Consider the following 231,323-nt stretch of genomic DNA (forward strand, 5'->3'; position numbering starts at 1 on the left):
GGGGTGGATGATGGCGATGTTGTAAGCCATCTTTAACCTCCTAGGATCTGGTGTCCACATATGTGGACATCACATTTTGCGTTATTTAGACCAAATACTCAATTTTGCTCTACAAGAGCCTGATATCCACTTTATACTTTATACTGCTAAAATTTAAACGAATATCCTCATATGTGGCTCTAATTTTTCTTAGAAACAAAAAATCAGGTTAAAAAAAAACAACTGGTAATTCTTTGTTTTTACATTCATCAGGTGCCAATATGCCCAAATGTCAAAGAGAAATTAAAAATGCATGCCATGGAAGAGTTCGGGTCTTAGGAAGTTCCACTTGGCATTCTCAACTTCTTTTTCATGATATCTTTTCTTTGATGCCTCGGTCCAACAGTTTCTTTCACTTTGTCCATAAATTCCAGTTTAATTGATTATTTTTTTTCTTTTTTCATGTCCTTACCGGCACTGCAATTAGAATTATTACCTGAAGACCAAGAAAAATGCCCAACAGCTTTATTTTCTCAAGTAGAAAATTACAGCTTTTGCTATACTGTCCACTTGATTGTCATATTTTGTTGAACCTTTATTATTTTTTATTTATTTTTCTTTTCATTTTGAGTTATTGCAATCAGAACGGACAGGACCGCGGTCAGTGAAGGGAAATAAAGAGAAATAAATAGAGATTCCAGGTTCTGGAACACCTTACTCAAGGATGTAGACTGAGTTTGTGATATATATCATATTTAAGAGACGTGCCCCCTGGTCACCGGTTTAGCTCAGTGGGTGAACAGTCGATCACATTCCCCACAGTCACTGTTCCTTGTTTGCTCAAAGGCAAACAGTGCTAATGAGGCTGGGACAAGCAATGGTAGCTTATTTTTCAGATTAAGCTACCTGAGCCAATTCTCCAACAGTTCTCCAACATGAGAGGCGCTGCTACCCCATAAATTCACAGTATTGTTGGATTCTTTTTCTCTACATTTTTAAATTCACTACAGAATGCAGTAATCTTTTAATTTGTTCACTCGGGAACTTCAGCTTCTCCGTCAAAGTCAAAGGTGTCGGATGGCACCATAGATCTGTAGCCTGATGTTTGAGAGAAGTTGAGAGTCAGCTGGTTCTCCACATTTGTGCCGATATGAAGATTCGATAACCAACTCAGAACTTTCTCAAAGTTGTCGGTTGATTGTTTGCGCTCTAAGAAAGACTCAGGAATAGAAGGTGCTGGACTGCTTCCTTTAACTGAAAACAAAACACACATTTAGACTTATTTTGTGCTTGATAATACTTTAAATGCTATGATTGATGATATAATTGGACTTACAATCAGGGATCAAAAATTCCTTGCTGTTTCCAAGAAAATGTGATAATTTCTCTATATCTTCATCCAGCTTTTTAATTTTTTGGCTGATTTTTGTATCTAGTTTTTCCTCCTTGCCATCTCTCTTCCCCTGACCAGTAGACCTGGTTGCGAGTTTCACCCTGTCACCAACTAATAATAATCATCAAAACATGTTAATAAAAAAAAAAAATCATCATTTACAAAATAGGATGAATAGAAACATATTTATTATCTTCCTCAAAATACTCACCCAGTGACTTGGATTTTGTGCCCGTCGCACCTCCCCTAATGTCATTTTGCAGCTCATGGAGTGTTTCCTTGAACTCTTTCATTAGCTCCAGCTCTCTCCTCCCGTACTCCCGCACTAGTCTTTGCTTCAGCACATGTTTCAGCTGCTTCCTCTTGAACATCTCTTCGAATCTCAGGTGCATTTCATTCATGTTTGGACAGAAGAGCTTGCCACTGTTTCCTGCTACTATTTCCTCTATCTTCTCAAACAGCTCTGTCACCTGATTCATATCCATTTTTTTCATATTGTTAATGGCATGGTACCTGTTCTCACACTTCTCAATCAACCAGCGCAGGGCACTATGCTCCCTTTCAATGTGCTCCTCCAAAGATTTATCTGCTAGTTTGTCTCCATATGTGAACAGAACCATTGCGTGTTTCCATACAGTGGCATGAAAAAGGTTCATGTGATCCTCCAGAGTGACTCGTTGAGAATCTCTGAATGTCAGGTCCAAAGGAATGACCAGCAGAATAACATGAACTCCTGCTGGGCTCAGTGAAAAACCTCGGGCAATTTCTTTGTCTATCTCATCTGTGCAGCATGAGGAGTCCTGCCACCAGCCCGGGGTGTCAATCACTGTGACTCGTCGGCCCAAAACCTCCCCATCTTGCATTTGACATTGTTCATTCTGACTAGATGCAAAGACTTCTTTATGCAGGAGAGTATTTCCTGTTGCACTCTTTCCAACAGTCTTCTGACCAAGCAGTATTATTCTCAGTTCCTGTAGCTTATTACTGGAAACTGAGAAGAAAACAGCTGTCAGAGCAAAGTGAAATGGGAAAATGTCATGTTGCATATGATCTGAGTGAGAATGCTCTGTCACTGGTAAGATTGTACATTTATATTTTCTTTTTTTAAAAGTTTTATACAGCTCCACATTCTCTTTGGGAATAGATTTCTGCATTTGATAAGATGTAATTACCTGGACATTGACAAGTTATTTGACATGTGACAGACACTATACTGCTATCATTACCGAATAACCAGAAACATTGTATCTATTACAGTCACTGATATCCTCTAGCATTTTCAACAAATTTTGAAGTATATTTCTGTATTTTGTCCATCTCTGCTATCTATTTAATATGAGTGTGTGGAAACAGCTCTGACATTGCGGCACGTTTTTACTTGTGACACTGATGCTATGTGATAGTGAAGCATACCTCCAAGGGATTCTCGTGTGGCCTTGACTTGACTTTGCCTCAGCATTGCTCCTTCTTTCACCTTCCTTCTTCTCTCTTCGAGGGTCTGAAATATCTGCTGGTCTGGAACAAAGTAGCTCCACCCATTTGCTGCCACAGTCTCAGTGATTTTCTCCAGCAGCTCTGAGATTTGTGTACCATCACTTGCATTCTTATTATCAACTACATGATATCTATTTCCACATTGTTCAACTAGAGACTGTAGGGCCTCCCCCTCTCCTTCGATGTACTGCTCTATGCTGTTTGTTCCCAGCCAGTCTCCTCTGGTAAAAACTATAATAGTGTGTCTCCACACTCCATCACCAAGAAGCTCCACATGTGATGTCACTGCATCTAAGTGTTTGGCATTAAATGATGCATCTGCATCTATCACCAGGAGGAAGACATGGGGCCCAGGAGGGCACAAAAACATGCTGCGCATCAGTTCATCTTTGATCGCTTCAGGAGTGTCGAACACAGGGAAGCCTTTCCACCAGCCTGGTGTGTCAACAAGAATGATTTCAGTTTTAGCCACAAAACCCCGGCAGGCAACAGACTTTGGCGTTCTTTTTCCATCTTCCTGGTCTTTGTACCCCAAGATAGTGTTCCCTACAGAGGTTTTCCCAACATTACGGCTTCCCAGAAGAATCATCTGGAGTTTTGGGATATGTTTCATCTCTTCTGTTATCGGACAAAACAACGATTGGTTAGGCTTGGAGCTTACAGCAGCTTATACTGAGATAAAATTATCAAGGCATATGCAGGCCAGTAAAATCACTGAATCGCAACGGGCAATGGAAGTATGTGGTAATAGAATTCATTAACATATTCAACACATTAAAATACTGGACTTTAAAAACTGGAAATGTTTGTTATTGTAATGTTGTTTTAACACAGAATTTTATGCGATTTTCTGAGGTATAATTTATTCTTTTTTTTTTCTAGATGCATGTATTTGTTTGTAAAATGTCCCTTTATTCAGTCTTTCTTTGCATTAAATGTCACTTTTTTCCAGGTTCTCCCTGCACATAATGCTGAAATAAATAGTTTGACATTTTCAGATGCTTAAGTTAGACTGGCATTGCTTTCACGTCTGTATGCTTAACATGCAGTTTTAACAACCTGATTTTGTTTGACTTTTGCAAAATCCACCTAACGTACTACTATATGAACCTTGTTTAATCCAGTCTTTATTTTAATGCACACATCTATCCAGTTGTATTAACAAATACTTTTACAGGACGTTGTGTGGTGTTATTTCCTGGATGGGCACAGTTATGATTCTGGGAAGTTGTATGTCCCATAAAGTGGCAAATTAGTCCTTTCATCTTGATGTTTGCATTGATTGAATAAATATGGTACCATGATTTGCTGCCATTATGTCATAATATATAATACAGGGGATGTGTTTGAGTGCTCCTTCTGTCACACTCACCTGGAATGAGTGTTTTCATGTGTTGTCTTTGGTCCTCGGCCTTCTTCCTTCTCTCTTCTGCTCTCTCAGCCACCTCCTTTTGCTTCTCTTTGATGACTTGGAAAATGGGCTCTTCTACCTTGTAGTAACTGCCACCATTGTACCACACCATCTCTTCGATCTTTTGCAGCAACTTTGTGACCTGAGATAAGTTATTCTTGTCCTTGTTATTAAACACATGGTACCTATTCAAACACTTTTCTATTAACCACTTGAGTGCCTGTCCTTCACTTTCAATGTGTTCTTCTATTGTCTTTTCCCCGAGGTAATCCCCGCAGGTGAACAGCACCATCGTGTACCGCCAAACCCGTTCACCTAAGAGCTTCATGTGTTCCTCCACAGTCGTCTTCTGCTCCACAGAGAAAGCCGAGTCTATTGGAATAACGAGGAGAAAAGCATTTGGTCCAGGCGGACACTTGGATGCATTGAGTTTAAACCTTTGCTTGTCCCCCTCTGGGATCTCAGCAAGGGAGAGGGAGCTGCTCCAACCCGGAGCATCAATCACAGTGAGCTTCCTGCCGTCCACCAATCCATGTCTCACTTCAGACTGAGCTGTTCTTGTTCGGCCACACTCAAATCTCTCCTTTCTCAGAATGGTGTTACCAGATGAACTCTTGCCAGCCCATCTACTCCCTATGAGTATGAGCCTGATCTCAGTCTCCTCTGAAAAACAAAGAAAATATTGAAACTTTTTTGTTGCAGATAAAAAGAAATAATATTGTGTTCTTATTAGGATTGTGAAACAACTTATTTGGATTAATGATAATGCAGCTTGTTGTGACCAGATTGGCATAGAAGCTTTAAAATAGAAGGCGGGCTTATCTCCTCAAAATGAGGAGCAGAATAGAATCCTTCAGCGTGACATTGTTATCACCACAGTTGTCTCCACTGCTTTAGATGATTGACACAAGAGGAACGTTCTAAGAAATTTGTGCATGGGAGAGTTATTTCTGACCCTTTCATTTCTGTCTGAGGAATAACAAGTCAAAACTAAAATAGTGAAACATTTTTAGAATGACCCTGAACCAAAATAAATAAGTGATCAGAAGCAACAAGAGGAAAAAGAGAAAATATTAATTCAGATAAGAATGCCTCAGTCCCACTTATTGACAAAATATTCAGTTGAAACAGCTGAAAAGCGTAGGCTATATGATGCAATGCAGTGCAACACACAAATGATCTTTTCTGGCATCAAATATATAAGCTCAGACGATACTATAGAAGGCAACGAAGAAAACTGCAGTGTCAAAACACGATTAAGAAGTTAACCAAAAGCAGAATTTTGCAGGGCTGTTTTTCTTTGGAAAGTTTTTCTCTCAACTGTATTGACATATACAAAGCTTCTTGGGCGGAGCTCTCATAAGGAGGAATGTTTGTCAAAAGGTTGCTGGGAACTCAAAATGTTCTTTCCTTCCGGGCAAAAAAGGAAATTCTGGCATAACTGGTTTAGTGGCATGTCTCCTGTCTAAAAGCAAATGCCCAGACTGGTGTTTTTGGTTTTGGTTCTGTTTTTGTTAGCTAGTGTCTAACAGGGCTCTCAAACCTACAACTACATGCTCCAATTGCAAACACATGAATTTTGTCTATGACCTCTAGTTATTGAATCCAAATCCAAACAAATACATTTAATAACAATTTAGGAATGTGTTTAACAGATTTCTTTCTTTCACATCATTGCTTCTGAGTAACTGGTATTCACAATCTGCAGTGAAAAATTAGCAAACAACAAAAAAGTGGATTGTGGATAGACTTTATAAGTTGTTTCACCTTGTGATAAGCCCCAAGTACATTTCACAGCTCCATGCTGATTCATTTTTATTCAAATTGCTTCAAAAAAGTAAACAATATTTCTCAATTAACTTACCAAGATTGGCTTCCATTTTTCCTACTTCTGTTTTAAAAGTGCCTTTGAATGGTCCCAAGCTCTTCACTGAGGTCGAGTGGATAAAGTCTGTATTCAGGCATATTTTAGTACGAGTTCTTGCAGCCTTGACTGCATAAAGTGTGACTGAGAGGGCAAAGTGTTTGTATCTAAATCATCACAGCAGTGCAGAAATCCAGACTAACTGGTTTCAGACAGGTAGTGAGCGGTAAATGTTATGTCAGTTTAGCCACAGTAAAGCTACATAACTACACTACATCATTCAATAGAAATCATTACATTTGCTTTTTTTTTTTAAAAAGTAAAACATCTTACTATAGCTTATGGAAATAATGAGTGTAGTGGGTGTTTTAGCACCAAAGGCCATAAATAAAAAATATATTGATTTTTAATTGAAGAAATTAATTTAATCAAATCCAAAGATAAAATGTTTGTCTACATATACAGTATATACATGTATTTCCAGTGATGTACTTTCAAATTACAAAACCATTACATATTCAAGGATGAGTCATCCAATGTGCCGTGCTCCTGTAATTATCCTGACAGACACATAATGATGTTGGGTCTCCACAAAAAAGAGCATCATTCAAATCCAGAGCATAAATGAGCCTCTAGGGGATTGTGAAATTATAAACCTGACTTTCACTAAGTCAGCTGAAATGGAATAGACTATTATTTGTATGCAGCATAGGCTAAAGAGTGGCCATGATAACTTCATGGTTTCCATTTGTAGTTGTTATCCGTCTTTAAATCATTAAAGTCAGGCATAAGACAATCAAAAATACACGAGTTGTAGAAAACAAAAGGTAATTTGGAATAGAATACAACAAAGAAAATGACACCATCTAAAAGCATTTTAAAGTGAGAGACCTGTAAAATTTAAATTACTGAAATAATAATTCAATACCATATGGTGGACTTATACGACAGATGCTTTTGGCTCTTTATCACTCTCTATTAATATTTATTTGGCACTAAGGAAGTTCTGTTTGTTTGACTGACTGGCAATAGCTAAACAACTGTTCTTACATCATGCTAGTGGCATTATGTTGACTGAACTACCACAGGGGATCACCTTATGCTGGAGCTTACAGAAAATACTAAACTTGGTGTAAACTCTAAGTGCCAGGGTATATCTGCTTATCCAACAGATTGGACATCTCCATCCACGACAGGTCCCACTGCACTTCCGTCACGTCCTGCTTAGTTGCAGGAACCGGCACTGCTGGCACGTCTTCTTTGGAAAATGGCCAACGTTTCCAAGTACCCAACATCTGGTATCTTAAAAAAATAAACAAATGATAATACCTGAAGCATTTGACAGCTTGTTTGATTTTTGAGTCATGCTAAGACATCATCTGTCTAACAACATATATACAACTCCTGGGTACTGTAACTTACCTGTAGCGATAAAAAAGCCAGACTGATAGAGGAATAAGAAACAGAAATACAAGTCCAACAGACAGGATAATCCATTTCCAGTAGCCTGTTGACAAGAACAAATAGTATTTGTTTCAGTGCAAAAAGGCTCAACCAGGTTGTACCTGAAAATACATTACTGTTCCACATCATTTAGTCTCATTTCTTTTCTATTTTTTAAGTCTGATTTCTAATTAACAGCTGAAGAAACCTGCTAATGGGGTGCAAAGTAATGTGATTCACAGGGTGCTTTTTTTCTTTGCTTGCATACCTTGAATTACTGTTACATCTACTACAATAATCAGTCAAAAAAAAAAAAGGGACAGTTGAATAAGTAGGCAAATTAATACTCGAATTATATTTTTATGAAGTGTTACCAATATAAAAATAGCACTTAACGTTTTGGGTTTTCATTTATGACTTTCTGTGATGCATGTGGAGCACACAACAAAGGTGGGCTCACTTCATTCAGAAATGTGGCTAACCCAATCAATTATGGCAAATAGCACAAACATTACCAGTACTGTTTCTAGCTTATGATTGGGTGAACAGGCTAATGTTGCCCAGTGTTGAGCGAGAAATACAGAGCTCTGAAGCAGACCAACTCTAATCTTAGATATAGGATGAGATGCCAGCATCTGGCCTCAAACTTGCAATTTTTATACTAATAGTTTGTCTAACCTCTGGCTTATGGTTACTTTCTAATGGTTGTTGCTTCTAAGTCATCCTGATACAAAAGGCTAAAACTAGGCTGATGGGATATCACTAGCATAGGGATATTACAACAAGTAAATTTTAGATATTTTTGCCAGTGTTATTATCATAATTTGCCTCATGCTGAAAACCTTTTATAAGGTTTTTACTATGAAGGAAATTATGCGCAGCCAGGCTTTCTTTGCAATAGCTGGCTTGAGAAAACTTAAAATCCCAGTCAGGCTTACTGGATATCACAATGGTACTTTTAATCCAGCTTGCATTTCACACAAAATATTCTTCTTCTGCTGCACAAAATGATCCATATGAGTGCTACCTACTCCAGTCATAGACATTATTGGAAGATGACGATGATAAAATGGTGATAAAAATGTATAAAGAACATAAAAAAAAGCAGCAGGAAATTATTAATCTTGTAATTTTGCGCACAGAGCAATAAAACAAACATTTTAAGTTGAATTAATTATTTTAATCCTATTTTAATTTTTAACTTGATGGCTGCAAATTAAAGCTCTGAAACTGTAAACATTTAAAGATTAAAGGTTAGTGTTCCATAGCCTCTAAAGGGAGCTGTCGACAAAGGTTGCTAACTGATCTTAATCTCCCTTCGTAGTACACCTCTCTAATGGCTCATTAGGAAATGACAAAGTTGGCCTGGTATCGTCCCAGGTACTTGTCATTTATTTGTAGTGCTTTGGTTCTGAGGAAATCCCAAAGTTTTATTTGACATTATTAGAAACATTCTTATGACTCTATCTCCTGCTCTGACTAGTCACTCAAATAAAGAGTGTAAAAACTTTATTTGCTTCTTTGCTAATAAGATCCAACATTTCAGAGCAAACATTACCCATCCTTTCTCTCTTCTCGCCGCTTGCCTTAACCGCCCATGTGTCTTTGAGAGCTTTGCACTGATATCTGTGAATGCTCTCATCAATTTAGTTGATAAAATGAAACCTTCCTGCTGCCCACTTGACATTTTACCAACCCCACTATTAGGTAGTGTGTTCTCAGGATAATTAACATCTCATTTAGCTCTGCCAGTGTCCCTTCCTATTTTAAACAGGCTATTAGAGGCCCTCTTAGAAAGAAAAAAAAGTGACCTTTTCCTCCATCACAATTTTAGACTGTTTTCAAAATTGCCTTTTATTTCCAAATTTTTTTAGAAAAGATGGTTTCCAGCCAGCTTATGGATGCATAGAGATGCAGGTGAACATTTAGCCCTTGTTCTGTCAGATATCTGTGTTGCCTTTGACACAGTTTATCATGAATCAGTCATGAGTGAGGATCTATGGGTCAGCTCTAGATTTGTTTTCCTCTTATTTGTCTTGAGCTGCTTCTGCTAACATTCTGTCTTCTCTGGCCATTTTATCTTGTGGTGCATCCCAAGGTTTGCTTGTGGGAACTATTTTATTTACCCTGTACATGCTTCCACTAGGACATATCCTGAATGACTCTGAAGATAGCCCATACCATTGTTATGCAGATGATATTCAGTTGTACATATCAAACTCAAACTTATAGCCAAATCAATGTTCTAAAAACTTAATGGAATTGAAAACTGTTCTTATTTGTGCCCCTGATAACTTCGTCCCCAGAGTAATTGAGAATCATGGACCCATTTCAGCTTCACTTCTGCCCACAGTGAGAAATCTGAGGACACTTTTGATCAGGCATTCAGTTTTAAAAGGATCTTGGCTGTCTTGTGCAAACGTATTTTTATCATCATTGCCTGTCTCAGATATATTGTCTCTCAGTGTGAATTGAAAATGATCATTCATCTTTTTATTTCAACATGATTCGATTATTGTGATTCATTATTCCTACTCTGAGCAAATCCTTCCTGGATCGCCTGGAAATGGTCCAAAAGGCTGCTGTGAGGCTGAATCCTCTAAAAGCTCTCATCAGAGTCAAATTCTTCTTCTTTATTGTTCAGTTTACAATTTTGGTGATCACTTTTAGACTTCTTAAAGGTCAGATGCCTCCCTTTATTCATGAACTACTGTTTAATAATTTTATCTTATATTATATTGTACCTGTAAAGCACTTTTGGACTTTTGTTCTTGAAAAAATCTATATAAATAAACTTAATTACTTACTAACTTATTGTGTTTCTATATCAATTTTTTCCTTGTGACTTTGGTGTTTGTGTTATCTCCTTTGTCTTCTTTAACCACTTTTATGACTTTTGGTGACTGCTCTTCCTTGTGTGCATCAAACCCTTAACCTCCTCCTTTGCCTTCCTACTGGTGGCCTGATTGTTCCCACCTGTGTCTTGTTCCCACCTGTGATTGTTCCCACCTTGGAGTCAGCCTTCTGTGTGCATGCAAAGGCTTGGATTTCCCTTTTTTACTTCGCCTGTTCATTCCATGGGTTTTTATTTCTTCTCCCTTCTTATGAAATCACATTTCTACCTTTTGGAGCTTATCTTGGGACTTTTGTTCAGCCAAAAAAGGCTGCATAGGCTGGATGCTTCTGTTACCTAAAAGGCATTTGAACAAAATGTAAAAATATAAACACAAATCATTACGTTGAGATTATACACCTGACCTGGGGTGTTGCTCTTGGGTCTCACAGATAACCAGCTCTCTGTACTCTCCATCTTTAGGGCCGGGGATGCACACTTGTAGGAACCTTCGTCTTTCTTTGTTACGTTCTCAATAGTCATGTTTATCTCATTGTTTGGACTCGAAGGCATCACAGAGACGACTGCTCCGTTTTTGAAGAAGGTTGTGTCGTTGTAGTTTGTTGTTTTGTACTGACAGTACAAAATTACTTTATCCCCCTCAAATACAGGGAAGGCTGGAGTCTTCATGATGATATTGTCATCTGTGGGATAAAGATAGTACACATAAATAACTCCTTACTTTTTTTTGTCACACATAAAACAAAAAATGCTCTCCCTCATACGTCACATTTAAAACCCCACCGTGTTATAATTTGTCTCTGGTGTGTTTTCCCCATTTTGTCCAGAGGCAGCAATACTCACAGCTTGCTGAGATCCTGACTGAGTTGCTGCGACCCTCAGGTCCCTCACACCAGTACAGCCCACTGTTCCCAATGGTAGCATTGAAGACACACGCATCAGTCCTGTTTGTGATAACAGCACACTCTAGTGGTGAACATTGGTCACCTTGGACAGCTTTTCTCCTCTGTGTACAGTCTGGAGAGTAATGCCTCAGCTTCCAGCCTTTGGCGTTCGTCTGAGATGAGGGGCAGCGCATACTGAATCTCTCCCCACTAAAGATGTATCTCGTGCTGGGAGCCAGAATCAGCGAGGGAGGGGTCAGCTCTGGAGTTGAAAGACGCAATAAGATTAGAAGAAGAACCAGAGCACTTTCATACTGTAGCAACTGGCAAATGTTTCCATGTTAAAGTTTTACTCATGAATATCATTATCATAAATGCACTTGCGGGCCTTGTTTGGCTGCAGAATAAGTGGCTCACATGGGAACACAACCGCTATAACTACATATCTCTGGAAATTACATTATAATTATTGCACGATTACATTTCATGCACCGCAGCAATGTGCAGTAATGAAAGAAGAAATCATATTCTGAAGTTCAGCTGCAGCAGGGACACGGGAATCCACAGATGACTGGTACATTTTGTCCTATTGAGGTAATTGACTTTTCTTATGAAACCCAACTTAATTTTCATACCACTTAAAATTTGATACAGGCATTCACGTGTCCCTTATGATCAGTTTGGTGATTCCCTCAGCTTTTCTTATTGGAATCTAAATCATACAAAACGTATTACTTACTGATCTGCCTTAGCTGTCCTTTGTGCAGAGAATACTGAATGAACATGACAGGTAAAGTGGGTTTACTTTGCATTTCCTAATTTTCTGTCATATAAATAATGTAACAGTGGTAGATGCTCATAATAAAGGTTTGAAGAATGGTTTAAAATTGAAATCAGAGTGTGCCCGTATAATCTTTGTGAAGCAGAATCTTAGCCTGCAGACTACCTGAAATGCTAGCAGATCTTTATAATATCATAGAGAGTGGATATCATTAATATGGTCATGTTAGACACACAGCTTGGGCTGAACCAAAATCACACCCACATTCTGGTTTAACATTATGTTTTCAAGGGTCAGCCAATCAGAAGAAAGTTGGCAAAGAGGGAGAGCGTTCTTTAGGAGAAAAGAAGATAAAACAGCATAATTTAGTTGAACTGAAGGGTTGCACTAAGGCCCAGTATATGATAAATAAGGAACTGTAAACAATCCAAAAGATTCTTGAATATAAATATAAGGGGCGTGAAATTAGCATAATGTTTTCCCTTGTAAAAGTTTGTTTTTTAATTAATTTAAATATTTTGAACATTATGATCTTAATCTCGGTTAAACCAGCAAGAAGATTTGGGCTCACAAACAATACACAACACAGCAGATGTTGTAGCTGCTCACCTGACACGATGAGCTCCACCGGCTGGCTGGATGTTTGTCCTGCTTTGCACCTGTAGCTGCCCGCGTCCTCCCTTGTTACAGCGGTGATGAAGTAGCTGTCATTTGAGACCACATGCCTGGGGTTCAGGGTCAGAACAGTTTTTGGTTTGTCCCACTCAAAGCCCCACTGAGCAGTGGAGTTTGACTCAACTGCACACTTCAGCAGCACAGATTCTCCGAGGTAGACTTTTGACCCTGGGGGCCACACGGACACAACAGTCTTTAGAAGACCTGCAGGAGAACGATAACTCCGTTGGCGTCTTTCTTCTGCTTATGACAGACATATTGTACTTATGTGTGATGATAACATCTGCCGTACCTTGCAGCGAATCAGCTTGGAGAACAAATGCAGCCATACCTGAAATACGGACAAAGTGTTTCACAGAAACAGTCGATTTAAAAAAAAAAAAAAAATATATATATATATATATATATATATATATATATATATATATATATATATATATATATATATATATATATATATATATATATATTCTACCACAGATTGTTCCTGTCACATCAGTGACATTTTGGGTACAGTATGTTTTCTCTATTCTCTGTCATTCATGAGTAAAATGTATCAGCATGAACACCACAGGCAGCTCAGATGGCTTATTCCCACATGGCTGCATGCCAGAGAGTCAGTCATGGTCCACTGCTGTTTTTTATATTATATAATCAAGACATAAAAATATATATATTTTTAAAGTAAGTGTCTACAAGTAAATTTAAAACATCTAGAAGCAGTAAACCTGTGCCTATAAGGCATAACAATCTTTCGCTCTTCTAAGGAGTTGCTTTGAAGACCATCTGAGCCACATCTCTTTGCTAACACTCACAGTTACGGGACTGCCACACAGTTTGACAGAGAGCAGAGCTTCCTATGCCTTAATGAGCAAACTCTTTAGACAGTTATCATCCCCATGGGAACAGAAGGAATGTACACAGATTTGCTGTATTTTCCTGTTACACGCCCACGCTATACACGCACATATACAACAGTGTCACATAGTGCTACTACGACCATATAGTTTTAAAATATAACTCATGGCTGCCTGGGATGGAATAGCTTGCACAACAATTTGACAGCTCAGTCCAAATCATTTCCATTAGCCCTATTCAGATTCTGGCTGGTGCACATCATTTTAATTTAACACTGTCTGAAAGTTCCTGCTGCAGGCTAACAGCCTAGTAAAATTTATAACCCCGCATACCATACTACTGATATCTGCATCAAATAAGAGTGCTCGGCTTTGGCTCTGTGTCAGCACTACTCTGACAGCAGAGTGCAGATGCCTCTTAAACTGCTGGGACATGGTTTTGTCCACCGGTACCAAGAGTTTTGTCATGACAACGCTCGTTTTTTTGGAATTCTGCCCAGCAGAGGTGTGACAGAAGGTGTGTGACAGTCAATCAAGTGTTATCTGTGATACTCACCCAGCAGCAGGAAGATATGGATGAGGTTCATTTTGTCAAGAATTGAATGTCCAGAATTAATGTACAACTCCCCTCCTGTTCTTTGGAAAAGAAAAAGGAAAAAGCTTTTGAGATTTCCACAGTTAAAATGATGTATATTTCAGAAGTCCCTGTTATTTTACAGAGCCGGTTTTATTTCAGAGGCTATAAGACAGAGACTAATTGGATCTCATAGGAGGGGTTTCACCCAACTCTCACAGCAAACCACAGACAGAGATTATCATCTTGGTGGAGATATTTCCTTCCTCTGTCAACTAGTTAACAGGTGGAGCCTTTAGGCTGACAAAAAGGCGGAGAGGTGAAGATTTAAACCCACAGCACATCCAATTTATTATCAGCAAGGAGCTTAATTTTCTTTTTTATCTTCTGTTGTTGTGGTCTGACCTTACAAACTTGCTGCAGAGGTGAAAGTATTTCTAATTTCTTCCCCTTCTTTGATCTGTGTTAAATCATGGTGTGGCTTTTTTGGGCCTCCTGCCAATGCTAAAATCCTGCATTTTCACATTTTTATTTACTCATTCAGGTTATTTTTTGTTATCTTTTGTTTGCTCTATTTATAGCCTCCCTTTCGGTCTACTGCTTACGGCTGTGGATGCTCATTTTCCCTTTTGGTGAACATTTATTTATAGTCCCTGTAATCCAGTCAGTTACAGTGCGATAAAGTTTAGTAAATTGATTGAGGAAATCTCAATCCCCCAGTCTGCAAGTTTATAGTCAGCCCACGGCACAGACCAGAACATTGGTTCGGGATGAAATATCTCAACAAATACGAGATTGTTGTGGATATCCACAGAGCCCACAGGATGAATCATAATAACTTTGGTTTGGTTTGGTTAATGAATTTGGATCCCTAGAGTTTTAGATCGTACCTGTTATGCCATTGCTTATTTTCTGCCATATTCATATTGTTACCGTGGTGCTCATATTAAACACCTTTCATTTTTCAAATAATGAGATCAGTGTATGTGCAAGTAAAACATGTGAGCCAAAAGCTCAGGCTTCAGACTGCTTTGAATGTGCAGTTACTAGCAGTCTTCAACAACAATGATTGTCCCTAACATGCATCTCAGGGACACATCTGGCTATAACCCAGTTACTGTTCAACCCAGACAATCAAAGTGAGGGTGGCCTTAAAGGGAGGATGGCTTGTCTCAGTAAGTGAATGAACTAGGGCGGCTGCACCGAGGCCCAGGCAATGTAAAACACTTTAAACTGCAGCTCATGCACTGTCTAAAGAATAAAAACGTAAATAGACATAAGACTACTGCCACTTGGAGGTTAGTCCTGTGGAACATTTGCAGAGCTATTCCATTCATATTTCCTGGATGGTGATTGACTCAAATAATTTCATGAATTTCATGATTTTCACCTGAAATGCCTCGAGCTCTCAGACCTAGACTCAGCTTGACCCCTTCAGAATAAATTGTGATAATTTCAGAGACCTCAAGATTTCCATATGGAATCACGTTTTTACCATTTACTGACTTTCCCATCAACTGCAACTGTCCAGTTCGGAAACGTAAGTTAACTGAAGAATAGCTCTACCTGGATGAATCTGATAAGCAATGTTCACTGTTTAGAATCGCTGACAAGCTCCACCTACACCCATCCCGTTTCCTGCCTCTTCTGTGGAGTCCCAGGGACAACCAACCGTGACACCCGCAGGGTAAATCTTTTCTTGTTTTTTTAAGTGGCAATCTCTATTTTGGGTGTAACATTTGTTTCTGCTGCTTTGCATCTTCTGATTTCTAACTTGGGCGTGCTCTCACAGGTAGCCTAACCACAGCCTCATTATCCCAGAGTGATCCCCGCCTCCTCCTCCTCAACATCATCACTCCCTCCACCTCCCGTCTCTCCCACCATCCAGCCTCCCGACATCCAAACGGTTTCTTCCAGGAAGCTCGTCGGGCAGTCGGGTGCTCTGCTGGAATGCCTGGGAGAGAGAGCATTCTTTCTGTCCATTTCTAAGAGAGAGAGGGAGAGGGAGACATTGGGGAGGAGGTGGAGGAGAGGAAGAGGAGGAGGGGTGGCGATAGGAGAGAGGAACAGACATGGCTTCTAAAGAGATCACTGCCTCTGGTTTCGTGAGTGTGAGCAAGGATATCACAGGTGGGTAAAGACCGCCGCTTGGTTATTTTGCTCCCGGTCTTGTGTCGGTGTGCTCGCGGTCGCCCCGGGCGCGTGTGTGGTCAGGCTCCTGATGCTTTTTTCTCCGCGCGGCTGTCGGAGGCTGCGACCGTACAGACGCATTGGATGCTTGTCATGAGCTACACCTTTGCAATCAGTCCCGAACCTTGCCGGGGCGGCTTTTTTCTTTCTTCTTCTTTCCCCGCGCATGTGAATTAGTTAATCTTCAAATTAATTATTTACAGTGCAGGGAAATTAGCTTTAAGCCTGCCCTCTCTGGGTGGATCAGGTAATAAAAAACCCCAGCCCTAGGCCAAAGAGGGAAAGGGGCGTTGTGGAAAATAATGGTGTGTACTCGTGGGGTCTGGTACCGTCTTGTTCCCTGCACGTTTCTTTTTCTTTTTTTAAAAAAAAAACCAAGACACCCATTTCACAGTGAGATTTCCCCCTCTCTAACCCTCAACTCTTGAGTATTTCATCTTTGTTTTTCTGCAGCCTAACCAGCCAGAGCGCTGCTGCTGATTGCACGCGTGCGTGCGTGTGTACGCGTGCGTGGGAAAGTGAAGAGAGGGGCACTGATACAGGCAGATGTTCACCGTATCTTGCCAACAAAAATGCATGAGCTATACAAACTCAACAGCGCGACAGAATGCACAAATATTTACTCCCCTTTTCTCAAACAGCAACAGCTTACATATGTCAAAGTCACAGCAATGCCTCGATTTCAATATCATGCACGCGCGCAAAAGCACTGACACATGCACCAGCAGCACACATGCTCAGGGTAGCAGGGACTCTGCTGCTGTGTTAATTACTCCTAATGGCTCTATTAGGCTCACTGTGATGATTAATCCAGTGGAATCCCTGCCTCTTCATTCAGCCACCTGCCGGGCGGCTGCACCACCTCATCCCGCCTTTCCTGCACTGATTGACAGGTGGAGAACCTGGTGGTCTGCCTGCATGCACTAGGTCACTGGAAAGAGCCTTCCTAACAGCTGGATTGACTTAAATTATCAGGTCTCAATTCTTGGTTCGCATAGCTCTTATTAATATGGTGCAAAATGTACTAAAAGTGTCAAAAACGAGTCCTCTTGTTCCAGGAAGGATCCTATAAGTGTCATCATGTTATCTGATTATTAATTGTCCATGCAAAAAGGTATGAGCGTCATTTACGTGTTGTGTCTGGTTAGAGTGATGATACTTAAATGATTTATTTAGGAAAATGTAGCTTCATCACAGGTCATTCATATAAGAGTTGAGATTCAGTAAAGTTAAAAGTGCTGTATTTTTGCTGAAATTTGATAGATTAGAAGTGTAATGGGACATTAAATCCAAATATTCGAGTAAAGTATGTACATAATCTGACCAAATGTACATAACTGCAATGGAACCTGTTCCCCTTAAGACTTATGAGCACCTAAAAATAGAAATAGGAAAGAATTGTTTGCCAGGGAAAGAATTGTTTGCATCACTGTCCATTGTGACTGTATCAACTCCACTGCCCAATCCCAACAACCCAGCCTCTGTATCGATTTCCTCATAAACTTGTCAGTTGGAAGCTCTGGAGCTAGAGTAATTGAGATGCTGAATCATGTAATTTCTGCTAGCGACTGTATGTGTCTGCGATAGTGTGTCAGTGCTATGTGTGAGTAAGATGCTTCTTTTGGCGCATCACGGACGTTATGTGCTGTATATACAAGTCAGGGGTCACAACACCGACAGTGACACTGTTTGACAGGAACAGTTCTCAGTGAATCATAGACACTGATGCTCAAATGTGTTATATTGCTCCTGTGAGTAAGAAAATAACACTGAAGCATATTGTGACTACCTCAAAGGAAATACCTCGGAGGCAAAACATTGTTATGTATCACAGTCATTCAGTAATTAATCCACGAAATCGTGTAACTTCCCACTGAGTGCCTTTGTGCTTTGGAGCACAACCTAAAACCCTGTCAATCGTTCTGCTTCAGTGTTACGTGCAGATTATATGATTTTGCATATAAGAGGTTTGTTTCTCACGTATAATCATGATCCTGTCATCGCGGTTATTTTTATCATCTAAAATGCCACGACAGGTCAGCGTACATTGCAAGTCTGACACATCCCTCAGCTAATGTTGAGCTGGGATATTTGTACAGTAATCTGAAGTTAAAGGATCCTTCCTTATTGTTTGCATGTTGTTTTTTTGTGTTCCATTTAATTTGAATTTCTGCCACACTACTCCTTATTACTTTTGGTTTCTGAATGTGATTTTTCTACTGTATCCCTTTAGGCAATGTTAACTTTGCAAAAATCAATGTTTAGAGACAAGAGGTCCTGCAAATAATCCTGCACAGTGAACATTATGTCTCATTTTATGTCCTTCAAAATGATATTATTGTTGTAGGATTTTGCTTTGCCTATATTTTAGTATTACTGTACAATATTAACAGACAAAAAAAAATAAATGTAGAGAATATTTTTGAGGTCTCTGCAAATTTGGAAGAGTGAAAAAGGATTCACAAATCTAAGACACAACAGCTTGCAAACTGTTCTTTTTATATGAAAAACTATCAAATTTGCACAAATGGTTGTTTGCTCCTTTCGGAGACTGAAACAGAGAGAGAGATTATGTTGTAACATATGTTAATGTTGTCATCCACAGAAAGCATCAGGAAGATTATCGATAAATCATCTATAAAGTTTGTTCGTGGCATTAAGCTTGACACTAAAAATGGCAAAACAGAGGACAAAATTCTGGTAAGTTGCTGCTTTCTGTTTCCTCACTGCCGACTTGGCTGGTTTAATGGGTTCTGTCTTAGCACTGGTCTGCTGATGTAGAAGAAAAAGAATGCCATAAGCCTGCTACATAAGCAGCCTGAGACATGCATCATGTATGTACTGTCTTTGATGTTTACTTCCCCTGCAGTGTTAATGGATCTCTGTCACAATGTTGATTTCTGTGACAGCAGAAGCAAGAGATCCTCATTATTTAACAGCGACAGTAAACATCTTGCTTCTTTGGTCACTTGCTAACTGCATTACGGCTGCTCCCCCTTTTCTGTGACTGCTGTTGGCGGCTTGGCAGGATGAATATTGGATAGACAGGATCTGCGAGAGTGGCTATGGATCCCTCTGTGCCTGTGGAGGCAGTGGGGGGCCGAACAGCTCACAGCCTTTGATTCTGGGGTGCTTTCATCAGAGAATATAGGACAGAGATATGAAATTTGTATTTGACTGTGCAAAACTCAGCCAGCTATCTGAATAGAATCTGGGGCAATCAGCTTGTACACGGCAGACAGGAAATCAGACTGGACCCTGTATGAATGCCAGTGTTAGCAAATGTGTAACACTTCCACTGTGTTTGCAGAAAAGGACACAACTCATGCATGGGTAACACACACTGCAGAACAGGTATAATTGATTGAGTGCACCATTAAGTGCAGCAAGGCAACCGTACATCTTTATAAGCATAATATAAAACAAATCCTTGTCTAACTAGTGTAGTTTTTATACTGTTTCGACACACTGGTTATTTCTGCCGCCCCTTCTACAATTCCCCCAGTGAGTGAATGAGCTTTTAAAAAAGGTCCATTTTTGCCTCGGCAGTGCAGAATTCCACTCATTGGATGCTGTAATGATTCATCGTGTGGTGAGGATGGGCAGTTAGGAGAGTTTCTGCATGTACAGCCTTTGATATTCAGACACTTTGATATGTCTATCTGCCAGAAACATCTTTCCAATAATCTCTTTCCAATCCATGTCTCATTTACCGCTTCCTCTTAAAAGCTGAACTGGAACGCGAGGGCTCTCTCTCCTGCTGGGTGCACATAGAAAACGGAAAAATAGATTGGAGGTTGATCAAATGCACCCGGGTTAGCATTTGGCAGGAGAGAGGAGAGTTTAATTGTGTTAAGTTTTTGTTTTCCTGTTTCACTGGAAATTCAGGGTCGGAAGTAAGCAGTTGAAAGCTTGCTTGAGGTTGTGATTGGTGGTTTTGCTTTGTCACTATGGTTTACATGAATTTATCTGCAGAGGCCTCACCCAAACTGTCAAACAAAACAGAATTTGAATATCTGTTATCTAGCTGCATAATTAACCCACAATATGTGTGCTGTGTGTCTGGTCTCCCTTTGAAGTGGAATACTCGATAAGTGTCTCTCTCTCCTGCTGCATCAGCATGATTTACTTCTGTTTACTTGCATGCACTCTCTTAACTACCACCCGTAACCCAGACTCATCACCGTAATGCGATACAATCTGGTCCTTCTAATCAACTCCTTCAGACAGTCTTTGAAGTGAAGCGCAGATCTTCACCTCTCTCTTACACTCTCTCCATCTCACATGCACATTTTGAATTTTGAATGATTTCTTTTTCGACACCTCACTTGCTGTGTGGGTGTAAGAGGCTGTCAATGTGTGCTTCAGACAGGCCTGTGTCAAGCTCCCTTCTCCAAAAAAATAACAGTAGAATGAGAGAGCTGTAATTTAATTACTTATTTCATTGGGGAGAGACACATGGGCATGGGGTGGGCGGAGGGGGGAGACTTTGTCCTCGGGGAGTGTTTTAGCAGGCCCATCAGAGAGAATGGAGTAAATGATTGGAAGCGACGGAGCAGAAGAGGAGAAGAAAAAGAGCAGAGGGCAGTACTTAGGGGCTGGTGGAGAGCTGCAAAATGCCAAAGAATCACTATTCTTTGTTTGCCTTGATGGATCGAGACACTGACTTTTTTCTTCTTTTTTTTATAGAGTGTGTGTTTGCAAGAAAAACAAAAAGAAAGAAACTGTTTCTCAAGAAGAAGAATCAGGGGCAGAATCAGATTTACTCAAAAGCTGCATGACACAAATGTCTCCAAGCCAAAAATAAGTGGGTGCACGCACACAAATGGTGCGTGTGCTCCTTCAGATGGAGATGCACAAACAGGCTCTGAGTTTGCTTTCAAATTTCCAGTCACGTCCAAACTCCCATCAAGTTTGCATTGAACTAAAAATGATCCAACACGCCTCTGACCGCAGATACCAAATTAGCAAAGATGGCAAAGCAAAAAAGCTAATTTGATGTCCTGACCCACCATGACCCGCATTTCTGTGTTTAGAACAGATCCTATGATGCGAACGGTAGAGAAGACATCTATTAGCCCTGAAATTTGGCGGTTCTCATATTAAAGACCTGGAGCGATGCTAAATGACCAGAAGAGAGTGCTCGCTGGGCCCAGAGGCGCACTGCGTGTCTCGAACTAAATGTATGAGCCACTGTCATGTTTACCCACAGCAGAAGTAATAGAATGATAATGAAATTACGTTTTATGTTTGTGTCATTGTGATTAAAACATTGCAGCATGTCACCATTTCTCAGACTTGAAGATGTTAATCTGTTAATGCTTGACGTTATCGCTGACACAGATAGCAATTTGCTGGATCAGTAGATGAATAGACCCTCTCATCATTACCATGGAAACTCCTGGGACTGTTTTCTCCCTGGGGAGTATGACTGTGCAGTGAACTTTTCAAGAGTCTTCATTCAATTTGCTTTATTTCCTTTTTTTTTCCCAGGTGCTCACAACATGGCGTCTCTATTTCCTGGCGCCAAAGATTCCCACAAAGGTACTTTCTGCCACCCTCTCAAGTTAATGTGCAGTGTGAGGCTTTTAGATTCGTGCCAGCTGAAATGTCAACTATGTCTCTGACAACAGGTAGAAACCACATTCAACTTCTTGGAGATTCGAGCTTTGAATTCTCAACCTGAACATCAGGTGAATTTTTACATTAACTCTGTATGCACTCCTCTCCACTGCAACAACAAAGTTGTCTGTGCAGTTGTATAATGGTGTAGTTACATCACTATGGCCTTCAAGGCAGGATAAAAGCATTTTAGACATTTATTAAAACAGCCACTGTGACAGTAAGAGCTCTCTTATTAACTTATTCTCTTCTACTGTTGATGTAATGCCAACAAGGAAAAACTTACTGCAAGAATTTTTAATTATTTTTCCCAGTTTTTATTTAAGCCTTTGCTTGTGAGATTAAAAGGCTTTTTTTCTCCTACAGGAAATTAATAACCTGTAACCAGAAAATTATTGTCAGGTCTGCTTTTTTTCTTCTAAGTTCTTCCACTACCTTGCTTTGCAGGCAGGTCCCTGGACCTAGATTTTAGCTCCACTCAGGAGACATTGAAGGATATAAAAGCATTTTTGTTACACAGCAAGGACTGCAGACTGTTTCACAGTGTGGAAAGTGTGTTGTTATTTCTAGGGATAAGGTATTAAAGCTTGCAGTATTGGAGATCCTGGATGGCCCCCCGGTTTATTTTATGTCAGGCCTCAGAGAAAAGTGTCTCCCCTCTTTCAACTCTCACAAGGACCAGTGCCACAACAGATTCAATTCATAGATATCAATCTAGGGACTCTAATAGCCATGGTCAGAATGACACCTGGTTAGGAGCAAGGAAGGAGGTGGAGTGAAGTCATCAGGAACTAATGTAAACAACTCTTTGCTAGGCTCAGGTTCAATCAGCTGCTAACTAACATAGAACTGAGTCAACAACAGTCAACAACAGGGAGAGAAAAAATACACTGATGCTCAGTTTGAATAATCAAGCATAACTTTAGTTTAGGCAAGTAAGTTTAGCTGTAATCTCAGCAGATCAGCTGATCTCATTGCCAGCTCATATCAACGGAGATGAGATCGGCTGAGATGATACCCCTCTATGTATCCAATTAGCTACCCAAGCTTCTTTGGCTGGCCCACAGTTGTTGCTCTGCAAGCTGCTTTATAGCCCAGCTCCATGTTTTTTTTTTTTGGACTAATTTAACGAATATCAAACCCGCTCTGTTCTGTGGTGGAGTCTTGCTACTGGTCTCTTTGTCTTATCTATGTATGCGAATGGAAGGTCTGGTAGCTCTATGGCACCAAATATAAATGACTGCAGATGGAAATAGTCTTCTTTTGACTGTATTGTAGTGGCCTTAACTAAAATGCAAATTGCCACCCAGTTAATATCAGTTTTTTACACTGAATTCTTGACAATGGGACCAGAATCATGTCCGTACGTTGTCCAAATTCGTGCCACATGCAGCACACAACAGAAGATTTTCCAATTCAGGCCTATTTTCACTACTACAGGTATTTTCTGTAGTAAGGTTGCAATGACTTCTACTTACTGTTCTCACATTGGTTCAATTTTTACATTATGCAGACTATATACTTGGTAGCTGGCAGGGCAAAATCCAGTCTGACTGATTCAGACATTTGCTTTCTCACATGTGTAGAAAAGTTTAGAGATGCAGTGGGTGTGTGAAAACAGCTGTGGAGAAAAACAAGGAAGATCTTTCAATCTAGACCTCAGGGGCTCTTAAAGGTTCAGCTCATAGAAATCTCCGGGTCAGTGGCTGTTGTGGAAAAGAGCTACAGCATAACAGAGATTAAGGTCCAGTATAAGTTATCAAGGTAAACCTGGCTATGTGCTTATGTAAGGGATAAATCTTTCCTATCATAGTCAAGTACCTGATATAGCTCTGATATACTTGCATTTATACTTGCAGTTGTTTGCTCCTTCACTTTAGTGTTTATTATAACAGACAGATAATCTACGAAGTTGTGTCATCATTCCATTTAACTAGTCCAGTGGTTTCATATATAATTCATATAGTTTAATTGCAAGTAATTAAAAAATAGATACATTAATTTGTTTAATAAATGAAATTTAAGATTCAACTGCCACGATATTTTTCAGTCTTTTACGGATATTTTTCTTATGCGCAGGTTGTTATCGACACTGACAAGTCCAGTTACTCCCTGAGGTTTGAGTCACGGGAACACCTCAATCATGTGGTCAGCCATATAAATTTCGCTCTGTCTCGAATATTCAACAACTCCATTTTTGCGTAAGTGTCGGTGCCTCTCAAGATAAAATGAGAATAAATAGTCACGTCTGTGCAGTGGTGAAAAATTGGAAAGTTTAAAGAAGGATGACCTTTATTTGCGCAATTATCAAAAGATAAATGATTCCTTACAGTATCTGTGTTTCTTTTATGTTTGCAGCCCTTCCATCTGTCATTCAGACAGTGACCTTTCGGAGGGCAGCAGGAAGTATTCACCCAGCTCCGAGACTTCAGTGGAGACACAGAGGGCCTGCGGTAAAAGAGACGTTATCATCAAACATGGGAATTTGCACGCATGCATACACAGGCAGTCACACACAGATATGAGCATGTGTACACCACTTGGCAGACTCAAGAGGAAGTTGGCACACGTACTTTACAAATGCTCTCCCAGATGTTCTTTTTAGTGCTGTCACACATATAAAAGATTGATAATTTGGACAAATGTTTCTGTGTGCATTTTCCTCCCTTTTTTGCCATTTACTGCTGAAGGAAGCAGCTGTTCTCATCAACTCTTTTTTCCCCCTCTTCTGTTTGTTCCTCCCCCTTTCCTTACTCAGGAGGCTTCTCAGAGACTTACGCTGCTCTGTGCGACTATAATGGCATCAGCTGCAAGGAGGAAGTGCAGTGGGTAAGAGCTGTGGGGCTGTGCCTGTGTTACTGTGAGTGTGTTTGAATGTTACATATATATGACTGTGCACAATATGAGGGGGGTGTCATGCACTCATTGATAATGTTTCTCCTAGGATGTGGACACCATCTATCACTCTCAGGACAACAGGGAGTTTAACTTGCTGGACTTCAGCCACCTGGAGAGCAGGTCAGGAACGAATGGCGGTTGGGCAATATTGCAGCCAAATTACAGTTCCTCATTTATCCAGTTTTTCCCTTTTACAGAGATTTGGCTGTCATTGTTGCATCAATGGCTTACAACACCTGGTTCACTAAACTGTACTGCAAAGACCTGCGCATTGTAAGTATAAACTTGTGTGCTACACCTTACAGTATTCCTGAAGGGTCACCGACCAAGGTTTTAAATATGTCTTTCATGCATCAGGGCTCAGAGGTCACTGAGCAGGTCCTGCACACAGTCAGCAAATCCTCCAGCCTTGAAGAGATCACTCTGGAGAATGCTGGGTTAAAATCGTGAGTAGCAGTCTTCATTTACTTTTTGTGCTTTGACTATTATAGAAACTCTGATTCCTGAAATGGGCATTAATTTTATCCTGCCTTGATTTTTTTTTTTAATGCAAATGACAACATTTACCAAACGGTTTTAAGTGTATTTTGTGAACCTTAGTGGTGTTTGTCTTTTAATGATTGACCCATGCTAAGAACTTGGTCAGAATACCTGAGAATGCTGCTTCTATGAGTCAATTGTTGGCCTTATTTTGATTAACTTGTATGTCCTTGAACAAGGCTAAATCTTTGTACTACTGAATTATATATTATATATGTATTGTATGCGTAAGTGCTTGTCTGTGAATGTAGTGTAAGTTCATAGAGTTTTAGTTCATAGTGACACCACAGTGTTTGTCAGTTGTTTCAATCGCTTCATTGAATGACATCAAATATCTTTGTGTTTTATGCTGTTAAGCTGTGTTCATGCTTTGGTGAAGAAGTGTCTCGCTACAAATACAATGAGGGCCAAAAGTTGTTGGATTTTATAGAATTTTTGCCTCTAAATTTCAGACTTTTAGTTTTGATTTAAGTGGTTTTATAAACCTTTTCTTTAACAGTTTAGGAATTGTGTTTTTATACAGAATCTCCCATTTTCAGAGGCTCAAAAATAATTTGACCATTGGCTGACAAGCAGTTTCCTAAGCAGGTGAGGTATGTTCCCTCATTACTGTATGACAAATTAGCTAGGTAAAAGAAGATGCAAGGATGAGGAGTTGGACTTGTTTTGGTAGCTGTTCACTGGAATTCTTTATGTGAGTTTGGCGCAGATGCCAATGCAAATAAGGAAGACGATCACATATAGAAAAAACTTTGAATGGTCAAATGAACAATATACTGGATCTTTTAAACGAATGAGCATCAAAAAGCCGACAAGACTATAGAAGACAACTAAAACAGATGATTTTAGAAGCGCCTTGACTACATTCTTGAGACATCATCATGAATAGAAACACAGAGGAGTCACAACAAGGTGCAAACCACTGGTTACATTCAAGAACAACAAGGTCAGATTAGATTTTGTGAGAAAACTTCTCGTCCTGCACAGTTCTGGAAAAATACTAGTTGGTTTATTGAAAACAAGATGAACTTGTACCAGAATGATGGAAAGACAAAGTATGGAAAAAGACAGAAACTGCTCATGATCTGAAGCATACCACATCATCTGTCAAACATGGTGGACGCAATGTTTTGGCGTGGTCATGTATAGATGCCAGTGGATCCGGGTCACAAGTGTTTATTGATAGTGTGACTGCTGATAAAAGTAGCAGGATGAATTCTGAAGGACCAAGTCAGTCACTTCATCTTAACCTAATGGACCATTCCTTTAAAGTAACGGAAGACAAACCTGAATGCAGAGAGAACCACAAACAATCAATGACTGAAATCTGGTTGCAGTAAAGGCCTGGCTGAGAATCTAAAGGGAAGAAAGGCAGCATTTGGTGATATCCACGGGTTCTAGACTTCAGACAGTCACTGGCTGTGAATTTCTATCCAAGTATTAAAAATAATCCTTGTATTTAAAATTGTTAGTTTTTCCAATTAATTTTGAGCCTCTGAAAATGAGCTACTATGTATAAAAATGGATGTATTTCCTAAATAATGCAGTACTGAGTTTTAAAAACGTCTTTAATTAAAGCTGCAAGTTTGCAATTTAATCACATTTTGAATGTTTGACTTAAAATTCATTCATTACAAAATATATATATATATATATATATATATATATATATATATATATATATATATATATATATATATATATGTAACTGCAAAATATGAGCTGGCCTGAAGCTCTGCAGCGATTTATTTAAGAATCAGCTATGGTATGCTTTTATGTTTCCTCTCAAACACAGAAGCTCAGAGAACATGTCAACAAGTAACTAGAGCAAAGATGTCAAACTCATTTTACACTGTGGGACACATACCAGCCCACTTTGATCTTAGGTGGGTTGGATCAGTGAAACTCCTGCTTCCATCAGTGCAAAGTTTGACTACACATTTAACAGATGGCACTTCTTTTTCTACATGATAGAGAAATATTGATCTAATAAATGAAATAAATTTGCCAGGAATGACAGTTTGAGCTTAAATTGTAAGAAATAAATATGTAAAATTACAGACAAAGTTCTGGTAGCTTAAATCCCAGACGGTCCTGTAATGAAACAACAGAAACATTTTGTTAATTCACATAAAATGTCCTTTTAAAAAAATGCGAGCATATTGTAAAAAATGACATTTCCATAGTAGATGAGTTTTCTCTCATGTCATTGTTTATCTTTTCTATCTTTATCTATAACTTATTTACTCTAGTGTAGTAAGAATGGTTGTAAGGGACATCTTTGTCAGTAGCCAAAGCTGCAAAACCTTTGAAAATACAGCTAAAAGTTCAAAATTAATGCCCTCCTTCACATTTTTCAAAACTATCCAGTGGGCCAGATAGGAGTCTTTGCCAGGCCGGTTCCAGCCCATGGGCCCTATGTTTGACACCCCTGAACTGCAGCAAAACTATGAAAACTGTGTTTCTGGCCACACGTGGCTGTTGTAACTATGTCACTTGTAGTGGCAATGCAGCAAAAGTCACACAAAAAGCACATCAGTACATCATGATGGGCACTCAACATTTATAAACCAAGAGATTTATAATGAACCTGATACTTCAACTGCAGTTGCAGCTCTCTGTAGGTAACTGCACACCCACTTTTGCAGTGACTTCCCACAGAAGATGTCAGTAGCTCTTTCAGAGAACCCTGCATCTGTCATCCATTCCCTCAACTTGGCGCACAACTCACTGGATAACCAAGGTATCGTAAATTATCTCCCTTTTTTGTTTTTCTAATTTAATCTTTGGGTCTGGAGAAAAACTCAAGCTTGTGTTTGATGTGATGAAGAAAGACAGTTCTATTTTCACTGGCTCTCATTGTTCTATATCTAAATATTACCCGAAAGGGTCTGTTGAGTCCAATAGTAAAAGAAAATAGTGGCTCATTTTGGCTTATCTGGTCCCTGATCCGTTAACTCAGAAGCAGGTACATCTGTTACAGTGAAAATTACTTTCAAGTGACAAGAAATTCTGCGACTCACTTTTTATATCTGCTGTGTTCATGCTGCAGGTGTGTCCAACTTAATCCAGCAAGTGTGTCGCCTCAGCAAGGGGCTTCGTCTCCTCAACCTCTCCAAGACCTCACTCACCTCCAAAGGTTAGGAGTTGCCCCACCTTGTTTTTTTCCTTATTTACCCCTGTCTGTGAGTTAAATAAAAGTATGGCACAGGTGTTACTCACCAAAATCAGGAGGAGAACAAGTTGGATCCCCTGCAGCTTTCAGAGCTCGGGTTAGATCATACTGTGGTTGAGGGGATATAATGTTTTCAGAGCTTTGTTTTATGCTTTCGCCCCGCTATGACTCCATATTTACTTACAATGTCATGTGCTGCCCTGCAGGCAGCATGCCTTCTGCTACTGTCTCATCGTACAGGGTACCCAGCGGAGAATTTAAATATTACATTGAATTGCGCTACTTCCCATAACATCCACTGATACCTGCTGCTCCAAGATGTCTATGAATAATTTAAAGACACAAAATGTTTTGAGAGCATTCTCTTTCTCCTTTTTAATATTGTACAGCTACCAGCTCTCATCTTTCTCATTTTTCATTTCATCTCTCTGCGCTCTACTCCCCTTTCTCTCAGGAGTGGTTTCTCTCTCTCAGGCTTTGTGCTCCAGCGATGAGTACTCTAACTCCCTGCTGCACCTGGACCTGAGCAAGAACCCCGGGGTCCTCTCGGGGGAGGATGCATCGGTCAGAAAGCACAAGCCATCTGGAAACACAAATACACGCTGCCCCATTTAATCTCCACTTTTTCAGCCTAATACGATGTTTCTCCTCTTCTCGACCTATTCGCAGAACCTTTATCTCTTCTTGTCTCAACCCAACTGCCTGGTCCACTTGGATCTGTCGGGCACAGACTGCTGTGTTGACTCAGTGAGTATTTAATGGGTGGGTGTGATCAAATGTGTGTCTTTGGGATGCACTTTGATATCGCCTGAAGAGCAGTAAGGGCTTATTGGTAACTAAGATTACATTTTTTGGATAGCACTTGCCAACGTTTGTCTGCTGCTAAATGTTCAAAGAGTGCGTGACGACAAGCTAGAAGTCAGTGAAGTTGTTTTTTTTATAATTGAGATTTCTTCAACAAAACAAAAATAAACACAAAAAAGCAACATTGCCATCACTATCTGCGCATCCCTAATGCATGTGCAATTTTTAAAAAAATGCATTTCTCTCTGCGTGCAATTCTCAGCCCAAATTAACCGTTTCCACCCTGTGTGTCATGCAGCTATTTGGGGCTCTTCTGAGGGGGTGTTGCGCTGATCTCTCCTTTCTGAATCTTTCCAAAAATTCCTTCTCCCACAGGTTAGTCATATCTTTAAGATTACCGAAACAATAAACGCAGCTCCAAACCCAAATCTGGGAAGACATCATCCCTATTTCACCTTAAAGGCATCATCTTTCCGCTCATGTCATTCCGTCTCCATCTTTTTTTCTTTTTCTTTTTTTGTCAGTTGTTATCTTCATTTCTTGCTTAATGGGAAATCAGAAATGTGCTTTGTGGGAATCTCTGGAACATTGTGTTTCCTCTCTGTGGGTGTGTCTACTGCCGTTTAAAAGCAGAACTTTCGGCACAGTCTGCATAGATAAGACTCATGAATGTTTAAGCAGAGCTATCTATCATTTGACCCCACTCGCTCCCTCCTCTTACACCAAAGCAATATTCACTCATATATCTCATTCTTTGTCAGTAGTCTACACTCAGCTCTGCACTCAAATTTACCTGGAATGTCAACAGTGTGACTTCATCTGCTTTCATCCCATCCCACTCTCCGTATTATCTCTTCACCTCTACATCTTCTCGCTTTGATCCTCTGTGGGGGGGGGGGATTTCTAATCCAATAGGAAAGTGAAGGATACGCTGCCGTTGTTCCGTCAGTTTTTCAGCTCAGCTTTCAGCCTCACTCATGTCAGCCTGGCCTCTATGAAGCTGCCCCCTGATGTTCTGAGGTACCTACCATGTCACTTCTAATTCTCTATCCAAATATGCTCCCTTTTATCTGAACTCCTCTGCAATAAAGGCTGTGCCAGCGAGACCTTTAATACTCCTTCTGCTTGTCTTTTCCTTGTCCGTCATTTCTCTTCTTTCTGTCTCCGCAGGGCTCTCCTCACAGGGTTAACCTCCAATCCTCATATCAATGACCTTCATCTGGACATCAGCGGCTGTGAGGTGAGAGCTCATCTTCACACCTACACCGGATTTCAACACGGGAGGTGTCCAGGCGGAGTATTGAGCTATAGGTCACCTGTGTTTTTGAATCCCTCTGAACCAAATGCAGAGTGCAGATGTGAGCTTTAACTTGTGCTTTCGGTTTCATTGACAGGTTTATAGTGCAAGAAAGTAGCAAGCTTTCGTGGCCTCCATATGCAGCTGATTTTATTTACACTGGAGTGTATCAGATGAGCGTATCTTGCATCAGATGCAGTTGAGATAAACCGAAAAGTTTTATTTTCAAATTGGACTTTGAAAGCATTTTGAAAGGGAGTTTTACCAAGGTGAACTTTTGTAAAAGTGTTAAGATTATTTACTGCAAGCAGCCATTATCAGTATTTTTAGACTAAAAATGGATCAAATGACCATGCATGTAATGTGAAACTTGGTCTCTTGATGGCAAACCAACAAAGAGTTATCAACTTCCCAAAAAAAGTTATTTGGGAGAGTTAGACACTGGTTAACACACCATAGTACTTGGCAGCTTAAGTGTATTTCCCCCAGAAGGGAAGATGGCAGAATATAAATATTAGCTTTGCAATTGCCTGGCAGTAGCTAGAAAAATAATAGTGTTTCTGCTGGTTATGTAAATAGACATCTGGTTTGTATAAGGTCATAAGTCTCTTAGTTTCAGCCCACAGTTTTATAGATTTACATTCTGCAGTTAGAAGCTTTACTTTTAAACTGACTTTCTTTTCTTTTTTTTTAATTCATCTTGATTTTTCTTTTTTTGTGTGCGTTGCCGGAGGTGGGGGTGTGTATGTGGTGTGTGTGTGTGTGTGTGTGGGGGGGGGGGTGCTTTTAATGTTTACCGCCTGTCACCATCATAAGCTTCTCCTCACAGGTAGATGTATGCGTCCTGCTGCCAAATGATGTGATTGAGGAAAGAAATTAATATCACTGTAAATATAAAAGAATTAAGTTATTTTTTTTAGATTTGTAGCCTTTCAGTATTTGTCAAATTTATAGTGATATCTGTTGATATATGTCAAAGCACCCCAAACACAAATACCTCTAAATTATGTTTATGTACTTGTAATTGTAGTTCATTCCAACACTAAATACTGTAAGGGCAGAAGTGTCAGCTATGTTATAATATGACTGTCAACTGCCAAAAATCTGTTATGCTTTTACTTACAGGGAGTGCAGAATTATTAGGCAAATGAGCATTTTGTCCACATCATCCTCTTCATGCATGTTGTCTTACTCTAAGCTGTATAGGCTCGAAAGCCTACTACCAATTAAGCATATTAGGTGATGTGCATCTCTGTAATGAGAAGGGGTGTGGTCTAATGACATCAACACCCTATATCAGGTGTGCATAATTATTAGGCAACGTCCTTTCCTTTGGCAAAATGGGTCAAAAGAAGGACTTGACAGGCACAGAAAAGTCAAAAATAGTGAGATATCTTGCAGAGGGATGCAGAAGTCTCAAAATTGCAAAGCTTCTGAAGCGTGATCATCGAACAATCAAGCGTTTCATTCAAAATAGTCAACAGGGTCGCAAGAAGCGTGTGGAAAAACCAAGGCGCAAAATAACTGCCCATGAACTGAGAAAAGTCAAGCGTGCAGCTGCCAAGATGCCACTTGCCACCAGTTTGGCCATATTTCAGAGCTGCAACATCACTGGAGTGCCCAAAAGCACAAGGTGTGCAATACTCAGAGACATGGCCAAGGTAAGAAAGGCTGAAAGACGACCACCACTGAACAAGACACACAAGCTGAAACGTCAAGACTGGGCCAAGAAATATCTCAAGACTGGTTTTTCTAAGGTTTTATGGACTGATGAAATGAGAGTGAGTCTTGATGGGCCAGATGGATGGGCCCGTGGCTGGATTGGTAAAGGGCAGAGAGCTCCAGTCCGACTCAGACGCCAGCAAGGTGGAGGTGGAGTACTGGTTTGGGCTGGTATCATCAAAGATGAGCTTGTGGGGCCTTTTCGGGTTGAGGATGGAGTCAAGCTCAACTCCCAGTCCTACTGCCAGTTTCTGGAAGACACCTTCTTCAAGCAGTGGTACAGGAAGAAGTCTGCATCCTTCAAGAAAAACATGATTTTCATGCAGGACAATGCTCCATCACACGCGTCCAAGTACTCCACAGCGTGGCTGGCAAGAAAGGGTATAAAAGAAGAAAACTAATGACATGGCCTCCTTGTTCACCTGATCTGAACCCCATTGAGAACCTGTGGTCCATCATCAAATGTGAGATTTACAAGGAGGGAAAACAGTACACCTCTCTGAACAGTGTCTGGGAGGCTGTGGTTGCTGCTGCACGCAATGTTGATGGTGAACAGATCAAAACACTGACAGAATCCATGGATGGCAGGCTTTTGAGTGTCCTTGCAAAGAAAGGTGGCTATATTGGTCGCTGATTTGTTTTTGTTTTGTTTTTGAATGTCAGAAATGTATATTTGTGAATGTGGAGATGTTATATTGGTTTCACTGGTAAAAATAAATAATTGAAATGGGTATATATTTGTTTTTTGTTAAGTTGCCTAATAATTATGCACAGTAATAGTCACCTGCACACACAGATATCCCCCTAAAATAGCTAAAACTAAAAACAAACTAAAAACTACTTCCAAAAACATTCAGCTTTGATATTAATGAGTTTTTTGGGTTCATTGAGAACATGGTTGTTGTTCAATAATAAAATTATTCCTCAAAAATACAACTTGCCTGATAATTCTGCACTCCCTGTATTTTACTAGATTTAAAGAGCTTACTAATGATAATCCTATATATTTTAAGTAAATCAAATAGCTAAACAGTACAGAGGATTGTGTACTGAAGCGTAAAGGGTTTCCCCTCTCTTTGAGCTGAACTGCTGCAGATCACAAACAAAGCAAAGCTTGCAGGGACATAAATCCATAAATTTGCCCCACTGTGGAAAATGGAACAATTCCCCAAAGACTGAAGTTAAAATGACTCTGATTCATGGCTGTGCACATGTTAGTTTTCCCATCTGTCTCTATCTCTCTCCAGCTAAGGTCTGCAGGAGCTGCTGTAATCCAGGAACTCTTCCCTAGAGTCTCCTCCATCGCTACTCTCGATATCTCCGACAACGGTACAGTGGCACGCTGCAGAACATCCAACCATGACCTTGACTTTTTATCCTTGGGCAGCTGAGGTTGGAGTGGGCTGCTAATGTCGAGCTGTGTGTGTGTGTGTTTTGACAGGTCTCGACGCAGACTTACTCACAGTCCTGCCAGCCCTCTCTAGACACCCTTCCCTCAAACACCTTCATCTGGGCAAGAACTTCAACATCAAAAACAGGTGCTGTCAGTGCTCTCTGTCATGCTTTACTGCAGTTATTTATGGATATACCCTATGCGCATGACTGTGTGTGTATCTGAGCACAAACATGCTTGCACTGCATATGCCAGCTTGAATATACACATTTGTTCTTGTAGTTCTGTTTTCATAAGTGGCTGCCATTCCTCAGGCAGCAGGAGATGACTCGACCCAGCTCATCCTGCTTTGTTTCCGTGTTTGTCATCTGCAGGGTTCTGGATGAAGTGTTGCAGAAGCTAGTTCAACTCATGCAAGAAGAAGAATGTGTGAGTAACTAGAATAGATATACAAAATTTAAAGGGCAATGTGCTTTGATTGCAAACAGTAGAAATAGAAAAAGCATAAATCAGCTGCAGATACATTAAAATTCATCATATTCTGCAAAGATAAACTTAATTGACTTTCAGTTAATTAAATTATTAAAATAATAAATAATGTTTTTTTCAGAAGACTGAATGATTACATATATTTGTTTGTGTCAAATTCAAAATGAGAATATATTTTTGTACATTTTTTTCCCCATATGTCAACTTTCTTTATACTGCTTTTAATTAAAAGTAGGGTTCTGCTTACAGTTAAAATACTGCTCAGATTCCTGGGCACATAATTTTTGCATTATGTTTCACTGGAGATGTGTCACTGTTTCATCAATTATTACTGTTCCTCTGTTAACATTGTGGGCGCAGTGTCTATATCACTACACATATTGTGAATAATTCATGCAAACAGCATGTAAAGTCAAGTCAAAGCACTATTTGCTAAATGTCACCTCCTGGCTTCTCGTGCTTCTTTTCTTTTTCCTGAACAGTCTTCTCCGCTTCGTTTATTAACTCACATGCTTGTAACCCCTCCCTCTATAGGCCCTTCAGTCTTTGTCCCTCTGCGACTCACGCCTGCGTTCTCGGGGCACCGTGCTAGTCAACGCCCTGGGTAGCAACACCTGCTTGAGAAAAGTGGATCTGAGCGGGAATAGCATGGAAGACATTGGAGCCAAGATGCTGAGCAAAGCCCTTCAAATCAACACAACACTCAGGTGAACGAAAGACTAAGTGTAAAGTTTTTTTCCTGGGTTTCTGCAGTCTTTGCAGTGACTTGTGCTCTGTGTGGAAGTTTGTATTCTATGCAACTCTGACCTTGCCCTGCAGGAGTGTGACATGGGATCGCAACAACACCTCCGCAGCAGGATTTCTCGATGTGGCCCGAGCACTTGAACAGTAAGAGTGTTAAAAAATATATATGATCAACATCTATTCTGTATGTATGCCCACTGGACTCTAATCAATAAATAAGAACATGTCTTACACATCTACTGCTAGAACTATTTTTAAGAAATGTTATTAAAGAATGTTTGAGAACATTTAACCATGTTGCTCAGCTGTGCAAATTGTTGTTTTCCACTTTGCTATCTTAAGTGGTCCAGACTTGCCTTTAGGCAAAAGATGACATGGTTGCAAGGATCAAAGTATTACTCAGTCACTGAATGGCACAGGAAAAATATTTTAGGATGAGCTCTGTCCAGTGGGGATATTAACCCTAACTAACCCTGGACTCTGTAACCCACTTTATTTTCTCTTTTTAGTCTCTTACTGTCTCCCTTAATAACTTGTCCCTTCCCTCGTTTTCTGCTTTCTCCTCTCAGTAATTTCACCTTACAGTACATGCCTCTACCCCTAAGTGACATCAGCCAGGCGTACCGCAGCGCCCCTGAGAGGACAGAGCAGGCGTTGACCAAGGTTGGGACGGTTGGAGTAAAGCCACCAATAAAGTTATTACAGTACTACTTAAAACTGGGAAGATTAAAAAAAGCTTAATAGCTTCTTCATCAGTGGCCTGGGGACCGTTGGGGTAACTCAAAAATAGAGATAAAGAGCCCTACCTAACAACCCTAATCCCTAAAAGCTTTCAACCTACAGGAGACGCTAGAGGGATTTAATTAAATTCTTCTAGTTCACAACAAAACACTTTGGTGTTGACTCTTCAAAATTAATTTCTGCCCTTTTTATAAATTCATCAAATGCTTTGAGGTCATAAATGAGCAGATGTTTATGACTGTAGACAAAGACATTATCCGAAGCAAATGAAAACAAATATGAGGTATTTGAATGAAAACTTGGTGTGCTCAAAGAAACGTGTTGTGCAAAAATTTGGACCTCTGGAGGAATCTGCGTAGTTTCGCACAAAACAGTGAAATTCATCAAGAGATGACGAGGTTTATCTAAAAGCTTCATATGTCTGAGATGAAGCTGTACTACAGGCTTATCGGGAAAGCAAGTTCATCCTAAGCCTAACTGTGAAAGAATGTTTTCTTCATATGTTCTTAAATTTCTGCAGCACTTAAGACTGAGTGCAAGCGCCTACCATGAAGAGCCTCTTAACATATTCTGTTTGCGGTGCCGACAAACAGACAGTGGTGAATAAATGTGCAATAATTTTGTTCATTTATTTTTCTGTTTACTTGTTTATGAATACATGAATGTAAACTCAAACAGCATCGGGAAAGTGGCATTTTAGGAGATTCATAAATTAGACTTAACAAGCAAATTCTAGTTATTACTGTAATTATTTCTCTCTTGAGGAAAGGAGAGGGACAAGGGCTTTGGATAAAGGCTGTGTTAATTTCTAAGAGCTTTAGGGAGCCACCTCTAAAGCTTTAACAAGGATTCTACAGTCATCTTAGTCTTAAGATGCTTTTGTTGCTTGTTGTAAAATGACAGCACCCTCTACTTGGCTCTTTGCACTTTCTTCCTTCTGCTGAAATCTCCTTCTTGCATTGCCGCCTCTTATGTTCTGTTTGTGCTCTTCATGTTTTCATGGTGAGAGTATAATCGTGATAATCGTTTTGCCGCACAGATCCAGCGTGCTCTGGTGAGGAACAACCAGACTCAGCGCTTCTCTCAGAGACAGGCTTTGCGGCTCCATCAGGGCCTGGTCACCAGCACCGCCGAACAGGTAGGGCTCGTCAGCGTGCGCTCGCATCTGCGTCTGTTTGTGAGTGTTTGCACTTGTAACACTCCCCCGCCTGTCTGTTTCCAAGGTGATGGAGCGCCTCTGTGTGCGTGTCCAGCAGCAGGTGTGTTTATTACGGGGCGTCGGAGAGATGGAGGAGATTCAAGCTGCAAAACAAGTGCTAAAAGAGGCGAGGAACTCTCGCGCTGTGAGTGATGTGAAATGTGCAAGCGTAGTATTTGCATTGTTGTCACACTGAATATGAATGAATCCTTTCTCTGTGGTGCTCCAAGCTCTACCCTTCACTGTGTGAGCTCGCTCATGTGCTGTCTGTGGATGGGCCGGTGCGGCAGAGACTCGACTCCTTGGCTGGCGAACTTGCCAAAGCTGCTGACAAGGAGCTGCAGGTACATCTAGCAGCCTCTTTTTTTGACACTGATATGTAACAGATGACAGAGTCACCGATCGCTGGCATCCATTGCAGGTGATTGTCGACTCCATGGTGTCTCTGTGCCGCGAGCTCTGCCCTCTATCTTCTTCTGCAGCAGAGAGATTAAGCCCACCCCTCTCATCTGTCTCTGAGCGTGTGTCCATCCCTCGCTCTGCCATTCGCACTGCCCTTATGGAAAGAGCAGCACAGGACATTCACAGAGCCTTGGAGTAAGTGAGACGCTGAAGCAGCAACAATAAGTCTGAATTTGATAAGAAGAATATTGATTTGCTCTCACTTTTACCAAGCTTCTTCCCGTCAGTCTCTCCCTTTCCTCTAACCCAATCTTCTGCAGAGAAGTAAAGCTGTCAGTGGTTTCCTATCTCACCAACTCCATCGTGGACCAGATCCTTCAGGAGCTCTATGCCACCCATAAGAACCTGGTAAACACAAAGCATTTACTGTGAAACTGTAAAGGATACACAGGTTTTGTTTGGAGCAAAAGTTTTAGGAGTGCTGTCTTTCTCAGACTCGGCAGGTCTCTCATCTTAAATGCTGGGAGGGGACGTGTGAAGATGGGACAGGCTGGAGGTTTAACAGGCACAGGGACTCTCTGGACATCACAGATGAAGAGCTCAGCACCAGCATAGTGAGTGAACTTACGTGTGTCTTGGGACCCATATACGAGAAATATTCAATTAAATATTTAAAGTGAATTCAGTTTTATTGATATAATGCTAAAACGCAAAAACAGCCAAGAAGCAAAACCCCAACAGTCAAACAACCCCCTGTAAGAAAGCACTTGGCAATAGTGGGAAGGAAAAACTCCCTTTTAACAGGAACAAAACCTCCAGCAGAACCAGGCTCAGGGAGTGGGAGCCATCTGCCGCCACCAGTTGGAGGGTGAAGGGAGTACACCTCACAAATTGGGAATTTGTGGTTTTCTACATGCCTTCAATTGTGGTCGCTACCACAATCGCTATCAAATTTTCCAGAAAATTCAGCCTCCCAGAATTTTTTGTTGAACTTCAGCTACACTTTTGAAATTGCATATTCCTGAAGTCATAGCAGAGCGTTACCCAGGGTTCATGTGCTCCGATGTTAAATGAGCGGTTGCGAGAGGCGCAGAGTTTAATTTTTCAATTTTTTTGTTTACTTTAAATCCTTCCGTTTTTGTAAGTATTTATCCAATTCAGGCTGGGCTGGAGCCGGTGGGCCAGTCTAGTCACCAGTCCATCACAGGGCCAACACAGACAGACGGATAAACAACCACACTCAGGGCCAGTTTCAAATTTTCAAATTGCCATTTAACCTAACACCAATGTCTTTGAACTAAGGGAGGAAGTCACAGTACCTTGAGGAAGCATCCAAGCTCCAGAACACATAGAAAGACCCGTTTGAACCAGGTGGTTGAGACTGAAACCCTCTAATTGTAAAGCAGTAACAGTAAACACTGCACCAACATGCCATCGAAATGAAATGAGATAAGGATGCCGTTAGTAAATATGAAATGATAACTAAATGTAAATGTTTACAGGAAATGTTTTACTTTTTTTTAGTATGCCCAATTTTATCAACACAAATGGGCTGAGGGGGCTTTATTACCTGCAGCCCTCTCCGTGTGATCTTTTCTTGCTATCAAACAAAATCATTTCAGAGATTTAAATTAATTTTATCCCATCTAACATTACCTCTTAGCAATCTTTAGCAAATTGAAAAAGCCCAGGAAGTAGCCCCCCCCCACCTTGCCTTCAGCATTTATTTTGCCTCTGAGCAGCTAGCTGTAGAAACTGAATTCCTGGAGTTATGATAAAGTATCATGACTCTCATGAAGACCCTGAAGTAGTGTGATTTCACATATATTAGTCTAATATTTCAAACCGTTTTCAATTTGTGTCTGACATGGAAAGGAGAATTGTTTCTCAGTTTTGTATTTTGTTGCATAATCGCAATATTTCATGTTTGTCATTGCAATCATATATGCATCAGCAAGTGTGCTGATTAAATTAGGTTTACGATCCCCTGCTTGTTTATCCCGTTATTAAATTTGAGCACTACAGCTAAGGCAAAAATAGTGTTTCAGTAGTGACAAAACTTGCAGGAATGAGGACTTTTTCCTCCGGGTTTTGACATTTGAAACATTAAGCTGACTTTCCTGACAGGAACACTACAGTTAAAGGTCAGAAATATTGAAAGGCTCCCACTCCTTCACTGGAGACGCTTTAACAATACTTGAATTGATGATGTATAGTCAGTACAATTGTGTTTTGGCCTTTAGAAGCTTCTACTGATTGTAGTGATTGAAGCACGATATTGAATGTCCATGTTTCAAAAGGCCAATAATTGCTACCCTGAAAGCCTGACTGGCATTAAACAGAAATCAAGTTATTGTTAGATACAATAGACAATGGACAATGAAGAAAAAGCAGGCTTTTTATAGATGAATATTTAAGTTTGTGGCTCTCCATGATGTTGATGCACAAAATTCTGAAGTTATTAAAATATTCTTATCTTCTTATGGAGCAGCTACACCTCCTTCCCTTTCCCAGTTTTAAAATGAGTTCTCCGCTGTGTGCTGTATCTACATTTGCTCATTAACAGTAAATTAGAGCTTTTGTCTGTCTATTAGTTGCAGAATTCTTCTTATCATCTCTCCAAATGAGAAAACTAAACCTGAAACCAAATTTTATCTGAATGTTACCAATATGGCTGAAATGCCAGGAGGCCGAATAAACCTGAAAAAAGGAAGAAAAAGGAAATTTCTGCTGACGCACTAAATCAATAGCTCAGTATCTACAACACAGCTGGTAAAACTGCAGGAGTAAAACCGTCCCCCTGACATTATCTCAAGAATCTACTTTAAGTACGGGACTTTATACATCACAGTCTGCTCAATCATTACCTGCAAGGAATTTGAAACATTGCTATTTCATTGAGTAATACAGCTAGTGAAGATTGTTGTATTGCAAAAATGAAACCAATACCTTGCTGTCTCAACTAATACATCATGGACATTGTAGGCTTCAGTACTTTGGTGTCTCAGCTTTTTAATGAAATGCATTTGATCAAGCTTCATTTCAAATATTTTACGCAATCACAGTCCGGGTCAATATTCTTGAGGGAAGTAAACGGTCTTTGCATTGTCTGCTCTTGTGCCTGATTTTGGTGACAGTAACAGTAATTGCTAACATTACCTGTGGAGATCCTCAAGGATCCGTCCTGGGTCTTTCTGTTATATTTAAAATGTAATTAATTATATTTACGTCTAATTTTGCACTCATAACCTAAGATTCATTTACCTTGATGGGCTATTGATAATATTAGCAGTCTTGTGAAGCTGGTGTCTAAATGATGGTACAGTTATATTGCAGATATATAAACCAAATGTTTGAGTTGGCTGAAATTTTCACCCCCTTATTGTGCTACTTTCTATTTCAGTCTGGACCAAATTGATGAGACTGGCAGTGTCATCCCTAGAGCAGCACCTCTATCAAGGCCAGAAACACTTAGCCAACTATTTTGTTTCTTCTGAAAATCTCTCTGCAGTAATTTATTTTCAATTGGATCTTTAACTTAAAACTTTGGGTTTCCTCAGTCTGTTTTTCTTACCTTTTCAAATCTGTCTCTCCTAACTGTAGCAGGGAGACCTCTGGTTTTTGTCAGCTTACTCTAACATGCCTCATGGCTCCATACACCAACTCCGCAGTTATGTGACGTATGCACAACAGCACTTCTGCTGATTTGTGGTTGCCACATTTTCTCTACACACAATAAAGTCAGTCTTTTTTCATTGGGCCTACATTATACATATAAGGCCACTCAACTAGAGAAAGGCTTCACTGGGAACATTTTTGCTCTTTCTACATGTGAAATCCATAAGCTTTTGCTGGATTTTAAACAGCATCATGATCAATATGTCTAAAATTTGCACCTTGACTTGACAAGTCTTCATTGGCAAAAGCGGTGATTGCCCTAAAGGTCGTCTTGTACAATATTTCCGTTGACCTGTTTGCCTGTTTGCATGTGTGTCTCGTTCTAATTCCTTCCCTCAGCATCTCAGCAACTTTTACTTTTTCTTTTTTTCTCCCAGGACACAATAGCCATTAAGAAGCACAGCTCTAGAACAAGACGAATACGACCTGTCTCCACCAGGCTGAGTGAGTACTGCTGTATAGCCTATTATCCTCTCTCTTCAGTCAGCTCTGACCCCTTCCTTGTCTCTCCCGAAGCTCCATTAGCGTTTTCTGTAGTCGGTTTTCCCCTCTTTTCCATCTCTTCTTCTCAGAAGTCTGTTAATGGCTGTTATAATCTAGCCTGAGCCAAGTCTGAGTCACTATATGTCAGAGCAGTTACTGATTGTTTTGAATTTGATGACTTTGAAGCAGAAATGATGACTCCCTGTAATCTCCCCACTCTTTGACAGTTCCTTCTCAGTTTCTTGTCCTCACATCCTCTCTATCCCTTTGTTGCTCCTCGCTGCCATCAGGCCTGTGTGATGACTCCAGCTCCTCTCCACCCCCTTCCGTGCCATCATACTCGTCACCGCTATCCCGTTCGGCATCCTGGGAGGGTCTGTCAGAGCTGCCTACGCAGGGTCTGCCCCTTCATCACGTAACGCGAGTTCGTCCAAGGCCTCCGCGGAGACACAAGGGAGGGCACATCCCGTCTGAGAGAGTAAAGCTTGCCTGATCTTGGCACTGTTTGACACATATTAAAATGTTAAATAATCTGCAGCTGCACCCAATAATTCAGTATACATCACCTTTACGCAAATCTCCAACCATTTATCTATATATCTATGCATAATTCTCCCATTTCCCAAAATATGTGCCTGCTGGCGATGACTGCTATCTTTGCAGAAGTAATCTATTCAAATTGGGTGCCTGCAACTGGATTATGTCATCTCAGTAAAGGCATTGTAATCCATTTGTTTTATTGCAAATACATAACATTCACAAATGAAACCCACTAAACTGACCTCTCTAAAAAGATTTTAAGTGTGTGTTTGTGTCTGTGTGTGCACAGCACTGCAGTGAAAATGGTGGGATAAGCCCTCTGGATGATGGACTCCCTGATTTCTACACGAAAAGAGTGCTCCCTGATAGGTAAGAGTTTGTTTTATATTTGCACTTTGACAATACTTACACTCTGTTAGCAACCTGTCAGCTGTAATTCTCTCCTGACCTTACAAAACATTCCCTGAATATTGCATTTCAAACCTGCATCTCACATTTACTTAAAATTACTGTTGTTTCCCAAAGAACTCCTACTTTTCCCACCAGTCATAATTTTCCGTTATTTTGCTGCACTGTGAAAATCAGCAGACTTCACGACTGCTGGAGCAGGGTAATCCATCACAGTGAACTTATTGTCACCCTTAGATTATTGTTGCATAGTTATGCAGGTGTTTAATAAGCTGTCTAAGAGTTGGTTGGTTTACCGTGAATACAAGAAGACATGTTTACTGCTTTTGGGCTTCTTTATAATTTGAATACATGAGGTTGTGAATAAATTTTTGGTTTTGGTTTTGTGGGATTTATTTGCAGTCATCACTCTGTGTTGTCAGACTGCCTTTGAATGCGCTAACAGCAAAAAGAGCCCATTTTTATTTCTAGACATCTTTGCAATGTCTTGAAAAGATGAATTTTAACTTACTTTTTCAACCAAATTTAGACATACAGGGATTTGTTTTTAAGGCCATGACTACCTGACAAGATTTAGCCCAGAAAACAATGTTAGTGGTCATTCAGTGCTTGGTGGGTACAGTCGGAAGAAGATTGTTTGTCAGTCTGCAGTAAGATATATTTAGCAGGTTTTGTTTTGGGACAAATCCCCACCCTTCTGTCCACATATTTGGAAAGCATAAGGCAGGGAAAAAATAGCTAGCTTTCACTTGCATACTGGTGAGCAGCAGCAAGACCTTAGCAGAGAACAGAGTAGGCATGAATGACAAAGGGCATCATATGCATTAAGGCAGACACAGAATGCAAAGAAGGAACTGTGGTGGGTTGCAAGGTGGCTTGCAGGTGTGCAGTAAGAATGTGCAAGAAAAAACTCTTTAAAGACAGTGTCTTTTTGTGATTTGCAAACTGGATATTTACAAAGATGAGGATCAGCTGAACCATCAGCCGATACTCCAGGCTGAATTTACCTGAGCTCAGCTAATGCTCTGTTCAGTTTGTGTAAATAGTTATGATAACTTGGTAAAAGGAAAATGGGTACATGGGTTGAAGCAATTTAAAATGTATGTGTGCAATACACATCCATGGATTGCATTAGGGGAATTACAAAATAAGTAACTCCAAGAGAATTTTTCATCAGTCGATATAATGATTTCCATCCGATTATGTAACAAAGAGGGAAACTGTCTCAGTGGCAAGCCAAGAAAAGAAGATAACAAAAGACACAAAATGAATAGACAAATTATTGTATTGCACTGAAAGCCAGGCACTCTGAAAAATGTGTCTTTTGTAGAATAAAATAGATATTTGTAGCTAAAATCAAACTGCTTATCTTGCTAAGATGCTGAGCTGTCGATTCATTTCATTTCAATTCATTTTAGTTAAACACATAGATAATGACTTGAAAGTGATCCTATTTTGTGTTTCCTTCTTTTCTGTCTGTGTATATGGTGCTCCTGGTAATCATGGCCAAAGCTTAAAATAATGAGGTCAGTGTATGTATAAGTACAACTAATCCCTATAAGCAAAAGGCTCAGGCTTCAAACTACTCTAACAGCGTTTTTCTACTCTTGGCTCTGTATGGCAGAGAGAAGGGATATCCTAAATATGGTAATCCCAGGCATACATCTCCTACCACCCACTGTTTAGATGGGCTTTTTTATAAGGGACAACCAATCAGAAGAAAGTTTCCTTAAGGGAAGGATGAAGAAAGCTCAAAAAGCTTGTTTCAGAGGATGAGCTGAGGGGTGCACCAAGGCCTGTTATAAGATGAAAGACATAGTTTCAAAATCATGCAAAACTATTTTAGTAATGTCCAAGAATAAATATATAGAGGAAATGAGCATAGTGGGTTCCCTTTAATTCGTTGAAAACAATCTCGGGCACCACTTGTAATATCTCAAGATAAATAGGTTTAGTATTTGTTCGGTAATGTTAGCTGGTTATTTTCCTTATAAACAACAGTAGTCATACTGTGAAACCCTTTTGGAAATGGTATTTTATTCTTAATTATGCCTTTTGAAAAGCTGCCTTTGTATGTGGTTACATTTTTTGATGCACTGTGTTGAGTGTGTTTCTCCGACTTGATTATATATTTAAACATCAGAATAAAAAGAATTTTTAAAACAGATACCTTCAAAGGGTTGAAAGGTTTTCTACTTACTCAGGAGGGGTTTCTGCATCTCTGTTACTTTATCTCTTTTTCTTTTTTCTTTTCTTTTTTTTTTTTTTGCAGGCTATGTTTTTGATTATTATTCCTAATTAGTAAATGTGATATTTTTAAACATTTCATTATGTTAGTTTGTTAACCAAGATACATTTCTGCAATCTTAGTTCACTAATCCTTCAGTCAAAATGTCTGCAGTTTAACTGACCTGGCTTCAGAAGAAAACCCTGCATTTCAAGACATAAGATCAATGATTCTTCCTCCTTTGTTGTGAACCCTGCTGAGTTCTGACAGCGTGTGTGTTCACACCTTTACTGAGCTGTTATTTTAATTGGCTTATGCTTCATGATTTTCATAAACCAACAGGACTGTTTCTGTGGCCAGTGTGTTGTCTGTCTTTGATGCAATCTCACGGCGAGGTTTGGCTCGCTCCTTATGTCCCGCTGTCTGCTCGAACATTCAGAGGCAGATCGAGCAAATTCCGGCAACCCTCATCTCTTCTTAATTAAATCATTAACTTTGTGATGATTAGTGGAGCTGGACTGTTTAGAGTTTGTGATTTGGTAGTAAGATGATCGGTCAGTTGGTGGTTGCATGTTGATGATCAAAGTAGTCGTTAAGGTACCTCACAGAGATCTCCAGGAGGTACTTTGTGACCTAACGTCAGATCTGGTTTGGTGGTTTTGTTCAATGTGTAATCAGTTGCTGCAGTGTTACAAAAATAAAGAGAAAGACACAGAGCATGCAGTTCAGCTTCTACATTGCATCTCATATCAGATACTGCAACAAATACTGAAAATATCTCTGCATAACTTTATTCCAGTCCTTTTAGTCCACATGTTTTCACCTCTTTTTCACAGTTACTAAGAACAAGAATGCATTTTTGCAGTAGGTGTTCTACAATTTCACATGTATTTGATCCTCGTCCTCTCCTATTTAAATGGTGCGCAGTCACGCTTGCATCAAAAATCATAGAGTAAAGTTAATAACTTATAGTGACTTTTTTCCAAGACGGCTCTCGGGGACATAAAATCCACCGCACCACAGCATGCCAGCTATCAGTGTTCAGCGTAAAGTTGCTGCCTGAGGCTGTCACAGGTCACTAAACTTTATATTTCCACACAAATGATCAAAATAGATACACAAACTCATACAAATGCAGTGCATAGATCAAAACTTTAGTCTTTCCACTCCACGTTATTGTTCCCTTATGTTTCCTGGTTCAGCTGTTAATTGGATCTTTGATAGCAATGAAGCAATGAAGACACTCCTTTTATCTTCCCGATTGTATCTGGGGAGCAGGCACAGGTCTCTCTCCCTAGTCCCCACTCTGCTCAAATGCTCTAGATGTCAATACTTTCACCTGAAGTGTACTGCAGCTCTGTTAGTGTGTCCCCTTGTCCAGCTTTATAAATCTGAAACATTACTCGCTTCTCTGAGGCGACAACAAATTCCTGAGGCTGCTAAACATTAACAGTCAACTCTCAATTAATTTTTATCCATTTTGTTAACACAAAAGTGGCCACGCATTGCCTCAAATGCAAAACCATCATTTTAATATGTGGAGATGCAGGTTTCATTTTGGTGAAGCTGAATTCATAAACAGCATCCAGAGCTTATCAGAATCATGTCGCTCCTTTCCACGCGGAAGCTCGTGAGGCGAAGTCGGTGCTTTTAAAATGATTACTTTTGTAATATAAAAAGTGAACTTTGGATAAATCACTGTATACCACGAGATGTAGCTTAGCAACACACAAAACGCAGCAGCCGATGAGACAGCCAGGATGGCTGTGATGAATTCAGTGATATGCTGATGGAGGTGACTCATCTGTAGACACCAAACATGAATGTGCTGGAATGAACCATGTGTGTTTCATCGATCTCTCTCACCTCTTGCAGTCAGCTCTCGTCGCTGCACAAAGCGCACTCTCTGAGGAGGAAGAAGAGGAGAAACATGCTGGCGATCTTTGGTTTCCGTAAAAGCCGCAACCAAACTCTGTCCCATCCGGGGCCCGAGTCAGAAGCTGAGGTTTATGGAGATGGGAGTCACACTGTTGCTACAGCACCCACGGGGTTAGTGTATTTGCACGCACACACATGCATGAGGATTCTTCTCAAGAAAGATTTGGCCTTGAACTCACAGATGGAAATACAAAACGTCAACTAGGAGTTTATCTTTCCATATTCAACGCTACATCTTCACATCTTTTGCTTAGTATCTTGATTCTTGTGAGGACACTCCACAGCACTGAACCCTATGAATAGTTCAACAAATATCACTCTTAATCTTCCTTATTTCTTTGTTGATATAAGAAATGGCTGATAGCTGCCAAAGCGCAGGCAGGCTGATACCAGAGTGTGTACACAGATGTAGATGGCAGCCGGTGTCTCCGATTCTGGATCCAACAGTCAGCCGAGTGATTAGAAATGAACACGCTGCATGTCAAATACAGATTACAATGGTATTATATCTGATTTTTGCCAGAAAATTGATACTTTCTAAATGCCCTGTTCTAAAAATTTGTTACATTTTTGTGTATTTTGAATATGTGGGATAAATTAGGAGAAATTGTGGACATTTTTTTCGTCTTCCAACTTTTAGGACAGCAATGGAGAATGTATACACTCTCCTCCAGCCTCCAAGGTCTACTGCCAGAGCTGGATCTCCCAGCGAGGCGGCTGATGGGAAAATGAATGACCTCCAAGGGAAAAGTACTATCGTTCTGAGTCCACCACCAGTGCCAGGCATCCCTCACACATGTGTGGGTGGAAGCAAACACCCATTTTATTCTCCAAGAGAGGTAGGGCCAGTGTAATCCACTATTGTTATTAACTGAAAGTTTGTAACGCGTCCGTAACCTCTTCTTGTTTTGTTTTGACAGAAATCTGAAGTGGATGCTGTGTTTGAACAGCCGGAGGATACAGACAAGTACTGGGCGGACGACAAACAGAGGACGGCAGAGGTGCTGCAAGCAGACAAGCAGTGGATGATAGCAGCAAGGCATGGCGATGTAGACAGACAGTGGTTTGACGACAGGCTGCAAGACAGAGATGCGAGAACGACCGACAGACAAACAGACAGGTACTGGACTGAGAGCAGGCATCCAGACAGGCACATGGACAGACAGTGGACTGTAGACAGACACACTCAGAGGCAGATTGACAGAAAAATTGAAAGACAGTGGATGGGCGGCAGACAGATAGAAAGGTCATGGTCGGAGAACAAGCCAGCAGACATGCAAGTGGACAATCAGTGGAATGAGAGCAGACATCAGGGAAGAAAGACAGACAGACAGGTCCAAGCACTTCAACTAGCTCAAAGGCCACTCCCTCCATACCCATCGGACAGGACGCCGTCTCCAAAACATGAAACAGATCCTCTGAAAAGCATAGAGGCTTCAGCCATAGAGTGGCATCCGCAGGACACGCAGGGAGACAGACATGCATGTCCTGATGCAGGTGGAGTTTTCTCAGAAGGCTGGAAGATGAGCGGAGGTGGAGGAGGAGGTGGCTTTTCTGTCAGTCGAGCGACATCAAAACCTGACCCCCCGCCACAAAGCAGCAAACCCAATCTGTCCAAGCTGAGGCAGAGGCATCGACTTGAGAGCTCAGACGCTCTGCCAGGTAATACACAGGTCAACCGTGTTCATTTGCTGCAGGTCAAAAAGCTTGTTTTAGCTTGCAAAGAGTTTTTGCCGCAGTCTTTGCCGCAAGTCTACATGCCACTCACTTCTCTTTTATCTATAGCTACAGAGGAGGAGGAAGATATAGAGAAGGACCCTGGAAATATGGAGAAGAAAGAGAAGGAAAAGAGACGAGATTCTGAAGGTCACCCTCCCCCGATTCCTGAAAAGGTATGAAATTTAAAGCCACACACAAGTCGGTTTGTTCTGTTTGCTCAGTTGTTTTTAGTGTATATTTAAACCAAATGTGTTCATTGATGATGTTGTCTCTGTGTTCGTTCACATGTGCTGTACTCATGCCTAGCCAAAGACCTCCTCGTTTGTGACTTTTCCAAAAGAATCAGCCAATGAAAGGAACTTACCTCCTCCTCCCGTCCCACCTCCTGTTGATAAGCCAATACATGGGTTGCCAGACAGAGCTGCAAGCCAAGGTACCTGGGCTGAAAACAATTAGCAGACATGCTTTTTTAATGTACTCAAACAATTTATTTCTACTTTTCTGAAGCAACAACCACTAGCCTGCTGATTTAGCGAATTAACAGCATTTAGACTTGCCACCGCAATGACCTGCTTTAAGCCACAATCCAGTCAGTGAGTGATGTGTTTCAGGGTAGAATTCTTGGCATTGATCGTGAAGTCTTCAGAACTCTGCAGAAGGCATGAAACAAAATCTTTCAAAGATTTTACTTCATTTGGTGAGGGTTGTTGCTTGATGGTGGTCCATGATTGATATCATAATCAACAAACCATCAGAGAGCCCTTGTGCTCTGTAGATGAATACATTGTCATCATGGAAGAGAAAACTCCCATCAGGGCAGAAATGTTTCATTGCAGGATAAAATTCATTAATCAGAACAACTTTGCATTGATTGTCGACGATTTTTCGCTCTAAGGGGACAAGTGGGCTCAAATCATGCCAACAAAGTATTCGACTTCTGGGTCCAGTGGCCCGAGCTTTTCCTAGAATTTGTCACCTTATAAGCAGAGCCATAGGACTGCAAAGGTTTGTCAAGGACCACAAAGGAAATGAAGAAGAAAAAGAGATATAACTAGGTTGTGTGCAGATCTCCTTTAACTGAATATTTTAATTGACAAAAATGTTACTGATTGAACTTTTTAACAGGAATGTAAAATTTGATAGATTTGAATTGATTAGAACACTGATGGTGGCTCTAACCTAACATTAAATGCTGTAATCTTGTCTGTTTTCTTTATATAAATTATCCTTTGTAGAATCCTCTATCAAGGCATCAAAGTAACTGTGTGGCCACTACAGGGTCACATTTGCAGCTACTCCTATGTGCAGACACATTGCACGATTTCCTCTTGGTGAAGTGTGTTTGCAGGATCAGAAAGTCCCACATTCAGGGACTTTGGGTGATTTCTGATCCTTTCCCCTGGAGAATTGTTCCCCCGACTATAAAACTCTGGCTGAAATGATGCTGGTAATTTCAGTCTCCAGTGTAGCAGCAGAAGCAGAGTCTAGCCTTTAGAATAATAAGACGAAAGCCTCTGCGATAAACTCCCTTGGCGTATTTGATTACGCCAAAAGCAGTCCCCCACCTTAGGTCCACTTAGTCAATACTTGCCTGCTTAGCCAAATTGACTGTTTTACTGGTCCTGCTTTAACAGCAGAAAAAGATTCAGTTATTTTTTGTTTCGTGTTGACATGAGAAGTGACCACAGAGCCTGTTTGCTTTTCTGCATTCATATGCATACCCTTTTCTGTGTATTAGTTCACGTGATCGAGTGTTCTTTTAAAACAAATGTAACAATATTAAATGTCGCATTTAAAAAACATGAAAATGGCAGGAACAATAACATCACGGCAGAGTTATTCTGTCCCTTGTCCGTCCAAAACAAAATTTAAAGATACCTCCTGTTGTGTGTCAATCACATGTTGTTCAGGCGACGAAGGACTCAGGCCTCAAGCACCAGTGAAGCCACAGAGGAACAGAAAAGCAATGTCCTGTGATGCAGGTATAATCGCATTATGAGCTGCAGCTATTCACCTTAGAATGTTATACGCACACTTTTGTGAATGAAACACGTTTTGTTGATCTCTGTTTGCGTGAAGCGTCTCTATCTAACTGTTAATTTGTGTCTTCTGTCCTCGCTGAACTCAGGCACTGACAGGGAAAGCCCTAATAACGTTGAGAAGCCCCCAAATCGCAAACCCCCCGTGAAAAAACCTAGACTACCCCAAAACAGAAATAAGTCCCTGGACTTGTCTGGTACATGTTTCTCTGTTTTTATTTATGTGTGTTTGTGTGTGTGGGTGGGCGACCAGCTGTAATCAGTTACTATGTGTGTGTTACCATAATGTGGAAGTATAATTACTGTCTATAAAGCATTAAACACAATTATAATACAGTGGAAAATTAGGTAATGTATCTGTAGCTCTCAGCTGAACGGTACTGATTATCTATTTAATGATCCTGTTCCACCGTACAGACAGCTTCAACTCAGCACCTGGAGAAAGCGAGCTGTTGTGATACCTGAGAACTTCACCTGCCGCTGTCAAGCCAGAGTTGTCATCCAGCGAGGTCAAAGAGCGAAGAGGAGGGAAAAGGCCTAACATCAGAGCAGGACATCATAAAACACTGTTCACTCGCTTCGGTTCAAACGCTTTCCTCTCGTCACTTTCCTCCCTCTTCACCCTGAGTTTCTTGTCTTTGCTTTTCTCTCATGTGAAGCTCTTTTTGTGGCTACAGTATTTTAAAAGTATTTGCTACTTTAGAAAAACCCATGAGATCATTGTCGTGTGTGTGTCGGTGGACAGCCGGCTGAGTGCTTGAGCGTCGTGGCTTCGCTAGGCAGAAGAATACAAATGTCTTTATTAGAATGTGGTTTCTTAAATCTGCAATGCATTTTTGACCGCTGATACAGTTGATTGCCTTGGTTGACACTTGAAAATGAGTTGCTTCTTATCAAATGAAACTTGATGATTTATATCTAGTTTTGCTTTCAGGAACTGAAAGTTAATATATTTTATAGAAAAAAAAGAAATATTATGTTTGAGCACCGTCACTGTATGAATAAAAGCCTAATGAAAAACAAAAAGTAGGATGTGTTTATTGCCTGTGCAAATCCATTCAATCATATTCATAGTTTGTAGTTTATATAAACAGTGGATTAAATCCCAATTTGTATGTGAAAGGCTGTGTTTGTGTTATATGTATAGTTCCTATGGGCTGGTTTGACCTCCTGATGGACCTGGGAACAAAAAAAACAAACATATTCCTACACACACAAAACAACAACAAAATTGTTGATCAGATGTTTTTTATGTAAAGTTAAGTAATACTTCATAACAGATAGATTTAAATAATGTCTTTTTATAGTAAAAATTCACTGGTCCTAGTTCCTAACATGTAAATACTTACTGGTTTGCTCACTTTTCTGAGTGTTAACTCGGCGTCTTTTGAGTCTATTAAATTGGCAGATATAATACTGTGTATGTGATGAGTTATTATCTTGTAAAAACAAGTTAGGATTTTATAAAACAACTCATACATACAAGATTAAAAAAAATATTAACACATGGTTGGTTTTTGTCAGACAAAAATTTGACAAAATTCTAACATTTTTTGTTCATATAGCTTTTTTATGACATTTTATACAACAGTCTTAATTAGACTTAAACTGACTTTTTAATTTGGATTGATAATGATAAATAATAGTGCACTTCAATAATATAACTCAATTACAGTTTTTTTTTTTTACAGTTCACTGTCAGTTTGCACACCTTTTTCATTTTGATTTTTAGCGTTCATTTTAGACTTGATTTTTTTTGTCACTCATTTTCAGCCCAATCCTTATAAATGACCATAAGAAGATTTGGGTTTTTTGTTTGTTTGTTTGTTTGTTTGTTAAGCCACTTAGTACTGAACCATGAATTATGCAAGCATAAGAAATGGCCTGAACACAAGTGATGGACCAGTTTTGTGTCGACACATAACAAAAAACTAAGAACTTAGTTTCATTTCAATCTTTGGGCACTTTGTTACTAGAAGCCTGTCACAAAAACATACGTGTTTATTTCGTGAAAATAACAGCCATGAATTAATATTTTTGCACTCACAGGGAGATTACCACTGAGCTATTACCTGAAAACTTGATATATCTCAGGATGGTGTGCAGGGGAAGAAGTCAGTCTTGCGAAAGGGAAATAGGGAAAGGCTGTGGTGTGCTAAGCTACACAAGAAGTGCACTGAAAGTCAGTGGCATGATGTTTTATGGAGTGATCGATCTAAATTTGGAAAGTCTGTCTCAATTTGTACCGAGGAGATCAAGAAAGAGCTATAACAGTGAGCGCCTACACCCATTTGTAAAACACAGTGGAGGCTCTGTCATGGTTTGGGATTGCAGCCAGTGGTGTTGCGGATCTTGTCAAATTTGATGGAATTACGAAAACAGAAAAGTACCATCAGATTTGATCCACTGTGCAATGCTATCTGATTGACAACAGCTTCATTTTTCACCAACCAAACTACCAAGGCAGTTAAAGCATAACTAGACAAAAAAAGACACAACAGGACAGTGCCGATCGTGAACTGGCCCAGAAAGCTTGTCTAAAACAATTTAAGTTGTGTGAATATCCTTTCAGGTAACAAGAAAACAGTTTGAGATTAATGTCTTGAATATTAGATTAAAAGGCAACCAAACTTCTTTCTATTTAACTCCTAATAAGGTTAACAGCTTGGAGGTGGTCATGAAAGTTGCTGACTAATCCTGCCATTATATGTGTCACTAAGGTCACATGATCAAGGTGTAACTGGGATTTGAAACACCTGGAAAGGGATCTCAAGATTTATGGCTGATGCTTGGTATCGTAGTCCACCTCTAACGATGGATATAAATGAACCCTTCTCCTCTCATAAAGCAGCTGTCTTCTTTGTCCAAACTGTGGATATATTTTTTTTAAAAAACTCCTTTAAGTGTTGTCCTGGTGAGCTGGATCTCCTGTGTTGCACCTTGTGTTGGTGGAGTGCTTGAGTTGTTTGTTTGTTCATGGGAGAGCCTATAACCTATACATGGGAGAGACCAAACACCCACATCACAGACGCATGGTTCAAAAGAGCTTTTGGAAGATTAGAGGTGAAACATCTTAAAGAACCTAAAAAGAGAAGTTCATTTGCCTTCAATTCAAGTGTTTTAGTCTACCATAACATGAACCTACACAGATAACTCAGGATTTCATCATATATATATATATATATATATGTTTGTGGCTGCTGGATGTGTAATTAGGCAGCTTTTTCCAAAAGTCAACTTTAAGACAATAATATCATTTTGGATTTGTTTTTGCTGCCCCCATGTGACCAAAATGTCAAAGAAAAATATGAAAAGAAATGAAGCCATGGTAGGAGGGCAGCTCCTCTGATGAAATTGTGTCAAGGCTTAAACCATGCACACGGAAACCAATTAGCAGAGACCGTGAATGGCAATTCAGTGACTTACAGTGATGACAGGCAAACTGGCCATGACAGACTTAAACTCATTTCAACTTTGAGATAAGCAGCTGAGGTGAAAACAGAATACCACTGACTGACAGAGGATGCTGTAGGAAACTTACAGCTGGAGCATCTCTGTCATAGTGACCAGCTATCAACTGCAAAGAGAAATGAATAGAGTCGTTTTCATGGAGATAGAGCCTTATGCATTATTAGTGTCATGCAGCCAGTAGAATGATCCAACAAATGATGTGAGCTTCTCTGTGATGACTTCAATTACCAACCAATCTGCATACCAGTTTTAGTGAGTGAAATTGTAGTATTTAATTTAAATGTTACAAAGTACTAAAGACAAGGTGTGTATGTGTGTGATATCACATAAAGATGAGACATCAAATAACCTGAATTTAAATATAGGAAAAAAACTCTCAAACAGCTAACATGGTGAATAACTTTGAGGGGAAAAATCCATCAGAAACTTTATTTTGGGGGCAAAGTTTGGCAGTTTTTGAGCAATTTGACTTCTGTGCATTCAGTTTTTTTTATGTCCTAGTGACCATTTAAATAAAATAAAATAAATGTTTTGTGCAGATATAGCCTGTAACGCATCTTGCTACTAAGGATTTCTCAACTTGTAACTCTTCTAAATGACTTCTTGTCTGGGTATCTTTTATTTTTGACACAATAAAACCATCCAAAATGCAACATCCCAAACTTCAAAATATGAGTTGAGAAACTCATAGGCAGCCACAATCATCTATTATGTACAGTCAATGGTCTCAACATTAAAGACTATTGTAAAACTACAAAGAATTTTATTTATTTGTTTGTTTATTTATTTATTTATTGGCATGTTATCTCCGTTAGCTCATGTGTAGATCGGTAGAACTAATACCAAAGGCAAAAGCTATGGTTCTGCAGTATCAAACTCTAACCGTCTGATTTTCATGATCACAGGTGGATGCTAAATTTACTTCCTGACTTCAGAAATGCCCCCCTCTGGTTGGCATGACAACCTCACATATTCGCACGTCAAAGAATGTAAAACAGCAGGGGGCGACTGATCCTCACAAATGAGGCAACCACTGGGCACACACGAACACACACACACAATCCAAGAAGAGAAGCAGTCTTGGAGGTTGTCATTAGCAACCGTGCTGTGACCTTTTTTTTTTCTAAAGATGCTGTAATGACTCAGATGCGAGTTACAATACTGCCACGCAGTGAGGAAATATTTCTGCAGTTTGCTGAAATGGAGATAAACAGGTTTATTTTTTCCCACCGAGTCAGTGATTTTTAATGAGCAAACAGCCTTTGGGGGAATGCGAAAGTGTTTGGGGTTTTTTTCAGTTGACTTAAACTAATTGCTGAGTTCATTAAATGCAACACGTGTATATTTTGCAGAGTTTATGAATGCATTTCTGCAATAGATCCCAAAACTCCCTCAGGTGGCCGGGAAATACTGGTTTTACAAGTTTGCGTTGATGAGCTCCTTGTTAATTAATCACAAACACTTTCTAGGTAAATATTTCGTTTTCCCCAAATCTACTCTGGGCTCAGCTACTCTGCCTGAGAAACAACCAGCTCTCTTCAGATTTAACATCTCAAACTCTGATTTATGGTGAGCATGGATGGAGTGTGTTGGCAGCAGCTGTAGCAATGACTTCATGACAGTGGAGTGAAATATAACGCAGGTGCTGGTTTGAACTTTTAGACCCACTTCACCTCAGAAACTGATGTGGAATCCGTTTTATCATGAAATACTTTAAAATTTATGTTATAGATTAACTGTGGAGAGACCTGCTTCAGTAAGTGCAGCTTTGAGTTCCTAAAGGAAGGTAAAAAAAATAAAGAAGAAATTAATTAACTAAAAAACTTAATATAATATTCAACATATCACACATTTTCTTTAACGTTAACACATGCAAATGATGAGAAAATACACATTATTTATTTTCATTTATGATAGGGCAGAGATTTCTGGCTTTGAATGTTACAGTATCTTATTTTAAGAAAATGTCCTGTAAAAGACATTTACTGCATGACTTTGTATGTTGTATTGGAATCACAGTGACAATTTCCCAGTTGATTAATTGGATTAAGAGAGCTATTATTAGTACTGCAAGCTTTCTGAACAGTTTCAGTGTGCAATAAATGAGCATCATTATCTATATAATTAGGCAGTCATTTGGATAATTACTTAAACACTGGATAAAACCAGATTCAACAGAGAGAAACTTTTTTGTTTTAGGAATATGATGTTTTAAAATTAGATTCAGCTTTGTAACAAATCAGAATGAGTCATCTAAAGATTTTGGTCATAAAGGTATGGACATGGTAAGCAGGTATGCTGTAGTGTTTAAATGATGCTCAGTTGGTGCTGAGGCATGATGCATCCATGGTGTCATGTTGTTTACACCAACTGATAAAGATATCTGATAAACAAAGTGTAAAATAAACACCTAAATTAAAATTTTAGCATTATTTTCCACATGTTCCACCGAACACAGACATGTTAGAAAGCAAAGAAACCAAGAAAAAAAGAACATGTAGTGTCTTGGCTTGAAGAAGTAGATTTTGCTTGGAGAGAAGTTTATTTCAACCAAAGCAAACTAGAATGGGTAGATATTAAACTCAAATACAGATGAAAATAAGACACAATGTTGGGCTTGCAACATAGCAAACCAAAACGTAATTGTCATAAGTTTTCCAGTCTTACACTTTAGGGTAAGTTTCATGGCTGCGGTTATGGTGACTGTAGCTCACCATGTTTCTTACGGATGATGTGAACACATCCTACTCTTCTCCTCATCATTCTTCTGCTTGTTACCAAGCAACATGACGATCACATAAAGGCCGAGGGAAGAGAGGAGCCAGAGAGAGAACATGTGTGGGCAGAAGAGAAAGATAAGTGAAAATAAAAGGATGCAGACAATCCAAAGAAATGCGTATGAATGTGTTCATACAAAGCTCCCAACACCCCTCCGGTATAAAATTTAAATCCTCTGCTCTTCCTTCTGAAATGAGGAGGGATCCAGCCTGACTATAGCGTCTGTGACTTATTGTAAGTGCAGAATACAACTTAAAAATGACTTTCTTCTAGATTGAGCACATTGCCTTTTACAACTAATGCCAAAATCCTTTGTCCTGTGTGTGCTGTAGTTGCATGGATAATGACTCATGAAAGCAGACAAGGAAAAGATGCAGTGTAATTTAATGTAATTACAACCACGTCTGCAAAGGTCATAAGTGAGCTGTTCAGAAGGGTTGTCATGGGAACTGCCTCCCTAATGGGTGACAGAGGCTACTGCCTTTGGAGTCATCTTTCGGCCCAGCAGCCTGTTTGTCAGATGGTGTGGCTCAAACAACATCAGTCCATGGTTTGTAGCAACTAATGAAGACAACCTACAGAACTACTGCTCACTGCTAATTATGTAATTCTGTCATATAAATACAGCAACCAGGAAGAACTTGGCAGCTTCTTTCTAAGAGTGGGTTATCTCACTTGAAGTCATAAAAATGTGCAAAGAACAGTGAGCAAGAGTTTAAAAGAGTTGTAAGCATACTAAGAGATGGGAATGTTAATATTTTTGCAAAATGCGGCAATGCAGTAAAAGTCAGCATGTGATTAAAATGCATCCTGATTGGAACATGAATGCAATCAAAACTCTGGAATTAAAGCGCACTGTTGCCAAATTGGTAGAAATTTAAAAGGGTGAGCTTTGACCTGTTCATTAAACAGTCTATAACTGCCTGCATAACCAGTTGCTCACTGATGTGTGGTTACATCTATTTTTAAATGTCTTCAGGACAGGCAGTCTATTCTGTTTGAGAACTGGGATCATTTTAAGCCATGGTTCAAAAGTCAAATTCACATTTGTAGCTGTCAGTCACACGTGCCTCATGGACCGCCCATACCTAACAAGCATGCTGAGACGGTATTGCAAAAAAAATAAATAAAAACACGTAAGAAGAAAAGTTGATGCTGAAACCTTGAAGACATACATTTTAAGACAGACATCATTTGCACTAACTGACAGTTGTTTTAAACAGTCACTGGATACTTGAACTAGGTCTGCAAGTATTGGCTTGGAGCCCTTTTGCTTTCAGAGCTCAATTAATTATTTCTACTATAAATTCAACAAGGGCTGGAAATGTTCCTCTGAGATTTGTGCAAGGATAGCTTCATAATATTACTGCTAATTTGTCTGCTGCACACCCATGATGCAAATTTTCCATTTCACCACATCCTAAAGGAGATCTATTGAGCTCTGGTAACAGCGGAGGTCATCTTAGTACAGTGGAATCATTATGTTCAAAAAAACGACTTTGAAATGATTTGAATGATCAGAAGATGTGTACACGGTGGCCATAGAGATATAGACTAGATCCGCAAAAATACCCTGGTAAGCTGTGCCATTTAAAGGATGCTCATCTGTTGGTAAGGAGTCCAAAGTGTGCTAGTAAAATATCCCTCACACTATTACACCACTGATCTACCATCCAAATATCACACCAGAGATGGAGGCTTTTTAGACCATGTAACGCTTTTCTCGCTAATGTTTAAGCTTCTATGGTATGCTTTTCTGCATACATTGCTTGTAACAAGTGCTTATTTGAATTACTGTTACCTTCCTATCAGCTCAAAGCAGTCTGGCCCAAAGAACCGCAGCACACTGGATATTTTGTAAACCTCAGAGACAGTAAGTGTGTGACATCTCAGTAAATCAGCAGTTTCTCAAATACTCAGCCCAACCCATCTAGCACTAATAACCATAGCACATACAAAGTCACTTAAACCACCTTTCTTCCACACTGATGCCCAGTTTGAACTTCAGCAGGACACCTGAACCACTCCTAAATGCACTGAGTTGCTGCCATGTGATTTTCTAATTCAGTTGAACATACCTGTGAAGGAAATCTACAACATGGTGAAGCTAACGTTTCTTTGAATCCTAATTATGGACAAATGCAATTATTACTAGAGGAAATATACAAATCATTTTTAAACTACCCAAACCAAAATATTAGTAACCAATGAAAATGGGGGTGTATGTATATTTACTTGATACTGGTTATGCGAGTGTGTCTATCTAAAAGCATAGATGAGGTGTTGAGGTACATTCATAGATGTGCATCTATGCACATACACAGATACTGTTAGGTACAATATGTCCACGAAAAGTTTGTATAAAAAATGAAAAGTATAGGTTAAAATGTTGAACATGTCATTTTTGGGCTGTTGGAGCATGGTGGCACTTGCAGGTGGATTCTAGGATAAACTGCGGTGTTTAAGAGGAACAGCTTCAACTAATTTGAAATGAATTGGAAATTGTTAACAAAAATCACATTTTGTCATGAGTAAAATTAAATCCACACATTCAATCAAATATTAGAATTAATAAAACTGCTTGAAACACATACTGTTATAAAAAGAACAAACCTTTATTACAGTTTTTAAATGATCAAAGCATAAAGGAGGTATGCTGTACAATACAGTGCAGTATGAACATAAACACAAAGAGGCAAAGCTATTTCTAAAGAAAAACGAGGCAATGCAAACCCACCAAAATAACCAGATTAACTCATAAATACCACAACATCCGTCTGCAGAATCTGTTTAAAGCAAACACAGTTGTAAATGTCCTAACAGCTAAAATAAATGTTTTATTTTTATTCTTGCACTAATGTAGATACTTTCAAAAAGTTTGACGATCTTACTGAAAATTTTACTGCATCTGAATTATTGATAAGTGAGGTGCACTATTAACTCAGGGAATAGTATTAGCATTAAAGTGCCTGACGTGTTTGTGACATTAAGAATGACAGTAAAAATATCCTAATCCTGCAAGAGGATAAGAATCAGAACAGCCACACGAGTGAGGATGGAGGGAGGGGCATAGAGGGGGAATGAATTAACAGATTTAGTGTCATCTCTCAGTCTGGGAGAGGAGCCAAAGTATCGACCACCTTAATCCCTTCATCCCTCTCTTCCTCATGCTCATCCTCCAAAACCACCGCCTCTGTCTCTCTGTCTGTTGCCACCCCCAATTTCTATCTCTCTTCATCTTTGTTGTTTTTATTTTAAAGATTAAAGCCGTCTAATACTTTTTGTTTGCGTGTTTAGTGTTGACGTAATGTTGTGCTCATAGACATGTTAAACTGTCAGATTTAGAGTCTGTCATTAATTGATTATTTAAAAAAAAAAAAAAAAAAAGAAAATTATGGCTTTTATGGATCAAATGAAGAGTTCATTTATTAATGGATTTTATATTCTGTAAGTGCATAATTATGATGCGAGTTAAAGTGATCAGTATTCAAGCATTATGTGTATGAATAATAGTAAGAACATCATAATATGTGTTATTTTCCTTTTAAGATTGTAGCTTGTTTTGTGGCAAATGTCTCCAAAGGATTAAACTCTTAAATATCAAAATATCAGTAGAAGTGTACAAATAGAGACGATAAGTGTATCCATTGATCTGAGGTGGGAATAGATGGTTGAGTCTAGGGTAGGTGAGGTAATAGCAGTGCTTCTGACAGCTTATGTGTACATTACAGATGGTTTATGTAGGCACAGGTATCTGTTAATCTGACACTAGTTTCAGAGGGAGAATCAGATCTAATCCCGTGACTAGCCTCATAATTCCATTCAGATGAGTAAGACGGTCTGGAGTGGAAATCAATAAAAGACTGTAAATAGCTTACAGGATATGAAATGTGTAAGCTTATAGGTGCACAAGTTCAAAGTCAAATTTAAATGGGCAATTTAAAGCTTAGCAGCTGAAGTGATGGATTAGAAGCCTGTTAGAAAAACACTCGGCTTAGAGGACCCAGGAGAAGGAAGTTAAATGATAAGCAAAGACCCCAGAGGAAGAATGTATATAGAATATTTATGCAAATGGCTGTTTCCAAAGATAATGAGCCAATGTGATGTACACGGTCATTATGAATGCATCACAACATTCTGCATGGGTTTTCTGCTTGCTCATCATAAGGTAAACTGTAAGCAGCCTAGTTATACACCAATTCAGCCAAAACAATGAAACAAATCTGCAGAATATTGTGATGATCGTGCTCTGATCAGTTGGGAGATGCAAACAGGACGTCTGGAGCTGTCCTGTGCTTTGCACCAGGAATTTAGCAGCAGGGTTAGGCTTTCTAGAGGCTTACACATCCGGGTGCACCAGAAGCCACATCAGCAGAACGTTGCATCATAACAAAATGACCAATGGCATTCACTTCACTTGTCAGTGGTTTTAATATTGTGGCTGATCTGTGGATGCAGTATGTTCAAAAGGGATAAATGCTGCATATATGTCATTTTCACAAAAGGCATATAATAATCACAGACCTTTTATAAAAGACTATATTTCAAAAACTGTATTATTTGGAATAGGCAACAGTGGGCGGCTACACAGGTTGCAAAAGAATATCCAATTCTATTCAAGTCTAAGGTAAAATTATCCTACTTCTCCTGCGATCTATGTCCTCACTAAATGCATTCGTGATGAATTTATTGGCTTAATTGCTAGTTATGCATCCTACTGAGTCCCATGTGATGTTAATTTTGTAAACCATGGTCAAACCTTGTGATTTACCAGAGAATGCAGAGCCCATGATTCCTAAAAAATTCTCCCTCTTGATGTCACATATGATTTCAAAGCAAAAACATGGTCAAAATAATTACATATAGACTATTAATCTGAGCGTTACATTCCCCTGAGTGGTGTACAAGGTGAGGGGGGAGTAACAAAAAGTGTCCAGGTCAGAAAAAGGAGTCAAGGAGGCAAAAGGGTTAAATTAAAGAGTTTTATTAAAGTTTCTGTTAATATTCAACTAAAAGAGACGGACAAGCCGCTATCACCATTTAAGGAAACAAACAAATTAGTCAATTATTGGTCAATAAAGTAAAACATAAGTCAAAAAGAGAGAGGGCAGCTCACTAGCTGCACATGGCACTCTGGGCCAGAGCTCACCTGTCCCTGGGCTTAAATCCCTTTAATTACTGACGAGAGTCAGCTGCACAAAAGAAAAAGGTGGCAGCTAAGGCAGGAGAGATTGAAGGACACGCCCACACAGGCACCTTCAGGAGGAGGCCCTGCTAGGGCCGTAACACTGAGCCATCCTTTATATACAGTCTATGATGATTACTATTATAAATAACTCAATACCTGTGCTATAAATTAGGAGAACTGGAATACATCCTAGTAGTATATTAATTGTAATGTCGCTTTCAAGTTAAAGCCAAAATACTTGCCATCAATCCTTTTAATATAGAAACTACTTTTTGAAGCCACTACAAATAAAATTTCAGTCAAAAAAGTCAAAATTAGTGCATGTAGATGTTGTAAAACCAGGACGAAATATAAAGCATAATATAACATTTGTGTCTTTGGCACAATGTGATTATCCTACAGGCATCATTTAACCGGTCACGTATCTTTTTTGAGTACTGTGTTGTTTCTGTGTGTTTGCGTGTGTGCATGAAGAGTGAAGGAGACAAAGGACAAGGGAGGGAGCCCCTGTGAGGTGAGACGGGTAAGCCTGTTGCTTGTAGCAGAGTTAGTCAGGATTAGGACATGTATCTGTGGGATAAGACCGAGTTACTGGGACCCTACAGTGCTCCAGCTAACACCATCTGTCCTAACAGTCCAGGTCTATCCTCAAATCAGTCACTCTCTCATTCCCTCCGTCCTATCTGTCTGTATTCTCTTACTCATGTCTCCTGCTTTTTGTCAACAAGTTGTTTCCTCCTGCTGTTTGTAGTTGGCCTCATCCTGAGTTTCTCAGTAGCTCCTGTGGTGAAGGAAGTAAGGGGGGGAGTACAGTCCAAATAGTCCAAGTCATGTCCTCTGTTGGCCTTCAGAGCCTCTAAGTAGTAATTCTGAAGGCTATGAAACCGGGTTAAGAGCTGATAGGGGGGTCAGTGTCACATTCAGGGGGTCAGGGCCAATAGCCTGCTCAAGTTTTCGGAGTCTTTTCTGCCAGATCATCAATTTACATCTAAAAGCATCCTGCAAGGGAGTGTTTCCAGTTTTATCTGTTGTGAAGAAATGTTAGTGTAATAGTGCATGATGTATTTTCTTTCTAAATATATTGTAAGACTAATATATTTTTATCGGCATGGATGATATTAAGTCATAGCGTGCAGTCAGTAAGCTTAACATGAAGACAGGAAACAGGATACGATGTCATCACAGTTAGCCTGGCAAAGCTAAGCTAAACATTTCCTCCGCAAATCAAATCCAGACTACGCTTTGCAAAGAGTGTGTCTTTATAGTTATTTCCCTACATCATGTCATCATGTTGTACTTTGTTTTCTTTTGTGAATTGTTGTGTTTTTTGCTTTCTGTCTTTATTCCTTTCTTTCTCTTTGCTGTGTCTCGTAAACTAATCAGCCTGCCATCTATATCTAGTTTTTATTTACCTCTCTCATCATCTGTTTCCCCTCATGTGCAATCCCATGTTTCTTGCCTTTGTCCCCAGTGCCTAACTTTTTCTGTTAGTTTGGATTTTTTTTTTTCTTACCTTCTGTTATTACTGGGCTTTGGCTTATCAGCTTTTTGAGGTTTCAGAAAGTGGAGGCTTCAGTTTTGCATTAAAATGATTCTGTGTTTGGCTCAATATATCATCGTACTCTAATTAAAGTATGCCAGACATGATATGGAAAAATTATGGTAATGAAAAGAAAAGTCATTGTTTTTGTTCCAACTACTTGTTACCAAGTTACAGCTGGACTTTGCATACAATATGCTCAAATATGATGCTACTCTGCTTCAAGGAGTCAGAGCTTCTTTGATATATGATGACATAATTTTCTAATTATTACAAGAATCTTTTTGCTACTACTACTACTCTATGTAAGAAAAAAGCTTTTGTGTCACTGTGTGTTTAATGTGATAAAACAACACCAGCCAGTCAACATACTGGTCGACCTCTACTACGTTATCTTAATCACACGACCTCAAAACTTACCTTTGCCTCTAAAATAAAAGAGCAAACGAACAGTGAATCATTTGAATCAACTTCAGGTCACACCTGCGTGTAAGGCACACTGAGATGCTAAAAGATAAATGTGTGTAGATGCAGGAGGAGTGATTGTGTGTTTGTCATGAAGTATGAGGTAAGTTCCTCTGTGTCTCTCCCTCTCTTTGTCCCTCGCCCTCACAGGAGGCCCTGTTGGTTTAGCTGCTAAGCTTTCCCCGGAAACACAAATGATGGCCAGATAGAGAGGTTAAAGTAGAGAGCAGAGGAAACAGAAACTGAAAGAAGAGAACAGAAGCTTTTTACCTTTAAATTCTTTTCTATTTTACTATGTCTATTAAATCTTATTTAGCTGTCAGTAACATCTCTGCTTATTAAAGATTTATTTTTTTAATTACATAGTAAAATACTAAACTGTTTATCAGTCTTGTGCTTTTTTTTTCCACGAGTCAGCATGTCTGCTTTCAATAAAGGTTTTGTTTACAGTCCAAATCAGATTTGTGAAGGCACTATTAACTTACTGATTCCTGAACGAGACGCTATTAAGACACTGAGAGACTCGGGATTAACAAGTTTAGCTTTTAAGGAGCATCGAGAAACGCTTGTTGTGCATTTCCCTGCAGACTTAAATGGCTTGGAAGAAGAAAAAAAAACAGCATTAGTTCACAGATTTTGATCCTAACTGTGAGAGGCAGGGTAGTAAGGCGACGCGGGGGGTGCTAATTTCAAATCACGAACCTCTTTGTTGAAATGTTTTGGGTCTGTACCCACAGAGATGAATATCTACCAGCTGAAAACATATCCAGTTAGTGAGATCATTGTTCACTGATACATTTTCAGTCATACATCTAAATTATCAGTCTTTTATGCTTAAAATGATATTAACTTATACTGCTACAAATTAATCCAGACATAATGAAGCACAGAAGTGCTGTTTGCCTTTGGGGCCAGTAGGCAATACATAATTAAGACTCATTACTTTGTTTGAATAAATCCATAAATGGGATGAGCTTAATGGGTGAATCACTGCTGGTATGTATTTATTTAATATTAAACAGTGGTAATAGAAATTACACCAGAAAACATTCAATTCAGTTTTATTTATATAAAGCTAAACCACAACAGCAGTCACCTCAAGGCAATTTATATTGTAAGACAGAGACCTACAATAATGCAGAGAAAATAATGAGAAATATTAGGCATCAAATGCACAAAAGCAATACTATAAAAATTATAGATATTGTATTGTATCAGTGGATATAATTACTTTATGTTGTAGACTGTCAACATAAAACCATGTTAGAATAAACCAACAGCCAGCTGGTTTAGATATTCAAAACCTGTGTTATATATATATATTTTTTTTTTTTCTCTGGGAAATTTACCACGATGAATTTTAAAAAGTGAATATATTCAAGTAAGATAAAAGTACCTTGAAATTGAACCAAAGCACAGTACATGAGCAGATTGCACCTCTGCTGACAAGTACGTTGGACACTGGTTTAAATTGACAGTGTCCAATTGCTGCAACACAATTTTTATCTAAATCCTGTAATTTAAAACAATTTTTTTCAATAAATTCCCCCATTTTTCTTTGTTCTTCTGTGGGTTGTTGTTGTTTTTGTGTTACCTGTATAATCTGTGAGTCTCGAGTAAACATCCAGTGACCTTAATAGTAATACTCTACAGCTTCTTCTTTTTAAAGCATCTTCCATTGCAGTGAAACATTTGAACAAAAAGGCACCAATCAGATGGAAAAACAACACAATAAGTGTATGGTTTTAGACTCATTTGACCTTATGTGGTTACAGTGACAGGGTCTGTGGGTTAGAGAGTTTTTAAAACTTTGTCTTTAACCTGGTTGACTGTAACAACTCACAGGTTCAATATTTAACAGCATTTTAGCGTTAAAGCAGAGCTGCTCTTGACTCATTTTCAGTTCAGGATATGTGACTATCCACTGTGAGGCAGCACAGAGCCTACAGTCCAACTTGCAGCAACACAATTGTTAAAGTTGTTATGTCCGAGAGATAAATATTCAGAGATAGTTGAGTAAACTTTCATGAAGTGTCAGCGATACTTGTTTTGCAGAACAACAGTTTTGAAATGTAGTTGATGAAGGAAGCGGTGCATGTATGAAGTGTTTTTGCTTCTTTTGCAAGAAATTATATGTCGCATCAAAGGAGAGAGTTGGGAATTTGGAGGTATGTGTGTGGGGTGTATGCAAGGAAACAGAAACGTGTAAAACAAGAAGAGAAAAAGAAAAAGGAGTACAAAATATGGGATGGGGTGACAGAGTGAAGCGGGGGAAACACTGCCAGAGAGCGTGAACATGCCTGTGAACTATGAGAGAGGGATGTGGAGGGGAGAGACGGAGAGAGAGAGAGAGAGAGAGAGGAGGGGATTGCTGCAAACAGGGATTTGCAGCAGAGTGGACAGAAAGAAAGGGGGCAGTGGCACTCAGTAGCAGAGTGCTATACACACTCACATGCGCACGCACATGCACACACACGCTGTTTCCTCTGTGTCTCTTTCCAAACGTGTCAGTCAACCAGTCAGTCGATTATTTGTGTTTGTGTGTGTGTTCAGTGGGGACGTTGACAAGAGCTCGTAACCATCCTTCTTCTCTATGACCGACGGTAAGATCTTTTCAGTCACTTTGCCTGTTTGACCGTCTCTCACACCGGGCCTTTATCTCGGCCTGCTTTCACTCTACTTTTTTCTCTCATGTGTGTGTTTTTGCTGTAACTCTGGTCCGGAGCCAGACTGAGGCCTCCATGGAGCCCTGTCACTGTTTGCTTTCTTTTACAATCCATTTTGAGCCACAGGGGGTGAAAGTAATGAGCAGTGAAGCAGAGGCACTAGTCAAAGGTGGACTTTTTTAATTAGGTGTTCATTTTATTAATAACAACTATTACATCTGAAGGAGTGTAATTAGTATTGGCGGAAACCACTTACAGCTTTCTTTGATGCACTTACCCCTGTAGCATAATGGAAGTGTTGAACTTTTCAGTTATATTGTGAGGACACTACTTTTAGCCTCTTCATTTGTTTTTGAATGTTTTGACTTATTATGTTAATATTTAACTCATTTATCGTCTCAGACTTTCTATAAGTTACTCTAAAATATTGTCATGTAACTCTTTTTTTGTGTAAAACGAGTTTTTGAACATGAATTTGACAGCAAATGCATAAAAAAGGTCACATTTTACTATCTTGATATGTTACTTTTAACTTGTTATCAATTTTTGCTAAAAGTAAATTTACAGCTGTATAGAATTTTAGAAAGTCGTGGCCTCTGGATTAAAGTCTGAAGTGCTCGATAATTGGATTTGCTCTCTGAGACCTGTGGATCTTTCTGTCAAAAATGATTAAGCCTGTGAATTCCTCTGCTTCAACTGCTTATGAGTTCAGCGAGCGGATGTTTCTAGATATATTGCATTTCCTGAGCAACCTGGAAAGTATTTCTACATGGAAGTATTCCAAATGCAAAACCTGACATGCAGAAGAAGATGTTGTCAAAAGGCATCTGGCAGCACATTTTATTCAGTTTCTTCATTTAGCAAGGAGATCTTAAAAAGAAGAAATGTGACGCTCAGTACTGATATAATTACAAGAGAGGAAATGCACTTTTTAAGTGCATGAAACTTTGTGTTTTTTATGTACACAGACTGCTTACATGTGTGGGATGCAAGAGGTGTGTGCTGCAGATTCGTGTGTTAATATACAAACACAGCCTACCTTGATGTTTACCCATTTCTAACTGATCCTTTTTTTTAAGGCATTTCATGATAGAATCAGTTTGACTGATATATATATATATATATATATATATATATATATATATATATTTCAGTCAAACTGAAATGGTTAAATTAAAGGGGGTCTTTAGATGTATTCATGAATGAGCTGACAGAGCTTGGGAGTAGTGCAATATCTAATTTAAATTCAAGGCTGGAAATTAAGTTCAAATGAAAATAATCTGGATGTAGATGTAGGAGGAGCTTACCACTCCTCTGCAGCCTAAGGCCTGCAACACAACACACCTCAAAGATCATTGTCAGCTTTTATTATGGGTAATGTAGGCTTCCAGTTTTAATAAGGAAAAAGAACGAGTGAAGTTAAATAAAAAACACATATTTCTGGTTCGATGCATCATTTCTTAGCTTTCTTTTAATTAATTATGAGTGCTAAATCTATGCTGCACAAAATTAGTAACATTAATTACAGCTTATCAGCTCTTTATAGACAACATCAACCACCCATTACTCTTATCCCTTCCATCCAAACCCTTTTTTCCCTTTTTGTTTCTTCAGGACAAAAGAAACAGAGACAAGGAAAAGGGGACATACAGTTTCTCACAAAAGAAACTCACCAACCAGTGGACTTTCTGACATCACCGCTGCCGCTGTCTATGAGCTGCACTGAGTCAGAGGACTGGACTTTTCAACAATCCTGACACACGTAAAAACCCTGTTGAAGCTCCCGCCAGCAGCAGCAGCGACAAACATCATGTCCTCTCCTTCCCTCCCCATGCCTTCTCTCCCCCCAAGCCCTTTGGCCATGGAATACCTAAACGACTTTGACCTTCTCAAGTTTGAGGTCAAATCTGACACTCCTCCGCTCCCTCCTCCATGTGCGTACCCTAAATCTGGTACCCATGACCCCTCCAGCTCTCCGTACACCAGCCACCCACCACAGGACTCCAGCTTGAGCTCCAGCCCTTACAACTCACTGCCACCTTCGCCCACATTCAGCGATGCCCACCCACCCCCTTCGGGCTCTTCTTCTCTCTCTTCATCGTCCTCCTCCATCTCCTTTCCCCTCTCCATACCCAACAGTCTCACTTCCAACATCAGCTCCGGCTCTCAGGGGAACGTGGAAGGCAGTCCAGCCCATGGCGGCCCTCAAGGTCCGACCCCAGCCTCTCTGGAGGACCTGATCTGGCTGGCCGCACTGCAGCAACAGTTTGGAGGTGAGGTGACGGGGCCCGCCACTTTGCTGGGAGCCTTGGGAGGGGTGCCAGAGAGAGGGGACCGAGAGAGAGGGCAGGTGAATGGCTTCCTGGGGTGTGAGGATGCTGTGGAGGCTCTACTGAACTCAGCTGCAGCAGCTGTTAGCTCACAGGTAAGAATTTCTTATGCTATGTCAGTGTTATTATTCATTATACATATACCCACTAAACAACTGACTTTATACTTCTCTCTCCCTTCATCATTTGCACCTCCTCTTTTCAGTTCCCAGGTCTTTCTCAGAGTTCAAGCAGCAACCTGGGAGACTCAAGCAGCGACAGCGGAGGTGACATCTCCTGCGCCAAAGCAGCAGACATCTGCCATCGCCCACTCGTCTTCCTCTCATCAGGCCCTCCCTCCCTCCCCAACACTAACCCTGCTTCTGCTCCATACCCCCAACCCCTCAGCCCCCAGGGCCGCCTTCATCACCACCAGCATCACCACCAGCATCACCATCATCAGCATCACCCGCACCACCCCATGCATGGCAACCATCACCATCATCACCACCCACAAACCAATCAGGTACAAATCTATCCAGAATTGAAGAGAGGGCCTAATTATGATTATAATATTCAGCAGGAAGCGTTAATCAGTAAACCATGAGAAATTCCTGGAGGGAAAAGACGTGAAGCGAGAAAACAGTCGCATTAAAAGGCTGGGCGGAAGGAGGGAGCGATGGTCCAGCAAAGGATTAGGATTAGGCCATTACAACATGGTTATTAATGTCTTTGTCTATCTGAAGTATCACTTTAAGGATTGTTTTCCACATGGCAACAATAAGGGAAGATAAATCTTTACCTAAGGGAAAATTTGGGAACATTTTTTCCCAAAACAGTTTAGCAGCTGCAGGTATTCTGTAATTTAATTTAGTTATAATCTGACATCTGTAAATCTCTAAATGTTAGTATTTTAAAAGGTATACTGTAAATTTGCATTATTACAATAAAGGATGCACCAAGATTTTGGCTCAATGTTGCAGATTGTTATGTGATGCCAGTTTGGTGGTGACTAAATCTTGAAAGACCTAAAAAAAAAAAAAAAGTTAAGCCACTTTTTCTAATTACTTTGTAATAATTTCTCAGTTTTCGTTACAAATAATGGGGAATAAATAGAAGCAAAGGCATAGAAGCTCATGGGTGGTGCATCCCTTCATTCATTAACTGTATATACAGCCGGCCTGTTATTGGTGTCCTCAGGAAGAAAAATGTTTGTCGATAAGTATTTCTGCTTAAAACTACATTAGTATCTTATTAATAACTCAGTTGTGAATATTCTGCTCTGCATGTAAAAGGTAAATAAACTTTGTAATCTGTGTTCTGGTTGATCAAGATGTCTGGGTGGATCTCTATATGGAACACAGTGTGAGCTTATGATAATATCTGCTATTATTGCTGTGGGTAATCCTGATAACTGTCTCCCACACTTAGTCAGATTACATGACAGATTATAGACATGTGGTGCCAGAATGTGCCCCCTGACAGCCAGGCACGCTCACACACCACACACACACACTCAGTTTGACACATCATGTGTACACCATTCATTCCATATATGAATCTAAAGCTTTGCCAGAACCAGCTTCACACCCTGCACACCCTCCCATAATTTCCTGCATGTGTCTTGTTGCCAATTAATGGTGAGAAACAGCATATTCTTTATGTGTGTCGTCTCCATCTGTTCCTCAGTGCGGGGCGAACGAGCGTTTCTCTGATGAGCAGCTGGTGAGCTTGTCAGTGCGCGAGTTGAACCGACACCTGCGTGGAGTGAGCAAGGACGAGGTGGTGCGCTTGAAGCAGAAACGCCGCACGCTAAAGAACCGAGGCTATGCCCAGTCCTGCCGCTACAAGCGTTTACAGCACAGGCACGCTCTGGAGTCTGAGAAACATTTGCTTACCCAGCAGGTACACAGTCTTCAATTTCTTTTCATAAGTGTCAAACCTGAGATTTTGCCTCTTTTTCTACACTGGCATTAATCATTAATATCAGCCAGCTTTTTAATGGGAAATTCTGGTTTTAAAGTAGGTGAGGACAGCAAAAACATGCAGCATCTGACATAACTGCTGACACATTCTGCAGATAGAATAAATAATGCACTCCAAGTGAGCATCTTTGCACTTTAGCTCAGCGAAGCGCAGATAAATTACAATCTTTCTACTCCTTTCTCATCAGTTGGAACAGCTACAGTGCGAGCTGACGCGAGTGCTGAGGGAGAGAGACGCCTACAAGGCTCGCTATGAGAAGTTGCTCAGCACAAACCATGGTACCGGTGGTGACGCCCAGCCGACCCACACCAGCAACCCACCTTCCCCGCCCCCTGACTACTTCCTCTGAGTTTAATCCACAGGGGTGCACAAAGAAAATAGACAAGCCAGCGTGGAGCAATCAATAATGAGTAATCAGACTTGGAGCGAAGAAACAAGAACGCGTGTGTGTGTGTGTGTGTGTGTGTGTGTGTGTGTGTGTGTGTGTGTGTGTGTGTGTGTGTGTGTGTGTGTGTGTGTGTGTTTGTGTGTGTGTGTGAAAGAGAAAATGGAAGAGAGACTTTGGAAGGCTGTTTTGGGGATCATACAACTGTGAAAACCACCCTTGAATGACTAAAGGGGAACTGACTGTTAATTGATAGGGTTAGACTCAGCCCTGGGCTGCTTCACAGGCTCAGATTTATTTAAATGTGAATCATGGTTGCACAAAAAACTGACTGAGAGTTTCCTGAGAGCTTCTGCTGGTGATATCAGTGCAACAGGTGACAAACAGTACTCTGAAAATGGATTTTAAAAAACAGCTTTATCTTGCAATAAAACTATTATAGTGTCTGATATTGTTATCTATGCAATATTACATATTTGCAATGTACTTTGCAAGTGAGTGATTGAGGCTCAGTGTAGTTGTTTTTTCTTTTTTTCTTTTCTTTTTATATTAAGCTGCTAAAGCTGCAGAGGTCTGAGTAGTGCAGTGGTGTTGGATGTGGAGTGGTATGGGCTTGGATAAAGTATCCATGGCATGCAGTTAAGCTAATATTTCACAGTTGCCTACCAAAGTGTTTAAGCTCACCAAGACCTGGTATTCTTTGTAAGATTAATAATCATAGATTAAAGAATGTACAAGAATATCTTCCAGTGATTGTGTTAAATGAATAGCGGGGAAACTGACCTTTTGTTTTAGAAAAGAAATGTACTTTTGCCAGTTGGAATTGGCAAATTTCAGCCATTAACAGACTTGCTGTGTGCTCTCGAGAATGGGTTTTTACATACAGAGACACGGGGATGGTAGTGTGCTTAACTCAAGCAACTGCAAATGAAAAAAGAGGCAACCCATTTCAGCAAGCAAAAAGAAAAAAAAGTGTGGCATGATTTGTGTGGTTGTGTCCAGTTCTTCAGACTAGGAAGCTATTTTTGGGCAGAAGGAATACCTCTGTTAAAAAAAAAAGAGAGAGAGAAAAAAGGAAAAAGCATTGCTCTGTGAAAACACAGATCATTTTCATATTACTACAACATGCAGCACCACAGAGCTGGTCACTGTGGACTCGGGTACTGTGGGCTACTGATGCAACAGAAAATTTATGGTGCAGGGATGAAAAAAAATGCAAAAAAAAGATTTAAAAGAAAATCTTCATGGAGACACATTCTTAATTGTCCCATGAATTTATTGCCAGGGTTAATGCATTAGAGTTATTTATTTTGTTTGGGTATAGGTTACATAAATTGTTGTTTTATTTATTCACTTATTTATTTGGTATTTATTGTTTATTTATGTACTGATTCTAATTATTTTTTTGGTTTTATTCCATTAGCGTGTATTTTTACTTTCCTACAGTTTATTCTTTTATTCATTTGTGATTAGAATTAACATTATTTTACAACAAAGGCCCTTATCATGGTTTCCTGCTCCTGTTGTAGTGTGGTTTCATATGCATATACAATAAACCAATTACTTTACCATCCCTGTGATGTGTCAGGGTTTTTTTTAACACCTTGCACACAGGTTTAAACCTCATCTCTCGATTCACCTATCCTAGCATCTGCCACTGTCAATCTCCTGGAAGCCTTTTCTCTGCAGCACCATGTCCGGCTCCATCTCTCTCTTTATCTCTGCCCCTCTATAGTGAGGCAGTGACCCTGGGTGTGTGCTGTTTGGGATGACCTCATCTTCAGCTCTACCTCCCTCTCTGTGTCTCTCGCTCTCTCTCTGGCCTGTATAATAGGAGCAGGATTAGGGCTATAATAGCGCCCTGGCTGCTCACTGCCGGAGTCTATTGTGGCTTTGTGTGGGAGGGACACACCACTGCTCATGGCCATGTTCGCACTCTGACAGAAAACATGTTCATATACACTCCTTCGATAACAGACTAGAAAATACTTTGGTGAACTGGAAATTAATCTGTCAAATAAAATATTGAGTGTCTTCAAAGAAAATTAAAAAAATAGGGCTATTAAACTTTGTAAGCAAATGGGTAGGCAATCAAGTCTCTGTTTTACAGCAGGGATAACCTAATAACACATTTTAAACATTCTCACACACACACACACACAAAAAAGTCAATTAGGAATGTGATTACTTATGTTATAATGCCCCCTAGCGGCCGCTTCCTGCATCGCCTCCATCTACCAGAGGTCAGTGAATGCTTCGTGACTCTGAGCATCTTCCTACAGCACTGCTCCCTACATGCACGCATGCATCACGCTTCACTGCTATCACCGGGCTGCATGCACCTGCAGTAAACATTTCCAGCACGTGGTAGTGGTGTCACCTCTCCTCTCTAGGCAGCAAATCAAGATCTGGAGAGCTTTTTAGGCGTCAAGTCAGTGAGTCACAGTAGTCAGTCTGTGGAGTGCTGATGATGAATGGCAGTACTGACTTACCGATCTGGACCTGGGCCCTAACCTGAGAACACAGAATGACAGCGAAGAGCGAAATGAAGAGAGAGAGAGAGAGTGAGAGAGAGAGAGAGAGAGGGGGGGAGAGAGTGAGAGAGAGAGAGAGAGAGAGCGCGCTAGGGAGGGAAGATTGAGAAAGAGAGAGAGACCGCGCTTAGTGCTTACTTTTTAGTAGCTGATAACCACCTGACAGGTGAGAGATCATACCGGGCTGTTTGATAAGGGGTTCATAAAGTGAGAGTGGTGGGTGGGGGTGGCATGGGTGAGGAGGAAGAATGGTGATGATGCTCTTCCCTGTATATCTTCTGGAGTCCTCATTTCCGATCGCTTGATTTCAGTTTGCAGATGCCGACAGATGTGCCCGAAGACAGCGAGGAGAATGCGGCCACGGTAAGGTGCAGGAAAAGAAAAAAAAAGAAGGGAACTGAGGTTATGTGCTGACGGTGTATGGTATTCTTGCTGAATCTCTGTGTGTGTGTGAGTGTTGTAGGTAGGTGGTGGTGGTGCAGGGAGGGGGTGTCCTGCATTACAAAATACAAGGAGTCAGTTTATAATGGAGTTACGGCTACAATGACTAATTTTAACCACAATGCAATAAACAACCGATTATAATGGTGCTCAATAATTAACTCACTCGGTGGCTTAGTGCAGCTCAAACTTTAAATGTCATTTCAGCCCTCCAAGAACTTTATGTCGCCTTTCGACTGATTTTGGTTTTCATTCAACCTTTAATCTCAGGTTAATTGTCACCACTTCTCAATTCTTAGTTACGTCTATTTGCAGGGAGGGCGGGATCTGCTATGTTATGGTTGTTGCTCAGTTCCAAGAACTGAAGGTTATCCTTTAAGCAACAGGTTTACCCCATTAATTAACATTAATCCTCAGAAATCCAACCAATAAATCGATTTATTAATTTCTGAAAATATATGCATTTTCAAAAATTACTTATTAAGTTGCCATTGTTGTCAAGGCAGCCACTAAAAATGAAAAAAAAAATTATACCACTCAGTAGATAAAATAATTTGGTGTGTTTTAAAACACCCTCTGGCTAAATAATCGACACAGTAGAATTTAGCAGCTAAAATGCCAAATTTTTCTCTTTAAGAATTTCAGAAACAGCTAAAACAAGAATAAATATTGTCAGATGGACATAAATCTACACTAAATATTAGAGGTGGGAGAACTGATCCGAATACCAATAGTTTATCGATATACATACGGTGCTATCGGTATCTGATCGATACTAGCGCAATAGAAAGGATACTTTATTTCTAACCACTAGGATTCAGTATGCAGCACACATTTACATTTCAGGTCTCCAAAAAAAGAAATCCAGTTTCAAAATACATGAAAAGCTGAAAGGCCTGTTTTGTTGTGTTTACTTATTATTATGGAAAATAAAAACCACAGGGATTTAGAGGTGATCTCATAAAACATGACATACTGATCTCACCTACATAAGCTGCCTTTATAGGTTAAAGTTATCAGTATCGCTATCGGTATCAGCAACAAAAAATAAATAAATAAATAAATAAATAAATACAGCAAATATGATGGTGAAAATAGATTCATCTAGACAATGACAATAAATAAATAAATACTTAAATACTTAAATACTTAAAATACTGGCCCTCTATTTACTTGGCATTGGATCCATGCAATATCGCAAATATATCTAAAAGACTGAGGTAGGTTCTAAATGGACTGAGATTTAAGACAGTCACAGTGCCTTAGACCTGCATTATTTCCAAACACCAGCAGAGGCTGAGTCATCTGGTTGCCATTGAAAAGAAGTCTGTAGGAAATAGATCATAATGCTCTCTTGCTCTATGGTCCCATTTAAGATGTTTCTGGTGAGTCATGGTCCCAGTTGCTTGTCTCAAATCATGTTAAATACACCAGGGTCTTCATTTTTTTTTTTAAATAATGGCTCTAATTAGATACAGAGAGACAATTAAGCAGAGCTTTAGGGCCGGTCTACCTTATGACTGAGAGGTCATTTACAGTGTTTTTTGGTTTCTCCATTGAATCCCACCCTCACTCATCACATCTGGTTCAAAGTGCTAAGTTGGGATGAATTCACAGGACTTCATAAACTAAAAGGCAATGGCAGGATAGCTTTTATAGACAATCTATAGCACAAACAGAATGCCAAATTTGATCCCAGCTGATTCAATGTGTAACAAGTTTATTGATGTCAGAATAACTTGGCATTGCATTTAAACCCATCCAACACTCATTTAATATCTTTAAGACTTACAGCCAAATCTGCCCTGTGGTGTCATGCCAGTGACAATGGTGGAAAAAATTATAAGGCATAGTTGTAAACCTTTTGAAAAGGGTGTCTTATAACACAACTCTCAATTTTTGCTCAAAGGTAAATCAATAAATAGTAGCAGGAGAAGAAAAGCTAAGATTACAACACCTGCTACCTAACCCAGATACCCATGTGTTATCATCTGATGACTCAGCCTTTGGGACAACAAAGCCTATTTGGGCCAAGAATTCCTGTTCTGTGCACCTGTAATTGTTTGATAATGAAGATAAATAAGATAAATTTGTTTTTAAAAAACCTAATAAAGACATAACTCTTCATCACATGACAGCTGATGGTCTTGAAATTTAATCTAAGCAAATATAATCTCTCTTTTGCTCTTTGCAGGGTTTGTTTATTTCCATGCAACCCAAATCTACTCAAACATGATTGCTCAGCACTGCAAACAAAAACCAAAAAGCTTTCAGTACCAAAGCTCTTGCCCACAGAATCTGCATATTTATATCCAGAGTCTATTTATTGTGAGGCCACATTGCTTGCCTCCTTTCGCTGACCTTAGTCAGCTGTCAGGTTGACACTAAACGGTTTCTCTAGGTGTTAAAACGTGAACCCAAACTTCACAGTATGTGTGTGTTGCTAATGTGAGAAACATTTTCACAGAATATCATGAAGAATATGATGGACTGGATCAATTTGAAATAGTATCATCACATAGTTTGACTACTTTGGGGATTTTACTGCACAAATAGCAGACTATGTATTACAGTTAAGCAAACTTGTCTTTGTGTAGGCTATTTCACTACTTAATCAAATGCATTGCTAAAAAGTCTATAGACAATAGCCATGTCATAATTCATTATATATCTAATGTGTTCCCCTTGGGCTGCTTGCAAAGAGTAATATCAGGTCCAGCAGTTAGTCAGGTTCTACTCCATCCTAGTATTGCTGTGTTGACTGGGGAGCTTTTTGTTCATTATGAGATTTATTGAAGCAAGGATTTCCAATGCTTCACTTATGTTAGTGACTAATAAGTATATCTCCCTGTACACTCTTTGAATTTTCAGGGTTTTAAAAAGAAGTTCTTTCTGTCTTTGCAGTCCATTTAAGGGGAACTGCTCATTTTTAAAACTACATTCTTTCCAGTTCAGAATAATCCTTATTTATTTTTATCCCAAACCTTAGGGCAAAGCCACAGCCAGTGCTGTGTGCCTGATGATCCTATCAGGGATATCTACAACCTAGAGCCCGAGCTTTATGATCACAAACATTTTTGCACATAGAATCCACAACAGTAAAGATATAGGGAAAAAATAAGGAGAGGTTCATGTAGATCAGGTTTTGGGATTTGCTCTGGTTGGCATGTGGGAATCACTATTTCACGAGTGTTACACTGTCTGTCTATGTTCTTCTTTCCCACCAGTGTGACAGTATGACTCTGCCCAGCACTCCAACCGTTCGCAGAGGAAGCACTCCTCTGCCGATTAAGCACCAGCTCAGGCGAGAAGAAGCCGTCCACGATGAATGCGACTGGGCGTCAGGTGCGGCCGGGCCTTCGGTGTCCCCAAACAGTTTCAGCCCTGCCTTGGATGATACTCCAACCGTGACTGTGGAGGGCAGACCTGACGGGCCACTAAGGATTGCTCTCCTGGGGCAGAATGGCGTCGGGAAGTCCTCTCTGGCCCTGGCCCTCGCGGGAGACATGGACAGGACTGCATCTGTGGATTCTGATGGTACAGTGCTGTTTGTATGCAGAGCAATGTATTGCAGTGGAGTAAGTGAGCAGCAAGTAAATAAATCACAGTGCCCATTTCCCTCCTGAGACCTAACTGCTGCTCCCTTTGTCCTTAGGGGAGGGTTATGTGCACACAGTTACCGTGGATGATGAGGAGAGCACCATCATTATCTATGACAACTGGAGACAGGTGAGCCAAACAACACTTCATAGCTCCCACTCTGCTTCCTGCTCCCTCATTAGGCCAGTGAGCCCTCTGTGCAGCTGTATACAGTGTGTTCAGCTGCTCCTCTGTGCTGAATACTTGGACTGCTTTAAGAAGAAGAAGCTTAAATTGCTCCTTTGCAGTTTAGATTTTTCAGCACTTGGTTTCATTTGCTTTTCAGTATTTGAAGAACTCTGTGTGCTGGGAGGAATAAAGCTTCGCTGTATTAAGAGATTAACTGGGGTAATAGAAAAAGAGTTTGAAAGAGCGTGTAGAGAAATTTGCAAGCAGAACTGACAGCATATTAATGCATGAACACGAGTGTATCACAGCACTCGTGAGCACAATTTTATTGTTGGGGGCAGGGTAGACTGCCTCTGATAGATTACTAATACAGCTTACATTTGACATAAAAAATGGTTCAGTTACAATATATAAACAAATGCTTACTGCATATTTAGCATTTGATCTGCTCACAGTGTGCACAGTATTTGGAGCACCCTGTATTGTTTATTGCCATCACTGTAACAAAAACTGTCAAGCTCAGAGAACTGTTGGACAAAAAGGGGACAGTCAATCTGCAGCATCTGCATCTGGTCGACTGAAGGAAAGCTCATTATCAGGTTGTTTTCCACACTTTCTTATTTTCCCGTGAGTGCAGCTCTGAGGCATCAGCGTGAGGATGTGAATAGGAGAGAGAGAAACATACAGAAAGACAGAGAAGGAGTCGCCCACAGAGCTGGTGTGCCAAATGACTACATTAATGTTTCTGATTTACTGTAGGTGCATGTGCGAAAACGCTGAAGCTACACTCTTGTGGCACAATCTGTCTTTTCTGATGTGGGGGATTATAATGTGTTACTCCTTGTGCTACCAGATGTGAGAAATGCTAAAACACACTAAAACTGTGGCTTTATAAGGAATCTCCATCCGTCCATCCTTCTAACTACTTGTCCAATTTAGGGTTGTGGCAGGAGCTTACCCCAGCTGTTGTGGGGCAAGAGAGGTTGGGTACAGCTTGGACAGGTCACCAGTCTGTTGTAGATTTTACATAGCGAGACAAATTTACTATTTATGCTCGCATTAACACCTACAGCCAATTTAGAAACGCCAATTATGGCTTTGAACCCTGGGAGGAAGTTGGAGTACCTTGTGAGAACCCACGCAGGCACGGACGGGGACAACATGCAAATGCCACACAGAAAGGCCTCAGTTGGCACATGGATTCAAATCTGCCGTGAGGTTGCAGCGCTAACTACCACACCAAGGAATCTACTTATCTAATTTCCCAGTTACACCATTAGGGTTCATACGTTCCTTTTGGTCTGTGCTCAGTTGTAGACTTAATTAAAATTTAATGAAAACTCAGTGGACCATGGCAGCACTGACTAAAGACAAAGTGATGGTGAGTTCAGTTTGTGTGAAAAAATCACTCAGGAATTTGATATTTTTGGAGTCCCTTTGCTGCTGGAAGAGGAGTGTGCAGCTGTTGACTAACAAGGGTTTCAGGTAAAGTTAAAAAGACAGATCAGCCACCTGCTGGTTCTTCAAACACAATCTTTCTCTTTTCTGTATTTTTAGGGTTGGTGGAAATATTCATCAGAGCACTGGAAAGTAAAACATTATGAAGGAAAAAGATTTTGATTCATATGCAAAACACTACATCAGTTTGAATTAGAATCTTTGAGTTTGTTTTGGGTTTTTTAAATTTCATTTCTATTTTAGTGTCTTATATTTCACAAAGAACAAAAATGCATCATCCTCTGTCCCTGTGCTTGTCATTAAGGACCTGTCGGCTCTGCAGAGTGAGGTGTGCGTCTTGGTGTTTTCGGTGACTGACAGGCGTAGCTTCCACCGTACCGCGCAACTTCGGCTTCTCCTGAGAGAGACTCAGCCCCAGACTCCAATAATCCTCGTTGGTAATAAGAGTGACCTCGTTCGCACGCGTGAGGTCACCTCTCAAGGTGAGACGATTATCTTTTCCAAGTCACCTAAAAAAAATATTTTTTTTGATACATTACACTTTACATTACTCTTTCATATAAAGTATAAGCATTTCCTTTGGGAGCAGATTCTTTTCACAGTTTAGTTCTGTTTTGGCTTTCTTCATTACACTTGACATTGACATTTTACGCTCTTTCTTTCTCTCCATAAACAACGTAAATGTGAATGTCATGCTTTATTGCAGTGTGGGAGTTTAATTACAGTTAAAGCAAAAGCCTGTTCACCGTGACTACGCTGCTTGTCCACACGCCACAGTTTTATATCACACAGGCTATGAAACTACATACTTTTCAACCCAGTGTATGCCATTCTTCCTTATTTAAATGACCCTGCAGACCAATACTGCAGAGGGAGATCATGGTCTGCATTGAAGATGAAACTAAAGACAAATGTGCTACAGAACTATATAAAGAAACTAAAGCAAAAAATTCCAGCTTGATTTAGCTTACTTTATACAAGCTCTGTCCTGTTTACTTAATCAGTAAATATTAACTATCACTATCACAGGCGATCCAGTCGTTGTATAAACCTCTTGATGACATACTTCGTATTGCGTGTTTTGCACAGTTGGAAAACTATGAAAGATATCTCACTTAGCATGCAGACATCTTCCCTCCAGCACAGTTTTCATTACCAAGAGATAAAAGCTTGCTCTTGCTGTTTTAGTTATCTTTTATCCTGAAATTTTCACTTTTAAAGGGTAATTGCTCCTTTGAGTAGAAGATCCTTCCATAACCCCAGCTACAAGCCTTAGATGATACACAACATATCATGGTTGCTAATGACTTACGGTGTAATCACAATATTTACAGCTACATGTCCTTATTGATTCAGCTGTGTACACACAAATCTATTTCATTTATTCAGCCATACTTTACAGTGTGTTTTACGATGTGCTGACTGGAAACAGCGGTGGGCCTGGGATAAATGGGCACCCTTTTGTTGCTTAAGGCCAGGTTCGTGTGATGGTTTATGTTGTTATAATGGCCTTTTTCTGTATTCTGAACACAGATTAAGGCACGGATCATAAACCTGCAACGTAGTGCTCAACATTTCAAGAAGGTTTTGTGACCATAATATTTGTGACAGTATACATATTTTTTAAACTGAACATTTTCTTAATGCTTGCCTGACTCAGTACATGGAGTGCATGTACTGAGTGTTGTTAGTAAATCTCAGTGGAGTCACTCATTTGTTTTTGTGTTGGACATCTGGTTGTATTCCCTGGTGTGTTTTTGCCTCAAGTGGTGAAACATGTTTGTTGTTTCCACCTTAAGCGGGAACATTTTTATCACATATTTCCCAAGTATTGTGCTTTGTAAGAGTAGCCTTCTTAGTCGTCACTGAAGGCTGACATGCAGCTCTTCCTCTTAGACGTGCCCTGGCTTGGAACCTCTACTACCAACAATCTATTACAGGTGAAGGAGTATCAAAAGGTTTATATGGATGAAAAGACATGTGGCTCTGAATATAAGCTGTGACAGCTGCCTTTTTTCTGATCTCCTCCGTCTCCTGTTTTCCTCTCACAGAGGCCATGTCTAGCGCTGCCCTTTTCAACTGTCTGTATCTGGAGATCTCCGCCTCTCTGGATCACCGTACCGTGGAACTCCTGGAGTGTGCGGTGCGACTAGCCAGGGGCCAGTCTCCCTGGCCTCCGGGGACAAGCGCCGAGGACATGAGCGGAGGAGGGCAACGTGAAAGCATCACATCTCGTGCCAAACGTTTCCTGTCCAGTCTGGTGCCTCGGTACCCTCGAGAGCGAGAGGTGGGGAAGTTCCTGAGGCAGAAGTCCCGCTCCTGCCACGATCTGGGAGCGCTGTGATGGTGCCCCACGGGGAGCAAGTGGTTAGATTGTTAACAGGGATAGCTGGAAGGGATGTATTATACCAACAAAGAGAAAAAGATGTAGTGATGCAAATGAGTAGACAAGACAGGAGGAGTGACTAAGAAAATGTGAAGGAAACAGTGATAACAGGACAATGTTGTGAGGCTCACTCATCAGAGGATAATTGTTGATAGGATGATATAGAAACTCTGTAGACAGAAAAGGAGATGATAAAATACCGTTGTAGAAACATGTAAATAAACTGTAGTAGTGACATTTAACTGCAACCTTCACAGCTTTGAGAACTAAATAAATTGCTTTTTTGAGTCTTGAGAAAGTGAGTGCACAGTGGCCTTGAGGTCTGTTATTTTACTATCTGCCACGCGTTTTATACACTGAATAGGAAATCACATTAAAAACAGTCCAAGCCCCAGATAAAGTCATGACCACACATTTTCATAACTCATTTACAGGTTATGCTTTTCTGATGATTCATTCACTGTTTGTGAGCTATTATAGTGCGCAGTAAAACAGTGAAAGGCCAGTGATGACAGGCAGGAATTAAAGAGCTTTCTTTTTTAAAAATGGACTCAAAGAGCCCAGCATGAGAATAAGAAAAGGAGCAGAAAAAGGAAAGGGAGATTATTGTATATGGAGTGATTGTTGCCATGTTACTGTTGTCAAGGAAACCTGGAATCGTTGAGACTTACACATTATGTCCATTTCAGCTCTGTGACTGCACCTCTACCCTTTCTGGTGCATGTCGACTGCGAGAGAAGAAGGATGATTCGTGCAGCAAATCATATTTTTAAGTATGGAATTCGATCCAAATTAAAATGCAAAGACTTTTTATTATTATTATTATTATTATTATTATCAGATATCAGCCTCCATGCACTCATGTGAACCACGCTCGGAACCCTCAGCACTTCCATCCTCCCACTGACACCCACACGTGAACAAAGATTTAGCACATCACAGGTCATTATACCCATCATTTGTTATCAAAGGGAGAACTGGGCTATAATACAAGTAAAAAATAAAATGGTGGCATGATATTCTGACTCATTCCCTTGGCTGCAAACTACTGGAACGAAATGAAAGGTTAAGATTTTGGATCGTGAACATGGGGTGCAAGCTCCCTCGTGTGGCTGATTTCAGGTCCTGCAGCATGTAGAACATGAAGTTAGGCATAAGAATGAGACGCAAACATAAGGTGAAGGTTTAGTAATAGAAAAGAAGTCTGCATCCCAGTTCATGACTTGCTTGCAAGCTACTTAGCTTAGGTGAAAAGCAGCTATCTTGCATGCCTCCATGCAACAAATCGCCATATTTACTACATGCAGATTCACACGGGAACCCTTTTGATTTTTAAAAATAAATACAAGTACAGATGCTTTAAGTGCTTAGACTGATATTGTAGGTATAAAAAGGATGCAGCGACTCTGTAAGGAGCAGATGAAGATGTTGCACCTGTGCCAACATTAGTCTTTTATACCATGCCCAACATTTTGCTTATTTTTAACTTGTCCTCTGTTGAAATTATCCATATTTAGCAAAGCTACTCCAAATTCAAATTCAAATTCAAATTCAAATTCAAATTTTTATTTGTCACGTACACAGTCATACACAGTACGATATGTAGTGAAATGCTTGGACAACTGCTCGTGACCTAAAGAAAACAAAAAAGGAAAAGGCTATGAATAAGATAGGAAATAAATATGAAAAATTAAAAAGGGTAAATTTAACTAGGAAGGAATAAAATATAAATTAAGGTTAAAAATGAAATAACTGTACAACACAAATTAGAATGAAGGGTAAATTTAACTGGGAAGAATAAGATAAAATATATAAATTAAAGTTGAAAATAAAATAACTGTACAACAAAATACACAATATAGAACTATATAAGAATGTATGAAGAAATCTAAATATAAATAAATATATACACAATAACAGCAGCTGTACAAGTATTAACCGGAAATGAAGAATATAGTGACCAGTGTTGTGCAAAACCAAAGTCCAGAAAGTCCAGTGTGTGTGTAAGAACTGTATGTGTGGGTCAGTACTGTGTGGTGGTGTGATTGAGAGACCGTATCGCCTGCGGGAAGAAGCTCCTCCTCAGTCTCTCTGTGTTGGTCTTCAGGGAGCGGAATCGCTTTCCTGACCTCAGCAGAGAGAACAGTCTGTTGTTGGGATGGCTGAGGTCCTTCACGATCTTCCTGGCCTTGGTCCAGCACCGCCTGCTGTAGATTGAGTGCAGGTCAGGGAGCTCGGAGCGGATGGTGCGCTCAGCTGACCGCACAACCCTCTCTAGAGCTCGTCTGTCCTGCATGGTGCTGTTGCCGAACCAGGTTAAGATGTTTCCCGCCAGGATGCTCTCTATGGTGCACGAGTAAAAGTTCCTGAGCACCTTGGAGGGCAGTTGGAAGTCTCTCAAGCGTCTGAGGTGGTAGAGACGCTGTCGGGCCTTTTTCACCACAGTGTTGATGTGACAGGACCATGACAGGTCCTGCGTGATGTGAACTCCGAGGTATTTGAAGCTGTCCACTCTCTCCACTGGGCACTCGTTGATGACGGGGGTCTGGTAGTTCCTCTCCTGCTTAGTGCTGAAGTCCACTATCAGCTCCTTTGTCTTACTGACGTTTAGAAGGAGGTTGTTCCTCTGGCACCAGTTCTCCAGATTCCTAATCTCCTTCAGGTAGGCCGTCTCGTTGTTATCAGAGATCAGGCCCACCACGACGGTGTCGTCAGCAAACTTGATGATGGTGGTGGAGCTGGTAGTGGCCACACAGTCATATGTGTACAAAGAGTACAGCAGGGGGCTCAGAACACACCCCTGGGGGGCTCCAGTGCTGAGAGTGGTGGAGGCTGAGACATGTCCACCCATCCTTACTGCCTGTGGTCTGTATCTCTTAAGATGAAATCCTGCTCATGGTGATAAAACCATTGGGAAAGTATCTGCAGAAAAACTGTCTTTCTTCTGGTTTTAAACTGAGGTAAAAATTGCTCCTCCTCATCTCCCTACATTAATGATTTATATAGCCCTAAAGTTATCTGACTGTTCCCAAATGTATACCATGACATTAAATGTCTTGGTAATTTATTCATTTTACAAGGTTGAATGATTGTACAGCATAGATCTAAAACAAGAACTAGGTACACAATTTTCAATTTATGTAGATTTTCATGGCTACTACTGTTTGATTTAATGTCCCTTAGCAAGGTGCACTTTCACCAGGCTTTTGGTAGCCATCAACAAGCTTCTTACATAGTTCTGGTTGGGATATATGACCACTCTTACTGGCTGGATTGGTAGAGTTTATTTCCTGGCACTAACCCAGCCTTTAAGCATAGTCCGCACATTTTTAGTAGAGGAGAGGTCAGGGATTTGGGAAGGCCATTACGCCAGTTTAATATTGGCTTGCTTCATGTATTATTTGAACAGCTTTAATGTGTATTTGTGGTCATTGCCCTGTCGGAACATCCAATTGGGTCCAAGTTTTAACCATAGATGTTAAATATAGCTAATGTTGAATTTTGAGGTAGTCCATTATACCATCGCTTTTGTGCAATGTGCCAGTATTGCTGTCAACAAAACAGCCCGAGAGCATGACAGTACCACCCCGACACACAACAGTTGGTACAGTGTTACGCTTGAAAGCCAAACAGTGACAATAATGTGAAGTGGTCTAATAAGGAGTTAACAGGCCTTGGCATTTTCAGCTTAAGACATCGTAGAACCTTCAACTCCATTTTTTTTTTAAAAAAAATACATGCATACACTCACTCATATCTGTATGCATGTATGTAGGTGAGCCAGTATGTATAATTTAGAACCTGGGTAATTATCTCAAAGCTCTGCACCTTTTTTAAATCATTAAGGACATATGAAGTGCACTCATTACAACCTTGGAAAAACAAAAGTTCAAAGAAATCATGAAATCCTCCAAACTATCATGGGATTCATGAATATGAGTATATAAACCCATAAAAATTAGTCTTAAAGAAAGAAAATGCGCAGAAATACATATAAGCTTTAATCATTTGTCTCTTCATGGAATGATATGTGTGACAAGCAACTACATTTAATGGGTTTTTAATAGTAAACAAAGACAGTGTGTTATAGTGTGAAGCACGCTGGGCTCTTCAGAGGCTGCAGGCCTGTAACTTCTTGTCAGCCAGCTTGAGAGACACCCAGGTGTTGAGCATGGATGCCCTCAGTTTGCACCACACCAGGTGGTCACTCAACCCGAAGATCTGCGCTGCAAACTGGGCAGAAGCTTCTGGAGACAATACTGTGGAGCAGCCAAGACCTGCAGGACAAATAAAGTAGAGAAAGACTTGGTTACCATAAGGGGGAAAAAATTAAAACCGTATGTATGATTCACACTGCACATGTATATATTGCTGCAGAAATGATGCACCCCCCCCTTCTTCTCCAGCATGTTTGCACCGAGTAGGAGATCATCTGTATCTCATTGTACATCTGTATAGTGACAATAAAGGCATTCTATTCTAAAGAGCTCTTCTCACCACTTGGCATGCGGAGGGATGACCATACATCTTGCGATCCCCAGTCTGGAGTGAGAGGAGGGCAGTTGATAACAGGGTAAGCCGTGTTACCAGACATCACTGGGCCGAGGCCGTTACTTCTCCCAGCCACAGCCACGAATACAGTGGGTATCCCATCACCTGCAAAAAAGCATAGAGAAATTATCACATTATCAAGAATCCCTAGATCAGTTTAAAGATGGAATTATGTCAATATTAAAGCACACCTTCATATTCAGCCTTGATTCGGAGCGTCTCATCTGGACCCTTGTGTGCCGAGGTGACTCTGAGGACGCAGGGGATCCCGTAGGAGGTGCACGCCTTTCTTATCTTCTCACAATGGGCCATGTCTGAGGTGGAACCCATTAAAACCACCACCCTGCTGCTTGCCTGGGGCTTCAGCAGCAACTGTAGAGGCACAGAAACCATTGAATCATCAGTTTATTTCAGTTTTTGACTGCTCAAATTGTACTCGTTTTTTTCCCCGAATTGCATAAAAAGGCTTTTGTGATGTTAAACAATGTCTGTTGGTTAAGATATTCAAAGCAAAATACTCCTACAAGATAAAGAAGAATTTAGAGTTTGTTTGCTGTACCTTGACCCTTTCAGAGACCCACTCAAAATTCCTCTTCACCATCTGCATTGCCTCTGGGGTAACCTCCTTCAGGTCTCTGTACACCTACAAAGGGGAAGAAAAAAAACAGTTTAAGGCTTGTATCTTTCCCCCCCCCCTCATATCAGCATGAAATGAAAGTCAATGCATGACCTGTTTATCTTTCTGCTGGCTCCGATCTCCAGCTGGCCAAAGCCTCCATGAATCATTATCAATCACGTCAGCGAGCACAATCTCTTGAGTTTTAACATTGACACCAAATTCAATCTATAAGCAAAGAAAAAAGTCCTTAATTGTAGTTCTGCTGTAGGTACAGAAGAAAAGTGATTGCACCAAGATATGAAATTAACCAGCAGGGGGAGGTGCTGCACAGCCTACCTTCATGTCCACCAGGGTGCAGTTCTGAGTGGCCCAGGCCTTCTCCAGAATCTCAAAAATGGCCACAGTGCTGCGATTCATTATGTCCACCTCACACTGACCAATAGTGAGCCCAGCCAGACAGAATTTGGCCTCCAGCAGCTGCTCCTCTGACCACTGAGGATCATTGTTGGCATCATCCTAAAAACAATCATTGATGAGTTTGCATGCAACACTCACAGACTGAAAATGCATCGAGAGAATCACTGCACGCCTGGAAGACTCACTTTAAAGAACATCTCCATCTTTAGAGGAGAAAAGCGGTAGCCCTCTTTGACTCCTGGATTCCTCTTGAGGAAAGATCCAGTCGCCACTCTGCGACATACCCACTCAATGGGTATCATCTCACAGTGCGCTGCAATGAACGCCGTGTCCGAGTGCTGCTTAACAAAAGCTGTCTTAATGCCTGGGGGGGGAGGGTGGATGTTAGGGCAACCTCAAACTAATGGACAAATTTCAATATGTGCAACCATGTCAGATTAGAAAAATATAGATTTTATTTAATTTTTTATACACTGGCACACAGATGGCTCTTCAAGTTACCATGATTTAAACCTATCTTTGATTAGGGTCAAGTGGATGGGATGTGGCTGGTTGGATCGGGTTAATTCTAAGTGGAAACACATCAAGTCACAAGGCAGCCATTACTACAGCTTGACTGACCTACGCGTCACACACAAGATGGTTACAGTTAGCCAATTGCTTATAAATTAAAGTCATATGGAAAGTAATTTTGGGATCATGTAAATCTTGCATGCCCTTCACATTTAAGTATTTTTGCAAGATTGTCATTTCTGTTCAATTCACCCCCCATCCATCCATGAAACACAACATAAAATTCAGTTCTTAGTGGATTGTCATTCAGAGGGTTAAAAAAAAAAAAAAAAAGTCATTTTTAAAAAGTTGCAAAAATGAGAAGAGCCGAACTGCTTCCCATGTGTGGAAAACTGATTACCATGTACTTCTGAGATATTTAAATAAATCCAATGGCATTTCAGAAAAATCCTGCAAACTGAATAAGTGAGCCAGGGCTCTGACAAAGTGTGACAAACGTTTTATATTTTCTTAACATTTAAGCCCCCACATTAACTGAAACTGAAAAGATCAATGAGTCCAAAGTTTGTTTTTTTCCAGTAAACTCTACTGAATCAATTTACCTTTGATAGTTTGTTGCTCACAAAAACTTCTGCAGAAACAATGTGCCTAGATACTGGCCAAGTGTAAGGGACTTTTTTTTTTTTTTTTTTTTTTTTAAAAATGGGAAAAAAAGAGCTGCAATAATTATACACATGCGTTTGACAGAACTGCCCCAACCCACTCAGACTGCAGAATACTGTCCCCCCCTACAAACATTCAATAAGTCCTCACCAGACTCCTGCAGCAGCTGGAACACGCAGCTCGTAGTTTTGTTGGCAATGGCAGCTTTGCCCTCCATCTGATCTTTCCTCACGGCATTCCCAGCCGTGATCTGGTCTTTAGACTGGACTAGAACCAGTCCCGGCTGGTCCAAGAGCTCGAAAATCTGTTTTGTCTTGCCCTCATTGAGCTTTTGGCCGACTTTCAACTCTGAAAAAAAAGAGGAAAAAGTTAAAACACGCACATCTAACTTAAGCGCTAACGTGTGTATTAAGGATCGTGCAGTACCTGGGGTGGATGCCATAGCGCTCGTCGATCCTGAACAGTCCTGAAAGACAAATCACAAAACACGCCAGTTAACTTATTGAGAAGCAGAAGGTGTGCAGGCAGCGGGGAGGGGAAGTGGGCCGTGTCATACTTGCGCCGGGAGCCAATCACAGTTCTCAACTCATCTAAACAACCAATCACAGCGGCGCATCTGTTACCACGTGAAAGGGAAGCGCTCAAACGTCAAGAGAAGACGTAAAAAAAAAAGAAAAAGAAAAAAACTTTTGGAGGTTTTTCTACCAAAGTTCATCCTTTTACTCTTTGATGAGAAGGTTGTCTTATCAAAAGCTCCAACAGGACTAAATAGTGTGGTTTTTGACCTAATCGATTAATTTGATTAGAATTATTCGTAAATTCCACGTATTCCATTTAATTCGTTATGATTTTAGTTATGGCGGACCGGTTGTTAGGTTAAAACGTGTCTAGTCTGATTTAACTCTGTTACTCGTGATTTCATGCCCAATTCAGCAGTGTCAGCTGAGTTTGGTATGTTTTAACAAACCACGTTGTATCGCTGCAAGCACGTGTTTGGTCACGAACGTGTATCAGGCAAGCGCTCATACAAACACGCGCGCGCACGGTAATTGCTCACAGACAACTAGGCGCGAGACTAGACCGCAGTTTATACAAGAGGCATCGGCGACAGGCGAGCCCATGGAGTTCGAGGAGTCGGGTATTGGAGAGGAGTGCGGAGTCTTTGGGTGTGTCGCTGCGGGAGAGTGGCCCACACAGCTGGAGGTGGCTCAGGTCTTAACTTTGGGGTTGGTGGCGTTACAGCACAGGTAAGTAACGGAAAACCAGTTACTCCAAAATTGGTAACGACTGAAAAGTTACCACACTAGTTAATGACGTCCAAGCTTTGCATTTTAGATGAAATGTTTGGTTTAAATTTGAATCTGACCCAAACTTGAGCAAGAAAAACAAAAATGCAAGATGTGAATTTTTGCAGAAAGCAACCTCATGCATCTACAGTATTGTGCAAAAATATTGACCCCCGCTCCCCCTTTTCTTTATATTTTGCAGAGAAATTAGAAAAAAACGGTAGCGACTTTTTAAATATGCACAGAAATAGGCTGTATATGACAAAAACTGAGTTTTTACTACTCTAAAGAGCATCAAAGCAAATATTAGTATGACAACCTTTATTCTTCAACACAACCTGAATTCTCTTATGGAAACTTTCTTGTAACTTCTGTAAGTAGCCTTCGACACTAGTTCTCCTGGCTTGTTGAAGGACATTCAGAGTTTGTCTTTGGATGTTTGTTTCCTTGTTCTGTTTTCCCTCAGTCTGTCAATTCTGCCATCCCACATTGCTTTAAAAATGTTGAGGCTGGGCTCTGGAGAGGCCAATCCATGACTGACCATGTTTCATTGTGTGTGTGTTCTTTCTGTCCAGGTATGCATTTCCTGCATTGGCAGTGTGTTTGGAATCACTCCTGTGCTGAAAAATGAGGCATCAATCAGATGCTTCCTCGCCATGCTAGATCAAAATCTGTCAGTATTTTTCTTTATTATAATTGAATCAGAGGCAATACAACCATGATAGAACCTCCACTGTGTTTTAAAGATGGCTCTCTATTTTACCTCTTGGTTTTTTTTAACACACTGATGGCAGTTTGAACCGACAATTGAATATTAATTAATCACATCACTGTCGTCACAGATTTTTCAGTCCAGTTCTTGTGTTATTTGGCATACCTCAGTTTTTCCTCCATGCTCCCCCTCCTTAAGAATGACATCTTTACAGACACCCTCCCACTGACCACTGAAGAACCAAATCCATCTCTTAGGTCCTTTGACAGCCCCCCCCCCCCCCCCCCCCACACACACACATTTTTTGTTCATTTGAAAAATGAAAAACATGAAGAGTTAAAAATGCTCAGTGACAAGGTCTACACTGAAAAGGAGTGAAAGAGCAGCCAATGTCTAGTGAAAACTATAAAAAAACTTATGTATGTGTAAATACATTACTAAGGCAAGAATAAAAGTGAGCTTTGCATATTTCCTAAGGTTTAGCTATATAAATGTACATGTGCATAAGTTTAGGTTCAACACTGTGGACAACAAAAAAAAAATCACTTTGTATAAAACCAAAAAACATATGTATGAATTAGTTGTTCCAGTATTGGAGAGTACTCAGCCATTTGATTGCTATACCATAATTTGACTGTATTTAATCCCTAATGTTTTGTAATAATTCTTGCAGTGTTATTGGTTTTCAAAATGGAACATTCCCTTAGCTATCTATATTAGAAGGACATGTTATTCTTAGAGGATCCCAGGCAAGGATTGCTGTGTTAAGTGTAAAGAGCTGCAGCCACACCATGGTTCTCTACAATGTTCTGGCAACCAAGCACTCAACTCTTTCTGAGTGGGCATTGGATTACTTCATATAAAAGCACCAAATATGCCACATGCTTCTTTGCACACTAACTTTCTTTTTGGGATAACCAGCTTTTTTGGTGGTTATGACAAAGTGCTATATATTTCTGAATGCAGCCAGGTCATCCACTTGCTCAGCGCAGTAAAGTACCTTCCCGATTCAGAGGAGGTGAATGTTATAATAAACAACAACCTTAAACTCTGCTGCAAAACCTGTATTTCTACAGGTTCTGTCCTGTGACTGATTGGGTAGTAAAGCCTGAACACGGGTAGGACAATTTCTGGATATTTATCTACCACAGAATCAATTTTTTCAATAAGCAGGGTTTTTTCCAGTTTCTACTGTGTCAGTAGACCATTTTGCTGAAATGCTTTGCAAGCTGTGCGAAAAACATCAATCACTTACTTGGGTGGTTGCCTGATTTGTGGCACTGTGATCTACCACAATGGTAGATGCCTTCTCAAAAAGGCTTTGGAAAGCATCATTAGTTTTGCCTTTTTTGCCTCAGTGTGGGACTCAACAGACAGCCTGCATACCAGAGTTGGTTTGTGACGTTCTTTGGAGAGAAATATTGAGATTTTGTAGCTCTCCAAACTGATCTCCTGCATCCTGACAGTTTGCTCTACATCATAGGACTGGCATAATTCAGGCTGTGTCTTTAGCCATTTTTGAAAGGCTGTCTTACCTTCTGCCTTGTGTTTAAGAAGTTGGCACAGGTTTCTGATATTACCAAGCATGACCTCTTGAAGCTCAATGTTCTTGGGCTAAATACTTGAAGCATACATTCTTAAGCAATGAAGGCCTTGCTTTCTTCTGTTCTTCTTGAGCACACACTGAGAAAAAGACTACTCAATAGCTTTTCTCTTTTTTGTACAATTTTTGAGTCTACACTCATAAAAGCCAGATTTGATTGCCTAGCAGTTAGCAATTTTTTGTTTTCTCATCGACTCTGGTACAGTGGAAACACAAAACACCTTTTAAAGTGTCACTGTAGTTAGCAACATTTTATCAAGCAGCTTTTCTGAAAACATATCATATGATTGCCACATTCTTGGTTCTGATGAAATATTCGATACAGTTGTTGAGACCATGCTAGTTTTAAGTTACTGAGTTGAAGGCAACTGGATTTCTTTTTTGGTTCATGAAGCTGTCCCACATAGAATTCACACTTAGGTCTTGTGACCGAAATAACCCATCCATTTAGTCACATGTCAGCTCAACTGATGTGACCCTTAACGACTTGCATAAAAACCGGGTGGGTCAACGATCCTCAGGACACCCTCCAAGAGCACAACCCCACTAAGGGTTAAAATACTTTGTTTTTGGAACTGAAAAAGCTTCACACATGAGAGGTGAAATGTCTTCAAGAACCAAAAGGCCTGGTTTCCTTCATCTAGCTTGCAATTTAATATATCATTCTTTTTCTCCCAATTTCATTGAATTTAGAAAGCCAACCCGACAACCTCCGGTTAGCAGATTGGACAGCGCAGAAGAGCTAGCTCATCAGGACAGGGCTGTTTACACCTACAGGCCAGTGGCCACTCTTTCAGTGACGATGTGCACATCCTGGTTTGAGTGGCGAGCCGTTATGTGAAAAGGGGATGACATCTTTGAACTATTGTTCATCATCTTAGAGTGATGTGATTGCAGCCAATTCCTAACACTGTCTAAATGGTACTCATGCTACCAATGGTCATGACAGTTTGCATACTAACAACCATGGAACTGAATTTGTGGCTCATTGTTAGTCAATGGTGCTGGTTTCAGTTGTTATGCAGCTATACCGCTCAAGTACTGTACTGTAAAGTTGTGGAAAACTGCAGTCAGTCGATACTGAAGAAGTTACCTGGATAAGCGATGAAACATTTCCATTGAAAATGCTGTGACCAGATGAAGAAAATCAACTTTCTGGGATTTTCTGACATGGATTAGTGAATAACCCTTAAGACATAACAGTTTTCATTCATAAAAGCAATAGAGCTGCAGCTTTTTTTTTTTTTTTTATTTTTTATGATATATGCATTAATCAGTTCACCTTTGTTTTTGCAATCTGAAACAATCTAAAACCTAAACATGTTCAAGTTTGCAATCATAATTTTAATGTTCGGCATTTTTATTTAAAAAATGATTAACTGATTATCACAATGTTCGCCAAATAATCTGTCACTCGATTAATCAAGTAGTTGGGGTAGCTTTTAAAAAGTTGCCACAACAGCTTTTATTATTTAAAAAATACCTCAGTTTTATAATGGTCACATGAGATCAGTATATGTTACCTGTAATTCTGGCGACGGAGCAGGGGTGGCCATTGAACAGACTGAGTTGATCTTTATTATTGGAATATGGTCCGTCTCTTCTTTACACTGGCTGTGGAGTCTTTCAGCAACGAGAGGCCCAATGTTCAGCTTTTTTAGTGGTGTGTGCAGTCCAGGGTCTGGAAATAAGAAGGACAAAGGTTTACATTAACCTACTTTTTAAGTACTACTAGTGTAACATGTTAGCTCCTAGTAGGGTTATGCGAGTTGTGCATTTTATTAGAAGTCATGACCATATCCTTATCCATAATTTAATTATGAAGCGCCATGGCATATCATGGGACTTAGCCAGAAATTACAAAAGCTTCAGTCAATTGTGGATGTCACGTGACATTAAAAGGGATTACAGAAGGAGACATATTTCAGACCTTCATCTACAGCTTTCCTCTTGATTCTTCTGTGTGTTGAAGTAGTATCCTCTCTTTCCACCACACTCTCAGAAGCACCTGCAAAAATATAATATTAAAGGTAGTTACAAAAATACAAATATGCATTTTTTGCTACAAAAGAAAAGAATTGTCTTGGTACTAAACATAGTAAGACTGGCTTAAGACCACCTCGGGACTCCTTTTTAAATAAAATCTTTAAACTATAATAATAATATATTTTATATGTATATAATAATATATTTTAAAACCAAGTTGGACCAAGTTGTCTACTAATTGGAAAGTTGTTGGTTTGATGTCCGACTTCTCTGGACTGAAGTATCCTTGGGCAAGATAATGAACCTAAAGTTCAGCTGATGCATTGATTGATTTCTCATGAAGTGGTTAGAAATCTGTGCATTTTCTATCACATTTGGTAACAGATTCAGTGCCTTGACTTTGCTGGGGCTAATCTTGCATACATGTGTCATAAACCAAGAAAAGTCTGTTGTGAGCCAGGGAGAACCCTGAACTAAATGTCATCGGTTTGTTTTATGTATGGGAAATATATTAAGACATAATGTAAAAAAAAAACAACCACATTTGTTTTTGGCTGTCCAAGATGGTCCTGCTTGATTATCTTACTCATGGTAACTGACCACTGAAAGCATTATGTAATCTTTTTCATCTAATTCATGCTGATAATAATGATGATGATTAAATGATCAGCTCACTCATCAACATGTGTTCTTGATCCAGATAATGCTCCTTAATTTTATGTCGCTTTGGCTCATAAGCATTTGATGTAGCCTCGATGGTTACTGATAAGTCCGAATCAGAGGTGCAGGTTTTGTCCTCCAAGGCTCCCTCCACAGCTCTCCTCGTGTTTGTCAACTTGCCGTCCACGTGATTTTTCTCATCACAGTTGTCAGATGTAGTAAGTCCGCCTGAATCTGCAGACTCGGCTGCTCCTGTGTCTCGCAGAGAGTCGTTAGCCGTGCGATTCATAATGGAGTCCACTTCCTCATAGAACCTCATGAGGCGTCTCGGGTCAGCTTCATCAGTCTTGCCCCTTTGAAGGGACCTGTAGAGGTACTTGAGGTTCTTGTACTTTGTGTGGCACTGTTTCCAGTCACGTTCAATGCCTTGTTGCATTAACCTGTTCGAGATCTGGACAAAGATGTCCCTCTTTCTGGTTGAGCTCTCCAGCTGCCTGCGTATGCGCTCATCCGACCAGACTTGGATCAGGGCTCGCACCTCTTGGTCGCTCCAGTTTCGACCCGTGTCCGACACTGTGACTACTTGGAACTGGTCAGAGCTGGAGTCTGTGTGTGCTAGATGGGCGTCTGGGATAAAAGAAGAACAGATATGGAAGGAAAAGTTTAATTATGCTGCTAAACTCCACAGTTGATTTGGCAGATTTTTCTTTTTCGGCATACCTGCACTTCTCCATTTTACTTCCATTTCTCCATCCATGTCGTAATCGTCACTGTTGTCATCTTAAATGATAAATACATAAGAAAATTATTTTCACGAAGTCTTGAATCTAAAACAACTGCTTGCAAACTTGATGCTTACCATCATCAATTTCAATGACCACCTCACTCTCAGAGCCCGTTATCTGCCCTGTGTGGCCTGCTGCTGTTTGTAGCCTCCCTGCTTCCATTTCACCATCATACAGTCTCTTCTGCATTTCCCTGGTCCCATTTTCCAGTCCTTTGTCCAGTAGAATGGCCTCCACTTCATCAAAAAACTTCATGTATTTCCCCGGGCTTCCTGCACTGCTGCCTCCCGCAGCGTGTGCACTTTTCGCAGTCTTATAGTCATATTTCAAATTCTTGTATTTTGTACGGCATTGTTTCCAGTTCCGTATCACCCCAAAGTTTCTCTGCATTTGACGAGCCATCTCTTGGAATATGGATTTGTTGCGCAGCGTGCATTTCAAACGTTCCCGAATGTTGCGGTCAGCCCAGACGCACAGCAGCGCTCTAACCTCGTCATCCGTCCAGTGGCGGCCTCCCTCTTCAGCCACATTAGTAGAGTAAGAAACAGCTGAATGAAATCGAGTCTTCATTCCTGTGCACACATGAAAACATTGTAAATTTTGGCTAAATGTTGATGTAGAAAAAACCCAAAGAAGAACAAGATGACTTTTATGTAAGTGTTTGAATTACTTTTTAGCACAAGCAAGCTAAGAATAGTTTTAACTGGCGTGTCTGTTTATCCTTGGATACCAGTTTTTGTTTTTTCCCAAGGTGGAAAAAGTCATGTTGTTATCATCAATAGTACAGTGGTGTTGTACATGTTTACCTTCCTGGACTGGGTAGATTCTTCTTTGATTATCCACATCTTCTTCCTCCCATGGCCTTTCAAGCGGCCTTTCTTCCACTCCTTGGCTGTAGTTTGCCGATGTGCCTGCGTCAGCCTTCCTGCTCTGAAGTCTCATGCTTCTGCATTTGGCCTGACACTCCCTCCAGTTGCGCACAACACTGAGCCTCCTCAGACGCTCTGAAATCACCTCAAATGTGCTTCTGCTCTCTACTACGTGCTGAGCTCCAACCTGGTCCCACACTGAGAGTAGAGCCAGCACTTCTGCTTCCCCCCACTGCCTCTCCACTGAGCCTTTTTCCTCCCCCACCTCACTATCACCTCCTCTTTGTCTCTCTGCTCCTCTCTCCATGTTTGAGCTGACCTGGAAACGCTTTCTTTTCCCCCAGCCTGTCTGTCTCTGCTGCCCGGTTCCCTAGGCAACCAGGCGGTTAAGCCTGAAAGCAACGCCTTCATGCTGAAAAGCAGCCTCACCACTGGCTTAAGCTGTGTGCTGAGGGGGCGGGACTAAGTGTAATCTGAGAAGCAGCTTGGTAATGGATTGAAACTGCAGCAAGGCGACTCTCCATATATGGCAGCCTCACCGCAGGGAAGCAAATCTGCTTTTTCCTTTTTTTGGGGGGGATTTTGTTTCTGCTCCATTTGGCCCTCGTTAAACCAGTTTTGATTTGCCTCAAGGCAACCGTAACTGACTCAAGTTTATTCTTGCAGAGAAGAAACAGAAATCATTCATGCAAAAAAACACACTTCCCACTAATACATGAAAATTTACACTGTAATTGTGTGTGTGTGTGTGTGTGTGTGTGTGTGTCTCTCTACTCAGGGGACAGGAAAGTGCTGGGATTGTCACAAGTAATGGAGCCAGTCCACCCACGTACACAGCACACAAGGTAACACTGAATCATGATCAGAAGCTTCTTATATGATAAAACAGAAGCACAGTTTAACCCAGCATCTCAAAAACAGACCCAGGACGTATTTGGGTTGCGTCCTGAATATATTTCCATTTGGCACAGTTACATCAAAACAACCCAGCTGGTCAGAATCACACTGAGCACTTTAATGTTTGGCCTTTACAGACATGTTTTAAAGCCTTCAGACATCCTCATTGTTTGCTGATTTTCTGCTTTTTAACATCACTTTTATTTATTTTAAAATATTTTTGTGCAAGTTAAAACCTTCACAGAGCAATGTTGTCATTTTATAGGGAATGGGATTAGTGAGCACCGCTTTTTCACCAGAGGCTCTCACTAAACTGCGCTATGGTAACCTCGGCATTTGCCACACACGCTATTCAACCACTGGGATCTCAGAGCTGCAGAACTGCCAGCCCTTTGTGGTGGATACACTGCATGGCAAGATTGCTGTAGCACACAATGGAGAGCTGGTTAATGCCCATGCCCTGCGGAAAAAGGTGAGGAGGGGGCTCTGCTTGTCCACACTGAATGTTGCGCATATCAATGTGACATAAAAATAATGAACTGAACACACACAGACACAGTTTTTCTTTCTGCTGAAATATTTATTTGCTATATCCAATCTTAACGAAGGTTATGGGCTGGATGTCAACACTTTCACATACCAGAGCTGCATCCATCATCCAGTCAAAGGATTTGTTTGACTATTAAGTGTTTTGCGCTCTCAAAAGAATTTGTATCTGCAGTTAATGCTCGCATTAATGAGAAACAAAATGAATAGCTTTTTAAAATGTATATCTCTTAAGAACATTTCAGGCTGAAAATCTAAAAAAAAAACCCAAAAAACCCCAATCTATAAAATGTAAGCTATATTAAACTGATTTTGCCCCAGGGTGGTTGTGACTACAATGTAGCTTGCCATCACCAGTGTGTGAATGGGTGGATGACTGGATGTGTAAAGTGCTTTTTGGTCCTTAGGGACTAGTAAAGCGCTATACAAATACAGGCCATTTAGCATAATTTAACAAATGTGTTCCCATCCTGTCTTTTTCTCAGCAACCTCTCTTCCAATCTGAGGCTAAAATACACAGGAAGTTTTGACTATATTTATGAGACTGTGCACTGAGTGAGAATTCCACACATGATTTGCCATGAAAAATCAGTACCAAATCATTAACTGCTCTCTTAAACTTCACTCCAAATTTCAAAAGTCTGAACGCTCAAACAGGCTTTTTGAAGTTCTGCCATCACTCTGATGGTTCAGTAAATCGATTACATTTACCTTGTCAAAGGTGATTTGAGACACTTACTCATGCTGGTTGTATAAGTGGATCTTGAGAAAGCTGTATTACCATAATCTGCTCGTTCGACACTGCCATTTCTATGATTATGCTTTCATACAAACCTGCACATTCACTGAGTGCATATTTATAACTGTCCTCTTTTTTTTTTTTTTGTTTTTGTTTTTTTTTTTTTTGTTCTTTAAAGTAATCTTATGACAATCCATGCACTTTATATTATATATCTAGTCGACCAATTACGATGAATTAATAAGATTTTTTTTTTTTTAACGCAGACCTTGTCAGCTGGATTTGGTTTTTAACCAATTATACATAACTAACCTTTCAGAAGGAAATTTAAAGCTTTACATCAAATAAGTCCTATTCTTTAGGTAAATTTAGACTGCCTCCCCTTTTTCCTAACAAGAAGTCAGTATCTCTATTCATAAGTGGCACTGAAACATGCTCAGTCCAGCTGGATCACATCAACGTCCCTTCTCGAGTGCACTTTGTGATCACTAACAAAAATCTGTGTGTCATGTATATGTGTTGTGTTTTTGTTTGTTTTTTTTAAGACAAGCCAGACCTTTATATGGAATATACAGTACGTACTACCTATTGAACTGGACGGTGAAATAGATCATCAATAGACCAATGGATTAACTTCATACTCTTAGTTGTCCTTTATGCTCAGCAGCCATCTTGGAAACTGCTTCAGGTGATTATGTGGACAATTATTTTAAAGTGATTTAGTTGATAACATTCAGTTGGCAAGTAAAGGTCACTGTTTCATTTCCAGCCAGAGACACAAATCCTCTTTGTGCATCAAGAAAGTCAGCCGGTATAAATCTCTGCCAACTTAAACATGTGGCCAACCTCTTGTGACAAGCCAGAATCTTAAAGTAGCTTTGTCTGATCTGAAAAACCCATAAATTTCATTTTGATGGGCGCTGAGACGTAAAAGCAGGACTGATTTAGAAATAAAATGTAAAAAACACAAAACACTTTTCTCCAGAGTCCTGACTCACATTATAGATGCAATAATTGAAGGAAAAATAATAAGTAGACTTATGTATATCTTTGTGTCATTATATAGCAGCTGTGCCTAAGAGCAGTTAAAACTATCATGAACATCAGGCGAGCCTAGACGTCAGTGCAACAACATGATTGGCCTGTGTCTCTTTCCCAGAGTGGCTGTTGAGTGGCTCTTTGAGGGCAGGGGTGTGACAACCATTTCCATTATAAAATTTTCCAAAGACTGCTATTCCACAGAAAATAACATTATTCCATAATTAATCAGTCACTATAAATGTGCCTTGTAGGTGATGCGCCATGGTGTCGGCCTCTCCACCAGCTCAGACAGTGAGCTCATCACCCAGCTGCTGGCACTGACTCCACCTATGGAGGAGCTAGACTCACCTGACTGGGTTGCCAGGTGACTGTTGTGACCTAATGATACATAAGCATATAAGCATAAATATTTTTGCTTTACATTACTTTAATGCTGTTTTTATTTGTTTTTTGTTGTAGAATTAAAAACCTCATGACTGAAACGCCAACATCATACTCACTGCTGGTCATGTTCAAAGATGTAATCTACGCAGTGCGTGACCCTTATGGAAATAGGCCACTGTGCATTGGGCAGCTCGTTCCCATCTCTAAACTGCACAATCCAGGTATCTACACAGTTGTTGCATGTGACCGTTGCATCAGAATTAGTGCAACTGCAGAACACAGGCATGTTTGCTCTCAAAAGACTAGCTTTACTGATAAAAAGGACGCCTCACGAGAGGTCAATGGTTGCAGCAGAGCTTTTGGCCCTTTTGATTTTGTCAGAGGTCAGATGTGTAAGCTGGTGAATGATTAACTTGATTCTTGTTTTTTTTTTTTTTTTTAAGCAGGCGCTCAAGAGGAAGACACTGAGGGGTGGGTTGTGTCATCAGAGTCGTGCAGCTTCCAGTCGATTGGTGCCAAGTAAGCATTTGTTACCTTTGCAAAAGTATTCTTTAGTATAAAAGGAACCGTAATGCCAGGTGTAAATCATTTTTATAACCTTATTTTTTTATTTTTCTTTCTTTCCCAAAGGTTTCATATCATTTGCCTTAGGCCACGAGTACTTTTTTTTTTTTTTTCTATTTTGGCGCTTTACTCCCCCCCCCCCCCCCATAAAGATGGCTTTCGATAACAATCCTGTAACCTAAATGACAAGTTTTGACTAGGGCTGTCAGTGTTAATCGCGTTAAAATGACGTTGACGGCAAAACCGCGTTAACGCAGCATATCTCCGTTAACGACCGACATGATTAATGCCGACAGCCCTAGTTTTGACACCTTAGTATATTCTAGTAAAGACGTGATTCAATGACCATCGTAATAGTTCTGGTGTTTCCCAGTGGTAACGACATAGCTTTTGATGCACGCCCATTGCTGTTCGGTTCCGGGTCGCTGCTCGTGCGGCCAGCTACCTAGCCTGACTTGTCTCCCCAATGTGATGTTTGTGTATTTTATATACGGTCGGCAAGGTCAGTCTCTTAATTGCCCCTTGGGGATAAATTCTTCTGAATCTGAATGCATGAACAGTGAAATGGTGTTCCTTGAGTCCATCCGTTCATTGTACTTTTTTGTCGTTATTGATTAACAGGTACTACAGAGAGGTCTTGCCAGGAGAGATAGTCCAGATATCCAGACATGGTGTCAAATCTCTGAGTGTTGTGCCCCGACCTGAGGGAGACCTCCCAGCCTTCTGCATTTTTGAATATGTTTATTTTGCCAGACCAGACTCTATTTTCGAAGGTATGCATATTTATTATGGGTAACACACTTACTGATTACTCATTTCTTAAATGTATTAATACTGAAATATCAATGTACTACAGGGCAGATGGTCTATACTGCCAGACAGCGATGTGGGCGGCAGTTGGCCATCGAGTCTCCGACTGATGCAGACGTTGTCAGCACTGTGCCAGAGTCTGCAACCCCTGCTGCTCTGGGCTACGCTGAGCAGGTCTGTCTACAGTGTGTCTGCTCCACCTCAGTAATCTTATAATATACCGGGTGGACTTACAGTCTCACTAGTTTTTCTTCTGTCTTCTTCTCACAGTCTGGTCTTCCATACATTGAGGTTCTGTGTAAAAACCGCTATGTTGGAAGAACTTTTATCCAGCCAAACACCCGCTTGAGGCAGCTAGGAGTGGCCAAGAAGTTTGGAGCACTGACGGACAACTTTGCTGGGAAACGAGTGGTGCTCATTGACGACTCCATCGTCAGAGGCAACACAATTTCCCCTATTATTAAGCTGCTGAAGGAAGCGGGTGCCAAAGAGGTTCGTTTAATAGTGTTTGGCAATAGTTGTTGATATAGCACACACAACATTTTGGCAGAGTGGCTCAGAAACTGGTTGGTTTGGATTGTCTGATAATTCAGACTGTAAGTAGACTAGAAGCACAGGAAAGTAACATAAAACTGGAGTTTTTTTTTTTTTTTTTTTCTTTTAATGGCAGTAAGTGGAATAAGTGAGAAAAGCCCATGTGTTTGTCACATTGCGTACTATACTTACATCAGGGGTTCATAGAAAATATTAGGCTCATTAACTGTCAACTCAAAAAAGTGGGCGTACCACAAGAGCAGTCTGAGACTGTATTTCCAATAAGACAGAAAATTCCCTCCGCACTATGCATGAATTAAAACCCCAAATCCAGGATATCTGGATCCAAATTTTGGGGGTATTTTCTTGAACATCCCAGTTATTATTTCATTGATACATGTTTATTTGGGAATATCTAATCTTGTAATACTAAAGATAGGAAGTGATTAACTTTTGGATTTTTTTAAAAGTTGGGCCAAGCCCCACGTCTGGTAAACCATTTTTATGAAAATCGGTCCCTAATCAGATTTATGGCATGAGTAACATACTCTCATTCATCATTTTTGGGCCTACTAGTCAATCTGATCTGAACCGTAATTCACATTTTAACCAAACATTCATGCAGCACTTTATTGTCTCTTCTTCTATACACATCAAGTGCTTGATGTGTATAGAAGAATAGATAAATGCTACATTTTTGCCACACTTAGTAAAGGTAAATAATCATTGTTACATGAATTAACGGAAGATACGTTTTGTTTTGTTATTTCTGACCATTTGAAGAACAAATATTGGTCCTGAAAAGGGCACCTAACTGTGTGTGACCAGAATATAGTCACACACTAACTTTGTGTTTATAGTAACCTAATTATTCTTCTGGACAGGTCCACATCAGGGTGGCTTCTCCACCAATCAGGTTCCCTTGCTACATGGGCATCAACATCCCAACCAAGGAGGAGCTCATTGCCAACAAGCCGGAGTTTCAGGACATTGCTGGTTATATTGGTATTTAAAAATGCACATCTACCATTCATTTCTTTGCCTGGTCAGAACAAAAGCTTGTGTTTAATGCTAATGCTGTTTACAGGTGCTGACAGTGTTAAATATCTGACTGTGGAGGGCCTCGTATCTGCTGTCCAGGAGGGTATTGCTTTCCATATTGAAAAGGACAAAATTAATTCCAATAACAAGTCCAACAGGAAAGTGGGCCACTGCACTGCCTGTCTGACTGGGAAATATCCAGTGGAGCTGGAGTGGTAACTGCTGCACCAACAGTAGCACTGTGGATGGTGCTGCAAACTTTAAATAAAAAAAAAAAACCCCTGTTCTACATATGGTTTATCTCAACATTGCCAGCCGGAACACTAAGATGTTGCACAACTACAGAAGGTTACTTTATTCAGAACCTCAGGAAGCTAAAAGTGATGCTTTTTCTCACCTGTGGTGGCTAAGCTTTTTTCTTTTCCTGTTCCTGGATGTGACTAATTCCAGGTGTGTATTTCTTACCACACAAGTATGTTTTTGTTTTGCAGCTGCATTTATTTGAAAAGTAGATTTCCACATGTATTCAAAGCATTTACAATGCCAGAAAAAGCGCACACGATAAATGACCAAAACATTAAATCATCTTTATTTCTGTTATTTACTTAAGACTGTTTTGTTTGGGTTTTGGGCTGTTTGCTCAAATTTGAACAATACAGGAATATGATGTATGAATAATAAACAATAACTACAATGACAAGTACTTTTTTTTTTTTTTTTTTTTTAAACTACATTCTCCCATTGACAATTTTATTTCAATAATGAATAGACAGAAAAAATGGACATCAAACATATATTCAAGAAATGATAGAACATATAAGAACAATTATAATCAATTAAAAATAGTTCAGAGAGATTAATTATCAGCGGGTTTCCATCGCAGAACTAGATGGTCATACATTTCATTAAATTTCATCGGCCCATCTCCTTGATGATCCCCTTCATCGCCATTTTCTGTATGTGACGGGAAAAGGTGAGTAAGAACACATCAACCCCCAGAGGCCAAAAATATCTTGTACATGGGAATTATTTTAGTCACCTGGGAGAGTAGCCACAGGTCATTTTGCTCTCTAGTGAACTTCCTGTTGAATAAAGCATAATGATTAGGTAATCAGAAACAAGTCAAGAAAACTATGAAGATCAGATGTGAAGGGACAGACAAACTTCACAGGTGCAGTGTTGGTCATTTAGTAGCTGTCATTTTTGTGCGAGTTGTATGCTACAGTGACCTCTGTCTGCTCCACTCAGTATGAGAATGAATTTTGGCTTGTACGGCCTCTCATACAAACACACAGGCGTGCTCTCTTTCTCTTTCCCCAAGTGGAAATTCACTGACAAAATACACGTCGATGGACTCTTTACATAGTTGTGATGATTAAACTTGCATAAAATAAGTCTGACTTGTAATTTCAAAACCCAAACTTTAAAGAAATATTGGGGGTTCTTACAAAGTAAGCTGACAATCAGTTTATATATTTGTATCTTCTTTAGTTTGTGTTGTCTGGGTGAGTGGTTCCTTAGAAAGCTGCACCCTAGAAAAAACATGCACAATCATGCATGCATGCATGCATCCAAATTCAGTGGGTGTGTCCTCATCAAAGTCCTCTTCCCAAAATACCTGCCTGCACCTGATATGTTTAGGAGGCATTTTAACTGCACTTTTGTAGCTATGCAAAAATACATAATTTGAGCACTATCACTTGACTTAAAAAAAGGATGAGGCTTACCCATGCCAGAAAAATCCGCTGCAGATTCAGCCTCCACATATTCCTCATGTGCTGGATACTGCTGGCTGCTGAACCTTTGAAACATGTTGTGCTTACTGGAGCTACCACCACGAGACAGCTCCAGTTCAGACAAAGGTCTTAGCATCGCTCTGCTGTGGCGTTTGGACCCTGGGGAGTATGTGCAATACACTTCCCTGAAGCGTTTGGACTGTGGATGGCTGCTCCAGTCTAGGTCCCTGTGGCGTTTCCTCAGGACAGACCGGTGTGGTGACAGTGCAAGAGCAGCCAGAGCTGATGAAGAGTGACCTCTGCTGGCCTCAGAGCTTCTAGCACAGAGACGGCATGGAGGGCCATTGAAGAAAGTTGACTTGTTCTGACACACAAATTTGTGGTAAAGTTTCATGAAATCCTCATCAACTTGTTTTGGTGAGCACGAGCCAGGGGATGAAGGCAGGACGGAATCAATGGAGAGGTGTCGTACGAGCCTGCGATGACCCCCTGCTGCTGAGGCTGACTGCGGTGAGTGTGGCAGGAAGGACTGCTGGGAGTTTTGAGAGTAAAGCATCTTCGGTGGCAAAACAGGCCTTTTTGTCTGGGAAAACAGAGAGGCCGTGAGTGATCTGGGCCTCATAGGCTCTCTGGAAGTCACAGAATATTCACTGGGGCTTCTGGAAAACAAATGAGGTGATCTTCCCAGGCTGGTCACCACTCTTGCTTTTAGGGGACTCCTGTCCCTAAAGCTCGGCGCCTCCTGCCTGACTGGGGAGCCATAGATATCAGGTCTCTGTATTGCAGCAGTGAATTCTGGTGCAAGGATGGAGCTCCCAGCTGTCTCTAATAGAGAAAGACTTGATCTTTCCTCAGAGGCTTTAGCACAAGGTCGTGAAGGACTGACGCTATAGGCAGAGGCCTGGTCTTCCAGCTGGGTTTGTTTACGAGAGGACAGCTGAGACACAGTGAAAGTCTTGTTTAATGGTATCTCTTTTGGTTTAAAGGACACAGAGGAAGCAGAGAAGTCCATTACAAGGACAGGCTTATGCTGGTGCCTGCTCATAAGGTTTTCCTCCCTATCAGGAGATTGGTGCATTTCGTGCCAGTCTCTAGGACAGGTCACAGTCTGCATAGGCGTTGTTTTGGTCCTCGTGAATTGCTCTTTCATAGGCCTGCTGGAGCTTTTCTCTGGAAATGCTTTTGTGGTCATCTTTGGTTTGCTGTTTGTGTGTCTAAGTGGGACGACAAAGGTGTTGTTGAGGTTACTTCTGTTTGATTGCTGACGCCATCTGCGGTACCTCCTCAGCACAGAATCAGCGGCTGTAGAGACATGCTGCCGATCCCAGGCCCTCTTTATCCGACTAATCATACTTGGATAGAGCTCCACCCAGGAACTGCCATGACTTCTAAGAGACATTTCCAGCTCCTCATCTTGGTCTTCAGGTTGAAGGTCCACATTGGAAAAGTTTCTCTGACTCTCATCCAGTGAGCTCACAGTCAGCTGAGTCACATCACTTCTAGTCATCCCTGTGTGTGATGCACAAGGGGAAACAAAATTGGGAATTAGACAAATAATATACTCAGTGCTTCTCTTGGATGAACAATCTTTATATATACACTAGTGGACAACCCTCTGTTTTATTTGGAAAGTTCACACACTACCAGCTTCCAGCTGCCTCACGGGCCAGGTTACCTAACTGGGGTAACCAGATGTACTCCAAATCTTCTATCTTGGATTGCAGTTGGCGATAGTGGTGTTTCTTTTGCTCCGAGGGTTCACTGTGAGCTGGAGGCCCACTCTAATTAACCCTCGCCAAAGCTAAGAGCAGAACAAGGATTACCTTTGCCAGCTGCTGTTCAAGGTGTTGGAGTCTAACACTTAAAACTACCACAATGGTCAACTATTCATTTATCACAAAGTACAGGGAAATCAAAATGTTTGTGGAGGCAAAACTTATTAAATATATTATTTAATAATTAAAGAGAGCGTGCATGTGTAATTTAAGAAAGCAATCACGCATTTCTGTTGTGCATTTCTTTGTTGTCACAAATTTAATCCAAGACTGGAAAACACTGAAACAAAAGGATTTCCTTTTTCTTACCACCATCTTCCATAGACAGCTGGATGCTGGTATCAGATGACAAGTCCAGCTGTCAAAAACAAACCATCATTAACTCAAGTTATGCCAGATATTTTGATACAGAAGGTAATTGCAGGTATATTTACCTGAGAGTCTCCTGTGGGGTCCTGTGCTGTGTAAGAAATGTTCAAGTTGTATTAGATGAACTACACAGTGAAGCAAAGAAAAAGATGCATGTTGTCATTTAAACGCTTAATTCTGAGAAATTACCTCTTAGTGACTCCTCTCTGACATCTGTCGAGCTCTGAGGAGAAAATGTGGGTGATTAAATAGTAGTAAACGCAGCTTATGGTATTTTGTGTCGTGCATGGCTGCAAAGGTCGTTGTTAGTAACCCAAACCTTCAGTTGCAGTGAGATCACCTTCTTTTTAGATAACGTCATGTAGCTGTCAAGCTCTTGAGGACAGAAAATATACACAATGTGGTCAGACAACAAAAAAAAGTGAACATTACAGATCGTCAAATATTAAGCAGTGTTTCAGGTATCAGGCCTTCACCCATTGGACACACAAATACCTATAATTGAAATCTGGTGAAGAAGATAACAGCTGGAGGACGTAACATTTTCTTCCATTAAATACAATCAAAATCACAAATCATGCAAATTGCATCAACCACTAATATTCTAATTGGAGCTGACAGAAACAGTAAAATGTATCATGTGACATGGCCTTAATGTCTGAATGACATTAAAGGAAAGCTCTGCAGTTTTGCTTCTTTCAAATTATATCCAAACCTTTAATCCAAAATTAAAACAACACTCAAAATTAGATCTGGGAAAACAAATCATCCAGGTTTATGTTTTTTCTGGGATAGACCACCTCAAATCTCTTACTGCTGGTAAAAATCTCACCTTCAACTAATTAAAAATGCAGCAGCAAGACTTAGCACATAGCATTGCATTACCCCCGTTCCTGGCTCCTCTCTACTGGTTCCCAGTACATTTGATTTTAAGGTTTTACTGATCACTTTTAAGATATGTTTTGATCTCGTCTCCAAGATACTTTGCAGAAATATTATCTTGTTTGTTCTTCTTTTTTCAGCTGCTCTCTTTAGGGATTATCTTTAGCAGATTATCTACCTTCATCTCAGCCAATCTTTCTGCTCTATCACATCAACCCTCTGCATGTCCTCCTTCAACACATCCTCTGTCCAGTATATCCACTATACCTCCTCTGCTCAAACCATCTCAGCCTTGCCTCTTTAAATAATGTCCAAACCACTAAACCAGAGCTGTCCCTCTGATGTTCTCATTTCAAATCATGTTCATCCAGGTGACTCCCAATGACAATCTTAACATCTTCAAATCGGCCACCTCCAGCTGTGCTTCCCGTCTTTTTGTCAGTGTCACCACCTCTAAAGTACACATTGCAAAACTCACGCACCCCAAGATATTTAAACTCATCTACCTTCCTTAACTCTACTCGTTGCATCTTCATCCACACACATTCTATCTTGCTTCTGACTTTTAATCCTGTCCTCTCCAGAGCATACCTCCACATTTCCAAGCTACTATTATCTCACTTTATTGTCCTCTCATCTCAATGTTTGTTTTCCGTTTTTCACTGTTTCTGAATTTAGCATTTTGCTTTTGCTTGTCTGTCAAACTGCTTTGCAAACTCAAAACACTTTTCAAAGATTTATAATTAAAGTCTATTGTTTTTATTGTAATAAAAGGCCCTTCAGGCGACTATTGCTGTGAATTAATATATAAATAATACTGAACTTCATTATTCCAGAAAGAAAACAAGTCCTGTGATTGATCTAGCTTACAAACGCATCTAATTAGTTAGTTTTCGGTTACCTTTACTAACACAGACGATGTTATTAAAACCTTTCCGGCTCACTTACTTGTGGGGCTTATATCGTCGAGATCAACCTCTGTCCCCGCGTCCTGGTACTGAAGTTTTGAATACTATCAGAAGGAAACAGAGGTTGGTTAATTCTGTTGCTTTCATTTGCAAAACCCGCTGATAGTTACGTTCATGCTAACCGTCCATAGCCTTATTCACACACCTTGTCTATGATTCGATCCAGGGAAAGTTTGAACTTTGAATTGTTATTTTGCAATTGTGTCTTTACAAGCTCATCCATGTTTGCATATAAAATTATTTTTTATCAAAAAGACGACAAAGAAAGAGAACAGCTAAACGAAGAAGAAAAATGGCGCTTTCGATTTTAAAGATTCTACGTCACAAAATAGTGGAATGTGATTGGACAGTGGACATATGGTGCCTTCCTTGATACTAGGAAATTGCGGTTGTATCTTTATTGCGTTTAATTTGAAAGACAAAATTAAAATAGAAAACTCCGGGATGTTAGCAGTGATAACACGTAGCGGTTATTGTTCATATGAAAATGACTGCAAGTATTAATAATATTTTGTAAGCAAAATTTTAAAACGACATTTAAGGACAAATTGTTGTTATGGCCGAGCTTTGAGACGAGCATTTGAAATAACCGTTCATTGCTTACTGTAAAATCCGCGTCATCAATCCTCGACAAATGTGCTTGTAAACAAATCCAGCTTCTTCTGAAATTAGCAACACTTGAATGTTTAAAAATTTTCGGGTTTTGCCAGAATGTACACCGACAGAAGATGAGCATTTGGTCACTAAAGGGCTTCTCAACATGTCTGCTCGGACGCTGCAGGAGCTGGTCGCCGCCGCTGCCTCCCTGCACGCCGACAGGCTGGCTGTGACACACTCGGTGTCCGGAAAACCATCGGCGTCCCTCACCTACAGAGACCTGGTTCAACTCGCCGATGAATTCTCTCGTGCTTTGCAAAATAACTGTTCTCCTAGGAGCGGGGTGATCGGGCTTTACTGCAGAGATGATTTGTTTGTACCTGTCTGGATTTTGGGGTGAGTGCAAACCTTAGAGATCGACCTCTGTAATTTATTTATGGGCGATATTAGTGATCAGAATCAAGGAGACGGAAATTGAGGCAACAAAAAAAAAAAAAAAACCCACAAAAAGGAAAGTTGTCATTCCAAGCTACGATAATTTATATCAAAATATATACAGTGAATTCTTATTTATGTGACAGGTACAATGCATGTTAATAAAAGAGAGTACACAGAAGATTCAAGGATGTAGTAGAGTAGAATTTGCAGGTGACAAGATAAGATAACCTTTAGTTGTCCCACATGTGGAAAGTTTGTTTTGTTACAGCAGAAAGTGGACAGTGCAAAGTTACATAGCAAAACTTAGAAAACACTGGAATAGAATAAGATAAGATACTGTACACAATAGAATAGAATAAAATTAAAAATAAAGAATAAAATAAAACAAATGCTATATGCAACTGAGTATAATACAACGATGTCAGAAAAGAGTATTGCACTTAGTTTTATTGCTATTGCACATGCGTGTGTTTGGTCAGTTGGAAGTCTTTGTTGTGGTGTCTGACAGCAGTGGGGAGGAAAGACCTGCAAATCTCTCCGTCCCACATCGTGGGTGCCGCATCCTGCCACTGAAGGAGTTGCTCAGTGCTGTCAGAGTCTGCATGGGGTGGGAGATGTTGTCCAGCAGGGATGACAGCTTAGCCACCATTCTCCTATCATTCACCACCTCCACTGGGTCCAGAGGGCATCCTAGAACAGAGCTGAAGAGCTGTCATATTCAGAACTTCTCATTATTTTAATATTTGTCAGTGCCTATGTGCTTCTTGTGTGTTATGGCTGCATGTGCCTCACTGCTCTATAACAAATCATAACTCACAAATGACTCTGCTTTGTTTGTCAGGATCTTGCAATCCTCTGCTGCTTACGTCCCACTGGACCCAGAATCTCCTGGACTCCTCTCTGCCAGAGTCATGAACCAATGTGGCCTCAAGTACTGTGCTGTACAGACCGACCTCCTGCAGGTTGAATTTTGTCATATTTTATCAGCATTAATACAACAGCTGTGAGTAATTTTGCAAATGTAATACTCAGGCCTCACTTAACCCTCGGAGTAAAAGAGTAAAAAAAACTCATAAAAAATATGTATGTGGGGTAATCAGGTTTTTAGTTTTTAACTGTTGCAAATCTGCAACGCCTGCCTTGAGAGGGTTAAAAGGTTAAACCATCCAGACGATGAAAACACACGAGAAAGGCCATGGTCTTATTTATTTATTAAGGCCAACAGCCACCTTTGTCTTTCCAGATTTAGTACATAAAAATACACACAGCCATGGAGACATCCTGAGAAAGAACCCCACCCCAAAAGACATGGAAATATAAAATAATGATAAAATTAGATATTCACAAAGCTGACACTGACCTATTACAACAAGGGCTCCACAGTGGGACTTTGATTCTGTCTGATTCTGTCCATCTAGTATAACAATCTGTGCAATAGCCAACCCAAGATTCTAATTAATTAATCTAGCTACGTAACCTGAGAACATCTTACTAGCCAGATGACTGTGGATTTTGGGGTGTTTGGGTTGAATTTTTCTTTACAAAACCCAATTCAAGATCCCCTCCTGTGCAGTAACAAAAAATATTCCAAGTGTATGTTTCCTACAGATGACTCGTCTGTAATATTAAGAGGTTTTTTTTTAATGCAATATCAGAACACCTTTGTAAATTCTTTGTTAATGAATTGTGTTTTTTTGTGAATATTTATATTGCTATTGTTTTTTTCAACTTAAAGCAATTTCAGGCAGCTCTCATCAAACACGTAACTGTGGAAGTTTGTGTGGAGCTGCTCAAGTTCAAACTGACTCTGATTCACATCGAGCCGCTGCGAGTCGCCCAGCGTGAACGAGGAGCAGGACAAACTTCATCAGTAAATGATCTCAGCGGTTCAGCTGTGGAGCAAGACGACGCTGGGCGCAGGGAGTTGGCGTATGTGCTGCACACATCGGGAACAACAGGCTTTCCAAAGACTGTGAGGGTACCACACAGGTGTATACTTCCCAACATACTGCATCTGAGGTCAGTAAGGAATCATTTATGCCTTTGCCTGTTGTAGAGTGGCATTTTCAGTCCAAGACAAATCCCTTCTCTTTCTGCTCAGATCTTTGTTTCAGATGAGGCCGGATGATGTGGTTTTCCTCGCCTCACCTTTAACCTTTGATCCCTCAGTAGTGGATATTTTTCTCGCCTTATCATCTGGGGCTCAACTCCTCATTGTCCCTAATGTGATTAAGAAAATGCCCAATCGACTAGCTGAACTGTTGTTCAACGATCACAAGACAACTGTCCTCCAGGCAAGTGTAGAGCCAGTTGTGTTTGTGAGGCAGTATTCCTTGTTTGTGCAATGCTTCATTTTCACTGTTGTCACAGGTCACGCCCACTCTGCTGTTGCGCTTCGGCCATCGTATTCTAAAACAGGACGTGCTGTCGTGCGGCTCTTCACTGCGGGTGTTGGCTCTGGGTGGAGAAGCCTGCCCGTCGCCCGCTCTGCTGGAGAGCTGGAGACATGAGGACAATAAAACCAAAATCTACAACATCTACGGGATCACTGAGGTTTCCTGCTGGGCCAGCTGTTACAGAATACCAGAGTCTCTGCTGCGGTCAAGTAACCTGTGAGTGGACCCCCCGTTTTAAAATGTTCATGACTTCTACAAGTTTGTCCTACAGATGTAGGAGTTATCTAACATTACAAACATCTCACAGCACGGTGTCTTCTGTGCCTCTCGGGACTCCTCTGATGGGCACAGTGGTGGAAGTCAGAGATGAACATGGCTGTGTTGTTTCAGAGGGTGAAGGACAGATCTTCATAGGTAGGAAAAACACTGTGAGTTCTCTGCAAATTAATCACATTGAGATGAAGAAAAACCTCATGAATTCATATGATCGTTTGTGCAGGTGGAGAGGACCGAGTGTGTCTCTTGGATGATGAAGACACTGTTGTCCCTGGGACGATGAGGGCTACAGGAGACTGGGTGAATGTTAAAGATGGACAGCTGCACTACCTGGGACGGAGAGACCGACTGATCAAACGCAATGGAAAACGAGTGAACTTAGACAGCCTGCAGCAAGTAAGATGTTTTCTGATGTATGAATTATAAGTCACGTGATTGATTCAAAAAAGAAATAAGTCCACTGGCTTAGCCTCATGTTAGACCAAGACTGACACATGAAGGAACACACATCACTCGTGCTTTTAACATCCAACAACTTTTACGTCTTATCCAGGTCACAGTGTCAGCAGAGAAGCCCAGACCTTGGTTTCTGAGGGATGAGCTTGACCACCTCCCCAGAATACCCTCCCCAAGCTCAGTCAGAGTTGTAGCAACGTGTTTCCGAGCTAGCCAAGAAATATAATCTCTCTGCCTGGCCTGGGTCTGCTCCAGGGCCTGTTCTTGTTAGAACATGCCTGGAATACCTCAACTGGGAGGCGCCTTAGTCAGTTTCTCGAGCCACTTCAACTGGATCCTTTTTTTAACATACTGAAGGCAAAGCTGATGTACTGATTGTGGTAAATTAAAGGAAAGATTTGAATCCTTAACCCCCACCCTAAAGAAATCTGGTGTCTCTGTTATGAACCAGTTTCCTCACTCAGATTCACTGTTACTAAAAATAATGAAAGACTATTTTTTCAATTTATTGTCACATACACACAGCAATAAGAAAAAAAGAGCAAACAAGAGAAAAGCAGTTTTAGCTGATTAATAATTGCGTTTTTAAACTGGTGGCACCTTTTCTTAATGCTGTACTTTAATGTGGATACTTTTCATTAATTCTTTGTAAACAAAATACCTTTTCAACATCTTTTTAACACCTTTATGATTTTGATTTACATCTCCCCTCCTGCAGGTCCTGCTGAGTCTCCCTCAGGTGGAAGCCTGCGCTGTGGGTCTGCACCAAGGATTTCGACTTCTCGCCTTTGTCGTGGCATCCACATCTGGACACCAGAAGGCAGCTTCCACCTCCGCATCTGTACAGCAACGTGCAGAACAAATTCCCTCTGCTTGTGCTTTTGGTGAGCATGCTGAGAACCTACCCTCTTCTGTCAACCCCCCCCTGGAGGAGTCAGGCGGTGCAGACGGAGATCTGAAGAAGCTCATTCTGAGCCAGTTGTCTCTGCTGCTGCCTGCTCACAGCGTTCCTGACACGCTGGTGCTCGTCCCGGCTTTATGCCTGACTGCTCACGGTGAGCTTTAGACACGCTGTCACTGCTGAGGAGAAACAGCAGCTAATTCATTCACCACTTTATCCATTCACCTTTCTAACTGTTGTTTTTTGATAGGCAAAGTCAACATGGAGGCATTAGTCAGAGTTTATGAAAAACAGAGACAGTGTTTAGAGTCTTCACAGAGAAATCGCAGTGAACTGAGGCAAATTCTTCAGACTCTGTGGCGGGTATTTTTCATTTTTGATGACAACATTCATGCTCTAAATTTAAATAAACTGTTGTCTCCTTATGTTCATTTTCTTTTAAACTATCTATCAACAGGATACTTTAAATCTTGCTGTAGATGTTACCGTTGACGAGAAGTCCAAGTTCCTGTTCAGTGGAGGAGATTCTCTGAAGGCTCTGCGTCTCTGTGAAGACATCCTCACTGCTGTGGGAGTGACCTCACCAGAGCTCCTGGAGGTTATACTTGATGGGACCTTCTCTGACATCGTGAATCATGTTGCCAGAGCAAGAGGAATCTTGGAGCATGAGAACAGCCAGTCAACGCCGTCTCAGGCCAAGAGACGGCACGTCGAATCCACGTCTCAGGTACTAGAAAAGAGAGTGCGCAAAGACTGGACAGCAGCTGAGAGTCTGCAGGTGGAGAAACAGGCTGTGAAAGTCATAAGAAGAGGGGGCGAGGTGATAGAGATGAACATCGGATATACAGAAGATGATAAAACCGTGCAGAATCAACTTCTTGGAGAAAGGGAGTCTTGTGGAGAAGCTGATTTGGGCCTCAGTCTGAGCTGGTCCTCAGACACAGGCAGATGTGTGGACGCCTCCCCGGTGCTTCTAGTACAAAACAGAGCTGATCACAGGTCAGATTTGTTCAAAGCAACAGTGTTTATCGGCTCACACTCCCACAGGATCCAGGCTTTAGACGTCGCCACCGGAAACCTAATGTGGGAGCGAGTTCTTGGAGACAGAATCGAGGCCTCTGCTGCCGTGTCTCACTGTGGCGCCCTTGTTGTAATAGGTAAGTGTCAGCTTTGTGAATACCTAATGTTCAGGAGGTTTTATTACTTTATATTTCTATATCTTTTTTTTGGGGGGGGGGGGTTCTTTCACAGGATGTTATGACGGCTGTGTGTATTTTTTATGCACTGAAACTGGAAAGACACAGTGGGTGTTTGAGACGGGAGATGCTGTGAAGAGCTGTCCTGCTGTGGATCCTCTCACTGGTCTGGTGGTAGTGGGCTCACACGATGGGTACGTTTACGCCCTAAACTCAGAGGTGAGTGCTCGATGCAAAGAGACACAAGGACTCGAATGATTCAGAAAAGTCACAGATTGATGGTTGCACTCGATACCTGTCTCACGTGTTTGAAGCAGACACTCTATTTTCTGTTTTCAGGTTCAGAAGTGTGTTTGGAAGTGTCACTGTGGTGGAGGAGCTGTGTTTTCTTCTCCACGTCTTCACGCGTCACGCCGTCAGGTGTACGCGGCTTCACTGGGAGGACGCCTGCTCTGTCTCAGCATCGTAAGTGAAGGTCGTTTTGCCATTTGGTGCACAAGTGGAAATAAGAAAGGAAGAGGCACGAGTCTGTTTGAATCACAAATTTTTGTAAAAATATTTCTATGATGACTTTGAGGGTGTTAGTTTAACGTTTAAAATGAGAAAGCTCTTCATCTTTCAGCTGTTCCCTTTAGGAGTCACCATGCAGATCATCTGTCTCCATCTCACACTATCGCTAGCATCCTCCTCTGTCACGTCAACCCTCTGCATGTCCATTTTCACTACATTCATGAACTTTCTCTGTAGCCTTCCTCTTTCCCTTATGTGCACATTTGTCTCAAAAGAGAAATTTGCTACTGACTATAAAACATTAAAAAAGGAGAATAATAAGAGTGATGGCCCTACATGTCTCACGTGTGTTTCTCTTTCCCAGGACAGTGGAGATGTCTTGTGGTCTTACTGCAGAGACACTCCTTTCTTCTCCTCACCAAACTGCTTCTCTGAGCACATTGTGATCGGCTCGGTTGATGGACACATCTGCTGCTTCAGCAACACAGGGAAACTTGTAAGGAGCTCACTTTTTGTTATAATATTTTCCAGTTACTATATATACAAAACCTGATTTGCTGAAGATTTGAGCGATTTCGGGGGTTTGGGGGTTTTTTTTTTGGTTTTTTTTACATTAAAGTCACAACCATTCATTACGACAACATTCAAATGTACTCGTATGGTGAAAAGGGGGGAAGGGGCCTGGCTATTTTCTGAATCCTCTGTGTAATTCATAACTGTATGACCCTTGTGTGTATTTGCAGCTGTGGCAGTTTCTAACAAAGGGTCCAGTTTTCTCCTCTCCATGCATCACGTCAGACCAGCAGAGACTTCTGTGTGGATCACATGACGGTTGCCTGTACTGTTTGAATTGTGCAGATGGCTCTTTGGTTTGGACTTTTCAGACGACAGGCAAGGTGTACTCCACCCCATTTGTGTTTGACGGCTCAGCTGTGGGAAAAAGGGGTTCACTGGTGGGCCTGGCCTCCACTGACGGCACAGTCTGGATCCTGGATGGAAAAGACGGACGGATGTTGGCCTCGCATACCTTTCCCGGGGAGCTGTTTTCATCCCCGGTGGTGTGGGAAAGGTCACTCCTAGTCGGATGTCGTAATGACTATGTGTATTGTCTGAGCCTGAGTGTAAAAGAGGAAACGTAGAAGGATATATTTTATTTTTGTACCTTTTTTAAAAAAAAACAAAAAAACAATAAACACAACTTGTTTGTCAGTGAAGTGAGGTGTTTTGGGAAATAGGATTTTTAAGTCAATTCTACTTGTTTTCTGAGATCCATATGTCTTGTTACACATTACAAGCTTAGTTGAGGCATTTTTTTAGAACTCATCAATCTTTATAATTTCAAAGGGAGTCCACATCCCTGATGTGACCATCTCAGGCATGCACTCTGCCCCACCCACTTTCCGTTTAAACCAGGGTGGTGTTGGGGCCCGCCAAAACACACAGAGCTGTAAATGGAAACAGCTGTGCTGATTACTGCACGTCGCAGGTCACTGGGTTACACTTACACTGGGACAAATCTAGTGAACATACACTATATTGCCAAAAGTATTTGCTCATCTGCCTTCACATGCATATAAATGTTGGAGGAGAAGCCCTAGCTCACAGTGTCCACTCTGATTCATCCCAAAGATGTTCTGTTGGGTGGAGGTCAGGCCTCTGTGCACCATGCTTTATGCACCTGTAGCCATGGAAGTAATCGAAACACCCGAATTCAGTGGTTTGGATGGGTGAGTGAATACTTTTGATGATATAGTTTACCAAAAGTATATCAAAACCATTTTTAGATTATGTCCCAATTAGAATAATGTAAAACAGAGAAGGAAGCGAGCTAAAACAGCTTGTTTCATTCAAATATGAACTCAAGGGCTGCACCGAGACTTAGCAGTAAGGTAAACGGATTAATTTGAATTATGAATCATGTAAAGCCACTTCAAGAATAGAAATATGGAGTTTGTAATGAGCATAGTACTTTCCCCTTCGTGATTTTGAACAGTATGAGACGGCAGTTCTGTGGTTCAGACATCAGTATTTAATTTACATTATTCATAACATTTTGTAACTTTTTTTCATATCTGTAAGTGGGACAAAAAAGTGCAAATAATACCAAACATTTTTTGTTACATACAACACTGCGTACACTACACTATTGTGCACGACCAAAGTTAGAAACAAAATGACAGTGAGTCCACCTCTTTTAGGGCCCTCTTTTTGACCGAACCTCCGGCAATGCCTTTCACTTACATACAGTACATACTTACATAGATACAGATCATTAAGTGAGTGGCAGGAAATAAGAATCAAGTTTTTTTTTTTTCTTCATAGAGGAAATGTTTACATTATGTAGGATCATATCACATTTAAGAGAAAGTGATGGCGCAAGCCTACTAAGACGAGCGTGTTACAGGAGGACAGCTATAAGAGTCGTAGGTCTACAGCTAGGAGGTGTCACATCTGTCTCCAATAAGCAAAGCCTAAAAATAAAAAATCCAAATTACATCGGCACACAGCTGTGAGGATGAGGTGCAGGTTCACCATAAATGCCCAGTAACACTTGTGGTCTTCAGTGCTGTGTTTAGGTGCACCCACCATGTTTCTTTTCTTTTTAAATCATGGCAAAATTGTACAATAGCTCCTTGGACAGCTATCACAGTCGTCACGGGCACAGTGAGAATTGTTAAGCTAAGATTTTCCAGTATGTGTTGATAAAAAAAAGGCATCTCTTGTAGATGAAAAACAAGGCTCAGAGAAAAGACACAGGAGAGGGAGAGCTGCTGCTTTACATAAATAACGCCAAAAAGGACAGAGGGGATGCCTGTAACACTTCCAGAAGCAGGTTCGTGCTGAGTTTAAACTGGTAGCCCTTAAAACATGATTCAGACAGTTATCCTCTGTTGATTAAACACTGTCATAGATCAGAGCTTCACCTCTATAATAAAGAAGTGTTATATTGTGTTGAGCAAATGATTTATTTACAACCATGGTGACACAGTTGGCTACACAATTAAAAAAAAAAGAAAAAGGTTGGCTATTGCAGTGGCCAACCATGGTTGCGATTGGCTGCAGGAGTTTAAGAGACATATAATTTATGTTTTTATACAGTATGTGCATGCTCGCATCAATTGTTTATATCTGTGTGGCTGTATCGGATTAAGTGAATGTGAAGCGCACTTTAACATGATAATAGTACCAACCAGTGTATGTGGGGGGGTTAGGAGGAGATGGAGAGCTTTACTGGTTTCACAGTCGGGAAGAGTTTTCATTGTGAGAAGTGAGAGGTGGAGTTCTCAGAGGGGGGGGACAGTTAATGGTGACACTCCAAGTGTTTCAGAGTCTGTGGGCAGTGTACACTCTTGATGCAGGCCGGAGTGTCGTGTGTAGCTGGTGGTTTGAGGTGTTATTTGATGATCTGAGGACAGTCGCTCCAGGCTTTGGCCTTTCGTTTGGCCAGAGCAAGCCAGGCCGGCTCTGTGGAAACCTGCGGAGAGTCACTGGAGGGGAAGCGCTTTGACACCTCTTTGACAGCAGGTGGCGACGGTGTAGAGTCTGCAATCTCAACTGCAACAACAAACATGTAAAAATGTGTTACTAATCTGTTTGCTTTCTATATCCCATTATTAAACTCATTTTAAAAAACAGATTAATTTTGAAGAAGGAAATAAAGAAATTTGCCTGACTAATAACAGCAACTGTAATCAGAATAACCAGAAATCGCAGAAAAAGAGCTCATCCTGTTGTTTGTGACGCTAATAGCTACTTAGTATATTCACTTTACTACGATATATGACAATTTTACCAGTGACAGAGCTCGGTAGAGTGTTGGCCTTCTTTAGGTGCTCCCGGCGTTCAAATTTTCCCAGGAGGCTCTCTGGTCTCTTGGGCTCCTCTGGCGTCTGAGGTTTAGAAGAAGGACTGGTGCTTCCACTTCCTTTGCTGTCTGTGGGGCTCACCAGTGTAACCTGCAAAAGAGATTTGGGATCCATTCAGAAGATGGACAGTATGTTACGGAGATCACGAGAAAGTGTGTAAACGTTTATCTGTGGGGCATACACTGTCTCGCTCTTTAGCTTGTTTTTCTGCCAGCTTGGCCTCTCTTTGGCTACGACGCTCCTCCCGGTTCTGCTGCTGCTCCCTGAAGCCTTTCTGCTTCTGAAGAGCCAGTGTGATCCACAAAGGTCCAGCCTCCTTCTCCTGGACCCTCGCACTGTCCAGTGAGTGCCTGCTCTGTAGGGATGGTTTTTCTGCAGATGAACACACGATAGATGTTGTTGGAAAGCTTTGATACTACAAAACACTATTTTTAATTTAACAAAACATTCATCTCAAAATCATATTCCAAATTTTTCCACAGGACCTTTTTTTCTTTCTGTCCGACAATGCGTGTAGGTTAGTAGAAAGAAAATAGCCATTTACATAAAAACTATTCACATAATTGCTTGCGGATTTATCATTTAGTCCCAGTATATTCACGGGAAGGCAGACATCTCTACTGCCAATATCACCAACTCATGCCAAAACAATCTAGATGGATAAATGGTAATTTGATTTAGGTATGGAACATCCTTTTAAGCAGTAAATGTTGCCAAGGTATTGGCAAATCAAATGGATTTGCATTATGTAGATGAGAAGATTGTTGCTTATGTCTCTTTACTTAAATAGGAAGCTACGGTCTGGAGATGCTTGGGGATGAAGCAGCTTACACAGTTTTGTCTAAAAGTATCAAGATAAGCTTACAGGTTCATCTAAAGCTCGTTATTTCACGTGATAATTTCAGCTAACTAACAAAGATGCTGACCTTTCCTGATGAGTTCTGTCTTTCTGTCTGCCTTTTCCCTCCAGGGTATGTTAATGGAGGGGAAGAATGACCTCTTCTCCTTGGGCTCTTCTTCCCCTTGGACATGACTTTGGCTGCTCTTGTGCAGCAGGGCTGAAGGTTCCTCACTCCTTCCGGCTTGCTCCTGTATGGATGAATCCACACCCATTGTACTCTCCACTGAATCATCACTGGGAGACTCATGAGCTACCTTAGGTAGTGGTGATGGGGGAGGTGTTGGGGCTGCACCTGTAGGCTTAGGTGATGTCACTGGTCTGCGGTAGAGCGGTGGCTTGGAAAACACTTTCTCACCCTCACTGTGTGGAGTCGGGCTGGTAGACTTAGTCAGTTTACCCCGGGGGAATGCAGGAGAGGCAGATGCATGTAAATACTTGCTGACCGCGCCTTCTTTCTGAGGTGACGTGGGGCTTGATTTGTCAGAAAAGACAGAAGAGGCATCAGAGTCTGGCTCAATGGGGGTAAGAGGCGAGGGGACGCCATCAAAGCTGTCCCCAGCACTGTAGCGCTTCTTCTTTTTCTCTGTGGACTGCTCGCTGTGAAAACGCAGAGAGTAGTTGGTCCTCCTCAGCTTTATGCCAAAAGGAGAAGGCTTCTCCTCACTGTCCTGGCCCTGCTCCTCTCCCTCCACTCTGCTTTCAGATGTCTCTGTTTCACTCTGAACCCTGCTCTTCGACTCTGCCTCTTCAGATTGAATTTCAGAACTGGGAACGAGGAAAGAAGGAAGGTCTTTGGCAAACATACACTCATCTGACCCTCTTTCTATGATGCGGACACTTTTACTTGTCCTGTTCTGAGGTTTACTTGATGGAGAAGGAGAGGCTACAGTGGGGCTTCCAGGTGGAGCAACCTCCTCTCCTGCTTCCTTATCTTCTGCACCAAACACCTCAGAGTTCCTATTTGAATCTCCAAACTTCTTCCTTGCAGGGGTGATGGAGAACTTGGCGCTAGCAGACATGGTCTTCCTGAGGTTCGTGTGGGCAAACAGAGGCTGTTCTTCAGCGCTGGACTGAGACTGGCTCCTGCTCGGCTCTGGGTACTCGTCGTACTTCCCCTCTTCTACCCCCTTGAATATCTTTGATCTGATGCTTGCCCATTCTGCCAGGACAGCTGCACTGGACTGATCGGTAGAGAGCACAGACTCATTGAGTGATTTGGTTTTTCCAGACTTGCGTTCTGGGGAAGTCTTGCTCTTTGTTGGCGGTGTTCCTTGGGCCTTTCTATCCTCTCCCAAACCCAGCAGGGACTTGCAGGCGGTGTCTTTGATCTGGTCTAAATTGACAGCTGTCCCACATAGCTGGGCGCCTGTCACTAGGATAGCTGTATGGGGGACATATGGAGATGCTGGCAGGTTGGGGGAGTCTGGTCCTTCAGAGGAGGAAGCCTTTGCTCCATCTCTTTGATAAGCGACAGCAGCGCTCTGGTGGCTGGAGGCCGGCGTAACAGGCGTCAGATTGACCTTCTGGAAGAGAATCTGTTTCTCACCAGAGGACACTTTAAAAGTAAATGGCCTCTGTCTCTCCTCCATCTCCCTCCAGCGTAGCTCTTCAGCTCTTCTCTTCATCTCTTGTGGATCAAACTTCCCATCAGCCTCCTCCAATGACATCCTTCTTTGCTCCTCTTCCTCCTTTTTCCTCTTCTCCTCTGCTACCTTTTTCTTCTTTTCTTCCATTTCCCACAACCTCAGTTTCTCTGCTTCCTCCTCTTTCTTTCTTTCCTCTTCTTCTACCAGCTTCCTCCTCCTCTCAGCCTCAAGCTCCTGCTGCCTCCTTGCCTCTTCCTCATGTTTCCTCCTTTCCTCCTTCTCTTGCCTCTTCCTGTCCTCTTCCTCTTTCCTCCATTGTTCTTCTAGTCGTCTCCTTTCTTCCTCTTCTTCCCTCTGCCGACGCTCCTCCTCTTCTCGCATCCTCCTTTCCTCCTCCAGCCTTCTCATGCGCTCTTCCTCTTGCCTTCTTTCCTCCTCCTCTCTGATCCTCTTTTCCTCCTCCTCCCTGATCCTCCTTTCCTCTTCTTCTCTGAACCTCCGTTCCTCCTCCTCTCTGATCCTCCTTTCCTCCTCCATTCTCCTTCTTTCTGCCTCCTTTAGCAGCCTCCTTGCCTCCTCTTCTTCTCTGATCCTCCTTTCCTCCTCCTCCTCTATTCTCTTTTTCTCTGCCTCCTCTAGCAGTCTCCTTGCTTCCTCTTCCTCTCTGATCCTCCTTTCCTCCTCCTCCATTCTCTTTTTGTCTGCCTCCTCGCGCAGCCTCCTTGCCTCCTCTTCCTGCTGTTGCATACGATATCTCTCCTCCTCCAGTTCACGCAGCCTCAGCTCCTCTGCTCTCCTCTTCCTCTCTTCTTCCTCCTGTCTGAACCTCAGCTCCTCAAGCTCTCTCATCCTCCTCGCCTCCTGTCTTTCCTCCTCATGGAGTCTTTGTTTCTTGAAGCTTTCAGGGGACTCAACAGACGCTCTACGCTGGTCGTCTGTGGAGATGCCAGCTGCTTCGAGGTCATCTTGGACCAAACCAGGAATGGATACCTCTTGGAGGTCCTGGAATGCAAAAGTCCAAGTAGTGTCAGCTTTTTTTAACAATAACAAAGGGTGTCACAGAATAAACAAACATGCAAACCCACATTAAAAGAAACTCACCTGTGTGAATCGTCTGTGCTTGCGGGAAATCCTCTGGTTTTTCGGCTTGACGGAGAGTTTATGTTTGGCGGCAGCGTTGTCTAAGCGAGGAACTGATTGAGGGACGGCATCAAGGTTGATGGACTCAATCGTGCCAGTGAGTGGAAGAACTCGTTTGGACCTTGGAGACTTCACAGGGGGGCTGTGTGGTCCAAATGGCTGACCTCCCTGCACCTGCTTATGTCACAGTAAGAGCAATTAAACTACGACTTAAAGAGATCTCTGTAGACACAGTACACAGAAAGCAGAGGTGTCCGTGGTGTGATAAGGTTGTTTATTTATTTATGTGTTTATTTAATATTAATACAATCCCCTGATGTGGAGTGATATACCAGAATCACAAAAGGTTCTAAGCAACTTCTTCACATGTTTAGTGCTACCCAAGACTTAAACAGAACAAATGTTGTGTTAAATTAATCAAACTTAAAACAAACAAAAAACCTACCAGTCAGTCAACTCATACCTTTGGCTCTGTTCCTGGTGGCTCCGCTTCTACCTGGGCCAAAACTTTCAGAGGGCTACGCGGAACCTCTTCCTCATCTGAGCTGCCCTCATCTCCCTCACTTCTTCTCAGAGAAGGAGGCCTTTGGCCAAACTTTATACCTTGTGCTATCTGCCTCTGTGAGGATAAAAAGCAATTAATGATTACAACATATCTAGTTGGAGCAAAAAGAGAAGTGAGTGTACACCTCTGCACGGCCCACCTGCAGATTCCTAACTTTATCCGACACGTTTTCCTGGGACATGCTGTGATCCAGACCAGCCTCCTTCACCGGTTCCTCTGGAATGAAGATGCTGTCGTGTGAGAGAGCTCGAGATCCGATGGGATTCAACTCCCTGCAGGAGAAGGAGATTGTCTTCAGTGCTGCAGCGTGTCATCTGTCAGTCATTCATGCATTTATCACAAACTTGCAGCAGCAAAAAACTTTACACAGTGAAATGATTGACCCCGCAGTCCTGTTACAAGTCGTTACAGGTAAGCTCGTATTGTCAGTGAAGCCTTTTGCCTTTAAAGTCATTTCAAAGCACAGCCTCACCTTTGTCTTTACAGATTATGTCACCTTGCAGCATTTTGCAACCGCGTGATTTAACACTTTCATTTGTCTAGAAGTGAATAAGAAGCTGAGTTGCTTTTAGCAGAGAAAAAAAACAATGTACTGTTTTAAAAAAGCAACAAATTCCAACCTTTGGTAGTGTAGTGAATGGACAATAAGCTCAGTTTCTGTGTGTATAGTATAGATGAATACATGTTTTAAAAAAAACTGATCCATGTACTAACCTCAGATTTTGATCGGACTCCTCATCAGATGTAACACCATTGCACACTTCCCCTGTGGAAAAACTGGTTTTTAGCTCTGCTCCATCAAAGCCCTCTCTCGCCTGTCTTTTCTTCTTCTTCCCAAACAGTCGTCTGAACGGCTGGAACTTGCCCTGTCGCCTTCTCTCTGGCGGTAGAAAGGAGAATGGATGACAACCACAGCCACATGCAATCACATCATTAATCTTTATATCTCACCCTCGGGCGAGATAACGAGCAGGACTGTGCCTATGAGCATATTCATTGTTACACGCGTGTACTTAATGAAATGTGTTTGACGGAGTTAAAAGAAAACGAAGAAAACAGCAGATGGAATGAGAAGAAAACCTTGGCTCTTTGGTTCATACTTGTATTTACAGGAAGTGTGAAAGATCGACACCACACATAAAAAATAGAGCACCAACAGCCAAAGCAATTAAAAAAAAAGGAGGAGGTCACTAGCTCCCCTACTTACAGACTGAAAATAAATGCACAATTGAAAGTAGGGAAAGCTCAGTTATCGTCACAACTCCAAAAGCTATTACAAACTAGCCACATGTGTGCAGCACTACAGTAAATATAAAAGTTCAAGGCTACACATATCACAGGTACTACTGGAAGATTCGCTAATCTATCAGTCTGTGAGGTAATCACTTCAAGTGTGTCGATTTAGACACAATAAAACAGGGCAGCTGTCATAAACCCTGCTATTGCTACCAAGATCAGTGCTGATTCATGAGGAAGTGTTTGACAAAAGCGAAGAATTTAACTTTGGACTTTCAGTAGGTATCTTTACCACCTCGTCATTGTTCATGCCAGTAAGTTATAAACTCTTACACTAAACTTTCCCATGTGTAAACGCGAAAACGTGTCTGTGCGCTCTCTTCTCAGGATCCAAACAATAACATAACAATAAAAGTTTGCTTGAAAACATTTAACAGAACCTCATTGAAACAGTAGCTCGTGCAATTCGCGATCCATCATAATTCAAAGCTTATTGCGCATAAAAAAACAAAACAATTATGATTCTGACCTTAAGCACAATTTGATTGAAGATGCATTAGATGATAATTGTGTTTAAGTGTGATTAAATCCTGACCACTACTGTAGCAGGAGAAGCAATTCTTGCTATTTGAACATGGACGGATGACACATTATGGCAGGAGCTCATTGGTTCTTCGGCTAAAACTGTAGACAAACAATTTAATGATCTCCTCCAAGAAAATAATGTGATTGCTTCCTGTTTTTTTTCCTCTTGGTTACCAGGATCAAATAGTTAAAAACAAATTACGAGAGTTTTGGCTTGCTTCAACTTCTGGAGTCAATCCAGTCACTAAAGACTTCCTGGATTCTTGCTAGATCCAGGAAGTTTTTTAGCAGATTCTTTATCATTGAGATATAGAGCAAAACTTTGACATTTTATGTGATATCATCACAAATACATACCTAACTGAAATTGGGAGACATCCCCTGATGTTCTTAAGCTAATATCACAAACTAATCTGGATCTGGATTCTCTCTCCTGATCCAGGGATTCAGTTTGTCCACAGAGTGGAGGGACTTTTCAGCCTTGGTTGAGGTGTTTCAACAAGTACTGCAGAACATTTCTCCTTCAAAACTACAGCAGCTACCCAGCTGTGTGTCTTACTTCTGTGTGTTTGTGTAGTTGTGAAGGTCCACTCCCTGAACTAAGTGAGTGAGGTTACAAAGCTACAAAGCTACTCTACACCACTGTGCAGACAGGCATTCTCTGGGCTCTGCGGGTATCCCTTTCAGTGCTATAAGTAGAAACCGGTGTGGGATTTCACTTTGCATGCTGCTCACTAAACGAAAGGCATGATGGGAAATGATACAGTAAACTAATTTCCCCACTCCTTGACCCTGAAGAACTCGAGGGTTTTTTTGTGTATGAAAGAGGACATGTTTACACAAAAAAATATTTTAGAAACTCAGTGTCAAGGGACAGATGTTTCCATCTTGTTCATCTTATATTTGACTCTGCTGAAGTCCCCCATCATTCCAAAAAAGATCTATATAAAGATCTATATATACACCTTATCTTTTTTACCCTGTCCCCTAGCTTAAATCTTACCTAAAAAACATAACCCTCATTTTCTTTTTGAAAAATGTTCACAAGTATCAGCCAAGATAAAAACTATTCCCATTTTTTTCTATAAAAACTTAAAACTACTGTTGTTTTTCTTCAAAACATGAATGTGACAGGGTTACCTTCCATTGTGATGCCCCAGATCCCAAAGAAGAACATGTTCATTCCTTTTCTTGCAGAGACTTCGAGACTTAGCTACTTTCATGACTTAATGTGAAGCTTAGCTTAAATCTATGGGAGAAACTGCCACCATGGCTCTTTCCAAATTGAATAATAATAATAATAATAATAATAATAATAACTAGCAAATCCATGGCACACAAATCAGCATTTTATATTTATTTGCTTCTGTCATAGTAATACTTAAGTGTAAAACCTGTAGGTAGATGTTTGCTTGTAAAGCAGTGAATCACCAGCAGTCATTGTCTTTGGTCAGCGATGATATTATGAAAATGATGAATGAGCTTACATGACTTTGTATCATATTTGTATTTTTTTTTCCCAGTTTCTTATGGATATAGCACATGTAGGTGCAATCTGTCATATGTTACTCCAAAGGCAAACAGGAAGGAACAGAAAACACCTTCAGACATTGTGCTACGAAACCGCCCTTCAATATAAAATAAATTTTCAACCTAAACAAATTTTTAAGTCAAGATTTGTAAAGGATTCAAGACAAAACAAGGTCTACTGCACAAAACATTTGTACTCTAAATAAATAATTTAATTATTGTTTTTAATATTGTGGCTGATCTGTGTTTCTGCTGCCTAACGTGGCTTCTTGTTATGTAATGCACCCTAAAATGACCAAAATGGAAGAAAATTGATAAAATCAATCAATCAATCAATCGAGACATTATGTCCACACGAGTCAAATGGATTTGGGTTTAAACTGTGCGTTTGATAAAATGGTTACAAAACACACATTAGAGTTAGATTAGTATCTAAATCTAACTCTGAGCAATACGCAAATCTATTAAAATCGTAAAATAAACAAGTATTAGGTATTTCTTATATTTGAGGAAGTGGAATAGGATTGATAACTAAAATCATGAGTCCCTGTATCTGCATCCAGACTGACAGCGCTGTCTTTGCTCCTGTCAACAGCTGCTGAGGTAGTTTAGATTCACAACACTGAAAAAAAAAAAAAACATACGAGAACTTTCGAGAGGTCACTAATGCTTTTAAGTGTGAAACAGTTCATGAATTATAAATATTAATCTTAGCCGTTTAACTACTAGCAATTACCCGATAGCCACATTAGCGTGTATTACGGTAGCAGCTAGCGGCTATGGCTAAACCTTAATGTGAACGTTAGGTAGCAAGCGTTATCAGTCCTGCAGATCTGTAACGGTAATAAACAGCGTGAATTTGACAAAATAACCCATTTTGTTAAGCTAAAAAGTGTTGTGTTTCTCTTGAAGTCAAAGATTGAAGCTGATAAAAGCCTACCAGCAAGTAGACAGAAACGTTGGCAGCCTACCTTAACAGCTCTAATTGATGAGCAACGACATATGGAGGTAAGGGTCTAGAAGTACAGCACTGCCTCAAGCAAAAGTAAAATAATAAGAATATATAGTAATGACAACAAATTTGTTAGACCACCAAATGAAAGGTTTATTCCCAGCTGCCAGAAATCAAGCAATAATTTTTAATATTTCTATTAAGGTTCAACCACCAGTATATGCACAAGGTCCTCAATCAAAATTATGCATTTTAATGCTAAATTTTAATGCTGTGTTTTCCAAAAAGCTCATGACATAAAGCACATCATCATTATTATTAGTATTTTTTATTTATTAGGCTACCAAATTCTCACCTCTTCAACAAAACCTTCGTTTTTTTTCTACTCTTGTGTAAAGCGCCCTTTGAAAGGCACTATACAAATCTATTATCATTATTATTATTATTGTTAATAATAATAATAGTTACAGCTGTTAAGCTAGCGATTAAAACTAAATGCATTCCTGAACAGAAAAATTAGTTTTAACGGTTGAATGTTTAATTACTTTTTGATTTCTCAAAGAAGTCCAGTGCTGGCTCAAATTTGGGTATTAAAACAAGATTTCAGTTTGCTATATGCCTAATAAAAACATGAGGTTTTTAACAGTTTTCTACAATCTTTGTGTTTTCTTGTTTTTTATGACAAGTGGTCCAATAATTTTGTCATACCTTACAGTTAAAGTAAGCAGTAGGAGTGTGGTGGGAGCAGGTGGATATCTGGAGAGTTGGAGGCTTGCTCCAGAGAAAAGAGGAATTAAAGACAGAATACATGTGTGTTAGTGGGAGGGAGATCTGTAACAGTGGATTCAATTCAATTCCATTTAATTTTATTTATATAGCGCCAAATCACAACAACAGTCGCCTCAAGGCACTTTATATTGTACAGTAGATCCTACAATAATAGATACAGAGAAAAACCCAACAATCATTTGACCTCCTATGAGCAAGCACTTTGGCGACAGTGGGAAGGAAAAAACTCCCTTTTAACAGGAAGAAACCTCCTTCAGGGAGGGGCGGCCATCTGCTGCGACCGGTTGCGGTGAGAGAAGGAAAACAGGATAAAGACATGCTGTGGAGGAGAGACAGAGATCAATAGCAGTTACAATTCAATCCAGGAGGATTCAGGGTCACCTGGTCCAGCCCTAACTATATGCTTTAGCAAAAAGGAAAGTTTTAAGCCTAATCTTAGAAGTAGAGATAGTGTCTGTCTCCTGAATCCAAACTGGAAGCTGGTTCCACAGAAGAGGGGCCTGAAAACTGAAGGCTCTGCCTCCCATTCTACTTTTAAATACTCTAGGAACAACAAGTAAGCCTGCAGTGCAAGGGTGAAGTGCTCTAATAGGGTGATATGGTACTACAAGGTCATTAAGATAAGATGGGCCCTGATTATTTAAGACCTTGTATGTGAGGAGCAGGATTTTGAATTCAATTCTGGATTTAACAGGAAGCCAATGAAGGGAAGCCAAAACAGGAGAAATATGCTCTCTCTTTCTAGTCCCTGTCGGTACTCTTGCTGCAGCATTTTGGATTAACTGAAGGCATTTCAGGGAGTTTTTAGGACTTCCTGATAATAATGAATTGCAGTAGTCCAGCCTGGAAGTAATAAATGCATGAACTAGTTTTTAAGCTTCACTCTGAGACAGGATATTTCAAATTTTAGAGATGTTGCACAAATGGAAGAAAGCAGTCTTGCATATTTGTTTAATATGTGCATTGAAGGACATGTCCTGGTCAAAAATGACTCCAAGGTTCCTCACAGCGTTACTGGAGGCCAAGGTAATGCCAGAGTAAGAATCTGGTTAGATACCATATTTCTAAGATTTTCAATAACCTCAGTTTTATCTGAATTAAGAAGCAGAAAGTTAGTGGCCATCCAGGTCTTTATGTCTTTAAGACATTCCTGCAGTTTAACTAATTGGTGTGTGTTATCTGGCTTCATGGATTGACATAGTTGGGTGTCATCTGCATAGCAGTGAAAATGTACACTATGTCTTCTAATGATACTGCCTAAGGGAAGCATATGTAATGTAAACAGAAACCTCCAAAGGACCATTGGACTCTCCATTTACGTGCAGAAAATTGGAGTCGATTTGATAGATATGATTCAAACCACTGCAGTACCTGTAATATCTGTAATACCTACAGCGTGCTCTAGCAGGACAAGCACAGAGATGAGTCTACTGTCAGAGGCCATAAGAAGATAATTTGTAACCTTCACTAAAGCTGTTTCTGTGCTGTGATGAGCTCTGAAACCTGACTGGAACTCTTCAAATAAGCCATTCCTCTGCAGATGATCTGTTAGCTGTTTGAGCTGCCAGTAGTAGAGGAAGAAAAGGTTGATGAGCTTCAATACCCGGGGTCAAACATCAAAAGCAAGAGACATGAAGAAGAGAGTGCTAGCAGGGTGGAGTGGGTGGAGTTGAGTGTCAGGGGTGATTTGTGACAGAAGGATAGAAGCAAGAATGAAAAGGAAGGGTTGCAAGGTGATAGAGACACCTGCTGTGATGTATAGTTTGGAGATGGAGGCCAAGCTGAAGATGCTAGGAGTTTCGCTGAGAGTGACCAGGATGAACAAGATTAGAAGTGAATATATCAGAGGGACAGCTCAGCTCAAGTGGGAGTTAAAGAGGAACGAGTGAGATGATTTGGACGTGTACAGAGGAGGGATGGTGCAAAGATGGTGGAAAAAGGATGTTGAATATCAAGGTGCCAGGCAGGAGAAAAATGAGAAAACCTGAGCGGAGGTTCATGCAGAGGGTTAGTGTGACTGTGAGATGGAGGCAGATGATCAACTGTGATGACGCATAAAGAGAGCAGCCGAAAAAATAAGATACCTTACAGTTACAGCATTTTTTTGCACTGTGCCAGACAGCTTAAAAAGTGTTGTCACTGATGTTATCTTTTTTTTTTTTTTGCAATACCTTATGTTTTTGTCATTTGTCCCCTGTGGTTTTTCAAAATAGAATCAAATACATTCCTTTCTATCAGTATTGAGTGTAAATTTCCACTATTGTAACACCCTAGTTTGGAATCAGGTTAAATTTGGTAAAAAACAGCTCACTGAATGACAGAATAGTGGACTGCCTAATCTGTGGATAATCTCAAAGCAGTACTTTTGGGATATATTACAGAGTGATTATGAGGAGGCCTCTGATATTTTTTATCTTGGCTTTGTTTCTTTTCATGCCATTCTTGTGTCTCTTTTTGATCAAATTGGTGGCATCGACCTGTTCACTCTCAGTGCAAGTGCAGCGACTCATATTATGGGTACGACGGTGATGCTCTGTTTCCCTGCAGCACGCTCTTCCAGCATGAGGGCCAATCCAGTGGTACAAAGCTCATAATACACCGCCATGGGCATGCTCACACACTCATGCATGAAACAAGGCAGGACACATTTTTTCTGCAGAGAACAAGACTGTGCAGCAGCACAACCTATTTTTGAGGGTTACGTCTTGCTTCCCATGTGCTCGCAATGCAGGATGCTTTGACCCTGGTAATCCAGGATTCAAAATCTTGCTGCTTTTTCATTCTAGCCATTCGATCTGGGATTGTTTCACATCTGGTGAAGGTAAAAGACGGAAGCAGAACAAAGCAGGAGGAAGCAAGCTAAAAATAACTATTTATGCAGTATGCAGTCTGTGATCCTTGATCCATAAATGTAAGGGGGAAACCAAAACACAGCAGCTGTGTAATATTCAGGTGATAATACCTTTTTTTTTTTTTAATTTAAGTGTTTATTGAAGTTAAACCTGAAATAAAATGTACATCACTTGACACATACCTTAATTTTAAGACTCACTTGGTGAATCCTGTGTTAGCCACCCTTTGGTCAGTGCCTTTTTACATGCAGCCAGCAGCACACCAAGTATTTATCTATATCCAACTTATTTTCTTTTATTACCATTTTCCAAACCTCTAGTGTGGCTTTTACCCATGGATTTCCTGTTTTAACAATCAAGTCCTGTAGAGTTTTATCTGCCAGAACTGCCTGTATATGCATATCGGTTATTGTTTTGCATTCAGTTTCCTTCCATGCTGCTACATATGATGGATCACACCAGTGCAGCATTGCTGAAATATAGTACTTTTTGTAAACATGGTAGGCCCCTGTAGGGCTGTTCGATATAACGATATATATCAGATGACGATATAAAAACATCTATTGTTTCATTTTACGCTATCGTTTGTTTCGTGGTTTCGCAAAATAAACTGTTTACGGCAATATTTTTTCATTGTTTTGATGGTCACTGTAGTGGCTATATTAATTTCTTAAAGTTCTCTCTTTCTCGTATATTTAATATAACCACAATACGGATGGACAAGCGCCTGTTTTTATGCGTTGCGGTTAGCAACAAGGACGGTAACAGCATCGCGTGTCCGCTTGTTTATGTTCCACATAAACCTTTCACAATAAAGCTCAAGATCCTGTTGAAACCTTTCAAAATAAACTGAATCACATGAAAGAGCAGATTATTTACGGATGAGAAGTAAAAAAAGAGCCGTCGGGTGCTAAAAAAATAAACCTTAGACTCAAACGTTAGAACAGGCTTTTCCCTGCAGCACGCCGTGTAATAAATACTCACAAAGAAAACGGCGGCCGTTACAACTTATGTCTAAAAATGTATCGTTTCATGCATCGGTTAAAACACTCGACTCCAGCTACATGACGCGCAGCTGGAAACACTTCCCGCAAGTCGAGCTGCCCGAGATTCACAGAATTTACAGAAAATGTTACATTTTTGTGATTTATATCATTATCGGGACGATAGAATTCTTATATCGGGATATGAGATTTTGTTCATATTGCACAGCCCTAGGCCCCTGCCACCATGCTAGGAAATAGAAGTATAAGATGTCCACTCTTTCCTTTTCCTAAAATAGGAATCTGTGGCACATAGTGGACTTGGTTTTTAATAAAGTGATTGATGCTCAGAATAATACAAACACTGCAATTCTACATGTATTTGGAAACCATATTAAAGACAATAAATATAAAATAAACTACTTTTAGACTCAAACTTTTCATTTCTATCTCATCATAACAAAACAAGCAGTGCCAGACTAAAACTAAAACTTGCTATATTTCAGACAGAAAGGGTGTAAGCCATAGAAATGTCTTATGTAACCCTAGCCCTCATATGTAATACAAAGTGACAACTTTTAATGGTAAACGTAATGCTCTGCAGCATTCACAGTTCACAATAATCCCTATTTATCTTATACTGGGCCTCATTCCCCTCGTTTAAGCTAACTTTCTCCTGATTGGTTGCTTCTTAAAAACAACACTTTGAAGAGCAGGCGGGAGGGGCTTATGAGCTCAAAAACAATTATGTTGATTTGAGATGACTATATGAGGAATATCTGCTGTCACTTACATCATAGTGAGCCAAAAGTGGGGAAAAGAATCTGCGGCAGTTTGAAACGTTTAGCTGACAAGAATTACATGTAAATTAATTGAAATTATTTATTCAAAACATAGTCATATTTAATATATATAAGTTTAACCACTAATGCAGAAAATATGAAGCATCACAGGTCCACTCTAATAGTAATATTAATACTGACATGAGAATAAGAAAACCTACAGTGTTTCTTTTATATCGACAAACTCCTCAAGCTCCAGGTTGACAGGGCCCTGGTGACAACACTTTATCTCTCTTTTATTGAATTTGAACTCACTTTCCAAGCTGTCATTTGCAATCAGTCTCTCGAGATCAAACAGAAAACATACTGAATAAGGTGATTAATATCTGCAGCAAAATAACTGGAACAGCACTGAAAACCCTGCAGTTACATAAGAAAGCAAAACCCATCATGTCTGATTGTTCCCACCCTTTACATCATCTCACACTAGTACATTCCCTAATGTCCGCAGCCATCTCTTCACTAGACCCTTAAGATGAAAAGTTTACTCCCATATATAATCTAATGAGTTATTTTCCTATTTTTTCATCTTTTAAATAGTTGGTTTCTTCAGCTCTTCTTCAGTTTTTTCCTGTGCATTTCTTTTTTGTTGTTGTTTTTGTTTTATCTGTAAGCTTCAAACTGCTGTAAATGAATTACCTGATCGAAGGCTGGGAGATTCAAAAAACTACAAAAAACCCAACTAGTGTCTAATCTTTTCAAATGTTTTTATGCTTTTATAACAACAGCAAAAATATGCACTGTCTATAGCTGGGCAGGTAGTATAAAGTAGAGTTTTGTAGCTTTTTTACTTAAAGCATCAGCAGAGCAGTGAACCATTAAAGCCATGGTTTTCATCTTACAGTCACTAATAAGCGGTATGAAACTGATGAGGGACATTTTTAAAAAATATTTCTCAGAATAAGCAACATTCAAAACTCCCAAATTGCCTATAGAGGATGGGGTTTACAGCCACTATAAACTCCTGGACATGTTATTTACAACCAGTTTCAAATTGTGATCGCTGCCAGGAAATAGTGCATGCAAAAAGGGCATGATAATTCTTTCATTTTGTGTCCATAATATTTTATTATATACACTTATTATGCCTTTTCAGCTCCCTTTCCCCCTCATTCTTGGTTCTATCTTTGTCTGAAATGTGACATTTTATCTGCTCTCACTTAAAGTCACCTGTCAGCTGACTGGCTGCCCCTCACAACTAAAAGGTTTGCACTGCATGTTTGTAAGATGACCTTATTAGGGATATCCAGTCTCACTGACATCACAAAGATCCAAGAGTAAAAGTATCCACCACTGAAACAGCATATATGTCAAATAGTCGAATCTGTTAACATTATCATTAAGACAGCTATCGATTATGTCCACCAATAAATGTACAGAATCTGTACACTTGCAATTCCTGAACACAAATGTGTTTTCATGATGTTTTAACATTGATGTGTTACTTTGTTCAGTTTGCACTATGCTGTACTCACTCTCCATGAGGGTCATCGTGACCCTTGCAGGGATCACAGACAAGCAAGAACAAGGCGATTAAAGAAGTCAGAATGTGGACACACCACACCACAAATGAAGTAAATCTCTTCTATGAAGTCAAACCCATCACCACACCATGCAGTTCTTAAAGAGACAGTAAAAAAAAAAAGGTCATGATGCGATGAACCTAACATGTTTTTTTAAAAGGCCGTCTCTTTAAGATGTCTATAAAACTACTTTACCTGGGCCTTTGGATTCGGTTACCTCTAGGACCATGTCATGCTTAGTTTCCATGGTGTCCGTTGCTATGATCACTGCCCACCTTGGCTGTGATGAGAGAAAAAAGGAAGTGAACATGGGGATGCTGCTATTAAGATTTTAATTCAAGGAAAAGGAGGAAGAGGAAAGGGCCTGTGCGCTTTCCATTTTACTCTCATCAGAAAGGTCGGCTTTGTTAGCTCTTGCAGAATGGCTCTTGTGATTGGCTTTCCTGGGGTATGATAAAAACAAGATGAGCTCTCTGAAGTCTCTCTGCTGTGGCTGCAAAAATAGTGATTAAAACCCCCAACAACTCAGGTTTATCCAAAGTAACAGTTCTCAGCTAAGATGCAGGTATTATAAGTTGCCTCATAATTAGAGATCCACACAAACCACCTCTTATTTGCAACTCCTAAACTGGCAGGAACCAACACACCACAGATGGCTTCCTGAACCCTGAAACCCCAGCGTCCTCTGGTCAACACCTGTCTGCAGCACGCCGGCCGAGCCAGAGGTTTTCTGATGTACAGCAGAATGTGTGTTGTGTTGTAAAAAACCACAAGTGGTCAGGATAAAACCAGAGAATATCAGAGACAGTACTGAGAGAGCTGGAGAGAAGCCCGCTGCCTCCAGTGGGATCAGCATGTCGTGGGCTTCCTTCCTGAGTGTGACAGAGCTGCACAGACTCTCTCAGAAATGTCTCGCTCCAGAAAAAGGCTCTTTGTCCTGTCTGACTCCAGCCAGCACAGGACAAGGAGCAAACAAGCATGTTTGGAAGTAGGAGTGTGAACACAGACAGAGAGAGCGTGTTTTGAGGAAAGAGACTGCATGTGTTTGTGTCTATAAATGGAGATATTGTGGAATCTTGTTTTATTGTTTGTCTGTTTGGCTGCTTGTGCCAATGTTGAGAAAGTGTCTGTGTGCCGAGAAGCTTTTATTTCGTGTTTATGTGTAGTCCGATTGCTGCAGAGGACAGAGATGGGATGAGAGAAGCACGAGGAGCAGCCATGTGCTCTACAGAAGCAGAGAAATGCCTTTGACAAGGATACAGCTGCATCATAGTATGGCGGTGGCATAACACGATGCTGCGTCTCAGCGCTTTTGAACGACTCAGCAGCTCAACATCCTTCAGGCCAGACAGCTACCAGAGTCCTGATGGCATAGCTCAGAGTTGTAGCAGCTATGTGCCATAATCGCACAGCACAGGTAGCTTGCTGACAAAGCAGACAGACGAACGTGTTGGAGCTGTGTTAACAGTTTACCTATTTCAGCTGCGCAGCTCGAGATGGCTGCGCACCACTGCAGTAAAACCTTAGGGAACATCGATCTGCCCTTTTGCACAAAGCTCGTTTTACCCAGATGAATGTTCCTGCTGCCTCCGCTGTGTCTTTGGGAGAAAAACGGTGAAATAAATACAGTGCAGTGACAAAACAACAGGTCTGGGTTTGTTAGGTGTATAAGCATCAGGTGTAGACTGAAGAATGGGAGCATGGATTGGAAAGTGAGATGGTAAGCGATGGATGAGGAAGGAGATGCAATCCCAAGATCTGTTAGGTGCCCTTAGGGTTTGGACTTCGATCGTGTCTCAGCCTATACTAATCATAGAAACAGGCAGGGCCAAAGGAGACCGAGAACGTACACAGAACAAGTGCTTATCACTACAAATAGACTGAAATGGTTCTCTAGGTGCACACCTGCATATGTGCAAACACTGCTCCTGGTTCTCCTGATGTAGTTGTTTTAAGAACAGTTGCACAGAGCAGCACAAAGTGGCAAGCAATGATAGTAAAAGGAGCATGCATGTGCACTTGCTATCTAGTGCACCCTATATTGGTTAAAATAAATATCAGTGGCAAAGCAAGTGTAATGGTGTAATCAGTTCCTCATGTTAAATGTTTCTATGAAGTGAGCCGAAAGCCACAGAAATGACAAAAACTGCAGTTTGCGGTGTGGCAATTTGCAGCCATGATAAAATCACCAGTTTAACAGAATTAACATCACATTTACAGCCTGCTACAAAAAATAGCTTTGATCTCTATGTGTAGTTTCCCCTTTCTTAACAATTGCACTTTTCATAAAGCTTTGACAGGTGTGCCAAACAGACAGACAGCAGCTGCCTGCTAGGCCTCAACTCCACTGATCTGAATAACTGAATACGACCTCGCTATTGCGTTTGTAGCGTTGGCGCCTTTTGAAGAATTTTTAATGGAACTATCGAGCAAATGTCATGGTCCACTAAGAAGTACAGCTCATCTATGAAGTTTGTGCTTTAATTTTGGTGAAGGAAATTCTTGTAATTTTATTAGTTGCTGTTACATAGTATTAATTAGCAGGTGGCTTTCCATGTACGTATTTGCTGCACCCATATACAGTATGGGTGCAGCAAATATGCAAATATGGTTCCAAAAAATCCAAACAGCACCAGCTAGTCAGACGTAGGCTGTATAGGTGCATACCAAAAACAAAGACACCTCTTACAGTGGGGCAAAAAAGTATTTAGTCAGCCACCGATTGTGCAAGTTCCCCCACCTAAAATGATGACAGAGGTCAGTAATTTGCACCAGAGGTACACTTCAACTGTGAGAGACAGAATGTGAAAAAAAAAATCCATGAATTCACATGGTAGGATTTGTAAAGAATTTATTCCTAAATCAGGGTGGAAAATAAGTATTTGGTCAATAACAAAAATACAACTCAATACTTTGTAACATAACCTTTGTTGGCAATAACAGAGGTCAAACGTTTACTATAGGTCTTTACCAGGTTTGCACACACAGTAGCTGGTATTTTGGCCCATTCCTCCATGCAGATCTTCTCGAGAGCAGTGATGTTTTGGGGCTGTCACTGAGCAACACAGACTTTCAACTCCCGCCACAGATTTTCTATGGGGTTGAGGTCTGGAGACTGGCTAGGCCACTCCAGGACTTTCAAATGCTTCTTACGGAGCCACTCCTTTGTTGCCCGGGCGGTGTGTTTTGGATCATTGTCATGTTGGAAGACCCAGCCTCGTTTCATCTTCAAAGTTCTCACTGATGGAAGGAGTTTTTGGCTCAAAATCTCACGATACATGGCCCCATTCATTCTGTCCTTAACACGGATCAGTCGTCCTGTCCCCTTGGCAGAAAAACAGCCCCATAGCATGATGTTTCCACCCCCATGCTTCACAGTAGGTATGGTGTTCTTGGGATGCAACTCAGTATTCTTCTTCCTCCAAACACGACGAGTTGAGTTTATACCAAAAAGTTCTACTTCGGTTTCATCTGACCACATGACATTCTCCCAATCCTCTGCTGTATCATCCATGTGCTCTCTGGCAAACTTCAGACGGGCCTGGACATGCACTGGCTTCAGCAGCGGAACACGTCTGGCACTGCGGGATTTGATTCCCTGCCGTTGTAGTGTGTTACTGATGGTGACCTTTGTTACTTTGGTCCCAGCTCTCTGCAGGTCATTCACCAGGTCCCCCCGTGTGGTTCTGGGATCTTTGCTCACCGTTCTCATGATCATTTTGACCCCACGGGATGAGATCTTGCGTGGAGCCCCAGATCGAGGGAGATTATCAGTGGTCTTGTATGTCTTCCATTTTCTGATGATTGCTCCCACAGTTGATTTTTTCACACCAAGCTGCTTGCCTATTGTAGATTCACTCTTCCCAGTCTGGTGCAGGTCTACAATACTTTTCCTGGTGTCATTCGAAAGCTCTTTGGTCTTGGCCGTGGCGGAGTGGCGGAGTTTGGAGTCTGACTGTTTGAGGCTGTGGACAGGTGTCTTTTATACAGATGATGAGTTCAAACAGGTGCCATTCATACAGGTAACAAGTGGGGAACAGAAAAGCGTCTTACAGAAGACGTTACAGGTCTGTGAGAGCCAGAGATTTTCCATGTTTGAGGTGACCAAATACTTATTTTCCACCCTGATTTACGAATAAATTCTTTACAAATCCTACCATGTGAATTCATGGATTATTTTTTCACATTCTGTCTCTCACAGTTGAAGTGTACCTCTGGTGCAAATTACTGACCTCTGTCATCATTTTAAGTGGGGGAACTTGCACAATCGGTGGCTGACTAAATACTTTTTTGCCCCACTGTATATATGTATGCAAAGATATAATTTGCTAGGCAGTTGCATTGAAAATGCTGCAAAAGGCGCCAGGGTCATAAACTGTTGACACTTCTAGTGACTATGGCTTATCAATACCTGCTGGTGACTTGTACTACAATCTTATTTTGATTTGTTATTTTTTATTTCAGTCTTCTATATCTGTGGACAGACGCACTTACACCTGCTAATGCAGTGGTTTTACAGCAGCAGGCTGGTTTTCATACAGACCATCCAGTCGTCCACTGATGGATTCAGAGTTAATTACAGATCATTTGACTTCTACTGTCACAGTCAACTTTAAATTTAACCTGAATATCTAAAGATGATGCAAAGTATTTCATCAAATTATTTGTTAGCAGTTTCATTATTGTCAGGGCTGCACATTTTCACTTGCATTTAAAGGTGGATTAACCATTAGCTCCATGCTCTAAGCTGATTTCAGTCCACATGTGTCTTTTTAAGCTTTTTTTGCAGCTAATTTTAATGCAAATCTCCCCTCTTACAACCTTTGTACCACACTTGCTGTACAGGGCTTAAGGAAGACAAACATAAACATCAAAACACCAACATGTGCTGATGCTGTTTCTGCTGCCATGAAACCAGAGCCCCATGTGAGTTAGTGAACATACTCAGTTGTGCGAGTTAGATCTAAACCTACTTCTGCCTGAGTTAGAGCTAAGGCATAATCTACTGACAAAAGATAAAAAACTGCCATAAGGAAACGTTCTTATGGATGATGCAGTAGCACCGATATTTACAACCTCACTTCCAAAAAATGTTGGGTACAAAATAAATACAGCGATTTACAATTCTCATAGACTCATATTTTATCTTTGATAGACCATAGAAAACGTACAAAATTTTCAAACTTAAGACATTTTACTATTTAATGAAAAAATATTTAACCCATTTTGAATTTGATGGCAGCAACATGTCTCAAAAGTTTTGCAACAGAGGTAACAAAAGACTGAAAAAACAGGTATAAAAAGAGCATTTTAGAGGGGCAGAATTTCTCAGAAGTAAAGATGGGCAGAGGTTCAATCTTCAAAAACACTGATCTACAAATTGTGGAACTTTTTAAAAGTAACATTGCTCAAAGTAAAATTGCCACAACTTTGAACATGTCATCGTTTACAGTACACAATATTATTAAAGAGTCTGAGAAACTGAAAAAATCTCTGTGCGTAAAGGACAAGGCTGAAAGTCAATATTGGACACTGCATTAAAAATGGACATGAACTCAGGAACACCTCCATAAATCACCTGTGAACACAGCCGTGCATTCCACTAATGCAGGTTTAAACTTGTATCATGCAAATAAGAAGCCATATCTGAACATGATCTAGAAAAACCACTGTCGGCTCTGGGGAAAAACCTCTGTTAAAACTCAGTTTAATACTGCTGTGTGTTCAGATGAGGCAAAGATTACATTTATTTTCAGACTAAAGAGGAGGAGGACAGTCCAGTTTGCTATCAGCACTCAGTTTAAAAGCCTCTGATTGTAACGGGGTGCAGTAGTCCTTGTGGAATTGCAAAGGCATCATCATTGCTAAATGCTTTTTTCTTATTCTTAAAATGGTAAATTTTCTCAATTTAAACATTTAATATATTTTCTATGTTCTATTGTGAAAAAATATGAGATATGCAAATCTTTGCATTCTTCTTTTATTGACATGTTATGCGCATTCTAACTTTTGTGGAACTGGAGTTGCACATGGCATTTAGAAGACTACATACAGCTTCATGAGGATGCACCTGTGCACAGTAGTGCTTGGAGCTAACATTACTGTACTGAAATTCTCATAATGCCAGTGCTGACAAACTAACATGATGCAGGTAGTCAATATCATTGACCATCTGGGGAGTATAACTGCCAGTATAGCTGTTAACTGACTGTAACTGACATTTCTCCATGGACCTCATTAATGGTCTTATTATTAACTTATTGCCTGAACTCCGCAGCCATAAAGCGTAGTGTTGAAAAACCTTAACAGAAGCACTAAATGTACAGTTTGGTCGGACAGGTCTGGAGTAAACACCAGCTGCAGTGTTCTTGGTATTTGTCCCCTCCTTTGAAAGCCAAAGGCTGCGTGTGGTGTAACAATGGATTTAGGAGTCACGTGCAACATGTATCACATGACCGTGGTTATATTTTCCACATTAGGCAAGTGTTAAGTGACTATGCTTAAGTTTTGCAAATAAGCAAAAAGCCCCTTTTCTCCTGCCTGACCATCTCACACACTAACATCATGACTCAGCATATTTTATTAGACAAATAACATACAGTAACATTACTGCACATAATAACCTTGTACAGCATGAGCAACATGATAGGTGTCTTTCAAGCAGAGAGAGACTGTCTACACCAATCTACAGCTTAAGTCAACCATCAAACAGCATAGAAGAGGCAAACCTAACTGTGTGCTCAAGATTGCTTTCTTACCCTTGTGAAGTCGCTTTGTGCGCGAGGGGATCTGCGAGTGTGTACCTGTTCCACCTGCCTGCTGTCACTGTGGATCTAGGGCATTACCTGGAGTCAGGTGTCAAATGCGGTGAGCACTCGGTTGTGTGCGCATGTACGTCCATGTATGTGGGCGCACGGGAGAATGACTCGGTAAGCATCCCTTGATATTCTCACGCTGATGAGAATATTATTGTCCCTGTGAGGTGACGTCATATGATGAAAACTCATGTCAGTTTTGGCTCATGTGTGTCAGAGAGTGGAGCACACGCACAGTCTGAAGGGAGGAGGTGTGTCGGTGGGTACAGGGGCAGTGAGAGTGCCTAGCGAAGAGAGATGGGCGTTCTCCTGTGTCTGTTAGTGCTGCTGTGCTGAGGAGGCACAAAGTGACACTTTGTTTTCCCCGCCAGATATCCAGTGCAGGAGAACAGAGTGGCATTCAGCATTTCAACTGGCTGATGCTCATAAAGACTTTCTTTGTGGGTTAACTGCAATCATGGATGCACATGTGTGATTATAAAGGTCTGTAATGCGCCCCATCACAGCTCCCTAATAGTGTTATGGTCACAAATGTCTGTAATAGACTAGTCTGTGAAGCTCACAGCCTTTAGAGCTATCCAACACTATCCAACACACACAAGTCAGCTTGTGGAACTATTTAGTGGCTTTTTTTTTAAGTAAATATCCTTTTTTAGGAGAACAAAAGGAGCTAATTGCCCTCAATCCTTTTTTTTACATTTATAATAATGTGACGTGGTACCATAATGGCTGTGAGAATCACCACAGTGTTACTGTGTAATAAGGGCTATTCCCCCCACTCTCCAGTTTTGGCAGGATCACACTGCAGTCTCACAGGGATATGGTAATGATGGGGCTTTACCAACCTGGATGCCGCCTATGTTACAGCAGCACAGCACTTCAAAGACAGACTGTTCTCTGACTGCCTATGTGCATAAATAGAAACCTCCCAGTAAAGCAGCGCAAACATGCTCTAGTACAGATATTCACATCCTCGTGTATTCGCGCACACACGGCGAGCAGAGTGTCTTAACGATTCCACTTTGTGCGAAAAAGGCCAGGATCAAACAGCCTTCTCTATGCTAAGTGATACTGTAGCAGCCACTACACTTGGCATGTGGTAAAGCAGCCATTCAAATTTTTTATGGAAATTGGAAAGCATGGCTGAATATGTTTCTCCGTAGCACGGAAATCTGTATAGATGCAATGTGATGTCATCTTGTGATTTATAAGAAATACACAGAGGGGGAAATGTCCACAAATAAGAACATTTTGAATGGATCTCATTAAATATACAAACCTACACAGATATGTGATCTACAGCCTGCTGCAATCCCTTGTCATTTTGATATATGCTAACATTTCTGTGGTGACCTAAATATATGACGCATGTCAGGAAAATAAGAATAACAACATAAACACAATAAACACTGTGCGGTCATATTATTTAGGTCAGAGATGTGTTACATAAACATTTCTAAGATCATCCAGGAAGGAAATTTCTAAAGAGTTGATATTAACTTGCATCACAGAGGACTGAATAATTAGGACAGGCCTCCTAAGGAACTGACTGCCAGACTGTAATTACATTTTTTTTTTAGCTTTGGAGAAGAACAGCAATAATCGTAATGCAAACCTCTGTATAGAATAAGAGAACTTATGCTTTAGATGGGCAGTGCGGAGCTTTGCACAACATGATTAAAACTGTGATTATTTAATCAGGTTAGGTATCTAGCAAATTCTTTATCATTTTTACATTTTTTACAGGGGCTGGTGTATTGGTTAGCCTGGTGGTACGGGCTGGTGTCAGAATCCAGTACTTTTTTCAAATCATTTAGGCAGTCTAAAAGGACCCTGGGGCATTTTGACTCACTAGAAGCAGTAGGGTCTGTATAGTGCCATATAAATAAATTAAAATGGAATACAATTGAGTTTTGTGTTAATAACATACTGTGAGTTATTCTGCTACTATTTTGAACTAAAGGAGGACAAATCGTAGTACTTGTTTCATTTCAGTATACAGAGTCAGGTGGGTCATGCAGTAAGATGCAAACTACAATCAAATGCTGGATCCGGTCAGTGCATCACACGCTGTGCACATACTCTTGGACAGTCACTCGTTTAATGAACAACCAACCTTTCTAGGTTATCATGGGGTTTTTCAGCTCTGTTTTTCCTGATATTTAAAACACACAGAGACCAGAGTATCAGACAGACATTTTTACATCTTACAGAATTTCAAATTAAATCATTTTATTTTGAGGTCCCAGGGCCATACATGACTCAAATAAAATAAATTCATGTCTGGCACTACAAAGACACTCAGCAGATGTCTCTGCAAAGAAAAAAAAGCTAGTTAGTCACCATTGGGTGGTGATGATACGATAACGGTTTGTTGTTTACTGTGCATCAGTGGATCTGATACTCTAAAGGCTGGATATGAAGCGGCTTGTTGTTATAGCTGCTAAGTAACTCCACTTATCTGCTATCATCGTCTTTACTATCATATCTTTCTCCTGCAAAGCACGTGCTTCAGTCTTTCTATTGATGACCTAAAACATAAATACTACAGCAGTCTACATCTTCATGTCAGTCAAGCACTGAATCAGCCAACCAGAAAACAGACCAGTTTACTCCACACCAGCACCATAAACCCAGCACCAGTAACCTGTGAATTAATATCTGGCAAGCTGACATTAATATTCGCTGCCTGTGTGTCTCAGCCTCAAAGTCCATTGGTACGACAGTGTTGCAGCATTGATTTAAAGGCTTTAAATGACGCGTGGGAAAATAAATCCATAATTTCCTTCATTTCCCCCCCGCACATGTAGGCCCGCACCATATGGCCTGCGCATGGTTTTCAAGCTGGCATAAACATCCTTATAATTCATACCGACTGCCCATCGTTTAGGGGAAGACAAAGTAAAGGAGAACATCAACATACACCCTAAAGGCACCGATCGATACCTAACCGCTGATTGCAGATTAGCGGATGCCGCCGCACGGGGACTACAGTCTATTAATTGCAGACTAAAAAGCGCGTGGAGAACAAAGAATGTGGCCTCTGCTTTTCTCACATTTTTCACTGATAGCATCCAAACGGCGTTTAATTGATGAGGATTGTTTTGGGGTTTAAAAAGTAACGATTGAGCACAACCTGGCCTGTTGACATCGGCGTTTGCGCATTTCAAACCGGATCAAATTGCAAGTACCAGCCCATTTACAGCAAACACACACACACATACACAGACGAACACACACGGATCTGCGATGGATGGAGTAGAAGATCTGAGCAGGTCAATGGGTAAAATGAGGGGTGGTCTACAATGACAAGGTCAATAGCGTCGTGAAAATGGAAGTCAGTAACCATAAACACAAACCGACATGGAAGAGAAGAAGATAAAAAATCCCACCACCTTTGCTCGGAAACGCGATCCCCTCCTTCCGATCCGCGCTGAGGTAAACCCAGCTCCAGCTCCGACCCTTTTGTGTTGCTGATGCTGCGGGTGCCCGACACGGAGACGCACGCACCGCCCGACGGTCACAGCTGCACGCGTGAGAGATGGAGATGAAGATGGGAGGGTGTGGCTGCCAGAGAAAGGCGAGTGTCGGCGAAGTAACAGCGCATATATGAGCTCCGGTCACGATGCGAGCACGTTACTGTAACGTAAGCTCGTGCCTGTGGGTGGTAATGAAAGGAATGACGAACTGAATGGAAGTGAAAGCACCGAGGAGGGAAGGGAGGGCAGGGTGGTCTTCCTGCAGGTGTAAATCCTGCAAGGGTGTCTTGAGTCTGTGGTTTTCTTGTATGATGCCCAGTGATAATACAACCCTGAAGCATCACAGTTACACAGCAGACCGCTTACACCGTACTGTGGGCTGCGTGTAGGATAACCGGAGAAGGGCACATATATTCACCCCCCCGTTCACCCATCCAGCATATTAAGAGAAAGACTCATGTTTTGTCTCCAATCTTCAAAAGGCAAGAAGGCATGCGAGTCTCTCAAAAACTAATTAAGTAAAAAAGATTTGAAAAGACATCTGTAATCAGCAAAGCAGCAAAGGTGTCAGTAGTTTGAAAGTTACTGCCATAGAAAAGGGAAATACACAAAGATCACAAAAATAAACTACTTTGGCAAATTTTAACTAAGAAATTCACCACCAGGGGGCAGTGTTTTACCAGCCGGTGTGTTGAACTCTTTCCGAGGTGCTCAGCTGTTCTTTTAACTTTTGGCTGCATCTCCTGCCAGTCACTGGTGAATTTCTAGCTGTAGTCTCTCTTATATACAGTGGTATCAATGATTCCAGCTTTGGGCCAGACAGTTTTGTGGAGAAGTAAGGTGCAGCTGGATTGAAAAGGTGGATAAAAACAAGGAATGCTGTACATTTTAGGCTTTGTATTGAGTGCCTAGCAGGATGTATAGTTTTGAAATATAAACAGTTTGTGTTCACAGCTGATTCATACTATATAAATGTTTTCAGTCTAAGGACCATAGATTAGTTGAGGATCTACCAAGCTATGTTTGAATGCGGAGATAAAAATCAGAAAATGCTAACTGGACTACATACACCAGCATGCATAGGGATACTTTGGCCCCCCCCCTCTCTCTAAAACAAAGCAGTAAGGATTTTATTTTGAAACTGTATATTCTAGTTAGCTTGATCAGTTTGCGCAGTTGAAAAACAGCGAGCAAAAGCACTTTACAGAAATTATTACATTTATTTTTCAACGTCAAACAATCTAGTTTGCATCATAAATTTAAAAAATATACATTTTTTGTTTTACTACAAAAATTCTACATGGGGAAAAAAAACTACACAAAGTTTTGTGCCTTTCTCCTATGATCTGTAACTTAATGCACATGTATTCAGAGATGATGCAGACGAAGACTGGAAAACTTAAATCATCACACTAAAAATTGCACTTATTTCTCTTATGAAATCTCAAGTAGTTTACCGTCTATGTTGTAAGTGTATTCTCAATAAATTAGAAATGAAACCTTCTGTGGTTTGTTAGGCAATTTTGAGAGTGTTTTTTTTTTTCTTAGCAAAAACTGAGACTCCGATTTACCCCTGATTAAGGGGTTTTTATTTTGACAGTCAAAACAGGAAGTGCTTATATTAAAACACAAAAACACTTTTCGTGCACTTTTGAACTTAAGTATGGGTACGTGGTAGGTATTACTGTAGTTAGAGAGCAACTTAGAAAACCTGGTAGGCATCAAACAGACAAGCCGGACACAAACTATGCTCCCTCGGAGGCAGGAGTACGGCATGAAGAGGAGCGGAGGAGCGCGGAGCGGTTCGGTTATAAACTTCAGGTCAGCGATGAAGTTGAGCTCTGGCCGCCGCAGCTCCGCCGTGCTGCCGTCGCTGTTAACCTTCTTGGTCATCGTAGCATCCGGAGGCCTGCTGCTCATGATAGAGAAGGGAATGCTAAACGGCATGGAGACGCCTTCACCCCGCAGTAACGGCAGGCGACTAGACTTCCACCGGGGGCAGGCGGGGGGACGCAGCCCAGACGCGGCGGACCTGGAGTCCCAGGTAGAGGAATGTAACCCCACATGAAGATTTAGCTTAGATTTAGTCTGAATATTTCAGCATTTCGTAATAGTTGCTGATCGGTGATAAGCCGGAGGCTTAAGAGCCTTAGAGCAGTTTCCTCAGTGAAATGGTTGAAAGGTAGATTTTTGGTTGGTTTCCGTGAACGCTCGATTTAAACACCATCTTTGAATCCCTGCAGCCAACTTTGACATCATGGTACCCCTGATCAAATGTAGTTTCACTCCACATTCATGGGCGTAACTTTGTGCTGAACATTGGTGGTGGGGGGTGTAATCATCTGGGTAAATTCCCAAATGATTAAACATGCAACTATTTTGCTGGTAATAACTGAAACGAGTAAACAAAATCAACAGCCTATTTATTAATAACTGTATTGGGGGGGGGAATCATAACCCTCCTGGAAGTTATGCCCCTGTCCACATTACTGCAGTAAATAATATTTAAAGATCTTTAGTGAACTAAAACTAAACTAAAATTAGAAATAAAAGGAGTTGGTGAGTGGCTGTGAATAATACACGACCACCCCTCGGTAACACTTACTGGACATGCTCTGAACACGTTTCAGCTCCCCTCTAACAGGGACAGATGCACAAAGTGTTTACCACCTTAATACCAGCATTCACGTTAACTTTAAAGCTCCTTACTGTCATATTACATTGTGAATTACTGAGATTTTCCCGTTAAGTATAATATTCTACATTTCTGAGACATTTCCTTCGGAGATGTTTTTCCATACTTTATCTGCTTTAACACATTTCCAACTTTTGGGATAAATAATTTAACTCAAACCAGAAATCATTTTAAGCACTCAAAAGTGAACTGAAATGGAAAAATACACAGGAAACGACCATGTCATTATCTGCCTCATGAGATTCTGGTGCAGATATTTACTGACACTCAGGAAGTCCACACAACTGAGTCAAATGCCTTGAAAAAGCACTGTTTATATTCTTAAATTCAATGTCCATATTATTTTAAAGAAACTAAAACTGGAAACTAATGGGACTTCAAATTAAAAATTGTAATTAAATAAAGTAAAAATCAACTATAATAACAACTTAGTAAATTCACCAGTCACATCCACCTATAAAAAGTTTAAAGTGGCCAGAGTCTGTAACGAAAGATTAAATCGTGACATTTTTCTGCAAAACATCTACCCAGTAAAAAGTGTTGCACTTTCACACCACTGGAGGCCTCTTAAAGGGGATTCACACCATATACGAGGCTTTATTTGCAATTATACAGTTGCTGAAATGCTTTGGAAACCCACAAATACTGACATGTAACCACAAATGGGAGGAGGAGACATACAAGAAACAGCCAGAGTCAAATATCTATATAAAAAGATTTAAATGGTCCAGCTGTCCTCAAACAGCACCATTAAGGTTTCCCTGTTTATATTGATTGGTAGAATCACAAGTGAAATCCAGTCTATCAGCTAATAGACACGGTCAAAATTTCTTCAGGCTGGCTCGGCAAAGTATTTTCTACTTGTGCAAACATGTATTTGCCATACCCAACTTCAGGTTTATTGCGAACACAATACGAGGAAAACAGAAGGACTGAGATATCCTGAACCTCAGTGACAAATGTTTCAGTATTTTTTTTTTATTTGATGCTTGTTCAATTAAATTCAGTTTTATTTATAGAGAGCCAAATCACAACAATTGCCTCAAGGCTCTTTGTAATGTTAGGCAAAGACCAGACAATAATACAGAGAAAACGAGATCAGATGATACTCTATGAGCAAGCGCTTGGCAACAGTGGGAAGGAAAAACTGCCTTTTAACAGGAGGAAGCTTGCCAAGACCGGCTGTGGCCATGGCAGATGTGAGGGAAGGGAGATAGGACTAAAGACTCACAGTGGAAGAGAGCCAGAGACAAATAATAAGTAATGATTAAATGCAAAGTGGTATATGAACACAGGGAGTGTTCTTACTGTGTAAAATTAATGGAACACAGCTTGAAGTCACTGATTTCTGTTCACTTTTAGATCCTCCAGGAGATCCGTAACCGGACCATCAAAACCATGTGCAGTCACAAGAACATGCCCCACAGTGTGTGGTCACTGAGCCTCCTACAGAGGAAGACGCTGCTGCAGCATGTCCTCGTGAACGACGAGCACCGCTTCCTCTACTGCTACGTCCCCAAAGTGGCCTGCTCCAACTGGAAGAGGGTTCTGAAGGTCCTGAGCGGAGCCCTGGAAAACGTGGACGTCAACATCAAGATGGACCACCGCAGCGACCTGGTCTTCTTGTCCTCTCTGAAGCCCGAAGAGATCCGCTACCGCCTCAAGCATTACTTCAAGTTCATGTTTGTGCGAGAGCCCATGGAGCGCCTGCTTTCCGCATACAGGAACAAGTTTGGCGAGATAGAGTCCTACCAGAAAAAGTACGGCGTGGAGATCATAAAGCGTTACAGAAAAGGCCGCACTAAGGATGCAGCTATAACAGGAGACGACGTGACTTTTGCAGAGTTTGTTCGTTACTTGTTAGACGAGGACGTGGAGCGCATGAATGAGCACTGGATGCCCATATATAACTTATGCCAACCTTGTGCTGTTTCTTATGATTTCATCGGGTCCTACGAGCACCTGGAAAGCGACGCGGAGTTTGTGCTCCAGCATGTTGGAGCGCCTCCTCATGTTCACTTTCCAGAAAGGCAAACGTGGTACAAGCCGGTCACCACGGAAACAATACACTATTATTTATGCAGCTTACCACAGAAGCTACTGAGAGAACTCCTGCCCAAGTACATTTTAGACTTTTCTCTATTCACATACCCTCTCCCCAACACAACCGCTGCACACTGTCGGCATTAAATGAGCAATGCTTTAAAGTTGTATTTTTTTTTTTTTTATAGAAAACCGTTTGTACTATTTTTAAGGAACAAATTGTATTTTCAGAGCTGTTACACAGGTTTACTTGATGTCCGCGTGCCTTTTAAAAGTGCTGATTATTGGACGAGAAAGACCTGACTTCAGAACCACTAAAGCTTGAAATCAAATTCAAAAGAAAAGGTCAACCAAACCATACGTTATGTCAGCTGTTACAGTAATTATATCTGCTCAGTATACAACAATGGAAATATTAATATGGTTGCAAGACCAAACTCTGTTTTTATTTGTTGCTTTATACACTGTAGACCTTAGAAAAAAATTGTTCAGTGGTTTTAGTGGGCATTCAGTGGTTTAGCAGGCTAAAACACGCACCATGTGCTGGGATGGTCAAGGGTTTCATATCAAGCTTATTTAATGCTCAATCGCAGCCTCTCGTTGCCAGCTCCTCTCCCTCTTTGATGTAACTGAGATTATTTACCATGTAATAAAACTGAAGTTTACCTTTTCTGATGTTCGTTTGCAGTTTTTAATTACTTTATTTATGAATAATTTAAGCATAATATACATAATACAAAAAAAACCTCACACAAAATGAACACTTGCTACATGTGGTTAAAGATGGTGGGAATCACATTCATTTTTTTGGGACTTCTTTATGAAGCTTTTGTTTTTAAATCAATAGAAAATACTTAATCTACAGTGCAAGTAACACATTCAAAAAACATTGTTAGAAATGTTAGAAAAATCTTCACCTTTAGTACAAACGTTATTTAAACAGCCCTGGTTGCCCTTTTGTTGAACGGAACAATAAAGTTTCTATGAGGTACTCCACAGGTTAAACTGTGGTTTACAGAGGCCTTCATTTTTTATGTCCAAAGTCAAGACATCACTCACAAGCTTCTAGTGGGTTCTGACTCACTTGTCAGTGCCTTCATTTAATCTTTGTTCCAATCAATCCTTGAAGCTCACACTCCTAAAAACAGAAGGGAGGAAGAGAGGTTTTAAACACATGATAATAGTCATAATAATGGCAATAAATCAAGCCTCAACATTTTCAGCCTCAACTTAAGATCATATTGGTTTTAAATGTCTTTCACCTTATTTCCCAAACTGTTATGTTTATGGCTTACCTGTCTGCTGATTTATCAGTGGAGTGATCAAGAGATCGGAGGATGGAGCGTTCTGGTGAGATGTGGTGAGAGCTGCTGGAGACGCTGAGGGATGATGAGGTTTGCAGGGTTGAGAACGACAGACCCTGTCTGCGCATTTCCTGAACTGCCCTTTCACTGAGGTGAGAGAGAGAGGAGGCAACAAAACAGCATCAGAATATTTGTATCTGCGGTCACGTCCTTGTAGCTACAAAGTTGATCTGACCTGATGGGGTGATGACAAAACCCCATCAGTCTTCTACGGCTGAGGGGTAAAAATGAAGAGTGAGGTTGTTTTGGAGAATTAAATGTCAGAAATCGTTTCATCCAACTTCAAATGTATTTGGCCAGTTTTTTACAGCTAAAATTAAAAACCCAATGTAATTACTCTTTTTTTTTTTTTTTTTTAGTGGAATGATATTTAAGACTGCTGTTACATCAGCTGTATTTACTCGTGTTATGAAGCTGCAGTAGCTGAGTGATATGATGGAATATTGCATCAATCCTGACAGATGTGGTGCACTCAGGGTGAAATTTTGATAACCAAACATTTCTGGTTCAGAGTTAACATTAGGTGATTACCCAAAAAATTAATAATGACATTTTTCCAATGCAACACACTGATATCACCTGCTCTGTATTAGTAAGTGGTTTCATGGGATGGATAGAGTTGCAAAAATACTTTTTTTTGGCACTTTTGAGATTTTCGGTCTCATGTAATGAAAATATTGATTTCTTTTTGATTAATCTAGAAACAATTGCTATCAGATTCATCAATAACGCCCACAGATAGACTGATAGGTTACTTTATTAATCCCCAAAGAGAAACTGCTGTTATAAGCATCACTGTAAAGACAAACAGTCGTGTAGCTCACCGCTCAAAGCGCTCAGTGGTCAGCTGCCTTTTCAGAACGTCAATCTCTGTCTGCAATTGAGAGACTTTGCCGCGAAGCTGGGACACCTCCCTGGCATGCTCTGCACTTTACACAGACACACAAGTTACCAACTTTTTCTTTAGAAAGGAGATTTCTTTTAACAAGTAGAGTGAACGGGATTTATTTACGTTTTGCTGTCAGCCAAGGTGAGCCTGTCTCGTAGCACTTTCAGCTCTGACTCTCGTTCGCTGGCTGTCAGATGTGTTTGAAACTCCTTTTGCCGATTTGTGGAGAGCAGTGTCTCGAGGTTACGCACAGTCAGCCGCTCGCTGGCTAACTGCTTCTTGAGAATCTCCGCCTCTGACCGGACATCCTCCAGTTCTCCTGTAACCTAAAAACAAAAAGCAAATATCATAATTAAGTTTGAAGGAAAACAGGATGTGAACAGTTTCCTGCCAAGACCAGAAAAAACACTGTAATAAATAAGCCGGCACCACAGCAAGCCTCACCCGCTCGAGGTCCATGCTCCTGGAGGTGAGCTGACGTGCAGTGAGCTCCTTGCTCGAGTCTAGTTTGACACATAGCTCCCTAACTGAAGCCAGATCTGCGAGGAGAGCAGCCTTCTCTTCCTGTGCTTTGTGTAGCTCTTCCTCTAATCGGGACATCCCACGAACCAACGAGGAAACTTGCGCCTCGTAAGCCTGGATCGCCTGCATGTGCTTGGATAAACAGAAAAGTGAAAAAGGGTGCATTTCAGACACATTTGTTTAAAGACTGAAATTAACATTCATTTAACTTGTTTACCTAGAATAGCAGCTAGAAATGTCTCTGTAATCTTTTTCCAGTGCCACATCTCACCTGTTGGATTTCCTTTTCCTGTTGGCCGACTGCATCTCGGAGGTGTCTGCGTTCTGTGTCTGAAGAGAGCAGCTCCAGGCGGATGGAGTTGCTGAGGCCTTCAGCCTGCTGTAACTTTTGGTTCCGCTCCTCCATCTCCATGTGGGACAACCTGAACCGCTCCAACAAATCCCTGTTCTCTTGTTCCTGTGGGTCAACAGAGCTGTCAGAAGAAGGCTTCTACAAGGGCTTCCAGGTAATTATAATATGTGTAAAGTCGCAAACATAAAATACAGGAGCAAAGGGATATGTTCTTGCCTTTGTGGCAATCAGCTTCTCTACTCTGGCCACTTCAGAAATGTAAGAATGGAGCCTCAACTTGAGCTCATCCTTCTCATGTAAAGACTCTTCCATTTCTGCATGTACAGCCTGGACAAAAAAGATGCAAGTAGCTAGTGTCACTTCTATTATTTTGGTACATGACACAGAAGACTCAACATTGATTACAGTAATTGTGATTTTTTTTATTTACTTGGTTCTCCCTGGTCATTGTGGCTAGGTCATCTTGCAGTCTCCTGTTCTCTCGGACTGTAATTTCCTTCTCTCTCCTGAGTCCAGCCAGCTCCTCCTGAGACGCATCCAGCTGTCTCCTGAGGCTGTTCAACTCCCTCTCACGACTGTTTAACGCTCCTTGAAGCTGACTGAAAGAATTTAAAATATTGGTTCATAAAAAGAAAAACTTTATTTCTTACGTTGGGTTTTTATCCTAATATTTACTTAAATAAAACCGACATTGAACCCCAAGAACACAGTACTCACGCTAACGAGCTGTCCATGTTTGTGACTGTGAGTCTCACGTCTTCAAGGGTCTTTTCCTGTGTAAATATCAAGAGTTTACCTCATTAATTTTTTAAATAACATGTTTTAGATGCAAATGCAAAGTGCATTTTAATAGAAAACCCATGTGTATTTAGTTACTGTATTTATTCCTTCCTCATGTGATTCCAGTGTATGAGTACAACTCATCATCCAAAGCCTTCTTTTTGTACAAATCCATGGTTTGTTTCTTGAGCCACAGATTAGTTCATATAATATGTTCTTTGCAAACAATAGCTAGAGTGGACACATCTCTCCATTAGTTATGTAAAAGATTTCAGTTATAAACCGGTTCTTGTGTGACACACTCAATGTTTCGATCATGGATTCAGTCTCAGCTTCAGACCCACTACTCCCATAATAAATCCATTAAGTTTATCCGGAGGGACAAAGAAGACAGAGCTATTTAGTTAGATCCACTCTTCTTTTGACCCAAAAGACTGGGCCACAAAACACTGAACTGGTGTACGCGTACTAGGCACAGTTGACTTACACAGCGTCCAAGCACAATTCCCCATCCAGGTCCAAGTACGCTTGTGTTTCTCTCAGCATCTCAACTCCTCTCTTGTAGTTGCTCTCAATTGCACACATGGTTTTGAAAAGTGCTCTTGTAGAGCACAAAGAGGCTCATGATTTTATTTGAAATATTTTTCTTTTGGAAGTGGTTATGGAAGTGGTTGTCTTACATGCCTCAAAGAGTTAATTATTTGACAGCAATTTTCACAGAGACAGCTGGCACAGTATCCAGCGATCACACCCGTCACATGAACTGGACATTAGGGGTCAGATGTGAGATTTGACCTTTAAGATTTCACATATGGACATGAAATTCGATCCTTTCATAAAAGTTTGTAATCTTGAACCTTAAAAAAATAAATAAATAAATAAAATAAAAAATACTACCTTGTTGGATAGTTCCTCTTGAAGAGCAACCAGTTTCTCAGTCTTTTGATCCACCTCATCCTGCAGAGCATCTTTTTCTTTATCCAGGGCAGAGATTGACTTGTGAAGAACAGCTACTTCCCCTTTGTGCTTGGAACTCTGCTGACTCAGCTCCCCTGGAAGGCAAACTAAAATTCAGCAAACAGGAAACAGAGCCTTACGGAAAAAGAAAAAAGCGTAATGACTGTTTCAACATATTCACCTATTCTCTCCTCAAGTTTTTCTATCTGCACATGGGAAGCATGCAGCTCATTCATCTTCACAGATAGCCTGTGCTGAGTATCAGACAGTGACTTCTCCATCTGCTCCTGTAGCAGCCTACAGACAGGCAGGGAAAATCCCATCAGCTCTCCAACAACTGGTGACAAGTATAACAATCCCTTAGTGCAGCATCAAGAATGATGACGTTTCAGATGAGGAAGTCTAAAGAAACCAATATGTTCTATTTTTGAGCTTAATACATTTTGGGTACTTTTTGTATTTGGTGTGATTAAAAATAAACAAAAAACAAAAACGTTGCTACTCCGTCCTATAAAAATCATAAATCAAGGTCATATCTTTGTGCACGAGGACAGCTTCCAACACAGCTCCCAGAAGTTCTGTTCGGACCACTCACAGAAAACCATCTGCAGAGACTTGCACACAGAGCAAACATAAACTTGAACTAGAAGTTTAATGCTAAGAATCATCACTGATGATGAAAGCTGTGTATCTGGCTATGATCCAGTCAGTGACTAATGAGCAGTTTTCTTTAGAAAACCCAGCAATATCCAACCCCAGTGGTCAGGAGTGCCACCAAGAGAATACTGTTTAAAGACATTAGATATTCACAGGGTTAGACACAGATTTACACACAATTGTATCCTCCAGGGTCAAATTTAAATAGGGTAACTTTTTGTTTTGTGAAGTGTCGAGAAACTGTTCCACTGCACCACATATATAATGTGATAAATTTGTGATACAATATTATAAAGCATTTTACAGAACTGAACTATGGCACCATTAGTTGGTTACATTATAAAGATCCTCAAGTGGAAGTGAACACCGCTGATATAACCAGCAATTCAAACCTCAGAGCATTAGACTCAACCCTCTGCTGGGCGACCTCCTCTCCACTGTGGACCATAGCAGCAGACTGAACCTTCAGCTCCTCCTCTGCAGCCTCCTTGCTCTCCTTTAGCAGGGATACTTGTGATTGGAGATCCAGTCTCTCCCGTTCCAGCTGCACTCCAAAAATATACATGAACATTACATAATATCACAGTATAGTGAGAATTCAAGTGCTGGAAGGTTCAAATAACTAAACCTATTAAATGAAATATCCCAACTCACACTCTTTACAGCATTCTCCAGGTTAAGAATCTTCCTCTCTTCCCCTTGTCTGTCTGTTAGAGCTGAAGTCTGTGCAACCTGCAGATACATGTGCACAGCATGTGTCTGCAGAGCTGTAACGGCGCATCAGAATCACGTGCAGATTTAAAGGCTGTATTCTTGCACTGACCTTTAACCTCTCCATCAGTGTGTCTCTTTCAGTCGTCATCTGCTCGAGCTTTGCTTCTGCTCGTTTGATCTCCTCCTGTAGTTTCACAACATTACTCGACGTATCTACTCTGCGGGTAAGCTTCAGCTCATCCTGAGTCTGAATGAAACAGAATCATATCATGTAAAAACAAAAAGATTTATTCAAATGTGTTATTGGTGCAAATGTAAAGCATCTAAAACTTACTTGTTTAAAGAGGGTTTTGAAATGATCCCTCTCATTGCTCAGGGCCTTTATATTATTTTGAATGTCCTCCATGTGCTTCTCAAAATCCAAGAGAGCAACCTTCAGCTCATCTCTTTCCTGAATTACACGAAGCAGCTCCGCTTCTGCAGCACCTCCCTGAAAATTTGAAGTCATTGTTCTTTAGTATCAGTTTAACATGAAACTACCTCAATTAGAAATTTGCTAGTTTCTTTTTTATTGACTCTTACCCTGACTACTTTGGACCCAGGACTCCTGCCCCTGCTTGGGCTACGGCTAGGGCTTATGTCAACACCGCCAGCTCCTCTGGCTCTTTTGTAACGCTCAGATTCTTTGCGATAGTAATCCCTCTCCTCCTCTAGACTCTTGACAAATGCATCGAGACGAGACGGAGAGCGTTCCCTTCCACAAACGCCATATTTAGTACGCATGGCCTCCAACTCCAGCACCAGCTCTTTGTCTAGGATATAACATCAAGTGCGTATATAAACACTGCAATGCATATATAGCTGCTGAGGTATTTCCACTGCTGCTCACCAGCTGCCATCATTTTCTCTACTTTGTCCTGAAGCCTGTTTTTCTCATCCTCCAAGAAATTCACGAGTCCCTCCATCTTCTCATTCTGCTCTTTGAGCTCCACCAGCTGATCTCTCAGACGATCTTTTTCAAAGTCACTTTCAGATTGCTCCTGAAGTAAATAAGTAATAGAAGTTTAAGCAAAAGGTATATTATACTGTAAAGTAGGAAATCTAGAGTTAGAACAGTGTATACTACTACTTACCCTTCTTGTCTTTGTGATAATAGCCTCCAGATCTTCGATCATTTTCTGCTGCCTTTGAATTTCTTTCTGTTGAGAAAACAGTTTGAAGTCCATTCTTAATGGATGAATTACACTGAATGCTTTTAAGCCAAGAACTCCAGGATCATCACATTGCTTACTTTAGTTTCTTGTAGCTCCATGTCAGCAGTTTCCAGCACGCGCTCTTTGTCCATCTCCATTCGCTTTGCGAGGTCGTCGATGTGCGTCAGCTCTTCACACAGTTCCAGGTTCTTTAAAGACAGATTGGCTACTTCGGTGGAGGCGTCCTTTTTTTTCTGCTGCAGTCCGTCTATTTTCTGCTCCAGCGTCCTGTTGGTCTCCTGTAAGTAATCAATCTGCACACAAACATATCAAGAGATTGTACTAAACTACCAGCAACCATTCAAACCAAATTTCTTTACTCCACTTTTATGCTGTGACTGTAGAGCTTGCCTGCAGGTTAAGATGGGCGATTAGTTTTTCGTTGCTGATGTTCTGAGCCTCAAGAGAAATTATGTCGTGAGGTCGGCCGCCATGAAGTGCGCCATTCAGGCGGTCAATCTCTTTGTCCCTCTCCTCCACCTAACAGAAGTGCGTTTTAAAAAATAGAGCTGATTACCTCTATGACAACTTAAAATATTCACAACGTAACAAGCACCCACTTAACGTACCTGAGTATTTAAATGTTTTGCAACTTCTTGAGCATTTCCAAGGTCTAGTTTCAATTTGACAACACCTTCCTGCAACTCCTGAATTCTACACAAAAATTGGAGCGAGTCAGACAGAATAAATGCAGATACAAACATTAATAATCAACAATTTAATTAAGCAACTACAACAACTTTCAGTCACAAAAGAAAACAAACCTTCCATCTGCCAGCTGCAGTAGATCAGCTATGTACGGATCATCAGGTTGCTGCACAGGATAAGCTGATGTTGAAGACGGAGGTACTAGTTCGTCAATCTGCATTCTCTGCCGTCTGAAAGGAATACTGCGTTTTTTTCCACCTGTTAAAAGCACGAGAGGGGTCAAGATTAAATATACCTAGATGGAATATCATTTTAAGTCCACTATCTAAGAGTTTAGGCCTTACCCCTCCCCTGTCAGTACCTGGTGTCTGAACAACAGCTTGCAGGTTCTTCTCCTGAAGCTGCTGAATGCGTTCAGATTTAGCCTTGCTATCCTTCTCCAGGCAGCGAACCTTGTGCACATACTGATTATTTAAAAACTTCAGATCAGTCGTCTCATGGTCCAGTTTTCTGATGTTGGTTTTGAGCTCTGGAGCCAGACAGGAAAAAAAATGTTGTCTGTTGTGTATGCAGGTGATGAATATGAGGAAAATGATTCAAACTGTGCTGAAGAGCCAGTGCTTGCTTATTATAACGCAGTTATTACCACTAATGACACGCTCTTTCTCGTCCTTCAATTTTAGAAGCTTAAGGTGTAGCTCATTGTTTTCCCTGACCAACCGGGCATTCTCTGTCCTGTATGGCTCCAGAAGAGAGTCTACGTTTCGGTTTTCTTTGTCAGACTTCCCTGCTGACAGTTTGGCATTGCGCAGGCTTTCAGTTGTGTGGACCAAGTCACTGTAACACAAAGAAAGACATGGCTGAACTACACTGGACCACATGGTGATATTAAGAGAATGAGGGTACATGGTTCAGAGGTTTCACACCTGAAGAGTTTCTCCACAAGTGGCAGTGACTCGATTCCCAGCGGTTGCCGGTAGCCCAGCTGGTCCAGACGTTTTCGCAAATTAACAAACTTCCTTTCTGCATTGCTGGTCATGGTTGGGAGCCGATATTGACCTTGGTGACTGCTATCAGCCTAATCGCAAATAAGATGACGTTAAAAGGATGTCAGTATTGTCTCACATCTGTTTGTTGCTGTTCTAAAAATGAATGTAAATTTCAGGGGATACGCAGGGGACACAGGCCCCAAAAGATTTAAAACACGTTTGCCCCTCCAATAGGTTTAATGTTACTCATCAAAGAAACATTCTCATAGAATGGGTCATGTTTATTCCCAAAATGTGTTTAGGAACTTCAAGTTCCAGACACTTTTGTGCTTCAAAACGGGCCCTTCAGGATGATTACATATGCAAGCACAATTGATCTGCATGGAACTTACATTACCTACCTATGAAAAAAAAAATACATAAGTTAATATTTTAGAATTTTTCTGCTAAACATAAAAATACAATCACTGTCTTCTAGTTTGCCAGCTACTTTGGAGGTAACATTATTGCGTTAAACAATAAGTAACTTAACCTAATGCATTTTTTTGAATGTGCCAGATGATTTTAACATGACCAGACATTTTGCTGTAACACATCTGAGTTAAGACAGGTTTATTTATCACTGATCACATTTAACCAGGTTTCCTCTCCAAATAAAGTATCAAATCAAGTTAGACCACTCCAACTTTGACATTTAGCCTGTGGCAAGAACAGCCAAGAAAACAAATTCATAAGATATTTACTAAAATGTTTATTATTCATAATTGACTGTGTTGAGTTTATAGAATGGCTAAAAGAAGTTAGCAAGTCTTTTTAATGTTTGCTAACGTTAAGCAGCAAGTTTAACATTAAGCATGTTAGCTCATCAGAGACATTAGCCTTATGCGTTTATTAACACTGAGGTAACTTTTTGTTGTCGTTTTGTCGCCTGCAGTAGCCTGTTAGTTAGCAAAGCTTGACGACTAACGAGCTAGCGTTAAATCCCAGAACGATCACAGCTTGTCTTACCCTGGAAGTGCTTTCCTAGCGGCTAACGTTAGCCCGTCCAGCGTAATTCTACATCACCGACAGTAAGTTTCCATTTCCTTTGACCAATGACTTGCACGAGCCACATTATAACGTATCATATATGTTTTCTGGTAGTGTTAGACAATCTTCAATTCTGAGTTGACACGTTTCCGCGGTAAAGTGGTTTGAAAAGAGCGCCGATGGTCTCCGGTTTGGATTCGTCACCATGGAAGTAAGAGTCTAGGGGAAGTATTTGGAGCTGCGTGTTTTGTGCACCGGTGCTGCCCGTTCTGAAAGCGGACGGGTGGTGTCGACAAAGTTATTTAGCCCAAACAGTAAATATTAACGCAAGGGCGTTTCCAGATATTTTCGATGGGGGAAGGGGGGACTAATATCAAGCAGGGGAGGACCCAACAGGAAATCAGAACATCTGAAGAGAAGAACTGGAAAACCATTGAAAAAAACAGTCACAGACCGTCGGGCACAAACGTTTAATAGGCCCAGCCGACCTTTTTGTTTTTTCTGTAATTTCCTTCTTTTAGTTATATTTATCCTGGACTTTCACAGAGGTTTACAAAACACACAGCTTGCATCTTTTTCTGATAAAACTGAGAAACAACATTTCTGTGGTCCTGAGTATTATTTGCCACATTTATGTCAGGATCTTCAATTAAAAGTAAAATATCAGTTTAGCCCTGTTAACTTGTTCAACTTGGTTAATCTAATTTTAACCTTGTTACTATATTTCTAATGGGGTTTTTTTTGGCTCACAAAGGTTTATTTAATAGCTTTGTAATATGAATAGTTTATTTGACCAAAAAATTGGAAATAAATACTGAAATTACCAATAAAAAATTTGCTTAAATTAATACTGTGTTAACTAGAGTATTCAGTAGGAGGGTGACTATTACCATTGATGGGTTGTTTTTCCTAAACACACTGTAGTTATCATAACCAAGTAGCCTAACAGTATAAAAGTTTTAGCATAAAAAAAATAAATTACCTAAAGCAAAAGTAGTCACTACCAAGTGTATGTATACATCACTTTATTGATGCAGCTGGAGATGTATAACCTTTAAAGTAAATGTGCGCAGTACAAAATGCAATGTTTGCATTCAACTGTAAAGAAAAAGCAAAATAACACAGATATACTTTAACAAAGTATATTAAAATTGTACTTCAGTAAAGTTACGCTCCACCACTGGTCCTATCCCTGCTCTCATCCAGTATCGAGAGCAAGGACACTCCCCTGACTTAACGGTAAAACAAACAGAAATGTGCGACAAATACTAGGAGGGGTTGTGCAGATGCTAATTTATTATGTACATATGGCATCAAAAAATAATAAAAATATGACAAACAAGAAGTATTTAGAGAGCTGTTGTTAAATCTCAACGAAACACACACACAAAAAAATGCAGCAATATCCCTAGCACTGTCTTATGTACAAATTCCCTTTCATTCAAATAAAAACACAAAGAGGAAATGTTCTTAATTCAAAAAGCATTAGATGGTAGTTTGTAAATTGCTAGTGTATCTTCAGCCAGTGTGAGCCAGTAATGAATCATTAAGGAAAGGTGCATAGCAGCAAGATTAATGAGACTGAGCAATGCTGGAGAAGTACTCCAGCATGTCCTGGATTGTAAACTCCATAGTGATCCCAGAGCCAGGGTAGCACCTGCCTATGAGATCTTCAAAGTGCTTGTACTGACGGATGAACTCGTCTTGCATGGAGTGCCACACCACCTAGAGGAATAGACAGGAAGTGCAACAGTTCAGAGGCAGGAAGAGGCATGCAATGATTTTAATCCCCTAAACTGTTTTTTTCTCACCTGCAGCAGACTTTCTTCTTCACACAGGTGTTTGTCCACCTTCTTATAAAGATTGTCGAGTCCCTTTTTCACCTCTTTACCAGGATACTCTTTGATTACTTTTCGCAGCTCTTGCTTGTTGAAGGCCAGCTGATAGCTCACCTCCTCCTCACGAACACCCTGGGCTACACGTGCTTCAACTCCTTCAAAGAAATGCTGCAAGCGAGATGACAGTTTGCCTGTTATAAAACTCTGCTTATATTCGTAATACTCCAACTCAGGCTAATAAAGATGACTGAATTTTGTGGTCACTTTAACTCTTCTCACATTCAGTTTTTCTAGAGGTTGGCCCAGAGAATTGATTACGTAAGACTGTAGATGGTCTGTGTATTTGTGCTTGGCCTCTCGTCTCTCTGCATCCAGGCAGGAAATCTTTAGACGTGACAGCGTAGAAAAGATGTGGTGGAAATTCTCCATCATCACGACATCTCGTGGTGTTTTCTGGCTTTCATTGGCAACCTTCTCCACTGAGAAGACAATAAACAAGTCAGAAATTCCAGGACACCACATCAACTTCACATGATCCTTTTCCAATAAATAAAAACTTGCTTAATGATCAGTGGTCTCACCGTTCATGAAGACGGCCCTGATAAGCTTAACGTAAGCTTTGTCCAGGTCTCCTCGACGCTCTGCATTGCGAAATATGGTTTCAGCCAGTTCAGCGAATTCCTCAAACCCAGTGACAAAAGGCAGGATACCAACTTTGCTCTTCTTGGATATCTTAAATTCCTCCATTTGTCGGATCTGATTAGACTGTAAAAAAAGAAAAGAAAGAAAGTTAAAATTTATTCCCAAATTCAGCCCAGCAATGACTCCTTTGACTGAAAACAAACAAATAAACAACAACACTAGATTATCACAGAAAATGAATTCTGAGTAAAATTTTGCTTGGCCTTTTCACAAAATGATACTACTGTTATGATTTTTGAGGAGTAGATCGCTATAAATAAATTCCTCAGCATCAGAAAACTACACTTTGCCTTTATGACTTCATTGTAAACTCACGTGTTTGGTGTCACAACACTGAATGCAATATCCAGGCATGAGTAGCCGTGCTGCACAACCATTCCTGACCCACAGTCACCCAGCTGCAAGGCTTTCTACCACTTTAGTGACTCCAGGTTTAAGGCACGTCTGTGTTGCCCTTACCTTTCAGACCCAGAAACTTTGTCCCTCTTTTATACTATTTTGTGGAGTTTGCATGTTATCCCTCAGCCTTTTTGATTTTCCTTCACCTACTTTCACTTCTTCCTACAAGCCAAAGATGTGTTTGTTAAGTGGTGATTCTAAATTGGCTGGAAGTGTGGATGTCAGCGCGTGTTTCTGTCTCTTCGATGGACTGGCGAGTGTCCAGAGTGTACCCCCCCCCCCCCCACATGACCCCGAGTTGCTTGTGGGTCTGGAGTTGGATAGGCAGTTAAGAAATTAGACAGACACATAGTGTGGCAGCCTTCAATAAACCTACATAATATTCCTTAACCAGACTTGAATTTAGTGATGTCAACAACAACAACAAAAAAGGCACTACTCACAATGCATTTGTCAAAGTTTCTCTTGACAGTCACCAGCACATTTCCCAAAGTTGTGCTGAGATAAGAGGCCGGGTCAACGTTCTCAGCTGTCCACACATGGTGACTCATCTTCACCAGCATGTACAGAGAGTGGAAGCTGTCAATCTTGTCGCCCAAAGCGATGAGGCTGTTGAGCTCTGTCTCGATGCTCTGGAAGATTTTATTCATCATCAGCCGCACTATATCTTTCCTGGAAATAGAAAAAAGAAGCGAACAATTGCATTTAAAAAAAATAAAAAATTACATCAGAAATATTAGCAATGATCTGCAAGAACTCACTCTGATGACAAGGAGTGTTTGTGTTCTGCCTGGGGAGGCTTTTTAGATGGCAAGCTTCCATCGAAATCCTCCGCCTCTGGCTGACAGGACAAAAGAGATCAAACATGACAAACCTAAACAAACATCTGTGGATGCATATATGAATGACACTGGATCTGATAACACGCTAACATCTGTCATCACTGTTTTATTCTACGCTTTCAGGAGAAACAAATGCTCCAGTTTCAGATGCTACCACACAAGTACAAGCACTGCTATTGTTGTGAAGTATTATAATTCATTTAGATGACATTTGATCTTTCTGTTACAGCCATTTCCAGTATGTGATCAAAAAAATACCTGTGCAAGAGGGGGTGCAACTGTCAAATGCTGCTGCAGCTTGAAAAACTTGCTGATGAAGTCTTGTTCTGCAAGACACAAAGGCTCCAGCTCACTGAGGACCTGCTCAAATATCTGCAGAGACAAAAATAAATAAATAAATAAATAAATAAATGTAATTTCTCAGGATGTACACACATGTTGCTTTATTTCCACTCCACTTAAATTTCTGGTAGTGTTACCTTGTCGAACTTGGTCCTGTCGGCCACATCGAGGTCAGAAGCGGACATGTTGCCCATGTCCAGTAGTGATGAAGACTGGGAACGCCGGCTGTTGGAGCCCTGCACTGTGAGCTTATTCAGGCTTGAAGTAGAGCCTGTCAGCTTCCCAGAGCTGCCATGTAGGCCTAATGTAGCACAACAAATATGGTATGAGTTAATGGCTATGTTTTGTGGGAAGGCTAATACAAGTCAGTTTTCCAAAAATTCTACAGTGAAGGAATCCAACTTAACATCAAATTAAATGGTTAGATTTTTGGCATTTGTTACAGAATGTGTGGTAATGTACTGTGATGATTTAGCCCAACCAACCAGGTACAGGGTGAGGTAATGGCTTGTATTGGAACAGCAAAGGGGTTTGATCAGAGGATTCATTTTAGTACAGCCATGTAGTGATCAGAAGCACAGTTGAAAATTGACAGTGGAACAGCTCCATTTCAAATGTCGTACTTACTTTCTGTTTCCTGTTTGAGTGCACTCTCTTTCCGCGGAAGCGTAGCTGCAGCCAGTTAGAAAGGCGGGCATCAAAGACAGACACAGGTTAGGCTTAATACATGCAGCATGGGAGGGGTAAGGCTAGATGTTAGATGTACACATATGCTGACGTGCACCACAGTGACTTAGGTAGTAGCTCGAAAAAACCTTTGGAAAACAAAGTCTTTGTTTTTGTTTTCAGAAGGAAAAGCTAATACAGAGTGCAGAAAGCAGAGTCCTATAAATCTGCCAAACCTAAGCTCATCCAGGGGTTCTGTGCAGATTATACATATTGAGAAACAAAGCATGTAAAGTCCCTGTGCAAAGGGAAAAGGAGACATTACTGAAAGACAAACTTTGGATGCAGGCATAAGATTATAAGATGGAGAAGCCTGCAACAGCAAAGATGGTGGTATAAGAATAATTTCAGGGGGAAAAAAGCTATTTATAATCTTATTTTAAAAGCTAAAGCACATAAATCTTCAAGTGTTTTGTTTTTTAAAATCATATTCAACTGGTGATTCTACAGATGCAGTTTTTAATGCTGCCGTGATCATTAGATAAAGCTTCAAAATAACTGTCCAAATAAGTGTCTAGAGGGATTATCAAGAAGGCTGCCAAGGATGCAGAGCTGTGAGACCTCTTCTAAAAAGATTTTGGTAATGCTTTTGGTACCAGACATGGTGCAGAAATGTTTGTAAAGGTGTGAGAACATAATATAAGAAGAGGATAAAACAGTCAAGAAATGCAACAAAATTCATTCCTTTTGAGTGAACTACATGATGGAAGACAAGCATAGTTCATGTTAAGTTTAACGTGGGAATCATAGCGCTTACCGAACTTGCCCTTCGGGTCTTTGGATGTACCCGCCATTTTTATTTTGGCAACTTCAAAGAACTCTTTGATTTCTCGCTCATACAGTTTGCTCATATATTCAACATATGTCTGTAAAAAAATGAGAGAATATTTGTTAAGATTTACGACTTGTTACAGCTAAAATGTGTATTAACATTTTGGAAAACATACATTCTAGGAAAGCATTATATTATACTAAGAATCATGTGCTCTCTCCTCTTTTCTTTGCTTCTAGTTTATTTCTTAGTCTTTTTTAACCACTCTCTGCTTCTTTAACTGTATTAATAATGCTCACAAATGTCCGCTGTACTATCCAAACCCCACAAAAAGCACACTTCCCAAAATGTCAAACTGTTTCTCAAGTATTTTTGCAAAGTAACACTGCACTGACCCTCGACAGGCCTTCGTACTTCTCCCTGTGTGTGTTCTTCAGCCACTCCATGAGCTTGGCGTAGCGCAGTAAGTCCCTGTGGAGAGGGCTGTGTTTGGGCAGGGTCAGCTCAGCTGTGTGCTGTGACAGGGTTGAGCTCTGGTCATGGCCCTGAAGATCACAGTGAGAACAGATAATCATTAGCAGTATATTCACCAGAAGTATACATTACAGGAGAAAAGTTATAATATGCATTTTTCCATATATGCACGCAAACACATGTTATGCAAAAGGAAGACTTGGCCTGCTTCCTCTTACAATCATCTGAAGCATTACCTTAGTGTACTGGATATCCAAATGATGTTAAAGTAAATAATCTAAGACGTTCTTACACTCCAGAGCCACCACATTCTCAGCCAACTTCCTGAACTGCATCTCTTTTGATACCGAACTGATGTTCTTCCCACTTTCCCCTAAGCTTGTTCAGTCTCTTCAAGACATGCACGCAGACAGGCACAGCATCTTATGATATGAGACTATTAGCAAAGAAGCCACGTTAGCACACAAACATAATGAGCCCTGAGCCGAGGCATTTGCCAGAGGAGGAGGAGGATGGACAGAGCCTCTTCAGCTTTGAGATCAAATGTGAGATGTTCAGTAGTTAGAAATATATCCCATGCAATACATAATGTGCTATGGTGAAAAGCTTGAGCTCTCATGGCATGTATGGTTGAGTTATATGTGAGAATTCAAACATTAGCAAAATGGGGCACGTGGGGATTGCTGTGAGGGTACTCACTGGAAGTGACAGACAGGAGGACCTATAGAACTGAGGGATGGTCATTTTGAAGTGACTGAAGTGGTTGAACTGACACAGAGACAAAGAGCAGAGTGGGATGATTCAAAGTGGGATACACAGAGAATCAAGGATAGGTGAAGGGAGACGATACAAGGAAGCCCAGGAAGTAAGTCTTAACTAAACAGAAAGCTCAGTAGAGGAGAAAGAGAGAGACAAAGAGCTTGGAAAAGCAAAGGATGGACTGATGTCCTCCATTTCACAGCAGACCAGGGACGAGGATACCAAAACATTTCATTATTAAATCTGCTTACACTACTTTGTTCAGCCAAACATTTACGAAACCAACAAATTTCAACGTTATCAGTACACCTTGTTCAATTTCACAGTTCAGTAGTGCTGGGGGATTCAAGAGACATTTATTCTGATGAGATTTTCCTTCTTTAAATGTTTAGAATAAGACAATGAAAATATATTCCTGACCAAGCTATGCCTGTTACCTGATGAACAAACACATTGTTGAGATGATTCGTGAGGCGGCGAGCAAAGGTGTCTCTCAGTTCAGCAAACAGGAGCTGTTGCTGGTTCACAGCCATGAGTTTTTCATGGCCTGCAGAAAGAAAACAACAAGACTTTAATCTCATTACTTGTTTTTTTTTAAAGAGCACCGGCTCATCAACCCAGTCAGCAAGTAATCAAGAAAACGTCATTTTTAAACTTACCTGGTCTGAGAGCCACATTCATACACTGCAGGAGAGCCTCAGAGGCATTGATACAGGCCTCTATACCTTTAGGGGATGTCAGATCTCCCTCCTGTAAGGCCCTGATGTGTCCCTTTGATAAGTCCATGTAGTTCTACACAAGGAAAACAAAATGAAAGTCACAAATCAAAGTGTCGTTGTCTAGCAAAATCTAAATTTGGTTGAAAGTAGAATTGCTCAACTGATCCTCAAGTGGCCTTTTTAGACTGGTTCTAAAAGTGAATTTCATAAACGCAACCTTTTGAACTTTATCAAGTCCTAAAAATCAGGAGTGTGTCTGCTTTGACTATGAAGTGGACATGGGTGGCTTCACCTTAATTTTACTTGTCGTGTGATTAACTGAACTAAAAAGGCGCCCCAAAAGACTTTTTGTACGTTACTTCACTACTTCTTCTTCCTCTGAAAAACAACATGGCCATTCCCCAAAAAGTTTTAAATTTCCAATACCCTCAGATCCACTGAGGCTTAAAGTTTGCTGCTTATTTTGGAAAACATTTTAATGTGCTTCTTACCACTAAGAACTGGATCTCGTCCAGTAGTTTGCCATTGTTGGTGTTGCTGATCTGGATGAGACGATTGCTCTGTGAGATCTGGTCCATTTGCTCCTTCACACTCTGGAGCATCTCTTCATAGCTGCTCAGCTTGCCCTCGATGGTGTCCACCTCTCCCAGTGCCTCATCCAGCAGCTGCATTAGGATATTGACCTGCTTCTCTGATGCCATGATGGACTGAATGTTGGCCTTATTGTAAGAACAGATAAAGAGATATAATTACTATCATTTTCTTTCATTATTAATGAGAGTGGTTTTAGGTCATTAAACAGATGTCACTCTTAAAAATGGACAATGAACTGGCTTTACTCACCCCATCTAAAACCTGAAGCTCCTTGAAGAGCTTCTCAGCAAAAGCCTCTGCATTGGAGATGGCGTACTCGCATGTCACCATCATGCTCTCAATGTCTTGCTCTTCACGGGTGCTGAGTTCCTGGTATTCATCCAGAGCATCCTCATCTCCCCCTGCAACACTCTGGCTCTCACCACTTGGCACAGACTCTAAGCCCAGGAGAAGAGAACAAAAACATGTGCAAGACATAAGTAGAGTGGCAAAGTTCAAAACACATGATATGGCATCTTCAGACTCAATCCAGTTTTCTTCCATTATTGAAAGAACATCTACAGGCACAATTACACTGAGTAAGGGATACCCAGATCTTTCATGGTTTTAAGAGTAAAGCTGTACTTATTTTGTATGAGTGATGAAAGCGTAGCATGACTATGAGCAACAAATGAAAAACAATATTAGATAGTGGCAGGAGGTTGAAAATATGAAGCATGTCTATCAGCTTCCAAGTAAAGAAATTACTGTAATAATTAATCTGTATGCTGAAACAACTGAACTAACAATGTACTTTACTTCTTTTAGCTCCAATTAAACTACAGGTGTGCATTAAATAGTGTGGGATATATTACTAAGGTTATATACTGACATATCCATATGTATGAAAAGGGACAATTCACAGCAAAATCAAATATAAATATTTTCACTCTGGCCTCTAGAGTGCGACTTGCCCAGTTTTGGAGATAAACAGCTGTAGAGATGCCTTGAGGAGCTCAGGTAACAACATAAGTACATTTTAAAACTCTGCATCAATATCTTTCCATAGTATTATGATCCAATTACTTAATAAATGTACCCACCAGGTTAAGAGCAGTTTCATGTAGGAACTATTTTCAAACTGATAAACTACACCCAACAAAAGGAAGTACACACATAGTCATGAGAAGAAGTTCATGCTCAAGGCTCAAGAAAATGACACAGGATCTACACATGAAAGGAGACCTATTATACTTTCCTACGATTTTCAGATGTGGCTACTCATTAAGAAAGGTTTCAAATAAGTCAGTCAGTATATATATGCTAGAAAACCCGATAAACCAAAGGCTCATGCTTCAACCTGCTTGCTTTTAAGTACATTTATGCTCAATTAAGAGGGTTTTTTTTACTCTTGTATCTCTATGATGTCAAATAGAAGTAAGAGTGCTTGGTCAGTATAGACAGCAAAAGGCAAATAGTCCCAACATCAAACTGTTTATAACGCTTGTTTTTTTTTGAGTAATTGGCTCATGATTTCTAGAAAGAGGTATACTGCTGATTGTTTCAAAAATATTCTGTGCACATCAAAGTTCACATGATATCTAGTTCAATTATAATCAAGAGAAGACTGGTCATTTCCTCCAAAACTGAGTCCTTCCATCCAATTTTTTTAGTTCAGGGTTGTTGTGGAGCTGGAGCCTATTCCAGCTGTCATAGTGCGAGAGGTGGAATAACACATAGAGACATACAACTATTCACACTCAATTCCACACCTATGGCCAATTTAGAATCACCAATCAACTAAACATGCATGCTTTTGGACTGTGTGAAGAAATCAGAGGTACAGAGAACCCACACAGGTGCAAGGGAAGCATGCAGATTTAATTCAAACACGCTCTTGCTCTAAGGCGATGGCACTCAAAACAATATAAACAGATACACAGCTACAGGCCAGAGGACAAGTATGTAAATTTGATTTTGATACAAACAGTCATTTTAATGTGGAACGAACATGGGAAACAAGGAGATTAAAAACATGATCTAAATGTCTGTAGACAAACAAAATGAATCATTTCTATTTACTTTCTAAGGACAACGAGCCAAATAGCAGCAGTTTTAAGGAGGTGAAAGTCTCTGGTGAGAATGGTGGTTTGATGTAATGAAAACACATGAGGAACGAGGAGGGGGAAGTTAAGTCCTACCAACCTTCCGCTTTAGGAAGTTCTGGCCAGAGAAAGTTAAAGAGAAAAAAGTGAGAATAAAGAAAGACTTTAACACAGAAAACCATACCACAAACCAGGAAACAGAGAAGAGGCAGAATCTTTTTGAAAACATGCCATTAAAAATTTTACTTAAAAAGAAAAATCCAGGTGGAATTCTCACTTCCATATTAGATTACCTCAAATATGTGCACTCTAGTGTCAACGGCAGTGGTTTGAGATAAACAGACACACCTTTAAGCAAATGCAATCAAATTGTAGCAAGAGGCATGCCGTCACAGGGATGGCTAATGGTGGAGTATTTATTTACGCACCTTCAAGCAGCTGAGAACTGACATTCACAAACTCCACCTTCTTCCTCAGATAACGCTGGTTCAGCTTCCAGATGCAGGAAATGAAGGAGTTTTTTTCAGCTGTACTGCTGGCCACCCACCGGTAAACTTTCTCAAAATGAAGATCAAACTCAGGATTTTCCTAAACCATAAAAGTAAAAAACAATATCAGCTTTGAAAACATGTTTTCTAAGTGAAAACACAAAAAAAAGGTCAGAGAAATGTATTATTTCTCACCTTGCTTGCATCTTTGGCATCTACTTCTGTCAAGTCTCTGAGCTCCCAGGTCTGCTGTCGCTTGTAGAAGTCCCCCTTGTCCGATTTTTTCACTTTTACTACTTTAACCTGGACAGGCCTCTCTGTGGTAACTGGAAGAGCAAAAAAAACCAATTACTTAAAAAATTACTTCAAAAGGCTTCTTATCCTTACACATTATTTACAGCCATTTATATGGTGACTACCTGTAGCACACAAGAAGCAGTTCTTCTTCTTTTTTCCTGCTTTGCAGACATTAACAATGCCAAGGAGACGCTCATCATTGGGTGTGAAGATGTCCCTCTGGAGAGCATGCTTTATGGCTGTCATGATGGATGCTGTCATACAGAGACCATGACATAAATAAATGCTTCTTTCAACTTCAGGTACTTGGAAAGTTAAAGCTGGTTGTCTGTTTTAGGGACTTTGAATGGTTATCCACACCTTAATTTCATCCTGAGTGGACTACTTGAATAGATTTTATTCAAGTATCAGTCTGTCACTGCCTGGGTGACTACAGCAGGTCCAAAACACAGCAGCTTGGCCCAAGCAAGTTTTTTTTAATCGGATGTTTCCTAGAAGCACATTGTTACTTTTTAAGAAAAATGCTATGTAAATAAAGTTTATCATTTCCTTCATACAGAAAATTTTGGTGATTGCCCCAAAGAAGTTTAGCCTCTCCCAAAGAGGTTTTTATACTCTTTTGGGAAATTTTTGTGTATCAAATGGTAAGAAATAACAGGATGCACACTGCAGTTTAATAAGGTAACATCATTTCACTGCCTTAACTATAACTGATGTGCCAAAAAAAAAGATAAGTAGTATCATATAAAAATTATTTGATTTTGATATTATTATATTATTTTATATTTATTTCACATTTATATATCCTGTATTTATCGAGGTAAAAAGTATAACTGACACTAAAAATGCCTTTTCCAAGACAGTTCCATAAAGATCTTTTAATGTAGAAGACGGAGTAGGTACAATAGTGCAAAGTCATCAGGATACTAGAAAAACTGATTTCTTTATTTTATATATAGTGGTGTGAAAAAGTGTTTGCCCCGTTCCCGATTTACCATTTTCTTGTAAGCTTGTCACGCTTAAATGCTTCAGATCATCAAATAAAATTAAATATTGGAGAAAGATAATATAAGTAAACAAAATTCAGTTTCTAAATGAAGGTGTTTATTATTAACTGGTTGGGCCACCCTTAGCAACAACTGCAATCAAGTGTTTGCAATAACTGGCAGCAAGTTTTACAGCACTGTGGATTAATTTTGCCCCACTCATTGTTGCAGAATTGTTGTAATTCAGCCACAATCGGATTCAGGTCAGGAGTTTGACTAGACCAAAGTCTCAAGTTTGTTCTTATTAAGCCATTCAAGGGTGGACTTGCTGGTGTATTCTGGATTGTTATCCTGCTGCAGAACCCAAGTGGACTTTAGCTTGAGATCACGAACAGATGGTCGGACGTTTTCCTTCAGGATGTTTTGATAGAACCATGAATTCTACTGTCCATTTACCACAGTAAGTCTTCCAGATTGTGAGGCCGCAAAACAGCCCCAGACCGTCACACCACCATCACCACATTTTACTGTTGGTATGATGTTCTTTTTCTGAAACGCTGTGTTACTTTAAGCCCAATTAAGATCAAAATGAAGGGTGGTCAAGATGTACATTTAGTTTCATATCCCTGATTGAAGAGGTTACGTCAATGCACATAAATAGTCGCTTTGTGTCTTTGTGCATTTCTAACGCTGACATATTTAAAGGACGTCGATTAAAACTACAACACAGTGCCCCAAAAACTAAAATAAACGTGCTTTCGAGGCAGCTGGTGAATACTGCAGCCCTGAACCCAGAGACATCGGTGACCCTTCCTGCTGTCCTCTCTGTCGGTTAGCGTCTGTTAGCTGGACAAAGCTAGCTGCTGCTGTTAGCATAAATGACGCCGGTTGCATAAACCAGGCGAAAAGAGTGCGTACACCCGCGAAATACTCGTATAAACCACTGTCAGGGTTTTTATTCAAAATGCACTCTGTGTCCATTTTAACAGAGATATAATACAATAGCGGTTACCTTGTTTTTTCAGCCCTCCAGCCCTACGAAGCACCGCCCTCTTACTTCCTGGTCCTCAGATGGAGCGGTCATGTGACAGCAACATCCTCCTCCACCAGCAAACGCTAAAAATAACACTACAAGTCACATAGATTCTGTGCAGTTGTTTAACAGTTGCTCCTCGTAATATAACAGATCTCCTCGCTACAGAAGTGTAGATTTGTTCTTTATGTTCATTATGTTGAACAACAAAGCATTTATTAGTTGAGTCCTGTACCACATGTTGACGCAATGTCCCACGCACTGAAGTCAAAGTAAACTTTATTGTCATCTCCGCTACATACAGTCCAGTATATAGAGAGACGAGACGACGAGGCTCCAGTTACAGCAGTGCAAATAAACAAACAACAAATATAAGAAGAGTAAGAAAATAAATATACACTTTAGGACCAGGGGTAAAGGGATCAATAACGATTTAAAATTTATAATTTACAGTTTGATGATTTAAAGTCTCACACACAACCTGTCGACAGGGCAGTGGGGCCGGCTGCTTCCAAATAGAGCACATTTCATTCATAATGTTGTAAATCCAAGCCCATTATGTATTCATGATTTGTTCCTGGGTTGTGCGAAATTCCAGAAATACACCTTAGACAAAGTGAATCTGTGAACTAGGGTGTAGGTCAATTAGGTTCATACTGGAGTGCAAAATTAAAACCAATGGAAGATGGACAAGAAAAGTTGAAAGCCATCAGGTGCTCAGTTTAGAAAAAATAGGGGAAAAAAAGAGGAAGAGAAATGAGCAAAAGATAGAGGTAAGCAGATGTGTCATTGGATAATGGCAGGTCATGTATCCTGAAACAATCAGAATCACAATCAGAATACTTTATTAATCCCTAAGGAAATAATGTGGGTTACAGTTGCTCCAAAAAGAAATGGTAAAAATAGTAACAGTACAATACATAATGTTACAGATTTTAATATTAATTAGTCATTGTCAATTGTTGATTTGTCCTGTTCTCATTGTATGACGAATTATGATGGCTGTTTGGTAGCTGTTTGCATACTATGCATACTTTCTCTCTCTTCATGTTCGTGTGTGTGCGCATTTTTCTCTGGTGAAATTCAGTATGGTTCTGACAACAGTTTTATGTGGTTGGGGGGAGGAGGGGGGGAGGGACGCCAGAGGGAGTGTTCACTCAGGGCGCCAAACAGGCTAGGACCGCCACTGGGTAGACCCTACAATAATACATGCAGAGAAAAACCCCAAAATCATCTGACCCCGCTATAGGCCAGCACTTTGGAGACAGTGGGAAAGAAAAACTCCCTTTTACCAGGAAGAAACCTTCGACAGAACCAGGCTCACGGGCAGCCATCTGCCATGACCAGCCGGGGAGAGAGAAAAAAGATGCGATAAAAGACATGCTGTGGAAGAAAGCCAGAGATTAATAACAAGATTCATTGAAGTATGATTCAAGTATGATAAATGAAACCAAAATATGAAACTCTGAGATATCTGTAAAACTACTCCTCTAAAACACTGCCAGACAACAAAATGTTTTATTTTCTGTTAAATTATTTTTCTCTGATAGTGAGTATTCCCTTTGTCTTAAAAATAAATGTAAAATCAAAATCATTGAGTCTGCTGTGATCAAGTGTCAAGCTGTGGAACACATAAGTGCAGTTTTGATAACCAAATATGTCTTTTATGACTTAAAGAAGTCAAATTTACCAAAGCAATAACTTTGACACCCTTGCTCAAATAAATGATCTGAATATATGTAGCTTTCATAATCTCATAACTATGTACTTTTTAATTATGGCAGGAGAAAAAAAGGTTTATGCCCTAAACAGAGGAAAGAGGAAAGTTTTGTAGTGAGACATCCATTTCTGTCACTTCAATTAATTCAAGAAGGGTCAGCCATCTGCCATGACCAGCTGAATAGAACATGGCTTTACCCAGTATAGGTCAGCTGGACAGCAGGAGGGGTGCATAAAATGGTTAGAACTGCCAAAGTGCAATAACCATTTTGATATTGACTAAAATATCGTGTAAATTAAAGTAACATCGTGAAGTTATATACATTGTCTTTGAACTGAGATTCAAAAATAGGAGCCTTCCTAGCTACCAAAATATTTCATTCCTTGCTGGTGGCTCAACTTTCTCAGGCGATGACAAAATTTCATGTCATTCAAACATGATCAAACATGATAAGGACAGCAGGTGGCATTATTAAGCCACGAAATAGATATTATTTCTATACTTTCAATGGCTTATGTGTATTTTTTTTTTCATAAATACACTGGCCAAACACCATGTGTTTAAGAACACGAGGGTGTTGTCAGTATTGTACAGATGAATTTGCCTTTTTTTGCATCAATAAAATTATATTTGTGGTCCAGTTTTATAGCAAAAGTCCACTGAGGCCATACAGAGACCCGAAGCAAACCAATAAACAAGTCAAATGAATGTCAACACAATGAGTCAGAGATGTGACACAGATTAAGATCAAGGATTAACATTGATCTGCAGACAATGCCTTGAGGTAAATGGCTGTGTTGAAGTTATTGTGCAGAGACAATGCTGAATCTCCCAGCTGGCGTATGTAGCGTGCACTGTCACCATCAGTTAGCTTCAGCGCTACTTGCTCAGTGTGATGAAATGGGGAGATTTCAAAACACATCCAAAGTGTACAATGGGTGCTTTCATATTTTCATTTCCACCACTTGTCATGTGTCATAAACTGTGCCTCATATGTCCAAGTTAAAGAAACTATAAAAGTCATGCATTATTTAGGGAAATGAATACAGCATCAGTGTAGGATGTGATGAAAACCTCTGTTGTAGCTCATTGATGTACATTGTACAGACATGAAAACATTTTATGGAGTTATGGCTGTAATAATGGAAATATCCACGGAGTATAATACACTATAGAGGAATATGTAGAGGAATTTAAGTCTTGGCCAATTCTGCTTCATACATTTAAATAACGTTTAATCTGTAAATATTTTGTGACAATTACACACATTTAGTCACAGAAAAAGAACTAGTGTATTTTGGGGGGGTTATTTTTTGTGTAAAAATAACACTGTTTACAGCCCATGTGTGCAATATACACCTTTTTATTTATTTATTGTTTTCTTGTCTATGGACAAGTCTGTAACATGACCCACAGCACAGCATTAAAAGGCTAACTATTTTTCCAGCTAAAAACAACTCGCAGCCACACATACATTACAAAATATACACACACTGTAATTGTCTTCATTTTTTTCCACCACCACCTCATTTTAAGGGTTCACTCAGAGCTTCCACGTATGTCTTCCTTTTATGTGAATGCGAAAGTTTATAATGGTCGGTACTGACGTTGATGTTCCTAAAACAGAGCGATGCTTTTGCAGTCGCAGGAACTTCAAACTTACTGAATTGTGATAACTGCCGTTTAGTGGGCATAGCATCAATTAAAAGTACTCAATTTAGAGGAACAAAACAAAGTGGAACCTGCAGGTAAGAATTTTCCCCAACTCGTGTCAGGAGGCCATTTCTATGATGTGGGCGCCCCGGTGACATGCACGGGGTGACATGCAGATGTGACAAAACAAAAGGGCTTTTCACGCTGGTGCTGCAGTGTCAGAGGACGGTGATTGCATCTGTGTAATCTACATTTGACATTCACACTGGTGATTAAAGGCTGATAGCATTTTCTGCTTCTGTGTCTGTTTCATTTGGTATCAGGATGACATTTTCGGCAGCCTTTAATATGCTTGAAGAAGGCATCATTGGTATTGTTTTCAAGTCAATTCAATTCAGTTTTATTTATATATTGTCAAATCACAACAACTGTTGCCGCAAGGCACTACATATTATAAGGTAAAGGCTGTGGCGACAGTGGGAAAGAGAAACTCCTTTTTAATAGGAAGAAACCTCTGGCAGAACTGGGTTTAGGGAGGAGCAGACATCTGCCATGACTTATTGGGGGTGAGGAGAGGGAGACAGGGCAAAAGACACACTGTGAAAGAGAGCCAGAGATTAATAATAATTAATAATAATTGATTTTAATGCGGGCAGCACGGTGGCACGGTGGTTAGCACTGTTGCCTCACAGCAAGAAGGTCCTGAGTTCAATTCCACCATCAGGCCAGGGTCTTTCTGTGTGGAGTTTGCAAGTTCTCCCCGTGTTTGCGTGGGTTCTCTCCGGGTACTCCGGCTTCCTCCCACCGTCCAAAGACATGCAGCTTGTGGGGATAGGTTAATTGGATAATCCAAATTGCCACTAGGTGTGAATGTGCAAATGAATGTGAGTGTGAATGGTTGTCTGTCCCTATGTATTAGCCCTGCGACAGACAGGCGACCTGTCCAGGGTGTACCCCGCCTTTCGCCCTATGACAGCTGGGATAGGCTCCAGCACCCCCCGCCACCCTGAAAAGGATAAGCGGAAGCGAATGGATGGATGATTTTAATGCATAGTGGTGTATAAAAGAGGTGAGTGAAGAAGAAACTGGGAAGCCCCCATCAGCCCAGGACTATTGCAACATAACTAAGGGCTCAGGGCCACCTGATCCAGCTCTAACTGCATACTAGAGTTTTAAGCCTAACCTTTAAAAAGTGTCTGTCAGCTGAATCCAAACTGGGAGCTGATTCCACAGAAGAGGGGCCTTGAAAGCTGAAGGCTCTGCATCCCATTCTACTTTGAAATACTTAGACTGCAGGCTAACTTGTGGTTAGTCTGAGAGCAAAGTACTAATTTGGGGTCATATGGTACTATGAGGTCGTTGAGATTAGACTGGGCCTGAATGTTCAAAATTTTGTATGGGAGGAGAAGGATTTTAAATTCAGCATTTTGGATCAACTGAAGTTTTTTCGGGGAGTTTTTAGAACAATCTCATGGTAATCAAGAACAATACTCCAGCCTAGAAGTAATAAATACTAGACGCGAACCAGGTTTTCACTTCAGACAGGATGTTTCTATTTTTTCCAGATATTATGTAAATGCAAGAAAGAAGTCATATACATTTGTTTAATATGCACATTGAAGGACATATTCTGGTCAAAAATGAGTTGAAGATTCCTCACAGTGTTACTTGAAGCCAAGGTACTGCCGAGTAAGTATCTAAGACTCATATTTATTGTAATGTCAGGACTCACACAAAATATTAAATTAGTATTCATACAGGGTAACTTTTATTGGTCTTTTATTGGCAGCAGTCTTTTATTAGTTGTTTTAATTTTTTTTTGAAAATCAGACAGCAAGCTGTAATAAACTCCTATTCAAATGTATGTTGATGGAAGTTTTCTTTTGCCACTCTTTTCCCTCTCAACTCCCATCATGTTTCTTTAGCTGTTAAATTATGGATCAAGTATGTAAATGATAGTGACACTTGACTCTTGGAGCAACACAGCAAAGCACTCACATGAAAACTTGTATGAATGGCATCCCACTTGAGTAACCTCATCCCAACATGAGGGCTTTGCTCATCACTGGCAAATTACACATAAAGAAGAACATGCTAGTCATCCAAAGCGAAGTAAGCATGAGAGCTGCTATTACATGAGCAATGCTCCATGTAGAGCTCTTTGCTCATTATGAGGGTCAATAATGTGTGCGATTTTGTTTTGAAGTAATCATGTAATTTAAAATGTGCGCGCCTCTGTGTTACCCGGTGTGCTCTGCTGATTGTTTATGTAGCTTCCTGAAACATGGAAAAATATAAATTGGGAAATTGCTGTCATTATGACCGAAAAGTGAGTAGTTTTGCAGGACTTAGGACCCAGACACTGAGAGGGAGAGCAAGGGCACGAAAAGCAATTCTTTTGTTTTGGGCTGTTATTGTTGGATAAATTCTTTTCTTTCTTGCTTTTTTTTTTAGTCTAGTCACAGATTTTTATTTTTATTTTTACTGGCATGAAAATGCTTCCATAGACTTTGTGTGAAACAAAAACAAAAAACTTTCAAAACCATAACATTTTTTTTTAGGTAAATGCAAAGTGGTGTATAAACACAAAGAGTATAAAATCCAAGTCTCAGACTACCCCCTAAGACCAAGCACCTGGCGACAGTGACAGAAAATCTCATTTTTAACAAGGAGGAACATCCAGCATGAAGGGACAGCCACCAGTTGGGAAAGAGTGAAAAACAAGAGAGCAGATGCACACAGGACAAAAGACACACAGGAACAAGAGCCAGAGTTACTAATGAAAAATAAAATGTGTTGTATAAACAAATGGAGAGTGAAATGAAGTGAGTGAAGAAGAAACAGTGCATGATGGGAAGCCTTCAGCATCATAAGATTAACTAAGGGAGGATTCAGGACCACCTGATCAGCCTCAACTGTATGCTTCATCAAAAAGGAAAGTTTCAAGCCTAATCTTAAAAGTAACGAGGATGTCTGTCTCCCGAATCCAAACTGGGAGCTAGTTCCACAGAAGACAGGTTGGAAAGCTGAATGCCTCCCATTCTACTTATAGAAACACTGGTAACAACAAGTAAGCTAACATCCTGCAAGCAAAGTGCTTTATTTTGCCAATATGGTAATGATTTGGTGTGAAGGCCCTGATTATGTAAGACCCTGTATGTGAAGAGAAGGATTTTAAATTCAATTGTGGATTTAACAGGTAGCTAAATCCACAATGAAGAGAGGCTTATATGGAAGAAATGCAGTTACTCTTTCTAGTCCCTGTCACTACTCTTGCTGCATCATGTGATTTTTATTGCAGGACAATAAAAATCACATGATATGATAGTCCAGCGAAGAGGTACAGGAAAGAGGATAGTTCTAGTTTTAGAGATATTGCAAACTACAAGAAAGTAGAAAACACCTCAATTCTCCAATTACGAAGTATCCATATAAGGTATATTTGTAATCTGTGATCATATTAAGATAATAGATTCTGGAGCCTATCTCTGCTGACAGTGCCCAGTAGACCTTGGATAAGCTGCAAGTCCACTGCAGTGCTAATACAGAGAATCCACTAACTACACACTCTTGCATCCACGGCCATGCGCAGTGCATATAGTCACCACCTAACCTAACATGCATGTATTTGAAATGTAACAGGACACAGGAGTATGCAGAGACAACCCATGCATGCACATGCAGAGCATGCAAACAAAACAAAAACCAGTAGGTTCAAACCATCGTCTTGTTCTAAGGCGAAAGTGATAATAAATGAATCACCAATGTGTCTTGTGTGCGATGCAAAGTGTTTCACGAGTCCAAATTATACTGTGTATAAACCACAGTATTGGCTAACTGACAGTTATAATGGCATCATCATGTGTTGGACTTTAGGCCCTGTGATATACTAAGTCAGTCAACAGCTTGCTATTGCTTCATGTGTTAAATATGTGATATTAGCAACATCAACTCTTGGATTAAGTTCAGGAAAATATATTTCCTTTGATTTAGTATGTGGCATTTCAGAGTTCCCCTATTATATTATTTCCAGCTAATCTGGTGGCATATAGATAAATAATAAAGTAGCTAGCTGATGATCCAATAAAATGATTGTGAAATAAGCTCAAAGTGACTATGGCAACGGGAAATCATCTGCACTCTGCAGTGTGAACAGTTTTTAAAGTTTTTTATTTTATTAGACTAGAAATATTTTTATTGTACAAAACACAGCATTGGTTGGGCTATCAACAGAGGCTGAATTTGATTGTATTACAAACATAAACATATTGAAGGGAACAAAGGATCTTTGTCAAAAAACTGTAATAAGTGTGGGACATTTCCCATCGATTATGGTGAGGGGAAGAAGATTGCCTTCTGTTGACATTAATTTAGCAGATTCTGCCTACACAGGAAGTTGTAAATGTGCCTGGTCTGAATGCAGTAGTCAGTGTAATGATAAAACATAATAATATTTATAGCCACGTGTTGAAGTATGACTGCAGATAATCTCCTGTAATATATGAAAAAATTTATTTCTGTTACTTGATATGACCAACATATGTAGCAGCATTCAAAAGTAAAAATAATTAGAATCACAGTAAAGACCTCCTTTAGTTTGTTGTTTGATTAAGTTAGTTTTCTCTTTTTTGACATGTGATGTCAAACCTGGTGATTTAATTTTCAGTTCAATTTAAGCTTTAGAATATTAACATGGATTGTTACATGAATAAAACTAATAATATACAAAAATCTTTATAGTTATTCTATATATTTATTCAGAGATTTTTCTTCATAAAGCCACTGCTGAACTGGAATTACATTAACATTTTACATAACACAATGAACATTTCTTTGTTAGTTATGTACATATTTTAAAAGCCCATTATTTCACTTTCACACTAGTTTGCAGGATGATTCTCACAATTTTTTTATTGCTTTGATTTTCTTCATGAGAAAACACAATAAACTTAGAGGTTTGTCATATTTTATAAAGTTAACAAATCATCTTTGATGACTTGCTAATACGTTACGCTCCCTGCTAATTTTCCTCATTTCCAACCATGAACATCATTTAAAACATCCTGCTACTGTGTAAGAAATTGATGCGTTTTGGTGGGTCTAATTTTTTTTAATACTTTAATTGATGACACTGGGCCCAGTAGTTACAGTAAAGGTTTCTGGTTGAGCTGATGAGAATTATTATTCTTGTCATCTTAGCACAAACCGTGGACACAAGAAGAAAAGGCTGGCCCTGTCCACTTTTTTGCTGTGCAATAAGCTTTAGAACCAAAAAACCTGAAAAACCATAGAAGACACCTAAAGTACATAGCGACAGAATTATTGCCTTAGTGAAGAAAAACCCCTTCCAAAATCTAGCCGGCTGAACAACGCTCTATGTAGGTGAACATTAAGAGATTCTTCAAATATAACTATACTCTCGGCTCAGATTCAGCTAAGTTGATCAGACGGTACTTCATCTCAACAGAAAATAATACTGCAAAAGCAAGTCAACGGTTTCTCAACGCAAATAAAAGACATACTGTATTATTCAATGGCCAATTACTCAAGTCAAAACTGCAAGCACAACAAGCAGTAACTGAAGACAGTTACAACTACAGTAAAGTCCTAGCAGAGTAGGGGAGACCGGGGATAGTTGTAACGTGGGTCAGTTGTAACACTTCCAATTTCTCCAGTCAGGGCTAAGTTTCAAATGATGTGACTCATCCTGTGCATGCCCAATTCAGTTCTGCTATCACATGTGAAAAATCAGCACATTTTGTCAAACACAGACAATTTAACACGAAAAAAAGTAATTTGTATGGCAAAAAGTAAGTTTTTCTACTTTATTTCAATTTCTAATAGCATTATTTGCTTTTCAGTTAAACTCATCAAACTTAAATTGTGTTATTTGTATGTCTATGGGGATATATTCTGTGTAGGTCTTTAGTGCTAATGTTTTAGCCGTTGGCTGTAATGTTAGCTAGTTCATGGCTATAGGAGTCTGGGTCAGTTGTAACAGCAACAGTCTGGGTTAGTTGTAACAATAATGCAGATGTTACAACTTACCACACTATTACTTTAACTTATATTAAACAAGTTGGGGCAACGACATCAGCAGAGAGAGGTTCACTGGTTTCATTTGTATATGCGGTTAATGCCATTGGCAACACAATTACTTCACTGTTTGTGTTCCCACACATACATTATGCAGACCACTGTGTCAGAGATGGACCAGTAGGAAGTACTGGTAGTGGAAATAAATCAGGATGGGTGCAAGAAACAGATTTCCTCATCTTTCTGAAGCACTTTGCAAACCACACCAAGGTAAGCCATGATAAAAAGTAATGGAATTGCGATGCTGGTGAACAACTACATTTTTCCAGCTTCATTGTTATGTTCAAAATTGGTGCAAGAGTTGTAGGTTATAATGCCCACTGAGCCAATGAGGCCAAACTCAAGGAAGACCAACCAAAATTAATGAAATATTCAGTTGCAGAAAATTCCATAACTTGTCTTTTTTGGGGGGTTGGAATATGTTCAAAAGCTAGATTTCTGCATTCTGTCACACACACACACAGCTACATAAATGGCTCTAAGTGCATTCATGTGTTGAATAAACAAAGATTACATGTTAATGTTTTGTTAGTACCCTTATTTCATTGTGTTACATTTCACCCCAGGATATGTTACAACTAACCCAGACTATGGGGTTAATTGTAACATTTCACTCTTTGTGTTTGAGACCATACCATGCAATGGGTAATTGTGCTGTTTTTCAACGTTGGATACCCTTCCCATTGCACCGCGGATGACGTCAGTGCGCACACTGTGTCTGAGGAGGATGTGCGGAGGTGCTTCAGGAAGGTGAACGCACGCAAAGCTACTGGTCCGGACGGGATTCCCGGCCGCGTCCTCAAGTCATGCGCGGCTCAGCTGGCTGGAGTGTTCACGCACATCTTCAACCTTTCCCTCTCTCTGTCTGTAGTCCCAGCCTGCTTCAAAATGGCCACCATCGTCCCTGTACCCAAATCCTCCACCATCTCCTCATTGAACGACTGGCGACCTGTAGCCCTGACTCCCATCGTAAGCAAATGCTTCGAGAAGCTGGTCAGGGACTTCATCTGCTCTGCACTACCCGACTCACTGGACCCTCTACAGTTCACATACCGCCACAACAGGTCCACTGATGATGCCATAGCCCTGACACTACACACTGCCCTGTCACACCTGGAGAAGAGAGACACGTATGTGAGAATGCTGTTTGTAGATTACAGCTCAGCATTCAATACCATCGTTCCCTCGAAGCTGGACAGGAAACTGCAGGATCTAGGACTGAGCAGCTCCCTCTGCAGCTGGATCCTTAGCTTCCTGTCTGACAGACGCCAAGTGGTCAGACTGGGCAGCATCACCTCATCCCCCGTCACACTGAACACTGGTGCTCCACAGGGGTGTGTACTGAGCCCTCTCCTGTACTCACTCTACACCTACGACTGCACAGCCACTAACAACTCCAACATCATTGTGAAGTTTGCGGACGACACTACAGTGGTGGGTCTTATCACCAACAGTGATGAGACAGCTTACAGGGAGGAGGTCAGCGCCCTGACCCACTGGTGTCAAGACAACCATCTCACCCTCAACGTCGCAAAGACAAAGGAGTTGATAGTGGACTTCCGGAGGTGCAGAGAAGTACACACCCCCATCACCATCAACGGCGCTGCTGTGGAGAGAGTGAGCAGCTTCCGGTTCCTTGGCGTACACCTGGCTGAGGATCTTACGTGGTCAGTACACACAAACAAAACAGTGAAGAAGGCGCAGCAGCGCCTCTTCTTTCTCAGGAGACTGAAAAGATTCGGCATGAGCCCCCGCATCCTCAGGACCTTCTATCACTGTGCCATTGAGAGCATCCTCACTGGATGCATCACCACCTGGTATGGCAACAGCACCGCCTACAACTGCAAAGCTCTCCAGCGAGTAGTGCGGTGCTCTGAACGGATAATTGGAGGTGAGCTTCCCTCCCTCCAAGACATCTACAGGAAGCGGTGCCTGAGGAAAGCGGGGAGGATCATCAAGGACTCCAGTCACCCCAGCCATAAACTGTTCAGACTACTTCCATCAGGAAGGAGGTTCTGCAGCATCCGGTCCCGTACCAGCAGACTGAGAGACAGCTTTTTCCATCAGGCCATCAGACTGCTGAACACTTCATAGACACCTCAGCTTCACTACTGGAACTTAAACATTATGCACTCCATACTGTACAGTAATGCCACTGTTTTGCACATGTCTCACTCTGTATATTTTATTTTATTTATTTTATATATTCTATTCATTGTTTACTCTATTTAATTTGTAAAATATGTGTACACACACACACACACACACACACACACACACACACACACACACACGTAGAAAAATATTTAGTATACACATCCAGAAATGCATATACTATTATATATTGTACATATATTTATTAGTTTCAGATGTAGCCATTCTTGTATTTTGCTTGTTTACATTATTGTATTTTGCACAACTCTGTTGCTTGTGAAGCTCGCACACAAGAATTTCACTCACATGTGCTGTACCAATGTACCTGCACATGTGATGTGACAATAAAAGTGATTTGATTTGATTTGATTTAATAGAATCCCCAGGAGTCTTCTAAGGTGAATGTGTAAACCACTACACTATGAAGCCATGGATAATTTAGAAATACTGATGAAATGTTAAGATTCCAGTAAGTAAGGTAGCTACTGAGTCAAACGTCCTGATTTCATTTCTTTGAAATAATTATTGCACAATAAAGACTGTAATCTGTGTTTTGGCTTCAAGTAATGTGTGAATCATAGACAATAACCTTCTCTAAATACCTTTGGGTTTTAACTCCCAAAAAATATTTTACCCCAACATACGCAAATGCCAGTCAGCTTCATGACAACACAGAACTCGTTAAAGGTCGTGACATTTCAAGACTTCTCCAGAATGCTGGACCAAGGGGAGCTTTCATAAGCTCAGCAGGTGTTTCTGAAGTAACTTTAGCATCCATTTCACTTCAAAAGACCGTGAAAACTTGTGTTTATCTAACAAATATCAAAAAGCAAAGAACAATATAGCTTGTCATCCTGCTGTTATGCTTGCACCGTGACCTCCCCTGTTTGGTCTCCATTCACAATAAGGAAAAGTGGGAGATAAAGCATGGTTAGCGAGATTAGTGTAGGAGGATGACAAGGGTGGAGATGAGTGTGATGACTCCTTGAATTGCTCCATTATCAGCACACTCCATTTGTTTCTACTTGTGCCAGTAAGCAAACTCGCATCAGATTTCGAAGACAAAGCTGTGAGCAGATTACAGCCCTCTGTCGAGTGCATCTCTTGTTTCCGCAGCAAAAGTGACTTAAAAATGACCTTTAATCTTTTTACAGTGAATCAATATATATACATTTTATCTGGTGGCAGGTAATGAAAGTGGTAAATGAAAGCAGTATTTTAATTTCTCAAGTAGCTTTATATGTACATGTAAGTGGCAAAGGTGCTTTTCAAATCTTGAGACAATGAATCACATATTGCTGTGTGCACAAAGTCCTTATGGAGTATCTACATGACTCCAATAAATCTTCAGAATCTTTGTTGCAGCATCTGTTTCTCATTTGTGGTTCGTGTCATGCCTTCTTAGTCAATCAATCCAAGCCCCTGCTTGTAACAGTGAAGCCAATTACAGCCAAAATATACCCACCTTGCTTTGTAGTATCTCATTAATTCATCTTATATTCATATTGGGTTGTTAAGAAAACAGAACAGTGGCGATCATTATTTCCTTTTGTTACACTGTCTGGATCAAAATGAAATGTAGCGTTGCCAAGTGTGTCTGCTTTTACACACGCTGCTTCACACAAGGGCCAACAATTACCTGGTATTAGAAGAGATAATTCAGTAATGATCTGTAATGACTCATCCTAATAATGATGTACATTTAACTATACACGACTGCGTGAATGCATGAAAAGTTTAACAAAAGTTTGAAAAAAAAGAAGACATAATTCACTATACTATACATTATGCTCCATGCTTACAGTGAGGGAAATAATTATTTGATCCCTTGCTGAATTTGTAAGTTTGCTCACTTACAAAGAAACGAACAGTCTCCAAATTTTATAGTTGTTTCATTTTAATGGAGAGAGACCGAATATTAACCAAAAACCCAGAAAAAAACACATTAGATGAAATGTATAAATTTATTTGTATGTCATTGAAGGAAATACAGTGGGGCAAAAAAGTATTTAGTCAGCCACCGATTGTGCAAGTTCCCCCACCTAAAATGATGACAGAGGTCAGTAATTTGCACCAGAGGTACACTTCAACTGTGAGAGACAGAATGTGAAAAAAAAATCCATGAATTCACATGGTAGGATTTGTAAAGAATTTATTCGTAAATTAGGGTGGAAAATAAGTATTTGGTCACCTCAAACAAGGAAAATCTCTGGCTCTCACAGACCTGTAACGTCTTCTGTAAGAAGCTTTTCTGTCCCCCACTCGTTACCTGTATGAATGGCACCTGTTTGGACTCATCATCTGTATAAAAGACACCTGTCCACAGCCTCAAACAGTCAGACTCCAAACCCCGCCATGGCCAAGACCAAAGAGCTTTCGAAGGACACCAGGAAAAGTATTGTAGACCTGCACCAGACTGGGAAGAGTGAATCTACAATAGGCAAGCAGCTTGGTGTGAAAAAAATCAACTGTGGGAGCAATCATCAGAAAATGGAAGACATACAAGACCACTGATAATCTCCCTCGATCTGGGGCTCCACGCAAGATCTCATCCCGTGGGGTCAAAATGATCATGAGAACGGTGAGCAAAGATCCCAGAACCACACGGGGGGACCTGGTGAATGACCTGCAGAGAGCTGGGACCAAAGTAACAAAGGTCACCATCAGTAACACACTACAACGGCAGGGAATCAAATCCCGCAGTGCCAGACGTGTTCCGCTGCTGAAGCCAGTGCATGTCCAGGAGTGGCTCCGTAAGAAGCATTTGAAAGTCCTGGAGTGGCCTAGCCAGTCTCCAGACCTCAACCCCATAGAAAATTTGTGGCGGGAGTTGAAAGTCCGTGTTGCTCGGCGACAGCCCCAAAACATCACTGCTCTCGAGAAGATCTGCGTGGAGGAATGGGCCAAAATACCAGCTACTGTGTGTGCAAACCTGGTAAAGACCTATAGTAAACGTTTGACCTCTGTTATTGCCAACAAAGGTTATGTTACAAAGTATTGAGTTGTATTTTTGTTATTGACCAAATACTTATTTTCCACCCTGATTTAGGAATAAATTCTTTACAAATCCTACCATGTGGATTCACATTCTGTCTCTCACAGTTGAAATGTACCTCTGGTGCAAATTACTGACCTCTGTCATCATTTTAGGTGGGGGAACTTGCACAATCGGTGGCTGACTAAATACTTTTTTGCCCCACTGTAAGTGTTTAAGCTACACGTAAAACATTACTAAGTACTTGGTGGAGAAACCCTTGTTGGCAAGGGGGATTTTGCCTCTCTCCTCTTTACAGAAACTCTATAATTCTTTTAGGTTTCTTGGCATCGCAAAGCTTCGGTTCCCTCCACAGGTTTTCTATATGATTGAGGTCTGGAAACTACCTACACTACTCCATGACCATAATGTGTTTCTTCCTTAGCCAGTCCTTTGCTTCCTTATCGGTATGTTTTAGGTCATTGTCATGCTGGAAGACCCATCCACGACCCATCCTCAGTGTTCTAGCTGAGGGAAGGAGGTTCTTATCCAACTTGTTCCAGTACATGCCTCCATCTAAAGTACAGTCTCAAAGCATGATGTTTCCATCTCGGTTTTAAGGGTCGCAATGGTGCTCTTTGGGTTATACTCAGGATTTCTCTTCTTGCAAACATGGTGGATTGAGTTGATGCCAAAGAGCTGCACTTTGGTTTCTTCTGACCACAGCACTTTCCCCCCCAAGGCTTTACTGAATCATTTAGCTGTTCACTGGCAAACAGTTCTGTACATGTGCAGTCTTGAGCAGGGAGACGTTGCAGATGTTGTAAGATTAGTGCTTAGTGTTTTACCAGCGGTGTTCTTCTTGACTATGGTCCCAACTGCTTTCAGATCATTAACAAGCTCCTGTAATGTAGTTTTGGGCTGATCCACTATCTTCCTCATGATCATCCTCATCCCATGAGTCAAGATCTTGCATGGAGCTCAAGACTGATCTATAATTGATTGATTAAGTAACCGGTTGTAATATAATTTGTTTTTTCTGGATTTTTGCATATATTCTGTCTCTTTTCATTAAAATTAATAGCCATTGTTATTTTAGTTATCATTGGGCACAACAGTGTGTTGGATAACTAGCACCAGCACTAAATAATCCATGCTACAATATCATATTGCATTAGTGTTTACCACTGATTATTAGAGCGGGTCTCAAGCGTGAAATAACATTTTCCATCTCACAGGTGAGGTGATGTTTTGCTGATGACCACATAAAATGAAACCAGAACCAATTTCAAGCTTTAGGAACAAGGTGAAAAGTCATAAACAGTAACTGGGATATAGCTCTGCTTATGTCTTCCCAGCAAAGCTATGGTCTACACCAACTCTCAGTCCTTTCAACTTTTTGTTTTGATTATCCTGAGTGTGTGTGTGTGTGTTTTTTTTTTTTTACCCCTTTAAAACCTCTCTTATATCACTTACCATCTTTCTTGTTTTTTACTGGCACCTGTGTTCAAACACACGATGAAAGTGTGACTTAGCATAAAAATATGATTAAAAATAACTACAATCATGTGAAAAACCAAGTTTTCATAGGACTTAATGGTGCATAGCCCATGTTTTGGTAGTTTATAGAACAATCTTTAACAGCAATAATTTGAAGTTAAAATTTTCAGTATGACCTTATTGGTCTCTCACATCACTGTAAGGGAATTTTTGCTTAAAACATTGCTTCAGTCCATTGACCTCTCTAATGCACCTACCACAGGATTTCGTTTAGGTTGAGATCTGGACACTGAGCCATGACACGCATATTCTTGTATTTTTCAACCATTCTGTTGCAGATTTGCTCTCGTGCTTAGGATCATTGTCCTGTTGCATGACCCAATTTTAGTGAAGTATTGGCCATCTGGTGTTAGCTGTTTAACAATAGTTAGTTTAGAGGTTATAAACTGTGAGCTGAGTGTACAGGTCTGTGTCAAAATGTTTTTTTAGGATTTTCCTTTAAGAACATTTTACTTGTGGAAGAAATACAAACAAGTGCTTTGATGCACATTAATACATGCACAGTGGATATACAGATAACTAAAACAAAAACATGTTTGCTGTTAATATGAAGATCTTTTGTTTACTGGGTTTGACCTTATTGGGTTTGATTTATTTTGATTTCTTTGTGTTTTCTACTTCCTTCTGTCTCCCCTGGCTCCTTCATGGTGTTATGTTTAACTAATACTTTATTTTTCATAACATAGCCTTTGCCATAACGGGATGGGCACCTTACTAGTAATGTAACTACACAATGTGGCGGCATAGACGTCAGCAACCTTGATAAGTCTGTTTGGTGGCAATATGTAGTGTAAACATCATATATTGAATAGCACAAGGACACTACCTCAGTGAAACAAAATGTAAAAGATTGCAGTTAACATGCTCATTATGCTAATAAAATAGATTGTGTTTTGCCAGTGTGGACGTGTGCAGTTTTTGTTGCTTGCGTAACTCTGCTCTGAAGTCAAATGATGACCTTGCCCACCATGGATTCAATACAGTACTATAAATCGCCCTTTAGTCTTTATGTGTAAATGTTAATGTTGTGTGTTTCTTGTGCTTTAGGTATATTGTTTCATTTATTTATTTATTTATTTTTGCCAAGGAAGGCTCAAATCTGTTGTTTACTTTAGCTGAACCTGAATCTTGTGACCTCTCTCCAAGACCACACCTGAAAAAGTTTGCATAGCATAAGTGATTTTAAAACGCTAACATGCTAATATTAGATTCCTGAGCTCATGTGATGCAATAACAACAAGCGTGCAAATTGATTATTATTAATGTAAAGACCGAATACTAACTTATTTTGGGAAAAATAAGTTATTAATGATATTAATAACAAAAAATAAATAAATAAAATCCACAGCTAGTGGAGAAAATTTCTCATGATTGTTATGATATAAATACTTTGTATACTTTACAATAATTCATGTGGGAATTTTTACAATTCTAAAAGAAGATAGGCACCGATCTGAAACTAGATATCAATTCAAAGACATGAGTAATACTGTAGCCTACTTTATCATATTCGTATTTTTCAAGTTCGAAACGAAAAAAAAAACATGTTTATCTTATTTATTGATTTATTTTCTGATGGACGTGATACAACTTTACTCACTTCCTGCTTTACATCCATCCTTCATCAGCCTGCCCGAAGCACCTCGTTCCGCCAACCTGTTGCGGCAATCAAACAACTTTTACGCGCGCCGAGCTCCAGTGACGCAGTCAAGTGTCAGCACGAGAGGCGGGTGTTTGACACGAGCCTTCATATTTCTCTGACGTGAGATACAAGCTGCCAGAAGAGCAAGAAGTCAAAAGACAAAAGACACCAAAGGCCAGCCAAAGAGAGAGATGAGAACCTTTCAGAGCCAAAGTCAGCGCGGAGCCTTCAGTACCCTGCACAGCCTCAGCAGCAGCGCCATGAGTCCACTCCGCACGGCCAGCATCACCTTCGCAGCCCTCCTCATCCTCACCATACCAGTCTGCCAAAGTAAGTCAGTCAGCTTATTTCCTTATAAGCAGGTTTATTCCTAATTTAAAAAGTTAAAGAATAACGTCTAAATCTATCTATCTATCTATCTATCTATCTATCTATCTATCTATCTATCTATCTATCTATCTATCTATCTATCTATCTATCTATCCAAGTAAGCTAAGAAAGAACAAAATAAAAATGATTTGTGATAAAGAAATTTAAATCTTAACTTTAACATGAACTTCTTGTCTATCTTCTGTATCAATATTACCTGGATTTAGTTTCTGATATGATATCAAACTGTACAAGACAGTTTGGTGAAAGGAAAAAAATCTTAAACCCCTGACTTTTTGCGTTTACTAGCTCACAGAAAGTAACAAATGACTGAGATGTACTTAGATGTAGATTGACAGTCAGTTCTCCAGCTGTCGGAGTAATCTGTGAGTTTGCGTGTAATCTTTTGGAGTCAGTGTCAGTGCTGGAAAATGTTGACTTATTGTCTTCTGCAAAAGTCATTCTCCAAGGTGAAGGAGTTTACAAAAGATTTTATTTTGTAGATCAAAAATAGACTTACATTTATATGTGTTGTGAGGAGTTGGGTTTGTTTTACCTTTATTGTAAGGGCAACATAAGAGGTAAAAAATAAATACAGAAATAATAAGCAAGCACTTACACAGTAAAATAATGCTGAGATAGTAATGAGCATAAAATTTGTCAAGTGAGGAAAAGTCAAATTGATTTTCATCATAAAAACATATTCAATTAATTTATAATTTCTTCAGAATATAGAAAAGTGTTCTCAGCTATTTGCCTAATGTGGTAAAACATTTTAAATGTCTTTTTTTTTTTTAAATTAAAATTTTATTTGATGGGGATAATACAGTTTAACATACTTCAGACACTGACTTGCTGTACAGAGAGTTTTTTATTACTCCTAGTTGAACATTTATATACATGTATTTGAATACATTTAAAGATTTTAGTCTCATAAATACAGTCTAAAGGTCTAACACATACATAATACATATCATTATTACTATTGTTAATAATAATAATAATAATAATAATAATAATAATAATAACAGTTCCTGTTCTTCCTTGGTTTTAGCTGACCCCTGAATCATAGAAATGACAAATTGGGCAAGGGAGAAAAACTGTAAATCGGTTGCGTCAGTTTCTGTATTAACTGTATATTGTATGTGTTTCTGTATGAAACAAAAAGGTGCTCCAGCAGATCTTCAGCAGGCAACAGCAGATCAGGGGCAGCTACTCAGAGAGGTAAAGCACACTGATTTATTCTTTTTAATCATTTCTGTTGCTGCACTCCTCCACCATTCTCTGTGTCGCTTTGCAGATTGATGCCATGTGCTCATCCTACCTCTCTGAAGACCTGAGGTTTTTGGTGAGTTATATATATCTATATCTATATCTATATATATATATCTATATATCTATATATCTATATATCTATATGTGTGTGTGTGTGTGTGTGTGTGTGTGTGTGTGTGTGTGTGTGTGTGTGTGTGTGTGTGTGTGTATTTTAATAACTTGAAACATTTAAACAACTCTCTGGTCTCTTTCCAGGCATCTGATGTCTTAGGAGAACTCTGTGTGTTGATGCTGGTTCAGAAATCAAAGGTACCTCAGAGTTGTTTACTTGAAAAGTAACATGAAGCACTTTTGTTTTGCAGAATTTGGTACACAACATTAAAACATCAATTATGGCATTATGACAGAATTCACAAAGAACGACCAAACCATAACTCAGAGAATTCACAGTATGAAGACTTTGGACTAAGATACCCTGCTTTCCCTATCCAATACAAAACACTATGAAAACTATACGTGGAACTATAAAGACACAAATACTGTGCAACAGTCATAATTTTAAAAGGATCTATTTTGCTCTTTCTCCAGTCTGATGTCTTTAATCTTGGACTCTACAAGAGCAGCTTTGCATAATTCATAATTTAAAAGGATCTTATACTTGGATTTGGTGCCGGCTCACAAGCAGTTTCATATTCCACCGCCTTCCTGTTTATCGAGATCTTTCTGATTGGCTGCTCCTCGTAAGCAACATGTGAACAGCATGTGGGTGGAGCTTCAGTGCTCACAGCTACAAACGCATGAGATGACCCTCCCACTAACATCATACAATGTCAACAGTAAAAAAAAAAGACATGCAAAAGACCAAAGACTAATTTAGTTGTCAATATTTCATTGTGTGTTCAGGAGCTGAATGTGAGAGAAAATAGCAAAAGGGTAAGTAAATGTTTTCTCACACTTTAATGCTTTGCCTTATATGGCTATCATTATAGATTAAACATTGCATGTGTTGTGCTGGTTTTTGAGTGGGTTTGGTTGTTATTTTTGTTATTTTTATATATATATATATATTCCTGCCCTCTATGTGCAGTTTTTGTTTCATTACTCTAGACCACAAGGTTCTGTCTTGTCAAAGGGAGGGGTAAGTTAAAAGATTGAACTGGATTGCTGCAGAATGCTGCTTGACCTAAAAAAACCACCTCTTTTGTTTTACAACTGAATCTGCACTTCTTGTTGTGACGCCTCTTAATCGGCTGAATTTAGGCCTATCAGAGCTATTAACACCAGCAATTAAAAGTAACTGCACGTCATGCCCCTAACCACAAATGCATGCCAGACCAACACTTGGAAATGTAAACATGCACGGTCCTAATATATCTAAATATGTACATATGTATGATAAAATTTTGCTCTGTGTTTGCTCTGCATGTGAAATACCTATAGATCATAGATTAGTAGGAGGCTGTGCTTCATGATCGCACGAGAACCTGGATGTATTAGGGTTAGCGATCCTTCCTGTCTGCCCTTCATACCTGACACCTCACACAAATGTTGTGTCAAAAGCAAAGGGGATTGTGTCTGAAGTTGCAGATGATATTTTAGCGCACAATTTTATACTTAACTATAAGGAAAATATGTCATTATTTATTTGTTTGTATGTTTGTTTTTGATGAAGATGAATCCTTGTTCATGTTGTTTCTGTATGCAAAAGACTTTCTGGCTGTTTACCACATAACAGAACTCAAGCTAGATGATGCAGGGAGCCTTTTTCTACAGCTAATATAAAATAGAATGATACGTTTACATCGTCAAATATTATACGCAGTGTGAAAAACAGATGTCATATTTACAAACATCATATTTTTTTCCTCGGTGTGGATTTATGGTTATTGAAGCCAGCACAGACAGGAAACATCCTTTAATGCACATGCAGCAACTTTTACTGAAATAACACAGCATTTTGCTTCGGTGACATATGATGCTGTTCGCTTTCTCACTCCACCATCTCTGTGATACAGAATGAGACACAGAATGTGATCTATTTATACAGGCAACACACTTTGCTGCAGTGAGGAAGCATTTGTACGTTTGTATTTCTGTGTAGCATGCGTTTATCTGTTGAGAGAAAAAAACTTGTTTTTCTCTTTGCCCTTGTACATTCCATAGTCTGTACTTTCTTTTTTGCTGTTATTCATGTGTGTGTATCTGCCTGTATCTATCTATGTGTCTGTATATGTGTATGTTTGTCAGTCCCCTCAGTTGCACCCTCTTCTGCGTCTAGTTTCCCAACTAAATACTAGAAGACAGAGAGGACTCACAATGCACGTATGTACCACTCACATCTGTTCTCCACAGCCACTGACTGATAAAACAAAGAGAAATACTTTGTTTTTTGAATGCAAAATGCAATCAGTGGCTCAAACTGTCATTAAATCCTGTGTTGTTTAATATCCCCCTACACTGTGGGACAGCTATTATGCAAAGTTACTTCTTAAACGTATATATTTGGATATCTCAAGAGCAACAGGATGGTATAGAAAGAGGTGATGAATAGATGATGATAATTGCAGCAGGCACGATGAAAGCAGCTCCACTTTTGTGCGCTTGCTGCAAATGTTTATAGTGAAATGTGTGTGCTCCATTCTGTAATTGTTTTCAGTGTGTTTATCCACATCCTGAGCGTCCACATCAATCATGCTGTTGCATATCTGAGAGCTCTCCTCACTCTGTGCAAACTCACTCTACATTAGTTGTTCTTTCCCAAGCTGAGAGTTATTATGGTCTATAATTGGTGTGGCAAGCCAGGTGAATTCCTCCCCCACTTACTATCAAAGCACTGACAAACACAAAGTGGACGCCGATAAAACGTGAGCAAGAAACGTGGAGAGTGTGTGTTTTCAAATCCAGATGTGAGTCTTTGAGTGGGTACATGTTGGTGGTGAAGAGGTGCTGTAGACAACACTAAGAGCAATTTTGCAGGTGGCTAAATTGTGTGTTTTTTAAATGTTTTTACAGGCCGACCTCCAGGGACCTGGAGGAATCCAGAGCAGAGGCTACTTTCTCTATCGGGTATGTTTACATTTGTGCCACTAAAAAGGAATTAAAAAGCCTACAAAATAGGCAGAATTTGAAATTAAATTAAAAATTGTGTTTACACTTACAGCCACGGAATGGGAGAAGATCCTTAGAGTATGAATGAACTAAAGGTAAAAATTTGGTTATAGTTTTTTTTCCTGCCTTCATGTTATGTTTGAAAGATTAAGTAATTGTACATGAAATTTAGAGTAGAAGAAAAAGCTCTAGGAGTTTATTAATGATTATGTGACTGTGCTAAAATAAGCTAAAATATCAAAAACCCAAAGGCACTTTCATGCACAGTGCGTTTTGGCATATACGTCTTCAACAATTAAAAAACTATATCTATTCCATAAAGGCATTTTAATTTTACATGAAAAGAGAGTGCTTTGGAGTTTTTGTGATATTTATCCTCTTGACTTTTGTACTAGACTCGTAGGACCGCGTTTATATGCCGTTTATATGTCAAATGCATGTATCTGTATCTTCTACTCATACACATCCTGCATGTGTTTTAGAGTCTCCACCTCTGAAGCTTAGTGTACAGAGACAAAACAGACCCTGAGACCCAGGCTGCTGTACCGCCACTGAGTGATCCAGACATCAAACACATCCCTCTGCCTCTGCTTTATAGTGATGTTTGAATGTACACAATGGATATTAATTAAAACACTATTAATTTATCCATATTTTGTTTTGTGTTATTAAAACTGCTATCTGTGGCTGGGTGTAGTTGTGTAATTTTGTTTCAGTGTGATTAGTTCTATTTCAGTACATTTGAAAACAGTGTAAAATAGAGTGAAGGAGTGAAGGGGTGAATTAAGTTTTTACATAAAATAGTAAGAGTAATTTAAACATGAAAATGGCTTTGTTTGATGTACAGTTGTATAATGTGTAATTTTAATAATAATAAAGTTACAGATGGTAAAGTAAGTTCCTCCTACTGCAGAAGCCTCAGGTGTTGAGGCTCTGATACTAAACTAGCACTATATCTGCTTGGTTTTCTGGGGGGTTTGGCTGGGATATTTTCTTTGTTGTTCTCCACCTTTTGTGGTGACTTTTCATGTGTGTGACATCAGACAATTTATTAAGTACATCTGGAACTCCACCACCAGCCTGAACCACTGATAACAACGCAGGTTGGAACCATGCTTTCATGTTATTTACACCAAATTCTGACTCTACTCTCTGCATGTTCAGCAGAAATCAAGACTCATCAGACCAGACAATGGCTTTCCAATTTTTATTGTCCAGTTTTTGGCCACCTGTGTGATTGTAGATGACAGCAGTGACACCTGGTGTGGTCTTCTGTCGATATCACATGCTTCAATATTCAACATGTGAATTGAGAGATCTTCTTCTGCATTCCTTGGTTGGAATGAGTAGCCATTTGACTTAGTATTCATCGGGAAGGCGGTCTGGTCATTCTCCTCTAATCTCTGAAATCAATAAGGCATTTCAACCCAGAGAGTTGCTGATCATTGGATATTTTCTCTTTTACAGATAATCCTTGGTTTACAGAGGAAGTTGTGGTTAAAATCCCAGTGGATCAGCTGTTTATGAAATACTCAGTCCAGCCCATTTGGAAATAATAACCGTGCCACATTTAAAGTAACCTGAATTCCCCTTTATTCCCATTCTGATGCGCAACATAAACAAATAACACGACCATGTCTACGTTCCTAAATACATTGAGTTGCAATTGACTGATTAGATATTTGGTTATAAGGTATTAGATAATTACTGGCAGGATTTTATTTTATTACTTATTTGGTCAATTAAAAGTGCAAATTACCAACCACGGAACACGAATGTGTAATTACTACTATCAACAGTAGATGTCGCTATCATCAGCCAGTTAAAGCCTCTTTCTTTGTATTCTGTTTTCGATGCTGGTGTGTCGCTTTAAAGAGGAAGGAAATGTATATAATGATGTTTACGCGCTGTATAGATCTATAAATAAGTACATTCCGATTATTTCACAGAGAGTTACTCACCTTTACCGGTGAGATAAGTGAATGAATTTAAAAGTGTTCAAATTCCTTTAGTTCATCGTGAAATATTATTGTTATGGCCTATCTTTATCCAGGCAAGTCTCACTGAGATGAAAAAAAAACAACAACTCTTTTTCAAGAGTGACCTCACTATAATGATCGAGGGCAAACACTGTAATCAGTCTTTTGGGTATAAACAGTGACAGCACGATAAATAAGAATGTGTTTATCTTTAAGGCGTAATTAGTGTGCGAACCTAAAAAACAGAAAGAGCAGTTGTGTAAAATACCACAGGAGCTCTTGCCAAGTCAATAAAATAAAATCCAACTGCAGCATTTCACACATGACACCAATCAATAACCTCCAGAAAGGCTATTTCTTCTGTGTACTCAGTGGGTTCCAGCCAGACTGAAGACTATCATCACATAACTGGAAAAACGAAAAACGTTTTTTGACCAAATTGCCCGTCTGCCATCCTTCCTTAGAGATGAGCACATGTGAGCAAGAAATCATATTATAGCCCTTTTAATTGTTTTTGTAGCTTTGAAATTGTAAATAAAGCTCTGTGGTGATTTTTCTTATTGCTGCCTCTGTATGTTTGCTTAAATTTAAGACGCTTGCAGGGGAGGCTTGAAGAAGACGCAGACTGTGATAAGGTGATAATGCTGTAATTTATAGGGTTTATAAATTACAGTATTGTTCTTTGTCCCTGGCTTTTCATAATTAATCTTAAAACCGTTTTAAAGATAATTTACTGTGTAAAATCTGTTTGTTTTATCCCGAATAGTTAAATTTCTAAACCATTAATACTTGTGGTCCAGGCCAAACTGAATGCTCTGTTATAGACTGAGTTTTAAATGTTATAATTTGTTTGGGGTTTGCAGTAGCCTAGGTATGACAAACTTAGGCGAAGTGTAAACTCTTTCTAATAAGTTTTGCAATTATTATTTTTTTCCTATTTAATTTAGAATCGTTTGGTGTACTACTCCATGTTTATTGCGTACAATTTCGGAAAGATTGGTTGTTTCTAATTCCTAAAGATCAGAAAAAACTGTAATATCTCCCTCAAAGTATCGGAAAAGCGCCACACATCCTTAATGTGGCCAAAGGTGGCATTGCAGGGTTTGCTACTTCCTGTTGTCATGGAGATGAGTAGGCTACCCCGGAGTTGGCCGATAAACATAAAGACACACGTCCAAAGGGCAGACAGAGATAATTTATCGACAAATAATCCTGTCTTCAAACAAACTTGACACAAAGAACAACAACGATAAATAAGATATAAAACAATGACATATAAAATTACAACAATAGCTTTTATTTTGTCCCCTGGCTGTGAATTACCGAAAAAGTAACACGTGAGTCTGCTTGAGAAAACTTAGAAAGCGTAGGCCAAATGCAAGCGGAATTTATATTCTTTAAACAAACAAACAAAAAACACTTCTATGCATGCAGATCTTCTTTGGACATCAAACTGAAGAAGGAAAATTATTCAAATGACTAGTTTTGAAGTATGCACAATCTGAGTTATTACTTTTATTAGTTTAGTCACAGTTTTTTTTTCCCAAGTGTGGTCGTTTTAGTTTAGGTTTCATTGTTCCATAATGTGCTTTTTTAAGTTTCAGTTTCAATTTTAGTTTATAGTCTTAGTTGCAGCCAGCCAATGAGGGGTATGTGTCAAGTGCAAGATGTAAAACATTTAGTACTAACATTTTAAGGCCTTTGACTCATAGTAATATAAAGACCTCAGTCTCAGTAAACACACACACACACACACACACACACACACACACACACACATATGTATATATATATATATAACACAATTCATTTTACTACCTATTTAAACTGATTATGTTTGATTAACTTGAACTGATTTGCATATTAAGTAAGCTTCACTTAAAAGTGTAGTTTCCCAGTTCTCATTTTTATTGTTTCAGGTTGAGTGTGAGGCCAACATTGTGATGTGAGTGATGGGAATGCATCAGTGTGAGAAAGGCTGCTAGTTGTTAGCTGAATACTGTGCATTTCTTTCTGTTTCTGTTAAACTGTGTCCACAGGTTTTGTTTTATTACCATCAGTCACGTCATGAATGTTGGCTGGTTGGTGCAGAGAGGAGTGACAAGGTATTGCATGCTTTATGTAAAAATAAAGCCGGATAGACGTCAAGCTCTTGACATTCAAATTTTGCAAAGCAAAAGTAATGCAGAGACCTGGTTTTGATTTTGTATAGGGTCACTCCATCTCAGCTCATCAAAAAAAAGGGGGGAGGGGGGGGGGGGGGGGGAGACAGAAAATTCCCTACAAGTTTCCCTGAAAAATGACAAAAAGAATCCAGGGGAGAGGTTTTAGGGTTAGAGGAGGTGTTTATAGATGTCTTTCTAGCTCTGTGTAATATGGGCTTAGGCTATGTGTAATGAAGGCATATGAAAAATTCACAATGGGAAAATGAGAGTGATCATCAAATGGCAATTAACAGAAATTTGCTCTTCTTTCTAAAAAAGATGATTTGGAAGTGACAGGGTGTCGTACCTGGGGAATAACACTGAAGATAGATGAATTTCTTCTGCAAATCAAATAACAATTGTCTACACGCAGAATTACGATTGTCACAGACTTTCAAGTCTGCTGTCAGAGGCTGGACATCTTAAGGACTAATTAGCTTGAGCTAGAGAGTTGAGTCATCATAGTAACATTAAATCATGGTAACATATATTTACCCTAAAGCAATGGACCTATAACTTCATGTTTATTAGATAATGGAATTAAAGTGGCCCTGCTGTAAAAACAAACAAACTAAAAACAAAAATAGGAAGGACCGGAAACCTTGCAGTATTCCAAAGAAGTGTCGCTTACTCCTGGAATTTTTTCCCCGGTAAGTCTTAAAAGTTCAAGGTGGGAGGAATTTGATGGACTGAGAGGGAATAATTGCATAATGATCTAATTTCTTTAATCACATTCCTGCATATAAGCTCACTCCCTTCCAGTTTATGGTAGGCTTAGTTTATTTTCATGTTTAATTAATTACTTACTTATTAGATGTCAAAAAAAAATCCACTAAAACATTTTTTTCTTCTTAAAGGTTTAACAAATTCAGTATTTTACCTATTTTATGGCCAGTCTATTAAATATGCCATAATCAAGTAGACTTCAAAGTTAAAGACGCATTAAAATACTATTGTCAACTCATTATTTACACGTTATTTAAGTTTAAAGCTAGGAGAATGGCGACGGGAAAATAAATCAACGGAAAACATTTGACTTGTCCTTAAAGGCATTTTGAATACACAGTAATCAAAATACAGAGACGTTAATCAAAAATATTTGAAGCATGAAAAAAATTAATCTGCTGAGCTGGAGGATATAGTTACTTTCATTTTTGGGACTTCTCTATTAACTTTTTACGGGTAATGTAATGTAGGTAAATCTGGATTTGGATCAGGCCTCTCCAGCCAGGTGTAATTTATGTGTAAACAGTGGATCTGTAGGGAGGTAGGCTCTCTTGGCACCGTTTCCAGCTCCAGTGAGTCTGCCTGAGCGCTGCGCAGTCAACCGTCTGCAGCGCCACTGGCTGCAGGGATATCCCGATGAAAGAGGAGACTGCTCGGGGTAAGTGTCAACTCGCAACCGTTTGGTTCCGCTCCGTATTTGTGTCGCTTTTATCCGCAGCTTCTGTGTATACTATCGACAGACGTAAATGTGTAAACGGAACAGTTTTGCTTCGGCTTCTTTGGTGACAGAGACTGGCCAAAGGCCCGGTGACCCACATTCTTATCTAATGCTGCACGTTAGCTAGCTAGCTTCAGCTGAAAGTGGGTTGACACACATACAGTACATTGTTGCCGACGAGTCAAACGCGCTACCTTCTATTATAAAGTCGCGAGTCAGCGACGTACGATACAGACAGGTATGTTGTTTTATCTTCTTCTTCTTCTTCTTTTTAAATCGGGTGTACATATATTCCCAGTGTGTGTCACACGTCTCGGGAAGTGTGTTAAAGTATATAGCTATTGGTTTGTTGCTGTAATTGGCGTTAGCGAAGCAAGCTAGGTGGCGTTAGCCTCCAGGCAATCAGTACCCGGTGTACCGGCCGGCATCACAGGCAGGAGGAGACGGAAGGAAACATGAGCTGTACCTGTGTTTGTCGCGTCAAGGTTCAAGCTCAGTTGATTTTTACAAACGCTACCACCGTGAATACCTCATCGGCACATATTTCTATATTTACGCGTCTTTTTAAAAAATTTTTAATTTAGACGTATGTCTTTTATTCCCCCCTCTGTGTTAATCTTTGTGACTCTTGTCATTTCTCTCAGATTTCGAGCCCTATATCCGCCCCGGGTGCTCCTTATTCACCTGTCCTAAAATCGATCGCGTCTCATCTTCTGTCAGTCTGGTCCAGAAGTGTCTGGACACAGCTGGATCATAGCTTGTAGATGCTAATGAGAAACTGTATAGTCTCATACGGGTGTCAGCAAAGCTTTACTTGCTGCGTTGCTGACACTGCTGCCTGCAAACTGAACACAGTGGAGAGCTGTGGCAGCCCTATGATATAAAAAATAAAGCAAGATTTGTTTTTCTGTAATTAGAAATTGATTTTTACAGTAATTTATTCTGAGCAAGACACCAGTAACCACACTGTATTTCTGAAATGGTCACTTCAAAGCTAAGGTTCTCTCTCAGACTTTTTGTTTTTCTTCCTTTTTTGTTGTCCCAGAATAAAGAGTATTTCTCCTTTTGACACTAATTGGATACACAGAAGACTTTCACTAATCAAAGTTATTTGATTCTGTTTAGTTAAGTTCAGATTTAATAAAACATGACAGATCTGTTTTTATACAGTACATAAACTGGTGACTAACATGCCAACCTGGCGTCTTTATACAAACGGTATTGAAATGGTTTATACGCTTCACTTTGTGCACTCTGTTCATTTCGAGAACCACAACTGCAAATCAGTATTTATTATTTGTCACTGTCATAGCTTTTTAATTGTGGGCAAATGGCATAGACTTTAACTTAAGCCTGGAAGCTGAAAAATACCTTTAATTACAATGCTGTCTGTTGTGATTAAGAACAACTAGAACCACTCTTAAGGTTGTGTGTGTTTTTTTTTTTGTTTTTTTTTTTTTTTTCTTCCATGCTTACCCTTTATTTTTTTGCCTGTGGTGATGGGCAGTAAACGCAATAGTGAGGATTTGATTTCATTGTTAATCATTAAACTAATTAAACTATCAAGTTGGTATCTTCCTTTTTATCATCTTTCTATAGATATATACAAGTAACAGATATATCTATTTGGCATGATATTCATTGACTGATGAGTAACCGTGACTGTAGAGAAGTACTAACCTGAAGTAATTTGGGAGCAGTTTCCCTCTTCCTTTGTTTCTCTTACAACGGAAAATGTTCTAATAATGGTCGGAAAAAAGATGGATCAAAGGCATCTTAGTGTGTGCCTTTGATTACTTTAAATGTGTCTAAATGACTTGTTGTTTTCAGAATTTTTAAGTTAAAAAAAAGGGTCCAGTGTTGGTCAAGCTGTATTAACTGATAAATCTTTGGCAGCTGTGTTTACAGACGGTACAGTCTCTGTACTCCATTTTTACCCATAAATAGATGTTGAAGCTGTTAGCAGAGCATGGAAAAATACTTTGACACCTTTTTAGTTGCTGGCACTACATTGTGCTGCAGGTAAAAGGAGGAAGCAGAAATTTTCTCTTTCTCCACTTTCTCTCTGCTTTGGTAGATTAGATTTTACTTGTGTTATCTGTTTCTACTTGGCATCTTAATTTAAGCGTCACGTTTTTTCTACTTTATTCTAAAACCTCAACTGCACATTTACATTTACAGGGAATAAGTGTTTTGTGCGTTAGATGCTGTGGCTATTTGGAATAAAAAGCAGCAGTAGAGCATGGCAGATTTTCTTTAAACGGAGGAGGAGGGACTGGCAACACCGTGAGCTATGACGGAGGTAGAGGAACACATACAGATTATATTATTACCTGCTATGCCTAATAATGTAATTACTGAACGCCTGTCATATCAAGTTTTCCTGATAGAGAGGAGCCTGTGTTGATTCAGTGCAATGTTCTCTGGCAGCTTTCAGCTATTCAGAGGACAGATAAAAGGTAATGGCACTACTCGGGCTTTATATCTATAGTTGATACTGTTAGTCAGCAGATTGGAGTGCTGTGCTGAATTTTGGAAGTTGAATTAGTCAGTTCACATTACAGAGTTTGTGTTTTGCTTGAGTAATCATTGATGCCATGAACTTGGTGCATTTGTTTTGAATGTGAACTGCACACTGTGTCAAGGATGACTACTAGAGCATCGTGTCCTCAGGGTCATTTTCCTCTCAAAATCTGTGCTACAGCATCCATCTATAGAATTCAAGCACCAGATTTCCATTCAGAAGTCTTTCGTCCAACCCTGTCTTAGTAATATTATGTTTCTTAAGTTCTTAACCATGTCTTTGCTGCATTTTGTCAGACAAACTAATTGCTTTGTTTTCAATCTCTGCCAGAGGATGACTTCTAAAGCCTTTTTCAGATGAATCTCTTGCTTGTTGCTTTTTTTTTTTTTTTTTCAATTACTACAAATAATTATTGTATGAGAGTTTTGGCTGTTGATGGGTTTTACATCTGAAGTTGTTACTGAAAACAGGAGTTGATAAGTCAGCATTTAACTTGACCTAAAAACCTGAAAAAATTTGACAGGTATTTCCTCTTTTGATGTGAAATGCAATTTCACAATGACTCAGAGGTTTCAATTCTTTTGTAATGAGATAGATCGACTTATCATTACAGCCATTTATTATGCTGATTTCACTAGTAGGGAACCTTACTGCTGTTTTAATAATTTTTGTTGTGTCATTTGGATTGCATTGCCTGTTGAAGTTGTGTAAGATTTTGTTTCTGCTGAAATACAATATCCATCCATTAAGCTATCTATCCATGGATCCATTTTTCTGCAGTTTATCTGCAGAGGTTTCCCTCTTCCCAGCCAACTCCTTCAGCTAATCTGGGGAAACACAAAGTGTTCCCAGGCCAGCCGAGAGATGTAATCTCTCCAACTTGTCCCGGGTCTACCCTTGGCACTCCTTGCAGTACGACATGCCCGGAACACCTCACCCAGGCAGCAAAGTCAGATGCCCAAACCACCTAAACTGGTTTCTTTCTCTGTGAAGGAATAGCAGCTCTACACTGATTCCCTCTTGTAAGAACTCCTTACCCTATCTCCAAGCCACCTTTCAAAGAAGACTCATTTCTTCCACTTGTATCCGCAGTCTCATTCCTTTAGTGACTACCCAAAGCTTATAGGGACATAGATAGACCACTAAATCGATAGCTTCAGTTTTACGCTTAGCTCTCGCTTCACCACGACAAACTGGTGCAATGCCACAGTCAGTCTTTTAATCTCCCGCTTCCCTCACTTTGAATAAGACTCCAGGATATTTGAATTTCTCCACTTGGGGCAACAACTTGTCCATAATCCACAGTAGGTTCCTGCCGAGAATGTTTTGGCCCCTAAGGCCTGGCCACTAGATGCTCTCTCTTGAGCTACCTCTCTTGGCTCCAAGGTTGGGCCCCAGTAACCACAGTAATTTCTTTTCACAGGGTACTCGGAATCGCTCTTCATTTGTCTCCCCACCCAGGGCCAGTTTGCCTTAGGAGACCCAACCAGGGCTAAAGCCCTTGACAGTATAGCCCCTGGGATCACAGGGACACAGAAACCCCTTCCACTAACATAAGAGCGATTTATCTTGGGGTGAAATAAAGTGGTATTTGTTTAAAAACAAACAAACATTTTAACTGCTAACATTTGATGTTTACACTTGATGAAGCCAGTTATTCAAAAGCTCACTAAGAAATCAGCTACTAGATTGTTTATGTTGACTGTAATGAAGTGATATGTCATGCTGTTCTAAAGCAGGCTACACTTTATTTTGTTTTTGATGGTAGTTAAAAAAGACTGGAGGTCAGTGGAATAATAACAGTCCACCTTTAATAAGAAGACCACATTATAAGATCTAAATAAATTTATCACTGTTTTTTGTAATAATGTATTATAATAAATATGATGTAAATATTCTCAAAATAATTTTCAGACATCAAGATGGTACACTGTTAAACAGTATTTTTTTCTTTTGAAGTTTTATTGAAACCAACATATTAATTACCAAATTAATGAATTATGTGTTGGCTCATAATTAGTTTTTCACACAGAGCAGTGGCAAGTGAAATATTAACAAGCTCGTGAAGATTTCTCTTTGCTGTCCCCAAGCCTTTAGAGGACAATGATCTCTGACAGCAGCATTAGTTGCAGAGAAATCCTTTCACCACACAGGGTTGTTTGTGTCACACTGACCTTTCACTGAGAGCTGAGAGGATTTTTCCTCTTCATTCACAGACTTTGTCAGCAGTTGTTTCTTTGTGTGACCTAAACACTAGTTCCATTTCTTAGTAAACAATTTATCTCTTTGGCTCAGTATGCGCAGTGATATCGGAGTTATGGGAGCTGACGAGGTGCAGGCGGAGGCTTGTTTGATGTTGAACTTTTGAACTTGTAAAAATGTGTAAGGACTGAACTATATACTTATGTTTTTATTATACTCATTGTTTGTGCTTTACCAGAATGGATATTTAGTGAGTAGTAAAAATACAGTGCAGTCTTGCTTATGTTTCACCTTCTTTTTGCTGCTAGTAATCTGTTGGTTTAATTATGATATTATTGTAAGTTAAACATCATAAATTAAATTTAAATGCAGTAAAATCTTTAAATATACAATACAGAGCAAAGGTAACTTTTTTTGACAGCAAGTAATTCTTGTAAAAATAAAGAAGCTGATCTACATGGAGATTAGGTGGAATTGAAAACTGTCTTAGAATGATGCTACTATGATGAAGAAAAAAATAGGTCAAGTCTACTGGGGTTTCCCTTAAAAGTGACGTTAGTATACCAGCAACTTCACTAATGATTTTGTATTTCTGAAAATGACTCGTTATTTTTTTAGTAAAAGACAAAAGCACAGAGAAATGTGACAAAAACCAAATAGATGATTTGTAAAAAGGTTTTTTTTGTGTTGGAAAATGTGGAAGTTGATCAGTTGCGTCTTGTGCCAATGTTGCCTAAGCTGAACCCAAGTTTTTACATTGATGCTTCCAAGTCTGTACTTACACATATTTGTATGCTACTGTTTGTTTGAGGTTATGACTGTTTGCACCCTGTAGGCTGTAAAAGCATCATGATTCTATTTAATGATAAGAAGTCAGTTAAATATAGACGGTAACTAGAACATCCATCCATTATTGCTGAAACAATATTATTACCTGTGGAGTTTTTCCACGTATAAAGTAAATTAACATTTGTAATTACCAGCATTAAGTTGGGCGCCAAGCGAGATATTAAACAACTTTTGGCTGCAGCTTCACATTTTCTAGAATATTCTGTTTTGCTCAGTTTCTTTCTGTTTAATTAATGCATTTAAGATTTTTAATAGTTTTTTTTTTTTTTTTACCAAGATATTGATTTAATTTCAGGCAAATGTGACATTTTTGTTGACGCTATTTTCTTTTTTTCTTAACTAATGAATTGGCAACTGAAAAATAAAAATAGTTAGTGGATACTTTTCTGTGGACGAGTCCGCACAGTTACAAGAAAATAGACATTCAGGCATAATATGTGACAATAATTATTGTAAGTAAGTTAAGTAAGTAAAATGTATTTATATAGTGCTTTTCACAGATAAAAATCACAAAGTGCTTTACAACACAAGAAATGGAAATATAAAACAATGTAACAGTAAATAAAACAACAATGTAAAACAATAAAAACAACATAAGAGGAAATTAATAAAATGCTTTTGTATTTAAAAGAATCAATGGAGTCCGTGCAGCGTAGAGACAGTGGAAGAGAATTCCACAGCCGTGGTGCCACTGCCTGAAAGTGCGCGGTACCACCAGCAGTCTCTGATATAATGACCTTAAAGCTTGAGAAGACGAATGTGGTTTCAGCAGGTCGATAAATATTGGGGAGCTTGACCATGTAGGGCCCCAAAGGTTAGAACTAAAATTTTAAAATGAAACCTAAAACTTACAGGCAACCAGTGAAGGGAGGCTAAAACTAGAGTAATATGAGATCTTCTCTTGATGCCTGTTAAGAGAGGTGCTGCAGTATTCTGCACAGTCTGAAGACGATTTAAGGCTGATTTGTTAAAACAAGTAAAAAGACCATTACAGTAGTCTAAACGGGAGGAAATCAAATCATAAGGGTCTAGGAAGCTGATATGCTGTCTAATTTCTGAGACCATGTGGCCTGGAGCAATAATTAGAGTTTCAGTTTTATCACAGTTGGAACCGTGGTTAAATTGTCATTTAACCATGGCTGATTTCTGTCAGGCAATTACTTAAATTAAACAATTTCTAAAACTCAGAAATCCTGAAGGAACAGTATAGTTGAATGTCATCAGCATAGAGATGATAGGAGATATTTTTATAGCGCTTAATAATTTGGCCTAGGGGGAATATATAAAGTAGAAAGAAAACTGGACCCAGGACAGATCCTTGAGGTACCCCACATGGCAAAATTGTTGATTCTGACGTCACATAATTCATGCAAACAGTAAAAGATCTCTAAGACAAATATGACATAAACCATTTTTAAAACAGTAATCCCAAACAAGTTCTTGAGTCTGTTTATCATGCTACTGTGATCTACAGTATCAAAAGCAGAGCTGAGATCCAACAGAACCAGAACTGTGTACTCTCCAGAGAGTATCTATATAACTAGATACTCTAAGTAAGGCCGTTTCAGTGGAATACAATTTACGAGTGTGGTGCTGAAACACACACGCACACTCGCACACTCCTTCAGCATCACTTTTTCTTACGATTGCACAAACTAACATTCAGGTTAACATATTTTTTTATTTATGTTATCTGTAAAGAGACCATTTCAAAGCTGGTGAATGAAGTGTGTGTCATCTTATTTCTGCAGTGCTGTGGGAGGCTCGTGATGACCTAGATGTTTTAGCTCTGAGTCAGTGATGACTCTTTTCTCAAAGCCACCAATTTGTAATTTTAGCTTTTTTTGTTTCTGTTCAACAGGTGAATTCGGACAAGTTTTAACTACAAGTTTTAACTATATTGAGGTGGAGGAGTTGGCGAATTAAGCACCACTCAAAGACAAAAGGTAAGACTTTCTTGGAAATTAACCACTGAATTTAGCTCCGGGTTGCAGCAGTGGACTGTTTAGAGCTTGTGCATATTCGCCTGGGTTAATTAGGCTGTTTAAAGTCTAATTCATCAGAAGCTGTTACAGAGCTATTATTCGTCCATGTTTCAGTAGTGCTCTATTTTTGATTTGCAGTCTGTCATGAAAATGATGAATATGGAAATGAGAATGGTGCTGGCTGAGTCACCAGAGAATTTCAAATGAATTTGTCATGCGAAGATGCAAAGTAGTTCAGTTCTTTGACTACATCTTGCTATAACCTTGATTAACTTCAGACAAAAGCTCTATCACTACTGTTGTTATACACATGTTGTGTCTCGTTAAGCTCTCTAAAGGTATATTACAAGAGGCCTAGTCTGGATAAATGTAAATGTATAATCTATTGTATGTATTTATCTTTTCCTGCTTAATAGTTAAAACTAAACTGAATCTCTCTTTTTCATATTTTTAATCTGGATTCCCTGTGTTACTCTGTTAAATATTAATTAGATTAGGCTTAAAGTATAGGTTTAAGGTGGCCTTAACCCATAATAATTAGCTTTTGTTAAAGACGGCTATGTCCGTGGCTATAGACATAGCTGATTAGATGCCATACTGTTGGGTAAATCAGACCCAAGATGGGTTGTTTAAATAAAAATATCAAATATCCTTCTAGAAAAATCTAGAAGTCTAGGCATCTTGGAAATGCCTCCAGGCAGTTATTTGAAGCTCTTTTGTGAATCAGTAGGAGAGAGCCTGAGTATAATAATTTTAAAGGTCACTCTGACTTAAAAACTAAAAGTACAGAAACATCACTCAAATGAGATTGAGATTTTTATATTAAAAAACAACAAAAAATTGTTTTGGCCCAAATTAAGGTGCAAGTTATTCTTCTACAAGACGTGTCCATAGTTTTTGACAACATCATGGTTTTATTAACAACTTGATTCAGAGCTCAGTGTCTGTGGATCATCAGACTAGACTGTTATAGAATTGACTAATATATTTTTATTTTTTTGGATTTTGTATTCACCATATCACTTTATGACTCTGGTTATGCCAACGGTGACTGATATAACTTCAAGTACAAATGGGCTAGTAGCCTCTTTCTTTTCTAACTCGCTCTTCTTTTTAGTGTTTGCTGTAATTGTTTCATAAGAATATACATTATACACATTGAAAAAGACTTAATGTGGTGCAGTACATGAGGGAAAAATGTTTTATTTGCACACATCATTGACATTATTTGACTTTGTCCAGTAACGGCAAGTAAAAAATAATGTTTTATAATTATTTATTCAGTGCAGAAAGGCGTTGGATTTGGGGGTCTTTATAACAAGTGTTATTATTAGGGCTGAAATTCATAGAAATATCTAACACTATATGTGCTATCACAAGCCACGGTCATGGGATTATTAACTATTATTGCAATTTCCTCTTTAGTTTGTGTGGAGCGAAATTCTTTTATTTTTAAACTTTAAGTCACAACTGATTCTGCAATTATATGGGGAGACTTAAAATACAACTGCACACAGCTTAATAAAAATATGTATAATCGGTGCAATTCCCATTTCACGTAATGGCGTTAATGGCATATAAGCATTTCCCTTTATTATGGAAGTTTTGCTCAAACAAAAGTGGACAGTAGATGTTTTATAGTTTAGAAGCTGAGGGGTTGTTTAGTTTTAATCAAAATGACAATTTCTTGTTGTTCAAACATTACCTTTTTATGCTAACACTGTTTAATGAAAAATGGTAAAACGTGTAACATCTTCAGAATGATTATTTTCTGCCTGTAGTCAAAAGATAATATGGTTTAAAACTAAGACTGGATTTTTGTACATGCATTGCAGAAATGTCCTGTTACATTCAAAGGCTGAGCTAAAAGCAGATATGGCTATCTTTGGCTATCTCTGAAAAGTTCAGTCAATCAATAAATGTAGTCCAGCGTAGTTAATGCCAAAGAACACTGTAGATAGACATACCCACTGCATCCGCTTTACTTTATTTCTAATGATTAAACAATAGCTCAACTGACGTGTAAGGATGTTTGCTACATTGCATATCTATACAGGTCTTGTTAGACTTTTAGATCCCATGTCACTTGTTTGTGAGTTCTGCATGATGAATGATGTTTAATTTAAGCTTGTGTAGTGGCAGACAACGGAAGAGTGCACTCTTTATCTGAGATTAACTCCAGTCAATAAAGAGAGATTTTGGCCAGAGCAAAGTTGTTTGGGTGTGCCCTGATATATTAATCTGTGGAAAATAATGTTGCTAAGTCATCTGGAAAAGGACAAGCGCATAATCTCAGACAGAGCAGTCAAGTAATATCATTACTTGTGCAGGTTTTCTACTTGTTCAGTTTGCTCAGAGGGCTACTGCTTGTACGGTGGGAATGCAGTGTTGATTCTTATTTAAGTGGTTGTCTTCTTGTGGTCAAATGTTGGTCATATAGGGCTGCAAGTCCACGTTTAATTTTGATTGCTTTCCCCATGCTGCCAGTCGTCCTCCTGAACTCCAGTGACCCACTTGGCGTCAGGATTAGGCCCCTGGCTCAGGTCCTGCTCTTCTGGGAGAGGAGGGCAGCAGTAGTCAAGGGGCCCCTGCCAACTACTGCGGCTTGTGTCTCAAAGATTCCTGTCTGTGGATTAGGGCTGCCACGATTTGTTGACTAGTCACGATTACGTCGACTATCAAAATCGTCGACGACTGATTTAATAGTCGACGCGTCGTTTGAAGCTTTGTAAGATCACAAAAGACGCAGGAATAAGTGGCAGGATTTAAGAGTGTAATAACGGACTGAAACAGAAGATGGCAGCATTGCATGTACAAGGATGTCAGCTACCGCTAAACCCCGAAGAAGAAGAAGAAGGAGCAGCTGTGTCCCAGAATTCATAGCGCGGCCCAGCAAATGGCGGCAGCTAGTTAGTTTTAATGTTACTCTTATTATTCTTTCTGGGTCACAAAATAAACGTTTAACATATTTTCAGGCGAGAATGTAGCTGTGTAAACCTCAAATATCTGCTCAGTTTATCAGGACACCACATATTTTCAAAAGCGCTCCGACGTTTTCGGAGACATCTGTTACCCACTAGCTCGTTAGCGAGCCGGGGGCTAGGCTCACTAGCGCCGTGAGAACACCGGACTCCCCGCAAATCGTTTTCAAACCCACCGCCGTCTTTCGCTACTCAGGTTAAATATATATGAGTCACTTAGATAACTTAAAATGTTATTGTTTGGCTTTTTTTTTGTATTTTATTTGTTCCTGAGTAAATCAGTTTGTCTGAGATTAAAGTTATAGTTTTTACACAGCTGAATAAACGTCAAGCAGACAACTGATTATCAGAAGTGTGAGATGCTCCAGAATATACTCCAGTGTCCTGTTATATTTTAGATAGCAAGGAGTTTATTAAACTTCACCGAAACAATCTGCAAATTTCATTAAAATTTAATAAACTATCATCTTGTCTTTATTTTTAGTTAGCACAGACCTTAAACACTTAAAGCTGTAAGCTAATGATAGTTATATGAGAGCAGATGCTGCTGGTGCAATAAGCTGTAGTTTTACGTCCAATGGATGATGATCTGATTAGTCGACTAATCGCAAAAATAATCGGTGACTAGTCGACTATCAAAATAATCGTTTGTGGCAGCCCTACTGTAGATTAAAAATGCAAAACAAAGACTCCTTTTGTGCCGCTGGGCCTGAGGATGTGTGTGCAGTGAGTGGAAACACAGCTGGCTGCCCTGTGTTTAGTTTGGTTGGTATAACTGTGCAGCAGACTGGTGGGCAATGTTGACAAGCTTGTGATGTGGATTTTATTGCTTACAGGCCAAATGAGTATGACATTATTAAAACCATTGAATCTTCCACTAGCCACAGGAAAGACTGCTCTGCCTGTAAACTGAGAGAATCGCATCATTAATTGCTGTGTGAATGCCACTAGGATGTGCAGACCTTGAAGCTGCCTCTCACAGGATGTGTGACTGAGTAATTTATTCACCAAAGTGTTGTTGTTGATTTGTGTGACCTGCTTGGCAGTGAGGCTGTTGCTGTTGCTGCTTGTTAAAACGGCATAATATTATCCTAGATATTTGCTATCACTTACAGCAGAATGAACACCCTCTCTTCCTTATGGCTTTCTAAACCCTGCATTGTGTCTGTTTTGCTGAAAATTGTGTGAGAATAAAGGGTGAGGCTTATAAGCACCACAGGTTTTTAAGTGGTTGACAGACTTTCAAGAAATCTTGTTAAAGCTGTGGTCTGTGCTCCCACACTTGGGATCAATGAGAGTTCACCCATCCCCTGTTCTCAGGTATCGGGGTTTTGACAGATGATGGGGAAAACACAAAGGTTGCTATGAAACCAGAGTTCATCTACTCATGTGATATAAGACCTGCTGGACAGTGTTATCTGTAGTTTGGGTTCAAAGTTTCACAAAATGTCCCTTTTTAAACTGTTTTGCCTTAACATTATTTAGGGCATTGCGTCATATTTTAGACTTGAGAAAAGCATCTAGAGCATAGGTGTCAAACTCTGGCCATACCAAATTACTATTAGAGCAGGCCTACTGGTATTATACAGCTAATGTATATATTGTTTAGTATTAAGCTTTGCTGTTCCATATTCAGTTTTTCAGCTAAACTTGTTTGAGTCCATAAGAAAAGATTTATTCTTATATCTAGAGGAAGATTTTTTTTTTCAATAAATATTAATGTTAGCCCGTGACTTTGTTCCATTTTGAATTTTGGCCTACTGTGTATTTGAGTTTGACACCCCTGATCTAGAGAGCCATTAAATTAGGTTTCTAACAGGCTGGAAGAATGTTCAAATGAATTGGACTTAAAGTATGAGGATTGTTTGCAAGACTGTCTGGTTTGGTGCACAGACAACTTCCTGAGTTAAATATTTAGTTATAAACTGACTGGTATGCAGAATCTTTTGAGATGAGATTTTTTGATACCGGGTTTTTTTCTGGTTTAAATTGATTTGATTTTAATTTTAGTCATAATTAAGGCATCTGTTTTTTTTTTAGTCTAGTTTTAGTCAACTAAATATTGTAAGATTATAGCTGAGTTAAATATATAATGTGTAAATTTTGATAATAAAAGTGATTGATAATCAATCTAATAAAACCAGGAAGTCTTGGCCCAAATATTTGGTGTTAAAAGCGTCATATTCACAGGATAAGTCACTGAAAATAAGTGATGGGTTTTCTGATTGTCTTGTCTAGATTACTGATATATTTGTTTTTTATGAATGTAAAAGGCAAAAACTTTTCATTCGCATCTGCAAGCTGCGCATAACTGCAGTCTTCTTGACTTCTTTGAATGCTTCGAAGACAGAATACTGATGAATAACACCATAACAAAAGGTCTTGTTTTAATAACATTGTGAGGGAGAAAACATTTTCATCCTGACATTTTCATTTTAAATAACCATGACAGGCGGAGCTGTCTGGGGCTTTATTGTGCATCTGTATTAGTAGCTGCTGCTCCAGCCTGCATATGAACAAATGGTTCCTGCTCTCATTAGAGTGGAATATAATCATTATACAGTTATTTAATACTGTCCAGTGTAAACTAGGGATATTCCCTGTGACTAATTTACCAGTTGTTTATTGCTATAGTCACATTAGGCATTCGGAAATTGCGGCATAACCAAAATTATTGCAAACAACCACAGAGACATGCCGCAGGCAATTTGTGCTCACCAGTGCAGACTGACTAAGATTGAGTGCAGCATTTTGGCAATGAATTGGATGAGAATTAATAATAAAACTTTCACCAGTCTGTCTGATAGTAATTCTAGTCATTCCATGTCACACTGCAATTGTTGTGATTGAGACAGGTTTCCCTCCACTTAGCGACCTTTGTAGTAGTTTTGTGATTGAAAGCGGGTGCCGAGAGGTTGCTGCACGCTCAGAATCTCTGTGTAGTTGGTGGAAAATATTCAAAGCAATCACCACTGATGATGTTTATTTTATTTATTTAATTTTCTCTCTTGTAGGAGGTTGGTGGACTATTTTTACTCTAGTTTGGTTGAGCCATAAATGAGAGAGAATTATAGAATTTTGGGCTAAAAGCCAAAAAACAAACAAAACAAAATATCCAAACCTGAGGACAGTCTAATTTTTTTAAATCAAACAACATCTGTACAAATCATCAGTGTATTTAAGGACCTTAAGTAACATTCTTCAGTTATAAAATTGTGTGCTTTCCTCACTGTTAACATCAACAGACCAGTGCAGAAAGTTAATACAACCACATTACATGCACATAGGAAGAGGCTGTCAGTGATGTGGGGACCAGTGACTGCAGAATGTTAGTGAAATTCAAAGACTTTCAGCGACAGCAGGAACAGTAACTTTTAATGACTAGAAGCAGCAAGTTAAAATTTTCTCTGCTCTGAGGGGAAGTGATTGATTTGTTATCTTTCGTGACATGACCACGAAAGGTAACAAAGGATACCACTGACTAATGCATAGGTAACCTTGTAAATACATTACTGGGTTACCGACACAGCTGAAGGCATTAATGCATACTTGTGACCTACGGTTAGCATTGTGTTTATTGCTCTATATGTGGACAGGGCTTTAGAATAATTTAACTGAGTATTTCTGGTCAGACAAATTGTAGTAATCTAGCGTTTTGTTAATTTTTTTTTTGTTAATTTCTGAGCTTACTGAGTCATATGTGAAAGCTGCTTTTGCTGTATTCTATCTTCTATCCATTTTTGGATCTTTGGCTCTTTTTCTCTGCTTTCCACGACCCCCTTAACTGAGAAGTAAAAGTGCTCTGCCTCACAAGTAGAATCTGCTTTATTATAAGTTAGGGACAAAAAGTACTGTTTGAATTGGTGCGTAGCCATGTTCACTGCATGAAGACAACAGTGCAGTAATGTTTACAGAACACGTGTTACTGCACTGCTGCACAGGTGGAACCTGCAGAGTGTTTCACATCCACAGACTCCAGTTCATGACAAAAGGAGTCGCTCGCGGTAGTCTAATAATTCTTAGTGTATGATGGAGAGAGTATCAGCTGCGGAGGAATTCGGCTGAGCTATTTTTACACTGCACGGTGAGGCCGGTTGCTATGGTGTTGCCCATTGGCACAGTTGCTGTGTTGGCATCTCAGCGCCGGGGTGTGGCGGAGTGCGTGACGAGCGGCGCCATAGATCCACTTCAGAGTGACTCATATCCTCAGAGCTCTGGTGCCCTACATCTGAATGCACACACCCACATACAGGCATTCAACAATGTTGTGTGAGCCACATAAAAATTATGATAAATGACTGTCGTCAGTCAGTGCTTTTTGAGATGTTTCGGTGTGAAAAATGCATATGTGAGTGAGGCTGTTTGGTTGATGTTGTTAAAGCCCGATGAAAATGCAGCACATCTTCATTGCTTTCTTCCTTGACGTTGGTCCCCGCTGAGGCTTAGGAAACACCAGGAAGCCTTTTCAAATCATGTGATTAAATGAGGAAACGTGAGATGCAGGCAGTTTGACTCCCTCTTCACACCTTTTGTGAAGTATACACGCTGTGGAATACTAAGGATTTGTGTTGACAGAGTGTAGTGTTATTAGTGAGAAGAGGAAGGTGTTGCTTGTGGAGCTGTGATTAAGTTAGATCGGAGGAGGAGGAAAGTAGGTCACTGGGCCAGCAGGTCAGTGAAGCACAGATGACATCACAGTTATACAATGCCTGTTCTCCCAGTTACACAACGTTCGCTCTGTGCCGAAAGCTACTGCTTCAACTACAATGTTTTCTTTCTGTCTTTCATTGTGCTCTAATATAGCCAATTTATTTATGAAATTGTCTTACATTCGATGGCCTCTGTTGCCTTTTCTTTTTTTCTTTTTTCCTTTTTCCCCCCCAGTCTTAATTTGCAATCCAGTTTAGCTTGCCTGCTTTTAAGATGATGTACAGCCAAAAAGGAAAAGCTCTTTGTGTCTGTTGGTACAAAATCTTTAGACAATGCTTTTTACTACAACTCACCGCTCCCTTTTACAGTGCTGTGCCAATGTGTAGTTGGCCACTTGTGTTGACAAAGGTTTAATCTCAGTTAAGACATCCACTCTCTAATGTATTTGTGTGAAAAGCGTCACATGTAGGGTGCAGTAAAATAACACTGCATAGCTGAAAGTCAGTGGGCCATGACAGAACCTACTCCTCCCTCTTACCTTCATTTTTTCCACTGTCCCAACACTAAGGTGTAAACACTTCCAGTGCCAACTTCCTTCCTTATTTTGATTGACTTGACAGCAAGTTTATTCCAACCAATAGAAATCCTTTTTTTAAACCAGTATTGTCATTGCTGACTGAAGTTTCCATTACACACGTACTATACCTGCTAGTTCATATCTCAGTTATTTGTGTACTTTAATCAGTTTTAAGTAGACAGTGTTTGCATCTGTTTAAAAATCTTTCAGGCTTCTGAAGTTCTGGCATCACCATATATGATGGTGAAAATTGTTTTTATGTCATTATTTGTAGTCCCCCCCTTTTGACAAAAACCAAAAATCCTGTACATATAAATAAATAAGATCCATCCGCTTCTTCTTTTCAGTGTGGCGGGGGGGGGCTATCCCAGCTGTCATAGGGCGAGAGGCGGGGTACACCCTGGACAGGTCGCCAGTCTGTCGCAGGGCTAACACACAGAGCCAGACAATCATTCGCACTGACACTCACTCCCGCATTCACACCTATAGGCAATTTAGACTAATCAATTAACCTATCCCCACAAACTACATGTCTTTGGACTGTGGGAGGAAGCCGGAGTACCCGGAGGGAACCCACGCAAACACGGGGAGAACATGCAAACTCCACACAGAAAGACCCTGATGGTGGAATTGATCTCAGGACCTTCTTGCTGTGCGGCAACAGTGCTAACCACTGTGCTGCTAAACAAGATATAAACTTTAAATGAATGGAAAGAACAAATTACTGAATGAAAATGTGCACATTGAAGCTCTAGCTCATGATACTCTTTTTACAATGCATTTTCTGAATTGCAACACTTTGATGACTAGATTTCAATGGAATATGAAAAGTAAATAAGACAGAAATATTTTAAATCACATTAAAAAGAACTATATTTTAATTATGTGAGGTGGCTGATGTATATTTTTTGAAACGTACCATAAATATGCATATTGGATCCAGAGTTATGTTTATTATTATTGTTGTTTTTTAGCTTTAATTTTCAATACACTTTAGTTTTAGTTGATTTCAAGGGTGGGTTGATTGCTTGATTCAGTTTAAATATGTAATGCTACCTCTGTGGTGACTCCTTGTGAATAAGGCAACTGCTGAAAGTAGCTTTATTTTTATTGGTTTTTTCATTCATTTTCATTTTTTTATTTCAATTAACTGAAGAGCTTTGTTTACTCTAATAATACACCTACACTCACTCATTCTATCGGTGAGTGTAGGTGTAATTCTTCTTTTTGGCTTTACCAAATGTTAACAGGCCTAATTTAAACTCTTTAAATTATGTCTACCAAGATTCATGGGGAAAAACACTGAAGGGATTTTCTCACCAACACAAATAGGCCGTTATGTTGAGAAAGCCTCCCACATAGGTTGTGACGGTAACTGGTTCATGAAGTAAATGGGTCAAATATTTAGGCTAGAGACCCAGCGGGCTTTCTCATTTTAATTTGAAATCTAGTGTACCTGGGCAAAGAGAATAGATAGTAGAGATGGGTGGTAGAAAGAGTATTTCAGTTATTGATGGTTGCATTTGTGGCTTGTTTAAATCAAGACAGATTCTGGTATATCTGACACAGCAGCACACAAGCAGGCAAATATTTGGTAGTAAGTACCCTAATTTATTTTTTTTATTTTTTTATCGCTTTTAAAATTACTTCTGTCACCATTTTAATTTTTTTTTGGGATGTTGCACTCGAGCCAAACCCTACTAGCCAAGGTTTTTACAATGGCCTAAAAAAGTATGTTTGTAGTTAAACCATAATGTATTTGATTACAGTTATGACTACGACGATCAAACGTCAATTTAAGTAATTAATTTAAAAATTGTAATCCACAGGATTTTTTTTTTCTTTTTTTGTGCAACTGCACATCTATTAATATTTTTTTATTTTACTTTTTGTTTTTGTTGTTTGAGTTTGTTAGTATTTAGCTTGGGTGATTTGCAGTTAGCAATGGAGCATATAATCCAGTGTAATTTTATGTAATTGATAACAGCCTCACTGTTTACTGTTCACTCTCTGTGACAGAGCTGTTTGAGGTTACAGCTATTGCAAACCCAACACATTCTGCTGCTGTTTCATTGGCAAAACACACAAAGAATTGCCAAAGAAACTACGCAATGACTATTTGATGTAGTACAAAACTCCACTTGGTTTTATTAAAGTAAAGGGATGTATTACCACATTATACTATACAAAAAGAACAGTCTCATTGATGCTGACCCACTGCAAACACAAAAAAATAAATTGATGAGAACATCAGCACTCATAATTGTTTACTATATGTAATGGTTTTAATATTACATGGCAGCAGAAAGAAACTGACTCATTTCAGCCTTTGGCTTTCCTCGGCGTCTCTGTTGCACATGTAGGATGTGACCCCTATTAAAGCACCACCTTAATATAAGCTGTGGTGGATGCAGGTGATTATAGTCATACATTCAACAGCAACAGCAAAATTCACTGTGCTGATGTGAGTGCTGATATTGTGCTGCCACATTAAGAGTGAATAACAATTGCAGGTCGACAGTTCTATTCTTGAATTCAGGTAAAGCAGTTTTGCAGGATTCACAGTTCAAACTTAACCTTATCTTATACTGGACCTTGGTGTTGCCCATTAGTTCATCTGGTTCTGAAATAAGCTGTTTTAGCTCCCTTCCCATTTGAAACTGAGCTTTATCCTCTGTCACTGACATCATACAGAGCCAATAGTAATACAGTAGTATTAAAATAAACTGTAACCAATAACTCTTAACCTATATCTCACTTCCACACCTAGTGTTAAGAGTCAACTCTTAGAACCAGTGTTCTCACACAAACACGCAGTGCTATTAGCTGCCTAACTGCTAGCTCTTTATAGAGTGGAGAGGAGGCAAGGAGGTTAAGGGGTGGCTGTCCAGTCTGTACACAGCAGTTTCTTCAAACCAGCCAATCAGCAGTCTCGCCTGGTCTCAGCAGCAAACACACTCACCTACCTGCCTTGCAGAGAGGAGAGAGAGCTCCACACAGCTGCATATCTAAACAAACATGGGACATGATCGTTGATCATATTAGCATCCACCATTGTTATAATGTATTTATATTTATGAAAGAATAAGGAGTAATTTCAACCCTCAGGCATAAATGTAGGCAGAATTCTTATAAATGCTTGTTTTTTTTATTTTTACTTTTTTAAAATATAAATCAATCTCATATATCATGGTTCTCTAATCTTTCAATAACGGCCTCGGTTGTTGTGTCTTTTTGTCTCATAGACTCAGATGTTGCTGCCATGTGCCAGACTTACACCCTAAGCAGACGAAAGACACAGCACCCCGAGGAACTTTTAGCTATTTTCTGCAGCCTGGTAAGAGAGACTTTGAGAGAATATCCTCCAAGACTCATAAAAGCACACCCCTATCACAGAGTGTCCACCTGTACTCTACCTTCACCCAGCAGCACCTTCCTCATCCTCTCACAGAACTGGCTGTACTGTCAGTAAGGTGAAATGTCTTTACCATCTTTGCTCGTGTCTGAAGTTTTTTGATTCTTTGACACTCTGCCATTTTATGGGTGTTTTTTCTTCAAAGGTTTATTCACAAATGTCTACCTCACGATTAAAAGACCCCTCACCGACACTGCGACCCTGAACAGGATACAAAATGACCTCGAGCATTGACCAGTGAGTCAAACATTTGGCTAGTTTTTTTTTTATTGTTGATTTAAAAAAATAGTGGGACATGAAGAAAATCCAAAACACATTCAGCCCACAGTTCTCATGCATCTAATTAACAGTGATTTCATTTTTTCCTTTTTTTGAAGATTAAGATCAAAGTAATTTAGGGATTTACAGTGCCTGAGTTTGATGTCTTCATGTTTTCTAGGAGAGATTTTCTTATCAAAGAGCTCACTGTAAATGTTAAAGGATCTGATATAACTGTTGGTTTGTCCAATCTGCAGGGATGACAGTAGTATTTTTGATGGGTTAATGGAAGAAGATGAAAAGGACAAAGCAAAACGGTAAGATCTTGGGTTTGTTTTCATATCAAATGCATTCAGTGAAGTTACATCCTCCATAAAACTGCTATTGTAGTTGTTACAAGACTTGATTTTAGATATCGTTTTGAATTATTACAGCTACAGTGAACAAGATTTTGATGTGTTCCTAGTTAAGATGTCATCTAACTTTTACAAATATTTGTTCTTCTAAATAACCAGCGTGTCCCGTAACAAGTCTGAGAAGAAGCGCAGAGACCAGTTCAATGTCCTCATCAAGGAGTTGGGTACAATGCTGCCGGGCAACACCCGGAAGATGGACAAGTCCACTATTTTGCAGAAAAGTATCGACTTTCTGCACAAACACAAAGGTGAAAAACTCTAATAACCACTAGAATTAATTATAATGGTAGTGGGTTTATCCCTCAGTTCATCCTTAGTTTAAAATGAAATGTTTTAGCTCTTTCTCTTCAAGCCAACTTGCTTCTGTTTGACTGCCTCTTGCAAACAAATTCTGTGTGGACTCATATTAGGGCCACCATACACAGCCAAAAGTAGAACAAAAATGAGCTGAAACTGATTGCTTTGTGCATTCTGAAACTTGAACATTTGGCTTACTGGGATTACATATACTGACCACTTTAATGGTCCATAAGGTAAAGCATAATGGGTGCCTTTTTAAATTCGCAGAGTTATAAGTTACATGCGTTATGTCTACTTTATCAGAAATCGCAGCTCAGTCAGAGTCAACTGAGATCAGACAAGACTGGAAACCTCCTTTTCTTAGTAATGAAGAGTTCACTCAGCTGATGTTGGAGGTAAGGCAGTTTCTTGCACTTATTTTTCTTGTGTTTCTATGCAAAAATATAGATGAAATATTATCTAACCTTTGTTTCTATTAGGCGTTAGATGGATTTTTCCTTGCAATTATGGCTGATGGGAATATAATCTATGTCTCTGAGAGTGTGACTTCCCTACTAGAACATTTACCAGTGAGTATAAGCTTTAAATAATAGATAAAGTCAGTAGTTCACTGATGAAACATTTGGTAATAAACATATTCATTGGTTTTGTTTTTCCCCAGTCTGATCTTGTTGATCAGAACTTGTTAAATTTCTTGCCTGTGGGGGAGCATTCAGAGGTGTACAAGGCTCTGTCCTCTCATGTCATGGAAGGAGAAACATTGACACCTGAGTATCTTAAAAGTAGGTTGGATATGTTATCTGTCTTCAGCTGCTGTTTTTGTTCTTCAATTCTTATGTTTAAGCTATTATTATTATTATTATTATTATTATTATTATTGTTATAGCAAAAAATCAGCTAGAGTTCTGTTGCCACATGCTCCGAGGGACAATCGACCCCAAAGAGCCCCCCGTGTATGAATATGTAAAGTTTATTGGAAACTTCAAGTCCCTGAATAATGGTAAGTTACAGTACACGGAGTCAGAATGTAGAGCAGAGATGTTGTGTGAAAGGATTAACTTTGCTTTGTTCCCATTCTTTTTTACCAGTGCCTAACTGTACCCGAAATGGTTTCGATGGAGTGATCCAGCGATCACTTCACTCTGCCTTTGAAGACAGAGTGTGTCTCATAGCCACTGTGAGGCTAGCCAAGCCACAGTTTATCAAGGTGAGAATCTTTAACTGCTTCTCCTTTTATCTGGTTGACACACATTCGGTTTCTTGCTTTAGGGCTCTTAAGGTAGCTTTAATTAGGACAGGGCTCAGCAGTAATGGTCACCTGAGGAAAAATGATTTGGGCCCTTGTCATTTATCATGTGTAGTTCCCTCATGCCTCTGCTGGGAATAACTTTTTTACCTCATTTAAAAAATGGGGGAGGGTTTATGTTGACATATCGCTGTCGTAGAAACCTGGGCTGTTTTACTGGAGATGGCAGAACCTAAATGGATAAAATAAGTTGAAAATAAACCAGAACTTGTATTGCTGAACAAACAGGGATGATTGATCATGTAATTTGTCATACTGCACAAGTTTAAAAGGCTCTTTTTAAGACAATATACTGTGTGTAGTTTAGAGTTGTGTATGTGTATTTTTATGTCTTCTAAGTTCTGTTTTCTCCCCTTGCACCAATAGGAGATGTGCACAGTAGAAGAGCCTAATGAGGAATTTACATCCAGACATAGTTTAGAGTGGAAATTTCTCTTCCTGGACCACAGGTAATTCTTTTCCAATTTATCAGTGTAAATGCATAACTTAATTTTCAGTTTGTGCTACAATGGATCAGTATTAAGTGTTTAGTCAAACTTAACCTACTTGATTTGGTGTGAAAGTTGCTGACCTATATTTATAAAGAATGACCTTTTTTTTTTTTTTTTTTTTTTTTAACCATGGTTACGGTATGTGACTGCGTGGCTTTTTTGTGAAATCAGAATTGTTGATTTTTGTGAGAGACCAAATCGAAAAAACTCGTGTTTTGTAACACTTCTGTCATTATTTATTACACAGCAGGCTTGCTTTTATGAAGGCTTGTGGTCAGGAAACATAATTATTATTATAAAAGAAGAGTGAGGTCAACCTGGCCCGCTATCGGTCACCAGCATTTTTGCTTTATTTCCCACGGGGCTTCGACGTGGTGCTGATGACTCGGGGTGATATCACTAACACTATCCAAAACCTGTCAGTCACTCTAACTTCAGGATTGATATTTGTTTTTGTTGACTATGTACACAACTACATATTGTACAACATATTGTTTGTAAGCTCATGGATCTGGAATATTTATGTATATATTTTCTTACACAAATAGATGTTTGGGGGGGATAAGAGGATTTGAAAGTAAGCAAGCATTCACTTTTGTATGCCTCTGAAACCATGCACGTTTCAGTTGATATCCTAGGTTATGTTTCAGTGTAGCTAATTCTTTACCTTTATAAAAATAAAATGGAGTAACTTAATAATTTTATTATTTCAAAGATGTTTTTCATAATTAGTGCAGACATTCCTGAGTTTTGGCTGAAATCTCGTTTTGGTAGATCAGAGTGACCTTTGTCCAAAAAAAATGAGTACATTTTAATGAGTTCATCCTTAATTCAAAGTTAATATTTATCCCAGGTGGGACGACATTCCCTCCAGGCATTCCTGATATATTACGTGAATGGGATAGACAACCCAAAAGATCCGTTCTGGCCATAGCTGTCTCCAGCATGGAAGAATAATAATAAAAATCCTAATCAGTGTCGAAATAATGCCTGCATAATGATGCAATAAACAGTGTGACGTGCAAATGTCATTCAGTTAAGGTTGAATGATAGAAGTCCAAGGTTAAGGTGTGTAAGATAAGAATAGTAGGTAGTTCAGAAGTCAGATAGCCTGAGGGCTGAAGCTCCTCCTTCAAGCTTACGCCACTTAATATGTTTAAAAAAAAAAGTGTGAACATGAACTCAGAACAACGGCGTCGCGTGTGTTTTCCTTGGGACAGGCCAAATGAAATGAACTACAGGTATAACTGTAACCAGTAGCTAATTTAGACACAGATGTAGTTGGCTCTCATAGTTACAAAAGCTCAATGATCTTATTCAGGGATTAAAAAAAAAAAAAAAAAGAAGCTTTATCAGCTTTATCAGTCTCATTAAACATTACAACAACAGCTCTTCTGGGCTGGTAGAAAGGTAAACTGTACACCTGAATACAGACATTTCATCCTGGTGAGTGGTGAGAGCTGGGAGTAGCAAATTATCCCAACTCTCATTACTGAAAATGTTTAGGCATGCTACCCTGAACCATTTAGAAAGACACTTATTTTCCTTATGCTGTGAAAGCATCAGGTGAAGCTACATGCATACATACTCCTTTATTGCTTTATGTTGTCATTTAGGGGTAAATATGGCTGGATGTATGACTTAACGTAAGAACAAGACATTTCCTGATTGACTTCCAGTTAATCATTTCAATAACGTTTACTGTGTTTGTCCAGAGCTCCGCCCATCATAGGTTACCTCCCATTTGAGGTCCTGGGTACATCAGGATATGACTACTATCATGTAGATGACCTTGAGACACTAGCCAAGTGTCACGAACACTGTGAGTACACTTCTGTCAGCGATCACTGAAGCATGGTCAACTCCAGTTATCAACTTCCTCTCGAGCTTCCAAAGCAGAGCATTGAAATCTTCTCTTTGCTTCTGTGTAGTAATGCAATATGGGAAAGGAAAGTCCTGCTACTACAGATTCCTCACCAAAGGGCAGCAATGGATTTGGCTTCAGACCCATTACTACATTACTTATCACCAGTGGAACTCCAGGCCAGAGTTCATTGTCTGCACACACACGGTCGTAAGGTGCATGAAGATTTCCCTCTTGACCCTTTGATATGACATTGCTCACGAGCTAAAACATACAGTCCTCTGTAAAACCCTAGAGGTAGTATAATGACATGCTTTGCTTCCAGTGATGTGGTGTTTTTATTACTATGGAGTAGACAAAAGCTACTGGAAATATTTTTACATATTGAAATGTATAAGAGGCAGCCAAATGCAGCAATATATATATTATTATTAGTAGTAGTATTACAATTGTATTAAACTTTATATTAAAAAAAAGTCCTGATTTGTTAATTTTCCATATACTTCTGTTCAAACTTTGAAATCAGAAAGTCTGAACTTGAATTGTTTTAATTCAGGTGTATTCTGGTGATTTCCAGAGCCATAATTATGAAAGTTGTGTCCAACCCTAACTGTGTGTGTCATTAATTGTCTTTGCGCTGCAGTTATGCTGAAGTAAGAGCAGAACAGCGCAGAGAGCTGGGAATTGAAGAATCACCACCTCAAATCACCGCTGAGAAGGTCAGACCAACATGAGGTATGATTTGTAAAAATTAAAGAGTGGACAGCATAGTGACCTTGTGACAATGCATTGTTTGCAGCAATCCCAGGATTCAGGCTCTGAGTCCCAGCTCAACACTTTCAGCTTGAAAGAGGCCTTAGAGCGATTTGACCACAGTCGGACCCCATCGGCCTCGTCTCGCAGCTCACGTAAATCTTCCCACACGGCTGTGTCTGACCCAGCCTGTAAGTACAAGCATCTGTTCACTACTGAGCAAAGCTTGATGTATATTAACTATTTCTTTTTTTATTATTATTATCTGAGCATCATGTTTATATTTGCCCTTCAGCATCACAAATGAAGCTTCAGGGAGATAGGAGTACACCAGGTCGCCAGTCGGTCTCTGCTGTGGAGATGACATCACAACGGAGATCATCTATCAGCAGTCAGGTCAGTGGATGGACAAGCGCACACGCTCTGGTCTTAAATTTCACGATACCTGTATTCTGGGTCATGAGGGATTTCATTAGGACTTAGGACTTTTGTTTGGTGTCTTTAATTCCATCAGCAGTCGATGAGTTCCCAAAATACAGGACAGAACGTGGCGTCATCCATGGTTTCACAACAACAGCCGCAGCAGCCACAACAGCAGCAACAGCAACAACAACAGCAGCAACAGCAACAAGTTCCGACCAACAACCAAGTAAGATATTCACGTCATTTTTTTTTATTGTCTAATATTGCTGATTCTTGAGTATAACTAGCAGACAATGACTGCAGTGGACAGCGTTTTTTTGTTTGTTTGTTTGTTTGTTTTTTTTAATGCTCAGTTTCACTTCACTATAAAGAACTTCTTTATCCATCATGTCTTATGTCTTCTGTGTGGCACTTGATAAACTGAAGGTCCAACAGCACAATTATGAACAAGAGTAGCCTATGTGTCTGTTTGACACTGCCTTATGACATGGGACAGCCAATGAACATGGATCTGCAAAGCTCTGTATAGCTCCCACGCACTGACATGATGGGGCTGTTAACCCAGGAATGCCTATATTTATATATAAAACGTAGACGTAGTCCCTATGATGCCACCTATTGGTTTGTGGACTACTGTAGCCTGTAGTCTGACCGTCAGCATGTTGGATTTTTAAGTCTTTAAAAAATGTAGGTGAGTTAAATAAAAATATAGCCCCTGCACACAGTTGTCATGAACCGTCAGTTGGCTGTAGAGAACAAAGGAAAGTTTGCAGGCTGTAAATATGTTTATTTTTGCTTTAAAGCTGAGAATTTTATGGGTGTTCACAAATTCACTTGCTTTTATTGCCAACGTTAAGCAGATATTCTTGGAGCTGCAGTTTGAATTGGTTACATTTTTAAGCCAGTGGTCACTGTTGGTTAAAATGTGTTCTGTGGTCAGCATGCAAGAAGTTGTTTGTACTCAGAGAATGTGACCTGAGCCTTAACAATTTGTAAAATATACGTATGGAACATTTAAAATAAACTGCCATACTGTTATGTCTTTATTCTTTAACAGTCAATGGTCCAGTTCTCCAGCCAGTTAGAAGCCATGCAGCACCTGAAAGAGCAGCTGGAGCAGAGGACCAGAATGATCGAGGTCAACATTCAGCGGCAGCAGGATGAGCTGCGGCAGATCCAGGACGAGCTACAGAGGGTGCAGGGACAGAGTCTGCAGGTAGGACTGAAGAGCTGCGCACAAGTGTTGCAAATGAATGATTACATAGCCTAGTAAATATATGAAAGGTTTTCTTTTTAATTGTTTTATATTCAGCTTACATGATGGATGTGTTGCTGTTATAATTAGAGCTGGAGTTCGAATGTGTGATGTGTATCTCAGATGTTCCTGCAGAAAGGGCCTGGAGGACTAAATGTGAGCTCTGTACAGATGGCCCAGGGGAATGGTGGGCAGCAGGGGGGTACACTCAGCATGCAGGGCCAGGTGGTTTCTGCAGGATCTCTGCAAAACAGCATACAGCAACAACATGCTGTGCAGCCCCCATCCCAGCAACAAACACTCCTACGGGAACAGAACACAGCACTCTCGCAGGTCAGACAGGCTAAACGGTTCTCATTTTGCCTCTCACTGACCCGCTGAATTCATAGCTTAGCTGTGTTTGTTATAGATTTTTCCATCCAGCATGCTCGTGTCATAGACTCCGGTTCTGTTTATTTCAGCCTCAGAGGTCGTCGCACACAGTGCAGCCTCAACAGAATCCACTGCCTGCATCTCTCTACAACACGATGATGATCCCTCAGCAAAGTCCTGCTAACGTGGTTCAGATTGCCACAAGCCTGGCGCAGAATACTGGACCCAACACTCCTGCTGTGGCAACATTTGCACAGGACCGTTCGGCTCAGATTAGGTGTGAATCTTCACATAAATCTATTTGTTATATTTCTTCATAATGAAAATGTTATTAAGTAGTGCTCGAGTTCATTGATGGCACCCTCTGTGGTGCATAATACTTCAATTTAATGTAGTACTAATTTAGGTACAGTGCACTTTTATAGTGAAAAAAGGTCATATATATTGACCTTATGTCAATTTGGGTTAATTAGACTTATCAGACCTGACTAACTTCCTGAACCTTACAGGTTTCCTGCAGGCCCCCAGCTGCTCACCAAGCTAGTGACAGGGCAGATGACATGTGGGGCAGTTATGGTCCCCACAACCATGTTTATGGGTCAAGTGGTGACGGCCTTTGCACCGCAGCAGGGCCAGACGCAGACAATTAGCATTTCCCAACAGGCTCCGCAGCAGCAACAGCAACAGGAGCAACAGATTCAACCGCAGTCTCAGGTCACAGCCATGCAGCAAGGGCAAGCTCCACTGACCCAGCAGCAAACACAGTTCCTACAGGTAACACTGACACAGTAACCACTTATCAGGTGAAGTTTTACTGTATGAAGTTGGCTCGCATACAGGCAGCTTGCTGTTTACGTGATTTAAAATATCCTAATGAATTTTATTTTATATAAATTGAAAATTCTTTGTATGCTCAAAGAACTTGACACAGGAGATGGAGTTGAATGTGAATATTTTTTTTCAGATCTGTTGACAGACGAGGACATTTTCAAAATGTGATTTTGATTAAAATACAATGTTGAAAGATGCAGCTTAGTTTAGATGAATTCCTGTTGACAACAACGATGTTTCAGTTCCATATCACTACTCACTGTTCAATCGGACTCTAACCACAACAAGAGGATGGTGGATGACAAATTAGATCTAGAAATTAAAGTTTAACTTAATGCCACAAGTTACTATTTTTTTTAATATAATTAATATACGAGGAGGAACTGATATGCTTTGACTGATGGCCTCCAAAAGCCTGTTTTTTTTTTTTGTTTTTTTTTGGTCGCACTACAATCATAAGGCTAAGTATGGTGAGACATAGCGGTCCAGATCTTTTGCTTGTTGTAGTCTATTACATTTCAATAATCTGTAATCTCTAAATAATGGTCTGCTTCAGATACTTTTAAATGGTTAGAAATCCTCTGGTTTAGCCAAGGGACCACCCTGAATAGAGCATGAAGAACGCAGCATGCGCACTCATGTCTCAGTGTCTGTGTATTGTTCAGCCATTACACAGACACTGATTTGCCTGCCTTTCTTGCTTTACAGTGAATCAGCAGAGTCCTAGTTACTGCAGCTTTAAGTTACATCTTGGCTCGTTAGGCTGTGCCGACTAAGCTAATGTAACTTTTTCACTTAAGGCTCCTCGACTCCTTCATGGAAACCAGTCCACCCAGCTGATCCTGCAGGCAGCGTTCCCTTTGCAGCAGCAGGGTACCTTCACTGCAGCAGCCCAACAGCAGCAGCAACAGCATCAAACACAGCAGAAGCAGTTACAACAAAAGCAGCAACAGCAGCTGGCTCCTCACAGAGCAGATAGTTTGTCTGACCGCTCAGCGACACAGCCGCAGTAACTAGCCCAAGCCTATCAGAAGTGCAGTTAACCAAACTCAGGTGTGGTTGATGGGAGTGTAAAGTGCAGTTCTGCTGAAAGTGCACCACTGAAACCTCAGAGGATGAGAAGTGGACACTCTGTTGCTCTGCTTCTCTCACGCGAATCTTGTGCTGTTTGCACTTCACTCCTGAGCCCAGAGTACACCAGAGAACCCGGGATGGGGCTTGCTGTGGCAGCAGGTTTGGCTGTGGAATGAAGCCTTCCCTCCAAGAAAACAGGGCCATACAAGGCCTGCAAAAGACTCCCCCTTACGCCTCCCCTTGTGTCGTGTGTGTCTGTGTTTGGGTGTGTGTGTGTGTGTGCAGGCGCGCATGTGTGCTCTAGTCACCCTCACAGGATTATTTCACAGTTCTCCCGTCAGTGCGGTGGAGAGCTTCACTTCGAGGACGTCCTACAAAACAACCAATTGTTTGTTTTGTATGTTTTTCTTGTAAAACTAATTATGGGTCAGAAAATATTTTTAAGAATGTGGTGTAGATTGAACTTTGACTGTACAGAATATCATGTGTAATATATACTGTAAATATACTGAAGAATAACTAATATTTTATATGATGCATGAAATGAAATGCATAGTCTGTTATTTGCAGCTTTGAATATGCTTTTTTTCTAATACTCAGAAAAAAAGACCTGAAAATGCTTAGTGGCTGATATTTTCACAGACTTCCTTTCTCCTAGGGGATGTTTGTTTGTGTGTCTGCATCAGACAGTGCCGATGCTGTTTGTTGTGTCACAGTTTGTTTAATCCTTGACCCCTATTTTCACACAACTTCACAAAATTATCGACAGAATGATAGAAAAATACTTTAGTTTTTTTAAAGATGTGCTCAAGCACTTAAGACTTGAAATCAATGTGTGAGATTTGTGAATAGAATGGAGGCAACATTAAGCTAAACATATGCAACAGTAAGATCTGCTAACATTATCCTTCATATCATCATTTCTTAATTTTTAGAACTTGAGATCCCTCCATTTCACAGCCATCCATATCGCCTGTGTTGGCACCCAAGGATGCTTTATTTCACCTGTAAACATTTATACTTTTAGATGTATGTAAATATAAAATACTAACCCATTAAATACTTTAGTAAGAGACATGATCTAGTTTTAAGGCATCTAACTGTTTTAGCTGGGCACGCAGAACAAAAAGCATCCACTCTCTCTAGGACTTTCTGGGAGACACCAGTCATCCTGTCAACCCGATACAAAGATCCCATCCTATTCCATTATACCCTTCTCTGAGCTCTGTGGATTATCGGGAGAAGCCAGTTGCTCTGCTTTTTGTAGCTGTGCTGAGTGGTCTGAGATTGTCTTGTGAGAACTGCAGTAACGTTATTTGGCCCCTTGATGGCAGTGACATGGATATATTATGGCTTTTTACATTTAGAAAACAAACGTATGAGTTACATTTGGGATTTCATTTGCAACCTCTCTTCCGCAGACGAGGTGCTGAGCCAGTTCTACCATTGTGCCTTTTGAGAACCAGCACACATTTTG

The 231,323-nt window shown here is 40.0% G+C and overlaps 15 protein-coding genes and 1 long non-coding RNA gene across 29 annotated transcripts in view; 9 read left to right on the forward strand and 7 right to left on the reverse strand.

Annotated features, from left to right (window-relative positions):
• Positions 1 to 305: 305 nt before the first annotated feature.
• Positions 306 to 6,384, reverse strand: LOC146680225 (GTPase IMAP family member 8-like). Its single transcript, XM_085449493.1, has 6 exons — positions 6,142 to 6,384; positions 4,239 to 4,940; positions 2,786 to 3,484; positions 1,584 to 2,363; positions 1,316 to 1,483; positions 306 to 1,233 (listed from the first exon to the last, which is right to left on the reverse strand). The coding sequence occupies exons 1-6, from the start codon at positions 6,155 to 6,157 to the stop codon at positions 1,013 to 1,015; spliced, it is 2,586 nt and encodes an 861-aa protein (XP_085305619.1). The 5' UTR covers positions 6,158 to 6,384; the 3' UTR covers positions 306 to 1,012.
• A 123-nt stretch (positions 6,385 to 6,507) lies between these two features.
• LOC146680226 (cell adhesion molecule CEACAM1-like) lies at positions 6,508 to 14,403 on the reverse strand. Its single transcript, XM_085449418.1, has 7 exons — positions 14,192 to 14,403; positions 13,071 to 13,109; positions 12,713 to 12,982; positions 11,282 to 11,584; positions 10,843 to 11,121; positions 7,564 to 7,648; positions 6,508 to 7,443 (listed from the first exon to the last, which is right to left on the reverse strand). Exons 1-7 carry the CDS (start codon positions 14,220 to 14,222, stop codon positions 7,281 to 7,283), a joined length of 1,170 nt encoding a protein of 389 aa, XP_085305544.1. The 5' UTR covers positions 14,223 to 14,403; the 3' UTR covers positions 6,508 to 7,280.
• Positions 14,404 to 16,067: 1,664 nt separating this feature from the next.
• Positions 16,068 to 51,590, forward strand: LOC146680227 (capping protein, Arp2/3 and myosin-I linker protein 3-like). Of its 2 annotated transcripts, XM_085447702.1 has the most exons (40): positions 16,069 to 16,339; positions 19,005 to 19,099; positions 21,893 to 21,943; positions 22,033 to 22,092; positions 24,101 to 24,222; positions 24,380 to 24,474; positions 24,780 to 24,850; positions 24,966 to 25,039; positions 25,117 to 25,192; positions 25,277 to 25,365; positions 28,108 to 28,202; positions 28,512 to 28,598; positions 29,089 to 29,198; positions 29,304 to 29,381; positions 29,737 to 29,813; positions 30,354 to 30,458; positions 30,609 to 30,678; positions 33,705 to 33,786; positions 33,899 to 33,995; positions 34,225 to 34,279; positions 34,874 to 35,046; positions 35,159 to 35,227; positions 35,653 to 35,746; positions 36,864 to 36,962; positions 37,048 to 37,167; positions 37,253 to 37,366; positions 37,444 to 37,619; positions 37,745 to 37,832; positions 37,919 to 38,038; positions 41,480 to 41,546; positions 41,876 to 42,063; positions 42,415 to 42,494; positions 46,636 to 46,809; positions 47,339 to 47,537; positions 47,619 to 48,360; positions 48,484 to 48,590; positions 48,724 to 48,850; positions 50,328 to 50,399; positions 50,546 to 50,653; positions 50,874 to 51,590. In XM_085447702.1, exons 1-40 carry the CDS (start codon positions 16,282 to 16,284, stop codon positions 50,912 to 50,914), a joined length of 4,605 nt encoding a protein of 1,534 aa, XP_085303828.1. In that variant the 5' UTR covers positions 16,069 to 16,281; the 3' UTR covers positions 50,915 to 51,590. The 2 variants fall into 2 exon arrangements, with proteins under 2 accessions (XP_085303829.1, XP_085303828.1); XM_085447703.1 differs by lacking the exon at positions 50,546 to 50,653 and having other exon boundaries at positions 16,068 to 16,339.
• Positions 51,591 to 68,345: 16,755 nt separating this feature from the next.
• nrl (neural retina leucine zipper) lies at positions 68,346 to 71,452 on the forward strand. Its single transcript, XM_085449196.1, has 4 exons — positions 68,346 to 68,989; positions 69,100 to 69,399; positions 70,563 to 70,778; positions 71,047 to 71,452. The coding sequence occupies exons 1-4, from the start codon at positions 68,375 to 68,377 to the stop codon at positions 71,206 to 71,208; spliced, it is 1,293 nt and encodes a 430-aa protein (XP_085305322.1). The 5' UTR covers positions 68,346 to 68,374; the 3' UTR covers positions 71,209 to 71,452.
• Positions 71,453 to 73,522: 2,070 nt separating this feature from the next.
• Positions 73,523 to 82,133, forward strand: LOC146680229 (GTP-binding protein REM 2-like). Its single transcript, XM_085449145.1, has 6 exons — positions 73,523 to 73,944; positions 74,090 to 74,141; positions 77,447 to 77,756; positions 77,875 to 77,948; positions 79,750 to 79,927; positions 81,497 to 82,133. Exons 2-6 carry the CDS (start codon positions 74,097 to 74,099, stop codon positions 81,787 to 81,789), a joined length of 900 nt encoding a protein of 299 aa, XP_085305271.1. The 5' UTR covers positions 73,523 to 73,944; positions 74,090 to 74,096; the 3' UTR covers positions 81,790 to 82,133.
• A 3,676-nt stretch (positions 82,134 to 85,809) lies between these two features.
• On the reverse strand, positions 85,810 to 96,817 carry paics (phosphoribosylaminoimidazole carboxylase, phosphoribosylaminoimidazole succinocarboxamide synthetase). Its single transcript, XM_085447436.1, has 15 exons — positions 96,433 to 96,817; positions 95,701 to 96,198; positions 95,562 to 95,621; positions 94,857 to 95,468; positions 94,126 to 94,203; positions 93,719 to 93,876; positions 89,021 to 89,060; positions 88,745 to 88,942; positions 87,604 to 87,782; positions 87,338 to 87,517; positions 87,113 to 87,226; positions 86,942 to 87,025; positions 86,574 to 86,754; positions 86,329 to 86,487; positions 85,810 to 86,108 (listed from the first exon to the last, which is right to left on the reverse strand). Exons 1-15 carry the CDS (start codon positions 96,800 to 96,802, stop codon positions 85,942 to 85,944), a joined length of 3,078 nt encoding a protein of 1,025 aa, XP_085303562.1. The 5' UTR covers positions 96,803 to 96,817; the 3' UTR covers positions 85,810 to 85,941.
• On the forward strand, positions 89,240 to 103,546 carry ppat (phosphoribosyl pyrophosphate amidotransferase). 2 transcript variants are annotated; one of them, XM_085447439.1, is made up of 11 exons: positions 89,240 to 89,841; positions 97,274 to 97,340; positions 97,658 to 97,864; positions 99,970 to 100,082; positions 100,178 to 100,323; positions 100,546 to 100,621; positions 101,288 to 101,439; positions 101,523 to 101,650; positions 101,747 to 101,968; positions 102,895 to 103,015; positions 103,098 to 103,546. In XM_085447439.1, exons 1-11 carry the CDS (start codon positions 89,714 to 89,716, stop codon positions 103,268 to 103,270), a joined length of 1,533 nt encoding a protein of 510 aa, XP_085303565.1. In that variant the 5' UTR covers positions 89,240 to 89,713; the 3' UTR covers positions 103,271 to 103,546. The 2 variants fall into 2 exon arrangements, with proteins under 2 accessions (XP_085303565.1, XP_085303566.1); XM_085447440.1 differs by having other exon boundaries at positions 100,549 to 100,621.
• On the reverse strand, positions 103,455 to 109,095 carry hjurp (Holliday junction recognition protein). The gene is made up of 9 exons (XM_085447437.1): positions 108,927 to 109,095; positions 108,762 to 108,825; positions 107,251 to 107,306; positions 107,121 to 107,154; positions 106,997 to 107,022; positions 106,872 to 106,920; positions 104,779 to 106,296; positions 104,091 to 104,133; positions 103,455 to 104,005 (listed from the first exon to the last, which is right to left on the reverse strand). The coding sequence occupies exons 1-9, from the start codon at positions 109,002 to 109,004 to the stop codon at positions 103,993 to 103,995; spliced, it is 1,881 nt and encodes a 626-aa protein (XP_085303563.1). The 5' UTR covers positions 109,005 to 109,095; the 3' UTR covers positions 103,455 to 103,992.
• Positions 109,096 to 109,267: 172 nt separating this feature from the next.
• On the forward strand, positions 109,268 to 116,765 carry aasdh (aminoadipate-semialdehyde dehydrogenase). 2 transcript variants are annotated; one of them, XM_085448292.1, is made up of 14 exons: positions 109,273 to 109,774; positions 110,658 to 110,778; positions 111,552 to 111,835; positions 111,918 to 112,110; positions 112,187 to 112,428; positions 112,520 to 112,626; positions 112,712 to 112,884; positions 113,663 to 113,999; positions 114,096 to 114,208; positions 114,303 to 115,002; positions 115,097 to 115,260; positions 115,381 to 115,506; positions 115,916 to 116,047; positions 116,295 to 116,765. In XM_085448292.1, exons 1-14 carry the CDS (start codon positions 109,464 to 109,466, stop codon positions 116,688 to 116,690), a joined length of 3,399 nt encoding a protein of 1,132 aa, XP_085304418.1. In that variant the 5' UTR covers positions 109,273 to 109,463; the 3' UTR covers positions 116,691 to 116,765. The 2 variants fall into 2 exon arrangements, with proteins under 2 accessions (XP_085304419.1, XP_085304418.1); XM_085448293.1 differs by lacking the exon at positions 116,295 to 116,765 and having other exon boundaries at positions 109,268 to 109,774; positions 115,921 to 116,041.
• An 800-nt stretch (positions 116,766 to 117,565) lies between these two features.
• On the reverse strand, positions 117,566 to 145,334 carry cracd (capping protein inhibiting regulator of actin dynamics). Of its 4 annotated transcripts, none has more exons than XM_085448289.1 (9): positions 145,112 to 145,334; positions 124,324 to 124,489; positions 123,749 to 123,881; positions 123,508 to 123,663; positions 123,006 to 123,221; positions 120,344 to 122,906; positions 119,599 to 119,789; positions 119,345 to 119,507; positions 117,566 to 119,106 (listed from the first exon to the last, which is right to left on the reverse strand). In XM_085448289.1, exons 3-9 carry the CDS (start codon positions 123,788 to 123,790, stop codon positions 118,946 to 118,948), a joined length of 3,492 nt encoding a protein of 1,163 aa, XP_085304415.1. In that variant the 5' UTR covers positions 123,791 to 123,881; positions 124,324 to 124,489; positions 145,112 to 145,334; the 3' UTR covers positions 117,566 to 118,945. The 4 variants fall into 4 exon arrangements, with proteins under 4 accessions (XP_085304415.1, XP_085304414.1, XP_085304413.1 ...); XM_085448288.1 differs by lacking the exon at positions 145,112 to 145,334 and adding an exon at positions 135,097 to 135,137 and having other exon boundaries at positions 123,006 to 123,218; XM_085448287.1 differs by lacking the exon at positions 145,112 to 145,334 and adding an exon at positions 135,097 to 135,137.
• Positions 145,335 to 146,794: 1,460 nt separating this feature from the next.
• On the forward strand, positions 146,795 to 150,603 carry chst14 (carbohydrate (N-acetylgalactosamine 4-0) sulfotransferase 14). The gene is made up of 2 exons (XM_085448300.1): positions 146,795 to 147,239; positions 149,253 to 150,603. The coding sequence occupies exons 1-2, from the start codon at positions 146,943 to 146,945 to the stop codon at positions 150,078 to 150,080; spliced, it is 1,125 nt and encodes a 374-aa protein (XP_085304426.1). The 5' UTR covers positions 146,795 to 146,942; the 3' UTR covers positions 150,081 to 150,603.
• A 7-nt stretch (positions 150,604 to 150,610) lies between these two features.
• cep135 (centrosomal protein 135) lies at positions 150,611 to 160,322 on the reverse strand. Its single transcript, XM_085448291.1, has 26 exons — positions 160,067 to 160,322; positions 158,996 to 159,147; positions 158,716 to 158,906; positions 158,431 to 158,598; positions 158,186 to 158,327; positions 157,991 to 158,075; positions 157,773 to 157,901; positions 157,460 to 157,675; positions 157,302 to 157,367; positions 157,058 to 157,208; positions 156,751 to 156,980; positions 156,503 to 156,658; positions 156,278 to 156,415; positions 156,109 to 156,186; positions 155,847 to 155,998; positions 154,979 to 155,094; positions 154,738 to 154,892; positions 153,778 to 153,833; positions 153,491 to 153,659; positions 153,277 to 153,387; positions 152,980 to 153,165; positions 152,631 to 152,840; positions 152,310 to 152,512; positions 152,122 to 152,226; positions 151,229 to 151,384; positions 150,611 to 151,071 (listed from the first exon to the last, which is right to left on the reverse strand). Exons 2-26 carry the CDS (start codon positions 159,106 to 159,108, stop codon positions 151,050 to 151,052), a joined length of 3,504 nt encoding a protein of 1,167 aa, XP_085304417.1. The 5' UTR covers positions 159,109 to 159,147; positions 160,067 to 160,322; the 3' UTR covers positions 150,611 to 151,049.
• On the forward strand, positions 153,159 to 164,240 carry LOC146680237 (uncharacterized). Its single transcript, XR_014917913.1, has 2 exons — positions 153,159 to 153,214; positions 164,098 to 164,240. It is a non-coding gene; the product is annotated as an uncharacterized LOC146680237 (long non-coding RNA).
• On the reverse strand, positions 161,357 to 173,234 carry exoc1 (exocyst complex component 1). Of its 5 annotated transcripts, XM_085448294.1 has the most exons (21): positions 173,122 to 173,234; positions 171,246 to 171,377; positions 171,022 to 171,152; positions 170,767 to 170,926; positions 170,439 to 170,456; positions 168,504 to 168,691; positions 168,152 to 168,379; positions 167,601 to 167,733; positions 167,379 to 167,488; positions 166,882 to 166,950; positions 166,104 to 166,253; positions 165,694 to 165,802; positions 164,838 to 164,882; positions 164,348 to 164,511; positions 164,127 to 164,240; positions 163,788 to 163,867; positions 163,470 to 163,698; positions 162,507 to 162,690; positions 162,205 to 162,404; positions 161,899 to 162,093; positions 161,357 to 161,812 (listed from the first exon to the last, which is right to left on the reverse strand). In XM_085448294.1, the coding sequence occupies exons 2-21, from the start codon at positions 171,367 to 171,369 to the stop codon at positions 161,660 to 161,662; spliced, it is 2,784 nt and encodes a 927-aa protein (XP_085304420.1). In that variant the 5' UTR covers positions 171,370 to 171,377; positions 173,122 to 173,234; the 3' UTR covers positions 161,357 to 161,659. The 5 variants fall into 5 exon arrangements, with proteins under 5 accessions (XP_085304420.1, XP_085304423.1, XP_085304421.1 ...); XM_085448297.1 differs by lacking the exon at positions 164,838 to 164,882; XM_085448295.1 differs by lacking the exon at positions 170,439 to 170,456 and having other exon boundaries at positions 173,122 to 173,233.
• Positions 173,235 to 190,993: 17,759 nt separating this feature from the next.
• nmu (neuromedin U) lies at positions 190,994 to 196,379 on the forward strand. Of its 2 annotated transcripts, XM_085448234.1 has the most exons (9): positions 190,994 to 191,271; positions 192,479 to 192,534; positions 192,611 to 192,658; positions 192,841 to 192,894; positions 193,489 to 193,518; positions 194,833 to 194,907; positions 195,598 to 195,651; positions 195,746 to 195,788; positions 196,176 to 196,379. In XM_085448234.1, the coding sequence occupies exons 1-8, from the start codon at positions 191,133 to 191,135 to the stop codon at positions 195,779 to 195,781; spliced, it is 492 nt and encodes a 163-aa protein (XP_085304360.1). In that variant the 5' UTR covers positions 190,994 to 191,132; the 3' UTR covers positions 195,782 to 195,788; positions 196,176 to 196,379. The 2 variants fall into 2 exon arrangements, with proteins under 2 accessions (XP_085304360.1, XP_085304361.1); XM_085448235.1 differs by lacking the exon at positions 194,833 to 194,907.
• A 4,794-nt stretch (positions 196,380 to 201,173) lies between these two features.
• Positions 201,174 to 231,323, forward strand: part of clocka (clock circadian regulator a) — a 31,563-nt gene continuing 1,413 nt past the window's right edge. Inside the window, exons 1-23 of one of the 3 annotated variants that reach the window (XM_085449833.1) lie at positions 201,174 to 201,260; positions 208,757 to 208,841; positions 220,334 to 220,561; positions 220,649 to 220,740; positions 221,019 to 221,078; positions 221,277 to 221,425; positions 221,781 to 221,872; positions 221,957 to 222,046; positions 222,139 to 222,259; positions 222,364 to 222,477; positions 222,566 to 222,684; positions 223,150 to 223,232; positions 224,990 to 225,096; positions 225,206 to 225,353; positions 225,782 to 225,857; positions 225,938 to 226,082; positions 226,187 to 226,287; positions 226,406 to 226,540; positions 227,372 to 227,530; positions 227,693 to 227,902; positions 228,031 to 228,218; positions 228,451 to 228,715; positions 229,573 to 231,323. The exon at positions 229,573 to 231,323 is cut by the window's right edge and continues 1,413 nt beyond it. In XM_085449833.1, the coding sequence (XP_085305959.1) occupies positions 220,721 to 220,740; positions 221,019 to 221,078; positions 221,277 to 221,425; positions 221,781 to 221,872; positions 221,957 to 222,046; positions 222,139 to 222,259; positions 222,364 to 222,477; positions 222,566 to 222,684; positions 223,150 to 223,232; positions 224,990 to 225,096; positions 225,206 to 225,353; positions 225,782 to 225,857; positions 225,938 to 226,082; positions 226,187 to 226,287; positions 226,406 to 226,540; positions 227,372 to 227,530; positions 227,693 to 227,902; positions 228,031 to 228,218; positions 228,451 to 228,715; positions 229,573 to 229,785 (2,595 nt within the window). In that variant the 5' untranslated portion in view covers positions 201,174 to 201,260; positions 208,757 to 208,841; positions 220,334 to 220,561; positions 220,649 to 220,720 and the 3' untranslated portion in view covers positions 229,786 to 231,323. The remainder of the gene's footprint in view (positions 201,261 to 208,756; positions 208,842 to 220,333; positions 220,562 to 220,648; positions 220,741 to 221,018; positions 221,079 to 221,276; positions 221,426 to 221,780; positions 221,873 to 221,956; positions 222,047 to 222,138; positions 222,260 to 222,363; positions 222,478 to 222,565; positions 222,685 to 223,149; positions 223,233 to 224,989; positions 225,097 to 225,205; positions 225,354 to 225,781; positions 225,858 to 225,937; positions 226,083 to 226,186; positions 226,288 to 226,405; positions 226,541 to 227,371; positions 227,531 to 227,692; positions 227,903 to 228,030; positions 228,219 to 228,450; positions 228,716 to 229,572) is intronic. The other 2 variants (XM_085449834.1, XM_085449835.1) reach the window with 2 other exon arrangements.

This window comes from Copadichromis virginalis, linkage group LG23 (assembly GCF_057382275.1).
Source record: "Copadichromis virginalis isolate Kocher_CV1m ecotype Utaka linkage group LG23, C_Virginalis_male_GT1.1, whole genome shotgun sequence".
Taxonomy (NCBI): domain Eukaryota; kingdom Metazoa; phylum Chordata; class Actinopteri; order Cichliformes; family Cichlidae; genus Copadichromis; species Copadichromis virginalis.

Bases quoted from the DNA above. Each gene is read 5' to 3' on its own strand.
- LOC146680225 (XM_085449493.1), bottom strand. The intron at 3,485-4,238 runs GTGAGTGTGACA...GTCCGATAACAG, and splicing joins CATGAAAACACTCATTCCAG to AAGAGATGAAACATATCCCA. The intron at 2,364-2,785 runs GTATGCTTCACT...TTTTCTTCTCAG, and splicing joins CACACGAGAATCCCTTGGAG to TTTCCAGTAATAAGCTACAG.
- LOC146680226 (XM_085449418.1), bottom strand. From the start codon at position 14,222: ATGAACCTCATCCATATCTTCCTGCTGCTGG. The intron at 11,122-11,281 runs GTGAGTATTGCT...TTTATCCCACAG, and splicing joins AGTCAGGATCTCAGCAAGCT to ATGACAATATCATCATGAAG. The intron at 7,444-7,563 runs GTAAGTTACAGT...TATTTTTTTAAG, and splicing joins TGGCTTTTTTATCGCTACAG to ATACCAGATGTTGGGTACTT.
- LOC146680227 (XM_085447702.1), top strand. From the start codon at position 16,282: ATGGCTTCTAAAGAGATCACTGCCTCTGGTTTCGTGAGTGTGAGCAAG. The intron at 35,228-35,652 runs GTAAGAGTGTTA...TTCTCCTCTCAG, and splicing joins GTGGCCCGAGCACTTGAACA to TAATTTCACCTTACAGTACA. The intron at 37,168-37,252 runs GTGAGTGATGTG...TGGTGCTCCAAG, and splicing joins AGGCGAGGAACTCTCGCGCT to CTCTACCCTTCACTGTGTGA.
- nrl (XM_085449196.1), top strand. From the start codon at position 68,375: ATGTCCTCTCCTTCCCTCCCCATGCCTTCTCTCCCCCCAAGCCCTTTG. The intron at 69,400-70,562 runs GTACAAATCTAT...TCTGTTCCTCAG, and splicing joins ACCACCCACAAACCAATCAG to TGCGGGGCGAACGAGCGTTT. The intron at 70,779-71,046 runs GTACACAGTCTT...CTTTCTCATCAG, and splicing joins AACATTTGCTTACCCAGCAG to TTGGAACAGCTACAGTGCGA.
- LOC146680229 (XM_085449145.1), top strand. From the start codon at position 74,097: ATGCCGACAGATGTGCCCGAAGACAGCGAGGAGAATGCGGCCACG. The intron at 77,757-77,874 runs GTACAGTGCTGT...CTTTGTCCTTAG, and splicing joins TGCATCTGTGGATTCTGATG to GGGAGGGTTATGTGCACACA. The intron at 79,928-81,496 runs GTGAGACGATTA...TTCCTCTCACAG, and splicing joins GCGTGAGGTCACCTCTCAAG to AGGCCATGTCTAGCGCTGCC.
- ppat (XM_085447439.1), top strand. From the start codon at position 89,714: ATGGAGTTCGAGGAGTCGGGTATTGGAGAGGAGTGCGGAGTCTTTGGG. The intron at 101,440-101,522 runs GTATGCATATTT...AATGTACTACAG, and splicing joins ACCAGACTCTATTTTCGAAG to GGCAGATGGTCTATACTGCC. The intron at 101,969-102,894 runs GTTCGTTTAATA...TCTTCTGGACAG, and splicing joins AGGAAGCGGGTGCCAAAGAG to GTCCACATCAGGGTGGCTTC.
- paics (XM_085447436.1), bottom strand. From the start codon at position 96,802: ATGGAGAGAGGAGCAGAGAGACAAAGAGGAGGTGATAGTGAGGTGGGG. The intron at 95,469-95,561 runs GTATGCCGAAAA...CTTTTATCCCAG, and splicing joins AGTAAAATGGAGAAGTGCAG to ACGCCCATCTAGCACACACA. The intron at 86,488-86,573 runs GTGTGCTTTAAT...GCTTTTTTGCAG, and splicing joins AATCAAGGCTGAATATGAAG to GTGATGGGATACCCACTGTA.
- hjurp (XM_085447437.1), bottom strand. From the start codon at position 109,004: ATGGATGAGCTTGTAAAGACACAATTGCAAAATAACAATTCAAAGTTC. The intron at 107,155-107,250 runs GTTTGGGTTACT...TTTTCTCCTCAG, and splicing joins TGATCTCACTGCAACTGAAG to AGCTCGACAGATGTCAGAGA. The intron at 104,134-104,778 runs GTAAGCCTCATC...TTTATTCAACAG, and splicing joins AGCGGATTTTTCTGGCATGG to GAAGTTCACTAGAGAGCAAA.
- aasdh (XM_085448292.1), top strand. From the start codon at position 109,464: ATGTTTAAAAATTTTCGGGTTTTGCCAGAATGTACACCGACAGAAGAT. The intron at 111,836-111,917 runs GTCAGTAAGGAA...CTTTCTGCTCAG, and splicing joins CCCAACATACTGCATCTGAG to ATCTTTGTTTCAGATGAGGC. The intron at 112,429-112,519 runs GTGAGTGGACCC...AACATCTCACAG, and splicing joins CTGCTGCGGTCAAGTAACCT to CACGGTGTCTTCTGTGCCTC.
- cracd (XM_085448287.1), bottom strand. From the start codon at position 135,130: ATGGTCCTAGAGGTAACCGAATCCAAAGGCCCAG. The intron at 123,222-123,507 runs GTATGAGTTGAC...CTGTGACATAAG, and splicing joins CACCAGGAACAGAGCCAAAG to CAGGTGCAGGGAGGTCAGCC. The intron at 119,790-120,343 runs GTCAGCATCTTT...GTTCATCTGCAG, and splicing joins GACAGAACTCATCAGGAAAG to AAAAACCATCCCTACAGAGC.
- chst14 (XM_085448300.1), top strand. From the start codon at position 146,943: ATGCTCCCTCGGAGGCAGGAGTACGGCATGAAGAGGAGCGGAGGAGCG. The intron at 147,240-149,252 runs GTAGAGGAATGT...GTTCACTTTTAG, and splicing joins CGGCGGACCTGGAGTCCCAG to ATCCTCCAGGAGATCCGTAA.
- cep135 (XM_085448291.1), bottom strand. From the start codon at position 159,108: ATGACCAGCAATGCAGAAAGGAAGTTTGTTAATTTGCGAAAACGTCTG. The intron at 157,676-157,772 runs GCAAGCTCTACA...GTTTGTGTGCAG, and splicing joins TCGCCCATCTTAACCTGCAG to ATTGATTACTTACAGGAGAC. The intron at 154,893-154,978 runs GTGAATATGTTG...TTTGCCTTCCAG, and splicing joins AAAACTTGAGGAGAGAATAG to GGGAGCTGAGTCAGCAGAGT.
- exoc1 (XM_085448294.1), bottom strand. From the start codon at position 171,369: ATGACAGCCATAAAGCATGCTCTCCAGAGGGACATCTTCACACCCAAT. The intron at 162,094-162,204 runs GTGAGAAGAGTT...TCTCGCTTGCAG, and splicing joins AACCTCTAGAAAAACTGAAT to CATTTCTTTGAAGGAGTTGA. The intron at 161,813-161,898 runs GTGAGAAAAAAA...CTATTCCTCTAG, and splicing joins AAGAAGAAAGTCTGCTGCAG to GTGGTGTGGCACTCCATGCA.
- nmu (XM_085448234.1), top strand. From the start codon at position 191,133: ATGAGAACCTTTCAGAGCCAAAGTCAGCGCGGAGCCTTCAGTACCCTG. The intron at 192,535-192,610 runs GTAAAGCACACT...GTCGCTTTGCAG, and splicing joins AGGGGCAGCTACTCAGAGAG to ATTGATGCCATGTGCTCATC. The intron at 192,659-192,840 runs GTGAGTTATATA...GTCTCTTTCCAG, and splicing joins CTGAAGACCTGAGGTTTTTG to GCATCTGATGTCTTAGGAGA.